The sequence below is a fragment of the Lissotriton helveticus genome, chromosome 4_1 (assembly GCF_964261635.1).
Source record: "Lissotriton helveticus chromosome 4_1, aLisHel1.1, whole genome shotgun sequence".
Lineage (NCBI taxonomy): Eukaryota > Metazoa > Chordata > Amphibia > Caudata > Salamandridae > Lissotriton > Lissotriton helveticus.
The window spans coordinates 844297302-844585659 of NC_136063.1; positions in this window are offsets into that span (position 1 = coordinate 844297302).

Genomic DNA, 288358 nt, shown 5'->3' on the forward strand with positions numbered 1-288358 from the left:
GTCCAATTGATTGATTTTGAACTCCTGCCGGGATAAGATGTTCTGAAGATACTAGCCCCACTGATTTTGGGAACTTATTTTTTGTCCCACACAAAAGTGCCCATTGCTAAGAAGCAGTAATAAAGATTTAAAGAACAGTATCACAAATGTCAGGCCATCGCGGAATAAGCTGACACTTCTGAGTTTCAGTTAAGAACAACGAAAGATCCTGAGATTAATGCGATTGCCTACAATGATCATTTCAACCAGAAAGTAGCTGCTTTTTGACACATTCTAATCAAAACAAACAAGTCTGATAAATCAACAACCGAGATGAAGGATAATATTTTGAGGTTTTAGAAAATAAAAGCCAACCCTGAAAAGGCAAAAGGTAGTGAAATTAGGGAGTCAGGAATTACATGACCTGAAATTATATAAAATAGTAATGAAGGTGCGAAACAGTTTTCTCAATTGAGTATGCAGAAAGGGGCCAAAACCGTAGTGGTTCCTAATGACTTAGTGATGGAAAGTAGTTTCATCAGTTAAGGTCTATGGCAAGAGCTAAGCAAGTTATTTGAATTCAATTGGTACCCTGTTAAAAGAAAACGCTGTAAGTCTAGCTTCCTACAGGAAGCCACAGGAAGATGCTATTTGAGCATGACGACTGAATATAAAACATCTCATGTATTTTTGATTGTGGGTAATCTTAACACTAACGATCTCTCAGGTGCAAAGTCTTAACCTGCCTAGCAGGGACTCTGGATTTAGTGAATCTGTTTATATGGACACCCATCCGTCCACTTTTATCTTATGTAGTTGAGGTAATCCTGGCTGAAGATAGTACTAATCCCCAATACATAGGTGTTGTATTATTATTATAATTATTATTATTATTTAAGAACTTATAGTGAGGACAACTACCCCCTTTGGGGGTTTCCGGCACATTGCAGGAGGACAGGATGCAGAAAGCAAAGTAAACAGATTTAAAAAGCCAGGTCTTTAGACCCTTGCGAAAAGCAAGAAGAGACGCGCAGTTCCTCAGTGATTTTGGAAGGGAGTTCCAGAGTTTCTGGCCTAAATATGTGAAAGCGCGTCCTTTCATGCAGGACAAACGGAACATGGGCACAGTAAATAGGACCTGTTGCGAGGACCACAGAGATCGAGCTGGATGGTATGGACGAACCACAGTTGAAATGTATTTAGGTCCAACTCTGGGTTTCGCTTTGAACATATAGCATACAGCTTTAAATTTGATGTGATTCGAGATCATAAGCCTGTACAGCTCATGCAGGAGATGTAAGACGGAGGCAAATGTGGCAACTGATAAAGAAGCCTGGCAGCAGAGTTCTGCACTAGCTGCAGTTGACGAATAGTAGTTTTATTGGCTCCCAAATACAGTACATTACCATAATCAAGTCTGGAGATAACAAGAGCTTGAATCACTTTCCGTTGCGCACAAATGGGGATCGGCCAAAGAATCTTTTTAAGCCATTTAAGCATTGCAAAGCAGGTGGCCATCACCTTAGCCACTTGCGGCTTCATGGATCCATTTTGAGCTATGTATGGTATGGATGTTATACAGTTCCCTTGGACTGCTTATGTTAAAAGTAATAAACTATGGCTTATGAAAAACTGGTCAAAGGAAACGCTACACCTGAATGAGAGTTGTGCCTTTTTTTCATAATGTATTGGAGATGTGCTATTGCGATCTATGACACCTGAACTTTACTGTCGGGGAAGTGACCGTAACTTTATTCTGGAGTCCAGTCCAGACTGGACAAATGTAATTGTGTGTGTAAAATGCCATCCTCCATGGTAGTTAAAATGCTAGCCTTACTAGACCTTCACAGACTGGTAGATATTTGAAGGGATTAACAACCAAATACCCTGGGCTGCACCCACTATTCGGCCATCCACTGCATCTCCTCCAGAATAGAATGTTACATTGGCATGAAATATGCTTGCACAAGGTCTAAATAAGCTGAGTATATGCTCAGAACTATGAGGATTACTCTGTAAATCTCCACATTAGGATACTTGACCCAACTATTTGATTGCAGGTTGGTGCTTCCCACTCCGTAACCCAGATTTGTGTTCAGAGCCCAAGTAGGATATATTGGAAAACTTCAAACAAAATGAAGAGTTTCTAAATAGTCCAGGTATTTTAGGGAAGCGTTTAAGGTGGTAATTCATGTGTCTTGCAAAGTATTTAGGTGTCCTGCGAGCGATATGTTCCTCCCTCCGTGGGTTGGAAGACGGACTTGAATCCTTGAATCTAAACATGCTTTCGAAGGAGGGGCTACGCTGTTGACAGAGCTCAACACACTGCTACTAGATTATAGGAAGGAGTCAGAATGCAAAGTTAAATTTATGGGTAGATATGCGACTGCTGGATGCTACATTGACAGTGAGCACCTCCGGAAAACACTTGTGAACCTGATAAGGTGCCCAAGGGCAGCAAGCAACATCTGAATATAGGAAAATAATATCAAAACTGGCGATGCACGCAAGAAATATTCTGCAGAAATTGACCAGTGTCTATGCTAGCATGTGTGCCTCCCAACTGCGTGATGCTCCCTATGGCCCTCAGTTGTAATTGGAAGAGGCTGTTCTAGCCAGGACTGCTCCCTTCTGGTTATTAAAGATTAAGGATGAAGTCTGAGCTATGCAAAGTGGCAATGCTCCCAGCAGGGATGCCTCTCTGTTGAATGCTATAAGGAATACATAGACATAGTTGCTCCACACTTACCTGCAATGTTTCCAGCTCTGCATGAAACCCTATTAGTATTACTATTACTGCCAGACAAACCACCCACACAAAGCGGCTCTTACAGGTTTCTGTCTTTATTAACACGGATGACAAAATATTAGCCAGAACCCCAGTGAACAGACTGCGCTATTGTGCTGCTGGAAATAACGCAAAGGAAAAGACTGCATTGGCTGGATTGGACCTTTGCCTGTGTTACAATGAATGGCATAGGGTCTGCACCTATAACAATCTCTAGAGGGCAGAGACAGGGGTTCCCTCTGTCACCAGTCTTATGGGCAAACACCGTTGAGCCACTGGCGTGCATGCTTCATCAGCATCTTTTCTCCAAGGTCTTTTGTTTCACATCCTGTAGGCTACTAGTATCCATGTATGTGGAGGACATGTAGCTCTTTGTTAGCGATACATCGTCCAATTTAGCTCCCATTAGTCGTGAAATAGTTTGTTTTGGCAGGCTGTCATGTACATCAATAAACTTTGGGGAATCAGTGATAATTCCCACAACTTCTGCCACATCAGTGTGTGACATGAAATTCCCATTTTGTTGGTATACATCATCTGTTAAATCCATAGGTATCCATATCCACCAAGACGTGGTGTGAGGCTGCTAAGGATAATTATGGTGAGACATATTCACCTCCCTCTGTCGCTGGCATGTCAAACAACTTTGAAGAAAATGGTGGCACTCAACAAGCTCCTCTACTAGTATCTTGGTGCCCCATACCTACTAAATTGTCAATTTTTTCACAGACCTGAAAGGTATGAATAAACTTGCCTGGGCAGGAGAAGCAATTATGTATTCAACTGGACACAATGACAATAACATACAAACTTGGCAGCTTCGTAGCACCAAGTTCAAACTATACTATATGTGCACGGGCACTTAACACCCACTACTGGTACCACTGCACACAGTTTCTTCCTAGACATAGATACTGCACATCTTGCCCGCTGCCCTCAATTCTGTGTCAAGGTGAAAGAGACCAGGTGCATGTACCAGGTGGGCCTGGCGAAGACTCCAGAACACGCGGCAAGAGACGGTGGCAGAGTCTCGAGACCCGCTTGCTGAAACTGGTAACAGCGCTACGAGCGATTCACTGCTGAAAAGCAATTGTATTTTAAAAGCTCACAGCTTGCCTGCGCGCACTTGGGCAATTTTAAATGTATTCACTGTGTGTGTGTTGAATAATAATGCACACATTGTTTTTAACTTATCTGCACCTCCTGCGCTGATCACAAAGCGCTTGAAATCTCCGCGCCTTTCTCCCTTACTGGTCTGACATCAGGGAAGCAGCCTTAGTCTGATTCACGAGGAGTGGTGGTTCAACTCTACTTCCTGTCCGCCTCGTTCCGACAGGGTAACTATTACCGTTGTGCGGAGGGCGGACAGGTGAGAGCCACACACTTGAGGCACTTCCGGTTTCCACTGGAGCGGGTAGCGCTCTAGTGGCTAATATCAGGGGCTATTTAGGCTGAGTATCAAACACAGCGCGGTCGCGGCAAGAGACGGTGGCAGAGTCTCGAGACCCGCTTGCTGAAACTGGTAACAGCGCTACGAGCGATTCACTGCTGAAAAGCGATTGTATTTTAAAAGCTCACAGCTTGCCTGCGCGCACTTGGGCAATTTTAAATGTATTCACTGTGTGTGTGTTGAATAATAATGCACACATTGTTTTTAACTTATCTGCACCTCCTGCGCTGATCACAAAGCGCTTGAAATCTCCGCGCCTTTCTCCCTTATTGGTCTGACATCAGGGAAGCAGCCTTAGTCTGATTCACGAGGAGTGGTGGTTCAACTCTACTTCCTGTCCGCCTCGTTCTGACAGGGTAACTATTACCGTTGTGCGGAGGGCGGACAGGTGAGAGCCACACACTTGAGGCACTTCCGGTTTCCACTGGAGCGGGTAGCGCTCTAGTGGCTAATATCAGGGGCTATTTAGCCCTCGCCCCCTCTGGAGCGCGCAGCGATCGCGCGCAGCCGAATCTCCGCCGAAGACCCGCCAAAGAGCTGCCCATCTGCGCCCGTCCGCGCCAGGACGGTGCCAGAAGCCAGAGGCCATGCCCCTCGCAGATACCCCACAGATATTAATCAGGTATTCTGCCTCAGATCTTCAGGCCCTGAAACCAACCCTCCCCACAGACTGTACTAATGATAAATGGCCATTTCCAGAAGGCCCTTTTTCATGCTACAAATGTCAATTTCAAGCTAACCACATACTATATTCCGAACCCTCGATCTTAAAAGCAGGTGATCCAAAAAACGGACTACAATGCCTACTTTTAAATGTACGCTCAATGCCCAAACATCAACTTCAGATATGGGATCTACTTCATACATCTCAGCCAGATCTGTGTTTCCTCACGGAAACATGGCTTAAACCCCATACTACCCCCTCAATCACGTTAGGAATTCCTACAGGGTATAAGTTTTTAAACATGGATCGACCTACTAAGATAGGAGGCGGAGTGGCCATCGTATGTAAGGAACATCTGAAAGTTACCATACTAGAGAAAAAATGTAGTCCTACAATAGAAATTATAACTTTTCGAATCAATCTCTCTACTAAAATAGCTAAGAAAGGAGCACTTATATACCACCCGCCTGGACCTTGCGGAGGGTTTTCTCTGGCCCTTTTGGAACTGCTAGCCCCCTACCTCAGAGCCAACGAAGACTTTTTTCTCCCAGGAGATTTTAATATACATGCAGATAACCCTGAACTTACTGAAACAAAATCTCTCCTCACAGATATGTCCGCGATAGGCCTAGAACTCCAGAATTCTGGTCCAACTCATAATGGGGGACATTTCTTAGATCTACTCTTTTCAAACTGCCCTACCATTCCCTGTAAAACCGCCTCCCAATTAGATTGGACAGACCACTATCTAGTAGATTTTAATCTCCCCATAACAAATAAACGGCCACCCAATAAAACTCTCTCTCCAATATGGAGACGCCAGTGGCACAAAGTTACAACAGAGAGAATGCAGAACATCTGGAAGAAACCTATATTCCAGGAAACTGATAAGGTAGAAGATACACTCAATAAACTCAATGACTCTCTCACAGAGGCAATAAACAAGCTTGCCCCGCTGAAACTACACAAACAATTCTCTGCACACAAACAGGAGAAATGGTACACAGAAATACTGAGAACTGAGAAGCAAGGGTGTAGAAGATTAGAAAAGAAATGGAGGAAATCACACCACGAAGAGGACAAGAAAGCTTACTTAGAAGCTCAAACAAAATATTATAAAAACATTAGAAAAGCCCGTAAGAATAGTCTGGCCCTACAATTGACAGATGCAGGAAACTCCTCAAAGGAATTATACAAGATATTGGAATCCTTTGTAAAACCCACAGCGTTTGTGAGCATGGATGACTTCTCATTGCCACTATGTAATGAGATATCCCTGTTTTTTGAGAGCAAAATTAACACTATATATGACAAAATTCTGAAAGCCACCAGTATTATCAGTGATAAGCCAGTCCCCACTACACCACAACAAAAGAAAGTATCTTTACTTTCTTTTCCCCCAGTTTCTAACACCGATTTCCCCCTCCTAACCAGCCACATAAAATCTGGCTCCCCTAATGACCCCATACCAGCAAAAATGATGGCCCCTCTAAACTCCTTACTAGGTCCCATTATTCAAACCGTCATAAACCAATCCCTTAGAGAAGGACAGGTACCATCTGAATGGAAACAAGCAGTGGTGAATCCCATTCGGAAAAATACCTCACTTCCATGGTCTGATCTATCCAACCTCAGACCCATTTCCCTCCTACCCTACCTCAGTAAAATTACCGAGAGGCATGTTAACATCCACCTGTCAAAATACATCGAGGCAGCGGAGGGCCTGGACCTATCCCAATCTGGTTTCAGGCCCAATCACAGCACTGAATCAGCCCTCCTATCCGTGACCGACAACATCAGGATGTCATTGGATGGGGGAGACTCTGTGATTTTAGTGCTGTTAGATTTGTCCGCTGCCTTCGACACGGTATCACATGAACTTCTTCTCGAAAGACTGAGCGACGTGGGGGTAGGAGGAATGGCTCTATCATGGCTGCAAAGCTTTCTCTCTGGCCGCATGCAAAGTGTCAAACTGGGCTCCCATTCTTCAACCTCTAGAGTGGTGACTAAGGGAGTGCCACAGGGCTCGTGCCTCAGCCCCACACTCTTTAACATTTATGTGGCCCCCTTAGCAAACCTAATTAGATCTTATGGATTCACTCCGGTGTCATACGCTGATGACACCCAGCTCCTGTTTCCCTTTCAAACCCTTACACCAGCAATTCAGTCAACTTTTGCTGATGGAATGAGAGCTGTGGCGCATTGGATGGCCCAGAATTTCCTCCAAAGCAATGTGTCCAAAACCGAGGTAATGCTGTTTGGGGGGGCGACTCTTCTATGGTCCCCAGAATGGTGGCCCTTGGAGCTAGGCCCTGTCCCTGACCCTAAACCAACAGCAAAAAACCTTGGCGTCAAATTAGATCAGGCGCTCCTGCTCAAGGAGCACACCACTCAAGTGGCAGGCGCGTGCCTCCACGTAGTAGGGTTACTGCGGCGCGTCTTTCCATTTCTGCCAGACAATCACAGAAAAACTCTCATACAAACTCTTATAATAAGCAGAATGGATTATTGCAACGGACTATACCTATCAGCAAATGAGGAACAGCTGGATAAACTTCAGGTTGTCCAAAATACGGCAGCAAGGCTGGCTCTCAATGCCCCACCCAGAACACCCTCCCGTCCTCTGCTTTGCCAACTCCACTGGTTGCCAATAAAACAGCGCATCAAATTTAAAATCTGTAGTATGATACATAAATGCCTGTATGGAACCAGCCCCAAATACTTAAAAGATAAGTTTATCCCATACACTCCCGGACGTACACTACGTTCAAGCAATCATCAGCTGCTACAGGTCCCAAAAATAAGAAGAGCTAGACAAGGCGGCAGAGCACTGTCTTATAAAGGACCTATTCTTTGGAACTCCCTACCCACTGAGCTCAAACTGATCAGTAATCTGGAACTTTTCAGGAAAAAACTTAAAACTCATCTCTTTACCCAGCCATAATATACTCATACTTCCTCACAGCGTGAATCATATAATACACTGTCCAGCTTCAAGCAACAGCGCAGAGATATCCCTTCGGGAATTGACTCAGGCGCTCAACAAGCAAATAAATAAATAAATAAATAAACACAGTGGGTATCATATGCTCCTAACCTGCTATTGTTCGATAAGTCTCTGATAACACCCTGTCTAGAAACAAGGAACAATACTCTGCGGACAAATCCACAGCTTAGTACCATGCGGGACCTATTTCCTGATGATGATAATTTAGATAATCTACCTTTTCACACAATTGTGCTGCACGCACCCCGCTAGATACTTCCCTTTATTTCTGCCTACGTGTCATCACCCGGCGCTGTGCTCGACAACCTCACAGTTCTCAGTCTCTCAACACGAACAATAACCCCAGATAGCCCAGCACTGTCCTAGGTCCACACTTTATCAGTACATGCGAAGCGAAATCAAATCAGGCCACACAGTTACTCAGGGTAACTAGGGAATGGCTTTTGACACACCAATCACAGGGGAGCACGGTTGCTCTCACAACAAGAGGCTCCCCTGTAATAACAGGCACCATCTTATATGTTATACATTTTTATACAGCCTATTACGCTCCAAAAGCCTTAGCTAGGAGAAATAAAAGTGGTGACTGGATGCTAGCCCGTCACACACTGGAAGCAGTGTCCTACCACCTGAGGTAGCAAAATAATGAGTGGATGTATATCAATCACCATCACGTGCTACTTCCCCTCACCGCCAGATTGTCGGGAGCATACATCCCTCACTGCAAGACTGGAACCAAGTAGTGCCAGACCTCGATGAAATCCGATTGGTTATCTATCATCTGGGTACAATGTTCCACAAGGTACAGAAACAGGGAATGCATTTGGAGCCAGAAATTGGGTTCCACCATTAAGCTGTACCCTCAGAAGCCTGTAGGTTTTTCAGGCTGTCACTGTCTTGTGAGTAAGGGGTGATCCACTCTCATGCTGATGGCCATTACCCTCTTCAACAGAGGGAGGACTGCACTCAAGATCAAGCCCTAGGAACTAAATCCAAAACACACATTTAAACCGAATCCGTTTGACCGGCAACCAGCAGCATATGTGGAGGGCACTAAGAATCCAGGATTGAAGAGGACGCCCTTACCCCCGAAGTGAAAGGATCAGCTTGTACTTTGCATGCAAACAATTGTCTACGTAAGGAAAGTGATGGAACTTATGGAACAAGAGAGAGTCTGCCACAAGAGCCAGGATGTTGGGTGTGAGGCAAGGGCCGGTGCAGTGACCCAATGACAGGATCTTGCTCCACTAGTGTTAGTTTGGTACCATGAGTTTTACTAAACCTGAAAAATTGAATATGGTATCATAATAATTCACAGTACGAGCCCTTCACCGGGCTGGTAAGTGGCAACATCTCAGCCAAAGTCTGCATCTTGAGCTTACCCAGAGAGAGGTTTGCACTGTGAGGATTGATGCCTCTCGATACTTCTGCTCTTTGTTGTCCCTACACTGTTTCGGATGGGGCAAGGTGTGCTCAAACCATGCACTTATTCCCTCCTTGCTCACTCGGTGGTGCTTTCCTTCTCCAGGGCTACACAGATAGTCTAAGACCAGGGCTCAAGTGCAAGAGTGACAGAGGGGTGAGAAATGTGCCTACCTCATCAGGCTGAAACTATGAAGAGGACACCCAGTGATGAGCTCAATCCCACTCATCAGAAAATCTCTGGAAACACCAGTGCAAACTGTGCTTCCTGCCCCTGATGTAAACCCAGCAACAAAGCCTTTCTTGATCCAAACGCAGAGTTGGGCTCCACTCAACAATACACTACAGTCACATAAGTAGGAGAAAGTTTGGTACCCAAGGTACGCCTTCTCCCGAAATCTTCACACCCAGTCACCTAACCAGCTTTGATAAAAATGCTAACACCAGAAAAGGATGCTACTAAATAGATCTCCCTCTCTTATAAACAGCAACACCAAAATATTGGCTAGTGGTATTAGCTAGACTTCTCCCATGTATGAATGGACACCAGGAGCAGGCATGATTCATTAACGGAGGCTTGGCGTCAAACAATATATAAACTATCTTTGCGGTGATGCATTATCTGCGGCCGGACTGGGAGGTAGTTGGCCCTTTTCTAAATGCCAAAAGACCGTCCGATGGGGATGGAGATATCCATTAACGGTGCAACAGAGGCTTGGCTTTGGCAATGTGAGGACCTTGCTGCTGTACACATCCTGGCATTAGAGTCAACAGATTGATATCCCACCCCTTACATATTGGAAGGGGCACCCAGTAAGGGTGTCTAGTATTGCAGTTATTGTTTGCCCTGGCGCTAGAACCTCCGGCTTGTGTAATAAGGTAAAGCTACCCAGACAGCGGTCTACTACTTGATGCCAATCTCCATCTATGCCGAGGATATTTTGTTGTACAGTAAAATTCCACAAAGAACCTGCCAGAAATAATCAGAGAAATGATTACGTTTGGTGGGTCTTCGGGTTATGCATTAATTGGAACCAATCAGAGATGATGGCTCTACCTCTGGAAACTTCAATCCTTGACCATGGTCGGACTGGCCTACAGGGCGCTCAGCCAGTGACCGTTGGGCTGCTTTCACAGATCAGTGTGGGACGTTTTTAAGCAGTTTGGGGACCTGTTTTGTGGCTGGTGGAACTGTTTTTACTGTGGGTTTCCTGGATATTACCACACACATTGCCTGAAGTGAACACAAATGGATGCAGATCCGCATACCTTGCAAAACACCTATACAGTGTCTACTTTTACAAGTTTAAAACTGCAAATGGAGGACATTGCTTTCAGCCATCTGGTTTGCTAACGGGGGTCACTTTAGTTTGCTGCCATGCCTATTTTTTGTCCCAACCTGACCCTGGCCTTTGACTTGGAATTCCCGCTGCAGTGGAGGAACAGAGTGAAGGGATTTCTAGGTATGACAGATGTGGCATAGCGTCCGGCGCTGCTGACTTTGGAACGAGTGACCAGGCTGTGATTCTAGACAAATCAATGAATCTCTCTGTGCCTTCAAGATGTGAAATGCTATCTGGGTCGGTGACACCAGCCAATGACGGTGCACACGACACTTCTCAAAATAGTACTTCTGCCTCAGCTTGTATGCATGTTAATAGACATTCCAATACTGCTGTCATGCGCATGCTTTGGGCAGCTTATAAAGTTAATATAAACAAGGGAGAGAGTGAGCTGGGGACACACTCAGGGTGCCTTCCCACAGGGTTTGGGCGGTACAGGCGGCACAGTGTTATTTTTGGTGTCATTCTGCTGACCCCGGTAGAGGACAGATAGCAGCAAATATTAAAGTCTTGCTGTGCCCTCTTCCCAGACTGGCTGCATATAAACAGTGGCGTGACACTGGCCCCGCACCCCCACGGTGCTCGGGGATGGGTGGACGGTGACGCGCTGCAGGGGTTCCCCCTCAGCACAGTACGGTAGCATGCACAAAGTAGGCCTGACACCGCTTGTCGGAGGTGGTGCACGGACCTGCACTCCCCGGATCAGCGCTTGTGTAACTGCGCCTACGTGACACCGACGGCCGAGCCCAAGGCGCAGCAGCAGCTGATGAAGCCAGACCTCCTCGTATGTGTACTGTTGCTGCAGAAAAACAAGTAATTTGGAAACAATCTCTAGACAGAGGATGCGGCCCCTGACGTGGTCCATAGCTGGCCACTTTAGAAATGGGGAACCAGTGTCTTATCTCGGTGCTGGCTCAACATCCTGTGCACTTCTGGGCAAATCACTCAATCTCCCAAGCTGTTTTAAATGAATGTGAATGACCTTGTGTAATGTGCCTGCTGCTCATGTAAAGTGCTCCAATATCTTCAAGACGAATTTGCGCTATGTAAAACTGCCCCAAAAAAAAGTGGAGCAATACACACTGCTTTCCCTCAACTTGTCACATTGAAAGAGCAACAGCCAAGTAGTGTGGTTCTCATCAATCTCCTCAAAACTTCTAGCCATCAAAATGTACTTGTGCGAACATACAGAGGCGCTGGAGCTTGAAGGCTGCTAGTGATTCTTGAGGAGACGCCAGTGGGAGACCGACCTGCCCTATCCACTGACTGATGGCCAACGAGAACTGTTGCATGTAGACAAATTATATTTTATAATAAAAAAATGAAATAAAAAAAGGCAGGCACGGGCTGTTGCATATCAAGGGGCAGATTTATGTTAAGTGGCGCATCCCCAGGGATGCACCAGTTAGTGTGCGCCACAGTGCGCCACAGGTCCGTCACCCATTGTGCGCCGCATTTACAATGCGGCGCACCATGGGGCAAAAACGGCACAGATGCGTGGCGCATCTGTGCCGTAAAGGCGGCGCATTGCTGGAGTTGCGTCGCAAGCGCGACGCAGCTCCAGCAAGGCTCGGGGGTGCCCTATCTGAGCAATGCTGCATCAAGACCTACACCTGCTTCAAGCAGGCGCAGGCTTTTGACGCAGCATTGGCCTGAAAGTGACTGAGTGAAATCTTATAGATTTCACTCAGCCACTTTTGCGAGGCGCACCTGCCCCGGAACGCCCACCCTGCGCCGGAACGCCCACAAGCGGCGCAGGGCTTTACAACGTGACGCATCTGCCTAGATGCGTCACGTTGTAAATCGTTCGTAGGGATGCACCACGTTTACGCCGCCTTGAGTGACGCAACAGCGACGTAAACGTGGCACAAGGCCTTCATAAATCTGCCCTCAAGTTCCTAGCATATGTTCTAGTATGCGCCCGAGAGGCTGCAGGCTTTAGGCCTATTTGATGTAATGGTAACATGTGCGTATCCAATAGGGGGCTTTCTGCAGATGGTGTGCTTCTGCCACGGGGTATATACGTTTTGCTTTTTTTAACACCCATGCAGTAATGATGGAGGAAGCAATGGCACCCACCTCCCCTGTGGCACTTTTAGGGTATGTGAGGGGTCTACCTTCACAGGTACGGAGCGAGGAGTGTTAGAAGGGCCAAGTGAAGAGATGCGAGGAGCTGGGGGCCTGGGACAGAGTGTGGCTGGAGGACTTTACTACTGAAACGATGCACCAGATCACTTTGTGATAATCCTGCTTCCAGACACCTTTAGGGTGAAGGACACATAGGCCATCTCCAGGGCCACTGGATGGAAAAGAGCGCAGAGAAGCAGGGAGAGGGTGCACTCAATAGAGATGGAGGCCGAGGCTGAAGAGGACTAACCCGCCTGCGGCAACGACAAACCACCACTGGTGAGGCAGATTATTGAGACCGTGAAACTAAATGTAAAACCATCCCCTGGTTCTCGAATAATAGACAAACTTGAAGTTTATAGGAATTGTTTTTAGTGTACGTGGTGTGGCAAGTAATGTATAGAGCTAGATTTTGATAACACTACACTCCAGATACATCATGTATACATGCCTTTCACATAGTTGTGAGGAATTTTGCATGTATGCAGAACAAACGCCACCTTCAAGCAACTCAGGGGGCTTATGTGTTTTTTTAATATCCCATAAGGCCCTGACCAATCCTAGTGTATTCCCGCCGAGACGCTGAAAGAAACGCTCCAGCCGCTCTAAACCGCCCTCCCTGCTGATTGTCTCGACTCCCCCCCTGATTGAGCCTTGAATTGAGCCAAACTGAATTTGGCACCTAATACCTTACGCCCGGAGCGTAACACATGTTTGGATGGTGTAAGAAGAAGGAGCCTTGTTCAACACGCTGAGTTGGTCCTATATTTGCTGCAGGGAATCGGGCTGTTGGTGGGAGTTTCCTCAGGGCACAAGCGGGCATCCACTTCTGTCATTACAGCTGATCGCAACAAAAAGTCAGAAGTGGATGCCTGGTTGTGGCCCGGGGGGACTGACATAAAAACCAAGCGCGTGCGCCTCGCGCTGGCAGCAGGGGGGAGGGAGAGAGGAGGGGGCTTGCGCGATTCCCTTGCGGGAGCGAGCCAGCGCTCGCTCCCGCAAGGAAATAGCTCAAACGTGCACACGTAGCATTCAAAACAATGCAACGCATGCATGTTTTTGCCTCAAAAAGGGAACTGACGGCTAGAGGTATTTCTCCTATGCAGCGAAAAAGGGGTGATGAATTTAAAGAAATAAAGAGAGCGAGAGTGGTGGTGAATTAAAAAATGCGTGAAAATTACTAATGCAAGCTCGAGTGAAAAAACAGAGCGCAACCAGTGCTGTGCATATGAAATAACATAATTATGTAAATCAAGGCATGATTGAAACTGAAGTAAAGAGACAGTAGCGATGTAAAACACCATAAAATACAACCATGATGAGGTGGTGACACATGATTGACATAATATAAAAAGACCATTCTAATTCAGAATTATGAACATAGTGACGATCAGATATATACATAATCAGCCTGTTCGAAGTAGAACGATGTGCATAGAGAACAAATAAGGCAACATTGCAGTCATTATAAAAAGCAGGACAATTCAAATTTGCCATTCAACCCAGTTGGAGACAATGTTTGCATAAACGAGATCCAGTGGGACTCACGTTGTGATAAAAGTTTAGACATATCTCTGTCTGGAATAGTTTCTACCATCTCAAAAACCCCAAATCTTAACTGTGCAATGTTGTGTTGTTCTACATTCCAATGCAGTGCTAGTGGAAAGCTTGACGTTTTGGTCCTGATGCGACTCTTGTAATCAGTTATGCTAGTGCGAAGAATTCTCTCAGTTTTTCCAACGTAATACAAATCACAAGGACATTTCCAACAATGCAGAAAACTCTTCTGTGGGATCCTGGGGTAGAGGCAAGTAAGTGGAAGAATCCTGCAACATGATTACCCTAGTTGGCTTGCAGACAATTGAAGAATTTAAAGACAAGTTTCTAAGCAGAGGTTACCCTCCATCGGTAGTTGATCAGGCAGTTATCAGGTCATCAGTATTGTGCCACGAAGACCTGTGGAAAAATAAAAATAAAAAACCTGGTTCAACCAGGGAGGTATTTGTCTACACATATACACAGCACTGGTTGCGCTCTGTTTTTTCACTAAAGCTTGCATTAGTAATTTTCATGCATTTTTTTATTCACCACCACTCTCGCTCTCTTTGTTTCTTTAAATTCATTAGCACTTTTGCGCTCCGTTTGTTAACCACCCGAGGCTTTCTCAACTCGAGTTGGTAGTGTAACATTCTATCACTTACTAACACATTTAATAATGGCCATTGTAAAGCTCCCAAGATAGTCCTACCTCGATGTCCACGACTTCACTTTAGCAATCTTTTTAACGCGAGAAGACGTCCGGGCGTCCCTGTTGGAGCCGGCATCTTCGTGACTGATTCTCACGGCGGTGTGCTTGAAACCTTTGGTGAGTCCAATCTATCAGCTATCGTTACTGATTTTGTGACGCTTTTACACTTTAACTTTTATGCCTAATACCAGCTCATTTTTACAGGTTGCTTAGCCGCGTTATGATATTCCATGAACTGCATTATATTAACTGAAACGCATTTAGGTAAGCGCCGCGGTTTTTTCACGACGTGCAATTTGGCTAGATTCTAATTATTTAGTCATGTTTATTCCCTCTTCACTTTTTAGATGTTCGATACATTGCCGGCTTGTCTTTATGTTTAGAGGCGACCCTCTAAACGCTAGAGGTATTATGATATTGGATTAATGGGTATTATTGGGTTAAAGTCACTTGGCTGTGCACGAGTTCAATAACAACACTTGTGAGCATCTCGCTTTTTTTTCACATTTCGATTAATATCATGCTACGGCACTGCACCAATTCTTTAAACTGCTTGCCTTAGCACCATATTTTAGCATGATGACACTGAATTCGTTTAGTCCTGCTCATGTATAAGCAATCCATTTTAAGTTTACTTAATTGTACTTTTGTTACCTACTGAATGTATTAATACATCGCAGATTCCCCTAATGAAGGGCCCCTCTTAATAGCCCAAAATGCATTGGGATTTTTAAATCATTGTTTGTGCTGATGAAAAGGAATACCAGTTGTTATTTTGTGAATCACATCTGCAACTATCAAAATAAAAGCAGATTTACAGCAACTTTATGATTTGAAGATTGGACAATCACATTTTTGATTCACTGAAAATTGGATTGAGAACTGTTGTTAAATAATTTGCAACTATTATACACTTTCAAATATAGTTTGAAAACATTGTTTACACTATTTTGTGACACCCTTGTAGTGCACTGGGCATCCCCAGGTAGAGATCTGGGCAATTTCTTTTTCAATTTTAGAAAATTGGCTTTTTCCTACTGAAACCATGTAATGCCTTGTGCCTGTCCTTGGAATACGCGTCTCAGGTGGGCGACAACTGGCTTCCTGCATTCTCTCTAGACAGCCGCACACAAAGGCAGAGTAGGTGTCACTGAGCAGCCATCTGCATGTTGAAGGGTCATTCTGAGGCAGGATGAGTTGGACGAGCTGACACTTGCACCTGAATAGGGGTGTGCCTGTCCCTATACAAACAGTTTCATATCCCCCTCTGGTGAGTGTCGGGCAAGGGCAGGAAAGGTGTTTAAGTAAGAGAATCCACATGAAGACAGGTAATTAGTTACAAGCAGTTGATGTATTAAGTTCCAGTTATAAATGAAGTAGGATGGCAAATAAGAAGAAAAGTGAGATGGTAATATAGTCCCACCAGGAGCAGCATCCCTGCTGCTCAGCCTACAATCTTCCACTGACACTCTCACCAAGACCAAGCACTCATACATTCCGTGACATCATCCTACGTTCTACAGTCATTCAGGCTGAACAAAAGGGAGAATATCAATGTAAAGAGAGAAGGGGAGAAATCATGCTACAACATATCCTCTTTCTTTACATCAACAAAAAAAAATTACTGAAGAAAGGAACAGTGACTGAAGAAAGTCAAAGATGAAAAATTGAACAATTGAAAGAAAATTAAACAGGGTAAAAGATAGCAAAAAGTACTATCCTAAACGCAAAAGTACAATGGAATCAAAACGCAATAAAACCAAGGCATGAAATTTCAGTAATACAATGGCATGGCAATTGCCTAAATGCAATAAAACAATAACATAACAATACAATAATACAATGGCATAAAATTGCAGTACAATGGCATGAAAAATAGACACCAGATAAATAAAACATGTTTCCTATGTTTTACATATTTTTGGTGCCTGTCCACTTTATGCCATGTTACTCACTCCACCCTATATTCTAAATTGTTTTTTACACCTTTGCATTTCTCCATGTATTGTTCTTTTGTTGGTTTAAAGAAAGAGGATATATTGAAATGTTGTTTCTCATCTTCTTTCTTTTTCTGACACTTCTTCCCTGTTCAGCCTGGTTGAGTGTAGAATGTTTGATGATGTCATGAATGCCTGGGTTGCTTGGAGATCTGGTGTGTACCAGTTGAAGATTGCAGGCTGAGCAGGGACGCTGCTCTTGGTGGGGCTAGTATTTACCATCTAACTTACTATCTACCTTTCTACTACTTACTTGGAACTGGATTTAATAAACTGCATTCTTGGAACCTACTACTTGCCTACATATGGACTTCTATATATCACAACATTTTGGCGACGATTTGAAGTAAGAACCTGCGTGTTTTTGAACTACATTTGAACTGCTGAGCACATCTGGACCTCACTACAAAGAAAACTGATAATGAACTATATTACAGGACCTTACTAAGAAATATATGCTATAGAAGCTTACATCCTGAAGGAAACCTGCGTGGGTTGGATTCCAATGTACTTTTGAAACTGCTGTGAAAATCTGGAACTTTCTACAAAGAGAACTGAAACTGAAGAATTGCACTTCTGGAAACTACTAAAGAAATTTCTACTTGAAAACATATGGAAGGGAATGCTTGTAGCAGCCACACCAGTGTCCTTTGCCATCTGGACAACATGCTTTGAGTGTTTGACCATCCTTAAATCTACATGAACATTGGGAGTTTACTCACACCCTCATTTGAGTAGCGACCTGCAGTTTCTGTCAGAGTGTGATTTTTATTATTTATAGTGGCAATACTGTTCACCTGCAATCTCTGGCAAACCTATGCAACCGCGTGAAGAGTCACACTTGAACAAGTGTTGTGTGTTTTATGACTTTACTTATGAGACCTAGTGTTGGTTTGGTAAAGAGAATTTACACTGTTCATCATTGGTGAGTGCCTCTTTTACTTTGTTTTGAGGAGTGCCGTTTTCGCCATTTCCTAAAGCGCCATTTGAATCGCTGCAGTCAGCATGATTTTAGCCACAATATGCACACCTTACCTCATTCTGGTTGATTCCGGGCTGTCCTCTGATGCTCTGTGTCCTGTGATGTTGGAAGCGCACGCACGTGGCATGAGCCATCCGGCACCCTTTATTTCTGCGTGCCACCATCTTTGATACTTGACTTTACTCATCATGCTGCTGCGGGTAAAAGCTTCCCCCGCAAATGCTTTCACATCTCTTCTCGCTGCTGCGCATAAAAGCCTACCCGGGAAATGCATTCTCATGGTTATTGTGGCTGCATTCTACATTTCTCTGCTTTCGCAATGTTGTTCTTTTAAAAGCAGCATTTTTCTGCCTTTTGGGGAATTCATGGCTGAGAGCGTGTTGAAGACTACAATGACAGAAGTAGCATGTATGGCGGATGCACTGAAGAGAAATACTGGTGCATTCTATCAGCTGTTCTAGCTGTTGAATGCATCATTTGGAACATGCAACTGGGCTCAAGACTGAGCCTATGAATCTTTCTGCATCTAAGATGACTACGGTGACTGCATTATTTATTTTAACTTGTTTTGTTTTAATAACTTGGTGGCTTGCAGTACATTGTGCATTGTAATTTGCATATGTTGTTGTTAAGTAGGGTCGGAGACTTGATTGCAGTTGAAACGTAGGTTTATTGAAGGAAAGTAAACACCCACAACCAGAGCCGTTCAGTCGTGAAGAAGCCAACGTCCAGAATGACGTTCGGAGGAATCTTCACGACTGAAGGGCAACACGCTAGAACTTAGACATAGAACGAGTCTCGTGGATGCAACCACGAGACTCTTGGAATACAGCAGACAAATATTGCATCAATAATTATATAACATCTTTCCCTCTTTGAAGGGTAACAAATGAAACAGAAAATTTGCAAATACAAATTTACTCCAAAACATAGTCTCTCAATCTGCAGGACAATTGCTTTAAATGTGAAGCTCTTTTAGTTGTCACTTCGGGAGACTCTTCCAAGACTGTATCTATAATGTAGCGTGGGGACACACTATTTTTAGGGGTGGTAGAGGGGGTGGGGGGGCTCGGGTTGAGCCCTGGGAGGGTAGGGAGGAGAAAAGAGGTTGCAAACAAAATTGAAAACTACCTAAAGCTGTCTATATGGAAATGTTTCTTTGTCTTTATTTGTTCTCTAAATGTCTACGATATTCTGAGATATATATTGAGATATAAGTTGTATTGCTGGAGTGTTCCGATATATATGTTTTCATGTCGATCATATATAGGTTATGCTTTGAGGGGGAAAATGAAAAATATCTACTGAAATGGAGAAATTACGAATATGCTCATGGAACGGATTGGTGTCAGTACAACGCGTTGTATTACAACGCATTCCGTTACAACGCAGATTTTACAACGCGGGATCCATTACAACGGATGTCATTACAATGCATGGCATTACATCGCAGATGCTATTACAACGCATGGCATTACATCGTAAGTATAGGTAAGTTGACTTTTTTTTAAAAATGTTATTTAGTTTATTGTAATTAATTTTTTTTAAATAATTTAATTAAAAGACATTTAAAAATTGTCATTAATTTAATTTAATAAAATAATATCTATTTAATAAATGTAAATATATTGAAAATTGTAATTAATTTAATTTAATTAAAAAAAGTAATTAGTTTAATGTACATATTTTTTATAATGAAATTAAATTAAATTAATAATATTAATTTATTTAATTTAATTAATTTAATTAAAAAATGTAATTAATGTAAAATAATTAATTTAATTTATTAAATATATTTCAATTAATTTTAAAATGGTAAATATAATTTAATTATCCCTAAAGCCAAACCCTGCCCTAAAACCTAAAAACACCCCTGCACCCCAAAACCCAAACCCTGCCCTAAAACCTAAAAACACCCCTGTACCCCAAAACCCAAACCCTACCCTAAAACCTAAAAACACCCCTGTACCCCAAAACCCAAACCCTGCCCTAAAACCTAAAAACATTCTTGTACCCCAAAACCCAAACCCTACCCTAAAACCTAAAAACACCCCTGTACCCCAAAACCCAAACCCTGCCCTAAAACCTAAAAACACCCCTGTACCCCAAAACCCAAACCCTACCCTAAAACCTAAAAACACCCCTGTACCCCAAAACCCAAACCCTGCCCTAAAACCTAAAAACACCCCTGTACCCCAAAACCCAAACCCTACCCTAAAACCTAAAAACACCCCTGTACCCCAAAACCCAAACCCTGCCCTAAAACCTATAAATACCCAAACACCCCAAAACATATACCTCAGTACCCCAAAACATATACTCCTATACTCATACTTATTTAAAAAATCACTATATTTAATTTATAATATTTAAAAACTAAAATAAATATTTTTTTTTATAATTAATAATAATTAAATCAATTAAATAATATTAAATGAAATAAAAAAAAATTAAATACTTACCAATACTTACGATGTAATAGTATGCGTTGTAATAGCATCTGCGATGTAATGCCATGCATTGTAATGACATCCGATGTAATGGATCCCGCGTTGTAAAATCTGCGTTGTAACGGAATGCTACGTAAAAGTTGCGTTGTAAGTGTAACATACCCATGGAACATATGTGGGATAAATAATTTAAAAAAAGGGGAGTTGCTGCACAAAGTATATAGACTAAGAAACTGGATATTTTATGTATTCAAGAATCACATATTATGTGGAATGATAGACGACTGTATGAAGATCTGGGGATGAAATTGTTAGTTTGCACATTGTGGTAAATAAATAAATAATACCTCTATTTTTGACTAGACATACAATAACAGATAGCTCAATAAATAAGAGTCAAGATTCGAGGTAGCTGGAGTTTGCAGGTTTTAATACAGCATAAAGGACAGGAACAGGACAACCTGCACGGGAATAGGATGGCAGGGCCCGGCAGCTGCCGGGGCAGGATCTGGGATGAGCGCGCTAGCTTTTAATAACAGTGCACAACATATATATACTAAAACAAAATACATAGCATTCAATACAGTAGGCGTAGCAGTGGGCGGGGTTCGTAGCAGTCGCGAAAGATAAGGCATAAAGTGGGTGTAACAAGAGGCATGTACATAGACATGTGATGTAAACGTAACAGAATATGTCATAAATGGGGCGGAAACATGGAGGGGGCTACCTAAGGAGCCGGGACCTCTAACCTAGTGGTGCGCGCAAACTGACAATGACGTGTTACTAGGGAGAAGCTGGCGGCTATGACTTCTGCGCTAGAAGGAGAGACTAAAGTCTGGAGAGTCAGAGCGACATGTACCTAAACACTATCTAGTATCTGATGTTTAAAGAACATGTTGATAGAATCCAAAAGTTATCAGGGTAAAGGCTAACAGACTCTAAGACTGGTGCATGCATTATTCTACATGTAGTGCGTGTTGAGGAATATTAAATGACCATTAATACAGTATTTCTCTTACATGGAGACGTAAAAGCTAGACTATGACGGAAACTATTGATGCGATTCAGTAGCTTAGGAATGCAGGGAAGGAGAGCTGGACTGATAACTAGAATCATAACATACTCTTGGCAGACTGGCAGGCAGAGCCAGGCCGAGCCGGGCACTGTGAGGCAGGAAGTAAGTGAAGGGTCAGGGATACAGGTGGGGGCTGTATCGCTCCTCGGAGAGGGTTCAGGAGACAGGGGCTGAATCTGAGTCCGGGCCCTTTTGAGGCCTAGAAACGGGGACTTTTACTGAACTAACGTGCACACTGAGAAACGTGGCAACGTAACTTTACATAGGCCTAATACTCGTAGCTTTCACGAGAACTGGAAACTGGCATACTAGAGTTGGACACAACTAGAATTGCGTCTTTAATCGATCATAAGGGAATACATATGCATATTAATCATGCACATATAACATAGGATGGGGAACACGTAGGGACACAGAACATGGCAAAATTTACTTTTCCACATTCCCTCCTTGTCACTACGTTTCCATCAGGAAACATCAATATTCATGATACCATCTATCATTTCATACAGTATCATTTGCTCGTCTCGAATTGTCTTGGAACGGGATCTAGGACGGGACTTGGGACTAGGAATACAAGAGGTAGCACAAATGCCACAAATCGCAGGGCCACATTGTATACAGAGGCAGCAACTGAATATGATCGCTACTGCAATACCTAGAAATGACAATACTTTCCATCCCCAGGCAGAAATTATACTCCAAAACCAACCGGACCATGTCCAGGTGCCTGGATTCTGGTGTAACTGATGGGCAATTTTATGAAGTCTGGTTATAGCTGAATAAACAGACGGCGCGTTATTAGGAATGAAAATGCAGCAACTAGATCCGATGACTCTACATGCTCCTCCTCTATCGGCCAGTATGACGTCAAGAACGAGACGATTTTGGAGCACGACAAATCTCATAGCAGATTGCTCTTCGGTTAAGTTACCTAGGGCAGATGCAGTCTCATTCACTACTGCTTCAAGGGTTCTGGTCAATCTACGTATTAATTTACTATTCTGGATAGGGCCTATAAAGAAGAAGAAACCTTTATTGAAATCTGTATACTGTTCTAGAGCAGTTTCAGTTTGATCGACAATCGGGGACTCGATCTCCCTTCTATGTCTAATGTGTACTAGATGTGTGTTTCTATGATAATCGGATGGGGCTAGGAAAACTGGTGGCAGTAGGAAGGCAATGTAACAGGTTCCATCCCAATCGAGGGGCAGACGAACATATGCGGTCTGACCACAAACAAAATATGAATGACGTGAAGCTTTGAAAATAGATTTCCCACTGTCACTATACTTGACAATAGTAGAACAATCACTATGTCCTACATGTGCGGAACCATTCTTTCGGACACATAATTCGCCTTTGACTGGTAGTACTGAAATAGCAGGTAAGTCTGGAGTAGGATCAGACTGAACATTCAGGACCATAAAATTCGAAGAATAATTACCTAAATTATAAACTTCATTCTCTAGATCTAACCCTGTTCTATGGGGAAGACCTTGCTTGTCTGGAAAACATGTACTATTCAGAAGGGACATATCTGTTGAGGATGACGTTAACATGGACCATGCTCCACACGAACCATTATGTGAAAACGGATAAGGAAAGAGTGGCAGAACTCCCTTCGGTGTCTGGAAAGGGGGGAGTCGACCACACACCCAACAATTAGTGGCATTGCTGGTCTGGTGTGAATAATGTAACATACGGATAAATGTATTGTTGCGCATAGCAAGACGATAGGATAGTTCGTGAGGAGGCAGATCACTAAACGTGTGCTCTACTGTAGCATTAGAAAACTTATTTACATGAGAAATTGGAAAACATAAATGAAATGCATAACATGTGCAGGTAACCATCAAACTCAAAAACAATATAAAACTTAGAAAAACGATACATCGGATTGAGTTTTGACTAACTCTCTCACTATGGGGGTCTATCTCATACATGTCAGATACCTGTCTAACCGTTTCACCCGAGGGGGACTTAGACAATTAAACTGGCTGACTTATTTTACTAGACCGGAGCTTCTGTTTATACTCCTGCTGCGGAGTTTTCTCTAACAGGGAGGGCTTTGAGTCAAAGTCAATAGCGGGACAGTCCTTGAGAATAGGGCAATTTTTAGACTCGGAAGTGTCTGTAGAAGTGTCAATAAACGTTTTAGTTCTTAGTCCGTGAAATTTCTTGACATGAGACAGATGCACCCAGCCTTTTCTGCCTTCCAACTTCACGGCCGTGCGGGTGGTCAGAAGGACTAACTTCGGCTCCTTCCAGCGAGGCTCCAGCGGACTTGAACGATCAAAATTCCTGATTAGGACCAGGGTGCCAGGAAGGACCTCGTGTGGCTTGACTTCAGTATTGTCGGGAAATGCAGCGGCAACCTGTGAACGACAAGAGTGTAGGGCAGACATCAAGGAAGCTAGGTAATCTGTCAGCATATTACTGGAAACATCTGTAATACTTCGGGGTCTGGGTGTACCCCACATGTTCGGGGGGCGGCCGAATACGACCTCATAAGGGGACAGACCTGATCTGGAATGTGCGACCATGCGCATATAGAACAAAGCAACTGGCAGGGCAACTAACCAGTCTACACCTTTCTCTTTACAGACCTTGGCGATGCAAATTTTCAAGGTTTGATTATGTCTCTCTATGAGACCGGCTGCTTCTGGATGGCGTACACAATGGAACTTCCACTGGTACCCTAACAAAAGGGAAACATGCTTCATAAGTTCAGATGAGAATGGCTGGCCGTTATCAGAATACACGACCCTAGGGAGTCCATAACGGGGGAAAAATTCACGAACCAACTGCTTGGCAGTGGTCGCGGCTGTGTAATCTGGGACTGGATATGCTTCTGTCCACCTGGACAAAGCGCATACAACTACAAGGACATACTTGAAACCTCGACATCGCTCCATCTGAATATAATCCATCTGGAGGACTTCAAAAGGGTGGTCAGGGGGCTGGAATCCACCTTGTTCCACCGGGACACTTTTACCTGGATTGAACTGGCAACATATCATACAGGTACGGACTTTCTGCTTGGCTGCAGCTCGTAAATGCTTGTTAAACCAAATGTTCTGGATACTGTCTATCATGGCTTTTTCTCCTAAGTGTGCTGGACTATGTGTGGTATTAATAATGACTTGAACCATAGAGTCGGGGAGAAACCATGTGGCTTTTCCCTTCGTCAACCATCCCTGATCTGTCTGGACCCCTCCTTGTTCGGACCATTTCTTGATTTCTTCAGGAGTAGCATGTAACTGGATATCTATGACATCTTGAGTAGGGTCCTTAACTGTCATACATGTAGTCGGATCTGGAGTGGATGTCGGTGTCTTGTTAACTGGTATGTCTGGTGTCTGTGCTGTGAGCTTGGCTGTTCGATCTGCTAGATCATTACCTTGGGAAATAATGTCAGTAACTTTCGTATGTGCTTTGCACTTCATGATAGCGATAGCTGTCAGTAAATGTATTGCATCTAACAGAGCTTGAATAAGGAAACCATGCTGAATCTTGGTTCATGAGAAGTCATAAAACCTCTTTCCTGCCAGAGCACTCCAAAGTCGTGTACAACTCCGAATGCATAACGTGAATCTGTGTAAATGTTAACTTTCAGGTTCTTGGCGTGTATGCAGGCTTGAGTCAGAGCAACTAGCTCTGCTGCTTGAGCAGACAGGGTGTCAATACGGTGTGTCTCAATAACTTCAGTGTCAGTAGTCACTGCATACGCGGCTACTAGTTCTCCTGTACTTGTTCTCATACATGAACCATCCACATAAAGTGTCAGGTCGGGATCTGGTAGTGGAATATCTGTCAGGTCTTGTCTTGGCTTTGTCATAGTGTTGACTACTTCCACACAGTCATGTGTGGCCGGATTTGAAGTAACTGACGGTAACAGTGTAGCAGGATTTAGAACGTTGCAGCGTCTGATTTCTATGTGTGGCTGGAACAGTGTCAGTTCATAACCTGTTAAACGTGCAATTGTCAAGTGCTGAGTCTGTGTTCGGTTTAAAAGAACTTCCACGGAGTGTGGAACTTGTACTGTCAAGGAGTGTCCTAATACTATGGAATCACTTTGTCTGATAGCTAGTGCTGTGGCTGCAACTGACTTGAGGCACGCAGGCAGAGCCTGGGCTACTGGATCTAATGTGCTCGAAAAATAAGCACAAGGCTTGTATTGTCCGGCTTGATCTTGTGTAAGAACAGATAATGCTGTACCATCACGTTCTGTGACAAAAAGTGTAAAAGGCTTACTGTAGTTCGGTGTAGCTAGAACAGGTGCTTGGCATAAAGCTTTCTTCAACTCATTAAAACTAAGTGTATGTTCAGATGTCCAAGGGAGAACAGTCGATACGGCTGCCTCCTGTGTCGTTAACTGTATCAGTGGCTTGGCTGGAAATGCATACTGAGGAATCCATTGTCTGCAATAAGAAGTAAGGCCGATAAAAGCACGTACCTCCTTCTGTGTCTTGGGCTGTGGAAGACTCGCTATTAACTGGATACGGTCAGGTGTCAACTGCCTACCCCACTTGGACAGTAAGTGGCCTAAGTAGATCACTTGCTGGACACAGAATTGAAGCTTCGAAGGGGACACCTTGTGCCCCATCTCGGCTAGGAAATACAAGACTGTAAGTGATGCTCGCTCGCAGTCACGTTCAGAACGGGCTGTGATCAGTAGATCATCGACATACTGGAGCAGGGCAGTGTCAGTTGGCATGTGAATATTGTCTAGTTGTCTCTTAAGTGCTTGACTGTAAATACTAGGACTTTCTGTGAAACCTTGAGGAGCTCGTGTGAATTTATAGCTCCTTCCATTTAAACAGAATCCGAAAAGGTACTGGCTATCTAGATGAATTGGAACACTAAAAAATGCGTTCTTGAGGTCTATTACTGTGAAAAATGTAGCTTCAGAATCAATGGCTGTCAATAGAGATGAGATATCTGGAACAACTGGATACTGGGGAATGATACATTTATTGAGTTCTCGAAGGTCGATCACTAATCGATATACTGGGGGTGCATTTGGATCAGTACGTTTCATGACTGGAATAATAGGAGAATTACATACATTGGAGTCAGTTTCTACAACTACTCCTTGAACAATGAGCTCGTCAATAATTTTGGATAAGGCTGCTACAGCCTCAGGTGGCAATCTGTACTGTCTGATTCGTGGTAACACTACACCTGGCTTGAGAGTCACACGATAGGGTGTGATTTGCATAAAACCAACATCAGTTGGACCTTGCGCCCATAGATGCTGCGGAACATTAGACAATCTCGGATCAAAATCTCGTAAAACATAGTGACCCTTAAAGTCACGCAAAAACAAACGTATTCCCTCTGGGGAACAACATATGACTGCACCTAATTCTTTCAATGTCTTAATACCTAACAAATTTTCTGGACATGACTTCGTAAGCAATAGATCAGTAGTTCGGGACAATGGACCAACTTCTAGAGTAACTGGCTTTGATATCTCGTTTACTATTGGCTTTCCTGAAAATCCAAGGGAAACATTTCTAGAGCCTGAGAGCGGAGCCCCTGGAACCTCGTCATGACTGATAGTAGTCCTACTTGCCCCTGTATCAATCAAAAACTTTCTGTCTTTCCCTAATACTTGACTATGAACATAGGGACCTTCTTGATCTACAGGAATCTCGATGAGAGGCAAGCCTACCTCCCTCTCTAGGCTGTTTCATGAATACGCTTGATACTCTGGATACTCTGTCTGGGCATACTGGTACATCTGCTGTGTAACATGCTGTGTTGCAGCAATAGGCTGCGGTGCTGTAACTGTCTGTTGTGCATTCTGTGGTGGCTGAGAAGTCTGTGAAACTTGTTCTTGTCTAGGCGGACGTGGTCTTTCTTTAGTTTTACCAGTGGCTATGTTGTGTTTCAGAACTGCACACTCGTTTATGAAATGACCTGGCTGTTTACAATAATTGCATGTCCCTTTAACGGGAGCTGCAGGATGACTGGCTTGATTCGGACCCCTCTTCTGACTGTCTTGTGGAACAGATTGTGCAACTAGTACTTTCATTTTCGTGTCTTTCATACATCTTCTCTCGTGTTCTTGCTCTTCTCTGATTCTATTCTGGTGATACTGAAGCATCTGTAACATCTGGGACGGAGTACTAGCTTGCCATGTACTTTCGACTTTCAAAACTCGATTCTTAACTTGTGGACTTGAATTCTCGACTAATTTAGTAACAAAGAGATGAGGGTATGACTCACTACTCGTCTTTAAACCACTGTTTATTATAAAGCATTTCTCAAATCTAGAATAAAAATCACTAGTGTCTTCGTCTTGTTTCTGTTTACATGCTGAGATTGCATCCCAGTCCTCCTTTTTCGTGGCTAGTAACCTAGGCAAAACTTGTATCAACAATTCTGGTAATTCTTTACATTTGTCTCCAAGACTGGTACCTGGTACTCGTATCTTATCTTCAGCTTCTAGAGCTGTCCAATCGATCTTTTTCTCTCCCACCTCCCAATCTTTTTCCTTGAGTTTTTCATATATGCCCGCAGGCAACAGGACTTTTAACATTTTAATAATATCTGGATACGTGTATTCTCCCATACGGAGCATGTCTTTTAATTCTCGGTGGAACCCTGCTGGATCTTTGTCGTGACAGGGAATTAACTTCTTCATTTCTAAGAGTTCCATCTTGGTAACTGGGGTGTAAACAAATACTCGTTGCATTTCACCACCCGCTGTCCTAACTGGGTGTACTTCTCGTAGTGGATGCTGTCTATCTATGTAAAACGGTTTACTTTCTGGAGGTGAGACATGAACAAAATGCGGGGTCAAAAACGTTCTATATTTATGGCGCTGTTCTAGAATGACACTAATTAAATCGGTACCTAAACCTTTCCATCTATACTGGAGTAACTCGTTCAGGATATCATGTAACGGGCCTGGATCAGAATGTTGACCCTCATACAACGTAATGAGGTGCTGGATCATATACATACCCACCAGTCGCTGCTCGGCTGGGGGCAACTTCAGAAACATTTGTGCCACTATTTCGTCCGGAAAAGTGGTAGAATCAGTAGCCCATCGGACTGCTGATCGGGCTAGTTCTTGTTCATGCATGGTACTAAGTTCACTATAACCGATTCGTAATTTCAGAATGTGATCGGTAGCTTGAAATACTTGTTCTAGAGAACCTTGTTCTGGTGCTGGATGATGAACGACTTTCTTGTGTTCTAGGCGTAAATGTCGGTCTGGAAATCTAGATTTACCTACATACGCTATTCTGGCGGGATTCTCGTCGTCTACCTCTTCAGTAGGAGAGTCATTTTCTTTCTCGCTTCCTAGGGCTTCTTTGCGTTGTTCGTGTAACCTTATTATTTCTTTACGAATTTTCTTGTACATACTCTCTATACTATTGAGTGTCTTGTGCTTACCCTCGGCTATATTATCACTCCACCTTGTCAGAATTTTCATTTCGTTCGGATCTTTAGTCGGGGAATCTTGTTCCCTAATTAAACAATTGATCAGAAACTTTAATAACATGAACTGGATCTCAGCTTTCCTGAGAGACATGACTTCACCAATACTTTCTGGATCTTGTCCTGTACGAATGAAACAATACATTCAGTCTAGATCTTCTTTCATATTCGGTAGGGTGACCAAATACTCGGACACCTGCCTTATACGTACGGAATATATAACCATACTATCCTCGCCTGGGACTGGATCATAACAGCATTCAGTAAGAGCTCGCCTGATTTCTGCAATGGACTGATATTTAGGCGTACGCTGTAACGCACGTTCATGTAACTCGACTGGCCCTAGACGTCTATTTGGCGGCGGGGTACCAGGAGGACCTCCTCCCGCGGCCCCTAAACTGGAATCATCGACTGATACTCTTCGTGCTGGCAAAGTGACTGATGTGGCGGGAATTTGTACTACGGGCTGGACCGGGGGTACCGTAACAGGTGCTGTAACAGGTGCCCCGGTGGCTGGAGGACCATGAATTACATTATTTACAGGAGCTGGTGGAACAGGATTTGCATATTCTGGGACTGTGTCGTCCAAATAGGACGAGAGAAAAATATCAGCTGCGGTCGGTTTGTGACGTAGCTTGGTCGGAACTAATGGCGGCGGAAAATTACTGGATGCCTCCGGGGTTGCTTTTGGCAAGCCCTCGGCAAGAAGAGGATACATACCCTTAATGAGGGCATTTCTCTGTCTGTCTGACTGTTCGGTTTTAACTCGTTCACCTATTTCGATCGATTCCCTTTCTTGGGCTCTTTCTAAGGATTCTCTACTTAATTCTGACTTTCTGATTTCTTTTTCGGTTCTTTTATGAGATTCTTTGCGCCATAACTCGATGGCATCTTTCTGTGACTGTCTGGCTTTCTTTTTCCATAATACTTCTTCTACTCGCATGATGCACTCGGCATCCCATGTACCCGATACGGGCCATCTATACTTTTCTTCTAACTGTTTGGTGTACTCCACCCATAAATCTAGATATAATATGGCACTTATGCCATGCTTTTGATACATAAAATGACCTGGACTGTCCCTAGGCGGGACAGGAACTGCTTCCTCGAGCAGACCTTTTCTAGTTCTTAACTGACGTAATTTTGAGAACAGAGGCATGACGTAAACTGGGATCTGGACACAGTACAATACACAATGAACACAATAATGACTTGAGACTGATCACTCATACCACGACATTGAAATACATGAATGACATTTAAGATAACAGTTCGGACAAAATACTACCTGGAATACCAAAAACAGAATACATGAATTTCTCGAGAACAGAACGGACTAGAACAGAAACTAGATGCACTGCTAAAACAGTACGAAACTTACCGGTCTCATAAAGAGACACGTCAGGACCCGCATCCACCTAAGTGGACACTTCGTGTTGGATCTGTGTACCCAAACCCACGGACCAGAGACAATGCAATTGACCCTGTCTAGATACTACCCCAGCAACGGTACTCACCGGGCAGCAAGAACGGAAGGCCTCGGACTGGACTGGACTGCTACGACGACGGACGGACGAACTTCGGACTTCTGTTACGGGTGGGCCTCCGGATACCTCGGACCTTGGACTCTCGGCTTGGGCTCTGGTCGGGACTCGCCGCGTTCCTCCACCGCCTCGTCTGGATGCTGGACCGCAACCTCCGTCTCCTCCGTGGGCCTGAGGGATACTTGAAGCAGAAATATCTGCACGTGCACGGTATGGTTCCGTCACGGCTGCAGAGGATCAGGGGGCTTGCGTGGCTTCACCGGCGCGTGGGGAAAGGGCAAGTCCCTGTTCGGGCGCCATTATGTGGTAAATAAATAAATAATACCTCTATTTTTGACTAGACATACAATAACAGATAGCTCAATAAATAAGAGTCAAGATTCGAGGTAGCTGGAGTTTGCAGGTTTTAATACAGCATAAAGGACAGGAACAGGACAACCTGCACGGGAATAGGATGGCAGGGCCCGGCAGCTGCCGGGGCAGGATCTGGGATGAGCGCGCTAGCTTTTAATAACAGTGCACAACATATATATACTAAAACAAAATACATAGCATTCAATACAGTAGGCGTAGCAGTGGGCGGGGTTCGTAGCAGTCGCGAAAGATAAGGCATAAAGTGGGTGTAACAAGAGGCGTGTACATAGACATGTGATGTAAACGTAACAGAATATGTCATAAATGGGGCGGAAACATGGAGGGGGCTACCTAAGGAGCCGGGACCTCTAACCTAGTGGTGCGCGCAAACTGACAATGACGTGTTACTAGGGAGAAGCTGGGGGCTATGACTTCTGCGCTAGAAGGAGAGACTAAAGTCTGGAGAGTCAGAGCGACATGTACCTAAACACTATCTAGTATCTGATGTTTAAAGAACATGTTGATAGAATCCAAAAGTTATCAGGGTAAAGGCTAACAGACTCTAAGACTGGTGCATGCATTATTCTACATGTAGTGCGTGTTGAGGAATATTAAATGACCATTAATACAGTATTTCTCTTATATGGAGACGTAAAAGCTAGACTATGACGGAAACTATTGATGCGATTCAGTAGCTTAGGAATGCAGGGAAGGAGAGCTGGACTGATAACTAGAATCATAACATACTCTTGGCAGACTGGCAGGCAGAGCCAGGCCGAGCCGGGCACTGTGAGGCAGGAAGTAAGTGAAGGGTCAGGGATACAGGTGGGGGCTGTATCGCTCCTCGGAGAGGGTTCAGGAGACAGGGGCTGAATCTGAGTCCGGGCCCTTTTGAGGCCTAGAAACGGGGACTTTTACTGAACTAACGTGCACACTGAGAAACGTGGCAACGTAACTTTACATAGGCCTAATACTCGTAGCTTTCACGAGAACTGGAAACTGGCATACTAGAGTTGGACACAACTAGAATTGCGTCTTTAATCGATCATAAGGGAATACATATGCATATTAATCATGCACATATAACATAGGATGGGGAACACGTAGGGACACAGAACATGGCAAAATTTACTTTTCCACAACATCACAAGGTACAACGACAAAAGGAGTGGCAATCCTAATTAGAAAAGATCTGGGGACTCTTATTCGAAGTAAGGCAGATCAATATGGTAGATGGGCAATTGTTGAAGTAAAAATTAATAGTAAAGTTTGGACTATCTGTGCTGTGTATGGCCCAAATCTAGATTATCCAACTATACTGAACTTTTTAAATTTAGAATTAGCTAACTGGGCTCCATCGCTAATACTGTGCGGAGATCTCAACCTTCATCTAGACCTTGGTAGGAATATACGTAACACCATGGATTATCAAGGGGCAAAAAAAAAATCATTTAAAGCTCTTCGTTCCTTGATAATGGATGTAGCCTATTTGATGTTGCTCATGAAAAAAATTTTTTATCAGTACCCGGGTTTACATTTTTTTCTTTTCCCCATAAAAAGTTTGTACGCCTTGATTATTTTTTCATTAAGAAGGCACTACTATGTGATACTAGATTTGATTTATATCCACGAATAATCTCGGATCATAACCCAATAGTGATCGAAATTAAAACTAACATATCAACTCCCCATATAAGGGCCTGGACATTTGATTGAAAACTATTAGCTGACTCTGAATATTTAGATATGATGGCAAAATGGATAAAATAATTTTTTGATATTAATAGAGGAACGGCTTCGGTCCAGAATATATGGGACGCTTTTTTATTAAAAAACAAAAAATGATACGAGAAAAGGTAGATCAAGGGTACAAAAATGTTTTACTCTGGAATTTTTTTTTATTAATAGCTATTAGCCAAAAACAACCAACATCAGATATTGAAACAAATCTAGCGATTCATAAAGCCGCTTTATATGAATCTTTCGCGTCTAATTTGGCGGAAAAATAGCAACCTACCGATCTCAACTGTATGAGATGGCTGAAAATGCAGGGAAAATACTTGCAAAGAGAACCAGACAAAAAGAAGTATTCAATACTATAGACTCAATACAAGACGAAACAGGGCAGATACATAATAACCCCAAATCAATTCTTGAAGTGTTTCGCCAATTCTATCTTAAATTATATCAATATAAAGACGACTCTTACTCTTCACAACAATGTATGAACTTCGCCACAGTTAATGCTCTACCATCCCTTTCTAATGACCAAAAAATAGTTCTAGAAACAGAAATTACATGGTAAGAAATTGAAAATGCACTAACATCGCTAGCAATAGGCAAATCAACGGGACCTGACGGTATCCCACTAGAATTTTATAAAATCTTTAGGAACATCATAAAACAAGATATACTTATTACTTTCCATGAGGCACGGAGAGGTTTTCCACTGGAGTCCTGGGCCCAATCAGTAATAATGACATTTCTTAAAAAGATAAGGATCCATTAAACCCTGCGTCATATAGACCAATATCATTAATAAATACTGATAGTAAGGTATACTCAAAAATACTAGCTACACGAATGTCAAAAATAATATCAACAATTGTATCCCGATGGCAACATGGGTTTATCCCAAATAGAGATACAGCTGATCATATTCGGATTATTGCTATGATGGACTGGGCTGAGGGTACTAAAACATCAATTGGGATCATACTATTGGATGCCGAAAAAGCATTTGATAGGGTGGCGTGGCCCTATCTCTGGGACCTGCTAAATATAAAGGGCTTTGGTCCAGGGATTGCAACCGCCTTTAAGGCTTTGTACAAAAATCCAATCTCAGCTGTAAAAATTGGGACTACAAAATCAGCCTTATTCCCTATTCAACGTGGAACACGACAAGGATGTCCTTCTTCTCCTCTCCTTTTTTCTATCTATATTGACATCTTCCTCAATCAATTAAATCAAGATGAGTATATAATTCCGGTGGAGGTGGGCGGTACTACCTACAGAGCCCTTGCCTATGCAGACGATTTAGTAGTAGGTGCCAAGGATATCGAAAGGGCTTTCCTTAGGATCGAAGAACTAGCAGCAAATTTTGGCTCCTTTTCAGGATATAAATTAAATGTATCCAAAACACAAATAATTTTCGTAGGTCAAAATCCTCCGCTTCCTAATAATATAGTCTCCGAAGCAACCTATCTCGGGATTAAACTAACAACACCTATTTCGAAGATTCCTAATCTTAATTATGCCCCGATTCTGAAGAAAGCCAATTCAACCCTGGAAAGAATAGATCATTTGCATTTATCATTACACGGGAGGAATAATGTGCTAAAAATGCTGATTCTCCCAAAATGTATATATTTATTTAGAACAGTTCCATTGGAATTCCCGCCTGATTTTTCTAAGCAACTTGAAAGAATGTCAGGAAGATTCTTATGGGGCTACAAAGGCATTAGGAGAGCTTACAAAAAAATGATCCTAATAAAGGATAGAGGGGGATGGGCCGTTCCATATTTCTTATTCTATTATCTGGCTACAGTATTACAATTTATATCTCCTCTGATTGTGGTCAACAAAACCCCTATATCACATGCACACTCCCCATCGATATATGAATTAGTTCTAGGTACGGAAGCTAACAATCAATTTTTAAGAATAATAGAACCAAGTTACTACAAAAAAACAAAATTTAAGATTATTTAAAACATGGAGAATTATAAAAAACTGGCTGGGATTCCAAAGATTGTAAGATATACTCCCTTAAACTCACCACACTGTTTTCCCTCTATATTTAGAGATCCGGTGATGAAAAGGTGGAATTATAATGGTATCCGCCACCTGAGTGATTTATACTCGGCCAACTCTACCACTATATCTACCTTTTCCGAACTTCAACATACATTTAGACTCCCTGGTCATGATTATTTCAAATACTTACAGATTTTTAGCTTTCTAAATTCGCTCTCTCTAAATGATCGACAAGGTCTTAAAACGATCTTGATGATAGACAGTCTTTATACTAAAAGAAAAATAGGTTATTTTTATAACCTATTTATAACCTTTCTTGCAGACGATTTTTCCTTGATCCAACACAAATGGGAGGAGAAACTGGGTGTAAACGACCTTATGATAAAAGAATCTATTAAGACAGCTAATTCTATTCTAATTTCAGGGCGATCACAAACTCAACATTATATGGCTTTGTTTGATCTCTATCACACATCAGCTAAAATCATGAAATGGGGGGCTATTGTTGGTATAACCTGCAATCGATGTACTTTGATTGGAGCAGATGCAATACATATGTTCTTTCTTGTTCCAAATTACATGGTATTATTTCAGAAATTCAAATATTTATCGAAAAAATCACAATGAGAACAATAATTCTTTCACCAGAACTGATTTTATTTGGACTATCAATAGAGACTATAGAAAGAGAACAACAACACCTGATTTTTATTATGATGTCCGAATTTCGTGCATGTATCACTCAGGAATGGATTAATTCGGAACCACCTTCGTTTTCTATGTGGAGGGCTCGTTTATTAGCCAAATTTAATTTTGAACTTGCTATATATGCAACAAAAGGAAGAAAGAAGAAACAATTAGGGATGAAAATCTGGGCTCCGATACAACAATGGATTCATGATTAAACGATTCAAATATCCTCCTGATTTTACTTTTGTTAAAATTTTATTGGCTGCCTATAGAAATTTTTGTGGTTTTGCCGTTTTTTTTATTTTCTTCTTTGGTGTTATGTTTCTCTTTCTTGTTCTTTAAATGTAGAGTCTGTTATTATGAATTCTATCCATGTAAACTGTAATCAAACTAATATGTTTTTTGTTTGCAACATAAAATCAATAAAAAAAAATTAAAAAAGAAAATTTGCAAATACAAATCTACTCCAAAACATAGTCTCTCAATCTGCAGGACAATTGCTTTAAATGTAAAGCTCTTTTAGTTGTCACTTCGGGAGACTCTTCCAAGACTGTATCTATAATATAGCGCGGGGACACACTATTTTTAGTGCAGCCATGCGCTTTAAAAATGGCTTTATTATTATTATTATATCTGAGGGTAATGACAAATGGTCAGAAACAACAAATTGTGAAGCTACAGATGTTTCGGGAGACTCTTCCAAAACTGTAACAGAAGGTAATGACAAATGGTCAGAGACAGCAGATTGTGATACCACAGATGTTTCCAAATCTGGATTAGAAGAGGGTTGCTCATAAGCTAAATCAAACCAATCACAATGTTCTGACTCTGAAGAGGCATGTTATGAGACAACATGGGCCTGAAGTGGGGAAATCTTAACAAGAACCCGCTTGTTCCACCATCCTTTGTTATCAAGAAGGGCAGAACCTTTACTAACATGTGTAACTAAATTTGGAGAAGAGAACTTGGATTGCCCTTTCATAACTCTTTTAGGATTTTTAATGAGCACCCAATCCCCTTTCTGTAAGGGCTGATCAAAGGAATGTTTACCTTCGTCAAAACGTGATTTCATAGAATGTTGTTTAGCTTTCACATGTTCGTGAATAGAGTAAGAGTTAAGAGACAAATGACAATTCCCATGTAACCAACTAGGATTGAGAAGTGAATGCACTTTCCTTTTCCCAAGCAAAGTAAATGGTGCAACACCAGTTGTGGAGTGTGGAGTGGTGTGGTACTGAAAATTTTGGACCTATGTTATAAACATCGTCATATCATGACAATTTTGATATCAGCAGACCGAAAATGGCCAGTATACTATGTATAAGCATTTTTCTCATATTCGAGTGACGATTTCACCCTGAAATCGTCATTTTTGTCCTGAACCCTTGGGTTCCATTTTGTGTACGGCAGCCTCTTTGTGAGTTGCCCTCACATAGGCCAATGATTAGGCCAAACATGATTCTGAAGGACACGTACACCTTTGCTGACTTCTCTGCGACCTGGGCAAGCTGACTCCACTGCCCAAGGCAGAACCTGTTTGGGCAGTTCCTCTCCCAGTGGCCGGTCGAGATAGCATCAAGGCACAACATGCCATAAACCTTTCATCGCACACAAACCTTTCCTAATCTTACACACACCTGTTTCTGTTTCTTCCTTTATGACTTGCTTTACGAGGAGGAGGTGCCCGTTTTATTGGGGGTCCGTCGATATCTGATGAAAATACTGGGCCTTGCCGGGTAATTGATTGTGGGCTGAACAAACTGAAATGTGGGATTGTCATCATGACTCTGCTTTTTCTTTGTAGTGAAAATATGTGAATGGTCAACTGTAAAAATAGGAATGTTTGCCTGAAGCATAATATTTTGTATAAAAAGAGAAGGCTGGCTTTGTAAGATTGAGCAGTCTCCTGAGAATATACACCGTGTTGTACTTCTAGGATACCTGTTACTTGGTTGCAGCCAATAAATTCGATCTTTGACTTCACCTAGAAGACTCTGTGTTTCTGTAGTCTGAAACAGGAAGGACCCGAAGTCATAGGGTGTTGTCCATGGCACCGCTGGGTTACCGGTTCAGTACCGGTTCTGAAAAACCCAGTACTTCAGTTGGCGCCCAACGTGGAGCCATATCAGCGGTACCGGTCCAAGCCAGAGGTTCGTGAGGAGCTTCGTGTGAAAATTCTGGAGGAAGGCCGCCACTTCATCGACCCCTGCATGTCGACATGGTCCGAAAGTCTTTGCTATGAGGTTCCCCGCTTCGCGACGCCTACGAAGGACTGCTGCCCTGACTATCGCCCTGTTTTGGACCCTTGATGATTGGTAGAGCGAAACGATAGACGAGTCTTCTGGTGCAGTCATCGATACCTCAGTTAAGTATAAGTGGAGCGTCTCCCAGTCCTTAGTTTAGGTATCCCCTTGGGATCTTTGATTTGGAACTTGCAAGTACCAAAGCAGAGGGACTCGTGTATTCACGAGACTATCGTAATCGATAATCCCTTGAAGTTTGAAGCTAGACTAAAGAGCGAAGATGCCTGGTCTTAGCAGACTTGGAAATTTGTTTTGTCTTAGTTGTAATAGGGATTCCCGATTGGAGGACTCGTGTCCGGTTCCTCTGATTGGAACTCCAACTTATGAACTTTATGTGAAACATGGAGTAGGCTCCATCACCTATAATGAAGTGTGGATCAAATACACCAGGAAAGATGGTGTTTTAAAATGGCCCCAATATTGTAGCTTTGACACGAAAATCCTAGATAATCTAGAAGTTAAACTTTTTAAGAAGAAAGCCCGGCCGGCGATGTTTGACTCTTTCCGCCTATGGCGAAAGGAAGCCAAACAGAAAGAAATTAAATTAGCTAATATAAAGATGATGAGGAAGAACAAGCGAGTGAGCAGTTGCACGGGCAACGTAAAATGATAATCGATAAATGTTATCCAGTTTTGCCGCCTCTTCAGCAGGATGCAGCAAAAGAACTTGAAAAAGATCCCCTAATGTCGCATTTATTGAGTTCACCACCCCCTTATGCGCAGAATGCTACAGCACCTCCGCAACCTTTAGTCGTGCAACCCCCGATTGTTGTGCCTCAAGTTCCTCCACAACCACCAGCTGCTTTTCAGTTGGCTCCTACCCTTCCGGTGCAGCCTCCTCAAGGGCCACAGACTTTGACATCTGCTCTACCTTTACTTCCTACAACTTTGACAACTATATCGACTACCACTCCTGGTATTCCTCCTGCCACTGCCTCTGCGTCTGCCTTGCCTCACTCTGCTCTTCTGCCTGTCCTTTGCTCGACTTCTCTTTCTGTTCGACAGAGAATGACTAGCACTGTTGCTAGCCTTCTATATCCTCTCTTTGGAGCAACAGGTGTATCTCCTGTCTCAGAGCGTAAACAGTTGCGTAGCCAACTGCCTGATTCTAGGGAGAAGGAAACATTGAATTATTTGGCACATAAATGGGTTATTGAACTGACGAAATATGAGCTAGAGTCTGTTATGGATGTCTTCCATCAGTGGGAAGCACCAAAACAGAGATACGTTTTTGAGAAAATGTGTACCTTCCTGAGTGAGGATTTAGAGGAGAATGATTTGGAGCCCAATCCACCTGAGTTATGTCATATACGGTTCGAGTTTGGGAAAGGCTCAATTGTGGGTTCAGATGTTAAGAAAGTAGTTGCGACATTGTTGTCGTTTAGGAGTGAAGGTGTTTCTCGGTCGTTGTTTGAGCCTGATTCCTCTGTTAAAAAGAAGATGAGACAATATCCTATGAGAGAAGTTCCCCCACAATGGAGGGAAGGGGACATAGCAGCTAACCCACCTATTCAGCCACATTTTCAGCGTTTTTGGGTACATGTTCCATGGAAAAGAGCTGAAGTCTTGGCCCTTAAACAGACATTGCCTGATCGCCGTAAAAATCCTGCAGGGTATTACAAGGAATTGTCACAGACTGCAGGCTCTTGCATTATGAATTTAGCGGATATAGACATGTTATACAGGGGACAAGGGCCGATACAGGGAACATCCCCAAAAGATCATATAAATTTAAAGATAAATCAAGGCACAAAGGGAAATAGCCAGTACGTCCCTTACATATTAAAGCTGCTCTCATGGAATGTCGCAGGACTGGCCAATAAAATAGATTCTGAACCATGGGCTGAATTAGTTAACTCTAAAAGTGCTTGCCTCTTTCAAGAGACTTGGGCAAGGGAGGAGCATACCTTTAGGGGCTTTGAGATATTTTCGATACAAGCAGCATGGGCTGGGAGAGGTCGACCTTCTGGAGGTCTGGCAATCTGGGTGGCTTCAGACCTGGGCTGCACAGCTTCACGATACACCATGGACTCGGAAGACATACTGGCTGTCCTCCTTGAATGGCCGAGACTATACAAATTACTCATAATAAATGTCTACTCCAGACCAGTCTCCATATCTGCCACCTCTAAAACCATTGGCGAACTGTCCTCTCTACTAGAAACCATTCCAGAGGGGATTTCATACTTAGTAGGGGGAGACTTCAATTCGCATTTCGAACCACTACCTGGCTTACTTGATGGACCCTCCCTAGAGGAGGATTCAAGTTGGCATGTTCCAGCGACAGAGGCTCCCCCCCCGAGAGCATGGACACCATTAGCTCTCCAGATCAACATGCTTACCCTCACGCATGGCCTTAGGGCCTGCAATGGTCGTGTTAAGACCGATATCCCGAGCAAATGTACGTATAATAAAGTCGGGAGAGAATCCAGATTAGATTACCTTCTGGTACAGTTACATGCTTGGAAAAGGGTGGCTGACTTCAGAGTAATACCTAGAGAGGACAGCGGCCACAATGCCTTGGAACTAGGATATGCTATCCCCCGTATGGGGGATCGGGTATCAAACGAACAAAAACCTAGAGAGGGATACCTCCTAGAAAACAATAGAAGGAGGATAAGATGGGAAAAGCTATCTACTAGTGAAGATAAGCTAGCTGCCCTTTACGCTATGATTACTCCAATCCTCGCGGAGGCATTTGACCTAGGGGCCCCAGGGTGTACGCAGGAAACAAGAGAGGATCTCGCACACGTACATGAGCAACTTATTAAAACACTTGAGGCAGACTTTTTCTGCACTAGATCTCACAGAACCCAGGGATCACATAAAGGCACATGGTTTAACACCTCCTGCAGAAATGCCAAACGTGACCTCGCAGGTACCATTAAAGCTGGAGGCCCGAGGGAAGAGATCCGCATCAGAAGGAGGACGTACAAAACACTCGTGACTAACGCTAAGATAGAGTGGGACCTCCAACACTGGGAGAATCTTTCTGAGTCATTAGCAATAAGAGACTCCCGTAAATTCTGGCCAGTAGTCAACCACGGTTCTGAAGACCTCCCCTCGGCAACCGAACCAAACATCGCCACCAGTGTTTGGCAAAACCATTTCCAGTCACTATATTCTTCGGAGGCTGGAGGGACAGAACCATCGCCTCCCATCATCATCCAAGACAATCAGGCCTCGGACCCCTTTACTGAGAAAGAGATTAGGATGGCGATAGCAGGGTTATCCTCTGGAAAGGCACCTGGCCTGGACGGGGTGCCAGGCGACCTATTTAAGCAGGAACCAGGAGTCTGGGCACCCTATCTGTTCGTGATATTCAACGCAGTGCTTGGGGGGATGGAAATACCTGATACTTGGCTGGGAGCCGAGGTGGTCCCGATTTTCAAAAAGGGCTCGCCCCTGCTCCCAGCCAACTATTGCCTAATAAGCCTCATTGATGTCTCCCAGAAGTTATTTGGCAGACTAATACTCAATAGGCTACAATCTTGGATAGAGGAGACCAATATCCTAAGTCCTCTACAGGCGGGATTTAGAAAAGGAGTTTCCACAGTTGATCAAATACTCCGATTGAACATCATTTACTGGAAGACAGTACTTATCGAAGGCGGCACACTATACGCGGTCTAAATCGCCAATGGGGCTACAAAGGGTATTGAATGGGTTCTTGGGGTTCTGTAGTGAAAGGGGCCTAGAAGTAAACCCCTCAAAAACAAAATTTATGATCCTTAACCCCAAGCCCAAAAAGTGCCCAAACCCCCGCCTAGGCTCTACACTTCTGGAAAGGGTGCATACAATAGAATATCTTGGAATAACCCTCAACCAGAATTTGACATGGCTGCCACATAAAACAAAAGCAACCACAAAACTAGCTCAGAGGGCGGGATGCATTATAAGAATTGCTAAGAAATCCCCACTGCGCCCGTTGGTACCTGCCATTCACATTTATAAAGCTCAAGCTGGGGGGGGTATCATTTATGGGGGCGAGCTTTGGGGGCACACTCCGCTATATACTATACAGGTTGCAGAAAATAACTTCATCAGGCAATTGGCGGCACTCCCCCCAAGCACTCCGCTTCTCCCCCTAAGACTGGACTTGGCTTTGCGACCAATCACTGAGGAACCGGGCCTCAAACCTCTGACCTATTGGCGTCGCTTGTGGAGTAGTCAGGACCTCGTAAACTACAGAAATGAGCTGCAGGAATTTCTTAGATTAACTAATGCCACCGCAATTCCCTGGATAAAGTACATCAGGGAGATGTGTATGACTCTTGGAGTGCCAGAACTATGGACAGATCCGGAAACTGCGTCCGCAAGGATTTCTAGAAAAGCACTCTCACAACTATTCTATAGCTTTATGCTTCAAAAAACATTGAGTTCCACTCGGGAAGGGTCCTCAACTGACACATTCATTAAAACAAAAGACTCATATTGCCACGAACATGTATTGGATGGCATGATGCCAGTGCTCGTGCGGAAGATCTATATGCAATGGAGGTATGGATGGTCTTGTTTTGCAGAGCCTATAGCAGAATTAGGAGTTTCTGGTTGGTTCCTCTTTTAAAAAACCTGGGCTTTAGAACATATGCTCCGGCCTACAGAGTTCCTAAGACTGATTTATCTGCACCAATAGTGTTCGCTATGGCAAAATTCCTGACTGCAATGTGGCGACTGCGTGCAAGAATAATTAAGGACACTACAACTGTGTGAAAAATCTTTTTAAATTTCCACGTATAAATGCGGATTTTGTTCTTAAAAATGCTATTTTATTAACCATTGGCGTAATTTCCACTTTTGGAAATTCTTTTTAAAATGGACAGTATATTTATATAAAGTTTTTAAATTGCTTAACGTGAATAATTAACTTGTATATCTTTGATGATCTTTTATGATCGAAATAAAGATTTTTGAATTGAATTGAATTGTTTGGAAATGTTGTTCCACAGCCTTTATAGGGAAAGATTCGTCATGCGGATCATGATCAGGAGTTAGGTGACTCATGGGCTAATATTAGTGCTGCTAATGACCGACAAGTTGGTGGTGCTAACCCGAGCCTTTAGTAGCAGAGCTCCCTGGTAGGATCATTAATTACATGAAGACTTTAATGCCTGCGATGCGAGTGAATTGGGACAAGTTGTCTGCGTGTAAGCAGAAGAAAGATGAAACAGTGACTGATTTCTTCACTAGGTTTGAAGAGACGTTTATCGACCACAGTGGTCAAGATATGAGTACAGAAGGTGGTCAACGGTTGTTCGTTGACAAATTTGTGCACAATTTGCTTCCCGAGTTGTGTAAGAAGTTAAAAGATTCAGAAAGTTTGTGGGCCGTTTCCTCTTCAGCACAGATATTGGCTACTGCCCAGTATTACGAAAATCGAGATAAAGATGAAAAGGATAGGGCAGACAAGAAAACGAAAGAGTTAAAAACAAAGGTCCTTTTACAGCAAGCATATCCTCCACGTGGTGGTCAGAGTAACTATCAGCAACCTCAACAGTTTCAGAGGAACTCGCAAAGGTTCGAGTATCCTCAACAACGTGTTCCTGTAGGCCCTAATCAGTGTTCATATTGTAAAGAAGAGGGTCATTTTAAGTATAGTTGTCCTATTTTGTTACAGCGTATGAATGGTGTTTCTAGCGCAAGAGGTCGAGGTATTTTACAAGCACCTAGACGTACAGGACGTGGAAATTTCCCCCAGAACGCGCGCTCATTTCCACCTCAAAATTCAATGAATAGGTTTGATGAGCAGAATAACGCGTCTAATAGGACAGCTCAGTACTATGCTGATGACTACTATGCAGAAGATGAGAATATGGAAGGTAATGATTGCTAGGACAGCCATAGACAAAGAGAGGGAGTTGTTTCAGTTCCAGTAGATCAGAAAGGACCTTACGTTGAGGTGATTACATCAAGTGTGTCAGAACCTTTTCTGTTGGATACTGGTGCTACAAAGAGTTCTATTATGCACTCTAAACTCCCTGGCGCACCTTTGTCTGGCGAAATGAATGTTTCAGTAGGTTTTTCTGGCGCCCCGGTTAGGAACCCGATTTCCAGTCCTATGTCCCTTTCTGTTGGACCTTGTGAATTAGAAGCACCCCTTATTCTGACAACAGGTTGTGGTGAAAATTTGTTAGGATTGGATCTTTTAAAAAGATTGTATGCGACTTTGTATTGTTCTCCTTCAGGAGTGCAACTTACACTAGGTAAGAAAGTAGTCTCTCCAATGTATTTGTCGAAGGATAAATTTCCGACAGAGTTGTCGTCTCTTCCTGAAGTTCTTTGGGCTACTGGTCCTAATGATGTGGGTCTTTTGGAAATACCGCCATATGTTGTGACAATAAAATCCAATGTTAAAATGCCACGTATTCCCCAATACAAGATCTCTAGTGAAGGTGAAAAAGCGTTACTAGCGATCATTTATGATTTGATTGAAAAAGATGTAATTGAAGAGACAAGAGGCAACATTTGCAATAGTCCTGTTCTGCCTGTTTTGAAACGTACTGACCCTTCTCAGCCACCCGTTTGCAGATTTGTAATTGATCTTAGAGAAGTGAACAAAATCGTTGTGCCACAATTCCCAGTTGTCCCTGATATCACTGCCCTATTGACTATGATTCCAGCCTCCGCTACTTGGTTCTCGGTGATTGACTTGAAGAATGCGTTCTTCAGCATCCCGATTGCCGAAGGGAGTAGGGATATTTTCGGCTTCAGTTTAGGAGGTCGAAGCTTCCGCTTCAAACGCGCTCCCCAGGGCTACTGTGAAAGTCCATCGATATATAGTCAAGCTTTAAAAGCACAGCTTGACACAATTGTTTTACCTGATGGCGCTACCCTTATTCAGTACGTTGATGATTTGCTTGTTACTGCAGATACTGAGAAAATCTGTAAAGAAGCCACGTTGTCATTGTTGCGTCATTTGTCTGATTTACATCACAAAGTGTCTCTTTCGAAATTGCAATATTGTCGACAAGAAGTGACCTACTTAGGTCATGTCTTATCGAAGGAGGGAAGGAAACTGACCCCAGAAAGAATTCAGGCAATACCGAAATTGAGTGTGCCTAGGACACAGAGAGAAGTGCGTGCTTTCTTGGGTATTACATCATATTGCAGACAATGGATACCAAATTTTTCTTTGTTGGCCAAACCTTTGGTGGCATTAACTTGTAAAGATACACCGAATCCCCTCCCATGGTCTGAAGAGTGTCAGAAAAGTTTTTACGAATTGCGCGATGCATTATGTTCGGCTCCTGTGTTGGGTACCCCCGACTACAGTAAGCCCTTCACATTGTATGTCCATGAGAAAGAAGGTTGTGCATTGTCAGTGTTGACACAGTTGTTTGGGAACAGGCAGCGTCCATGCGCGTATTTTTCGTCGACTTTAGACCCGGTAGCTAAAGCGTTGCCGAGTTGCTTGAGAGCCACGGCGGCAGCAGCTGTTTCTATTCGACAGTCTGCTGGTTTAGTCATGAATAATACATTGGTTGTGATGGTTCCACATGCAGTGGACACGTTGTTAAACAGGACCAAGACTCAGCACTTCACTAGTGCTCGGTTGTCAGGTTACGAGTTGACACTGTTAGCGAGTCATGTGCACATAAAAAGATGCAACACGCTTAACCCAGCTACGTTGTTGCCGATTGAAACAGAGTTAGATACTTCTGAACAGCATGATTGTTTCCTCAGAACAGAAGAAGAAACGAAAGGGAGAATAGATCTTAGTGACACTCCTCTTTCAAAGTGTGATGGTACCTTATGGGTGGATGGTTCATGCTTCAAGCTTCCCAATGGTGATACGACTGCGGCCTATGCTGTTACGACTTTGCATACGATTGTTGAAGCTGCACGTATCCCACATAGTTCAGCTCAAGCAGCAGAGTTGATTGCACTTACAAGAGCGTGTGTGTTATCAAAAGGAATGAAAGTGACCATATATACCGACAGCCAGTATGCATTTGGTGTGGCTCACAGTTTTGGACGATTGTGGAAAGAACGTGGGTTCCTGACTTCGCATGGAACTAAGATTCAGCATGGTCAATTGGTGAATGAGCTCCTTGAATCACTTACTTTGCCATTGCAAGTTGCGATTGTAAAATGCAGTGCACACAAGAAAGTGACTGATGATGTTGGTTGTGGAAATGCATTTGCTGATGAAATTGCAAAGGAAACAGCAAGGGATGTGATGAGTCGAATGTATGTTGCGGGCCCTGCAAGATGGATTGGTGACGTGGGAATGTGTGAAGACACGATAGAAAGTGTGAAGTCTATTCAAGCTGAAGCTACAGAGAAAGAGTTGAGTGTGTGCAGAGAAAGTACGGGTAAATTGGATGTGAATGGTTGTTGGGTTGAATTGTCAGAGCATCAGAGATGGTTGTTACCCGATGCGTATGTGCTTGCAGTTGTTACAATGGCTCATGGAATGGCTCACATCAGTGTAAAAGGGATTTGTAAGTTGTTGGCTCCAGTATGGCAAAATGCTGGAATTCCTAAGTGTGCAGAGAATGTGGTCAAGAATTGCATGGTGTGTCTGAAATACAATCCTGGTAGGGGAACCCCAACTCCAGCTGGTCATTTTGCGCCTCTAACGTATCCGTTCCAGGTTTTGCAGCTAGATTTCGGCCACATGGAAAGGTGCAACAATCTGAAATACGTACTTGTTGTTGTTTGTGCCTTTTCAAGATGGATAGAAGCAAATCCCTTAAAAGACAACACTGCCTTGTCCACAGCTAAAGCCCTTGCCAAAGAGTTCTTCCCTAGGTTTGGAATGCCGAGAATGGTCTGGAGTGACAATGGGAGGGAATTTGTGGGTCGAGTGATGAAGAAAGTATGTGAAGGGCTAGGCATCCAACAGAAATTCCACGTTGCAAATCACCCCCAATCAGCTGGACTAGTAGAGTGCTACAATGGCACGTTAAAACTAAAATTGTCCAAAATTCAAGCAAGCTCTGGTCTTAAATGGCCTGACGCTCTGCCTTTGGCACTCCTATCAACCAGAATGTCTGTGTATTCGCGAGTGGGACTTAGTCCCTATGAGATTGTGTTCGGCCGTCTGGCCAACATATGGGGAGTGCCAAGGCCGAAAAAATTCAGTGAGATTGAACACCCTGTACTGCTTGACTATTTGTACGAATTGACGGCTAAATTGTGTGTTTTACACCAACAGGTTCACGTTACTCTGCCTCAGGTCTCTGAAGCTCAAGGAGATCTGATTACTCCTGGATCCTGGGTTTTGGTGAAGAATTTCCAGCGGACAAAGAATGATCAGCCCCACTGGACAGGTCCCTACCTAGTCCTGCTGTCAACAAGATCAGCTGTTCGAGTGGAGGGGAAGAAAAACTGGATCCACGGCGTACATTGCAAGAGGGTGCCTTTGCCTCTACCGTACGACCGGTGGGTCCAGGAGGGTGTTGCTGACTCTGAGACTGAGACTGTGCCTCGATTTCTGCCTTTCAGTGATGCACGTGTTAAAGGAACGGTTTCTGAAGAAGAAAGTGACAATCTTTTGCAAGAAGCTGTGCCACCATCAAATCGATTGGACACTACAGAGCCTGAACTCCTGTTTAAAGACCAGACAGTATCTGGGAAGCAACGCTATAATTTGAGGCCGAGAACTTTGGAAAAATAAATTTTCCTTTTCTTTACTAACATTTTTGAAAGTGCAGTTCTCTCATCTGAGAAACTTTTTTATTTTTGTTTTTCGAACCACCATCCGGGTTCAGCTGTAGGGTCGCGGTTGCCCAAAGTCTTTGGGGTGCAGCCGAAGACGTTAGGTCGACGGTTCTGGTTGGTCTAAGGGAGTTGCCCTGGACTGACAGAAGCATCCTTTAGCATATAACACCCTACCATCGCGAGCAGCATTTTAGAGAGGATGGAGTTTTTCAAGATGGAGAGACCTGCCAAACAAATGAACTTTAAGACTACAATTTGCAGAATGATGACCAAGAAACGTTTTTTGATATTGTGTGTTTTCATGCTGTTCAGTGTAATGATGTTTTTCATAGGATATGTTTTATTCTCTTTTCGAGTGACACTTACACCCACTTCATCGCCCATACCTCCTCCTACTACTATTTCCTCACATTCTTTTCAACCACTTCCTGAACATGAATCCGCTCGGAGATTAGAGTTTATTAATAACTCCTTCGTTCAGCTTTTGCACCAACACCAACTAGTAATGAACACTACTAACTGTTGGGTGTGTGGTCTTATGCCTCACACAACGGATAAGGGTATCCCTTATCTGGTTCTGCCTTTCAGACACAATGGTTCTGTGTGGGCATACAGAACGATGTTTATCTACACACATGAGACCTACCCCCTACGTTCTGTGGAAGATAATCCTAAGAATAGTGCTCTAGTTAAGGGTATAGTAGATATGATTAAGGAAGATATCTCCTATGAGACTATCCCGAGAGATGAGACACTAGTATATATAGGATGGAACGTGACCGGATATGGAGTCACTCTGAATGAGAAACAGCAAGCGAAGAGATCTTCCCCGATTTGGATAGTACCCCATCAGGGTCACTTATGTCTGCAAGGTATTGGCAGGAATCCCAGAGCTCAGTTAGGGAAGAGTATCTGAACTGAGACCTATGTTTTTGCGTCTCAGACTTCCCCTCCGTTCTTAGCAGCTAAGGGTACCTATTTCATCTGCCATGATAGAGCCTATACATGGTTGCCCCCTGACTTTTCGGGCACATGCTTTGTTTCGTTCCTGTTGCCTCCCACCTACACAGCGGCGGCAGATTACCATGAGACAAGGATAGTTAGAGGTGTCTTCAGTGAAGAGGACACTGCAGAACAAGAATTTGGAGACTTCGTGAGGGGTTTTCTGCCGTTCTGGGGCCCCATGGTTAACAGCAGGAACATAAGGCAATTGACAAGAGTGGTTGAATCCACCGTGGTTGAAACTGCCGATGCCCTTAGTAACTTGACTGCTGAGCTCCAGTCGGATCGTCTTATGACCCTTCAGAACAGGGTCGCGTTAGATGTCATACTTGCAGACCGAGGTGGGGTATGTAGAGTGATCCAATCGAGTTGCTGTGTTTTCATTCCAGATAACGTCCAACAGTGTACCAGGCCATCTCCAAACTGCATAAGATTTCCGAATCTATTCATGTAGACAAAGGGGATTGGTCGTTAATGGGATGGTTCTGGGAACTGGTATCCGGCTGGGGATGGAAAATTCTGATGGTCATTGGGATGATCTTAGCCATTCTTTTCCTGTTCTGTCTGTGTGTACAGTGTGCTCCTGCACTATGTGGCCTCTGTGCTACATCATGTGTAAGGAAACCTGTATCGAGGGACGAGCTAAGTAATAGGATGATGCTACAGCAACATCTCAATGACTTTATGAATATAGACCTGGACTCAGATTAGCATGAGTATAGGTTATTGCCTATGTAAGGGCAAAAGAAGGGTCTGTGGTACTGAAAATTTTGGACCTATGTTATAAACATCGTCATATCATGACGATTTTGATATCAGCAGACCGAAAATGGCCAGTATACTATGTACAAGCATTTTCGTCATATTCGAGTGACGATTTCACCCTGAAATCGTCATTTTCGTCCTGAACCCTTGGGTTCCATTTTTTGTACGGCAGCCATTTTGTGAGTTGCCCTCACATAGGCCAATGATTAGGCCAAACATGATTCTGAAGGACACGTACACCTTTGCTGACTTCTCTGCGACCTGGGCAAGCTGACTCCACTGCCCAAGGCAGAACCTGTTTGGGCAGTTCCTCTCCCAGTGGCCGGTCGAGATAGCATCAAGGCACAACATGCCATAAACCTTTCATCGCACACAAACCTTTCCTAATCTTACACACACCTGTTTCTGTTTCTTCCTTTATGACTTGCTTTACGAGGAGGAGGTGCCCGTTTTATTGGGGGTCTGTCGATATCTGATGAAAATACTGGGCCTTGCCGGGTAATTGATTGTGGGCTGAACAAACTGAAATGTGGGATTGTCATCATGACTCTGCTTTTTCTTTGTAGTGAAAATATGTGAATGGTCAACTGTAAAAATAGGAATGTTTGCCTGAAGCATAATATTTTGTATAAAAAGAGAAGGCTGGCTTTGTAAGATTGAGCAGTCTCCTGAGAATATACACCATGTTGTACTTCTAGGATACCTGTTACTTGGTTGCAGCCAATAAATTCGATCTTTGACTTCACCTAGAAGACTCTGTGTTTCTGTAGTCTGAAACAGGAAGGACCCGAAGTCATAGGGTGTTGTCCCTGGCACCGCTGGGTTACCGGTTCAGTACCGGTTCTGAAAAACCCAGTACTTCAGTGGTATTGTATGCTCATACTTTGTCATGTACAAAAGACAAAGGGTCTAGCCTGGAGGAGATTGCAGTTTGTATACCCTCCTTGATAATATGATTACTCCTCTCAACTAATCCATTCGAAGGGGGTGAATACAATGCAACCTTGTAATGAGAAATGTCATGTCTTTTAAGAAAAGAGCACATTTTTTGAGAAACAAAATGTGTCCCATTGTCGGTAACAATGGTTTTGGGAAAACCTTCAACATCAAACACAGATTGTAAAAATTTTACAGCATTTTCAGTTGAGGCAGAATTGCAAAAAGAGTAATACAACCATTTGGTATAGTAATCAACTAAAACAATCAGATATGTGTTCTCAGTTGGTAAAACATCATAAGGGCCAGAAAAATCCAAACCTACTTTGTCCCATGGACCTGCCGGAAGAGGTACAGGACATAAAGGAGTGGAAAGGGTTTTCCAATGTTTGTCAGAGAGGAGGCATTGTGTACAATTATCGATCATTCTCCTAATATGTGAATCCATGGAGGGCCACCAGTAAAATTGTTTGATGCGTTGACAAGTTTTTACAACACCAAGTGTCCTTGATGAGCAGAACAAATGATAAAGATCTTGCAAAGACTCAAGGGGGAACAAATAAATCATTGCGCATAATCATGTCGTTAACTAAAGAAAGATCCTCTGACACATTTGCAAAAGCTTTTAAATCAGAAGACAGAGTTCTACGCTCAGGCCATTTGGTAACAATAAATTCTTTGACCTTTGAGAGTGTTACATCATTATTATAGGCTGAATTCCATTGAACCTCAGAAATGGGTTGACATTCTGCAATGGCATCCACTGTAGCGACAACACACTCAATGTCATCATCAACAACAGAATTATCATTTAAAGACATTCTTGAGAGGCAATCTGCCCTGAAATTTTTGCCCCCAGAAATGTGTTTGATGACGAAATGAAATTCATGAAGTTTTGAAAGAAGACAAACAAGTCTTGCAGAAGCCCTGTTAGAAGTACTGTCAGAAAGCATGTGCATAAGAGGCTTGTGATCAGTGTAAATCTCAAACTCACGACCCCAAATATAAGATTTAAATTTTTATATAGACCAAACACAAGCCAAGGCTTCTCTTTCTATTGTACTGTATCTAGTTTCGGCTGAAAGAAGTGTTCTGGATGCAAAGGCAACCGTTTGTTCTTTGCCTTCCACCCATTGTCCCAAAACAGCCCCCAAACCAGTGAGACTGGCATCAACAGTGATAAAACACTTCGAACCATCCGAAAGAGGATGCAAAGCTGGCGAATCCTCAATAATCTTTTTAACCTGCTCAAATACGTTTTGCAAATCTTCTGACCAGGAGAACTTCACTCCCTTTCTTAAGAGCGCTCTCAACGGCTCAAAAATCTGAGCATAGCCATGCACAAACCTGGCGCAATATTCTGCTAAACCAAGGAATGAGCGATGGGCATCTCTATCTTTGGGAGGTATGGCATCTCTGATGGCTTTTATTAAAGAGAACTTAGGTTTGATGCCATTGGGTGAAAGTGAATGGCCCAAATAATCTAATTATTGAACCCCAAATTTGCATTTGTCATGCCTGACAGTCATACCAGCTTTTTCTATTACCTGTAAAACCGTGTTAAGAGTATGATTATGTTGAACAATGTCATTAGCATGAATTAAAATATCGTCCTGATAGGTCTGCACCCCAGGAATATTCTGCGATAAGTTATCCATCAGTTTTTGAAAAATGCTAGCTGCTGAAGCTAGACCAAATGGGAGTCTGAGATACTTGAAAGCGCCAAACGGCGTAATAAAAGTTGTTAATTCTTGAGACTTAAGAGATAAAGGAATTTGGTGACAGGCAGACCTTAGGTCCAGGAGGGAGAAGAATTTAGCCCCATCCAGATTAGCCAGTAGATCATGAATTTTAGGTAACAGATGGCAATCCACAATGATATTATTATTCAATGAGCGTAAATCAGCACATAATCTCACCTCGCCAGATTTTTTACGAACTAAAACTATGGGGTTAACCCATTCAGATGAATCACAAGGTGCAATGATTCCCTCATCACATACATTTTTCAAAACCTTCTTCAATTCATCTCTTGCACTCAATGGAAGAGAACAAACTTTGTGGATAACAGGTTTAGCATTGGGTTTAAGCCGAATTTCATGCTTGAAACCCAAAACTGTACCAACCTTATCCTTAAAGAGGTTAGGAAAGGAATTAAATAAGTTATCCATTTTATGATTTGGAAAAGACAAATCTGAAACATTGAAGTTTCCAGTTTCATGACTAGTGTAGTAATCATGAGGAATATCACCTAAAGCAATAGGTTGATCAGAACCAGGTCTAAGAATTAAGCCTATTCTGGCTTGATCAAACCAACCTAAAATATCTCTGCCCTTAAGAGCAACATAAACTTTCGTGAAGGTGTATCTACCAAGACATGCAATGTTAGAATAAAAGAAACCTAACATGTCAATATCTTTCTCGCCGAATGCTTTAGGATTGACATCAGATTTGCAAAGAACAACTTTTTTTCCCCAATTGGAATAAAATGTGAGATCTGATAAAATGGTGATGGGTGAGCCAGAATCAGCTTTGACTTTAAGTGGAACTGTACCAACCACTAACTCATACCAAGGACCCTTAGTCCTGGAAAATTCAACAGAATCACATTCAATAGACAACATGACATCATTAAGTCTGGTTGAGCAAGATTCTAAATTTTCATTAAACTCAATATTATTAACTCTAGTAAATGTTTTGCGACCCCTACAAACAGATGGAAAGGGTCCAATTTTCTTACATGAAGAACACTTTTTCCCAGATGCAGGGCAACTAGGAGAATTACCAAGATGACTCCTTGAGCCACATCTATAGCAAATGATATGTCTCCTATTTTGTTGTCTGAAAGAATTGTTAACAAGGTCAATGGAGCCAGAAGTAGAGCCCTGATCAATCATGTGAATACAAGGTTGGGAAATGCTTTCTTGCAAAATTTTAGACGAATTGGTTGCACGTTCAATCCCTTTGGTGATATCTATTGTTTCAGACAAAGAAGAATTTTTACAGCTCAACAAACGTTCTTGAATTTTTTTTGAAAAACAAGCAAGAATTAACTGATCTCAGATAGAAGCGTCTGTACTTGCACCAAAATCACAGGTAGAAGCAAGGATTGTGAGCTGAGCAATATAGTCTTCCACGCTCTCATCTATACTTTGTTTGCGTTTAAAAAAATTGTGACGTTCCAAAAAAATACTGGGTTCATCGTCATATTGCTTGTTGAGTCGTGCAATAGCTTCTTGATAGACATTCCAATTGTCTAACAAAAGAGAGAAGACCCCACTTGTTCCAGGGAACAGGGTACTATCGACAAAAGTCAGAGGGAATTTCCCTGGACTCACTATATGGAGAATAGTTTTTATATTATATATCACTCTTTTACTATTACACAAGCATATTAAGCACAAAGAGATTTTTCCACTAACTAGAATGTAGTATGTATACGTTCTTTATTTAAAAATCATATTCCTCACTCAGCAGGGTATAGTCCTTAACATAAGGAGCCCATAAACAAGTTAAAATTTCAGAAAACCTTTCTTTTTCTGAAAAACGAAGAGTGTATTCCTTTCTTAATCATAAAAAATATTTCATAAACATTCAACAATACAATGCACTTATTACAGTATACATAAACAGACAAAACAAAAACCCCTCTTTTCAGTGGAACAATCGATATTGGTCCCAGATGATCAGATCCAATAGAATGACGCATTCTGTATATAGAATCCAAGCCAAGCCGAGTGGTTTCCATAAATTCACCAATCTTGGACATTGGAATACTCATATATGTCAATAAGGCTATTGGATCTGATCATCTGGGACCAATATCGATTGTTCCACTGAAAAGAGGGGTTTTTGTTTTGTCTGTTTTTTAATTAAGCAATGTGTTTTAACCTGTAATATTTGCTGTTTATGTCTGAGACTTTCCTTGTCCTGTCAGGCGTATAGCAAAGATTTGCATGAGTGGGTTGTTTGTGGTTTCTTTTGCTGTTCTTGTGGGTGAGTGTATCCCATTACAGTATGCTTTTCTGGTAGTATGTGTAAGGTGCTGCGTTCCTCATTAGAATGTGCTTTTTGGTTCTAGTGCTTGCCTGAGACTTTTCTTGTCCTTTTAGGCATTCTACGCAGACTTTGAATTATTGGGTTTATTGTTTACTATTTATTACCTACTACGTACGTATGTTATTTTCTACTTTCTTTGTTTTGGTTCTGCCTGGTTTACGGTGCTGGTTTGCTGTGTGCTTTACAGCTTATCCATTTCTACAAGTTATTTTGTGTTTTGCCGTTGATGGGATCTTATGCACAGATTGTGGGGGTGCCAGAGACGTCAGGTGTACGAGGGTTGTACTTGTGTTCCTTGCAATGTTTTTTCTTGCTTTTTTGATTACCATATAGTTTTGTGGTCTTGCATTTCTGTTCACTGAAGTGTTTTTGTGGGTGCCTATGATGCCTTTTCTGGTATTTCAAGGGGTATGTACTACATAAGGTGAGGTGTGCTTCTTAGCACTGTTATTCCTTGACTTGGATATTAGGGTATTTCTAGGCATATGTTTTTCTGATTTGTGCCTTTTCTTTGTGAGAATAGGGGATGGGTGTTTGTGGGTGTTTGTGTTTCCTATGTTTTACATATTTTTGGTGCCTGTCCACTTTATGCCATGTTACTCACTCCACCCTATTTCTAAATTGTTGTTTACACATTTGCATTTCTTCATTTATTGTTCTCTTGTTGGTGTAAAGAAAGAGGATATGTTGTAATGTTGTTTCTCAGCTTTTTTCTTTCTCTGACACTTCTTGCCTGTTCAGCCTGGTTGAGTGTAGAATGTTTGATGATGTCATGAATGCATAGGTTGCATGGAGATCTGGTGTGTGTCAGTTGAAGATTGCCGGCTGAGCAGGGAGGCTGCTCCTGGTGGGGCCACTATTTACCATCTACCTTTCTACTACTTACATGGAACTGGATTTAATAAGGCACAAACCAGAAAACAAAATGTAAGCCATGAAATACTCACACCTGAAAGGACCTACAGTCTCAGGCAAAACAAGAAATAAACCAAAGGTAGAAACGTAAGGCTGCTGTAAAGCACACAACACACAAAGTAGAACATATGCCCTGAAATACTACTAAAACCAACATTCATACGCACAAAAGCAAAATCATAAACCAAGAAGCACACAAAACCGATTGGAACTGAGAAAGCATGGTAAGCAAAACACATACAATACTCGTACGCCGGAGGTTTCGGGCACCCCTGCAATCCGTAGGTCCCATCACCTGCAACACAAAATAGGTGTAGACAAGGATGAGCCATTAAGAAAACAGCGAACCAGAGCTGCAAACATGACAGAACCCAAACACGGAGCATAGAAAACTACGTATGTGACACATAGCTGTCTCAAGCATACTCATAAAGCAACAAGCACTGTGATACGAAAGTACACAGCTCCCCACACAAGAAAGAAAACGCAGCCAGTAGCTGGGATACATTCACCCAGCAGAGCAGCAGAAAAATGTACTGAGATGCACTCACTCACAAAAACAGAATAAAGTGAACTGGGATGCACTCACCCAAGAAACAGTATAAAATGTAATGGGATACACTCACCCATGAAAACAACAGAAAATGTACTGGGATGCACGCACCCAAGAAACAGAACAAAATGGCACCTGTAACCTGTAAATAAATCGCACAGGCACAACTACACAATGAAACCCAATCACACAAAGGCTGATAAAGGAAGAGCAAGTGGAAAGCACAGTAGGCAACCCAAAACACTAGGGCAGCGCAGGCAAAGAAAGCAAACAAGAGAACATACACTGGGTTGTAAAAAAATAAGCATATGACTCAGTAAATTTTTTTTATCAAGCATTCACATAGTAAAATGGACAAGTATAAGTATAAAGCACAGCATAAGAAATGAGGTGTTGACTATCATTGAGCGATCTCTTGGAGCACTTGTTTAATAGGAACCAGAAGCAGCTTCCAACTTCTACAGTTTCTGTGTTAACTATGGAGTTGCTCCCTCATCAGAAGTCAGTACCAGCACCCTGCGACATCTCCTTCCCCACTCTGTCATATCAGAAGCTTGTTGTCTGCTCCACAAGGTTGCGAAAAGTCTACTCCTCGTTCACCTGGTGAGTCTCTTAAAACTTGTTGTTCAAAACACTTGGGGAAGCGCTGACCGCTTGTGTCCATCACTGCTCCATTTGAATGAGCCGCAAGACAAATACACTTACTGGAGCGTGGCTCACGAACCAAAGAAGCAAATAAAACGAGGATCCGCAACACAGATTGGATGTCCAAACATGGTTTGCAAAGAATAAGCTCCTTCGGTGGAACCTGCATTTCATATGCACAGTACATGGTGAAAAGTTCTTCTTCCTGCCAATCAAAAGATGGCGGCACGCCATCGACGTGCTTGCAGGGTGGCACCAAAACGTCCCTGAGCAGGCAGGGAGGCAGGGGGAGAACATATTGTCACAAAGGATCCCACGGACCTGTGCACAAGCAGGTAAGATTGCACGTGCTGGGTGAGTGAGCACTGTAGATAGCTTGTGCTACTATTTAAATAGACACATGACGGTTGAAAAACGACCGCTTTAGCAAAGTCTCAACAGCGGTCCCAAATAATGGACAAAACTTGACTCATCACACAAGCACTTGACGGTGATGAATATTTAAAATGAAAGACAGTCTGCATGAACTGTTGGCACAAGTTGCTCCACTGAGACCTTGAAACAGGGAAAGACAACCCACAAGAGCTGGGATACGAGACTTTGACTTGTTGACCCAGAGGAAACACAGTCCAAGTTCAAGCATGTTCAACAACTTAATAGAATGACAAAGCTGTCAAACAAAAGCAGAGAGTAACTCACCAAGCTTGTGAAGTACAATCTGGCACACCCAAGTTAAGGCTGACCGATATTAAGGTCACTGGTGGGGCTGCCAGTTTCTTTAAGTAGAATATGTGTAGATACTTCAAGCTTGAATTCCAGTATGTTGCAGTTTCTTTTGTAGATTTCTTAATTCCAGTTTCCAAGTTCCTTGTACAAGACAGACAAAATGTTAAGGTTCTGAGTCCAAATCGTCGCCAAAATGTTGAAGAGAATCCACATGAAGACGGGTAATTAGTTCCAAGTAGTTTATTTGTTAAGTTCCAGTTATAAATGAAGTAAGATGGTAAATAAGATGGAAAGTAAGATGGTAATATAGCCCCACCAGGAGCAGCCTTGCTGCTGCTCAGCCTACAATCTTCAACTGACACTCTCACCAAGACCAAGCACTTATAAATTCTGTGACATCATCCTACGTTCTACAGTCATTCAGGCTGAACAGAAGGGAGAATATCAATGTAAAGAGAGAAGGGGAGAAATCATGTTATAACAAAAAGCAGGGCCTTGTGGATTTCGAAGCATCTCTGAAATCTCCCTATTTCAAATGCCAAATTGGATATAAGTACTGGACCGCTGACACCATGAATTCAGAACACTTCTGGAACCAAGGACTTTCTGCCAGGAAGAAGAGCTTCTGTGTTGTAGGAGAGACTGACACTTTGCTAACTGCTCTGCAGTGTTGGACTGCTGCCTTCTGATTACAGCGATACAAAAGGGGATGATGGACGGAGCGTTTGAGCAAATCAAACACTCACCCCCAGTCAACTGATCTGGGTTTAATCCATCACCATTCTCTAGCCCACTCAGCCACCCCATTTCAGACATGGCTATATGCAAATCAGTCTGACCCTGTGCCTCATGGGAACAGTCCAGCCAAACTGCCAAGCCATGTCTTCCATGGACCGCAAACAAGCATCCTGGGACCGGTTTCGGATTAATAATCCTCATCAGCCAGGCTATCTTGAATCCAGTGGCCAAGTGAGCAAGGGACTCACGTCTGATCATACCCTGCCACACTTAGGGCGAATAAAGCGATACAAAAGGGGATGATGGACGGAGCGTTTGAGCAAATCAAACACTCACCCCCAGTCAACTGATCTGGGTTTAATCCATCACCATTCTCTAGCCCACGGTGATGGATCAAACCCAGATCTTTTGGCTGGGTGTGAGTGTTTGATTGGTTCAGATGCTCCGTCCATCACCACCCCTTTTTGTACCGCCTTCTGATTACAGTGCTGAAGGAGGGACTGCCACTTTGCTACCCGCTTTGCTGTGTTAGCCTGCTGCTTCTTCTTGCCTGAGAGTGAAACCAAGTTCTCCAAAAGCTTGCTGGCTAGCTTCCTGTTTTTGAAGTCTCAGGGCCATCAAGCATTTCCTTCAACTCTGCTTCAGCTGCTGGACTCTGCCAGCCATGAGTCCTTCCCTTCCAAGAGGTGTCAATCCGTTCCTGGGGCTTGAAAGCGGGTCCTAGAGCTGTTTTCCTACAAAATTGACAGGATTATTTTGCTCCCACTGAAGTGTGAAGGCTCATTGGTAAAACTGGCCTCTCAACCAATTACAGGGCTTCATTTTGAATTTGCACTCTCCAAGGACTCTCGCAAGACTCTCGTGGACCCAACCATTGTGAAATAACATTATTTTTTAACCTTAATTTCGAACTTATTTATACCAAATTACAAAAAACACAGTCTGCATACCAAGATCTATCTTCTTGCCAAATTTGGTGTAATTCCATTCAGCAGGTTTTGCTTTAGCCTTGTCTAAAGAAGTCTATTGGAAAATGCATGGTGATTTTGCATTTTGGTAACCTCTTTTTTCCTCTGCCCTTGCCTGACAGGTCACCCCAAACCTTTCCATGCACAAACTAGTCAACAAGTAGCGCCTTTTTGGAACATTTTGTGGTGGTTAGCCAAACGTGGCTGCAGTAATCAGCAACATAAAAACCGCTTTTCCTATGGAAAGTCTGACCTAACTATCCAGTGGCAATCACCACTGGGAAATGTATATTTATATACAGAGCCACTTGAGGAAGCGTTAACAATTTGATAAAGAATTACGAAATGCATATGTACCCAGGTTCTGTGATTCATGTCCTGCCGAAGGCCTGTAAGACAATATAACATAGAAGTAAAAAGCTGGGTCACGGGCATTTTAAAGTCGCTGAATTCCGTGTTATGTCTTAAAAAATGTCAAGGAGCATGTGACTTACATCTCCAGTAAGGTGCATTAATTAATCACTGTGCCATTTAAATGCAGCTTACACAGTTGGTCACACTTTGCCTGTCAACATAAGATTTATTTCCCGTGAATCATAAATGTGTCACCATTTTCACCAGCTGCATCACAACCAAGCGGTAATAGACTAAAAGAAAATGCATGAATATATATTGATCCAGCAAACACCTGCCTTTTAATTCACATCACGCCTGCCCAATCCGCCCTTCCAAGGGCTCTTCAAATATTAGCAGCGACTATTCGAGAACTCTAGGCAAAAACGTGATGCGGAGACCGGATGCAGCTCCTCGGCGACCTGCTTCCTTGAGGCAGCAGAGCATATTGATTTTTGGCATCCTTTTGACATTTAGCCTGTGCTGCAGACAAAGGCGCAGTGTCAAAAATAGCTTCCGGCTTGTTCAAAAGAATAAGCGTTCCGATGTTCAGAATGATAGCAATATGGGCCTTTTGACGCTTCCTCACACATTTCTAACTCCTTCAGTTGAAGGTGTGCAGCACCATAACCTTTTCAAAATGGCGATTATTTTCAATCTGAACACCTGCATCACCCAAACATGTATCCTGCCTCATTCTCATTAAAACAGAAAGCAAGGCAACAACGCGCCTCTTCAGAGCATTTCCAAATCAAGAATCTATCAAGCAGGGAGGAGGCACTCTCCACTATAATATGGCGTTTGCTTTTTATTTAAAATTTAAAGCAAGCCTGTCTTGTGAGACAGACCCTGTGCGTTGCTCAGATTGACAGTGGCAAGGAGAGTGGCTTTATGTATCAGCGAGGAGGGGTCTGTGAAAAAGAGGGTAGGTTAGGATCATCAGTGGGGAATGTAATTACTAATCTTAGGTTACAAGTGTCTCTTTTCCCATCAGCGAGGGACTCTACGGATTGTGGAACACAATAATAGAATGAGGCTCAAAGGTTTTAAACATGAGGGTACATTATTTATCACAAAAAATTAACAGGAATGCACGTTTTTATTATGATTAATAGCAGTGGTAGTTGTTGTAGTAATAATAGTTTCAGCATTGTTAAGAAACAATACAATAATATTAATAACTGACATTGATATTATTTGTACAATTTTCATTATGTTATTTTTATTATGTTGCTATGTTATATGGTAAAACATCTTAAGAATTCAGAAACACCTACTCAGAGAGCATGGAGGATCATACTCTCTCCCATTAACTCCTCATGGTTTTCTCAAATTGGGAACAGAAGGCATTCCATTGTACAGCATTCTTACACTTCCGTGACAGGATGTTCTCATAGGTGCACAAAAGCACCAGGCCCAAAATATACATTAGACACAATGTTTTAGTTTGTGCTGTGGTGCAACTTTAATTCCATGCGCTGAGAGCAGGCCAGGACAATGTGCCCAATCACACAAAAAATACACTGTCCTCAGTTCAGGTGCATCCACTTCTGTAAGGTTTCACATGATCGCATTGGCACACATCTATATTTTGGAAGGGCTCTGTAAGCATTTGCTGCTTGTCCTGTATTACAAGGCTGCCCTGGGAGTGTGAGCAATACGTGTTTATGTCAGTTTGGCCCATTGGCATTTTACTGGAGGATGCTTGACCTGGTTGTCTGGACTGGGCTGTTCCTATTGTGTATACCGGCACAGTGGGAGCAATGGTACTGGAATAGTTTCAGGGGGGTTGGGTGTTGCCATCAATTTTGCAATACTGAAGTCACAAGGATGTGGTTCTTAGCCGGTTATGCCTTTTGGAGCTAATGTTTGAAAATATATTGCCAAAGCATGATGTGTTACCAACAGCACATTTTCCATTTGAAACGGCTACTGAATCTACACAAATTTGCAGTCTTACTGATAAAACTATATTGCACACAAATTATAATGTGTGGAATTTTGGGTTCTAGCAAATATTTATCATTTGAAAGTCAAATGAATACCGAAAGTCTTAAATTAGGATTTTTCTCAGTTTAGGAGTAGTAGAGTTAGGACTCCTAACTTTAGGACTCCTAAATGCCTTCTGAGAATACCGAAAGTCTTAAATTAGGATTTTTCTCAGTTTAGGAGTCGTAAAGTTAGGATTCCTAACTTTACTACTCCTAAACTGAGAAAAATCCTAACTTTAAGACTTTCGGTATTGACAGAAGGCATTTAGGAGTCCTAAAGTTAGGACTCCTAACTTCTGTGAATACCGAAATGAGTAAGTGCCTTCTGTGAATACCAAAATGAGTAAGTGCCTTCTGTGAATACCAAAAGGTTGTAAGTTTAGGATTTTGTCTTAAGTTAGTTCTGTGAATTGGCCCAGAGTGTCCTGATTTGTTTCGATCCTTTTAAAATCTTTTTTTCCCTCACGCTTTAGAATGACAAAAGTGGCTTCTTTTTTGCTTTCCTAATGGCTGATAGTGTTTGAAATATTTCTACAGTTAATTTACAGGTATTTACATTTTGTTTTGTTAGAAATAAATTACCTCCTACAGTCCTTGCCATCACTCTCCCTGTTCCCCAGCAATATTGTCACATAATAAAGCCATGTGATTGAGCATATTCGAACATCAGTGCATTACCCTCAGAGTGATGGTATTGTGGAAATATGCATTAGAGTCTTCAAGGAAGGTTTGCAACTGGCTATAGCCAAACTTAAGAATTGGTGGACGACAATCAAAGAATTGCTTTTGAGATATCACACCACCCCTAGACTAGCTGGTGAGAAATCAACTTTCGAAAAAAATGAGAAGTAGTTTCCGATGTATAATTTGAAACAAATGTGGATGTTGGACTTAATGGAAAAACAGGATGTAAAGTGGATGCAAGTGTGGTTGACAGGAGATTCTCTGAGATGAAGGAAACAGAAAAGTTCAGAGATGATTCTAGTAACGTATCATCTGCCATGAAATAGAGAGAATGGGTGCGTGTGAAAAAAGGGAGGTTCATCAGAGGCAGTGAGTCTAAGTTTTCTGAGCCCGTGAGAACAGTAAGAGTTGGAAAACAAGTTTGAACTAACAGACAGGAATGTATGTATGAATTTCATGGCCCAATGGTTCGTCAGGCAGTTTATCATCCACAATGATTCTCAAGGCAGGTGTCGTCTATCTTATTGTTATAAGCACTCACCTACATTGTGTAAGGATTGTCATATGTACTTTTAATTACCTAGGTTCTCTGTATATTTTTTTCGTTTCTTCTATCCAATGTTAGGTAAATACCAAGGGGTCCATTAGGATGACGGGTGGACAAAGTCCGCCCGTCATCCTTCCGGTGCTTGGGACCACCCGCCATAAGGGCGGGGGTCCCGTCCTACAGATTAGGATGCGCCCACCACAGTTGCGGGCGCTTCCCGCATTTTTAGCATTGCGGCGGGCGGTGCTGAAAGCACCCCCTGCTGTAATGCTAAAAATGCACGTTGTGCATTTCAATGCACAACATGACAGGCACTGCGACCTGCCTGTCATGTTGTGCATTGAAATGCAGGGGGGTACCATAGGTACCCCCATGTGCACCCCCCACCCCCCCGGAGTACCTGGGGGCCCGCAACGGGCCCCCGCAGGGGGACTCCGCATGCCTAAAGGCATTGAAAAATGCCCATCATGAAATGGCTGGCGGTGTCTGATAGACACCGCCACCATATTATTCCTTTTCCACCCCGGCCGCAAGGCGACCGGGGCGGAAAAGCGGCGGACGGTCTTTCCGTCCGCCGAGGTCCACCCCGCCATACTAATATGGCGGGGGGAAAACGAGTGTGGATGTTGGGCAGATTGCCCCCTCCAGGCTGGCGGTGGCTACCGCCAGCCTGGCGAGGGCAATCCGCCCAACATCATAATGGGCCCCCAAGTCTTTAGCGTCTTTTAGTCATTTCACGTAAATAATTGTGGTTCCACCACCAATCAGGGTTATTTTTATGTTTATGCACTTTATCTGTTTTGTATATATACATTTTTTCTTTTGTATCATCATCATCTAATTATGTATTTGTTTTTTGTTAAAACCATAAAAGACAACATTAAACAAAATTCATAGAAGCCTTTTTTATGTATCAAATGTTTTGTTGTTTAATGGAGGGGAATGTGTGGTTTCTCAGCTGGAATCTCAGTGTGGAATGAGAATACAAACTGCACACTGAGATTCCAGTAGAGTCAGTTGGCCCAGGCTTTTCTCTTAAGAAAAAGTCTGTTTATTTTGTGATGAATAAACTTGTTTTTCATGAGCCCATACTCATCGGCACATGAGGATAGTAAGAGTTGGAAACCAAGTTGTTGAAATAAGAGATGGACTACGACTAAGGTGGTAAGGGTACTGTATTGGATGAAACATACCACAATACACCAATTATGTAGGGTTCTTCCAGTGAGCTTTATTGGTGACTCAACCTGGCGTCAGTCCTTCTCAAGGTACCAGGAGAAACTGCCCACCTTGGAATTCCCTTAGCCTCACAATCTAACATGGAACCTCTAATATGGAATACATGCAAATAGAGTAGAACTTAATAGCATGTACTTACATCATAACATATCCCCTTCCCTTCATTGTGAACAAAACAAAAGAAAGAGAAAAGAGAGAAAATGAAAAGAGGACACAAAACAAAAACAAAAAAACAGAGTAGTTAATTCTGAATTGTAACAAAATACTTAAGGTAAGAAGGTGGTCTCTGAACTCTAGAAATACACACAGAGGTTGGTACATCACCCATGGATGTGGGACCAACTCCCCTTCTTCCAACGAAATCCAACCAAGAACCAGTACTGTGGCCACCCCTCACTTCCTTATCCTTCATCACCATCACACCTGAACACCCTTCATCCGCCTTCCTCACACAAACTCCCCCTCTCTGGTATAAAGCCACAATAACTCGCGCACCCGCAATGCACTGCTGATGACGTCACATATTACATCACTCATGACATGGTCAGTGACATCACTCATGACATCTCAAAGGACATCACTGATGACATCATCCTTGTGAAAGAGTGGCAGACCTCCTCTCAGCGTAATATACATTTTAGATATAAAATACCACTTAAAAACCTTAACAATTCAATAAAAGAAAATCATAGGGTACCTGGATATTATAGTTGGGAAATAGAATTTAAAAAAACATTAGAAATTTCAGAAAAAAACAAATGTTACAGGGATGTTGTATTTATGAGATAGCATTTAAAAAACCTTTAAATTTCACAGAAAAGGCCAAAGGTTACAGGGGCATTATAGTTAGGAAATAGAATTTAAAAAACCTTAGAAATTCACTGAAAAAAACAAAGGTTACAGGGACATTTCACCTGTACAAAACCAGAGAAATTTAGCAGCTATAGTTAGCTGAACTGACTATAACGTGTGCCCCTGCCATGCACTGCTTATGACATCACATATATTATCACTCATGACATGGATAGTGACATCACTGATGACATCACTGATTACATCAAATGGCCTTACTGTTGAAACAACTGAGGATGTCATCCACAGAATCTCTGAGGCATCCACTCACATCCAATATAACCTTTCATACACCCACTCCAACTTCAACACTAACTCAAAACCATTGACACACCCCTACCAGTACTTACACACCCACTCAATGATTCATAGGTCTATACTCACATCCACTCAGTTATCCATGAAGCCACTCATACACCAACTCACTCACTAATACAGGCACTGATATCCACCCATATACCAATACAGACACTCACACACTGTCAGTCACTCAGAGCTACTCACACACCTACTCACTCACCTATAGAGTCACTCACACAGCTAGTTACTCACCTATACAGTTATACACAGACACCCATTCACATATTCATATAGATACTAAGATATACTCACTCACCCATACAGCCCATCATACATGTACTCACTAACCCTTACAGCCACTATCCATATCACTCACTCACACATACAGTCCAACACACAGCTCACCCGTATACCACTGACAAATCTATGCACTTAACGACTCAGCCATATGCTCACCCCAGTCACTTATACAGCCCTTCACGTACATACTCACTAACCCATACAGCCACTGACTCACCTACTCACTCATCCATGCAGGCAGTCACACACACCCTCACCCACCCACACAGACACACATGCACCCATACAGGTACTAAGACAACCAATCAATCACCCATACAGACACGCAGGTACCCATTAACTAACTTATACAGTCACGTAGATACAGATGGAAAGACTGATACAGATATTCACACAACCTAGTCACTCACCATACACTCACTGAGACACTTGATCACTCACTTGTACAGTCCAGTCAGTTACTCACCCACTGAATCATCGATACAGGCTCTCATACACCCACTGATTCATTAATACACGTTTGTATATGTGGAGAGGTGTGGCTCACTGGTTAGAGGCGGCAGACCTGTAAGCAGAGAACGGCCCAGGACCAGGGTTCAATTCCCGACGCGGCAGGGTCTTGGACCAGGGTCAACGGACTCGATAATTCTCGCTTCAGTGCCTACTCTAACCAGGGAACACACTCGGTAACTCTGGGCATTAAGCTTGCCCCATCTCTACAACGGCCCCCCACAGACGCGGGGAATGCCTGGTTTCACCCTGGAGATACCCAGAAAGGGACCATCTCACAGGGAAAACCAGGACGGGTTCCCCAGCGGTCTACAGCGCCAGGACTCTCGGGTAGAGTAACAGTGCGCTTTACAAGTATCCAACATTTACATTTACATATATATTTAACACTCATACAACATTTTAAAACACAGTCACTTGATGATGTTATCACTGATAAATTGAGATGTCATTAGTGATGTCATCAATGATTCCACTGACCATGTCATGAATACTGTAATATGTGAGGTCATGAGCAGTGCATTGCGGAGGCACACGTTATAGTAGGTTCAGCTAACTATACCTACTGATTTTCTCTGGTTTTATATGGGTGAAATGTCAGCCTAATGATAATGTCCCTACTACCTTTGTTTTTTCAATGAATATATATTTATATATGCAAAAAGAAGCAGAGAACACTGGGTAGTCCTCAAGTTTAGGTGGAGAGCATGCCCTGTATGGTGCACCCTACAACACCAGCAACACTCTAAATTTGCTCACCTCAAATGTCTGCTTTTTTATCAAAGTATTTAAGCATAGGATTTGCACAGTGGCATCCACACCAAGGTAGAAAGCGAGAAAGTGTTTTAGCATTCCAACAGCAAAGTCTTTGAGCATAGTATTAGCACAGTGCCATCCATGCCGAGCTGATAGTGAAACACGTGTCAGGGGTTGTTTTTATTCATTCCAGGTTGGCTTGGGCAGTATGTTACCAGTCCAAAGCTGTAATACTGTGCCTAGAGGAGGCTTTTGTCAGTGTAACCTGAAAAGAAATGGTGTTCCTTCTTGGGTGAAGGTGATACTTGTTTCTACACAATGTTCTGTCACAATAAAAGAGCAATCCTTCCTTATTGTACTTAACTGTGCGCAAAAAGAGAATGTGTTATCTCTTTTTAGAGAAAACAATGTTTCTTTCTTAACTTTTGGAATGGGCTGCATGGTGCTTTATATAGCAATTAAGAAATAATGTTGGCATTGACCCAACAACAGAAGGGACTTTTTCGTTCTGTAATAAAACAAAATGTTAGTGATCTCTTATTTTACCAGCTTTAGCTACTTTTCTGTGAGGTAACATATGCCCTTTGTTTTTAATTGTTATTAATCAAAGGAACATTTGAAATGAAAGAAATCTAATTAATCCCCAGGAGTATTGGTAGTTTTCTTTTGTGTGTAATAAAAAGAAGATATATATTTTTTAATCCACATACCTGCCTGGTTTAGTTTCTTTTGGTGGGGTTAGGGGGTTGTTATTTCATGCACCTAAGGGAAGTATGGTGTCAAGGGGTAGAGTTGTATATAGTGTAAACAACAAGGACCCCCTGATCGGAATTATCAGTTCCTTGGACAGGGACAAAAGATATGTGTAAATAATAACATGAATAAGATAACTGGTATGGAAAGGCCTTTAAATAAAAATGTTCTAACAAGTTTGTTCAGGTAAAAAACTCTATTTCATTTAATAGATGTTCATTTTAAAAGAAAACCACATATAGCACATACAAAATACAAAAGTTATAACATAACAATAAACAAATTTCACAAACCAAGTTTTATACAATTATCATAAAAATAATAACACAAAATATTTTAAAAAATGCACAGTAGGTGGCAAACAATACTCTCTCGACGCGCGTTTCTGCGTTTCTGGAAACGCCTTCTTCAGGAGCCACGATATTACTCTGAAACACATATGTTAAAAAACTATATAGATATGAAAATACGTTCAATTTTATTAAATTACAGTATACATCAAAAACAATTTTTTTTCCAAACATTCATTATCTATCAATTCACTTAATTTAAAAAAGAACAAACCTATAAACTTAATATTCCAAAGAATAAAATATTCGCCTTTCCCATTTTTTACTAACCATCTAGGTACTGAACATGATGAAAAATAGATCCTATTTATATTTGAGCAGTTGCTAGGTGAGTCAAATAATATAGAGGGGGTGTGAGATAAGCCTAGCAAAGTCAAGGGGTAGAGAGCATTAGGCTTATCTATTTGGCCTTTAGGGTAGAAGGTAAATTACTATTGCAGAATAACCGCAACAGAGATTAGTACAGCACATACTTTGTAGATGTTATTTAGGAACGTCAGAAATGTTGGCTTTGCTCAGCATTGTTGCTTATGTTGGATGGAAATTGCACTGCATGACTATGGGAAATCATGCTTCTGTGCCCCATGCCTTTGTGCTGAGTGGCTTGTGTTTTTCTTTCAATTATGGTACCAGCATTTGATTGTCATCAGATCTAATAGCTGGGCAATAAGATGTGGGCATTCAATGTACACAACTCTTTAAGAGAGTGGCTACTGCTGTTTCTACCATGGTATGGGGGATTGGCAGTGGTGGCAGCATAAATGTAAGAGGAAAAAAGCCTTTTTACGGATGTATCTGATGAAGAATAACCTACTAGCTGCACCCTATGTAAAATGTTCATTCAGTGTCTAGTAACCAAGGCTGTACCTCCTTCATATATGGATCATGCATGGAGAGTGCCTGTACATGGATATGTACATTTTCTGAACAAATGCATGTTGTGGGATCACTGAAACAATATCGATGACAGAAATATAAAACTACCTAAATATCGAGTAAAAATATAGAATACAAAAATATCGACTTCCTATCTCCAAACAGGTAAGTACAAAGATATCGAATCAAAAATATCGTTGTAAAAAACATAGATAGTCAAAATGTCGATTTTTTTAAAAATGCTTTAAAGTAATTACAAAATAATGAAATAATAAATATAATTAACTTAAACATACTTTAAATACTTAAATAACATTAAAATTAATAAATAATTTTAAAAAACATACAACTTGATTTATTAATACATATATATATATATATATATATATATATATATATATATATATATATATATTCACTGAAAAAAACATAGGTTATAGACCATATATAGTTAGGAATTAGCATTTACAAAACCTTATTTTACTCACACAAAACCATTGAAATTCCATATATAGTTAGTTGCACTAACTATATATCGCGCACCCGCAATCCACTGCTGATGATGTCACATATTACATCATTCATGACATGGTCAGTGACATCACTGATGACATCACTGATGACATCTCAAAGGACATCACTGATGACATCACTGATGACAACATCCAGTGACTGTATGTTTCTGTAAAGTTAAAATTTGTCTTACATATTGAAGAATGAGTGGATGTATAAGTGTCTGGATGAAGGATTTAGTAGGTGCATGACTGACGTATAAGTGAGTGATTAAATGTGTCTCACTGAGTGCATGGGTTAGTGACTAAACTGTTTTAAATTGTGCATCATTGTGTCTGCTGTTCTGTAATCTGTTGCATGTGTTGATCATTAGCTATATGACTAACTATATGGGTTATTGATTGGTTGGCCAATTATTTGTATGGGAGACTGAGTGTGTGTGTGGGTGTCTGGGAGGTGTATGACTCTGTGCATAGATGTGTGAGCAGTTGATTCACTAGATGTATGGGTTCAAAAGTGCATGTGGAAACAGCTGTATGGGCGGTTGACTGTGTGCATGAGTGTATTGGTGAGTGAATGGATATCTCAGTGCTACATGTCAAAGTAAGTACATATGTAAAACACAGTACATGTGAGAGTTGACATATATAAATAACTGTGCATAAGAGCCAGTGAATGTGTGAGTGGCTGTATGGATCATTGTGAACTTGTATCAGGGATTGTATAACAGAGTAAATATGTGTTAGTATATGTTTCAATAAGTAAGGTGTGTATAAGTATATAGTTGAGGAAATGGAGGTGTGATTGATTCTCTGCAAGACTGACTAGGTGTGTGAGTAACTCCATGGATGTGTGACAGTCTGTGAGTGTCTGTTTACACTGAGTGTATCTAAGGTTATATTAGAGTCCGAAGAGGTTCATCGTATCATCACATGAATGATGTCATCAGTGATGTGATCAGTAATGTCAAATGAGATGTCATCAGTGATGTCATCAGTGATGTCCTTTGAGATGTCATCAGTGATGTCATCAGTGATGTCACTGACCATGTCATGAATGATGTAATATGTGACATCATCAGCAGTGGATTGCGGGTGCGCGATATATAGTTAGTGCAACTAACTATATATGGAATTTCAATGGTTTTGTGTGAGTAAAATAAGGTTTTGTAAATGCTAATTCCTAACTATATATGGTCTATAACCTATGGTTTTTTCAGTGAATTTTCAAGGTTTTGTAAATGCTAATTCCTAACTATATATGGTCTATAACCTATGGTTTTTCAGTGAATTTCATAGGTTTTTTAATAGCAAATCTTTATATTTCTAAAAAAATAATACATTTTAAAGTGAATTTTATATTGTATAATTATGTCATTTTTTTTTTAAATTCTTTTCGGTGCGCTCCTGGGGCGCGGACCGGTGAACGCACGGGTAACCGCAATCTTGCAGCGCGCCTCGGGGCGCGTACTGATGAGCGTCCCGATAGCGCTATTGCCGCGAACGAAAACAACATCGTGACGTTTTGCGTAGCCGCCACGCCTTGCGTCATAAGACACGTATCGCGTAGCCGCGAGATGCGTCTTATGACGCTCCGCGTTAGCGCACCCGGAAGCGCATACGATCGCGCAACGTAAACGCCCCGATGCGCTTATGAAACACGCCCCTGGACGCGCCCCGAGTCGCGTAGCGTAAGCGCGTCAAACCATGTGACTTCAAAATAACACTTTTCATTGGTTCAGAACTTTTTTGTTTCCAAATTGTGTGAAACCCACCCATTTCTCTCACTATTGCTTTGTACTTGGAGAGAGCAAGAGCTGTTCTGTGTACTATCTTCATCTCCTACTTTCCTGATCTTCAACAATGGCTGCAAGAGAGTCATCCAGCAGTGATTCCGAGGCATTTTTAGAGGAGGACCCTCCTAGGCAGAAGAAAAAAACCCATTTCATCTGGAAATTTTATGACATCCCTGAAGGACAAAAAAAAGTCAACGCTCCCAAAGTAACCTGCAAAATATGTGGTAGTACTTTATCCAGAGGCAATCCTCTGAAAAAATATAGTTTTGGAAATGCCAATTTAATCAGGCATGTCAAAAGAAGACACCCAAACAACTTTGCGAGGGAGAGTGTCAGAGAGCTGGCACGGAAATTACCCACAGATGGCGGCAGCACCTCCACTGATGGAGCAACACCTTCGGGACCATCCCGTAGAAGAATGGTCCCTAACATACAGCCAGAGTTTGCAGGCATCAAATTTCTGTGCACGGAGTGTGACGAACTGCTCTGCTATGGGGAGCAGAGTGTTGAACTCATTGCCATAAAGAAACAGCAACACCGCTGCCCTGACAGTCCCTAAATTTTCAAATTTTTTTGCTCCTGTTGAGCAGTTTTGGAATCCCTGTTTTTTGTTTTTCCCTTGACAAAAATCCCAAAAAATTATAAAATTGTTTTAAAAAGTCTAAAAAAAATATAAAACAACAAAATCAAAAAAAAAGTTCTTTTCAGAACTACCTCAAATTTATAAAAAAATGCTATTTTTTTTGTGAAAAAAAATCTGTCATTTTTTATCTCCATGGTACGCTCCCCAGTAAGCTCCCCGGTACGCGTACCGGGTGCGCCCCCCGCGAAAATCGATTTTTTTTTTAAAAATTTTTTTTACCCACGGGACCCTTTTATGGCCCCCACATCAAAACTAGGGGGTCAGGGGGGTGTACCCTGCCCCCTTTTTCTCATTTCCCCCTTTGATTTTTGCCACCTCTTGTGTCTCAATCCTACCGAGACACAAGATGGCGGCCGCTGCGGACTGTTTTGAATGTTTACAGACACCCGAGAACCAATCAGCTTGCCGTCCGTAAGTCGCGTGGCGCTCCCTAAGCGCTCCCCGGTACGCGTACCGGGGCACGGCTCTAGATATATATCTTTTTTTAAACTTAATTTACTCAAAATTCACAGGAGCACATATATTGAGACCTAGCAAAGGCACATCGGGCTAAGAGTCCCTACAATTTTGCCAATTTTCGTGCAAATCCATTCAGCCGTTCGGGCTAAAAGTGAGGCCAACCGCCCTATGGAAATTAACATGGGAAAAACGCGTTTTGGGACCCCCCTTTTTTCTCGGCCCCCCCTTTGACGAACCCCCCCAAAATTTTCAGGGGCTGCTCAGAAACAAAATGTTCCATTTTCCTGAAAATTTCAGCCAATTCCGTCCACAAACGCCAAAGTTATTAGACATAGAATTTTCAAAAATCCCATAGAGAAAAAATCCTAACTATATATACCTACTGGCGACCGCCAGTAGGTAATATATATATATATATATATATATATATATATATATATATATATATATATATATATATATATATATATATATATATATATATATATATATATGAACGTAATATTAATAAAAAACATAACATATTTTTACCGTAGGATAGCGGAAAGAGTAAAATTACTATTACCACTGCAGTGAGTGCAACAGTAGAGAAAGCGTTGGATAGCGTAGGGTTAAAAATGACTATTTCAACTCCAGGGAGGGCAACAGTAGGGAAAGCGTTGGATAGCGTAGGGGGTCAAAATTACTATTCCCACTCCAGAGAGTGCAACAGTAGGGAAAGCGTTGGATAGCGGGAGGGTAAAAATTACTATTCCCACTCCAAAGAGTGCAACAGTAGGGAAAGCGTTGGATAGCGTAGGGGTAAAAATTACTATTCCCACTCCAAAGAGTGCAACAGTAGGGAAAGCGTTGGATAGCGTAGGGGTAAAAATGACTATTCCCACTCCAGAGAATGTAACAGTAGGGAAAGCATTGGATAGCGGGAGGGTAAAAAGTTACTATTCCCACTCCAGTGAGTGCAACAGTAGGGAAAGCATTGGATAACGTAGGGGTAAAAATTACTATTTCCATTCCAGAGAGTGCAACAGTAGGGAAAGCGTTGGATAGCGTAGGGGTAAATATTACTATTCCCACTCCAGAGAGTGCAACAGTAGGGAAAGCGTTGGATAGCGTAGGGGTAAAAATTACTATTCCCACTCAAGAGAGTGCAACAGTAGGGAAAGCGTTGGATAGCGTAGGGATCAAAATGACTATTCCCACTCCAGAGAGTGCAACAGTAGGGAAAGTGTTGGATAGCGTAGGGGTAAAAATTACTATTCCCACTCCAGAGAGTGCAACAGTAGGGAAAGCGTTGGATAGCAGGAGGGTAAAAATTACTATTCCCACTCCAGTGAGTGCAACAGTAGAGAAAACGTTGGATAGCATAGGGGTAAAATATACTATTCCCACTCAAGAGAGGGCAACAGTAGGGAAAGAGTTGGATAGCATAGGGGTAAAAATTACTATTCCCACTCCAGTGAGTGCAACAGTAGGAAAAGTAAATACTTCATATATTATTAAAAAACAATTAAATATTAATACCAATAAAAAATTAATTAAAAATAAATAAAAATTTAATATAATATAATAATTAATCAAATAAAAATACAAATAAAAATTATTTAATAATAATCATTACCTATTAATACAAATTAATTACCAATTTACAATTAATTAATTAGCAAATGAAAAATAATTAACAATTAATTAAAAATAAATACAAATAAATACATTTATAAATTTAATTAATAACAATTAAATTACTTCCCACCCTATTCCCCTATAAAACCACAACCCGCTACAGTAAATAAATTATTAAAATTAACATAATTATCAATTAAACAATTAATAACAAATAATTACCAATTATAATTTAATTAATTACCAATTAAAAATTAATTATTAATTAATTCAAGATAAATACCAATAAATAAATTAAAACATTTAATCAATTATAATTAAATTACTTCCCACCCTATTCCCCTATAAACCCACAAACCACTACAGAATTCTTTTTCACATAATTATCAATTAATAAATTAATGCAAATTAATTACCAATTATAATTTAATTAATTACTAATTAAAAAATATTTTACAATTAATTCAAGATAAATACCAATAAATAAATTAAACATTTAATCAATTATAATTAAATTACTTCCATCCCGATTCCCCTATAAACCCACAACCCGCTAACGAAAAAAAAAAAAACATAATTGTCAATTAATCAATTAATAAAAATTAATTACCAATTATAATTTAATTAATTACCAACTAAAAAATATTTAACAGTTAATTCAAGATAAATACCAATAAATAAATTAAAACAATTAATCAATCATAGTTAAAGTACTGCCCACCCTATTCCCCTATAAACCCACAACCCGCTACAGAATTAAATTACGCAAAAATAAATACCATAAAAATCATAAATTAAAATAAATTATAAAATAAAAATACACTTTTCACACATATACTAACATAAAAAACACTTAAAAAAATGCGATATTATTAAAAAATATATTTTACATCTATATTAAATACTTCTATATATTGAATTTCTATATTTATGCAAATCGATATTAACTTGCTTACCTTAAATTCAATATTTTTGTTGTCTATATTCTGTCCATTCGACATTTTGTCCATTTCATTCGATATTTTTGTTGTCTATATTCTGTCCATTCGATATTCTATCCATTCTATATTTTTAACTCAATATTAATGTAATTCTATATTTTTTACTCAATATTTTTGACTGTACACCCATGTTGTGTATGTATGTTTCAATGTTCACAGATGAGTTGATGGAGCATGGGAGAAACAAAAAATGTTTGTACCCCTTGTAAAGTCATTCTCTCATAACAATATTAATATTATTTATGTGAAGCATGTAAACTAATCAGCCAAATGCACCTGAATTAGACAAAACACATGGGAGAACTAACTGCTGGTTTGCAAAACTCTAATTTGCTAATAAAAAATAAGAGTCAAACTAATATAGAGCTGTGATAATGTACATATAACTGAATAAACATATGTGTTTTTGTGCTTCTGTAAGAAGTGTTTTTGTGGCAAAAGAATGCAGAAGGTAAGTGAATATCGCCTATATGTTTGCTTTGCTAGGTAACACCTAACAGGGGAAAATTAAAATGGTTGGAGGTAAACAGAAGCGTTTAATTTCTATATCTAATGTTTATTGTGTTTATTTTCATATTAGTTCCCATTGTGGCCTGTGCGGCCTAGTCTGAAAGTGGCTGTTTAAACGCGATGGTGGAAAAGAAATCCAAAGATGGCCCCCACACATGCGCGAATAAATTGTCAAGTCACAAGTGTATGGCCTATGCCCGAAGCAAGAGATGTTAAGGCCAGTCTGGCCTATGAACGGGAGTTGTGCTAAAGTTGCCTGCATTTAAAAGTCTGGGAAAGGAAGAAGTTTTGAAACTTGAATGTTTGAAATGGATACAAGAAATGATAGACAAGTACAAATGTGAACATTAAGTCATGAGAAAACTTCGATATGACTCTACAAATTCATGAACTGGTTTAAACAAGGAGGACATGAGGTGATCATCACCACCCCTCTAATGGACCAATGAGAAATGAGTGTGGACCTTAAAAGTTTAAATTTGGGTTTAGATAGTTAGTGAAAAGGGTATAAAAGAGCCTGTGCATATGAGGAGTAGGTTGGTTCTGTGGATTTTTATTTTTGCACCACGACATGCTGTAGATTTTAACAACTTTTATGGTGCAAGAGACCTTGAAATATTTTGGACTTTAAACTTTGAGGGGGAAAAGAAACAGGATTTATCGCGGAGATTCTATGTCAGGAGGGAGACATCGAGGAGGTTAGAAAGACAGTCAGCTTGGGAACCAGTTCTATGCAGTTTTGTCATCACCTATGACAAATTGGTAATGCGCATTTGTTTTAAATTTGCATTGCTTAAAATGTATTAAATAATGTTTCAGAATGTGCTTGTCTAATAAGATTTTTTCAATATAAAAATTACTTTCCTAATGAATCTAGATAACATTTTGTAAAATATAAACTCAAGTCTGTTTTTATTAGAATAAAAAAGTAATGACAATTTAATGTTAGAAAGTTATGGGAATATTGTGATTGAGCTGGACTTAATCGCCATCAACTGATTCCTACTAGTTGGTCCATCGACCAAATAGCAGAGTTTCTTGATGTTTATTCCTTATGACTGTTGAGTATTTGAAATTGTCATGTATATAATGTATAAAATTAATGTATAGGTTAATAAGGTACTCCGATTATCTAGCAGCTCGTCTTCTTTTCACCGATTCAGGGGCAGTGTGGTCATGTGTGTGAGTGTGTGGCTCGTGGTGCTATGGGCCCCACCAATGAGTAAAATAAGTTGCTCCTGGATTAGTGAGATGGTTATGAGGGTTGTTTGAAAGGCACGCTGTGTCAGATTTCTTGGAAGCAGAAGTCTGGTTACTATAGGTGAGTTTGGAGATTAATGATTATTGATGTTTTATGTTTAACACTATGGGGCCGATTCTTATTCGGCAAACTAATCCGTATGACCAAATCGAATCCGTAGCCCTTTCCTTACGACCCGTCCGAATCCCATAGTACGATTCGTAGGAAAAATATACGACCGAATCGTTGCGAACCGTACGAATAGAAAGGGAAAACCCGTACGACACGGACCCTCAAAGTGAACTGTACGAATCATAAACATGCTGTACGACCCGACAAGTACGATCCAGACCGGGGAATCGGAATGCGATTCCTATGGAAAACGTCGCGTATGAGCAAGCCACACAATCAAATACGAGACAAACCCACACTGAATGACGCGCACGCGAACCCCCTACCCCGGCATTCATGGCCTGTGTGCGCCTGGTATTACTATTTCAATGGTGCTATAGGGGTCGGACTCTGCTATTCCTTTTTTTTTTATTTTAATTTTTTTTTTAGTCTTCATGCATGCAATCAGACCTGAGAAACTCTAGATGGGATCCCTCTCTGCCTTCCACACAAACAGAATCGATGGCCGCCCTGGATATATCTGTGCCCGGCAAACAGAGTTCCCCCAGAGTTAGGGCTGCTTCCTGGTCCCACTCCCGTTCTCTTGACTAAACAAGAGGCAACTAGGGAGGACCGGACAACAAACCTCTGGCATAATCATAGGACTAGATTCATCGCAGGCCATATCAGACTGACTCGTCATGATAATATTTTTAAGACAGTCTGTAAATGTGGCTGGGGCCTCCAATTTCCATGCCCTGCAGATTTCCCTCCTGGCGATAACTATTACATAAAACAGCAATTTTGAGGCGGGGGTACTTATAAAATAATCCGATGAGAGTCCAAAAAACCCCCAGAGTAGTGGTAAGTTCAATTGGTCTTAGTAGAACCTCCTCCAGGAAACCACATACCCCGGCCCAGTATAAAGCAATCTTTGGACACCCCATGAACATGAATGTAAAGATCAGGCTGTGGACGAACAACGGACTCTGCTTTTCCGGACGATCTGAGCTCCCGTAGAAAAAGAGTTATATGGAGTGTCACAGAGACGAATCGTACTTGCTGGGCCGGAAACTGCTGCTTAATTAGGTACGACGTCGCGTACTGCGTGTTCTGGATATGAATTGCACATATTTTTTAGTCGTACGGTTTAAGTACGATTCGTACAGAGATCTGCTTTGGATCGGAACCGTACGTACGGGGACGTTTACGGGTACGATTCGTACGAGAAATATGGTCCGTACGACTATTTGTAAAGGGATTTTACCTAATCGGAATCGGCCCCCATATTTCGAGTCTGTACCATGTTATATGTAGTCGCAAATTTTGAAGCTTCCGGAAAGTAGGGAGTGGATATACGTAACAAGGTAGTTACATATAATTGTGCATTGTCTAGTTTCAATATTGATAACACAGGAAGGTGTTATGTTAAGGAATTCTTGTGTGAGTCACTTTGAGTTAATAGCATTAGGTATTCTTGTGAAACTCTGGCCTTAATTCTCAGGAGCAGTATAGTCTCCACATGTGTTTTATCCCCAGAGAAACGGGTTTGCCTTCTGCTTGATAAAAGGGTAAGGCAGAGGGAAGTGCTACTTTTTCAGTGAAACGAAATTCTGTGGTAGGGTAGTGGTAAGCGCTGCCTACTGAATATACAGAATTCTTGTATGCTTGGACAAACTATCTCTTTGGTTTAGTGAACTAGACAATGGAAATGTGTTTTGTGTTGTAATGAACTGATTTTATTAGCATAAAATATATCAATAAAGTGCCGATATTTTTTGTAAAGGAGGTGTCAGCAGAAGCGAGAGTAGAGCTGACATCAGCAAGAGTCGCATTGGAATAGGTTCACATGAGTGTGACGTGTACTGATCTGATTGGTGCGTTAGTGTGAGTTGCGCTGGGATAGGTCAGAATATCAGAATAGATTGAAAGGGAGTGTACGATATTGTTTTTAGAAAAATCTGTGAAAATGGATTATTATTATGAGCAGGAAAAGGAGAAACCTTCATGGTTTAAGAAAAGTTAAAAAAACGTTTTAAGAAAGATAAAGAAATAGTCAATAGAGAGGGAAAAGTGCTTACTCTGCCGACAACGCCTGCATCATACATGATAAGGAAATATGGCTATCATACTTGTATTTGGCTAGAAAATTGGGCGAAGTATACTAAAAATGATGGAGTATTGGCATTTCCAGAAATAGGTTCATTTAGCACAGCAGTGTTACAAAATCTGAGAGAAAATTATCAAACTTGAGCCGAGACCTAGACGAACACAATTTGAAGCTTTGATGGAATGGGAAGATGAGATGTATGAAAAAGAAAGAGAGAGATTCCGAGATTCAAAAGAAAACTGATATAGTCCAAGAGGATTATGGGGAAATACACAAGCGAGTAGGATGAAAAGAGGGAGATGTGCTGATATGTGGGATGGAATGTGTCCTATGCGAACGGTAGATGAGACAATAGGGAGAAAATGTACAGAGAAAAGAAAACATGGAATACCAGAAAAGGGTAGTTGTGGAATTAGTGACACAGAAGACGAGGTGTTTGAGGACATTCTAAATAGGAGACCCCCTCCATATCAACAAACATCTGCAGTAGTGATACCAAATGCACCGCCAATGGAGATTGGGATAAGAGAAACCCCAAAACTATATTATGAAATAAAAAGTACATCTGAAAAGCAGGAAATATTACAGATTGAAAAACCTAGTACTTCAGAATTAAAAAGATCAACAAAAGAATTAGTTGAAATAATAAAAGAACTAACAAAAAATATAGAAGCTGTATCTGTGCCAGTAACTATATGTCCTGTGATACCGGTATCTGGGAATCAGAAAATAGATAAACATTCATTAACAATTCCTTTGAACTCCAGTAAGCAAAGAGTAAGAGAAAAAATGTATCCTGACCTTAATGAAGCAAAGAGTACAAATAGAACAAGACCACCTGTTAATTTAACTATGAATCAAAGCCCAATATATAGAATTCATATGGGATCAGAATCAGCAACTGAAACTCCAGAAATAAGAGTAGATAGAATAGACTTGTCAAAAACTCCAGTAGGGCCAACAGCAGAAGAATTAAATGATTGGGTTAAAACTTTGCAAATGAAAGATACCGAACCTAAACTTTTGGATGTGGTTAAACTGACAATAGACATGGAAGAACTGATAATTGGAACAATTGGGACAGATGGACTAAAATCATATGAGGATGAAGAGCTGATGTTTATGTATGAATAGAATATAGAACAGTGAGCAACCCAAAATACCCTTGAGGGCTTGGGTGATTAAGTAGAGGGGTAAAGGGGCCTTCAAGGGGATTTGTTTGAATCACAATTGATAATTCAAGTTTGACTAAGAAGGATAACTTAATGATCCTTATAGGAAATTCATTCATCAAAAATAAGTTAATAATTAAAAAAGAACACAATTCATCAAAACACAAAAAGAATACATGGATAACAAATACAAACACAAAGGTGTATAGGAAAATAGAATTTATCGAATGGTAAAATTATTAGTTTCATATACAGATATGAATGATTCAAAATTAAATAGGTCTGCAGGTATATAAACAATATATTAATGAATGACTCAACAGAACCTAAGAAACACCTATCCACAAAACAAGTATGTAACATAGAATAGGGATGAGGCGAAGGTCGACATTTCGGTCTCCTAGAGAATCATTTGTGAGACCATCATCAGGACTGGTGTCAATTGAAAGCTGTATAATGACCAAGTGTAATCTGAAACACAAATGTTGGCAGTTACACATCAATATCTACTATTTTACATTTTATCTATAACACCTTAGTGATCACACAAAAATAACATTCATGACAAAAACAAACTACACCAAGGAACAATTATTTACAAAAAGAAATAACATATTGTTGGACCATCAGTAAATCATTTATGCAAAGTATGTTTTTCATTCAAGTGACTGCATATATTTTTAATAAAAAACTTTTTTGATATCATCATAATCGCATATGTTTAGTTAGTCCAGTTTTTTTCTCAGTCTGATCTGAAAACCACAGTGACAACATGGAAATTAAGGAAAACATCAATGTCATCAAGTGAATATGATTATTGAAAACGATAATATCGAATCGATATATTCAAAGAATACTGATACATATATTCGTTTTTTTGACGGACTTGGATACCATGTCGTATTCACAAAACATTGAACAATTCCCTTATGTACAAAACCTATTAGACATTGATTATTTAAACCGTTCCATTGTTACAGTCCATTGTAGTCATAGTATCCCACGCTCTAATTATACATTTATATTTTCCAAGGCCAACAATTTCAGATTTGTGGATGTTATAAAATCAGAGGAAATCTTGGGTAGGCAGCCATTATACCTCAATTTGGATGCTGGAGAACGTGAATTCTCACGGTGGATCACACAACCGGATCTGTCCCTGAAATTAAGTATATCGATTACTTGGAAAGTCCAAAACCATGAGTTTAATCTAGGTAGAAAAGCTGAAGTAATAAATACCCTATATCAGCGATGGGTCACACGATAAACATTCAATTTCAGTAGGGATAGGGGTCAAAGAGCCGAGCACGTCAAATCTACGAGATAGAGGACTAGGTTATAGGCAAAGATGTTGACAGCCAAGGTTCAAAAAGAACAATAAAACAAATGCAAGTATTACGGAAGGTAACGCATATGCCTACCTAAAGGACAATGTCAGAGTCGGAAGACCAACAGAGTAAGTGGTGTTGTTAACTTCAGCCACGGGATGGCGAGGGGCACTTATGAATCTAAAAGGTGAATAATATCGTATTAAATACCAGAGTAAGCATTAGTTTTTACAAATGGTATCTACCTTTGCAGGAATTCGTTTACCTATGAGTCCAATACTGATGTATGTGTGCCAAGGATGGTGCACCACATTATTAGGTTCGTCGACCGAGTAGGAATCTAGAAAATCAAGTACAACATGTCACCTACCAAACCATGTAAAGACAAATAGGTGGTGTATGCCGTCAATGGCACTATTTACCTCAGTTGAAGATTATCGGAGGGAATCGCTTCGGCTTTCAGAGTAATTAGTATAATTCTAGAATAAAAGGACAGGGATATATAAAAGCCTGTCTATAGAAGTACCATAAAGGTAACTATGAACCTAAGGCTAAAGGCTTACCGTCGAACTCTCTCTGTGGTCAGCTAAAGAAATCCAGCTCGTATCCAGGAGGCAGAAGCAACGTATGCTTATTTAGCCTGTATTTAAAGTCCCGTTTGGAGAGCGAAATGGGACTACATGTTTAGGCGCCATTTTGAAGAGGGCGTAGAGATTGCTGAATTTACAACCCAAGGCAGCTAACCATGGTGGTATGCATACAAAACACAGGGTTAGCACAAATAACAAAACGCGAAAGAGATGTTAATCATACCCTGATTACAAGTTCTAGTTAGAATCACATCGTGGCCGCCATATTAGAGTGGTGAACAAGTATGGTAATACAATCCGATAAGGAATGTCTTAATGTAAGATATAATATAAAAACACGATGTAAAAAATGTTAAGGGCCATAAAGAAGTTAATCTCAATATTAAATTTGAAGCTCACTATAGGAGCATGATTTAACCATACATCTGAGCTAATCATTGTGGGATGTCAGAAAATGAAGAACTATGTAACTTGAAGGAGGATATATTATCGATATTCCTCTGAGAATAAAACATCCACAATGTACATATGGGTGGTTCTTAAAGGAAAGCTTGAAAGTGGTTACAATTCAGAATCCAGCAAGCAAATGGCATATACATATAAACAAATATTATGTACAAGTATCAATAATTTACAGTCACAATCTGTATAAGTGTAACCCTAGTGACAATGTACATCAGATGTCAAAAAAAGATGTTTAGTCAGCCGAGTACCCAGTTATAAGCCCATTCTGCAAAGTTAAGATAGGCATGCTAAAGCATGCCATTCAGTTGCCGAGTTTAATCCTCGTTTAACATTATCGGTTAAACAGATAAGTTTACCTTCTCTCATTGAGAGAGCCCTGTCGATGTTATTCTGTCTTTTATTGGGTCTAATGACCTCCAGGACCCACCAAAGCATGTCTGTTTCCTTGTGGCCAAGTTGCAGATAATGCTCAACGAGAGGTGCATTGTCCTTCTTACACCTGATCCACGACTGATGTTGCAGGATCCGTTTTTTGATGGGCTGGATGGTTTTGCCTAGGTAATGTAGCAGGCAGGGGCATTGAATGCAATAAACCACATTTGTGGTATTACAGTTAAAAAAGGTTTTTGCTCTGAAATTCACATCATTGATTTTACAGGTTTTTACAGTTTTCGTGGTGGCACACGCAGCACAGTTATTGCATTTATGGTGACCCACTAATGGAATTATTTGCCTCATGTTGTCAATGGTGTTTGCTGGTGAAATGTCTTCGTAGGCATGTATCAGCCTATCCCGTAGATTGGTGCCTCTTTTAAATGAAAATAGAGGTTTCTGTTGGAATTCAGGGATGGATTGAAGTAAATTCCATTGTTTACAGACAATCCTTTTAATTGCATTGGAGTGTGTGCCAAATGTTGACACACAAACGATGTTCGATTTAGCTTGTTGTTCATTAACAGTTAGAAGCGCCTCCCGATGATTATACCAGGCCCTTTTCATCGATTTTCTCAGTAATCTGGAGGGATAACCACGTGCTTGTAATTTCTCCTTAAGTTTTTTTGCCTCACAGAAATAGTCATCTTTATAGGTACAATTTCTTCGAAGCCAAAGAAATTGCCCAAATGGTAACCCATCTTTTAGTGCCTGCGGATGATGACTAGTATAGTGCAGAAGCGTGTTCCTGGCTGGTTTCTTCGTGAACAGAGTGGTGTAAAGTTGATGGTTAGTATCTATTTTAATGGTTATGTCAAGAAATGGCACCTCACTGGTATTGTGTTCAATGGTAAATTGTAAGTTGGTATTTCTAGAGTTTAACTATTGGTGGAATTCATTCAATTGGTCAATGGTACCATTCCATACCATAAAGACGTCATCTATATAACGCAGCCACTTACGGATGTTGTCAGAGAAGGGATTAGAGGAGTCCCATATGTGCTCATCCTCAAAGCATGCGACATATATGTTCGCAATGTCTGGGGCAAAAATTGCACCCATGGCTACTCCTTTCTGTTGTTGAAAAAAGGAGTTTTCAAAAAGAAAAAAGTTTTCACATAAGGGTATCCTGACACATTCCAAAATAAATGGTGTAGGGACTGCATGGGGTCTTGGTCTTGACTCCAAAAGGTTACTCAATATATCAAGAACCTCTGTCTGGGGGATGTTAGTATATAAGCTTTCTATATCCATAGAAACGAGTATATCAATAGATGGATCAAAATAAAATTTCTCAATTTCATTAATAACTTCCATTGTGTCCCTATTGTATGTAGTTCGCTCGACGGCAAAGGGTCTGATAAAATGATCGGAGTACTGGGAAAGGGGCTTCAAGATTGAGTTACAGCCTGAGACGATAGGGCGACCAGGTGTATTATCCAAGTTTTTATGCACCTTGGGGAGCATATATATATCACAGGAACTGTGGGTGTTTTATTTAGTAGAAAAGATGCCTCTTTATCGTTTAGCCAGCCTCCTTCTAGGCCTAATTTGCTTAAGGCTGTAATCTCTGCAGTGAGTCTTTTGGTAGGGTTACATGTCAGCTTTTTATAGTGAGTGGGAACAGATAATTGTCTCATCATTTCTTCGTTGTATTTGGATCTTTCCCACAAAACAATGCCACCTCCTTTGTCTGCTGGTTTAAGCAAGGTTTGTGGCAGGTTTTGTAAATTTTGAAAAGCTAGTTGCTGTTCCTTTGGTAGATTGGATTTATATTTGCATGCATGCTTAAAGAGATTTTCAATTTCAATAAGGGTGGCATTCTGAAATGTGATTACATCTTTGTTAACCATCGTGTTAGTGGGATAAAAAGTGGATGGAATTCTTTAGTCGGACTGTACGAAAGAAGCGATGCAGTTCAAGTTTAGTTTGAAAGAGGTCATTCTTGTAGGTGGGTACAAAACTAAGACCATTGGAAAGAACTGCCACTTCTTGTTCAGATAAGTTATGTGTTGAGAGATTGAAAATGGGAATGGATAAGTCATTATTTACCATTCGTAATATCGGTTCCTGGTCTGACGGAACCCCGGGGTATATTGCTTGCGGAACCATGCTCGCTTCGGTTGTTGGGGTGTCCCTGGTGGTCTGGAGCCTCGTGAGTCCTGAGCTAAAAAAGTCTGGTGAGATGTAGAAGGTTGCTGGTCGTAGTGACGATAGTTAGAGTTAAATGATTTGTCACTGCCAGACTCTGAGCCTGTATCAGAAAAGGTCGTTCGTTTAGCTTGCTGTTGGTTTGAGCCCTGAGATGTATAAAAGTCTTTTCTTAAATAGGGATAGGTTCTTTCTTTGTTATATCTCCTAATATCGTTCTGTAGTTTCTCGTTTTTTTTGTGGGAGTTAAACTCCTCAAATTCTTTCACCGTTTGTTGAACTTTATCTGGAAGTAACTTACTGTTACTGATGGTACTATCTCCTGAGATCGTTTTTTCTAGGGATTCAATTTCTTTTGTGAGAATTTGAATTTGATGGAGTGCTGTCTCTATACTCAAAACCATCCAGGTGCATGAGCACCTGTTTGCAGAGAAACTAAATCCGATTTTGAACTCTTCGTCATCCACAAAGATGATTGGTATATTGCGTATTTGTAGGCCTGCTGGAATGATGTTAGCATTTAAGCAGTCTGTCAGAAATTTTGTGTGCAATTCATTACGTACGAGTTTCTTTTTCAATCTTTCTAATTGGTTAAGATCTGATTCGTACGGAAGGTTAGTAACCGGGCCTTTGTTCCCTAAAAGGGAAGGACCAGATGCAACCTTTAAAATATATTTATCTGAATAGGATAGTGTTTCTGCCTCAGACATTGAATTGTGAAGGACCTGCGAACAACCACTGGTTAAAGCGGCTCACAGCAGACAGTTGTCTGCGCAAAAATAGAATATAGAACAATGAGCAACCCAAAATACCCTTGAGGGCTTGGGTGATTAAGTAGAGGGGTAAAGGTGCCTTCAAGGGGATTTGTTTGAATCACAATTGATAATTCAAGTTTGACTAAGAAGGATAAATTAATGATCCTTATAGGAAATTAATTCATCAAAAATAAGTTAATAATTAAAAAAATACACAATTCATCAAAACACAAAAAGAATCCATGGATAACAAACACAAACACAAAAGTGTATAGGAAAATAGAATTTATCGAATGGTAAAATTATTAGTTTCATCTACAGATATGAATGATTCAAAATTAAATAGGTCTGCAGGTATATAAACAATATATTAATGAATGACTCAACAGAACCTAAGAAACGCCTATCCACAAAACAAGTATGTAACATAGAATAGGGATGAGGCGAAGGTCGACGTTTCGGTCTCCTAGAGAATCAATTGTGAGACCATCATCAGGACTGGTGTCAATTGAAAGCTGTATAATGACCAAGTGTAATCTGAAACACAAATGTTGGCAGTTACACATCAATATCTACTATTTTACATTTTATCTATAACACCTTAGTGATCACACAAAAAAAACATTCATGACAAAAACAAACTACACCAAAGAACAATTATTTACAAAAAGAAATACCATATTGTTGGACCATCAATAAATCACTTATGCAAAGTATGTTTTTCATTCAAGTGACTGCATATATTTTTAATAAAAAACATTTTTGATATAATCATAATCGCATATGTTTAGTTAGTTCAGTTTTTTTCTCAGTCTGATCTGAAAACCACAGTGACAACATGGAAATTAAGGAATAACATCAATTTCATCAAGTGAATATGATTATTGAAAACGATAATATCGAATCGATATATTCAAAGAATACTGATACATATATTCGTTTTTTTGACGGACTTGGATACCATGTCGTATTCACAAAACTTTGAACAATTCCCTTATGTACAAAACCTATTAGACATTGATTATTTAAACCGTTCCATTTTTACAGTCCATTGTAGTCATAGTATCCCACGCTCTAATTATACATTTATATTTTCAAAGGCCAACAATTTCAGATTTGTGGATGTTTTAAAATCAGAGGAAATCTTGGGTAGGCAGCCATTATACCTCAATTTGGATGCTGGAGAATGTGAATTCTCACGGTATATCACACAACCAGAGCTGTCCCTGAAATTAAGTATATCGATTACTTGGAAGGTCCAAAACCATGAGTTTAATCTAGGTAGAAAAGCTGAAGTAATAAATACCCTATATCAGCAATGGGTCACACCGATAAACATTCAATTTCAGTAGCGATAGGGGTGAAAGAGCCGAGCACGTCAAATCTACGAGATAGAGGACTAGGTTATAGGCAAGGATGTTGACAGCCAAGGTTCAAAAAGAACAATAAAACAAATGCAAGTATTATGGAAGGTAACGCATATGCCTACCTAAAGGACAATGTCAGAGTCGGAAGACCAACAGAGTAAGTGGTGTTGTTAACTTCAGCCACAGGATGGCGAGGGGCACTTATGAATCTAAAAGGTGAATAATATCGTATTAAATACCAGAGTAAGCATTAGTTTTTACAAATGGTATCTACCTTTGCAGGAATTCGTTTACCTATGAGTCCAATACTGATGTATGTGTGCCAAGGATGGTGCACCACGTTATTAGGTTCGTCGACCGAGTAGGAATCTAGAAAATCAAGTACAATATGTCACCTACCAAACCATGTAAAGACATATAGGTGGTGTATGCCGTCAATGGCACTATTTACCTCAGTTGAAGATTTTTGAAGGGGATCGCTTGGGCCTTCAGAGTAATTAGTATAATTCTAGAATAAAAGGACAGGGATATATAAAAGCCTGTCTATAGAAGTACCATAAAGGTAACTATGAACCTAAGGCTAAAGGCTTACCGTCGAACTCTCTCTGTGGTCAGCTAAAGAAATCCAGCTCGTATCCGGGAGGCAAAAGCAACGCATGCTTATTTAGCCTGTATTTAAAGTCCCGTTTGGATATCGAAATGGGACTACATGTTTAGGCGCCATTTTGAAGAGGGCGTAGAGATTGCTGAATTTACAACCCAAGGCAGCTAACCATGGGGATATGCATACAAAACACAGCGTTAGCACAAATAACAAAACGCGAAAGAGATGTTAATCATACCCTGATTACAAGTTCTAGTTGGAATCACATTGTGACCGCCATATTAGAGTGGTGAACAAGTATGTTAATACAATCCAATAAGGAATGTCTCGATGTAAGATATAATATAAAAACATGATGTAAAAAATGTTAAGGGCCATAAAGAAGTTAATCTCAATATTAAATTTGAAGCTCACTATAGGAGCATGATTTAACCATACATCCAAGCTAATCATTGTGGGATGTCAGAAAATGAAGAACTATGTAACTTGAAGGAGGATGTATTATCGATATTCCTCTGAGAATAAAACATCCACAATGTACATATGGGTGGTTCTTAAAGGAAAGCTTGAAAGTGGTAACAATTCAGAATCCAGCAAGCAAATGGCATATACATATAAACAAATATTATGTACAAGTATCATTAATTTACAGTCACAATCTGTATAAGTGTAACCCTACTGACAATGTACATCAGATGTCAAAAAAAGATGTTTAGTCAGCCGAGTACCCAGTTATAAGCCCATTCTGCAAAGTTAAGATAGGCATGCTAAAGCATGCCATTCAGTTGCCGAGTTTAATTCTCGTTTAACAGTATCGGTTAAACAGAAAAGTTTACCTTCTCTCATTGAGAGAGCCCTGTCGATGTTATTCTGTCTTTTATTGGGTCTAATGACCTCCAGGACACACCAAAGCATGTCTGTTTCCTTGTGGCCAAGTTGCAGATAATGCTCAACCAGAGGTGCATTGTCCTTCTTACACCTGATCCGCGACTGATGTTGCAGGATCCGTTTTTTGATGGGCTGGATGGTTTTGCCTAGGTAATGTAGCAGGCAGGGGCATTGAATGCAACAAACCACATTTGTGGTATTACAGTTAGAAAAGGTTTTTGCTCTGAAATTCACATAATTGATTTTACAAGTTTAAATACTTTATTCAACAACATTGTCATAAAAGCATGTTTCCCTAAGCTAAACAGAATAAATACTACGCTAAGGTTTTAAGAACAGAATAAAATACTTATTAAATATCATTCATTTTATACAGTGTTGGCGAATATTTCGATTTGTATAATTCATACGTTATAAAATCAAATCACAGCACAAGGCCTTAGCAAGTTGAAATTGTCATTACAAATGCATTTCCCATAATTAATTACAGTTTTAAAGTGCGCGTGGGTATTATCCAGGCCCACCCCATATATTTGGCTACTGCGATTGCAAGATTTGGGGCACAATTTGATTTTAATATCCTTAGTGCCTCAAGATATTTCCTTGTCCCCAAATTCCTGCAAACCGGTTTTAACCATCTACTTCTTGGGGCAGCATATAGTGGGCAAACAAACAGAAAATGTGAGATGTCCTCTACATGTGCTTTACAATAAGAGCATGTTTTTACATTACCAGGGGACCATTTGGCCGTAAAAGCATTGAGGGGTAGAGAGCCAATTCTAAGCTGAAAATACAGTTTCCTATCTAGGGGTTTAGAGATCAAATCCCAGTACTGTTCACATTTAGGAGTAATTTTAAAATCCAAGAACTGGGATGCCAACAAAGATGGTTGATTGGAAATCAGTACAGTATTATTTATCATGTCCCAATACATTTTTTTCAATGAAGCCTTAGAAGGAAAGGCATGTGGGTCTACTGCAGTCCACAAGTGATCTAGGTGCATTTTTTGGAGCAAATTCCTAACTTCTTTTAACCACGATATTTTGTGAAACCGGTCTGAGCTAGCAACGTCCATGAGGGCAGCTGCGTAATGTCCCAATTCAGGAGTAGTTTTTATACGCCTCCAATATAGGAGGGGACGCAGTCTGGCCATGTCCTCGATCTTTTTCCTCCCGAGATCATAATGGAGCGGGATCGAAGGAGTGCTCTGGGGGACACCAGTCATTCGTCGAAGAAATTTGTTTTCTGCAACGGCTAATGTGCTCAGATTGGTGAAGTCCCATAGCTCTGATCCGTAAAGGCAAGCGCCCAACACTTTCATACTGTAAATCTCCATTATTGGCTGGATGGGTTTAGTAAATGAAGATTTATGTTTTTGGGCTATTGCCCCTGTCAATTGGTTGAACTTTAGGACCACAGAGTCCATATGGGATTTCCAGTTCATGTTGGCCTGTAAGGAGATACCTAGATAGGTAAAAGCATTCACTTCCTCCAGTGAAGACCCATTAAAATGCTTTTTCCCCTTGAATTTCTTGACAGGGTTCAGGTTCATAAACTTAGTCTTTGATGTATTTATTTCCAAACCCCGTAACCGACAGAAGTCACCAAAAGCGTTAATTGTCTTTTGCAGTCCGCTAGGGGTCCGCGAGACCAGCAGGGTGTCATCTGCAAACATTAATACTGGGGCCCGCTCCCCATCTAATAGTGGGGCATCTGTCGGAGATTGTTTTAAGAAGTCAACTATGCCGTTGATGTAGAGGGAGAATAAGGTGGGGGCCAGGACACAGCCCTGCCTTACCCCTCGCTCCACGGGGAAGGATTCAGTGACGTCTCCCTGCGCACCCCATCTAATCCGGGCATAGTTGTTTTCATGCATCCTCATGAGCAGAGTCAGCAATTCAGGGCTTATTCCAAGATCCCGCAAGACAATCCAAAGTTTTTGTCGGGGAACTAAATCAAACGCTGACTTCAAGTCAACGAAAACAGCAAATAATGGACCATTTGTTAGGGTTACATTTTTCCAGTACATAGTTAGAAAATGGAATACCTGGTCAACAGAGCTAGTTAAAGGGCGGAAGCCGGCTTGGTACGGGGAGAGGATCTCCTTATCATCTATCCAGGCTTGTATTTTATTTTGTATCATCCTGCCCATCAGTTTTTGCGCCGAGTCGATAAGGCTGATGGGCCTGTAGTTGCTTGGTAAAGCCTTATCCCCTTTTTTAAAAACAGGTATTATTTCCGCACCTTTCCATGTTACTGGAATCGTTGCTCCTTGTGCGATGGCGTTACTAAGCCGTACGAAATATTTGCACCAGTTGGCCCTGTCAGATAAAAACACATCCGCCGGTATTCCATCGATTCCTGGCGCCCTTCCTCTGGATACTCCATCCATTGCCTCGTTTACATCTTTCAATGAAAATATTTCATGAGTATAGAATACCCTTTCTAGGGGGGATTCAATTAGAGGAGGCGGGTTAGCTGCGTATTGAGGTTTGAAAAAGTCCACCCAAGCCTCCTTTGCTACATGATTTTTCGGGCAGTCTGCTATTCCCCCACTGCCCCACTTTAGGATGGCCCAAAACTCCTTCTGCTGCTTGGCTGCACATGCTTTCTTCAGATCTAACCATGTATTTTCATCCCACAATCTTTTTGCCCTGATTTGTGCTTTCCTATACTCGTCCCTGGCCTTTAATACTCCTATTTTAGTCCTAGTGCTATGCTGAGTTTCTGTCGCGCTTTTCTGCAGGAGTGGTGATACCACCCTCTTTTTAATGGTGGTCTAGTACCCTTCCTCTGCTGTTTTTTTTTAAAAAAATAGCTTCTGTAAATTAGCAAAGAACTTTGGCTGTGACTCTTCAATCAATTGATTAAAAATTATTTCATTAGTAAGAATCTGCAGTCTGGTAACCTCTTCAATAACTATCTCCTCAAGGGCCTGCATATCCCCGGGATTATCTACCAAAGTTGCCCATTTAATGTGGCGGAGATTATTGGTTGAAAGGACATCTAGTGTCGTAAGACCCCTTTTCAAGTTAGTTAAATTTACACCTTGTTCCAGGTTAAGGAGCAGGCACAATGGGTTGTGGTCACTCTCCAGTCGTGGTATCACTTGCATATCCACCACTTTATGCCAGTCTCTAACATCTATAAGGATGTAATCTATCCTGCTACTTGACCGCAAATTATCAAAGGTATGCTTACCCTGTGGGTCAGAAGGGGTGCGGCCATTTACTGCCCTCAATCCTCTGGACAGGTATAGGCTCTTAACCTGTATTGCCACTTCTGTCCATTTTTTTACCAGCGGGAGATCCAATTGGGGAATTCCCCATTTGGTATCTTCCTCTTGGGCCAGTTCATTATCCTCACATCCTAGTGGTTCAAATGTTGTGTTCAGGTCTCCCCCCACCAGGATGGTGTGCTGCAAGGGTAGAATCTCTAAATCATTATCTAATGCACCTATCACATCAGAGACTATACCCCCTTGAGTTCCCCTGGCATAAATATTATATAAGGTCAGGTTATGGCCATCAGCCCTAGTGAGAACTAATGGGAGTAGGTCACAATTATTGACATGTCTCTGTTTGATGGTACATTGTAAAGATTGTCGTACCCAAATGGTTAAACCCCCAGAAGGCCGCCCCTTAATATTCTTTTTCGCAGGTACATAGAAATTTAAAAAGCCCTGACGAAAGACTGGTGCCACTGCCCAAGTTTCCTGCAGCATGATAACATCATGCCGATCGATAAACTCACACCATTCTGGAGTTTCTAATTTGTGATGGATTCCCGCTATGTTCCAAGAAATGAGTTTAATTCTACCTTTCAACTCAGTGTTCCTCTCTGGTAAAGGTATGCCCTGATTAAGGGGAAGCAAGAGGGATGGAGGAGTACTTTCCTCATTACTTGCAATGGTATGGGTGATTAATGGGGTGTACACTGCTATACTAGGAGTATGTTCCCTGTGGTCAGGTGTCTCACCCTCACTGCAATTCATTTCTAGATTCTTTATAATGCCAACGCTCCCGTAGTTAACCTCTACAGCCATAACCTTTCCTAAGCTCCTCCATTCTTCCAGTCAATCACATTCACTTAGACCAGAAAGGGCCGAGAACCTATTTTCCGTCAATATACCCCAGTTGTTTCTATTATCAGGGGTTTGGGCTTTTCTTAGTACAGGGTTCCACTTAGTTTTCAGCATTGTTGGATTTAAGGTGTTACCTTTTTTTGTATAAAAGAAATCCAACGTTAATGGCACTATTTCAGTTGATCTACGCTGGGGGGGTATATATTAGCTAGAATAGTTGGCAGAACTTCGGGGTCGGAAAGATGTAGCACCACACAATCCCCCTTGAATATTTTGGTACCACCCCCGATCCATTCAACTCTTCTAGCTTTAACTACTTCCTGTGCCAGCTGATCCATGCCTCCCCGAGCAAAAGCCATGTTTCTTGATAGCCAATGGAGAGATTTATTTATCAAAGAAGGAATGTTCTCTACTTGCCCTGATTCCAGCTGTGGGACATTTGCTAGGACCAATATTAATGGTGAAGCCTCCACGATTAGTTCTACGGGCCCTTCTCTAGATTGTCATCTTCTTTTCTGCCTCTATAACTCGGCCCTGCATGGACCCCTTTATTAATATCTGGATTTATGTCTCTCAGGTCCCCCCTCCCTAGAGCTGTACTCCCCAAGGTGATCAAAGGAGTATTTGCAAATAAATCTAACCTGGGGGTAGTTTGGGTAGATTTTGATTCGGCACTAGATGTCTTTGGCAGAGGGGTTTTCGTTTTTTCTTCTAGTGATTTTTGCAGGAGAACCCCCAGTCTGTTCACCTCTTCTGTAAGCTGGTCTATTTTACTTAGGAGCGGTTTGGTTATGGTTTTGATCTTATTATCTACGGCATTAAGCAACTTCTTGAATTGATCTTCATCCAAGTAAACCTTCCCTCCTACATTACCCCTTATATCATCTCCACTATTATCCTGAGGGGAAGCATCGAGGCGCTTTTTGCTTGACCGGAGACCGCCCCGTTTAGATATATTCTTCTCCCCCCTTTTGTTACTCTCGGAGCAGGGACCGGTGCAGGGGCCTCCTCTCCTAGAAAAATAATTTCTTTGTCCTGTATGCTCTCAGGAGCTGGTTCGGAAATGGCTACTAGGAGCTGAGTCAATGGGTTGTTATCTGGGATCTGGAACACCTCATTTCTGATATCGAGAGCGGAAGTAGATAAGGGCATGTTATCAATAAGCAAGTCTGGTGAGTAACTCAACCCCAGGGATGATCTCCTATCATGGTTGATTTTGGCAACTTTCTGGACCATATAATTGTCTATGGTGTTGATGGGGGCTGTGGTTTTAGATTTCGACATTTTTAAAATAGCAACTTTTCCAAGTAGCGTCTATGCAGATCCGTATGGTATTAGTCGAAGGTGATATCCCAGACAATTATTTTTGGGAGATTATGACTTACTTGGGAATTTTGCACAGAGGTCAGGGCCCTGGCACTGTCTCTTCCTGCCGATGAGGGCCGTAGAGGGCCCGCCCTTTGCCCGGGCTTCGCCCCGGGCGTCCCACTCGCGTCCCGCGAGGCGGGGGTGTCAGGGAATTTATTGCGCCTCCTGGCGCTTGCTCTCCGCGTCTGTCGTCAGCAGCTACGCGCCGCCGCGAGGCCTGCCGGGTGTTGTAGTCCCCGGAGCGGCGGCGCGGTGTTTGTAGGCTTCGTGACTCTTGGCGGTGGCGGCTGGTACCTCTGGCGGCTTTCCGTGACTCTCGGCGGTGGCGGCGGTAAGTAGAACTCCCCCGCTCTGCCGGGGTGTCAGGGAATTTATTGCGCCTCCTGGCGCTTGCTCCCCGCGTCTGTCGTCAGCAGCTACGCGCCGCCGCGAGGCCTGCCGGGTGTTGTAGTCCCCGGAGCGGCGGCGGCGCGGTGTTTGTAGGCTTCGTAACTCTTGGCGGTGGCGGCTGGTACCTCTGGCAGCTTTCCGTGACTCTCGGCGGTGGCGGCGGTAAGTAGAACTCCCCCGCTCTGCCGGGGTGTCAGGGAATTTATTGCGCCTCCTGTCGCTTGCTCCCCGCGTCTGTCGTCAGCAGCTACGCGCCGCCGCGAGGCCTGCCGGGTGTTGTAGTCCCCGGAGCGGTGTTTGTAGGCTTCGTGACTCTTGGCGGTGGTGGCTGGTACCTCTGGCAGCTTTCCGTGACTCTCGGCGGTGGCGGCGGTAAGTAGAACTCCCCCTAATTGATTTTACAGGTTTTTACAGTTTTCGTGGTGGCACACGCAGCACAGTTATTGCATTTATGGTAACCCACTAATGGAATTATTTGCCTCATGTTGTCAGTGGTGTTTGCTGGTGAAATGTCTTCGTAGGCATGTATCAGCCTATCCCGTAGATTGGTGCCTCTTTTAAATGAAAATAGAGGTTTCTGTTGGAATTCAGGGATGGACTGAAGTAAATTCCATTGTTTACAGACAATCCTTTTAATTGCATTGGAGTGTGTGCCAAATGTTGACACACAAACGGTGTTCGATTTAGGTTGTCGTTCATTAATTGTCGTTGCTGCTAAAGAATAAAAAAAGAAAAAAGGAACGTTCCATCCCCCACACTCCTTACTCAATATCATCTTTTTTAAAGCTTTCCGATGGTGTTTATAGCCCCATAAAAACCTAGAGGTGGTCCTTCCTAAGCTTTTAAAACAAGAGGGAGGAAATTCCAACGGTATAGTGCGATACATATATAATACTTTTGGTAAAATCAACGTTTTTAAAATGTTAAGTCTACCATGCAGTGACAGGTGTAAGTGGTCTAGACGTTGTAACGAACTATTAATTCGGGATATCACGGGATTAATGTTGAGTTCGGGTTTTTTCTCTATGGGCAATGATATTTTAATTCCTAAGTATATAACCTCTGAAATAGTTGGGGTGTTTAAAGATGGATTATCTCCAGAACATAAAATCTGCGTCTTCTCCATGTTGAGTTTATACCCGGAAAATGACCCGAATTGTTTAGCGAGTCCGTTAATTGCTGGAAGAGCCGTCTGCACGTCGATAGATGTTATAACAATATCATCAGCATAAGCCAATGCTTAGTTAATATTAGCTAAACAAATAGGGCTGATCCTTTGTTCCATAATAAACCGGTTAATTAGGGGGTCAATGTAGAGTGCGAAAGTAAAGGTGAGCAGGGGCATCCTTGACGGGTGCCCCTAGTAATAAAAAAAAAAGGAGAAAGCTGACCATTAATTCGAATACACGCCCTTGGAGCAGTATACAAGGTTTTTAAAGCCATTAGAAACCCTGAACCCAATCCCTTCCTGGCTAACACATCCCATAAATAGCTCCAAGCAACCCAGTCAAAGGCTTTTTCGGCATCTAAAAATATAAGTCCAACATTGGACCGGGTTGCCTGGGACCAATCCAGAAACGTGATCACCCGTCGGATATGATCCGCGGTGTCTCGGGAAGGGATGAAACCATGTTGGTATTTGGAAACTAATGGAGATATGATGTTCGATAAACGTGAAGCAAGGATCTTAGAGAAAATTTTGCTGTCAGCATTTATGAGGGAAATAGAGCGAAAAGATGACGGTAGCAGAGGAGGTTTACCATTTTTAAGAAAAACAGTTATAATAGAATCGTGCCATGACTGAGGGGCGATACCTTGTTGGGCTCTTTGAAATAAGTCCAGCAGTTCTGCTCTTAAAATACTGCGGAAGTGTTTAAAGAACTCCAGGGGAATAAGGTCCGGACCTGCAGCTTTTCCAGAAGCCAGTGACATTAGCGACACCTCAATCTCTTCCCAAGTAATGGGCAGATCCAACTTCTCCCCCTCCTGCATAGATAAGATGCCATTCAAGGCCTGGTCAGTAAAATGAGTTATTCGGTCTGTGCAATCTCCTGCCGTATCATCAGTATAAAGTTTAGAATAAAAATCGCGAAAGACTTTGAGTATATCTGCGGGATTACTAACAGTCGCCCCTGCAATGTCATTAATTTTATCAATACTGGCAAACACAGCTTTCTGCCTTGCCCTCTTGGCCAGATGTTTTCCCGAATTTTCTCCCACCTCATAAACCTCAGTTCGAAAAGCTGCAAGTAACTAAGCAAACTTTGAAGCGAATCCCTGGTGAATCTTGACCTTATGGGCTAATAGCTCCTTAATAATATTATCTGTAACTAAGCCCTTATTACAGGCCTGCATGAGACGAATCTCTAACAATCTCAGTTTATTCAGCGCACATTCCTCATTATTTCGAATCACCCTCTGTTTTTGTATTAGATAGCTCAAGGTTTCTCCTCGAACCCCGCACTTAAATGCATCCCAGACTACCTCTAACGAGGCAGAGCCCTTGTTGTTAGTAAAAAACTCAGGGATCCAACTATTCATATGCTCAACATAGGATGCATCGAACAAGAGTTTACGGTCAAAAGACCAAGGCCGGGGGCAGAATGGCATAGTTGATTCAAAACTAAACAATATGGGGTTATGATCTGATACAATTTTGGGTAAAACTCTGTATTCAACTTGTGCCAACTCATTAAAAAAGTTCCTTGCAAGTTCCTTGCAACAAAGAAATAATCCAACGTAAAATGTTTTTGATGTGGGGCAGAAAAAAAAGTACGTCCATAAGTTCCCCCCCTTTTCTCAAAACCCACATCTATCAGACAGTATTCTTGGCCAATCCCTTTAACTGCTTTAAATACATTCTTTTTTCTCCCCACATATGCAATATTTTCACAGATATCAAATGTTTCGTCCATATGGAGGTTAAAGTCCCCACATAATATTACCCTAGGTGGCCATAAATCCAGCTCCACACTTAGTTGATGGAAAGCTGTGGGGTCATCAACAGTAGAAGCATAGACTGAGCAGATAGTAATAAGCGAGCCCCCAAGTTTAAATTCAGCAATGACCCATCGTCCCAACGGGTCTTCTTTAACTCTATTGACTTCCCCCACCCCAAACCTCTTTAAAATGGCCACCCCCCTTATTGTGGAACTTTGACGTGAGCATCCCACAACCTCCATTCCTAGATCCTTAAACCATCCCCTATTTGACCAAGAGACATGAGTCTCTTGTGTACATATTAAGTCAGCCGCATAGCTTTAAACACCTGAGCAGTTATCCCCCTTTTTCTTCTATCATTTAACCCACACACATTGAGCAAACCGAAAATTTCACCATTATCTTGTATTAGTATAATACCACAGTTGGTCTTGCAATTACAAAGACAAAACATTCCTACAAATGAGCTCAGCCATACATAGTTCAAATACACCAAAACTAGGCATCCTTCAGCTGTACTTCCCTGCACCCAACAGAACACCCTTTTCCCTCCAACCCACCCCCACAAACCCCCCCACCCAAACCACCCTCCTCCCAAAACCCCACCACCAGAGGCTTACGGGCGTAAGCCCTCATTGATGGAAAGTGATGATGAGCTAAGTGGTTCTACCTGATCCACCCAGGCCCATATTATATCTTACCCCCAGCATTCTTGAGAAAAAGAAAAACTCAGAAACTCAAAAAGAAAAGAAGCCTGATTGGGGTATATAGCCCTTGTCCTGTCTTCTATTACATTTCATCTAAAAATTGCTGTGCTTTAACCTCGGACATGAGAAAAGTGCTTTTCCCCCTGTATACCACCTTGAGTTTTGCAGGGTTTAACAAAAATACTTGCGCCCCTTTAGACTGGATTGGAGCCATTAACTGCTTAAGCCTCCAACGTTGCTGCACTGTTACCGGGCAAAAGTCGGGTCTTACAAAAAATTCATGCCCCAATCCCTTTCTGGTCTTTGAAGATCTTGCTAGGTCATACAGAATCTCATGGAGCAAGTAATTTTGCAAGCAAATAAGAATAGCTCTTGGGTTCTTATTTTCCCCGCCCTGATCACGTTTTTGATTAAAGGGAAAACGATGGGCTCTTATAATTTCTTTGTCCCAGACCCACCCCTGGAGATCTGGAAAAGCATCCGAGAGCAAGTCCACAACAAAACGACTAATATCTCTTCCCTCTGATCGTTCTGCAATCCCCAAAATACGCAGATTATTGCGCCATGCGTGATTCTCTAGGTCGGTCAACTTCCAATCAATATCTTGCCTGGTATTCTCCAAGTCCTCAATTGCCTTATTTTGTGTAGAAAGTTCATCTTCCGCAGCAGAGATGCGAGCTTCGGTCTCATTTACTCTTGAAATGGTTTCGTTACTAGATTTGGCTAGGCGACGAACAACATTCTGCAATTTTCGTACAGCCACTTGCGTTCGAAGCCCTTCTGCCTTAGTCTCCTCTCTATGAGCCATGATTAACCTATACATAGAGGTTTGCAGGTTGTAAATAGACCTAAGTGTGATTTCTTCGTCTCCCTCCAAAAATTCAGGGAGATCAGTTTGGCTTTCCGGGGCGACTCCAACGCCTTCCCACTGCGGTTGAACAACTGCGCTAAAATTATCACCCAAAGGAAAGTTTTGTACCTCTGTGGCCTTGCGAACTGTGTTTGGAGTTGCCTTATTCACCAAATCAACAGAGCCCAGAAGTTCTTCCTCAGAATTTAGATTGCAATCATCAGGCCAGTCTTTTGAGAGTGAGTGGCCTTCATTCATCACATCCTCGCCAATCTCACCGTCAGATGCTAGTGAGACATCGGACATAGAATAAAATTGACCTCCCGATTCAATAGATTCAGCATAATTTGAAGTTAGAGCTACTCCATTTTCCTCTCTGACGCCCCCTTCCTTGGCTCGTGGCGAGACTCTGACCTCCACCACTGCTTGACAAAGTTCCACAACATCCTTATCGGTATCTTCTTCGGGAGGGGAAGGCCCATCACCCCCTAATTTTGCAGGAGTATGTAAGAGATTAGCACCGCGATTTTTTGATACAGCGCCAGGTCAGCGGCTCCTTGTGCTCCTTGCACCTTTCCTTTAGTGATATCTCGAGGTGTCTGCATAGTGTTCTTAGCTGGAATAGTTGAATTTTTTTTTTCAAAATGAATCGGGTATGACTGGCTCCTTGATGATCTCATTTTGCTGGCGAGCTCGGGTCTCCAGAGCAGGTCTATCTGAAAAGTTAAGCTCTGTTACTGGTCTTATTGCAGTACTTTCAAAATTACTGGGCGCCATAGTAGCTGGGTTATCTGAGTTAGCTGAGCTAGCAGTTGCCTTGGTTCTGCCCCCTCTGCCTTTAGGTGCCATATTTTTCGTATAAACTGTTTAAGCAGATATAACAGGAGAGTAGAAATATAGCTTATAGCAATAGGATAAATTTATGCCAGGCAGAATAGGTTACTCCCTTAGAAAAAAAAAAATAGCAGATGCAGAGTTCCAAGGCTCCGATACCGACAGGTTTCTTAATTAGTTGCTGCTGTAAATAATGTCACAACAGTACCAAGCGGTTCAAAAGAAAGAAAAAGCTGAAGGCATGTCTGCTCTAATATCAGCTTAACCCAAACACATATGAGATTATAGCAATGTTTTTTTTGTTTTTTCAGCTCCCAGTACCTTTTTCTTCCCTCAGCTGGCTGCCAGAAGAAAGAGAAAAAAAAATGCAAACCTGCTCGGCTGTCGAATTTACTCAGACGCATTTAGAATTGCAACAATGTTTCATTTCCCAATCCTTTTCCTTTTGTAATCGACAGCCAACTTGCCGTGCTCTAAGCTGATCTTCGATAATTCAGCAGCTCAAGGTCTCCGGTGTTTCCGCGTCTCAACACGTCTCATTCACGTTCTCCTGCTCCCGAGGCCTCCGCACCCCACCACAAACAGGTTCTTCTAACGGCTATTCCCGCTGACCCTCCGGAGCTCCCGTCTCAGGTGAGCTGAGCCCAGCCGCAGGAAAGCTCTTTTGCACAGAAACACCACACTGAGCAGATCGGGACACGGGTCAGCAAGCCCGAGAATGGGAGCAGAAACAGCTCGTCAGAGCAGGACGAGAAAGCAGCAAGGGCCTTCAAACGCAGACCGTGAGCCTGGTCCGTACTCAGGCAGAACACAACGTAGCTCCTCACTCGGCTGCAGTAGCGGCCGCCATCTTAACTGTAATACCACAAATGTGGTTTATTGCATTCAATGCCCCTGCCTGCTACATTACCTAGGCAAAACCATCCAGCCCATCAAAAAACGGATCCTACAACATCAGTGGTGGATCAGGTGTAAGAAGGACAATGCACTTCTGGTTGAGCATTATCTGCAACTTGTCCACAAGGAAACAGACATGCTTTGGAGGGTCCTGGAGGTCATTAGACCCAATAAAAGACAGAATAACATCGACAGGGCTCTCTCAATGAGAGAAGGTAAACGTATCTGTTTAACTGATACTGTTAAACGAGGATTAAACTCGGCAACTGAATGGCATGCTTTAGCATGCCTATCTTAACTTTGCAGAATGGGCTTATAACTGGGTACTCGGCTGACTAAACATCTTTTTTTGACATCTGATGTACATTGTCAGTAGGGTTACACTTATACAGATTGTGACTGTAAATTAATGATACTTGTACATAATATTTGTTTATATGTATATGCCATTTGCTTGCTGGATTCTGAATTGTAACCACTTTCAAGCTTTCCTTTAAGAACCACCCATATGTACTTTGTGGATGTTTTATTCTCAGAGGAATATCGATAATGTATCCTCCTTCAAGTTACATAGTTCTTCATTTTCTGACATCCCACAATGTTATGTTATGTTATGTTATTTACATTTTTAATGCGCACAGATGCTCCAGCGAAGGAGCGTCCTGGCGCAGGAAAAGGCAAACACAACACAACACTAAAACCAGCAACAGAAAAGCAGAACAATTAAAACAGGGAACATTTAGAACAAAAAAGTTTTCAGGGCCCTACGAAAGGATATTAAATCATCCAAGAGGCGGATTTCCAAGGGGAGCGCATTCCAGAGGGTTGCAGCTTTCACGCGAAAGGAGCGTCCCCCCATCCGACTAAGTCTGAAACGGGGAACAACCACCAAGGATTGTCCAAGGGATCGGAGTGAGCGAGTTGGAACATAAGGAGAGATCAGTTTATTAAGTATCACAGGTGCCGACTCTCGAAGAATTTTAAAAACCAGGCTGAGAGCCTTGAATTGAATTCGCTTGTTTATCGGGAGCCAGTGCAGGGACCGCAGAGTACTAGAGGTGGGGCAGGTCCGGGGCAAACCGCCCACCGCCCTAGCCGCAGCGTTCTGGACTCGCTGTAAACGAAGGTTCTCGGCTTGGTTCACTCCTAAAAGGAGTGAACTAGCGTAGTCCAGCCAAGAGATAATCATTGCTTGAATGACCAGCTGTCTTGTAGGAGCATCAAAAAATTTGAGCAGGGGTCTTAGCCCGCGTAATACTCCAAAACAGCAGGCCGCCACTCTCTTCGTGTGGGTCACAAAGCTTAACGTGTGGTCAAGCCACACTCCCAGATTCCTGAGTTCCAGGACAGGGGCCGGAGCTGATCCCAGCTCAGGAGGCCACCATCCGTCCCCCCAGAGGTCCGCATCCTTTCCAACGATCATCGCCTCCATTTTTGTCGCGTTCAGCTGGAGACAGTTGTTATTCATCCAGCTGGCCACCTCTCTCAGTCCACTTCGGAACCTGAGGGCATCCTGCTTGGCATCCCCGCTGATTGTAACCGCCAACTGAGTGTCGTCGGCATAGGAGACCATGGTTAGGCCCCATTGCCTGGCGACCTCAGCCAGCGGCTGCACGTACAGGTTAAAAAGCGTGGGACTCAGCGAGGAGCCCTGAGGCACCCCCAGGTCCAAAGGATGGTACTTGGACTGAAAAGGAGGGGTGGCAACGCAGAAGGAGCGATCACTAAGGAAGGAGCGGAACCACTGCAGAGCTGAGCCCCAGATGCCAATGTCCTGCAGGCGGTGTAAAAGGATGCGATGGGAAACAGTGTCAAAGGCAGCGCTCAGGTCTAATAAAATAAGCGCTGCCGTTTGACCTGCATCGAGCACAGTCCGCAAATGCTCAACCATTGCCAGAAGGGCCGTCTCAGTGCTGTGACCAGCACGAAACCCATTCTGCATGGGATCCAGGACATTGACTTGGGTCATATGCTCCGTGAGGGCCAGATTTACATGGGCCTCCATGACCTTGGCCGGCCAAGGGAGCAAAGATATAGGGCGGTAGTTTTCTGGTTTCAGCGGATCCAAGGATGGTTTTTTTAGGATCGGGGAAACCACCGCTTGCTTCCACTTGGCAGGGACCAGGCCGGAAGTCAGGGAGAGGTTAATCAGAGAACACACTATTGCGCGTCCCTGAAAGACAGCATCCCTGAAAAGGGCAGATCTTACCGGGTCTGCAGGCGAGCCAGATTTGACTCGCAGGGCCCACTTAGCGAACTCCTCATTAGAAAGAGTGGGAAGGGAGTGCAGCAATGGACAGCTATTGGAGCCGCTCCAGGGAATCACTGGTGGCAATGTGCTCGGAAACGCCTGGTAGATTTTCTTAACTTTGTCCAGAAAGAAAGTGGCTAAGACTTCGCAGTGGGAGATGGAACTGTCCAACTGCGGGGGAACTCTCTTTGCCATCAGGTCTTTTATGGTTTTAAATATGATTTTGGTGGGATTGAGGCTATTTTGGAATTCGGCTGCGTAAAACGCCGCCCGGGCCCTGCATATAGCTCGATGGTAGAGCTTAACTGAGGCCAGGTAGGCGGATTTCCTATCGGCGTCATACGTCTTACGCCACTCCCTTTCTGCCCATCTACAAGAGGACTTCATGGCATGTAGCGCACTGTCATACCAGGGGCTAGCCTGCCGAGGACTGGATTTACTGGAGATGATAGGTACCAGGGCATCAAGCGCCCTGGTAATCCAGTTACAGAACCGGTCATAGCCCGAGGTAGCATTCAGCAGAGGACCTAGAGGCTCAGCACCCATAATACGGTGAAGGTCCTCTAGCCTAAGTTTGTTCCAGTGGCGCCGAGGTATCCGCAAAGGAGGTGGAATAGTGGGGTTAGCAGGGAGGGGAAGCCAAGCAGACACCAGGTAGTGGTCAGACCATACCACAGGATCAACCGCCACAATCTGGACATCCGAAAGAGTCGTAAAAAACGGATCAAGAGTGTGGCCGGCCACGTGTGTAGGCTGAGAGACAAGCTGGATCAGCTGCAGGGCCTCTAAGTCGGCCAGAAAACCACTAATGGCCAGAGACTCTAACCTATCGAAGTGGAGGTTAAGGTCGCCTAAGATCGAGAAATTAGCGCAACCACTAGCCAATAGGCTCACAGCCTCCGGAAAAGCACCTCTAAAAGCTACGTCGCTGCCTGGGGGACGGTAAACAACCATCCCTGACAGCGAAAACTGGGGGCTGATGGTAACCTTAAACAGCGCGCACTCGCATCCAGCAATCTGCAAAACCGTCCAGGTACATGTGAAAGCGGATTTAATAAATAGGGCGATACCTCCACCTCTAGAATGGCGGTTAGATCTAAAACATAGATAGCCCGGAGGACAGGCAAGATTGACAATGGCATCATCAGTGTCTTGAAGCCAGGTTTCAGTTAAAGCCAGCAGATCTGGTGTCTTATCCAAAATAAGATCTGCCACGGACAAATGGTGTTTTACCAGAGATCTGGTGTTAAGATTTAAGAATCGTAGACCAGCTCGGATGTATGGTTAAATCATGCTCCTATAGTGAGCTTCAAATTTAATATTGAGACTAACTTCTTTATGGCCCTTAACGTTTTTTACATTGTGTTTTTATATTATATCTTACATCGAGACATTCCTTATCGGATTGTATTGTACATGCGCTCCGCACCCATTTATAGGGGTCAGGGAAAGCCTGGAGTATCCATGCCCATTATCGTCACGGAGCTTTGATGACCATTACCTTCAGCTGCTGGAGGAGTCAGGAGGGCTTGGCAAGGTTTCTTCCATGTTTGATGCATCTTTGGACCCGTGATCATGGTGGTGTGCCTTTTACTGCCCCTTTGACACCGTGCATATCTTTGGTTGAGTGAGGCTGCGGTGGGACGGCGTCTGCGGCCATGAGCCCGGATGCACTGGCGGTGAGAACACCAAGATTGTACTCAGCGTGCACAGCGGGGCTATCTCTCCCCTTGTGAGCCCGTTTTTATCAGCCGGCCCATGTACGGAGGTGTACGAGCTACCCTCCGATCTCTACTGGCGCCCTGGAAAGTGCTGACTGTAGGAGGCACCATTGCTGCATGATTTCCCGCTATGGCAGCAGGGGGGTTAGCAGCAGGCAGAGTGTTCCGTCAGGCCGAGTGCCGAGACTGTGGTTTCAATGCAGGTAAACAGAGTGTCCAATCAAACAAAGCAGGGCTCATTTGTGCACTTTGTGGCTTTTGATCCTTTATTATGATTTAATGAGTAGCTGTTAGCACACTTCTTATAAAGCCCTCAACCTAATGTGCCTTTAAATGCTGAAAGGGATGCAGATAGACCCCTCGGTATCAGATTAGCGCTCTAACAAGGTGGTGCGCAATTCCTGCAGGCCAGTGCACATTTTTGGCGCGCTCTCTGCTTGCCATGCAATGGGCAAATCAGATAGTTCTCGCCTTAGCTAAGCAGTGTAGTCAGTCAGGGAGCAGAGAGTCTGGAAGAAACACTGATAAGGGTGAATGTTCAAGAACAAGGGATTCGCTCAATAGCAACGAAGGCAAGCAGTTCTTTCAAATATCCTCACTTGCCCAGCTAATCAGGCCTCGCAATGAGCTGGACAAGGATTTGGATACCATGGTTATGGAGGAAGGAGGCAGCAGGATGTCAGCAGGAATCACGGTGCATGAGCAGGTGAAAGTGGTTCTCCTTGCAGGGGAGATCCAGAGAACATTAACACAGCCGACACGTTTTTCATCACGGAGAGGGTGGCAAACCGTGACTCATCAGGGGACGCGCTTTCTACCCTGGGAGTGACTTTGCTTGTGGCCAGTATCTCTTTTCCTGCCCCCGCCTGACCGAGGAGACCGGGCACTTCTCCCGCTATCATCTATTCGCTACTCGCGCGGACCGCTACTGCCGGGGCACTACATCCCCCAGGAGGCAGTGCGGTCTCGCGAGAGGGGCCGCGAGAACGAGACCCAGTGCTAGAACGTAAAAGCGCACGGGGACCCTCGCTGGTGGGCTTGCCCGGGCCAAGCCCGGTCGAAGGGCGGGCCCGTCCTCGCCCATCATAGCCCGGAAGAGGCTGGGCTGGGCCCCAGCTGTTGGCTCTTTCATCGGACTATGGACAACGGGATTTTAACCAAGTAAGGATATTAGTATTGGCAGAAGCAGGTCCTGTCAGTTGAAATAGTGCTATTAACTGTGTGAAGGAGGAGTACTGCATTAATAATGGGGAAAAGAAAGGTAAATACATCCAATATTGCTCTGCCACCAGACAAGAGGGATTTGGACAATATGTCGCTAATGAAATATTTGATGGGCGCTGTAGCGGCCATTGAAAAACAAATATCCAGTGTTTTAGATGCTTTGAGTAAAGATAAGGCAGCACTGTCTACAGGAGATTTTAGTAAACCTGATAGCAACCAAGGATCAGAGGGACCACAGAATACTATCAATATCTCAAGTGAGTTAACCAATGGCTGCATCGTTAGAGGAGGGGATGAGATTTTATCCGATGATCAGGATGTTACTATACGGCCCCCTCCTAAGCAGGTGTGTACGAAGGGAAAGAAAGCTCCACCTATAAGTTTACCGCCCGTTATACACACTATTCCTGATATAATAGCCAATAAGATACCACCTGTAATTAAGGCACAAAGTAAGCGTAAACGGCCAACCCAGGGGAAAAACAATACCAAAACTCAAACTTGCAATCGGCCCCTAGATCCTAAGTCTTTTCTGGTAGACCTGGTCTCTACTATTCAAACACTTACAGGCCCATTAGAGAAAAGACTGGCACTGCTAGAAGAAGGTCAAATTTCCATTCACAATAAATTAAATAAATTAATCGAATTAGTCTCTAACCCATCAACTGAAGGTGTGGAACGATCTCGCAGGGAGCCTCCTGGTACTCAGAGGCAGGGAGTCCACAGCCCCAGTAATACGGACAGAGAAGGCAGTACAATAAGGCACAATAATAACCAAGAGGGAAAAGAGGGAGTAGGGAGTAGGAAAGAACATCTCTTAATAACGGCCACCTACAGGGAAATGCATCAAAAATTGTGTCGCTTAGGTGGGTTGGGAGAGAAAGCCCTGGTCGGGGGATTGGGTGGTTCTGACGCTGAGTTTCCCGGTTTTGGTCAACGAAATTCTTAAACGCGTGGGGCAAGTTGACCTAAGAACTGACTAAATTAAAATTCTTCCACTGTTTTTTTTTTATCACCCACGCTTGTTAAAGAGGGGAAATCTCATGACGAGGCACCGTTTTGGAAATGACTTGATCTATAATATAGCGGTTAATAACAGATTTGAAGCTCTGAGACAACTCGATGAGGTGGATTGACTCCATGATAGTTCTTATAAAATGGGGAGACCAGGCAAGAAAGTGGATATACCTCGAGCGCAGCATTTATATAAGGCTTCGATAGTGTCCCAGAAAGAAGTTATATAAGACCCTACATGTTAGTCTAGTAACCAACTGTATGGATTAAGGTAGACCTGACGTAGGAAAATCAGTGGCCAGTATGGCCAGAGAACAGGGGGAGGCCAACATTGAGATAGAAGTACCAAAAATTACTAATGAGGATAACTGTGATGCAGCTGTTAGATCTTTATTATTGCCTGGGCTTGTGAGGATAGCCTCGTGGAATGTCTGCGGGCTGGAGAGTAAAGTCTCAAACAATGTCTGGAAAGACTTTATTCAGAATTTTGAAATAATTTGCATCCAAGAAACCTGGCTCATAAATGAAAAGCATTTGGATGGATATAAAACATTTCATACTCCAGCGGTTCGGTCCCTACATGGAAGACACAAAGGAGGAATTTGGGTTTATGTATCCAATATGCTTAGGGTGCAGAATGTTAAAATGCTAAAGAATACAGCTTATTATCAAATGATGTCCATTGAATTATACTCACCTATAAAGCTACTGGTGGTAAATTTTTACAATAATATTGATAATGTTAACTTCATGGATGTGATAAAAACGTATATAGAAGACTTAGAGGGTCAAACCTCTGTAAAAGGAAGAGTAATTCTGTTGTGGGCAGGGGATTTCAATATAAATATTTGTAACTTGAATGTGTGTGGCTATGAGGAAAATGAACTTGAAGCAAGTGGTTGTCTGAAACACTTTGTTCATACAGAAAGAGGGGAAAAAATCAATGATATCATGGCCATGTTCGATCTTGGTTTTGTAAATATGATGTGCTCCCTAAATGTAAATTTCATCCCCACCTATATAGGCCGAGGTTTTAACTCAGTGATTGACTTCATTATTCTTTCAAACCGACACTCTAATTGGGTGAGAAAAATTATGATCTGCCCAAATGGCCTAAGTGATCATCTGCCCCTTAGCCTACATCTAACATTACCGGACAGTACCAATTCCTCCACTATAGAGCATTTGGCATGGTCGCAAGATGTTGTTCTGGCAAGACAGAACGGCTTCGCCTTAAGGTGGGGTAAAAAAGACCCTAAAAAATTAAATGCAGACATTATCTCAAAGGCGTTCACACCGATCCTTGTTTGTCTAGATGAAGATACCACTCATGCTGAGGTTTTGGATGCCTTCTCACAGGTGACCACTGTTATTCAAAATTCTCTCTCTATATCAAAGTAAAAATAGACTGAAAGTCCTTCAATTTTTAATCAGATACAGAAGAAGTCATTAAAAAGTTTAAAAATGCCTGACAAATCTGTTTTGGTTCAGTATATTGATGACCTATTAGTGACATCAAGGACCAAAGAAGCTTGCATTTCTGATACCATTGCATTACTGAACCGCTTGGCAGAAGGAGGACATAAAGTGTCTCAAAATTACAGTTCTGTCAACAAGAGGTACAGTATCTAGGTCATAAGATTGGAAAAGGGATGAGAAAAGTGACCACTGAAAGAAGCAGGATTATTAACGGTATGAGTCCCCCAAAGACACAGAAACAGGTGAGAATGTTTCTTGGAATGGTTGGTTACTGTCGACATTGGGTAAATGGATTTTCATGAATCGCAAAGCCTCTACAGCGATTAACTAAAGGGGATGTGAAGGACCCTATAGTGCTGAATGAAAAAGAAATGAAAGCTTTTGGACAATTGAAAAGCAGTTTATGCGAAGCACCAGCGCTAGGTAAGCCTGATTATGGGAAGGAATTTGAACTGTATTGCAGTGAAAGAGATGGGTCTGCATTATCAGTTCTGATACAAAGGCATGGAAGAATGAGACGGCCAGTAGCATACTTTTCAGCTGTTTTGGATCCAGTAGCCAGAGCATTGCCTGGTTGTCTGAAAGCTGTAGCTGGTACAAGTGTGAGTTTGGAACAGAGTGAAGGCATTATGAAGAGATATCCGGTGAAGGTATATGTGCCACTTTCAATTGAAATACTTCTGACACAGTTCCTGAAAAATAGTCGCTTAACCAAATATGAGAATGGACGGAAGGGAGGTCCTTTTACCAGAATGCAATTAGATTTTATCGAGATGCCACCATGTAATCGATTTTGTTATGTCCTAGTGATTGTTTGTCTATTTTCTCGTTGGGTGGAGGCGTATCTAACCAGGAGAAATGATGGAGTCACTGTAGCAAAACTCTTGTTGAGAGAAATTATCCCAAGGTTTGGATTTCCAGTAACAATTGAAACAGACAGAAGAAGTCACTTTCAAAATGAGATAATACAAATGATATGGGAAGCATTGGACATTCAACAGACATTGCATTGTGCCTACAGACCAGAGGCTTCTTGGGTAGTTGAACAAGTAAATGGAACAATCCAAAACAGACTGGAAAAAATATGTTTGGCCACAGGAATTAAATGGCCGGATGGTTTGCCACTTGTTCCAATGACCTTAAGAAGCATACAAGACAGTAAAACAGGTTTGAGTCTTTGTGAAATACTGATGGGACGAGTAATGAGACAAGCATTTGTACCTGCCAACAAACTCCTGACTATAAATGATGATCTTATACTGGATTATTGTAAGAGACTGGCTGATGTGGTAACTTCTGTGTTTCACCAGATTGGTAATGATGCGAGTACTCAGGAAAAACATCCAGCTCTTGACCTGAGCCCTGGAGACTGGGTTTGTATTAAAGTGCACAGAAGAAGAAACTGCCTGGTTCCGCGTTGGGACAAACCATGCCAAGTGATCCTGCTAGCACCACAGCAGTGAAGTGTGCAGGTGTGAAAAGGTGAGTTTATGCCAGCCACACAATCAAAGTTACCGAACCTGAAGCTCGACATGTGAGTCGACATCTAGAAGAAGCAAATACTAATTCAGATTCTGACACAGAAAATTAAACAGACAGAACTCAAGATCCAGAAGCTCGACCAGTGAGGCGACATCTGGAAATATCAGATACAAGTTCATCATCTGATCGAGAGACTGAAATAATTGAAATTCCAGATCTTGAAGATCCACCTGAAAGTCGACATCTGGAAGTATTGAATACCAATTTGGACACTGAGAAAGAACAAAGTAAAACTGGTGAAATTGAGAATTGAGAACTCTGCAAATCAAATAGAAATCTCTGAGAGACAAAATATTGATCTTGAAACTGGTGAAAAAGAACTAACTCATGGTGAGGATGAGACTCCAAGCACCAGTTATGGAAAAAATCCTTTTGAAAGAACTGAATTAACAAAAGAGGATCAAGATTCAGTTGTAGAACCTGAAATCTTAAGGTTCAAGATAAGAGGAAGTGAAATATGATCTGAATCCGAGTCTGATGAAAGTGAAGGGGAAACAAATCAAAGAAAAAGTCCCAGGAAAAGAGCTTGGAAAGTTGAATGTGGGACAATATAGTCTGAAAATAAAAAGCCAAGAAAAGGAGATAATTGGCCTAAAGAAATTAAAGGACGGAAGTGCAAATTAATAAATGTGAATAAAAACCAAGAGGAACAAGTGAATGAAATAACCAGTCAAGAGGATCAAATGAAAAGGAATAAAGAACTCTTGCAAACACCAAAAAGAGTGAGGAGACCAAACCTGAAATATAAATCACCTGAAGTGGACTTTTGTTGAACTGCCTGATATAGAAGAAAGGGAGAGCAGTCAAGAGAACCAAGGTGAATATTTTGGTGAAAAAGTGACTATAAATAAACTATGATCATACTGAAAAACCAAAGGATGTCAAACTAAAGAAAGTTGGCAAAACAGAAAGAAGAAGAACTGAAAAGAAGGATTTAAAAGAGCGGTTGGCTCAAAGGACATACTTCCAAAGTGTGAAAAGAGACATTTCAAAAGAAAAGATTTAAAGAACGCTTAGCTCAAAGGACATATTTGTTAAGTGTGAAAAAGACTTTATTTGGAAAAAAAAGGGTTCATAATATCTGAAATTGGTGATAGAAGATCTAAATGTGGCTTTTTGCGTAAATGATGTAGAATGTGGTTTCATTGTACAGGTTTATTAATGCTCATATGGTTCATTTTAGCAATAATTATTCCATTCAGACCGAATTCTGAAAATTTTTCTGAACAACATAGTAACACAAGGAGTGATAAGATACATGATTTAAAGAATGATGTTAAAATTGGGGATAATACTGATCTACATTGAGGTAGATCAATTAATGATTTTCCGAAGAATGTTTTTACAAGATTGCTTTATGAGTACATGGAAACTATGGATATCCGCGATTGCTACGTTTGCATGCAATTGGCTGCGTCTGTATCAGAGGGTGTAACATATCATCACCTTCCTTTGATGTATAGAATAACTTGTAGTGTATTAACTAGCTTATTTTATTAAACAGGTAAATTAGAATATTATTATTCAGACGTAGATGATGTTTTTGCTAAACTTTCTATAACACATGGATTGAACAAAGTGAAATCTGGCAAAGTTCTTGGTGATTTTTTTCTTGAAACAAAAGAAATGACTTTAGAATATGCTTTTAGATATAATTTAACATGCAAATTGAGAAAGTAAGAAAAAGCATTTTTAGACATGGTTGAGGACAGGAGATACAAATATCAAAGAAAAGCAACTGAAAGTAAATTGAAAACAGCACCGTGGAATTTTGAGGATGGAAATTATGAGAAGAGTAATACTAATGTAGCAATAGGATTAAATGTGCCGCAACAAGGGAAATTGTGTATTCATAGAGATTACACTATGTATGACAATTATTTTGTGAGTGCAAGTGAATTTAAAGACACATACATAATTATGGGGGATGGGGATTTAAAGGTGGAAATGTTCCTGCATTTCCAGGGATTTATTTTATATGTGTAAATAAAGCTCATTATAGGTTGCCGGACCACTGGTATGGGACGTGTTATTTGGGCCGGGTGTTTCCCAAAATTTTTCATGTAAATAGGGGAACTAAAGGAATTCATGAGATAGGTAAACCCTTAACACGTACAAGAAGGGAAAGTTTTGCAGAGATAAAAGGTGACATTTTTGGAGCATTGATACCAGCAGTGAGTATATCATTTAACGCAAATATAATTCAAAAACTCTCAACGATAGTAGATCGTTTATGAACTAATACTGCTGGAGGACTTTTAATGGTAAACACTAAAATGGTTGCCATGAGAGCTATGGTGATGCAAAATCGACTTGCTCTTGGTTTTCTATTAGCAAAAGAAGGGGGAGTTTGTGGAGTATTGAAAGTGCAACACTGTTGTACCTACATACCTGATAAAAGTCAGAACATTCAAAGATACATTAAGAATATTACTGAATTAGATAAAGAAATTACTCCACTGGTGATGGTGTTCTAGAGAAACTTGGTAAGAGTTGCTCTGCTGTAAAGACATGGTTTGCAGAAAAAGGTAGTTCATTGGTAGGGAAGATACTAATAACAGTAACAATAGTAATATTAATAGCATTAATAGTAAGATTAATGTGCATAAGTATTAGGAAAAGAAAATCTGAAAAACAGATAAAAGTAAAAACTGAGAAAAATAAGCAGCGAGAACGAGAAATGGAAGAAATTGAGTTGCAAAAGTATAAAGAAAAGGTGTATTACAACTCAAAAAGACTAAGTATGAAAGATACTTATGTTTAAGCTATAACAAAAGAGAAAGAACCTGAAACATGTTCTTAGTTTGGATGGTTTTGTGGTGATAAAATAACCAAAGGGGGGAGTTGATGGAGCAGGGGAGAAACAAACATTTTTTGTAATCCTTGTAAAGTCATTCTCTTATAACCATAATAATATAATATTAATTATGTGAAGCATGTAAACTAATCAACCAAATTCACCTGAATTAGAGACAACACGTAGGAAAACTAACTGCTGTTTTGCAAAACTCAAATTTGCTAATAAAAACAATGAGTCTAATATTGAGCGGAGATCTCATAGATATAACTCAATAAACGTATGTGTTTTGTGCTTATGTTAGAAGTGTTTTTGTGGCAAAAAAATGCCGATGATGAGTAAATATTGCCCATATGTTTGCTTTGCGAGGTAACACCTAACAGCGGAAAATCAGACTGGTGGGAGGTAAACAGAAGGGCTTAATTTCTATATCTAATGTTTATTGTCTTTGTTTTTATATTAGTTCCTATTGTAGCCTGCACGGCCTAGTCTGATAGTGGCTGTTTAAACGCGACGGTGAAAAAGAAATCCAAAGATGGCCCCCACACATGCGCAAATGAAATGTCAAGTCATGAGTTTATAGCCTACGCCCGGAGCAAGAGAGGTCAAGGCCAGCCTGGCCTATGAACGGGATTTGTGCCAAGGTTGCCTGCATTAAAAGTCTGGGAAAGGAAGAAGTTTTGAAACTTGAATGTTTGGAATGGGTATAAGAAATGATAGACAAGTACAAATGTGAACATTAAGTCATGAGAAAACGAACGCCTATATGAATCTGCAAATTCATGAACTGTTTTAGGCTAGGAGGACATGAGGGGATCATCATCACCCCTCTGATGGACCAAGGAGAAATGAGTGTGGACCTTACAAGTTTCAATTTGGGTTTAAAAAATTACTGAAAAGGGTATAAAAGAGCCTGTGCAAATGAGGATTAGGCTGGTTCAGTGGATTTTTATTTTTGCACCATGACATGCTGTCAGTTTGAACAATTTTTATGGTGCAAGAGACTTTGAAATATTTTGGACTTTAAACTTTGAGGGGAAAACTAAACAAGATTTGTCGCAGAGATTCTATGTCGGGAGGGAGACATCGAGGAGGTTAGAAGGACAGTCAGCTTGGGAACCTGTTCTATGCAGTTTTGTCATCACCCATGACAAATTGGTAATGCGTATTTGTTTTAAATTTTCATTGCTTAAAATGTATTAAATAATATTTTAGAATGTGTTTGTCTAATAAGATTTTTGCAATATAAAAATGTATTTCCTAATGAATCTAGATAAAATTCTGTAAAATATAAACTTGAGTCTGTTTTTATTAGAATAAAAAAGTCATGACAATTTATTGTTAGAAAGTTCTGGGAATATTGTGATTGAGCTGGACTTAATCGCCATCAACTGATTCCTACTAGTTTGTCCATTGACCAAATAGCGGCGTACCTTGATATTTATTCCTTATGACTGTTGAGTATTTGAAATTTTCCCTTATACAATGTATAACATTAGTGTATAGGTTAATAAGGTACCCCGCTTACCCAGCAGCTCATCTTATTTTCACTGATTATGGGGCAGTGTGGTCTTGTGTGTGAGTGTTTGACTATGGGCCCCACCGACAAGTAAAATAGGTTGCTCCTAGGTTAGTGAGATGGTTATGAGGGTTATTTGAAAGCCGCGCTGCGTCAGATTTCTATGTATGTTTCACTCTTCACAGAGGAGTGCAATTGATTTTAAATGTTTTTGACCTTCAAATGGTGGCTGCTTTTTTGCATAGCTGCCCCTGTTCCAGACTCTTCCTGGAAGCCTTCCCTTTGCATTCATTTTCCTTCTATCCCTCTACAGCTGTTTCAATAAGTGGAGGAGGCTGTTCACTGTCCTTTGAAGTTGCACAGGGCTACCAGCCCTCACACCATTCAGGCCATGATCAACATGCCTTTAGCATTTTGCCTAATGATACACATACTCTCTAACCTGTCAAAATCAGCTCATAAGAATCTACATATGGCCACAGTGGTCTACATTCCCTCATCCCTCAGGAGTCATGTCCTTTTGGAGATGAGGAGATCCTCAATATTCAAAGGTAGCACCTAACTTGACTGGTAAACACTGTCCAACACTGCCAGCTTCATTGCCTGGAACCGTAAGAAGACAAGTTATAATCTGCTGCAGGTCTAAAAAGTGTTCGAAGAAGGATTTCTTAGGGTGCCATGTATATGTTTGGCACCAGCGGATGGACATTGGTGACTCCTTGCCCCTCCCTAATCACAGGGTAAAGGTTCCCGGGGCTACCGCGCCCACTTTTGTAGCACTTTCTGTTTGCACTACTGCAAGCAATTACTTTCATTTTATGGCTTGGAAGTTGGCTTGGTGCAGCGAGGCACCCAGGAGCACTGGAGCAATAAGTGCAGAAGGTGCTGAGGGTAGCTGGGATGTAGCAGGTGGCTTAGGGGCCTAAAGTCGCACAAACTCTGTATAAGAGGAGACAGGCTCATTGCTGCACCACAGTCTCCTGGCCCTGGGCCCCTGTGTCCGTACCACCCACTCGACGGCACTCTGCATCTACCGCACCACAGGGGCTCCCTTTTGCTACCTTCTGCCACCTTCTGCTGCCTTACATCACCCGAAGAAGTAAGCAGGGAAGCAGAGAGGAAGCAGCGCTAAGGCTGGCCATGCTGAGTGTTCATTTTCCAGGTTTACTAGCTTCGTGGTTTGCAGTCTTACAGTTGGCAAAAAACGCAATTAGGGCGTCTGTAGCTAGGGGAGGTGGACAGGTGCCGCGGATGTGCTCGCCCGTGGTGCGACTTGTGGCCCTGTGCCTCCCTGGAAGCTCTGCTCTGCTCTGCTAATGTTGCTGCCGCTACCACTCACCTCAACATGGCCAACCCTCTGAGAACCACAGCCTCTGAGAACCTGCAGCACGCGTAGAAAAAGGAAAAGTGTCTTGTGATTATTTTTCTACAGAAAGGTTTCCTTACCTGTACAAAAATAATCATCCTTGCAACGCAAGCAGCCTTGCACCATTGTGCAAAGGTTCCTGCGTTGGTGCAGGCAGACCATTGTGCGCTGGCGCAAGGGAAAAGAATAGGAATGCGCTGTATCTTATAGATATGGCGCATTCCTGCCTTTTTCTTTTGCCATAGGGAAGCGTAGTAGGAAGGCCTGCTGCACATTTCTACAGCAAAATCTCATAAATGAGGCCTATGTCAGTAGTCAAGTATTCATGGTACAAAGTGGGCCTTAGGACGTAGAGTGTTTCAAACTCCTACAGACTGTCCATGCACTGTTCTATGTACCTGCCTATTTGTTTTATTTATGTCGAATTTCCCAGTTTCTATCTTTTCACTTCCACCAAACACTCTGTTACTCTTGGTATAGTTTTCTATTTACTCATTGATCAGTGTGTAGTAAGGCATTCACTACATTAAAACAGTCATTAGTAGTTGTACAATAAGTGGTATATCCCCAGAGATATGACAGTTATTGTGCACTGTGACATCACCACCATGGATGCATCGTATTACAATGTGGTGCACTATGAGGCAAAAATGGCACCGATATGTGATGTATCTGTGCTGTGAAGATGGTGCATTGCTTGACTTGCATTGGAAGCGCAATGTAGCTCCAGGAATGTTCTTTGCGCCCTATGCTCATAATGCTATGTCAATCCTTACACCTGCTTCAAACAGGTGCAGGGTTTTGATGCAGTATAAGCCGAGAAGTGACTGAATCAAATCTTTTAGATTTCACTTAGTTACTTTTAGGAGGCGTTCCTGCGCCAGAACAACCCCCTCATGCGCAGGAAAGCCTCCTTCTGGCGCAGGGCTTTACAATGTGACGCACCTTCCAAATACGTCACATTGTAACTACCATACATTATGGCACATCTTTGGCACCACCACTGCATCACAAATGTGATGCAACAGTTGTGCAAAAGAGGCACAAGGGGGTTATAAAACCGCCCTTAATACATACAAATTCATCCAGGCAGTTTCATCAATAGTGCAAATTGAAGCATAGACTTGTAACATATTTATATGCATATGTTACATTCAAGTGCTTCGGAGGTACTACAGTATACTATAGTTAAACACCTTATAGATTTATGCTGTAGCACATCCTTATAGTTATGCACTTTCACATTCACCATACACTACTAATGTATTCATTCATTCATTTATGGACTACACATTCTTTCTGACAAACTTTTACAGACTAACATAGAAATATAGTTCTTTTTTTGACCAGTAGAGGTAGTTCTAAAAAGAACAGTTTTTTTGTCTTTGTTGTTTTATGTTTTTTTTGTAGTTTTTTCAACAATTTTTTTTTTAAACCCCAGAAAAATTGAACTTTTGAAACAAATTAACTGTGGACCTGGAACAAAAAAGTAAAACAAAATGAAATATAAAAAAAAAAAAAAGAAAATGTAAACATTTATTATAAAAATGAAGAAAAAAAGTTTAAAAAGAAACAAATTTAAAAATAAATACATTTAACAATTATCATTTACAAAACCTTTGAAATTCACTGAAAAAACCATAGGTTTCACACACGTTATAGTTAGGAAGTAGCATTTAAAAAACCTTAGAAATTCACTGAAAAAACCATTATGTTATAATTAGCGTGACATTTCAGTCATACAAAACCATTGAAATTCCCCGTTATAGTTAGTTCAGCTAAATATAACTCGCGTGCCCACAATGCCTGCTGATGACGTCACATATTACATCACTCATGACATGATCAGTGACATCACTCATGACATCACTCATGACATCTCAAACGACATCACAGATGACATCACTGATGACATCATCCTTGTGACACAGAGGCAGATCTCCTCTCAGCGTAATATAGCCTTTGATACACACATTCAAAAATATAAACCAACATTTTCTAAAAAATGGAGATACCAATACCAGTTACGATAACTTATTCAGTAATTCGAACATCTACATACATATCCACTCATTCACCAACAGTTCTATATAGTCACTCATACATGTACTCACTCATCATATGTACTCATACACCTGTACATCCTGTTACACACCGATACTCATCCATAGAGTTACTTACACTCATACTCACACATGCAAATAAACTATCAAACATCCATTTACTTGCATATATAGCTATACATACACCACTACACTTACATCTACAGAAACATACACATACTTACTCTCTTAAACAATCACTTATAGAAACACATACTTATTTATACAGGAACTCTTCCAATCTCTCACTCTCATATATAGTCACTTACATACATCAATACTCACATATACTAGTTTAAAACATATGTAGTTGCTCATAAAGATACTATGGAGACAGTCATTCACTCACTAACACACCCATACACACATCCACCCATACAGTCCTGCACACATGCTGTCTTCAAAACACATACAAACAGTGAGTCAGTTTCATGCATCAAAAACCAACTAATAACCCATGCAGACACTCATGTAGCTACTCACCAACCCATGCAGCCACCTATACACAAAGTGAGACACTGATACAGATATTTACATATTTAAACATTACTAAAACCATGCAAATTCATTGAAGAAACCCTAGTTTTCATACGTTATAGATAGCGGAACATTTCTCTCATACAAAACCTTTGAAATTCCTCCGTTATAGTTAGCTCAGATAACTATAACTTGCGCTCCCGCAATGCACTGCTGATGATGTCACATATAACATCACTCATGACATGGTCAGTGACATCACATGACATCACTGATGACATCTCAAATGACATCACTGATGACATCATCCACTGAATGTGTGTCTTTCTGAAAAATAAATATTTTATATATGTATTTGATGTATGTATATCTAAAGTTCGATGGAAGAATAAATGGGTAAATGAGTGTCTTAATGGATGTTTTCTTTGTAAATTTCATTGTATAACTGACTTATTAAGTGTATCTTAGTGAATACATGTATTAGCGAGTAATGTTTAAATATGTAAATATCTGTATCAGTGTCTCACTTTGTGTATAAGTGGCTGCATGGGTTGGTGAGTAGCTACACAAGTGTCTCTATGGGTTATTAGTTGTTTTTTTGAGTATCAGAATGAGTGTCTGTATGGTTTGGTGGCGGGTATTACTTAGGGCACAGATGCATGAATGACTGACTCACTGTTTGTATGTGTTTTGAAGACAGCATGTGTGCAGAACTGCACGGGTGGATGAATGTGTGTATGGGTGTGCTAGTGAGTGAATGACTGCCTCAATAGTGTCTTTATGAGTAAGTACATATGTTTTAAACACGTGTGAGTATCGATGAATATAAGTAAGGATATCTGACAGTGGCAAATTCAAAAAGTTCCTGTATAAATAAGTATGTGTTTCTATCACTGATTGATTAAGAGAGTAAGTATGTGTACTTTTCTGTAAAAGTAAGTGTAGTGGTGTGTGTATAGCTGTATATGCAAACAAATGGATGTTTGATAGTTTATTTGCATATGTGAGTATGTGTGTGAGTAACTGTATGAATGAGTGTCGTGGTGTAACAGTATTTATAAGTATATGAGTACATATGATGAGTGAGTACATGTATAAGTGACTATATAGAACTGTTGGTGAATGAGTGCATGGGTATGTAGATGGCGGAATTACTGAATAGGTTGTTGGTAAGTGGTATTGGTATCTCCATTTTTTTTTTTACTTTCTATTTCTGAAGGTGTGTATCAAAGGTTATATTACGCCAAAAAGAGGTCTGCCATTCTTTCACAAGGATGATATCATCAGTGATGTCATCAGTGATGTCATTTGAGATGTCATCAGTGATGTCATGAGTGATGTCACTGACCATGTCATGAGTAGTGTTATATGTGACCTCATCAGCAGTGCATTGCGGGCGCGCCAGTTATAGTTAGCTGAGCTAACTATAACCGAGGAATTTCAAAGGTTTTGTATGAGAGAAATGTTCAGCTAACTATAACGTGTGAAAACTAGGGTTTTTTCAATGAATTTGCATGGTTTTTTTAAATGCTAATTCCTAACTATAACGTGTGTGAAACCTATGGTTTTTTCAATGAATTTGCAAGGTTTTTTAAATGCTAATTCCTAACTATAACGTGTGTGAAACCTATGGTTTTTTCAGTGAATTTCAAAGGTTTTGTAAATGATAAGTTATAAATGTATTAATTATTATGTCTTTCTTTTTACACTAATTTCTTATATTTTTAATATAAATATTTATATGTATTGAATTTTTTAGAATATATTTCATATTCTTATTATAAAATAATAACAAAACTAAATTACAAAGTAATTTTTGGATTAATTATTGCTTGACTTCGGTTACAAGTATAACACAACTCCAGCAATGCTCTAGGGCCCTATGCTCACAAAGCTGTATCAATCCTTACACCTGCTTCAAGCATGTGCAAGGTTTTGACGCAGCATAAGCTCAAAAGTGACTGAATGAAATGTTATACATTTCACTCAGTCACTTTTAGGAGGCGTTGCTGCACCCCCTTCTGCACAAGAAAGCCTCTTCTGGCGCTGGGCTACACAATGTAATGCACCCTCCAGATGCGTCACATTGTTAATAGCACACACCATGGCACATCTTTTGCACCACCGCTGTGTCACAAAAGTGACCCAACGGCTGTGTAAAAGAGGCACAAGGGGATTGTAAATCCGCCCCTAACACATACAAATTCACCCAGGCAGTTTCACCAGCAGCGCAAATCGAAGCATAGACTTCTAACATATTTATGTACATATGTTACATTCAAGTGCTTCGCACATACTGCAGTATACTATAGGTAAACACCTTATAGATTTATGCTGTAACACTTCCTTATAGCTCTGCACTTTCACATTCTCCATACACTAGTAATATATTCATTCATTCATTTATGAACTACACATTCATTCTGACAAACTTTGACACACTAACATAGAAATATAGTTCTTTCTTTGACCAGTGAAGGTAGTTCTAAAAAGAACTGTTTTTTTTGTTTTGTATTTTTTTTGTTTTTTCTCAACAAATTCCAAGTGGAACAAAAGAATGAAAAAAGAACAACTAATGTCGAGGACTGCAATGATCCTGTATCCTGCGTTTTATCAGGTCGATAGACTGTTCCCCATAACACAAAAGTTTATCGCAATAAATGCAATGAAATTTTACTTTAGCAAAGTCAGAATCAATATAAAAAAAAAACAGAAGTCCTTATCTTAGGTACCTCCCCCTCTGCCTGGGACGACTCTTGGTGGCCAGAAGCCCTTGGAAAAGCACCCATCCCGACGGACCACGCACGGAACCTGGGCGTCATCCTGGATTCCTCACTTGCGATGAACAGACAAGTCAACGCTGTCTCTTCATCCTGCTTCAACATTCTTCGCATGCTCAAAAAAACATTTCGTTGGATCCCCACCGAAACTAGGAAAACGGTTACCCACGCTCTGGTCACGAGCCGACTGGACTACGGAAACACCCTCTACGCCGGTACTACCGCTAAACTCCAGAAAAAACTCCAACAAATCCAGAACGCTTCAGCCAGGCTCATATTAGACATCCCGCGTAAAGAACATATCTCTGGTCACCTGAAAAACCTCCACTGGCTCCCCGTCAATAAGAGGATCACTTTCCGGCTCCTAACCCACGCACACAAAGCACTCTACGAAATCGGACCCGAATGCCTCAACACACGAATGTCCTTCTACACCCCCTCCCGCCAGCTACGATCATCCAACCAAGCCCTTGCCACTGTACCTCGCATCAACAAAACCACCATGGGAGGTAGATCCTTCTCCTACCTGGCAGCTAAAACCTGGAACTCACTTCCCACTTACCTTCGCCTTACTCAGAACCACCTAGCATTCAGAAAGCAACTTAAAACGTGGATATTTGACAAGTAATTCCCCACCCCTCTTCAAGCGCCTTGAGACCCTCTGGGTATGTAGCGCGCTATATAAATTTTTTGACTTGACTTGAATATGTGGGTGTGGACTGCTTGCTGAAAATACTGCCGCAGATGATGTGCTTGGTGTAGCAGCAGGTGGGTTCTCGTGCAACCTCCGTCTTTCAGCTCGAGCAAAGTTCTTGGGGTGCAAGTTCTTCACGTGTCACACCATATTTGCTGTGCCAAAGGAGTATTTTTTACATGGATCACCCCTTGAAAGAGTTGTTTGGCAAATTTTACAGGTTACTTTTGCAGCATTAACCTTTTTTTGACCTTCTGGAAAAGTGAAAAACTTCCAAATTAGAGCTTCTTTCCTCTTCTTTGGAGCTTCTTCAGGAATGAAATCTCCCTCTGAAGAACTGCTGGAAGATGAATCCATTGCTCTTATTATGGTGATATTCCTCCTATTTGAGAAGATTCTCACAACAAATGCTTCTTCTTAGAAAAGTCAAAGTCGAATATTTATAATGGAACGGAACTTTCAACACTCGCAATAGGAAAATTTGCGAACCAATCAAATCGAAGCTCATGTTAGATGTGAAGGACATCTGACATGAGCTTCGATTGGAATTCCATAGAGCATGTTATCAAACCCATTATCGCCTCTTTAGTGACACTTTCCTGCCGATAAAGTGTCAATAATTATTGTCGCCAAAGGCTTGATATTATGGCCCAGAGTGCGTAGTGTACAGCAGCTTCTCTGTAAAATGTATAATTACCTCCGAGCAGTGACAACAGATAGGTTACTACAGTCTGACAAACAGATCATCAACCTTATTACACCACTTTTGAGTCACTTTTAACATGGGTAAAATGATGCAAGGAGCTAGTAAATCTACGTCTGGTTCAACAAAAAATCTCAACTCCAGACTCTGCGACACAGGTTTAATGTTGTTTTCTCTCTCTCTCACTCTCCATGACATCATTTCTCTTTCTCTCTTAAACTTAGACACTGCTGTCTGCTTGGACGTGTAGAAGATCTGCTCAAATTAAGTTGTCAACTCCACTTCCTAATGTGTTTGGCGCAAAGTTTACACAACGGTAAGCACAGAGGCCTAGAACTACAAATCCTTCATAGGAATGCATTAGAAATAATTCGGCATAACGGGCGTCAGTAACGCAGTAGGTACTTCCATATAGACACCACTTGAACGCGACACTATAACAAGTAAAATGTTCCAGGTACACTGCACTCGTAAAACTGTATTGTTAGCTTTATTTGTGAAACGAGAGAGGGCCATATTATCAACCCTTGGCGACAAAATTATCGCCACTTTACCGGCAGCAAACTGCCGCTAAAGTGGCCATAATAGGTTTGATAATATGCTCTATGGAATTCCAATCGACGCTCATGTTAGATGTGAAGGACATTATATTATCAAACCCATTATCGCCACTTTAGCGACACTTTCCTGCCGATAAAGTGGTAATAATTGTTGTCGCTAACGGCTTTTTTTTTTTTCTTTTTCTTTTTTTTTTGGGGTCCTCATTTGCCACCATGGTTTCAAGTATTGCCATCGGGAGAATGCGTCATGCTGCCTCAGTATAAAACTGGCAGGGATTCTATTAGTGTGTGATTCTGACTCCCAACAGCAATGACGCTATCTGTAGAGGTCAACACCAAAGAAACCTAAAAAAGGAATATGACAAAGGTGACGATTGCTGCCATTGTGCGCCGGGATTCCAACCGGAAGAAGGTAAAGCAGGAAGATTAAACCATAGCTGCATAATCATTGGACCTGGGGGAGATAAAAAAACAAAAAAACCCCGGCCAACTTAATGGACCCCGTCCAGCAGATACCAGAACGCTCTCTTGTCTTGGTTTCCAGCCCTAGCCAGATCCAGCTTTGACACTTGCAAGACTGAGGCAAACCAATCATTAAGGGAAGGAGGAGTAGGATCTTTCCATCTTTTACAGATTTCCCTTCAGGCCAATAAGATGGAATAAAACAGAAGATTCTTGGCCGGGCTCTGAGCCCCATCAATGACTCCAAAGATTACAAGAGGGAGGTCTACCGACACTTGAAAACCCAGCGAGGACGTAAGTGTGTTGCTTATAGTGTCCCAAAATGAGGCCAGATGGGGGCAGTCAAAAAACATGTGAGCATCCGAGGCTGCTGCTAAGCCACACCTGTCACATGCCACGGGATTTCCTTGAGAGAATTTTGACAGCCTTTGTGGGGAGTAATAGGCCCTGTGTAGAGTGAAAAGATGGTTTCTACGTAGGCAGGCAGGCTTAACAATGTCCCACAAAACCTTGCAAGATGTCAGCCACAGATCTTGCACCTTATGACCGGGAAGTAAGGAACCCCACAGCGACTCTGGTAGTTGGAATTCACCGTCCACTTCTTCCTGAATCAGATTTTACCATAAGGAGATCTCCTTTTTGGCCGGAGGTTTATCTAGCAATAGGGACTCAAGTTGACAACCACCCCCTAGTGGCAATCCGCTCCCACGGGAGGGCAGGAAGGTAAACGAATGAGCCCAACTAGCAATCTGCATGTATTTAAATCTAGACAGTTTTGGCCCAATTTTATTTTTCAAGCATTCCCATGGGAGCAAACACCCTTCCACAAACAGGTCTCCCCAAACCTTCACGCCTGCATCCCTTAAAGGAACAGCTAGACTGTCTCCCAGCCATCCAGGACTCTCAGGAAGACCCCAAAGAGGAGACCTACTAGAGAAATACCCCAACTTTATTGATGACCTTAGATTAGTCCAAGTTTTTGCCATCCCCTGCAGCACCTTCAGTTTGATCTTTTTCAAGAACTTAGGGTCTCCAAATTTAAACAGAAAGCCTGACTGGCCTACTCCTTCCCCTTTAAGCAAAGCTTAAAACATGCTCCCAATGCCAAGATCTGTGGGCATCTTTATTAGCATTCGGGCATGGGAGAGTTGGAACGCCCATGCACAGATTTGCAAATCTGGAGCTGCTAGGCCACCTTTCTCCCTGCATCGCCTAAGTTTCTTCCATGCGATCCTTGGGATACGTTTATCCCAGGTAAAAGAGGTAATATCTCCCTGTAATTTATTTAATAAAGATGCATCAAAGTGAAGAGGAATAGTATTAAATAAAAAAGAAATCTTTGGTAAGATAGTCATCTTAATCAGATTGACTCTACCTAACAAAGATAATGGAAGTTGCAACCATGATCGCATGAGTTTGCGACAATCTTTTGCAACAGCAGCAAAGTTAGTTGTAGCAATTTGGTTTATGTCTTTAACAATATTGAGACCATAGTATCGCAAACTTAAACTAGATTGCATATTTATGTCACTGACGTCATCATTCCATACCATCATTTCAGTTTTAGAGGCATTAACCTCATATCCAGAGATTTCCCTGAACTCCAGAGCCAACTTAATTGCTGCTGGAAATGCAGTACGTATCTCTGATGGGAAAATCAAAATATTGTCCGCGTACAAGGCCACTCTCTTTTCCCATCCCCTATAGATAAAGGATTTGATGTTTATATCCTCCCTCAAACTCTGAGCGAAGAGTTATATGTATAGATCAAATAGGAGAGGGGAAAGAGGGAAGCCCTGCCGAGTTCCCCTTGTGATGGTAAAAGGGTCCGATAGATCTCCATTCACCAAAACACGCGCTGTAGGGCTCTGGTATAGAAGACTGACTGCTCTACGGAAGCCACCCCCGATGTTAAACTTAGCCAAAGCCCCCAACAGGTATAGCCAATTTACCCTGTCGAAGGCCTTGGTGGCATCAAGCGTAAGGACAGCCAGAGGTACGGAGTCATAAGTTGCCATGTCAATGGCCCCTATCAGATCATATGTCAACTCATACAGTTGACGGCCCTTGACAAACCCCTTCTGATCCTGATGTAAGATATCAGGTGCAACTAATCCCAACCTCTTCGCAAGAACGGCAACAAAGATTTTATAATCTACGTTTAATATTGAGATTGGCCAATATGACCCGCAACTCGAGGCTGGCTTCCCTGGTTTTAAAATCAGGGTGATTGATGCGTTATCCCAAGATACCGGGGGTGGTAGACCTTCCTGTAAGATTTGATTAAATAAGATAGTGAGAAAGGGTACTACTTCTTGTTCCAGGACCCTATAGATTTCAGCTGGTAGACCTTTCCCTTCTTACTACTTTGAATCACGGCCCTGACCTCTTCTTCCGAAATGACACTATCAAGAAATGTACGTTGTTCCAAAGAGAGTATGGGGAGGGAGATTTCTCTCAACCAACTCTCAATGCGCTCTGGATCGATCTTTTTGTCTTCATGATAGATGGTCTGGAAAAAATCTCTAAATATTCTTCTGATATCAACATCAGAAGAAAACGTCCCATTGTTAGTAGTAATAGAGTCAATATTGTTGCGTACCTGGTCGGTTTTAGACTTCCAGGCCAGTAATTTCCCAGCCCCTTCTCTATACTGGAAATGAGCTATTTTACTAGCCTCCCATTTCTGCAAAATTCTCTGATTTAATACCGAGCCCAATTGACCCTTTAAGGAGAGTAACTTATTATGCAACGGTGATAATATAACCTCGGAGGAGGCAGTATTCGAGTCTCGCCGGAGGAACCCAGAGAGTCCGCCTCCCCCCGTTCAGATCCGAGACCACCGAAGTCATCTGCGGCGTACCACAAGGATCATCACTCAGCACAACCCTCTTCAACGTCTACATGAGCCCTCTCGCAGCCATCGCATGCAAACACAACCTCAACATCATCTCCTATGCCAACGACACCCAGCTGATCCTCTCCCTCACCAACGACCCCGCCACCGCCAGAACCAGCCTACACGAAGGGATGAAAGACGTCACCGAATGGATGAAGAACAGCCGCCTGAAACTGAACTCAGACAAGACGGAAATCCTCATCCTGGGATCATCGCCCTCCGCCTGGGACGACTCCTGGTGGCCCCCTGCCCTGGGCTACACCCCCAAACCAATTGACCACGCACGCAACCTGGGCTTCATCCTGGACTCCTCCCTCTCGATGACCAGACAAGTCAACGCCGTCTCATCATCATGCTTCAACACCCTGCGCATGCTCCGCAAGATCTTCCGATGGATCCCCACCGAAACCAGGAAAACGATCACCCAGGCACTCGTCACCAGCCGGCTGGACTACGGAAACACCCTCTACGCCGGAACCACAGCCAAACTTCAGAAAAGACGCCAGCGCATCCAGAACGCCTCATCACAACTTGTCCTGGACATCCCCCGACACAGCCACATCTCCGCCCTCCTGAGAGACCTGCACTGACTCCCCGTCAGCAAGAGGATCACGTTCAGACTCCTCACCCACGCACACAAGGCCCTCCATGACCTGGGCCCCAAGTACCTCAACAACCGCCTGACCTTCTACACGCCCACCCGCCAGCTACGATCATCCAGCCTCGCCGCCGTACCACGCATCCGCAAAGCCGCCACCGGGGGAAGATCCTACTCCTACCTGGCAGCCAAGACATGGAACACCCTCCCGATCCACCTCCGGCTGACCCAGGATTATCTCTCCTTCAGGAAGCTCCTCAAGTCTTGGCTCTTCGAGCAGTAGCGGACCCCTCCCCCCCAGCACCTTAAGACCCTCCCGGGTGAGTAGCGCGCTATACAAATGCCCATGATTGATTGATTGATTGCTATGTCAGCTTGGGTTTTAAGTATGTCAGCTTCTATAGACGCAACTTCCTCTTTACACTGTCTCCTCCTGTATGTGACCTTGTTTGTAATAAGACCTCTCAAGCAAGCATTAAAGGCATCCCACACTATTCCAGGTGCAGCTGATCCAATATTATTGCGCATAAAATTCTGGGCTTCGGTTTTAAGAAAGGAAATGTCGTCCTGTGACGAGAGTAAAGAGCTGTCAAATTACCAAGATCTAGAAGATGTTTTGGGAGCCCCAGTGAGTTCCATTAATACTGCTGAGTGGTAGGAAAGATGAGAAGGAGAGTAGCAAACACTCTTAACGGAATCCACCAGCTTTTGACTAATTAATATGAAATCTATTCTCGACTGGTGGTGATACTCATAATTACGAAAAGAGGTGCCCTGTAGCTGTCCTGACCTCACCCCCCAAATATTTACATAACCATATTGCTTCATGCAATTAAGCAAGAAGGCTCTAGTTTTAGAAAGAGCTAAAGGTCTACTGTTGGGAGTTTTATCCAAAGAAGGATCCAATACTATATTGAAGTCTCCCGCCAAGATGGTCTGTTCCGGGAAAGACAATAAGTGCGAAAATATGGATTCCAAGACCGAGGTATCATCCTGGTTAGGCCCATAGTAACCCACAATCGTAATTTGAGCCCCTGCAATGATTACTGTAGTGATGACCCATCTGCCACCTGGGTTTACCAACTGAGAGACTACCCTTGCTCTTATCGGTCTTTTGAAAATGATGGTCACACCCCTAATATTCATAGCTTGTGAGGTGGATACCGAGACATCAATCCACCTGTTTTTCTTAACTAGAGAAAGCATTTCAGGTCTCGATTAAATGTGTCTCCTGGAGTATAATGACCTGCGCATCTGAATCCCATAGATACTGCATAATTTTAACTGCTCTGGGTCTGGTGCGCAGGCCATTAACATTCCAGGAGATAATTTTTAGACTGCTCATAAAATACAAACCCAGCCACCGATTTTCCACTTATTTAGAAAAAGGAGGCTACCAATAGTCTGCCACAACGGTGAGGCTAAACCATTTGTCATTACTTCCTGACTGCTAAAACTAGACGATTAATCGGAAAATGAGGACAATTTTAATTTTTCTCCCTTCACCCCCACCCTGGTACCCCAGTGCCCAGAGCTGCCCCCCCTCCCACCCCTTGGGAAACCCTTGCTCTATCTAACCGGAACAGGTCCAGTAGATAGTACCCCTACCCAAGCTCCTGCTAGGTGACTATAGCTTAATAACAAATACTGAGAAAATAAAAAAGAGTGTACTAATGCGGAACGTAAAAAAGAAAAAGCTACCAGTTTGTAGTCAGGGACAACTCTATCTACCCTATGTACCAGGTACACTGCACTCGTAAAACTGTAGTGTTAGCTTTATTTGTGAAACGAGAGAGGTCCATATTATCAACCCTTGGCGACAAAATTATCGCCACTTTATCGGCAGCAAACTGCCGCTAAAGTGGCCATAATAGGTTTGATAATATGCTCTATGGAATTCCAATCGAAGCTCATGTTAGATGTGAAGGACATCTGACATGAGCTTCAATTGGAATTCCATAGAGCATATTATCAAACCCATTATCGCCACTTTAGCGACACTTTCCTGCCGATAAAGTGGCAATAATTTTTTTCGCCAAAGGCTTGATATTATGGCCCAGAGTGCGTAGTGTACAGCCGCTTCTCTGTAAAATGTATAATTACCTCCGAGCAGTGACAACAGATAGGTTACAACAGTCTGACTAACAGATCATCAACCTTATTACGCCACTTTTGAGTCACTTTTCACATGGGTAAAGTGTTGCAAGGAGCTAGTAAATCTACCTCTGGTTCAACAAAAAATCTCAACTCCAGACTCTGCGACACAGTTTTAATGTTTTCTCTCTCTCTCACTCTCTGTGACATCATTTCTCTATCTCTATTAAACTTAGACACTGCTGTCTACTTGGACGTGTAGAAGATCAGTCCACCTGAAGTTGTCCATCCCAGTGGCTGCAGTGTTTGGCCGCAAGCTTTATACAATGGTAAGCACAGAAGCCTAGATCTACAAATCCTTCATAGGAATGCATTAGAAATAAGTCACCATAACGGGCGTCAGTAACGCAATAGGCACTTCCATATAGACACCACTTGAACGCGGCACTATAACAGAACAGGAATCTACGATTTATAGTTGATTTATTGAAAAATTGCATGAGAGTGACAGGAGGTAAGCACAGAGTTATCTCTCCAAAGATGCTCAAAGAAGAATGATTGAAATGATTGCTTTCCTTCAATAGGTACAATGGGAAATGTTATGAACCAATTAAATCTTTTTTTTCCAGGTCACATGGTATTCTATGACAGAGACATTCCAAAACTACATTTGTATAAACTGGGTATTTTGAAGACTGCATTATTACTTTGTAGCTTCCTGCAGGTGTGCATGCATAGTATATAAAGAAATTGTCTTGTACTAGGGTTAGTGGCTAGGCCAATCCTTAACTATATGACTAACAAGTGGAGTAATTTCAGTACTGCAAAGAGCGTACAAGATACATTTATAAGTACTTAGATTTTGGCAAAGTGATAGGACATGTTTATAGAGTGGTGAAGGGAAGGGATGGAGCCTGATGTCACATGTGCAAACGCACTCTGTGATGTGTTTTAAGTTGACAAATTTTAGTCTATTTTAATCCTGAAAGTCCCTGGGTCCTACTAGCCCACCATGTCTCTTTATTGAACACCATGCAGCTGCATTGCAGAGAGGTGGTCCAAAGCCATGTTCCATTTTACACCTTTCTGCAATGTTATGTTATGTTATGTTAAAAAGCTTATACCGCGCACGTACACCGAGACGGTTTCTTGGCGCTCACAACAGACACAGCAGGCCAGGGCAGAGGGTGTTACTCAAAGGCAGCTTTAAAGAGATGAGTTTTTAATGTCTTTTGGAATAGCTCATATGAAGGGCAGTGACGGAAAGAAGAAGGGAGAGAGTTCCAAAAGGAAGGCCCCAGAAATGAGAGGCGCAGGCCGCCATGTTTCTTACAGCGGTTGGCTGGGATGCACAGAAGATTATCAGCAGAGGAACGAAGATTGCGGGCAGGGAGATACCGCTTCAATTTAGAGGAATGAACACAGGTGCACGATTATGGAGAGATTTGAAGATGGTGCACCCAAGTTTGAAGGAGCACCGTTTGACCACTGGGAGCCAGTGGAGGCTCCTTAGAAGAGGGGAAACATGCTGGTGTTTTGGTTGGTGAAACACCAAGCGGGCGGCCTGGTTCTGAATAAGCTGGAGTCGTTGGAGCTGGTAGGCGGGAATTCCCACATATAGGATATTTGCAAAGTCAACCCTGGAGATGACCAGCGCCAAGATGACTAATATGAGTGCCTCTCTGGTGAGAAATCGACAGATCTTGCGGATCCTGCGCAGTTGGAAAAAGCAGGAAGATGTCACAGCCGAGATTTGCGATTTTATAGATAGATCCTCAGAGATAACCACTCCAAGACTTTTCACCGAGCTGACCGGGCGAGGGGGAATACCAAGAGAGGGGGGCCAGTAATTATCATCCCAGGGGTTGGTGGGGCCACCCACCAGAACAAGTTCCGTCTTAGATGGGTTCAACTTGAGCTGGCTGTGAGCCATCCAATCAGAGATGTATAACATGGTGGTTTGGAAATTGGTGCGGGAGGATGGTGAGGAATCCAAAGGGAAGATTAATTGCAGGTCGTCCGCATAATTATAAATAGTGGCCGGGGAGTGACGAAGAGAAGCCATGAGTGGTTGCATGTATAAATTAAAAAGAAGAGGGGATAAAGCCGAGCCCTGGGGGACACCACAGGAAAGGGGGGAGCGAGGAGCCGAAAAAGTGGAGAGGTGGACTGCCTGAGAGCGGCCTTGAAGGAAAGATCGGACCCAATCAAGGGCTACGCCCTGAATGCCGGCGTTGGTGACACGGTCGATCAGGATGACGTGATCGACCGTGTCAAAAGCCGCCGACAGATCAAGCAGGACAAGGGCTTGAGGAGTGTTGTTGTCAGCCCCTGTTCCTAGGGTATCCATGACGGCCGCTATCACCGCCTCAGTGGAATGGAGGGGGCGGAAGCCAGCCTGTTGCGGGTCCAAGAAAGATGAAATCTCCACAAACGTGCTCAAGCACCGCGTTACATGGGTCTCTAAGATCTTACCTAAGAAAGGGAGAAGGGAAATGGGTCTATAGTTGCTCAACACTAATGGATCTGCATTGGGCTTTTTCAAAATGGGTAGCACCACAGCCTGCTTGAAGGAGTCAGGAACAATTCCTGTAGCTAGAGAGGTGTTGAGAAGAGCCAAAGCAGGATCAGGGCAAGTCAGGAAAATTTCTTTAAGAATATGAGGGGGGCAACAGTCTTCGGGGGAACCAGAACTGACTTTATGAAGAAGACTGTGGAATTCAGTGATTGAAATGGGAGGGAAAGTGTTAAATTGCTGAGGGTTTTCAACTCTCTGGCTCTTTCTGCAGATATCTGGTGGGTTAGTTGGCCCTCAGGGACATTCAGGATTCAAGGCAACTTTACCCCATAACTTAAGACGACCACAGAGCATCTTTCCACACTTGTCTACTCTGTCCATCCCCCCTTTCTTCACCAGTGTGCAAACACAGCCCATTGTGCATATTGATTCTTAGTTAATCTTACCTTCACAGTAATAGGTATAAAAAACACTAAACATTTTTTTCAGTTGATTTTATCATTTTAATTCGTGAAAATTTCCTGTTTTAGAATTAGGATCAGTGAAAGAGAAGAAAAAATACAGTTATAATATATAATATTATATTTTTTTACAACATAACATAATTTCAACATTATATAAATTATTTTCTTTACCTTTTTTGCTGTTCTCAGAATATATTGAATTTCACTATAAACAGTGATTTCAATGTTAGTCATCAGATAACAGTGGGCAAACAAAACCAAAAACCAATCAATAAGATTGTTTAAAAAAACCAAAACTGCATCTAAAATATTATTAATATACTCAACTATATCTGAACATACCATAAAAACTACATCATCAATAACAAACCATATAATACAAATCACACATATATAAAAGGCTTCCTTCTAATAGAATTTTCTTACTTGAATATGAACGAACTCAAATAATAATTCAATAAAAAATTATTTTTATAATTTCTGTACACTGTAAATGATGTTCTTTAAAAATATATGCTGTGAGAATGTGCAAAAAAAAGTCCGTAATTCAAATTTATACCCTTCCTCTGGGCCAAATGGTATTACTGAAATCCTTTAAACTGAAATTGTCCAATAATAATCATATTAAGACATTTTAACATATTCCTAATAGGCTTAATTATGTTCCTAAAACTTTGGCTTTAAATATATTAGGTAGGAATTGGGTAATTCGCTAGGCACACGTTGTTTAAAAACCAATTGAGCATCATTAAAATATGTCCATACTTTATCACATTTTAAATAGGCAGTGTAATGTCCAGATGTTGTAGAATGACCATCATGGACAATTATTGCTACTGCTACAAAAGGTCTTCCTGATATTAATAGTTGACTTGCTACAAAATGTTTTATTAAAGTTTCCAATTTTTTTCAATCAGTTGTACAACGTTGCATCATTAAAGTTATATATTGTCCATATCTTTGTATAAATAATGTTGATAACATTTCTGATTTACATTGGCTACACTCCATGTTTTGATTTGCTGATTTTAGTTTGTTGAAAGACACTGATTTACAGCCTGGTAATGTCAAATATATAAATCTTTCAGTGTCTATGCTAGTGGTAAATGTAAACATACAATTTTCACATTGAGGTTCCCATTTCTAACAAAGGCCAAAAAGATTTTAAATTTCTATGCCTCCATTTTCCAATACGGTAAGCATATACACGAGAAATTTCTGAGCATCTTGTTGGATATTCTGCGTAAATTGTGTAGAACCAGAACAAATATCCAACAGATTCTGAATATCAGAAACGCTTTGCATTTTACTTTTATTAGTTCTCAATTTGTCATAAACAGAATGCAACAAGGAACAAAATATTTTTTACCGATTATCCATAATTTGCTGTTGCAAACTTTCAAGAAAAAAAACAACATTGTCCACTACATTAGCATAGCAGTTGATATCTGAACTATTTTCAAACTGATAACCAACAATCTCTTCAACAGTGTCCTTTTTCTTTTTTGCTTGCAATCTTAACATTATCTTGAATTTTTTTCTTCTCTTTAACTTCACTACAGATATTCTCATATCTTCTTTTTCGACCTACCACAAGCTTTTCAAATACAGGATATTGACGTAAATTGGGAGCATACGCTCTTCTTAACCTATTATACTCTTTTACACCGTTTGCATCTGCAGTAATCTTTGACTCATCATAATCAATCAAAAAGAAACCAGATAAAGTTCTGACTCGGGACAAAGCAACATATGCCATACCCACTTTCAACACGGCACTTCCAATGTTCACCAAAGCACTGTCTACACTTTATCCTTGAAATTTATGAATAGTCACTGCATATCCCAGAGAAAGTGGAAGTTGTTTTCTACGGACATATAACTCTTTAACAAGCAAAAAACAAACTGAACAATGACCAATTTGTTTTACTTCTTCAATTTGATCAAATTTGATTTTTAAAAATTCAATTCCATCTCTATTTTGATCATTTACAAAATCCACAACTTCACCAATTGCTCCATTAACTAAACCTTTTTCTACATCCAAATTACGCCTTAAAATTACCCAACAGTTTACACATACATATAGACTCTTTTCTAAACCAGCATTTTTAGATATCGATTTTTCTAAAGAATTCAATTTGGTTTTCAATTTTTTCATCAAATAATAGTGATTCCTTCATGCTCTATTTTATCAATGGCTTCCATTTTTATTATTTCTTCATTTTCTAGTTTCAAAAGTTTTCCATTGAATATAGAACAGTCGCGCAGTGTTGGCATTAAGCAGATTATAGATTTATTTTCTGCAATTTTCATATACATTAATTCTCAGGAACTATATTTTCATTTGGAAACAAATTGGAATGTAATCGACTTTGCAAAGCTTGTTTGTCAGTACGCCAATTGTTATATATTGAAGAATAGTTCCATAATCAACATCATTTGCCTGTCTCATATTTGTAATGAGTTCTTTGTATTCAAAATATGCCCTAATATTAACGTTTCAAAACCTACCCAAAGACTTTCTGGTGTCTTCATGCACAAGTGTTATAAATACTGGTTGTCCTTTTACGGGAGTAAGTTGCAGTAGATTTCCAAAAACTATGACATGTTTTCCCCCAAATAAGACATCATACTCTGTTTTAAGAATTTGCTGCATTCTTAAATGCACAAAGGCAAGCATTAAGTTTGAGACCATGCTTACCTCATCAATAATTAGAAGTTTAATTTTCTTTAGCACTCTTGAAACTTCATAACAAGCTTCTCAGATAGCTTGTGATATTCCAATTTGTTTTCATTCTCCACAGGTAGCATAAGTAAACGATGCAATGTAATTCCTTTAATCGTGTGTGCTGCCAACCCAGTTGGAGCAGTTACTATACAAGACAAATGTGCGTCAGTTGTTTTCTGTAGATAACTGGTCATTACTTTAATTAAGAAACTTTTTCCTGTTCCAACTTAACCACTCACATACATTCGGATAGGTTGAAATGATGTGCATGTGCATTTTTTCTTTTCATGAAGAATCCATGGTCAATCTGTTGTCTCACTTGCTGATACATTTCTTTCTGTTCAACATTTAGTTGTTCTTCCAAATTTCCTAAGTCCATAATATCTTCTTGAGCTTGATGCATGGCTGTTTCCACTTCATGCATGGCGATTGCCGCTTCATTTTCAAGAATTGGTTCTCCTAGTGGATCTTGACTCAGTGGAGCAGAACTTTGACTATCTTGAGAACTGTCTCTAGCAATCTCAGCTGCAATAGTAACTTCCTGATCAATTTCATCATTCAACATTTTCACACAATTTGCAAAAACAGTACATTCAATGGTATCTTTACAAGCATAGAAGGAATCTTCATAGCTCTGAAAATATCCAAGTAATTCCAATTCAAGTGCTAAATAGTAAAATTCCCTTTTATCAGGAGTGTCACACCTCAGTTTACTGTGATTAATCAAATTGCCTTTCCTTTTTTTCACCAAACATCCTTCTGAGCCAATCACTGCATATTTTCCATCATTGATGTTTTGTGTAGTATTCCGTTTAAAAATGTAGATTTGCAGCACTTCATAGAGACATATGTTCTCAAGATGATGACTTCTATTTAGATAATATGTGTCCAACATGTTTGTTTTGACAATATCTGTACTTTCTGGTTCTTTTTCTGCTAAATATTCAATTTCTTAAACAGATTTAAGTACTCGTTTTCGAATTGCAGCAAGTCCTAGACTCAACCAAATGATTCTTCTAGATTTAGGGTATAAACTTGCAGAGGATAACTGATCTGAGCATTCATATGCTCCAATTTCTCAATGGGATAACATCTTCAAACTGAAACTTTATAATGTCTTACTAAGACTCTTCTTGTGAGAAATTTCTTCTCACATTTCTTTCAATTCTGTGTTTTCTGATTTTGTAATGTAGGATGTTACCTACCGAGCGACAGCAATGGAATTATCCGCACCTTACTGAATATCATTATTCCACATTGAGAGAATAACCGGATTATAATCAATATGTATTTTGATTCTTCACTTCTTCTCAAATTGTACAGATTTTTTGGAGACTTTCTAGTGATGGTATGTCTCACAGCTGACATAAAACTGTTTACTCTTCCTTTGTATATTACAGGACGTGGAAATACAAAATGACATTTGGTATAAAACTTTTCCTTAGACTTGCACTTTCGTCAACAGTATTTTCCACATCGATGACTTTGGAATCGTAAGACTTGTTGTCTTACGTTGTTTTCTTCTGTTCTTTTTGGTAAAGCACATGTGGCATATTCTTCAATAGAAGACAAAACAGTATCATCGGAATCACTTCCGAATTTGGGGGCATCCTTGATCCATATCAGCATATGTATATGAGGAGCACCTCTAGCTCGATACTCCTTTCTCCAAAAGAAATCCACAACTTCTCCAAGAGGAGGATTCTTTTTATTGCAGATCATAGCTTCAAATCTATGATTGAAATATCTGCATACATTAACAGGATCCAAAGAGCACAATTCTCCAGGTGTCATGTATTTAATATTTTTTATATTTGAATTTGCCTCTCGAAGAAATTCAAGTAAATCATCCCAAGCGTATTCAGCACTGCTTAGGGTAAGGAACCATGTAGGAGTTCCTAAGTTCCTTAGCATAGATTAAAGTTCTCCATGACGACAATACCAATACTCATTAGTACCACGCTGACATGCCATCAAATTAATCAGCTGAGATTCTAAATTATCATTTCTCTGATGTACTTTATCCATAAATTCCTTTGCCGGAACATTTTGAAGATGTACTCCTGTTTTCAATATGTGGTTGACTGCATATGAAAGTCCAGACAAGTCACTCTCAAACAAAAGATGAAATATATATGGGATACATTGTCAAAATCTTGGATCTTCTGCATACAATCTTGTTGTCCGATATTCTGATGCAGGAATCTGCACTGATCGTTCATCATATTGCCCACCTTTTCCTGTTGGGAACAACGGCGGAAAACAATGAGCTTCCAAACTTTTTTCATATACACTCATGGGACTTTCCTTTCCTTTTTTCATTTGGAATAATTCAATAGTATTCCCCATCCCTTCTTTTGAATGAAGTGGATGTACACTGTAATGTTCATAGATTTCTTCACTTTGGACATGTCCACTTTTTCAACTTGACGTTTCAGTATCATCTCCTAAAAGTATTTCTTCTTCTTCCACTACACTTTTTCGTAGTACTCATTGTTCTTCATGAGATATAATGTTGCCTTTTGCGCTTTCCTAACATCCACTAACTCTTGCCAGATTTTCCTACTTTTAGTAGGAACACCATTAATTAGAATAACTAATTTTTCACTTTCTACATTCTCTACACCAATAGTTTCAATATTTTTCTTTAAATCTAGAGGTAAATATACAACTCTTCCTTTTAATCCTCTCTGTAAATTTGTAGGAGGCAATTTACCTGTTTTAGGCTCCATACGAACAATAGCCTGAAAAGGGTGCACATATTGAATCAGAATAGACTCATACGTATTTAAATCTATCTGTTCTGGAGGAATAGTTACCAACTCTAGGTTATTATGGACAGCTCTAGTGGGCATTTTATTCTCATCAAATTTGTTATAACAATATTTACAAATACGCTGATCAGAACCCAAATCAAAACAAATCTCTCTCTATAAACAAATAAGTTGCAAATTCCTTCCACTTATCATTATTTTCTCTTTCACTTTTTAAATACAGATCAATACTCCTAGTCTGATTTTTATAGTGAGTTCGACGGCAACAAATACAAGAATAATTTGGCCTTTCACCTGAAATCACCTTAAACTTTGTAATTTGCTCTTCAAAATTTTTTGTAGTAGAATGTTGCACATTCTCTTCAATATTTTCTTCTATTAATGTGTCAGTTTCTGCACTCTCTTGTTCAGGACCAAAGAAACAAAACTCAATTTCATCACAAACATTCTTCACATCTGATACTGACCCATGCAAAAGAGCACTGTTCAACTCATTTAATTTTAGTGCTGGACTTTTTGCATAATACAATCTTCTGACTAACTTCCGCATTTGCAAATGATGTACTGCTAACATCCCGAAATGATGAAAAACACTTTGACATACTGTTCTAGAAAGACTAGCCATAGAATGACCTTGCAAACCAGTATTTTTTCTCACTCTGCAGGGATCTAGTCCTTGCAACATCTTTATCTTTTGTTTAACACTTTTTTTAAGTGTGCTCTTGTAAGAAATGCGTAAAATATCAGTACATTTCTATTGTATACTACAAATAATATTGCAATCCCAAGTATACACTGGGGCTTTAGTACGTCTCCCTAGAACTTCATCAGCTATCACTTCTTCTACATTTCTGGGAACCATCTTCTCTTTCTCAATTGGACAACCATTTCTAACCTCATAAGCTCTACCACTGGTATCAACTGCATGCAATAAATTATTGGTCTGAAAATAACTCTCTTCATTAAAGAAAGGCTCTGAACTTGCACTGTGTTTCCATTCACCCAAAAAAAATCACAAAAATTAGTTCTGTTAATTACTCTTTTCTTCTTACTTTTGGCCTTCATAAAATGGATTGGTTTATCTAGTGATCAAATTCTGTTTAAAACTAAAATAAATCATTTCCTTTTTAATTCAAAAGCTTTTTGACCAATGGATTCAATATGCTTCTTATTTTTATAAAATAGTGCTATTGTTTCTATTTTTCACGATTTTTAGCAAGTTAAAAACAACTCTATCATAAAAAATATTTTTCCTGATTTCTTAATACTGATTTTGCCTTCTTTTACCATTCATTGTGTCTTTTGAATGTAATTTTCCATTTACTCCTTTCTTTATTACTCATATTCTTTTTTCTGGTCAAAGCAGTGTTTGTACTTTTTTGTTTGAAACTATTCCCTAAGCATTCAAAAAAGACTGGTTTAAAAGGCTGCAGAGTGAGATCTGTTCATTTATATGGGCTTCGAAGGGGTCCCGTCTGTCTTGGAAGAAGATAAGACGCCGGCTGGTTAAAGGGGGTTTGGCGGCCCCGGATTTTCAGTTATATTTTTGGGCTTTTCAGTTAAAGAACCTGAGAATGCTGATGAACATTCCAACGGCTTCAATTATCGGTAGACTATTAATGGCAATGCTTAAATCTTGTAAATATAATGAGTCTGGCTTTTTGTGTAAATTTTTGGACCCAAGGTTTTTCAAGAAAGTAAGGCTCAAGACACTGCATGATGCGGCGGAGCTGTGGTATAGGATAAGGAGAGTACTGAAGATTCCCTATTATGGCTATATGGCCCGAATATGGGAAGGTCCAGGGTCACCCCTTTGTTCTAGGGACGCATTGGCTATTCCATTGAGACTTTCGGGTTTGGAGCGATGGGGTGACTTATTTCCGGATGGGAAGTTGATTGATTGGGGGCAAGGACAGGCCATCTGGGGTAGGGGCTTCGCAAAATTTAAGTATCTGCAAATTCACAGCTGGGCGAGCAAAGTGGAAAACACGGTTGGACTCCGGAACGACCTAGAAGATAAACTTTTTACAGCTCAATCATATAAGAAGGAAGTGTCCTTATGGTATTGGTCGATTCTTGAGATGGGGGACGGCGTGTTCTCACTTCCTGATGTACTATGGGGCGACTGCTTGCCGAACATCGCAACGGAAACTCAATGGCAAATAACTATAGCTATGCTTTACAAAATAGTCAAACCTGCAAATTTAAGGCGAAACCACTTGTTTTCAATCCACAGGGCGTACTGGTCCCCTCGTAGACTTTCCAAATGTAAAGTTGGTGGGCTGGTGGAATGCCCGAAGTGCAGGTGTATAAACGGAGATGATCTGCATATGTTCGTGGATTGCCCGAACAATAGGAATTCTGGGATGCCGTAAGTAAATGCCTAACACAAGCAGCAGATCAGAGGATAGAGGTAAGCCCTGAATTAATTATAACAGGAAGAAATAATTTGCAGAGCAAAGAAATGGATGATAAAGTTAAATTGTTTTTTTATGGGATTCTCCTGGCTCGAAGAGAGCTATGTAAATTATGGATGTCTCCCTTATTCCCCACGATCTTGGACTGGCTGCGAGCCATGAGATACACGGCTAAAATGGATACCTTGGATCAGATTAAGAAAAAACGTAATTATTGGCTACCATTTTTGACACATTTTGGGTGAGGGTGGGAAATCTTAGTAGCTAGGGAGCGAAACTTTAGTATGGAGAAGGTAACTTTAAAAAAAACAACAATCGAATGATTAAGGTCTTGGCCTATCATACCGGTGGTGAATCGGAATGGCAGCTGCGCTTCAAGAGCTGGACTCTTAGATTTGGGTCGGTCGGTATAAGAGTTTCTATTTCTGAAATAGTGTTGCATATGTCATTGTCGGTAAAGCTGGTATATGAGATAAAAGCCTTTGGGTGGTATCGTTTGTTCGGAAAATGGGTGGCGAAAAGGCTAATGAGGATTAACCCCTTCCATGCTCATGACGAGCTGAGCTCGTCATGAGTTGCGCCGCTCGCATGCTCATGACGAGCTCAGCTCGTCATGTAACGCGGTAAAACGAAAAAAGCCGCACAGCGCGAAAATGACTGCAGCACGCATGCGGTTAAAAAAAGAAAGCATTGTTTGTACTTTGTACAATCTGCACACTATTTCGAGGATTTGAACGTTTTTTTAAGGAATTCTTCTGTTGTCTTACCGGAAGACTTTTTCTTTTTACCCACATGATGTTGGTCATCCAATACATGTTCTGCAATTTTCTTCAAATAATTGTCCTTTTGCTGTCGTTTTCTCTTTCTTGATTTTTCAGGCATGATATCTTTATTTTAATGACGATAAACAATATCGGTAAAAATAATTATAAATACAATTATTTTAATAAATGTATAAATTATACTTTTCTATTACTATACAAACACATTACACGTGTTAAGGCCTAGCTCACTGTATGAGTAGTTGGGTAGAAAAACATTCATTACAGTACTACAAGGAGAGTGCCTGGGTGAATTTATGAATGGTTCAGTTTTGACACAGTGAATGGATTAGTACATAGTGCTGAATGGGTCACTACAACAGCGCAAGGACAGTTACAGGATGTTTGCTGGAGTGTATGGATACTGCCTGGGGAAATGAAGGTGTGTAAGATAAGTGTGTAGGTGATTAAAGGACTGCATGCATATTCAATAAAGATTTGTAGCAGTCCATTGCTAAAGCCTGGAACAATGCATGAGTACTTGCGTACTGATTAAATGATTAGAGTACTGCAAGAAGAATGCCTCGGTGAATTTAGAAGCGGTTGTGTTTTGGCAGAGTGAATGCATTAGTATATGGTGCTGAATGGGTCGAAACAGGATTGCAAGGGGAGTGACAGGGTGTTTCCAGGAGTGTAAGGAGACTGACTAGGGAATTAAAGGCCTCAAACACGAGTGTGTAAATGGTTAGAGGACTACATGCAAGTGGCTAGGAGTTTGAAGAAGTCTTTGTGGTAAGGCTCTAAGTCACTGGATGAGTATTTGGGTACTAACTGAATTATCAGAGTACTGCAAAGAGAAAGAGCGGGTGAATTTATAAATGGTTGAGTTTTGGCACAGTGAATGGATTAGTACATGGTGCTGAATGGGTCACTAGAGGAGTGCAAGGGGAGTAACAGGGTGTTTGCAGGAGTGTATGGATACTGACTGAATAATTGAAGGTGTAACAGACAAGTGTGTAGGTGTTTAGAGGACAGCATGCATTGTGGCTAGGCGTTTGAAGCACTGCATGTTGTAAGGCATGAATCTCTCAAAATGGTTGCCCAAATGAAGAAAGACTCACAGTGTGATTCTAGACAACCAACACTGTTCCTTGGACTTTAGCTAAACAGACTCACTAGTCTGTAAGGAGTAACGTGACTGCACACATTCTACATATTTCAGTACTGAACTATAATGGGTAAGCCTGACTCATTCTGCGAATAAATAAGCAATGACTGACTTCTAATTCTACCAAAACTTGAGAACAGGATAGGTTTTTAAGAAGTTGTGTGTCTGCAAAGACGTGAAGTAACCAAATGCTTCTCTTACAATGGTTGCCCAAATGCACACAGACTCACAGTGTGATTCTAGACAAGCAACACTATTCCTTGGACTTTATCTAAACACATTCACTAGTGTGAAAGTAGTAAGGTGATTGCACACATTCTACATATTTCAGTACTGCACTCTAGCGTGAAAGCCTGACTCATTTTGCGAATGCATAAGCAATGACTGGCTTCTAATTCTACTAAAACTTGAGAACAGGATAGGTTTTTAAGCAGTTGTGTGTCTGCAAAGACATGCATTAAGCAAATGGTTCTCTCACAATGGTTGCCCAAATGCACACAGACTCACAGTGTGATTCTAGACAAGCAACATATTCCTTGGATTTTACTAAAACACATTCACTAGTCCAGAAGGGGTAAGGTGACTGCACATAGTCTACATATTTCAGAACTACATTCTAGTGTGAAAGCCTGACTCATTTTGCGAATGGATAAGCAATGACTTGCTTCTAATACTACTAAAACTTGACAACATGACAGGTTTTAAAGCAGTTATCTGTCTGCAAAGACATGAAGTAACCAAATGCTTCTCTCACAATGGTTGCCCAAATGCACACAGACTCACAGTGTGATTCTAGACAAGCAACACTATTCCTTGGACTTTACCAAAACGCATTCACTAGTCTGGAAGGGGTAAGGTGACTGCACACATTCTACATATTTCAGAACTACATTCTAGTGTAAAAGCCTGACTCCTTTTGCGAATGCCTAAGCAATGACTTGCTTCTAATACTACTAAAACTTGACAACATGACAGGTTTTAAAGCAGTTATCTGTCTGCAAAGACATGAAGTAACCAAATGCTTCTCTCACAATGGTTGCCCAAATGCACACAGACTCACAGTGTGATTCTAGACAAGCAACAATATTCCTTGGACTTTACCAAAACGCATTCACTAGTCTGGAAGGGGTAAGGTGACTGCATACATTCTACATATTTCAGTACTGCACTCTAGTGTGAAAGCCTGACTCATTTTTCAAATGCATAAGCAATGACTCACTTCTAATTCGACTAAAACTTGAGAACAGCATTGGTTTTTAAGAAGTTATGTGTCACAAAAGACATGAATAAAGCAAATACTTCTCTCACAATGGTTGCCCAAATACACACAGATTGACAGTATGATTCTAGACAAGCAAGACTACTCCCTGGACTTTAGCAGGATAAACACATTAATCTTATTAAAAACAAAGGCACCACATACAACCCCTCACAAATTAATAACTTACCTTTCAAATTAATTTGTAGATTAAGAAGTATGTCAGTCACACACCAGATTTTCTTATACAGAATGTCTGAACTGCACTGCTCTTAGCAAAACCAAAAAATGGCAAACTTTCCCTCTCATTCTGCACACATATACATGTAAATATCAAATCACATTGCTTCCCAAATTAATTCAAAAGCTAACACACATTTCTATTGGTTACACATTTCAACCCTTTCCAATTGACATAACTTTGAACCCTACCCCCAATCGGCTTACTGCCTGTTACTATAGTGACAGTTCATGGAAAACTCAACTTAACACACAGGTCACAAGTTCAATCACAATGTTGCTAATCCAACAGCAAGTGTGCTTGACTTTTCAAAATATCAGCTTATCCTATGTAACGTTCTACGTTTTGTTAACAAATAGGAAACATGTTTTTAAAAAACAGAAACATGCACCCTACTTTTCAGTCTATAATGTCTGAAACAGCCAATCATTTCTTTTCTTTTTTCAAAACTACATCTTATCTACCATTTTAGAAAAATCTTAGTTGTCAATCTGCTATTTCACATACAGACACCTTCCGAGTATATCAAGACCTCCCTTCAAGATGCTTAGAGTGTGGATTGTGGGTGACAGCTATATTTTCTGGAGCCAAAGGTATGCAGAAAACAGAGGCATTGACAAAGCTTTGCCAAATGTGGACAATAAAAGGATTGGACAGAGAGGATTAAAGAGGCACCGATTGATGCCATTGGTTAAATCCTTTTTGCATCTCCAAAACCCTGACCTCATAATAGTGCACTGTGGTGGCAATGACCTAGGCACTTTGACTGGAGTAGGTCTGGAAATGCTTATGAAGGACATCTTTGGAGAATTTATGTCACTTTTTCCCCCAAACTGCCTTTGTCTATTCTAACAGATGCCAAAGAAAGAAATGGAACTGGTCCAATCTATTTTGTGCACACATTGAGAAAGCTAGAAAACATATCAATAAAGCTGTTTCTGCTTATCTCAGAGATTATGGAATGGGGTCCATTTACAACAACAATCTGTGTTTTAATATGGACGGCATCTATAGGAGAGATGGTGACCATTTCACAGATGAGGGTAACAAAGTCTTCCTTAACAACTTTAGGCTCTGCATCGGTACTTACTTGTAGGTAACAAAATCTCCCAATAAACACAACAACTCTTTTTAGAGCCACCCAAGATATAAACACATAAGCTTTATACATATCTGAAAAAAATTACTTTTTTTTGCTGGAGTCGCTCACCCAACGCGTAGGAGTCGTGCAGCCAATGCGCAATAACAATTAGGGCTAATTATCTTTAAAGTGCGGAAGCCCGCGCTTTGTTTTTTTTTTTAACCGCAGAAATCACGCACACTGCACGGATTTTGACTTTTTTTTAAAATACATTTTTGGGCCCTGGGGTCCTTGTGGGACCATCTAAGCAGGCCTAGGGGGTCAGGGTGTTTCTACCCTGCCCCCTTTTTGAGTTTTGCGCACTTTTTTGAAGGATTTCTTGTGCCTCAGTTCTACCGAGGCACAAAACGGCTGCCAACACTTCCTCGTTCGGAGTTTTGACAGCCAGTTGTCAGCCAATTAGCATGAAGCTCGTAGGAGCTTGTGATCGGGAGGGCGCATGCAGGGTGCGCTCACTGTGCGCTGATCCACCGCGGCCATAGATATATATATGATTTTACTTTTGATTTTCTCAGCAACTATTGAACAGAATTACACCATTTAACAAAAAGACACAAGTCTAAACCAAGGACAATCTCCTTGCAAAATTTGGTGTGATTCCGTTCAGCAGTTCGTGCTGTAGCTGCGACTAAAAGATCCTATGGAAAATTGGATGGAAAAACATGTTTTGGGACCCCCCTTTTTTCTAGGCCCCCGCTTGACGAATCACCTCGAGACTTTCAGGATAGGAGAAAATCAGAGCGCCCCACAAGTTTCAAAAATTCTGTGAAGATTCGTCAACCGGCGCCAAAGTTATTGGGAAAAGAATGTTGCGGATTTCCTATGGAAAATAGGACTTATCTATATCTACCTACTGGCGACCGCCAGTATGAAAGAGCAAGCTGCACTCTCAACAGTGACAGCCAGTAATTTGTTTGGTATACAGCAATGGCAGTCCTGACGCGTTTCGGTCACATTGATCAAAGGTAAGCCTGGGCACCAATATATATATATCTGTGATGGATTCTGCGCACAGTTATTTTCACTGTTGCCCACTGGGGCATGGACATTATTAAGGGCGCTATAAGAAAAGACTTCTTTGTTGGTTGCGTAGCAATGAGAATTTACCCAGTTGATGCATAATTATCGCTTGTAAAGAAGCGCAAGCACAGATCAATATGATCGGTTGCAGAATAGAATATAAATAACGACAGTTCTTTATGCGTATCACACTATGGGATATCGTAACTTTCTCGGTTACTTGGCAACTATGACACCAACCAATAGCGCATGAGTTTGTTTAATGAGCCAATGGAATCCATATGTTCTAAAACAATTCACTCGATACACAAAGTAATGTTTGACCGGTGTTGACATCGCGGTTAAAAACAATAATAACATGCTGGTGCATTCGTTGTGATCCCGTAATGATAAGGCATAATTGTATGTATTTTATGACATGAAATTAGAAATCACGTACTATGTTAAATTTTGGTGAAATTTACTAGTGATATTTCGTGAAAAATATGATGATAAACTAAGAGTTATTGAGAAGTATTACACCAGAAACATGCTACAAAGTTTGTTATGCCTTGCATTTAAACCTATTACAATATGTCTGCCGCTTTTCCATGTTTACACATGTGCACGAATTTCACTTGGGTGTTTGGTATTTAAAAATGGCTGTTAACACCATTAGACGAGCGTGACCAAGCCGTATTGGCGAAACGCGTCGTGGAGATTTTTTCATCTGCCTAATAAATCCTTAAACTGGAGCTCTGGGTGTCCTGTTTTCTTCAAAAGTTTTGAAGTTTCTTGGAGCGAATTGTAAGCTGGCTGGTAGCTGCAACAGGACCGCCTGTGACAGCCTTATTCCTGAACTAGCACTGGTGGAGTGTTTAATTTAAGAAAAAGGAATTAGCTGACCCCCTGGTTCTATGGACGCCGATGATTAGGACTACAGAACTTGTGTCCCGGTATTATCTGGTTATTTCACCTCGGATTGTACAAGAGGTGACTACACAGGCGTATCTGCATAAATCTACATTTGCTGTCCGGTAAGAAGTTTGTTTCTTTGGGGAAAAGGAGTGTACGAGCGACGCATCATCACTGGTGTGGCTGCTTGGGATTCTAGATTACCTGGAGACATCGAACAGACGACGGGCTGCATAGTAGCGGATCCAGGGGCAGGGAGCACATTACCGACTAACTACAAATTATAAGTCGGTGATTTGCACAGAGCTCTTAGAAGATATTGTACTATCATGGCAGGCGAATTAGATGCTCGTCGCAAGAAGACTGCGGACAAATTGTTCTTCACAGATTCAAGTATTAACGTTGATGAGATGCCGACCACTTCCAGCATTGGCACTGAATTGAGTTTACAGGCAAAATTGAATCTACTAGAAAAATTGTATAAAAGGGAACTGTCTAAATGGTGTGAAGCGGAGTCCCTACAGAGATACATTGAGGAGAAAAGAGTACCTAGAGGACTCCGTATTTTTACCATCCCTACCTATGAAGATCCAGATGCGGAGATGCTGCAGGAATGGACGGACAACTCTGCAGCATGTTCCATGACAATGATGCGCATTTTGGTGAAATTTGCTGTGAAAGACAGAGCTAAACTCCTCGTGGAAATTGAGAAACTGACCTTGGAGATAAGTCAATTGATCTCCAAAGAAGCATTAGAAGAACATCTTAAGAAATTGACCACGAAGATGGAGAAATTAGTAGAGGAGATCACTGCGAAAAAACAACGGAAGTTTATAAGAGATTACAAGGATTATCAATCCGGACGTACCCTAACCTTTCAAAAGAAGTACGATCATTTATTTGATAAAAAGACTGGATTAGCTGTGGTGAATAACTCAACGATGACCACGGGACAAGATGCAACAGAGAGTGATATATCGGATGGAAATATTTCAGATGCCTCCAATTCAGGGGTCAATCAAGACACGGTTATTGATCCAAGAAGGAATCCTAATTTTTTATTACAGTTTCAAATGATCAACAAAAATCGGACAGAAATGTTCCAGGATGGGGGTTCGCAAAGAGGCCGAGGACGAGGCAACAGAGGCGGAATTACCGCAACAAACAAGCCAAAAAGAGGAGGTGCCGGCGGAATCAAAGCTCCAATGGGAATGGCAACAAGGAGCAAAAACCAGAAATGAATATGACGGTGGTGAATCTATCACAGAGAGCACTAACTCAAGATGAGATAGACACTTTGGCTTTGGGACTGTCATTTTGTCCTTCGAATAATATGAACTTTGCTGAAACACGGATTGACCTTTTTCTATTCTTAAGAAAACTTAAACTTAAGAAATGGTTCGCAACGAAGCCTAAAACAACTGGAATTGTAAGTACTCCTATGACTATCAGTAACTTAGACTCACATGATGTGGAATTACTACATGTCATTGATTCCAATCTTGAAAATGTCTGTAACACTCCGGAGTGGGATTCATGGGGTTTTGACGGGGGGGCTAACCCCGGAACTAAATTTAAACCAAAATCAGTTTTCCTTCCACTGATTCAATGCGACGCTATTGATGTGTTTGAAAGAGGGGTTTTGAAAGATCTAACCAGAATGCGATATCAGAAGATATCATGGACAAAGAAAAATCTAACAGTTGACCAGATCATGGCTATTGATAACTTGAAATGTGATACCAATATTGTCATTCGACAATCCGATAAAGGTGGGAATGTTGTGGTACTGGACAAGACTAAATATCTAAATGAAGGTTTGTGACAATTGAGTGATGAAAAATGTTACTGTAAAGCGGCTTCTGATGAGCTATTGAAATCTAATACAGCCTTAAGGGACTTGTTATTTGAATGGAAAGATAAGGGGCTACTGGAGTGTGAGGAATTTCAGTATTTATACTGCGCACATCCCAGAATACCTATTCTGTATCTACTCCCTAAATTGCACAAGGACCCCATAGATCCACCTGGGCGTCCGATTGTGTCCTCGATTGGATCTTTGTTGGAACACACTTCCAAGTACATAGACCATTATCTAAGACCCTATGTGATGGCTCTTCCATCATATATCAAAGATACCACACATTTTCTAACGGTTGTCAATGGAATACACTGGGATGACCATTATACCTTGGTTACGTTAGAGGTAAGCAGCCTCTACACCAGTATAAAGCACGAACATGGTTTGGAGGCTGTGAGATATTTTCTTAAGACTAGATCGGTTTCCTTTTTGCAACATTCTGAAATGATCATATCTGTGATCGATTTTTGTCTGAAAAAACATTTCTTTTTCTTTGACAACATCTTGTATCGACATTCACAGGGCACAGCCGTTGGGACCTGCTTTGCCCCCAGCTACGCGAATTTATTCATGGGCTGGTGGGAGGAGCAGGTCGTCAGGGAATTGGCTGAATTCGAAAATGTTGCCCTGTGGCTTCGATACATTGATGACATTTTTTTCATTTGGTGTGGAGATGAGTTGTCTGCCAAACTATTTATTGACAAAGTCAATCAAATCTGAATTTAAAATTGACAGAACATATCAGCAATCATAGGATAGAGTTCATAGATGTGACCGTAGAGGTGGCTAACAACCAGCTGAACACTAAACTATTTCGCAAAAAGAGTGCGGGAAATAGCATTCTCAATGCTACTAGTTGTCATCCCCGCAATTTAGTGTATAGCATACCATACGGAGAATTACTTCGCGCTAAGCGCAATTGTAGCACACAAGAGTCATATAAAGAGGAAGAAAAAGTCATGTGTGATAGATTCCTAAATAGGGGTTACAGTCAGAAACTGATCAACACAGCTATAGCGTGGGTTGATCTAAAAAATAGAGAAGAATTACTGAACCCGAGATTAGAGACCAAGGAATCGGAAACAGTAAGATTCATTACCACTTTTTCCAGACAAGCACATGAGGTGCGTAAGATTTTTAAAAAACATTGGCACATCTTGCAGACAGACATCCATCTAAATAAGTATCTTGATGACAATCCTTAAATTACATTCCGCAAAGGGAGGTCTCTCAGAGATGAATTAAGCCACAATTACGTCACCTCATTGGGTGTTTCTAAAAACACGGGAAACTCAGGCTTTAAATGTTGCCGCAAATGTAAAGCTTGTAAGTACAGTCAGGATTGCAAGACACTCTCTGTTCCTAACACGAGTAGGGAATTTACCATACGCAAACGGCTCACCTGCAACACATCATTTTGTGTATATATTCTGATGTGTCCTTGCAATAAATGGTACGTGGGCAGCACAAAGCATGAGGCTAAGAAAAGGGTGCTAGAACATTTACGTGCCATACGCAACAACAACAGACAATACCCTATAGCGAGGCATTTTTTTGCAGAACACATGCAGGATGATAAACTTGTCAGGTTAGTGGTGATTGACAATGTTGATTTGGGGGTGAGAGGTGGCAATCGTGAACTGTCCCTAAGAAAACTTGAATCCAAATACATTGTGGATTTTGAATGTTTAACTCCTAATGGATTCAATATCAGTGAAGAATTATCTGTACATCTACATGAATAATATTTCTGATGAGAATACGTATTGTGAATGTTGTCCGCAGTCTTCTTGATTTTAACTATTTTTCATTATTACCATTATTTTTAGATTTCACATATTACTTGGTAGCGGATGAATGTGGATCACAGTGTGGAACTACAGGCACTACTTTCAGAGATTTTGTGAATATAATGCCCACTAGGGCGTGATATCCGTGATGGATTCTGCGCACAGTTATTTTCACTGTTGCCCACTGGGGCATGGACATTATTACGGGCGCTATAAGAAAAGACTTCTTTGTTGGTTGCGTAGCAATGAGAATTTACCCTGTTGATGCATAATTATCGCTTGTAAAGAAGCGCAAGCACAGATCAATATGATCGGATGCCGAATAGAATAAAAATAATGACAGTTCTTTATGCGTATCACACTATGGGATATCGTAACTTTCTCGGTTACCTGGCAACTATGACACCAACCAATAGCGCATGAGTTTGTTTAATGAGCCAATGGAATCCATATGTTCTAAAACAATTCACTCGATACAGGAAGTAATGTTTGACCGGTGTTGACATCGCGGTTAAAAACAATAATAACATGCTGGTGCATTCGTTGTGATCCCGTAATGATAAGGCATAATTGTATGTATTTTATGACATGAAAGTAGAAATTACGTACTATGTTAAATTTTGGTGAAATTTACTAGCGATATTTCGTGAAAAATATATGATGATAAACTAAGAGTTATTGAGAAGTATTACACCAGAAACATGCTACAAAGTTTGTTATGCCTTGCATTTAAACCTATCACAATATGTCTGCTGCTTTTCCATGTTTACACATGTGCACGAATTTCACTTGGGTGTTTGGTATTTAAAAATGGCTGTTAACACCATTAGACAAGCGTGACCAAGCCGTATTGGCGAAACGCGTCATGGAGATTTTTTCATCTGCCTAATAAATCCTTAAACTGGAGCTCTGGGTGTCCTGTTTTCTTCATAAGTTTTGAAGTTTCTTGGAGCGAAATATATATATATATATATATATATATGAATCCACCCTCCAACGACGAGAAAGGAAGCAGCCACAAACAGGGAAAATTCAGGTGAGGCTTTTAATTGGAACCGGACAGCGTAGGTATAATGCATTTCGGTTTTTACTCCTTCCTCAGACACCTCTTGCTGCCGCGTCTCATGTACGTGTAGCCCAGCTCAAATGTCCGTTATTTAAATCCTACACGCCCCCAACCATGTGATCATCCACCTTGTTGCAGCCAATACAAAACTACAACTCCCAGAAAGCTATACTCCGGATTGGCGTGATGTGGGGAACCAAAGTTGTATCTTTTCGTTATAGGCGTTTGTAGGACTGGGCACACTTGGTGAGATCGCATTATATGTCCTGGCCCCTCGGGTCCCTGCGCGACGTCCCAACCCGCAGCGCGTCTTCCAGCTGGGACATGGATCGGCGAGATTGCACCGACACTCCCGTGAAGTCACGGTCTGCCTTTCAGCAGTGTCCTTCGCATTCCGGCGCTCTGTTGGTGGACTATATATATTGCACAAAGTTCCCAGCAGGGAAATGAAAACGCACTCTCTCGTCTCTTTGAGTTACAGCGGTTTAATTAACAACCAATACCCAACGCGTTTCGCTTCTTACAAAGCTTTTTCACGGGGATCTTCCTCCAATTCTATATAGCAGTCTCTATCTTCTAACTGACGTTGGGCCTCTGCGACATACTGTGTCTTGTCCATGATGACGATGTTTCCGCCTTTGTCAGCAGGCTTTATCTCAATCTTTGTATCCATTTCAAGTTGTTTCAAGTTTTCCATTTGTGATGTAGTTAGATTCTGTCTGTTCCTGTTTGGCTGTAATTTGTAGAGGTCTTCCACTACTAGCTCTTAAAAGAGATCGATGTTGTTGCCAGGGGAAGGTTGTGGGTTGAATTTAGATTTGAGTCTCAAACCACTCTCACTGGCTCCCTGAGTGGGTAATGTCTCCTCTAATGTCCTTAGTTTTTGTGCCATAGAACAAATTCCACAAACTGAACGAGGTGGTAATCGCCTCAAAAACCTGAGAAGAAAAGAGTTGAAACACATCATCAACTTCAGGACTCTAGAACCCAGAGGTCTAAACCTCACGGAAGAACTTTATGTACACCTTTAATCTAACTGACAGAAGAGTCATGAAGTGGAACAATAGAACTCAGCAAACTCACACCCACTAGAGGGGACAGAAACACAGAGAAAAGGACTCTGTGACAATTTTGCTGACTAAAAGACAAACTGCGAATTGCTACAAAGTGACACCAGATGGTCGATCTAATTGTCTCACTGGAGAGACTAACGGATCACCAATAACTCACTAAAGAGTTATAAACTTGGTCTGCATACGACAAGAAGCACTCCCCACCCCTCTTTTTCTATAAAATAACAAATGGACACATAATGGAGCAAACTGGTGAGGAAGTTGTAGTGGAGACTACATCAACCAGCATGCATCCATTGCATACACAGGAAGTCACATGATACTGTGTTTAAAAGAAGGACTTAGAAACGGACTCAACATCCCGTGAACAAGCTTTGTAAGAAGCGAAACGCGTTGGGTATTGGTTGTTTATTAAACCGCTGTAACTCAAAGAGACGAGAGAGTGCGTTTTCATTTCCCTGCTGGGAACTTTGAGCAATATTTGAACGACTAGCCCAGTCATAGAAAACTGCACCACGCCATTAACAGAGCGCCGACACCAGCTTGGGCTACAACTGCTTCTCATATATATATATATATATATATATATATATATATATATATATATATATATATATATATATATATATATATATATATATATATATATATATATATATTCAGCTCAGCCTCAGAGATTGTATCCTCCAAAGAACCGCACTCGTAGAGCCAAACGGTTTTGCAGTGCTCACACCAAAAGTTTATTCACAAACAGTTAACAAACGCGTTTCAGCATACGCCTTCCTCAGTGTCCCACACTGAGGAAGGCGTATGCTGAAACGCGTTTGTTAACTGTTTGTGAATAAACTTTTGGTGTGAGCACTGCAAAACCGTTTGGCTCTACGAGTGCGGTTCTTTGGAGGATACAATCTCTGAGGCTGAGCTGAGTGTTTATGCGGGTACCCATTACCGCAAACCGCACCCGCCCGCGAGTGCCTTGACTTTCCAATGGGGGAGAGAGCGTGATATATATATATATATATATATATATATATATATATATATATATATAACCTACTGACATTTTGGCAATGTTCAAAGAGAAAGGGAGATGAGAGAGACGTTTCTCTCTCTGGGACACTGCACTGCAAGTAAACCTATTCAAGCTTGGCAGCGAGGGGCATTGTGCCTGTGATGTTTGTTGAACTTATTTTTGCACCTGAATTTGAAATCGAGCACTAAGACATTATTTTAATATTATGGTGCACTTTGGGACCTGCAGTATTTTACTTTGGGCCACATGACCACTTGGAGGCTGTAAATTACACTCACCTGTGAGCAAGGCAAGTTCGCCGAAACCGGTCAGGTTTAAAAGGAGTGTTTGAATGCTGCTGAGCACGTGACCTATTAAAAGTCATCTTGCACGTAAGTCAGAGTTGGGCTCTGTTCTTTTGAAGCTTGTTGAAACTACAGGATTCTCCGTTCCTGTTATTTAGAGCCTGCCCTGCAGGGTCGGGGGCCCCAGTAAAGCGGAGCACTTTTGAAACATATATATAAGATATATATATCCCACACTGAGGAAGGCGTATGCTGAAACGCGTTTGTTAACTATTTATGAATAAACTTTTGGTGTGAGCACTGCAAAACCGTTTGGCTCTACGAGTGCGGTTCTTTGGAGGATACAATCTCTGAGGCTGAGCTGAGTGTTTATGCGGGTACCCATTACCGCAAACCGCACCCGCCCGCGAGTGCCTTGACTTTCCAATGGGGGAGAGAGCGTGATATATATATATATATATATATATATATATATATATATATATATATATATATATATATATATATATATATATAACCTACTGGCGATAGCCAGTAGGTATATATAGTTAGGACCTAGTTTCCATAGGAAATCCACAACATTCTATTGGGAATAATTTTGGCGCCGGTTGAGGAATTTGCGTGTAATTTTCCAAAATTTAGGCCAGCTCCGCTCCGCTCCTTCCCTGGAAGTTTTGGGGGAATTCGTCATGTGGGGGCCGAGAAAAAAGGGGGGTCCCAAAACGTGTTTTCCCCATTTTAATTTTCATAGGACGTTCAGACACGGCTACAGCCCGAACCGATGAATGGAATTACACCAAACTTTGCAAAATTGTAGGGACTGGTACGCTGAAGTGCCTTTTCTATATTTGGTGAAAATTGCTCCAGTAGTTTTCACGAAAATTAACTTCAAAAACACATATATATCCATATGCGCGCTCTGAGCGCTTTGGGTACGCGTACCGGTAAGCGCACCCGCGCACCACGGAAGTGCGCGAGCGGAAAGCTGATTGGCTCCCGGGTGTCTGTCAACATTCGAAACAGTCCGGAGAGTCCGCCATTTTGTGTCTCGGTAGAACCGAGACACAAGAGGTGAAAAATAAAAGGGTAAAACGTTAAAAGGGGGCAGGGTAGAGACCCTCTGACCCCCTAGGTTTTCTCAGGGGGGCCTAGAAGGACCACGAAGGGCAAAAAAGAATTCCTTTCCTTAAAAATTTCGCGGAGTAAGCTCAGGGTGCGCGTACATGGGCGTTTACAGGTACGCGTACCCTGAGCGTACCACAGGGGAAAACAGTGAAAATGGGGGTCCCAAAATGTGTTTTTCCCCATGCAATTTTCCATAGGACATCTGGCCCTTCTCAGTGGGTCCCAGAAGAACCCCAAGGGCCAGAAAAAAACCCGCGATTTTTTGAAAAAAATAAAATATTTCTTTGGCCCTGGGGGTGATTCTGGGACCCCCTGAGAAGGGCTAGGGGGTCAGGGGATCTGTACCCTGCCTCATTTACGCATTTTCCGCTCAGGTGGTCCCACAAGGATATTAACATATTTAAACGTTATCCGCTAATAGAATTAGCATTTAGAAAACCTTTGAAATTTATTGAAAAAAAACATAGGTTTCACGCCTGATATAGTTAGGAATTAGCATTTTAAAAACCTTGCAAATTCACTGAAAAAACCATAGGTTTCAGGCCTTATATAGTTAGGAATTAGCATTTAAAAAACCTTACAAATTCACTGAAAAAACCATAGGTTTCAGGACTTATATAGTTAGGAATTAGCATTTAAAAAACCTTGCAAATTCACTGAAAAAACCATAGGTTTCAAGCCTTATATAGTTAGGTATTAGCATATAAAAAACCTTTGAAATTCACTGAAAAAAACATAGGTTTCAGGCCTTATATAGTTAGGAATTAGCATTAAAAAAAACATTGAAATTGCTCCTATATAATTAGTTGTACTAACTATATTTCGCACACCCGCAATCCACTGCTGATGATGTCACATAATACATCATTCATGACATGGTCAGTGACATCACTGATGACATCTCAAATGACATCAATGATGATATCACTGATTACATCATCCACGTGACAATCACATAGACCTTTTCATACACTAGTAAAATCTTTCATCACTCTTTGTAAAATACAGAGTATCATATTTGAATCCATTGACACAGGAATAGAAGTATTTAAAAACCCACTTATTGATTCTTAGATGTATACACACATCTAATCACTTACCTGTAGATTCACTCATACATGCTGTTAATGAACAATAGAACACTATCACAAATACTTATACACCTATACCTACATTACACACCAGCACACAACCTATTCACATATGAAGTTATCCTACTCACTTATGCAAACAATGGATCATACTTACATACTTACTTAGCTACACACTTATACAAACACCACTTCATCTAGTCATTTAGATAGTAAGTCATATTTATTATATTATAAAATCATTATTACAAGTATACAGTTATCCATACAGTCACTCACTCAATCACTGAGTCTTATGAATACTTATTTATATACAACAACTGACACATACACTGCCTTTTATTTTTCAAGTTTGTTGGACATGCACCATTGAGAAATATATTTGCTCATCACCACACCCATAAAGATATTCATTCACCCAAACAGCTGTTAGAACATGTCGTTTTAACTTCATATATCTACTGAATCAACTATTCACACATCTTTGGGCAGTCACACACCCTCTACCGAACCACACACACATTCACTCTGCCATACAAATACTCAGTAAACTAATCAATAACTAACATACACTTTCACATAGCTAGTAACCAACCGGAGAACCAGTTTACACAACAACTGACAAAGTGATACAGATATTCACACAGTTCAGTCACTATCCTCTATATTTAGTGAGACACTATAAATTGTTAAAGTCCTCCATCCAAATACTTATTTTTATATATCCACTCATACTTCAATGCAAATTGCTATATATATAATGCATATTTAAATATCTAAGCAAACCACATTCACTGGATGATGTCATCAGTGATGTCATCATTGATGTCATTTGAGATGTCATCAGTGATGTCACTGACCATGTCATGAATGATGTAATATGTGACATCATCAGCAGTGGATTGCGGGTGCCCGAAGTATAGTTAGTACAACTAACTATATAGGAGCAATTTCAATGTTTTTTTTTTAATATATTTTTTTATTTTAACAGTAAGACAAGAGTAGGCATTACAGATATCAGGTGTTAAACGGTAAAATGCAGAACAGGGACAGGCGGGGGAAACATTCATACAACAACCACCGTAGGGAACACATGGCCCATCACGATTACGCACATTAGAGAAGAGAAATAAACAGTCTATTATACGATCAAAAACAATCCCACCCGCGCGACCCCGTCCTCAATGATACAGGATAATTAAAGTCAGTGTAGACACCCGGACAATAAAGGATCCGTGGAGAATAAACAGCCCACCTCTCGTAGAAAGGAAAAAGGAAAGACAAAAGGGCCATAGAACAAAACAGAGGCAAAATAAAAAAAAACTCCCCTAACCCCCCACCCTGCACCCCTGCAATGGCTACTGCCTAACCCCACTAGCAGCGTGCCTGTCGCCCAAGAACTACCCTAAAAGAAGGGAAAGAGAGAGAAAGTGGAGGAAGAGAAAGCAAACACACTCCCGGTCTCCCGTACCCCCCGCCACAGCGACCACCCTGAGACGTGGTAAAACCAATAGTCAGCAAAATATACAAACCAATCGGGGGAGTATAGTCAATAACCACCCAACTCCCGTCACAGTATAGGCACAACCCCGGCATTGCATAAAGCTATTATATCAGATCTAAGCGATCAAGTTCAGCCCTGGCCAGTACGATCTTTCATAAGAGTCTTCTTCACTCGAGCCGCCATCTTGATGGAAAAGGCAAAGCGTTCATAAAAGTTCATGTCAGTGCAGTAGGATCGAATACAGGATAAAAGTTCACAAATCGAAAGAGGAAAGGTGTCCAAGAACAGCGAGTATCCCGAACAGGCACTGAGGAACTTGTTACCACACAGAAGGCCGTCCATAGATGTATTAGGCGGCAGCAGAATCGAGCAGGAGACGCTGGCGATAAGCACGGGCTGGCTTGTTGTTAATTGGGGACCGCCAAGGCTCATTAAATCCGGGATCTGCACGGGGACCTCGATTCCAGACGTTCGGTGCACCGCTGGGACCACAGCTAGCTGGAAACTTAACGCAGAGTCGTCCTCCGGTTCCAGGATACCGTCCACTGTCACAATCAGTGTCCGGAACACAGCGATGGTGTGCGAATGGAGCGCCCCAATGGCGGCCATAACGGCCTGCAGCGATGGCGTGCCTTCCGTCCGCTCCATCCCCTCTCAGTAGGCGACAGAGCAGGACTTGAACCCCGGAGGCCGGCTACTCCGGGGTAACAGGCCACGCAAATCTGATGTTGAACAGTGGGCTCTCCTCGTCTAGCAGAACACACCTTCGCCGACAGTGAGGGCCCCAGCCCGTCAACCCCGGGAGGGCAGCAAGGTCTCCGGGCACCGGACCTCCACCACGGCAGCCGGTGTGACACGCTGGTGTGTCCTCGGTATAGGCCATGCACAGGATCATCACCAAAAATCAACAATTCACGGCACACTTCGGGAGACCGGGCTCAGTCCAGGTCTCACGGCCGATGTTGATCAATTCCAACCCGGATAGGCTAGAAATCGAGGCCCCGGCTTCCACAAGTTGTTAGGCCGAGAATGGAAACACGGCGTATCTTCGTCAGCCGATGAGGTAGAAAACTCGGGATTGAACCTTTAGAAGCAGGAAAACTTAATGAACAAGGAAATCTGGTGTAAGTTCAGGATTAAAGGCAGGATATTCGAGCTGCTGGCGGAGGTCGGCGGAGCCAGGAGCTTACGCGGCCATCTTGATTGCTAGCGTAGCTCCTCCCTCTTCAATGTTTTTTTTAAATGCTTATTCCTAACTATATAAGGCCTGAAACCTATGGTTTTTTCAGTGAATATACATATATATACATACATATATATATATATAAAGCTCCAAAATCCTTCGTTCTCTCAGACGAACAAAGAAAACCGTACTCGTGAGGAAACGTTTGAGGCAAACTGTATTGATTTATCTTTTGCCAAACAGACAGACGCGTTTCGGCGTGTAGCCTTCTTCGGTGTAACCATCGCCTAGCGTCGGACATATTAATAAAGTATTCGTGTTTGCATTTCCTGTCAACACAGGCATGGACATAAACATAAACAAGAGACAAACCACTGTGGGTAACATGGGCACCATATTGGAGCATGTTGTTCTACCTTGTGAATACTAGTTTCATACCCTTAATGAGACACACAAAGTGGTATCAATATGCATTAATAATTGCAGGTAATGTGTCTGGGTACAGTAGTGCAAAGAAAGAGAAAATCTAGCAGTGGATCGGCTTGTGTCCCTTGCTCGACCATGCTGAGACATGATGAAACACAATGAATTTAGTAAAGCATAAGCAGACCAAAACTAATCTGATTATCAACATAATAACTTGAAATAACGCAGTCCAAATCAAATCAGAATACTGGAAGTGGAAATCAGTGTGTGCATAAATATATACAGTGTGCACGTAGTGGCTCTCAGTAACATAATAACACAATAGCACATAGCATGGGCTTGTACAGGTGCTGAAAAGAATGCTTTGGAGCATCTAGTTTCACTATAGATGTCTTTCCAAATCTATAGATAGATATACACATACAAGAAATTGACGATTTAAGGATAGTTGCTGTGTATATGCTCTATGTGCCCAGATGAACAGCCATCTCCTCCCCACTATTTAATCCTTTAGAAAACTTGGTTGCTAGATCAATAATATATCTAGACTCAAGACGTCTTCACTTTCTCAGCCTGTCCCCCCCTGATAGAGTTTGGGATATAGTCTAGACCAAAGTACTGAAGCTTATTCCTGTCGCTTTGATGGCTTTCGGCAAAGTGCCGTGCGACAGGGTAAGCCTGGTCAACTTTATCAATGGCCCGGAGGTATTCAAGGACCCTGATCTTCAATTGATGTATGGTACTACCTATGTAGCGTAGGCCACACGGGCAGACCAGGCAATACACCGCGTACGGTGTACTGCAAGTGATGAACTTGGTAATGGTCCTGGTTAAACCTGTTGATAATCAGATTAGTTTTGGTCTGCTTATGCTTCACTAAATTCATTGTGTTTCATCATGTCTCAGCATGGTCGAGCAAGGGACACAAGCCGATCCACGGCTAAGGTTTCTCTTTCTTTGCACCACTGTACCCAGACACATTACCTGCAATTATTAATGCATATTGATACCACTTTGTGTGTCTCATTAAGGGTATGAAACTAGTATTCACAAGGTAGAACAACATGCTCCAATATGGCGCCCATGTTACTCACAGTGGTTTGTCCCTTCTTTATGTTTATGTCCATGCCTGTGTTGACAGGAAATGCAAACACGAATACTTTATTAATATGTCCGACGCAAGGCGATGGTTACACCGAAGAAGGCTACACGCCGAAACGCGTCTGTCTGTTTGGCAAAAGATAAATCAATAAAAGTTTGCCTCAAACATTTCCTCACGAGTGCGGTTTTCTTTGTTCGTCTGAGAGAACGAAGGATTTTGGAGCTTTACATATTGCGGCTTTCCACAACCGCAGCTGGCACCCCCTGCGAGTGCTTTGTTTCCTGTGGAGAACGAGCGTGAACATATATATATATATATATATATATATATGGCCGCTCCAATCGTTTTCTATTTTCCACAAACGATAACGCACTCACGGGGGTTCATGCAGCAAATTTTTAATTAGCCACGGGCAGATATATATATATATATTTTTTTTTTTTTTCAAGATAAACTCCACAAAGGCATTCCGCACTCTCTGATGGATGGTTTTAACACACGTTTATTTCACTCTTCTTCTCCTTCACCTACGCGTTTCAAACTTACAGCAGTTCCTGATCACGGTAGTAAGTTACTACCGTGATCAGGAACTGCTGTAAGTTCAAAACGCGTAAGTGAAGGAGAAGAAGAGTGAAATAAATGTGTGTTAAAACCATCCATCAGAGAGTGCGGTGTGCCTTTGTGGAGTTTTGCTTGAAAACAGATTTGCGAGGCTTGTCTCTGCCTCGCCGCCGGCACCAGCTAATTGCTGCTCCTCCCAGAAGGGACGTTTTGCTCATACATATATATATATATATATATTTCTAAATAAATATATATATATATATATATATATATATATATTACCCAGTATGCAAGGAGAATTAGTTCCCCCTCTGCAAACGTGCCAGGGGGCTACGTTGCAGAGAGGTGTAAAAAGGGGCGTGGCCTCCTTACACCTCTCTGCAATGAATGAATGAATGAATGAAATGTATCTTATCCTGCGCAAACTTTGCCCAATGGGCGTCAAGGCGCCTACTTCAAATAATACAGCTCGCCGGATCAAACAGCATTCTCTCATTGGTAGGCTCTAATGAAGCACCAAGTTTTAAGGGCCTTTTTAAACAAATCAATTGAGGGTAAGGTTTTAATCTCAATTGGAAGAGAGTTCCAGAGCTGAGGAGCGGCGACAGAAAAAGCCCTCGCTCCCCATCTGGTCAGCCTAGCACGGGGCACTACAAGTTGCAGTAGCCCGGCCGATCGAAGACATCTTGTTGGAACATAGCGGATGAGCAGGGTACCGAGTGCGTCATCGGGGCCAGCCGCAAGTGCTCTGTATGTAAGACATAGAATCTTAAAAGAGATTCTATACTGGACAGGTAGCCAGTGAAGGTCTCTCCTAGCAGTCGTGGCCGATGATGCCATAGGAAGGGCCAGAACAAAGCGCGCTGCAGCGTTCTGCACGATTTGCAGTCGATGAATGAGGCCCTTGTTGAGCTCCACATACAAAGAGTTACAATAATCGAGCCTGGAGCCAACAAGAGCGACTGCGATCTGTTTGCGCGCCTGGAGGGAGAGATAATTACGAATTCTATTTAGGATCCTGATAACACCCCAGCACATGGCCACGGTCCTATTAACTTGCAGCGTCATAGAAAGTGAGGTGTCAAAGACAACACCGAGATTTCTGGCTGATTGGGAGGGAGTAGGGCAGATGCCAAGAGATGAAGGCCACCACTCGCTCGACCAAACATCTTGGTCTTTCCCGAAGACCGAGACCTCTGTCTTGTCGCCGTTTAGCTTTAGGGAGTTGATGATCATCCAATCTGCCACATGCTGCATGCATGACCTAAAGCTAAGGGCGGGTGTACAGACAGAGGAGTGAGCCAGCGATACCATGATCTGGGTGTCGTCTGCGTAAGACACCACCTCCATCCCCAGCGATCTTACTAGTCTAGCAATGCAGCCCCCTGGCGCATACTGGAGGTTCCTGGTGGGCTAGTTGGCCTCCAGGGACCCCCAGTATGCAAGGGGAATTAGTTCCCTCTCTGCAAACGTGCCAGGGGGCTGCGTTGCAGAGAGGTGTAATGAGGCCACGCCCCTTTTTACACCTCTCTGCAAGGCAGCCCCCTGGCGCACACTGGAGGTTCCTGGTGGGCTAGTTGGCCCCAATGGACCCCAGTATGCAAGGGGACTTAATCCCCCAACTTAGAACGTGGTACATGGCGTGTTTGCACAGTGGTGAAGGTAGGGGGGGCGGGGCTAGAGGTGATATGTGTGCAAATATGCCCTGTGGCGCGTTTTAAGTTGGGGAATTAATTCTTCTTCAATCCAGAGGTCCACTAGGGCCCAACTAGTCCAACAGGTACCTCCAGTAAGCACCACGGAGCTGCGTTGCAGAGTGTTGTGAAAAGGGGGCGTGCCCCTGAACACCTGTCTACAACGCAGCTCCCTGGCGCATACTGGAGGTACCTGGTGGGCTAGTTGGCTCACAGGGGACCTCAGGATTGAAGAGGAATGAATTCCCCAACCTAAAACGTGCCACAGGGTGTGTTTGCTCACATGTTACCTCAGGCCCCGCCCCTTTCTTCACTATTGAGCAAAATATTCCTGTAAAATCAGCCGAACTACGAATTCCGATTTACTCACCTGTTATCACAAGAGACGTCAGTGCTGCATCTTTGAGCGCACTACTGATCCTGAAAAGTAATTCTAACCATACTTACAGTAACTTGAATTTCCTTCCATAGGCTAACATTGACTGGTTTCACTTGGAAATTTTTCTAAGTGTGGAGTTTTGGAATTTAAAAACATTCCTCTAAAATCAGCCGAACTACGAATTCCGATTTACTCACCTGTTATCAGGAGAGACCTCAGTGCTGCATCTTTCAGTCCACTATTGATCCTGAAAAGTAATTCTAATCGTAGTTACAGTAACTTGAATTTCCTTTGATAGGCTAACATTGACTGGTTTCGAAGCATGGGCGAATTTTGCAGATTCGCAATCCGCAAAATTGCGTATTTACGAATCCGCGAATTCTCGCGAATTTAGCGGATTTTTTGGGGGGGGTTAGAAGTGTTTCTGCCGTTTCGCGAGGGTTTTTTACCAGTACGCAAACGCGAACTTACTTGTCGGGTAGCAACGGTCGCGACCATGTTGTTTCTACGTCTGGTTCATCACAGCACCCTCTTTTTCACCACTGCCACCCTCTGTTTCACCACTGCCACCCTCTGGCTCACCCATGCCACCCTCTGTTTCATCACTGTAGATTATGGGGGGAAAAGCACACTTGCCCTGCCTCAACTGACATGAATGAATTAGGGGCTGATTGAATAATGTGTCTCTGAATTTGAACTTCCAGTCTGGCACCTGCTTCCTTATCTGTAATTGCTTTCTGTTGCAGTCTAATTTTTTTTAGCAGGACCTTTGGCATACTTGTAGCTATTCTCTGAGCCTGCTGTGAGGGTCAGAGCAGGGTCATAGAATAGTTGCAAGTAGGCAACTGAACTCTGGAGGGGCCCCTCAGGAAGCACTAGAGGGAATTGTTACTAATGTTAAGATTGAACTTTTGCACCTGCTGAGTGCTTTCAGTTTTGCAAAAATAGTTTTTCTGCAATTTCGCGCGATTCGCGGGGCGCAAATTTGTGCGAGATCGATTTCGGAAGCCGCGAATTCGTGCGAATACACGATTTGGTTTTTTTTGCGGCGTGTTTGTTCACGTGATTTTTTCGCAAGCCGCTTGTAGCGCAACATTTGCGAAGTTACCCTAGCGGTCGTACATGGGCGCGGCCATCTTGTTTGCGGGACGTAATTCCGTTTCCGGGCGCTATGTGTAATCTTGCAAAGTGTGCGGCTCGCTAGTACATGTTCGCGTGTGATCGCGGGGAAAATCTTGTGCGAACTTACCCACGCTATCGTCAACGGGCGCGGCCATCTTGTTTTTCATTCATTGCTATGGTTCTGGGCATGCTTTCTGTATCCTCTGTCAATCTCTGCCATCCTTTGCTTGTTTGAAGTTTTTTTTGTTCTATTTTACTTATTATCTATCCCTCTAATTTTCTAGCTCTATATTTTTGTGTTTTCTGCTACTTTGGGTTAATTTTAAACTACTTTTTTTAACTCTTTTCTTTTCTTCTTCCCTATTCTATTTCTTCTTTATTATTTACCTTCCTTTCTGCCCAGACCATGGTAAAGGGAGCCGGAAAGCAGCCCGCGAAGGGGAAGGGTCCCACACCCCGTGCCCGGCTCCCGTACGGGCGTTTGAGGGGGGAGCAAGTTATAGCTCGGGAGATTTTTAGTGCGGAGGAGGTGGCCGCACTAGTCTTTCATGTCCAGCGCCGCCTCCCCAAGACCATCATGGGAGGCGGCAAGATCGCTACCGGCTACGGGATCCGGGAGCGCCGGAAGCGGTGGGAGAAGGTGTGCCGGGCCATGTTTGAACACTCTGGGGTCCGGCGCACCTACAACTAGGCCACTCACCGCTGGACGGATCTCATGGACCGGAATCGCGACTTGCTGGACGTGCTCGGCGTCGAGATCCCCGGGCTTGGTGAGTAGTAGTAGCTATTTCTAGCTATTTCATCACTACTCTGTTTTCTCCCGCTCTGTGTGTTATTATATTGCAAATTTTTGTTTTTTACCAAGAGCAATAATGCTGCCAATTACATTGTAGGTAAATTATATTTCAAAATCTTCTGTGCATTTCAGGTGCACTGCTCTTCTTCTCAGTAGCCTTGCTACTATGCTTATTTGTTTTCTATTTTGTGTTCATTTCATTGACCTGAGAAATTATGTATGAGTGTAGTGTAAAGAACTGCGTAATGCTAGACACTAAGGGTCAGATTTTCAATTACCGGCGCATCCCTGCAAAGTAGCAGGGATGCGCCAGTAATTGTGCGCCACGCCACCACCACCCATGGTGCGCCGTATTTACAATGCGGCGCACCATGGGCCCAAAACGTCACAGAAGCCCTACGCATCTGTGCCGTAAAGGCGGCGCATTGCTGGAGTTGCGTGACAACGATGGCGCAGCTCCAGCAATGCTCTGGGGTGCCCTATCTCCCCAATGCTGCGTCAAGCCGTACGTCTGCTTCAAGCAGGCGCAGGGTTTGAGTCACGCATCATTGTCCTAAAAGTGACTGATTGACATCTTGTAGATTTCCCTCAGCCACTTTTAGGATGCGTTCCTGCGCAGGAATGCCCTCCCTTGCGCCAGAACGCCCCCTGATGACGCAGGGCTTACAACATGATGCATCTCCCATATGCGTCACGTTGTTAATATACGCCGCACCATGGCGCCTCTTTTGTTATGCCTCTGCGTCACAAAAGTCACGCAACAATGGAGCAAAAGAGCCGCAAGGGGCTTTTAAATCTGCCCCTACAGACTCCAGTCCAGTCCTTCCTTTGTACACCTGGCAATAAGAAGAAATAGTGGTGGTGGATTGATAGTTTGAGTATTTTAATGACTGGTTAATGTAGTAGGAAAGTTTTTTGTGTTGTCGCTGATCTGCAATCACCATGGAGTTTGTCTGTCACTTCGCGTGCTGCGGACTGCTGCCTGCCAGTCCTAGGCGAACCTTTTTAGTAGTTTGTTTAATGAGTTGCATAACTTTCCAAGTCGACGGTCCGCAAATCAAGCGGACCGTCGACTTATTATTGTTATTGTTCTTTTGAAATGTTTGATTTGGTTGACAACAATCATCCATGTTTTTGGGTCTTTCTTTCTTTCATGTTGTACATCAGCTCCCCCCAGGGGCAAGAGGACATTGGAGGAGGCTGCTGCTGCTGAACCAGGCCAGGATCGGTCAGGCGAGGGCTCCTTTGCTGGCCCGGTAAGTTTTAATTTTAATATAGAGTACCTATTTTTTCCTAGCTTTCCTCATTCGTTTTTTTCTAAATCGTCTTTGATCTTCTTGTAGACTGTATCTAAATTCTTATCCTGCCTCGACTATGACTCCCTGTGGTATTACTAGATTATTCTTATTTGTCTCTCTGTGTAGCTAACTAAGATTGAACATTTGGCAAAAGGTGTAAAACAAAACTCCCATTCTAGTCAGCAATAGCTCTATGCTCTGAGTGCAGTCCTCTGGGATTGTCCATAATGTCTTTTCAAGTCTTCTAAATGTTTATGCTTTGACAATTACCAACAATAAAAAGGTGAATGACCACCAAGAAAGAATAAGATACTACTCTACTTTTGGTTTGGATAGGAGGACAATCCATACTACTACTGTTGCAGGGACAAATCTGTACAAACAGACCTATGGACACTAAAGTGCATTGTTTATCAATTATAATAGGCACAGGTCGACTTTCCACATACCTCAGTGATATCAGACTTTGAAGAACCCCCAATCTCCTTATTGACTAGATAGTGTGGCAGAGTCATTTAGCTCCCGAATTCATCGATGATTGATCCTCAATGATGATTATCCAACGTAGGACAAGAGTACGGAGTCAGAGTCCAGAAGTGTCAGAGGCACGGGCTCATGCATTGCAAAATGCAAAACCGTTTGCTCATTCACTCATGACCAAAAACCACAGAGTCTATTTAAGTTTTAAAGCTTTATTAAAAGTAAAAATATTTATTGAAATCAAGCTTGTCATAAAACATAATTGTTGATTAAAAATGGAAAAGTGCTTATAGTGATTTATTTCACACATTTATTGTGGGCGAGCCGAGCCCTCACCTGGTTTGAACTTTCATTTTTCTTTTTGGTGCTGAATCGTTGGTCCCTCCGTCCTAGTGATGATGATTTGTTCTTAGAAGTGAAGATTCTGTCTGTTATGAGACAAATGGTGCGTGTTAAAAATAAAGCATTCATCAGTTGTGCAAAAAAGTGCAGCAAGACAACACCCTTCCCTGGAAAAAGGGACATTTTTACTTTAGAGTAGACAGTCACAAATGATTAGCTTGTTTTCGGTATTCACATTTCTGCATTCCTAGACAAAAAATACTAGCGATTGGTGTATGTCTATGACATCTAACATTCTTAAATGTACTTTGTAGGTGGAACATCTGGTGCTGGGCCCAGCGCGGAGGTGGAAGAGGAAAGTTTTGGGGAGGAGGCGGTGCAAGTGCCGGACCAAACTGCTGTGCAGGTTGCCACGGTAGTGGCGGGCAGTGGTAAGCTCTTATATTCCTTACTAATTGAGATTGCAGACTGCATAGTGTGCTCCCCGTGAGAAAACGTAAGGTTTGTCCAGATGAGAGACATGAAGAAGAATGATTGACATATAGTTTGAATGGATGGATGCCTGGATCATGGTACTATCTGACTCTTAGATAGCATATGTGTATCTCGAGAGAGTAGACGGTCACTGGATGAACTAAGTGTTACTTTGAAGAGTATGTAACACCGCACCCGCACGTCCGTCCCAGTGTAGGAAAGGCAAGGAAAAGAAGTTGTAATTTTGTCTGAATACTACCATGAATAGTAGCAGTAGTTTGTATTGCAAGCACAGCATATATCCGGCTATTAGGATGGCCGCTCACTACCTCTGTTAATAAGTTTAGTAGAACTCGGTCATTCTTGTGTGGTTGTATAACTGTTCACTCAATAAAAAGCAAAGCACCTAAAGTCATCCCATATGTAAGCAAATACATACCATGTGCAGTGATAGATAATCAGATTATTTATCTTCTTCATTTTCCTTTTCTAGTATCTATTCATTGGCACTGTAGGGTGAAAGTTAAATTAATTAAGCAGTAGCCCTTGTAACAGAGTATTCTCAGTGCCACCCGTAATAGAAAAGTAAGAGCATCACCACCTGCATGTACTGGACTGGTACAGTAACGCAAGTCTGTCTCACTCATCATGGCGGGCGTCTGTTTTTCTCGGGTGCAAGTTGACTGCGCTGGCATTATGCCGGCTTGCAGAAGTTAACGTACCAATTTTGCTAAACAAGAGAGAAGAAGAAGAAGAAGACTGGTGTACTGTCATAGTGGACTCTAATGGAGTGAGTCCATAGTGCTCGTAGAATTGATTCCTTAAACTCCCACTAATGTTAGAGCAAGGATGAAGAAGTGGGAGGTTAGATAGATACTGGCCACAATAGTTATGTACTGCGCTTACAAGTTGCTAGTTCTACTGTGACACAACTTTCTGCTGAATCATTTTGTGTTAATCTTAAAGAGCATTGGTTACAGACTATGTCTTTCTTTCTTCATATAGATGCTCCTTCCAAACCAACAAGGAAGGAGCTGGCTGATAGGGCCCGGCAACGGAGGCTGGAGGCGACTGTCGCCGAATATCGGCGGCTGGTGGCCCAGGAGGAGGACACGCAGAGTACGTCAACAGCATCCACGGCGACACCTGCATCCTCCTCTGCGCTCCCTGGCTCAGCCAGTCAGCGCAGGTCTCCAGTGGTACGGAGCCGGGGTACCGCAGCCACCCACCACCACCGAGCAGCAAAGAAATCAGCTGCCCCCCACAGCAGTTGCAAAAAAAGGATGCACCGCCTTTCCCTGAGGGTTTCCTACCTCGAGCAGGAGCTCCTCAACACCAAGACCCTGCTCGAGACCCTCCTCAAGGAGCATGCTGACCTGGCCCGAAAAGTCAACAGCAGCCAGTAGGAGGAGACTGTCCCTTGCCCCTTTTTGAAAGACTTCTGGGGATTGGGAGTTGGGTTTTCTACTTTTTTGGACTTCGTTTTCAGGGACATTCATTGGGGTTCGGGGGGGGTTGGGTCTTGCGGGAGATTTATGTTACTGGATATATAAATATACTTTAAACTTTATCTGAGCATACGTCTTTTTAACTGCTTTTGAGGCTGGTGGGTGGGGGTTTAACAGTCCTGAAACTTAAGTGGCATCTTGATTCAAGTTGTGTAAGTACTAATGGCCCAAATGTTTTCAAAACTAAGTGCCTCTCACAGAGTAAGTAAATTCAATAGTCCTAGGACTAGTGTCAGTCTCTCGTCTCTCCTAATACTTCATTATACTACCTCCCCCCAAACGCTTATCTTACCTGTAATTTGTGTTTGGAAATAGGGCTAGGCATAGGGCTGGCTGTACGCGAAATGGCGATTAAGGTTGGCAATCCTGGGCGGATGAAATGTCATCATTGCGGTGGTACTTGTGGTGTTACACAGTGGCAGTTGCAGCATCTGAAAAAAAAGAAAATGAAACCTTGTTTGTCCTTACCGTAGCATTATAACGATACGATAGAGAATATAGCAGGTGACAGTACACTAGAACAGTGCCACAATGTAGCCTAACAAATGGTAAAGTATTTAAAGTATAACTACTACTTGCGTTGAATTTCTTTGACATTGGCTACTATTACAAGAAATAGTACTGAAGGTGAAGGACACAGCAGCGTAATAATTTCATTTGCCACGTCTAGGAGGAGGATGTTCTTGATGACCAATCAAGTTGATGGCGCACATGAAAATCTGCTTTCATTTGCCAATAGTGACTCAGTGTCAAGCTGAGTGAGAATATATCCTCGGATTCCTTCACCCTCCTGTTGCTATGACCTTATCCTCCCTAGCAAGCGTGTGGAATTATTGCTGTCATTTAGTCACACATCAATCAAAACCACACAGCCCGGGGGAAGAGGGTTAGGGTTTGGAAAATGGATGGGAATGGGGGTTTTTGGGAAAGTTTTGTTGAGAGAAGAAAAAAAAAGCACAGCATGGACAAACAATAATTGAAGATAAACAAATCTTTGGGTACAAAGCTAACCATGAATCTTTTAAGTGACATAAAGGAAGTGCATGCACTACTGCATGCATGGTTACTGAAAAGTAACTAGTACTTTTGACAACCGTGAATGAAATAATGCGACAGTACAGGGCTGCAGTAATAATTATGCGTTTTCACTTGCCTATCTCTGCACTCAGAGAAACACTTTGTACATTAAATTAGGTTTGAAAAATAGCAGAAGTAAAACCTATCCAATGGCTGTAGGGATGAATTTAGAAGCAGAGATCAAAGAAATGCAGAGTCACACTCATAGAAGTTCACAGCAATAACATTACTTAAAAGATAATTAGAAAAGAACGGATACTGTATCTGTATGTTGTTGTAGTTGTCCTGTTGAATTTGGGAAGTTGTAAGATGCATCCAACCATTTCTCTTATTAGCGGGACTCCTCCATTCCATCTGACTCTCCGTCCATCAATGTTGGTGACCAGAAGACACCCTGTCCACTGCCTGCCGGATGCTGAATTGCGGCTCGCTAATGTGAAGCCTGACTTCATCCTTTTTTTCCCATTGCACAGGCTGAAACACGGCCTGTAATTATTGATGGAAAAACAGGAAGTGATATTAGAACACCACTGACAAATAAATATAAGGTATGTACGCTGTGTAGTGCAAAAAGTCACACTTTGAGATTCCTAATAGACAGTACAATATTTTTAAAAGTGCCTACTCTGTCTGAGTCTCCTTTTGAAGGATAAATAAGTATGGGCGAATTAATTTAGCGGATCCTTCCCATCAAGCTAGGTGTACTGTAAACTGTGTTTTAGAACAAAATTAGACCTTCCCAGCAGTGCTCCCAGACCCTTACTAAACCCAGTCGCAAAAATGTAGAAGACCCCCAATCAGATCTCAAAAAACGAGGCCTAGTAGAAAATGGTGACAAAACGTACTTTGAAAGTAAAGTAGGCCCAAATCCCCCCTTACCCACCGTGGATTGTATTCAAACGACTTGCAAGCAAGCAAAAGTATCCATACCCAGCATCGCTCCAAGACTCGCAAACCCCCCCACAAACAGCCCCCCGCCCAAACACATGCAATACAATACTGCTAACCCTAACGAGCCCTAAGTTAAGAATAGTGGCAAACGCTTTCTTTAACTAGGCCAAATCCCCCCTTCCCCACCATGGATTTTCTTCAAACCACTAGCAAACAAAATTACACATTCTCACGAGTGCTCCAAGACCCCAGAACTCAGTTGCAAAAATCTAGAACACCCCGAAACACATGCAACCCTGCTGCTAGTGCTAACCCTAACGAGCCCTAAGTTAATGTGCAAAAACGCTTTTCCTCATGGATTTTCTCCAAACCACTTTTATCCGGTACTAGACCTTCTCAGCAATGGCCCCAGAACCGTTAACCCAGGCGGAAACAAGTAGAAGACCCCCAAACAGCCAAAAAGCAAAACTACAAAAATGGGGACTTAGTAATTTTCCTGGCAAATTCCCAACATCACTCCACGCGCGCTCTGCAGCTAGGCCCTAACTCCCCTTGGCCACCACGGATTTTCTTCAAACCACTTGCAATGAAAAGTATCCATACCCAGTGTTGCTCAAATACCCCAAAACCCACCCACAAACACCAGGAACCCCCCCCCAACAGGCCACCGAAAACATGACAGTGAGCAAAAAGGCAAAAACTTTTTTTGCTCCGATTTTCTCCAAAACACTTGTATCCGGTACTAGACCTTCCCAGCAATGGCCCCAGAGCCGTCAACCCAGGCGGAAACAAGTAGAAGACCCCCAAACAGCCAAAAAGCAAAACTGCAAAAATGGGGACTTAGTAATTTTCCTGGCAAATTCCCAACATCACTCCACGCGCGCTCTGCAGCTAGGCCCTCACTCCCCTTTGCCACCACGGAATTTCATAAACCACTTGCAATGAAAAGTATCCATACCCAGCGTTGCTCAAAGACCCCAAAACCCACCCACAAACACCAGGAAGCCCCCCAAACAGGCCACCGAAAACATGATAGTGAGCAAAAAGGCAAACATTTTTTTGCTCCGGTTTTCTCCAAAACACTTTTATCCGGTACTAGACCTTCCCAGCAATGGCCCCAGAGCCGTCAACCCAGGCGGAAACAAGTAGAAGACCCCCAAACCGCCAAAAAGCAAAACGCTGTAGTGAGCGAAATGTCAGAAAATGCAAAAACGTTTTCCTCATGGATTTTCTCCAAAACACTTTTATCCGGTATTAGACCTTCCCAGCAATGCCCCAAGACCCGCCAACCCACCCGCAAAAAAGCACAAAACCCCAAACAGGCAAAAAGCAAAAATGGAAAATCTCATACTTAGCATTATTTTTCGGCCTTCTTTCAATTCTGTCCAAAGGCGCTGTGCAGCAAGGTCATAACTCGACTTTTCCACCATGGATGTCCTGGAAAACAAATGCAATCAAAATTAGACTGTGCCAGCGTTTCTCCCAGACCCCAAAACCCACCCACAAACACCAGGAACCCCCCCAAACAGGCCACCGAAAACATGATAGTGAGCAAAAAGGCAAAAACTTTTTTTGCTCCGATTTTCTCCAAAACACTTTTATCCGGTACTAGACCTTCCCAGCAATGGCCCGAGAGCCGTCAACCCAGGCGGAAACAAGTAGAAGACCCCCAAACAGCCAAAAAGCAAAACTACAAAAATGGGGACTTAGTAATTTTCCTGGCAAATTCCCAACATCACTCCACGCGCGCTCTGCAGCTAGGCCCTAACTCCCCTTTGCCACCACGGATTTTCTTCAAACCACTTGCAATGACAAGTATCCATACCCAGCGTTGCTCAAAGACCCCAAAACCCACCCACAAACACCAGGAAGCCCCCTAACAGGCCCCCAAAAACACTGTAGTGAGCGAAATGTCAGAAAATGCAAAAAGGTTTTCCTCATGGATTTTCTCCAAAACACTTTTATCCGGTATTATACCTTCCCAGCAAGCCCCAAGAACCCACCCGCAAAAGAGCACAACACCCCCAAACAGGCAAAAAGCAAAAATGGAAAATCTCATACTTAGAATTATTTTTCGGCCTTCTTTCAATTCTGTCCACACGAGCTGTGCAGCAAGGTCATAACTCGATTTTTCCACCATGGATGTCCTGGAAAACAAATGCAATCAAAATTAGACTGTGCCAGCGTTGCTCCCTGGCCCCAAAACCCACCCACAAACACCAGGAAGCCCCCCAAACAGGCCACCAAAAACATGATAGTGAGCAAAAAGGCAAACATTTTTTTGCTTCGATTTTCTCCAAAACACTTTTATCCGGTACTAGACCTTCCCAGCAATGGCCCCAGAGCCGTCAACCCAGGCAGAAACAAGTAGAAGACCCCTAAACAGCCAAAAAGCAAAACTACTAAAATGGGGACTTAGTAATTTTCCTGGCAAATTCCCAACATCACTCCATGCGCGCTCTGCAGCTAGGCCCTAACTCCCCTTTGCCACCACGGATTTTCTTCAAACCACTTGCAATGAAAAGTATCCATACCCAGCGTTGCTCAAAGATCCCAAAACCCACCCACAAACACCAGGAAGCCCCCCAAACAGGCCCCCAAAAACGCTGTAGTGAGCGAAATGTCAGAAAATGCAAAAACGTTTTCCTCATGGATTTTCTCCAAAACACTTTTATCCGGTATTAGACCTTCCCAGCAATGCCCCAAGACCCGCCAACCCACCCGCAAAAAAGCACAAAACCCCCAAACAGGCAAAAAGCAAAAATGGAAAATCTCATACTTAGCATTATTTTTCGGCCTTCTTTCAATTCTGTCCAAAGGCGCTGTGCAGCAAGGTCATAACTCGACTTTTCCACCATGGATGTCCTGGAAACCAAATGCAATCAAAATTAGACTGTGCCAGCGTTTCTCCCAGACCCCAAAACCCACCCACAAATATTAGGAACCCCCCCAAACAGGCCACCGAAAACATGATAGTGAGCAAAAAGGCAAAAACTTTTTTTGCTCCGATTTTCTCCAAAACACTTTTATCCGGTACTAGACCTTCCCAGCAATGGCCCGAGAGCCGTCAACCCAGGCGGAAACAAGTAGAAGACCCCCAAACAGCCAAAAAGCAAAACTACAAAAATGGGGACTTAGTAATTTTCCTGGTAAATTCCCAACATCACTCCAAGGGCGCTCTGCAGCTAGGCCCTAACTCCCCTTTGCCACCACGGATTTTCTTCAAACCACTTGCAATGAGAAGTATCCATACCCAGCGTTGCTCAAAGACCCCAAAACCCTCCCACAAACACCAGGAAGCCCCCTAACAGGCCCCCAAAAACACTGTAGTGAGCGAAATGTCAGAAAATGCAAAAACGTTTTCCTCATGGATTTTCTCCAAAACACTTTTATCCGGTATTAGACCTTCTCAACAATGCCCCAAGACCCGCCTACCCACCCGCAAAAAAGCACAACACCCCCAAACAGGCAAAAAGCAAAAATGGAAAATCTCATACTTAGCATTATTTTTCGGCCTTCTTTCAATTCTGTCCAAAGGCGCTGTGCAGCAAGGTCATAACTCGACTTTTCCACCATGGATGCCCTGGAAAACAAATGCAATCAAAATTAGACTGTGCCAGCGTTGCTCCCAAACCCCAAAACCCACCCACAAACACCAGGAACCCCCCCAAACAGACCACCGAAAACATGATAGTGAGCAAAAAGGCAAAAACTTTTTTTGCTCCGATTTTCCCCAAAACACTTTTATCCGGTACTAGACCTTCCCAGCAATGGCCCCAGAGCCATCTACTCACCCGCAAAGAAGTCGAACACCCCCACAAGTGCAGAGTCTTTCTTTCTTGGGCGTAATCCAGCCATCTGCTTTGAGGGAAATAGGAGTCTGGAGGAGGAGGATAGAGGAGCATGTTCTTGTGAACTTGTGAACCTGAGGAATGCAGACTGCGGCACATTCACATCAATAAGCAAATAAGTGAAGACAGTTCTGCTGATGGGCTTGTTTTTTGTGATTAGGTGATTAAAGTTTTTGTTATATAGATTTTGCAAAACAAAGAAAGAGACACACAGGAATAAAAGTGAATAAGGACGAAACAGAAAGTTAGTGATTCATTGACTCATTTATTTTCAAGGCTCGGTGTCAGGGAAGAAGAGCTCGTCCTCAAACTCTGCGAATTCATACGGGAGTAGGTCACTTAACAGAGAAGAACTTCCCTCATCTAAGTTTGTGTCCTCCTCATCTTCTTCCTGCGTGCATTCTCATATTTTGTAATCTGGTGGTATGAGGTGCTGATTCATCTTGATCATTGTTAACCTCTCCACATTTTTGGGCGAGAGGCGGGTCCTTTTGGAAGTTACAATGCAACCAGCAGCACTGAAAACACGTTCAGAAGACACACTTGCAAGTGAGCAAGACAAGTAATTTATAGCCAGGTTGGTGATCTCTGGCCAAGCAACTGTTTTCCCATGGCAATACGCCAATGGGTCATGAGAAAGATGGACCTCTGTTGAGTCATTCAGATAGGCCTGCACCATCAACTCAAGGTTTTCCCGGGTTCCTCCACTTTGCTTACTTTTTTCTGGGACCATTTCAGAAGCAAACCCAAGCTCAGTTAGCCAATCCTCTTCATCACCCGATATTACTGTTGTGTCTGGTGCAGGTGATACGGTTGCTGGTGTCGTTAACGGCTGAGAGGGCAAATCACTCACTTCTGCCACAGCCACAAATGCAGAACGGGGATTTTTTTGACTGCGGTCGGCCTGCTGATGCTGATGTACTGCCTTTTCTTTCAATTTCCTGCCGTTCTCTTTAGAACCGAGTGGCTGACACAGCTAGCCAATGTTTGTACTTTGTAACATCTGCGTCATCAAAAGGAAAGAATACTCTGCCTACCACTTCCTTTTTGTACCATGGATCCAGAATAGTAGCACAAATGTAATGCTGTTCTGTCTTGATCATTTCAAGATGATCATCGCCAAGTAGGCGGTGTAATAACTTCTCCGCCAACTCTAATGCTTCTTCCTTTCCATCTTTTTCAAACTTAGAACACACCGCCTTCAGTCGGTGCTCTAGCATGCTCAACAATGGGATAGCTTTTCCCAAATTACAGTCCTCCCTGCTGACTGCACGCGTGAAGACCTCAAAATGACGAAGCATGTCTGTCAGGCTTTTAACTAGGTGCCACCTGTATCCTCATGTCCATCATAGGTGTACCCAGTTTAAAGAAATACTGATCGACTACCGCATACTGCTCATACAGACGCTCAAGCATGTAGAAGGTTGAGTTCCAACGTGTTGCCACCTCCTGGATGAGTGCTTTCACTGGCAATTTACGTTCATAATGCAGGCACCTCAGCTGCTTCCGGGCCTTAAAAGAATGGTTGAAATGTGTGCACATTCTTCGGCAGGTGGTCAGTAACTCGGAAACTGGACTTTCTTCACTCAAGAATTTTTTAACAACCAGGTTTATACAGTGCGCCAGACACGGCACTCTGAAATAGTTACCTATATCCATGGCCTTAACTACATTGGCGCCATTATCCGTGGAAACATAACCAATCATGCGTTTTCTTGGGGACAGCCATTGAAAGACCTTTGTGTTAAACTCATGCAAAATGTTTTCTGCTGTATGACTTTTCTCCATGGCAAACATGGCTATTGTTGCATGTTTCCGAGCAGCTTTATAAACTTTGTCCTCATCAACACCTGCATTTATCTTGCCTTTAACCCCTGAAAAAGAGACCCAGTGTGCAGTGATGCACATGTAATTAGTGGCTGCACAACTGCTCCACATGTCTGTTGTCAGATGTATAGTGTGAACAGCACTCTTCTGCAAAGCTGCCCCAATCACCTCGAGCACATCTTCATGTAGTGCTGGAATCGCAACTCTGGCTAAATAGAACCGGCTAGGAACCTTCCATTTAGGGCAGAGCGTTGCCACCATTTCAAGAAAACCCACCCCTTCCACAAAAGAAACAGGGAGAAGGTCCAGCGCTAGCATTTTAGCCAGCTTACTGTTATACAGATGCGCCATTGGGTGGTTGCGTTCATATGGCGCTTCTGAAAACAACATGCTTCTAATGGTGGGCTGGACCAATTTACGGGATGATGATGACTTCTGCGACCCAGTTACGCTCCGTGATGAACTTTTTCGCGTTGGTGTCTCACTCTCTCCCACACTCTTAGGGGCAGATTTATGAAGGCCTTGCGCCGCCGGTGCGTCACTTTTTCCCATGTTAAAAATGACGCACCGGCGGCGCAAGGCCTTCATAAATCTGCCCCTTAGTGTGGCTCATAGATCTGCTGCTGGCAGGGGTACTGGGTGTAAGTGAAGAAATATCTGACGCTTCTTCTTCCTCCTCGTCATCAGCAGATGAAACATCAACGGATACAATTTGTTGACTTGCAATTCGGGCATCCTTGATCTCCCTTAGGTGCGCCAGCCATTTGACAGTGTGCTGTCTCTCAAGATGACCTCTCTGGCCTCCGGTACCATAGTTGGTACCAAGCTAACCACGACTAAGTCGAACCTTACAAATGGTACAAATGGCTATGTTTTCCCTTGTTGGGCTAACACTAAAGAAGTCCCAAACTGCGGACTTCAAATGTCTGTGGGGAGCGGAGGAGGGGATACTGGGAATGCTGCTAATGCCAGATGAACTGGAGGATGTGTGTTGCCGAAATTTAGTACGTTGTGCACTTACAGCACCACTAATTGAGGACATTGAGGTTGAGGTGGATGGAGGTCCCTTCTGGGGAGAAAATATGGAAGCTGTAGGTGGTGGTGTTGGTGTACTAGTTAACTGCATTCGTGGTGGTCCCTTTCCCACGTCGCCATTATCATCATCACGCTCAGCAGCATTTCGGGCTAGGGTGAAAATGTCTGTGTGCTGCATGCCCGCTGAGGCTGGAGTGACGCCTATGATGACTGCGTCGTCGTCGTGAGAGTCTTCATCAGCAGGAGCAGTATACGCCCCTTCTTGCTCAGCGTCATCATCAGACTCCATGACTCTGAGACTTTCGGGGACCTTCCTTTTACGCTTAGCTATCTTTGTCAGATCATGGTGTGCCTCACTCTCAGACGGCCGTGGTGGTTCCCAAGTTTTATCCATATCATCAGAAGGAAGGGGGCTTGAAGAAGAAGTAGACACCATCCTTGATCTTTTCCTTGCTGGGGATCTGGAAGACAATGAATCATCAGGAGGAGTGGCTTCCTCATGTGATACCTCGGTTGAACGTCGATTTCCTGATGTGCCCCTACTTCGGGAGAAACAACTATTGTGGGCACTTGTGCCGCTCCATGCACCTCTGCTTGCTCCTCTGCTTGCACCGCCTCTCCTTCCACATGTACTTGGGCTTGTACATGCACATGTGGTTGTTGTTGTGGCTGTGGTTGTTTAACACTCGTCAGATGAGTTACAACAACCTGTGTTGATTGAGGGATGCTGCTACTTTCTTGCGATGAGCCAACATCACTGGTCGATGGTGATTGAACAACTATACTGGCTGCCTCTGCAGCACTCAAGGGCTTGGACCTAAGTTGGCGTGGTGGTGGTGGCACTGAGCCCAATGGAGCGGAGGTGCTGCTCCCAGCTTGGTCCCCAGCAGACCCCGCTGCTGCTGCAGGCTTACTTTTTTTTATCCCAAAAAATGTGGCGGTCGTCAGACCAGTCTCCTTGGTAAGTGGCGCCAGTTGCTTCTTCTGCTCCTTACTGGCAACTTTCTTGCTAGAGGAGCTACAGGCAATTTTTTTTGGGGCCATCTTCTTCAGATTTCAGAACAGCAGGCCGCAGTTGCACAAGTTGCAGAGTTGTCTGTGGCCACACGTGACGTTGTGCTGCAAACACCACAGCAGGACGTCTTCCTGGCACTGATGAGGAATGATGAGGCTGATGATTCGTCTTTCTGCACCTAAAAGCAAACGAAGCCAGAAGAACATCAGTTAAATAAATGTTGCATATATAGCGCTTCAATTAATAGTTTGCAAGTTAGCATTTTTATTATACCTACCCCCCAAAATGGAAAGACCAATAAAATGCACCACTGACAGAGTATCCCTGGGCATAATGGATGAATGCATGGCAGACTGGGTGCAGGCCTATGACACAACACAGCACACTGCCTGCCTTCAAAATGGCCCCTTGCACCCCAAGCACATGGCCAGGGCCTGCCTGTACCAGCAGTCAAAATGGCCCCCACCCACATGGCCAGTCCCCATCAACAGTACACCCCAAAAAAACGAAAAACACACAAAAATCACCACAATCCAATGCCGTCCATGCCCTCCATGATGTTTACATGAAAGAGACCCCACAGAAAGACTCAGTCCATGCACCACTGGGTACCCCTGTGCAAAAGGCCCCAACAGCAGCCAAAAAAAAAATAAAAAAAAAATAAGCACAATCCCATGCCATCAATGATGTTTAAATTCAAGACACCCCACAGAAAGACTAGGCCCCTGCACCACTCATTACCCCTGGGCATAATGAATGAAAGCATGGCAGACTGAGTGCAGGCCTATAACACAACAAAGCACACTGCCTGCCTTCAAAATGGCCCCTTGCACCCCAAGCACATGGCCAGGGCCTGCCTGTACCAGCAGTCAAAATGGCCCCCACCCACATGGCCAGTCCCCATCAACAGTACACCCCAAAAAAACGAAAAACACACACAAATCACCACAATCCAATGCCATCCATGCCCTCCATGATGTTTACATGAAAGAGACCCCACAGAAAGACTCAGTCCATGCACCACTGGGTACCCCTGGGCAAAAGGCCCCAACAGCAGCCCAAAAAATAAAAATAAACACAAAAATCAGCACAATCCCATGCCATCAATGATGTTTAAATTCAAGACACCCCACAGAAAGACTAGGCCCATGCACCACTCACTACCCCTGGGCATAATGGAAGAAAGCTAGGCAAAATGGGTGCAGGCCTATGACACAACAAAGCACACTGCCTGCCTTCAAAATGGCCCCTTGCACCCCAAGCACATGGCCAGGGACTGCCTGTACCAGCAGCCAAAATGGCCCCACCCACATGGCCAGTCCCTATCAACAGTACACCCCAAAAAAACGAAAAACACACAAAAATCACCACAATCCAATGCCAACCATGCCCTCCAAGATGTTTACATGAAAGAGACCCCACAGAAAGACTCAGTCTATGCACCACTGGGTACCCCTGGGCAAAAGGCCCCAACAGCAGCCAAACAAATCGAAAAAAACACAACAATCAGCACAATCCCATGCCATCAATGATGTTTAAATTCAAGACACCCCACAGAAAGACTAGGCCCATGCACCACTCACTACCCCTGGGCATTATGGATGAAAGCATGGCAGACTGAGTGCAGGCCTATAACACAACAAAGCACACTGCCTGCCTTCAAAATGGCCCCTTGCACCCCAAGCACATGGCCAGGGCCTGCCTGTACCAGCAGTCAAAATGGCCCCCACCCACATGGCCAGTCCCCATCAACAGTACACCCCAAAAAAACGAAAACCACACAAAAATCACCACAATCCAATGCCATCATTGCCCTCCATGATGTTTACATGAAAGAGACCCCACAGAAAGACTCAGTCCATGCACCACTGGGTACCCCTGGGCAAAAGGCCCCAACAGCAGCCAAAATCGGAAAAAAACACAAAAATCAGCACAATCCCATGCCATCAATGATGATTAAATTCAAGACACCCCACAGAAAGACTAGGCCCATGCACTACTCACTACCCCTGGGCATAATGGATGAAAGCTAGGCAAAATGGGTGCAGGCCTGAGAACACTGCCTGCCTTCAAAATGGCCCCTTGCACCCCAAGCACATGGCCAGGGCCTGCCTGTACCAACACTCAAAAAGGGCCCCCACCCACATGGCCAGTCCCCATCAATAGTACACCCCAAAAAAACAAAAAACACACAAAAATCACTACAATCCAATGCCATCTATGCCCTCCATGATGTTTACATTAAAGAGACCCCACAGAAAGACTCAGGCCATGCACCACTCACTACCCCTGGGCAAAAGACCCCCACAGCAGCCCCAAAAATCAAAAAACACACAAACATCAGCACAATCCCATGCCATCCATGCCCTCAATGATGTTTAAATTCAACAAAACAGTTGTATCATGCACCCATAACTAACCCTGGTCCTACTGGATACTGTGGCTACCCACAATATATTTTATTTAATGTTCTGAAAAAGTTCCAAAATTGTAGTTGCAGCAACTGTAATGCCCCAAACAAACTTACTTGTGAAAGTTGATTTCTAATCCAAAAGTGATCCAAAGAAAGTCAAAAAGGCCTCAAATCCACATATCCAGCAGCATCCACAAAAAGTAATCCTTCCAGGTCAAGATCCAAATGAAAGTGACCAGCACATGAAGAAAGCACTGGGAGGAGCCTGCTGGACAGGAACAGGAAGTTGGAGACTGTGGGGCACTTCCTCCCCCCCCCCAAAAATGGACTCCTTGCAAAAAAAGTGCAAGCAAATGTCAACCTTAGGAGTTATTCTGATAAAAATAATCATTTTTAGAAGGTTTATGCTGCTTGCTGGTGGATTCTTGTGCAAAATTGCAAATTTTGAAATTTCGCGAGTGCGAGATTGTTGCTGCTCGCCGCATCTACGTGTTCGCAATTGCGAACTCTCGCGATGAGTGCTGTGCAAGGTGGCAAGCCGCGATGACGTAATCACGGTCACCAAACTCCCGCGGGATCCCGCAGCAACATCCAAAATGGCGCAGCACACGCAAAGTATGGAGAAAAACAACTCTGCAAACGCTGAATGACGGTAAGTGAACGCCGCGCGCCGCAAAATTGTATCACCATGCAAAAAAATCCGCTGCGTGCGAATTTGCGGATTTTCGGCAAATTCACGCGAGTTCGCGGATTGCGAATTTGCCGAAAATCAGCAAAATCCGCGAGCGGAACGGAATTTACGCCCATGCTTACTGGTTTCACTTGGAAATTCTAAGTGTGTAGTTTTGGAACTTTCAAAAATACCTAAAAAATCAGCTGAACTACGAATTCCAATTTACTCACCTTTTATTAGGAGAGACCTCAGTGCTGCATCTTTCAGCCCACTACTGATCCTGAAAAGTAATTCTAATCATAGTTACAATAACTTGAATTTCCTTCCATAGGATATCATTGCCTGCTATATAAAATATATATAAATTAAAAAAATATTTAAAAAAATATATATTACAGTTTCAATATTTTTTAAAACATTTATTTTTCAATTTATATAAAAAATATGTAATGTAATTTAAAAAATAAAATATCAAAAAAGAAATAATTTCAAATAATGTAGTAAATCAGTATAAAAAAATAACAATACATTTAAAAATTATCATTTACAAAACCTTTGAAATTCACCGAAAAACCATAGGTTTCAGCCACGTTATAGTTAGGAATTAGCATTTAAAAAACCTTCGAAATTCACTGAAAAAAACATAGGTTTCAGCCACGTTATAGTTAGGTATTAGCATTTAAAAAACCTTGGAAATTCACTGAAAAAACCATAGGTTTCATAAATGTTATAGTTAGCTGGACATTTCACTCATACAAAACCATTGAAATTCCCCCGGTTATAGTTAGTTCAGCTAACTAGAACTCGCGCGCCCGCAATGCACTGCTGACGACGTCACATAATACATCACTCATGACATGGTCAGTGACATCACTCATGACATCCCAAATGACATCACTGATGACATCACTGATGACACCATCCTTGTGAAAGAGTGGCAGACCTCCTCTCAGCGTAATATAACCTTTGATACACACATTCAAAAATAGAAACTAAAATTTTCCCAAAAATGGAGATACCAATACCAGTTACAACAACCTATTCAGTAATTCCACCATCTATATACACATCCACTCATTCACCAACAGTTCTACATAGTCACTCATACATGTACTCACTCATCATATGTACTGATACACCTATACATCCTATTACACACCGACAGTCATCCATAGAATTACTCACACACATACTCACACATGCAAATAAACTATCAAACATCCATTTATTTGCATATACAGCTATACACACACTACCACACTTACTTCTACGGAAACTTACACATACTTACTCTCTTAAACAATCACTTATAGAAACACATACTTATTTAAACAGGAACTCTTCCAATCTCTCACTCTCAAAATATACTCACTTATATACATCAATACTCACATATACTAGATTAAAACATATGTAGTTACTCATAAAGATACTATTGAGACAGCCATTCACTCAGTCACACACCCATACACACACTCATCCACCCATACATTCCTGCACACATGCTGTCTTCAAAACACATACAAACAGTGAGTCAGTCATACATTCATCTATGCGCTAAGTAATACCCCCCACCAAACCATACAGACACTCATACTAATACTCCAAAAAACAACTAATAACCCATATACACACTCATGTAGCTACTCACCAACCAATGCAGCCACCTATACAAAAAGTGAGACACTGATACATATATTTAAATATTTAAACATTACTCGCTAATATATGTATTCACTAAGATACACTTAATAAATCAGTTAACCAATCAATTTTTCAAAAAAAAACATCCATTTAGATACTTATTTACCCATTTATTCTTCCATCGACCTTTAGATATACATATATAAAACATATTTATTTTTCGGAAAGACACACATTCACTGGATGGTGTCATCAGTTATAAATGCAAAACAACAGTTGATGGACAGAATGCAGAACAATGTCATACATTCACCCCAGTACAGAGACCTGGGCCTAAATCCATCATTTTTTTGCACTCCACACCACCCCAGTTCAGACATGGCCATATGCAAATCAGCCTTGACCCTGTGCCTCATGGGAACAGTCCAGCCCGAACTGCCAAGCCATGTCTTTCTTGGACCGGAATCAAGCATCCTAGGACCGGTTTCTGGCTATCAGCCGTCTTCAGCCAGGATAGCTTGACTCCAGTGGTGTGGAGAGCATGGGACTCACGTCTGAGCATACCCATCCCACTCGGGGTGGCAAATGCAAAACAACAGTTGATGGACTGAATGCAGAACAATGTCATACATTCACCCCAGTACAGAGATCTGGGCCTAAATCCATCATTTTCTTGCACTCAACACCACCCCAGTTCAGACATGGCCATATGCAAATCAGCCTTGACCCTGTGCCTCATGGGAACAGTCCAGCCCGAACTGCCAAGCCATGTCTTTTCTTGGACTGGAATAAAGCATCCTAGGACCGGTTTCTGGCTATCAGCCGTCTTCAGCCAGGATAGCTTGACTCCAGTGGTGTGGAGAGCATGGGACTCACGTCTGAGCATACCCATCCCACTCGGGGTGACAAATGCAAAACAACAGTTGATGGACAGAATGCAGAACAATGTCATACATTCACCCCAGTACAGAGATCTGGGCCTAAATCCATTATTTTTTGCACTCCACACCACCCCAGTTCAGACATGGCCATATGCAAATCAGCCTTGACCCTGAGCCTCATGGGAACAGTCCAGCCCGAACTGCCAAGCCATGTCTTTCCTGGACCGGAATCAAGCATCCTAGGACCGGTTTCTGGCTATCAGCCGTCTTCAGCCAGGATAGCTTGACTCCAGTGGTGTGGAGAGCATGGGACTCACGTCTGATCATACCCATCCCACTCGGGGTGACAAATGCAAAACAACAGTTGATGGACAGAATGCAGAACAATGTCATACATTCACCCCAGTACAAAGATCTGGGCTTAAATCCATCATTTTTTTTGCACTCCACACCACCCCAGTTCAGACATGGCCATATGCAAATCAGCCTTGACCCTGTGCCTCATGGGAACAGTCCAGCCCGAACTGCCAAGCCATGTCTTTCCTGGACCGGAATCAAGCATCCTAGGACCGGTTTCTGGCTATCAGCCGTCTTCAGCAAGGATAGCTTGACTCCAGTGGGTTGGAGAGCATGGGACTCAAGTCTGAGCATACCCATCCCACTCGGGGTGACAAATGCAAAACAACAGTTGATGGACAGAATGCAGAACAATGTCATACATTCACCCCAGTACAGAGATCTGGGCCTAAATCCATCATTTTTTTGCACTCCACACCACCCCAGTTCAGACATTGCCATATGCAAATCCGCCTTGACCCTGTGCCTCATGGGAACAGTCCAGCCCGAACTGCCAAGCCATGTCTTTCCTGGACCGGAATCAAGCATCCTAGGACCGGTTTCTGGCTATCAGCCGTCTTCAGCCAGGATAGCTTGACTCCAGTGGTGTGGAGAGCATGGGACTCACGTCTGAGTATACCCATCCCACTGGAGGTGACAAATGCAAAACAACAGTTGATGGACAGAATGCAGAACAATGTCATACATTCACCCCAGTACAGAGATCTGGGCCTAAATCCATCATTTTTTTTGCACTCCACACCACCCCAGTTCAGACATGGCCATATGCAAATCAGCCTTGACCCTGTGCCTCATGGGAACAGTCCAGCCTGAACTGCCAAGCCATGTCTTTCCTGGACCGGAATCAAGCATCCTAGGACCGGTTGGTTTCTGGCTATCAGCCTTCTTCAGCCAGGATAGCTTGACTCCAGTGGTGTGGAGAGCATGGGACTCACATCTGAGCATACCCATCCCACTCGGGGTGACAAATGCAAAACAGCAGTTGATGGACAAAATGGAGAACAATGTCATACATTCAACCCAGTACAGAGAACTGGGCCTAAATCCATAATTTTTTTGCACTCCACACCACCCCAGTTCAGACATGGCCATATGCAAATCAGCCTTGACCCTGTGCCTCATGGGATCAGTCCAGCCCGAACTGCCAAGCCATGTCTTTCCTGGACCGGAATCAAGCATCCTAGGACCGGTTTCTGGCTATCAGCCGTCTTCAGCCAGGATAGCTTGACTCCAGTGGTGTGGAGAGCATGGGACTCACGTCTTGGCATACCCATCCCACTCGGGGTGACAAATGCAAAACAACAGTTGATGGACAGAATGCAGAACAATGTCATACATTCACCCCAGTACAGAGATCTGGGCCTAAATCCATCATTTTGTTGCACTCCACACCACCCCAGTTCAGACATGGCCATATGCAAATCAGCCTTGACCTTGTGCCTCATGGGAACAGTCCAGCCCGAACTGCCAAGCCATGTCTTTCCTGGACCGGAATCAAGCATCCTAGGACCGGTTTCTGGCTATCAGCCGTCTTCAACCAGAATAGCTTGACTCCAGTGGTGTGGAAAGCATGGGACTCAGGTCTGAGCATACCCATCCCACTCGGGGTGACAAATGCAAAACAGCAGTTGATGGACCTGTTGTTTTTGCTTTTGTCACCCCGAGTGGGACGGGTATGCTCAGACGTGAGTCCCGTGCTCTCCATGCCACTGGAATCAAGCTATCCAGGCTGATGAGGGCTGAAATCCCGAAACCGGTCCTTGGAAGCTCGTTTCCAGTCCAGGCAGGACCTGGCTTGGCAGTTCGGGCTGGACTGTTCCCATGGGGCACAGGGTCAAGACTGATTTGCATATGGCTGGGTTCAAACTGGAAAGGCATGATGAGCAAAAGAAAATATGGATTTAAGCCCAGATCTCTGTACTGGGGTGAATGTATGACATTGTTCTACTTTCTGTCCATCACCTGTTGTTTTTGCTTTTGTCACCCCGAGTGGGACGGGTATGGTCAGACGTGAGTCCCGTGCTCTCCATGCCAATGGAATCAAGCTATCCAGGCTGATGAGGGCTGAAAGCCCAAAACCGGTCCTTGGATGCTTGTTTCCAGTCCAGGGAGGACCTGGCTTGACAGTTCGGGCTGGACTGTTCCCATGGGGCACAGGGTCAAGACTGATTTGCATATGGCTGGGTTCAAACTGGAAAGGCATGGTGAGCAAATAAAACGATGGATTTAGTCCCAGATCTCTGTACTGGGGTGAATGTATGACATTGTTCTGCATTCTGTACATCACCTGTTGTTTTTGCTGGTGTCATCAGTGATGTCATCAGTGATGTCATTTGAGATGTCATCAGTGATGACATGAGTGATGTCACTGACCATGTCATGAGTGATGTAATATGTGACGTCATCAGCAGTGCATTGCGGGCGCGCGAGTTATAGTTAGCTGAACTAACTATAACGGGGGAATTTCAATGGTTTTGTATGAGTGAAATGTCCAGCTAACTATAACATGTGTGAAACCTATTGTTTTTTCAATGAATTTGCAAGGTTTTTTAAATGCTAATTCCTAACTATAACGTGTGTGAAACCTATGTTTTTTTCAGTGAATTTGCAAGGTTTTTTAAATGCTAATTCCTAACTATAACGTGTGTGAAACCTATGGTTTTTTCAGTGAATATATATATATATGTATATCAATCTGCCTTGAAGACTGAGTGGATGTATAAGTGCCTGAATGGAGGATTTAGTAGCAATGTGATTGAATGTTTAAGTGACTAATTTAAAGTGTCTCACTAAATATATGGGATAGTGATTAAACTGTGTGAATACCTGTATCACTCTAACTCTTGTTGAGTAAACTACTACATAAGTTGGTTACTAGCTATGTGAAAGTCGATATTAGTTATTAATTAGTTAAGTGAATATTTGTATGGGATAGTGAATGTGTGTGTGGTTGAGTGGGAGGTGTGTGACTGTCCAAAGATGTGTAAATAGTTGATTTACTAGGTATATGAGGTTAAGACTGCATGTGGAAACAGTTGTTTAGGTGAGTGAATCTCTTTATGGGTATGGTGATGAGTAAATATATTTCTCAATGATACATGTCTAACAAACTAGAAATATAAAAGACAGTGTATGTGACAATTGTATATAAATAAGTATACATAAGACTCAGTGATTGTATGAGTGACTATCGAAAACTGTATACTTGTAATAGTAATTTTATAACACACCAAGTATGAGTTACTATCTATACGAATAAATAAAGTGGTGTTTGTATAAGTGTGTAGCTTAGTAAATGTAAGTATGATCAATTGTTTGCATAAGTAAGTAGAATGACTGCATAAGTGAATAGGATGTATGCTGGTGTGTAATGTCGATGTAGGTGTATAAGTATATTTAATAGTGTTCTATTGATCATTGACAGCATGTATGAGTGAATCTATAGGTAGGTGTTTAGATGTGTGTAGATGTAGGAATCACTTAGTGGGTTTTTAGAAACTGGTATTGGTGTGTCAATGGTTTCAAATATGGTACTCTGCATTTTACAGTGAGTGATGAAAGGTTATACTTGTGTATGATGAGGTGTATCAGATTGTCACGTGGATGATGTCATCAGTGATGTCATTTGAGATGTCATCAGTGATGTCACTGACCATGTCATGAAAGATTCAATATGTGACATAATCAGCAGTGCATTGTGGGCGCACAAGTTATAGTAAGCAGAACTAACTATAACAGAGGAATTTCTATGGTTTTGTACGAGTGAAATGGCCAACTAACTATAACACCTGTGAAACCTATGTTTTTTTCTGTGACTTTCTACGGTTTTTGAAATGCTAATTTCTAACTATAACATCTCTGAAACCTATGGTTTTTTCAGTGAATTTCAAAGGTTTTTTAAATGCTCATTTTTAAGTGTGATAGTTGTTATACCTAGTTTTTGGACTGATGTTCTACAGTTTTTTAGCTGTTTATTTATAAATATTTTATTCATTAAATAACATTATATATTTTTCTGAAAATTGTAAAAAAATATTTAAAAAAAATTCAAACTGAAATATTGATTAATTTTTTTGTTTTCATTTTTTATTTTTATATATTTATATTATTTTCTTTAAAAAAAAAAGTTCACAATTTTTTTTCGTAGTCGGGCACTCAAAGCGTACACATCATGGTGGGTGCGTGGATTCTAGACGCCATTTTAAAAAAGTTGTGAAGGATCCGCGTACGGTGTCTGAAGGCTGCGTGTTTTTCAGTTACATCATATACATTTAATATTACGTGATGTGCGCGATTGGTATGCGACCAGCCGCGACTCCTGCTCCCGCGCATTCGCGACACATGCACATTACGGTACGAGACGCTTGCACGTTGGCGGGTCACGCGCCACGTCACATACGTGATGGGGCACGCTGGGTGTGCAACTTCCGCAAAAAAAAATTATGTTCCAAAATTATATGTATGTGTCTTTAAAATACATATTAGGGCAAGAGATTATCTAAGATATTCATAAAAATAATATATGTGTACTTAAAATAAAATAATATTTTTAAATATATTTTTGAGAAGTCGGGTTCGTACATCGTGAGCGCAGAGAACCAGGTCAGCAGAGCTGCTGTAGAGCCAGAGAAACCAGGTCAGCAGAGCCGCTGTAGAACCAGAGAACCAGGTCAGCAGAGCTGCTCTAGAGCCTAAGAAGCAGGTCAGCAGAGCTGCTCTAGAATCAGAGACCCAGGTCAGCAGAGCTGCTCTAGAGACAGAGACCCAGGTCAGCAGAGCTGCTCTAGAAGCCAAGAACCAGGTCAGCAGAGCTGCTGTAGAGCCAGAGAAACCAGGTCAGCAAAGCTGCTTAAGAGGGAGAGAACCAGGTCAGCAGAACTGCTTTAGAGTCAGAGAACCAGGTCAGCAGAGCTGCTCTAGAGCCAGAGAACCAGGTCAGCAGAGCTGCTTTAGAGCTATAGAACCAGTTCAGCAGAGATGCTCTAGAGGCAAAGAACCAGGTCAGCAGAACTGCTTTAGAGCCAGAGAACCAGGTCAGCAGAGCTCTTTAGAGGGAGAGAACCAGGTCAGCAGAGATGCCTTAGAGCCAGAGAACCAGGTCAGCAGAGCTGATCTGGAGCCAGAGAACCAGGTCAGCAGAGCAGCTTTAGAGCCTTTGAACCAGGTCAGCAGAGCTGCTTTAGAGCCAGAGAACCAGGTCAGCAGAGCTGCTCTAGAGCCAGAGAACCAGGTCAGCAGAGCTGCTCTAGAGGCAGAGAACCAGGTCAACAGAGCTGCTTTAGGGGGAGAGAACCAGCTCAGTAGAGCTGCTTTAGAGCCAGAAAACCAGGTCAGCAGAGCTGCTGTAGAGCCAGAGAACCAGGTCAGCAGATCTGCTTTAGAGCCATAGACCTAGGTCAGCAGAGCTGCTCTAGAGGCAGAGAACCAGGTCAGCAGAGCTGATTTAGAGGGAGAGAACCAGGTCAGCAGAGCTGCTCTAGAGCCAGAGAATCAGATCAGCAGAGTTGCTCTAGAGCCATAGAACCAGGTCAGCAGAGCTGCTTTTGAGCCAGAGAACCAGGTCAGCAGAGCTGCTCTAGAGCCTAAGAACCAGGTCAGCAGAGCTGCTCTAGAGCCAGAGAACCAGGTCAGCAGAGCTGCTGTAGCGCCAGAGAAACCAGGTCAGTAGAGCTGCTTTAGAGCGAGAGAACCAGGTCAGCAGAGCTGCTTTAGAGGGAGAGAACCAGGTCAGCTGAGCTGCTTTAGAGCCAAGGGACCAAGTCAGCAGAGCTGCTCTAGAGCCAGAGAACAAGTTCAGCAGAACTGCTTTAGAGCCAGGGAACCAGGTCAGCAGAGCTGCTGTAGCGCCAGAGAAACCAGGTCAGTAGAGCTGCTTTAGAGCGAGAGAACCAGGTCAGCAGAGCTGCTTTAGAGGGAGAGAACCAGGTCAGCTGAGCTGCTTTAGAGCCAAGGGACCAAGTCAGCAGAGCTTCTCTAGAGCCAGAGAACAAGTTCAGCAGAACTGCTTTAGAGCCAGGGAACCAGGTCAGCAGAGCTGCTGTAGCGCCAGAGAAACCAGGTCAGTAGAGCTGCTTTAGAGCGAGAGAACCAGGTCAGCAGAGCTGCTTTAGAGGGAGAGAACCAGGTCAGCTGAGCTGCTTTAGAGCCAAGGGACCAAGTCAGCAGAGCTGCTCTAGAGCCAGAGAACAAGTTCAGCAGAACTGCTTTAGAGCCAGGGAACCAGGTCAGCAGAGCTGCTTTAGAGCCAGAGAACCAGGTCAGCAGAGCTGCTCTAGAGACTAAGAACTAGGTCAGCAGAGCTGCTCTGGAGCCAGAGAACCAGGTCGGCAGAGCTGCTCTAGAGGCATAGAACCAGGCCAGCAGAACTGCTTTAGAGCCAGAGAACCAGGTCAGCAGAGCTGCTTTAGAGCCAGAGAACCTGGCCAGCAAAGCTGCTTTAGAGCCAGAGAACCAGGTCAGCAGAGCCGCTTTAGAGCCAGAGAACCAGGTCAGCAGCGCTGCTCTAGAGCCGGAGAACCAAGTCAGCAGAGCTGCTTTAGAGCCAGAGAACCAGATCAGCAGAGCTGCTCTGTAGACTAAGAACTGGGTCAGCTGAGCTACTCTAGAGCCAGAGAACAAGGTCAGCAGACCTGCTGTAGAGTCAGAGAACCAGGCCAGCAGAGCTGCTTTAGAGCCAGAGAACCAGGTCAGCAGAGCTGCTTTAGAGCCAGAGAACCAGGTCAGCAGAGCTGCTCTAGAGCCTAAGAACCAGGCTAGCAGAGCTGCTCTAGAACCAGAGAACCAGGTCATCAGAGCTGCTGTAGAGCCAGAGAAACCAGGTCAGTAGAGCTGCTTTAGAGGGAGAGAAGCATGTCAGCAGAACTGCTTTAGAGCCATAGAACCGGGTCAGCAGAGCTGCTTTAGAGCCAGAGAACCAGATCAGCAGAGCTGCTCTGTAGCCTAAGAACTGGGTCTGCTGAGCTGCTCTAGAGCCAGAGAACCAGGTTAGCAGACCTGCCGTAGAGCCAGAGAAACCAGGTCAGCAGAGCTGCTTTAGAGGGACAGAACCGGGTCAGCAGAGCTGCTTTAGAGCCAGAGAGCCAGGTCAGCAGAGCTGCTGTAGCTGACACTGACTGACTGACTGACACTGACTGATTGATACTGACTGACACTGATTGACTGACACCGACTGACACTGACTGACACTGATTGACTGACACTGACTGACTGACACTGACTGACACTGATTGACTGACACTGATTGACTGACACTGACTGACTGACACTGATTGACTGACACCGACTGAATGACACTGACTGACACTGATTGACTGACACTGACTGACACTGATTGACTGACACAGACTGACACTGACTGATTGACACTGACTGACTACTCTCTACTACTCACTCTCTACTACTCTCTGCTACTCTCTCTCTGCTACTCTCTCTCTACTACTCACTCTCTACTACTCACTCTCTACTACTCACTCTCTACTACTCACTCTCGACTACTCTACTAATCTCTACTACTCACTCTCTACTACTCACTCTTTACTACTTTCTACTCACTCTCTACTACTCACTCTCTACTACTCACTCTCTACTACTCTCTACTATTCACTCTCTATGACTCACTCTCTACTACTCTCTACTACTCACTATTACTCTCTACTACTCTCTATCACACCCCCTTTACTACTCTACTACTCACTCTCTACTACTCTCTCTCTACTACTCACTCTCTACTACTCTCTTTACCACTCTCTACTGCTCACTCTCTACTATTCACTCTCTACTACTCACTCTCTACTACTCTCTACTACTCACTCTCCACTACTCAATCTCTACTACTCGCTCTCTACTACTCACTCTCTACTACTCTCTCTACTACTCGCTCTCTACTACTAGCTCTCTACTACTCACTCTCTACTACTTTCCACCACTCACTCTCTACTACTCTACTACTCACTCTCTACTACTCCCTCTCTACTACTCACTCTACTACTCTCTATTACTAACTCTCTACTACTCTCTCTCTACTACTCACTCTCTACTACTCACTCTCTACTACTCACTCTCTACTACTCGCTCTCCACTACTCTCTACTACTCACTCTCTACTACTCTCTCTACTTCTCACTCTCTACTACTCACTCTACTACTCTCTCTACTACTCTCTACTACTCACTCTCTACTACACACTCTACTATTTGCTCTGTACTACTCTGTACTACTCACTCTACTACTCACTCTCTACTACTCCCTACTACTCAGTCTAGTGCTCACTCTCTACTACTCACTCTCTACTACTCCACTACTCTCTATTACTCATTCTCTAATACTCTACTACTCTCTCTACTACTCACTCCCTACTACTCTCTACTACTCACTCTCTACTACTCTCTCTCTACTACTCTCTACTACTCACTCTCTACTACTCACTCTACCTCACTCTTTACTACTCACTCTCTACTACTATCTTCTACTACTCTCTACTACTCTCTACTACTCACTCTTCGCTACTCTCTCTACTACTCTCTACTACTCACTCTCTACCCTCTAATACTCACTCTCTACTCTCTACCTCTCTCTACTACTCTCTACCTCTACCTCTCTACCTTTACACCTCTACCTCTACACCTCTCCCTCTCTAGCTCTACCTCTCTACCTCTCTCTACCTCTCTACCTCTCTCTACCTCTCTCTACACGCACAGATATGCACATATATATATGTGGAGTCCATACAGGACTTGATTGTGTGCTTCCCGGACCACACTTCCCAGAATGCACAGTCTCATTTGAGCCTCCCATCGGTGGGTGTGTTATATATAAAATGGGGAAGTGGGTCGGCGGTTGCGCACACCGCTTCCGTTAAAGCCCCTGAAGAGAAGCATATGGAGCTTCGAAACGCGTCGGGCAGATCCCGTACAGAGCGGCGTCTACGAGTGGATCCCCGTCCTCACCTATACATAAACCAAGCTGCTGTTCGCGTGCTACTCAAAGGTGGACACCTTCGAGCATTGATTTATACGCGGCTGTCCAGCCGCGGAGTATGCACCACCCCGGTACCCTGGGGGTCACGAAAGTGAAGCAGCAGTCGTACTTGGAATCGAGGACGGGCCCACTTGTGGAGTCCATACAGGACTTGATTGTGTGCTTCCCGGACCACACTTCCCAGAATGCACAGTCTCATTTGAGCCTCCCATCGGTGAGTGTGTTATTTATAAAATGGGGAAGTGGGTCGGCAGTTGCGCACACCGCTTCCGTTAAAGCCCCTGAAGAGAAGCATATGGAGCTTCGAAACGCGTCGAGCAGATTCCGTACGGAGCGGCGTCTACGAGTGGATCCCCGTCCTCACCTATACATAAACCAAGCTGCTGTTCGCGTGCTACTCAAAGGTGGACACCTTCAAGCATTGATTTATACGCGGCCGTCCAGCCGCGGAGTATGCACCACCCCGGTACCCTGGGGGTCACGAAAGTGAAGCAGCAGTCGTGCTTGGAATCGAGGACGGGCCCACTTGTGGAGTCCATACAGGACTTGATTGTGTGTTTCCCGGACCACACTTCCCAGAATGCACAGTCTCATTTGAGCCTCCCATCGGTGGGTGTGTTATATATAAAATGGGGAAGTGGGTCGGCGGTTGCGCACACCGCTTCCGTTAAAGCCCCTGAAGGGAAGCATATGGAGCTTCGAAACGCGTCGGGCAGATCCCATACGGAGCGGCGTCTACGAGTGGATCCCCGTCCTCACCTATACATAAACCAAGCTGCTGTTCGCGTGCTACTCAAAGGTGGACACCTTCGAGCATTGATTTATACGCGGGCGTCCAGCCGCGGAGTATGCACCACCCTGGTACCCTGGGGGTCACGAAAGTGAAGCAGCAGTCGTACTTGGAATCGAGGACGGGCCCACTTGTGGAGTCCATACAGGACTTGATTGTGTGCTTCCCGGACCACACTTCCCAGAATGCACAGTCTCATTTGAGCCTCCCATCGGTGGGTGTGTTATATATAAAATGGGGAAGTGGGTCGGTGGTTGCGCACACCGCTTCCGTTAAAGCCCCTGAAGAGAAGCATATGGAGCTTCGAAACGCGTCGGGCAGATCCCGTACGGAGCGGCGTCTACGAGTGGATCCCCGTCCTCACCTATACATAAACCAAGCTGCTGTTCGCGTGCTACTCAAAGGTGGACACCTTCGAGCATTGATTTATACGCGGCCATCCAGCCGCGGAGTATGCACCACCCCGGTACCCTGGGGGTCACGAAAGTGAAGCAGCAGTCGTACTTGGAATCGAGGACGGGCCCACTTGTGGAGTCCATACAGGACTTGATTGTGTGCTTCCCGGACCATACTTCCCAGAATGCACAGTCTCATTTGAGCCTCCCATCGGTGGGTGTGTTATATATAAAATGGGGAAGTGGGTCGGCGGTTGCGCACACCGCTTCCGTTAAAGCCCCTGAAGAGAAGCATATGGAGCTTCGAAACGCGTCGGGCAGATCCCGTACGGAGCGGCGTCTACGAGTGGATCCCCGTCCTCACCTATACATAAACCAAGCTGCTGTTCGCGTGCTACTCAAAGGTGGACACCTTCGAGCATTGATATATATATATATGCATATGCATTTATATATATGTATGTGTGTATATATATATATATATATATATATATATACATACATATATAAACATATATATAAAATGCATATCTATATAAATACAAATATACATGCATGCATACATATACATATATACGCATACAAATGCATGTTATGTACATGAAAGTTTGAAAAACACTAATACAATCAAAGCTAAAATGCCACCTAATTACAAACAGAATTGCTTTAACTTAAACGAGGGCGAAACCTATTGCGTTTTCAATGCTTGCTTACTTTGGTACCATCAAGAAGGCATTCAGATGTGTCACACATTTGCCATAAATTCGGAATGTTAGCACTCTAGTTGCTCATTAGATCACTGTAGTAAAGATACTGCTCACCAGGGAAGTCAGCTGCTGGTATTCAAAGTGAATGTTTCAGTCTGCATGTCAGAATTTTTTAATGAAACAGAAGAGGATTTGAGAAGTCAAAATGTGCCCTCATTTTTCTTTCTGCAGCACTAATCATCATTTCTGTGGCAAAATGAACCCCCTCATTTTGTTCCTTTGCAAATTAAATGTTTTAAGTGTTACCACTTTATTCCAATCATGATGGCTTCAGGTGTGCCATACTTTTGTCATAAGTAAGACTGTTAGTGTTCTAGTTGTTCTTTAGAACACTCTGGGATGGGGCTGAGGCTCGCGGCTGCTTGCTAAAAAATATAGAACCGAGCTATTACAAGAAAACCAAATTTAAGATTTTAACAGCAGCATATCGGGCATGGAAGATCATTAAGCGACATATGGGGATCCCAAAAATTTTGAAATACACTCCGCTGACATCCAAGCAAATTCTTCCTGCTATCTTTAGGGATCATATTATGATAAAATGGTCTAAACAAGGAATCAATTAGTGATATATGGCAGACTGACAAAATGATTCTCCTTCAGACCCTACAAACTAAATTTAATATTTCAACTCTTGATTACTTTAAATATTTTCAATTGTATAGTTATTTTAAAACCCTATCACCTACCGAACGCTCAGGCCTTCAGAAGATTCATCTGATTGAGTCTTTATATACCAAAAGAAAGATCAGTTTCTTCTATAATATGCTCATCTCAGTTTACTCAAATGACTTAACATATGTACAAGAGCGGTGGGCAACGAATCTGGGGGTAACTAATGTGTTAATTGAAGACTCCATTCTGATGGCTAACTCCATTCTTCTGACAGGCAGATCCCGAACTCAGCATTACATGGTTCTGTTCGATTTATATCATACCCCGGCAAAAATCTCCAAATGGAGAGCTTTGCCACCTATAGCTTGCAAAAGATGTCTGTTAGAGGCAGCAGACGCAACTCACATGTTTTTTCTCTGTCCACAGCTATCATGTGTTCTCTCTGAAATACAATCTTTTCTGTTTTCAATACTTGGAACCTCTATAAATCTGACGTCAGAGTTGGTAATGATAGGGATATCTTCTGAAAACATATCAGATGATTAAAAAAAGTTGATATTCATCTGCATGTCTGTATATCGTGCTTGTATTACTCAAGAATGGAAAAGCCCAGACCCCCCATTATTTCATACTTGGAGGGCTCGGCTGTTAGCAAAGTATAATTTAGAACATGCCATCTATGCTGTGAAAGGACGCAGAAAAAGATTGTTGGGGAGAAAATCTGAGCCCCAGTACAGCATTGGATTCAGGGGGAATTGGGGGGGTAGACGGCTTGTCTCTCCAAGCTATTGTTTAAATATGATTCATCAGTGTTCATTTTTACTTATACCATTTACTGAACTGCAATGTTTCAAATCTTATTTTTCTTTTCTCTTTTCTTGATCTCCTAATAATGTATTGTACCTGACTCGCTTGCACTAAAAAAGTGAAAATACATTTTTTTTTTTGTTTTTTTTAAAATAGAACACTCTGGGACATTCTGTCATTGGCGATATTTGGGCTACCTCTGGGTGATATTTGTGCTACATTTGGGCTCTTTTGTCTATGGTGGTCATCTTGGGAGACGTATTTGTTATGAAGATTCCTAATTCTATGTCAGGACGGAGGCGAGGATTATGCAGTCCTTTCTTCTCTTTATTCAAATAGCAGGTTCAAAGTACACAATACAAAAAACTTTAATCAAACTACAACTCCCATGAGCACATCGGGTACAGTGTCCATAGCAACCATAGTCCAATGCCACGGGCGTCCACCGTATATATGCTTATGATGTCCCTTCCGCTTCCTCTTTCTTCTCTGCTCGTCAGTTAATTCACTCTTTATTACTTTTCCTGACGAACTGTGTCTTTGATGAGCTATTGTTGATATTTGTGCCTGTGCATGCCCGCTGCCTTAGCGTTATTGTTAGACGCGCGTTAAGCTTCTGCTCGCACCTCTTTGTTCTGTATGGACCCGCGTCAAGCTCTGCCTGCGCCGTCAGTATCCTCTGTTGAACGCGACCGAGTCAGCACGCTCCCGCGCTTCCTGGCTCTGTGGGGCGCCCGACACGAGGAGAGACGGCTTGTTCAGCGGTTCTCTCCTCGGTGTAACGGCGCGTTGAGGCACGATCTGCGTCTGCCTCACCAACCCTCGCCTTGACACCGGCTCGGTGCTTCCACATAACGCGCTTTGAGCGCAGCTCCATCTGGTGGCAGAAATCGGGTACTGCACCCGAATTTTGACAGCTAGGTTTTTTGAGCACTGGCGAGGGGGCTACCTTTAAGTAAATAGGACAAAGGTGTATTTTAGTGCTCTCACCCTCATCTGGGATATGTCGTATGAACAATCAAACGCCTCAATTCAGGAGGCGGAACAGTGTTGTCCTCCCCAACTCTTGCCGCCTGCTGTGGGTCTCGTGCTCTCGCAGGCCCTGGACACGGTGCTGGCCCCCCTGAGGGATAAAGTGGACGCTCTTGCCCAGAGTATTCCCGGGGTGTTCGGTCCTCCAGTGCAAGCAGGACACGGATCCGGCGGCATGCAGGGTGGTGGTAAGAGGACCGCAAAGCGCCACACGGGTCACCTGGAGGAGTTTGATCATCTGAGGGACAATTTCCGTAAGAATGCGCGGACGCTTAAACCTGTACCCTGCCGGGAGGGTTTTTACCCCGGAGAAAATGGCGACGAGGTCGCCCCGGATTCGGACCAGGATGATGGTTTCCCAGTGGAGGGAGAGGGTGTATCCGAGGATGAGTTTTCTTCGGACCAGGATGTTGATGCAGGTCGGCCTTGGGGTCCGGTGTCACATTCCTCGGAGTCCCAGGATGGGGACGGAAAGGCCTCAGACATGTTTGACCCCACTAGGATTTATCACCCTAGGTCGTCGGAGTGGCTTCCGGACCCTAAGGTGGCGGTATATGTTGCGAGTAAGATACGCCAGCCTCTGGAAAAGGAGGTTAGGACCCGCATGCGGGGCGAATGCCCTCGACCGAAATTGAAGGGCAGGGTGGCTGTCACTCCGGATATTGATGACAAGCTCTGCGCGTTCTTTGCTAAGTTCATGAAAGACCCCAAGAAGGGCATAGACCGCTCATGGCGCAACTGTCAAGACAAGCTCCTGGATGCCGTGGGCCCCGTGACCCAGATCATTCAGTTGGCCGAGAGGGCTAAGGAGTCGGGGACCGCGTTATCCACGGACGTCGTGGCAGGTTGGGCCCAGCGAGCACTATGCTTCTTGGGCAATGCGAACTTTGCGTTGGCGGCCGAGCGGAGGTGGTCACTGCTTATTAAGATCGACCCAAAACTGGGTGTCCTCGCTACCTCAGAGGCAGGGCCTATTGCACAGGGCAAATTGTTCGGCGAACCGTTCATCAAAGAACTGAACAAGTTTATTACCACTTTTTCAGAGCTGGATAAGGCGCAATCTTCGATAAAGAAGATCTTCCCTGGTCGGGTTTTTGCTGGGGCCGGAAGAGGACGGGGTCGCTCCTCCGGCCGCTCTTACCAACAGGGCCGCAACAACAAAAACTAACAGCGCCGCTACAACGACTGGAACGACGGACGCCAGGGCTCTTTCTACCCCAGTAGAGGCGCGGGAAAGGGCCGCGGCAGAGGCTATCGCGGTGGGGCCAATTCACCGGGAGGTCCAGCCGGTGAGTGTTACCCTTTTTTCCCCGTCCGTACTGGGGGGGAGGTTGCGGGATCATATCCACAACTGGTGCAAGATCACGGCAGACCTTTGAGTCCTCCAAACGGTCCGAGGTTTCAAGATAGAGTTCTACGGAACTCCTTGTCTGAAGACACGCCCCCGTCCGCTGTTTTTTTCCGCGGAGGACACGGCCCTGATCGCCACCGAAGTGGCGGAGCTCCTCAGGAAAGGGGCGATTCGCAGGTCCGCTCTGCATCCTACGGGTTTCTTGAGCAACATCTTTCTAGTCCAGAAGAGGGACGAGGGTTTACGCCCGGTCATCAACTTGCGAGAGTTCAACGAGTGGTTGGTTTACCGCCACTTCAAGATGGAAGGGATCTATCTCCTGCGCGACATCCTCCCCTTGGGGGATTGGATGGTCCGTCTGGACTTGAAGGACGCGTACCTGTCGGTCCCCATTTTTCCGCCTCATCGGCGGTTCCTACAGTTTTTATGGGACGGGGTGGTCTTCAAGTTCCAGGCGCTCCCATTCGGCCTATCATCGGCTCCGTGGTGCTTTACAAAGCTACTTCGGCCGGTGGTGGAGACTCTACGTGAGAGAGGCATGAGGCCGATCATTTATCTCGACGATATCCAGATTATGGAACAATCGTCGGATCGCCTCTGACACAATATAACCATGACTATTGCTCTCCTTCAGGACCTGGGGTTCGTGATAAATGCACGGAAATCCGAACTTCGACCGTCGAGACAGATCATTTTTCTGGGCTTCTTAATCGACTCGGAGACGGCCTCCCTGAGCTTGCCCCTGCAGAAGGTGACCAAGATTCGCAAGGAACTCTCTGAGGTCCTTCGGAAGGACAGAATCTCCCTCAGACAGTTGGCTCGAATCGTGGGTCTCCTCTCGTCCTCGATTCAGGCGATATTCCCCGGTCCCTTGCATTACATGGCCCTTCAGCGGCGGAAAGCGCAGCATCTCAGAAAGGGGCTCACGTATTCCAAACTCATCTCTCTGACGGAGGAGACCAGAACGGAACTACGTTGGTGGATAGAGCACATGAGTGCGTGGAATGGGAGAGCGATCTTCGGCTCTGGGTGCGGATCTGATCAAAGAATCAGATGCCAGCAAGTCGGGCTGGGGAGCCCGGTGTGGCACCATTACGATGGGGGGCCGCTGGTCGGAGGAGGAGCTCCGACTTCATATCAACTGCCTGGAACTTCTGGCGGGCTCTTTTGCGGTGCGGTCCCTCACCCAGGATCGAGTGTCGTGTTGCATCCTGCTACGCATGGACAATGTGTCGGCGGTGCAATACATCAATCGCCTGGGCTGCCCGAGGTCTCGGGCCTTGGCAGAGCTGGCAAAGGTCTTCTGGCATTACTGCCTGGAGAGGCAGATCTCGGTGTCAGCGGAGTATCTCCTGGGACTTCAGAATTCAGTCGCGGACTGGCATTCCAGGAACTTCCGCGACTTCAGCGTCTGGCGACTGGATCGGTCAGTCTTCCGGGCTTTGATGGCCGAGTGGGGTCCGTGCATGGCGGACCTGTTCGCATCCCGGCTCAATCGTCAGCTTCCGAAGTTTGTGAGCTGGAGGCCAGACCCGGAGGCGTCGGCGGTAGACGCCTTCTTGCAGGATTGGTCACAGGAGCTGACATACGCGTTCCCTCCTTTTCTGATGATACCTCGGGTGACGGCGCAAGTTCGCCGACAGCAAGCGTACATGATCCTGGTAACACAGTTTTGGCGGGCCCAGGCGTGGTTCCCTTCCCTGTTGGAGCTGTCGTGGGATCGTCCGATTCGACTGCCTTTGTTCCCTTCTCTGCTCTCGGGTCCTCTGGGGGAATCCCATCCGTTAGTTCTGCAGGAGACATTGCACCTCATGGCATGGAGGATTTCAGGGGACGTTGGCAGGACAGCCGCCTTTCGGCGGACGCTTTGGACTTCATTCAACGGGCCTGGGCCCCAGGAACCGTCAAGAGGTATTCGTCGGCTTGGGGACGGTGGAGTCGTTGGTTTCTGGGACGACACAACGATCCCGTGGGGGCCGATGTTAGTCACATCTTGAATTTTTTAGCCGAATTGGCTCAGTCATGGTTGGCATACCGTTCTATCAATTCTTTCAGGTCTGCAATTTCGGCGGGGCACGCCCAGATCGATGGTAAACCAGGGGGGAACACTCTTGGGTTTGCAAATTGATGAAGGGCGCACGACTTTCCAAGCCCCCGGAACCCAGGTATGAATGTCTTTGGGACGTCAACATTATACTGCGTTTCCTCGGCTCTTGGCGTGACAACCAGTATCTATCCAGGAAGGAGTTGTCGGCAAAATTGGCGATCCTGCTTTGTCTGGTGCCTGTAAACACGTCTCGGATGTGAGGGCGTTGGACATGACGGCTCGAATGTTCACTCCGGATGGGGTAACTTTCACGGTCGCGAGGAGGACTAAGACTAATATCAGGTTGGTATCTTATCCTGTATTTCCAGAGCAACCCAAGCTCTGTGTAGTACTATGCCTTAAAGCTTATGAGAAAATGACGGCGGAGCATCGCCCTCCGGGGGATCGTCAGCTTCTTATTGCCCTGCAGAAGCCTTTTAAGGTGGTGTCATCTCCATCCATTGCTAGGTGGGCCTGTTGGATCATGACCGAGGTGGGGGTGGACGTGACTAAGTTTGGGGCTCACTCCACGAGAGGGGTTATGGCCTCGAAAGCCGTTCAGGTAGGTGGCCGGTTGGAGGATATTGTGAATGCAGCAGATTGGTCCTCCGAGTCCACGTTCAAGAAGTTTTATTTCAAACCCATCTATGGCGCAGCAGCGTTGGTGGTGGATAAGCTTTGAAACTGCATAATCCTCGCCTCCGTCCTGACATAGAATGAAAAATTTCCTAGCTAACGTAACGGAAAGTTTCAATTGTATTAAGGACTAGGAGGCAAGGATTATCCCTCCCCGAGACTCGGGCGTCTCGTCCCACCCGGGAACCTTCGTATGGTCAGTAAGTAAGTTCTTACAATATGGGTTTGATGAGGGTTTGTTACTGATTTATCTCGATCTGACTGCTTCATTTTAAGTATGAATAATATGTTCTACGTTTCTTTGGCACTGTGTTTTAGAAATTTTCCCTTCTGTTGTTAGAGGACGTCTGTAAATTGCCTCTTTATGCTTCTTTCCATGGAAGGTGAACACGATAACGGTTTCTCTTATATTGTATAGGACAAGATCAGAAGATGGAATGAGTGGGTCAGCAGAGAGTTTTCCTCACAGAGAAGAAGAGGAAGCGGAAGGGACGTCATAAGCATATATACGGCGGACGCCCGTGGCATTGGACTATGGTTGCTTTGGACACTGTGCCCCATGTGCTCATGGGAGTTGTAGTTTGATTAAAGTTTTTTTGTATTGTGTACTTTGAACCTGCTATTTGAATAAAGAGGAGAAAGGACTGCATAATCCTCGCCTCCTAGTCCTTAATAGAATTGAAACTTTCCATTACGTTAGCTAGGAAATTTTTCATTTCCTCATTTACTACAGTCTCCTCAGTAGGAAATACTTTCAGTTTTTTACTTTGATTCCATCAAGGAGGCATTCAGATGTGTCACACATTTGCCATAAATTCAGAATGTTAGCACTCTAGTTGCTTATTAGATCACTGTAGTAAATCTACTGCTCACCAGGGAAGTCTGTTGCTGGTATTGAAAGTGCATGTTTCAGTCTGCATGTCAGAATTTCTTAATGAAATAGAAGAGGATTTGAGAAGTCACTCAAAATGTGCCCTAATTCTTCTTTCTGTAGCACTAATCATACTTTCTATGGCAAAATGAACCCCCTCATGTTGTTCCTTTTTAAATTAAATGTTTTAGAGTTACCACTTTATTCCAATCAAGATGGCTTCACGTGTGCCATACGTTTGTCATAAGTAGGACTGTTAGCACTCTAGTTGTTCTTTAGAACACTCTGGGAAACTGCAGTAGAACACAAAGGAATCAACTGACAGTCTCTGCTCTCGTTGGATGTACAAGTTTTACTGAGAATGTCAGACTTCATTCTCACATGACTGAGAAAGATAATGTGAATTTACAGAAAATATGCTCTCAGTTTAGCTTATAGATCACCTTCCAAACCTCTGTGGGAAAAGCATGAGAAAATAGTTTTCTCTAAAACATGATTCATGATATCCCAGCAGAAGGCTTTTTCACATGGTAAAATCACCTTAGAACACACCACAATTCCTAAAATTAGTATGGTACTATCAACAAATGATTTATAATGTAACTAAAGTCTTAAAACCTTCTATTAACTGCAATGCTTTTTAATGAGGTGCTATCATGTATATTGGTCCCAAGATGGCTGCCAACAATTTCTGGTTTGGAGTGTTGATAGACAGTTGACAGCCAATCAGCATGCAGCTCGTGCTCGGAATGCTAGATAAATATATATTTTTTCTTTTGATTTTCTCAGGAACTACAGGAGGGATTTACACCATTTAAGCAAAAGTGTGATCTGCGAATCAGACTCTACCATTTTCCCAAATTTCTTTTAATTCCGTTCAGCAGTTCGGGCTGTAGCCGTGTCTAATTGTCCTATGGAAAATAACATGGGGAAAACACGATTTGGGACCCCACTTTTTTCTCAGCCCCCACTTGACAAATCCCCAAAAACTTTCAGAAAAGAAGCGGAGCGGAGCGGGCCATCTTCTTTGAGAAATTCGTGAAGATTCGTCCACCGGCGCCAAAGTTATTCCAAATAGAATGTTGTGGATTTCCTATGGAAACTAGGTCCTAACTGTAACTACCTACTGGCGACCGCCAGTAGGTTATATATATATATAGCGTATAATATGCGCATACTGAGTGTCATAGACACTCAGTCATTATTCAATTGCGCATGGTTATTTGACCCGCAACTATTGTGTACAAGGCCAATTAACTATATGATGGCCTATACTATGCGCATATTATATGGCCCCCCTGGAGAGTGTGGTTCGGCCGCTGGGTATTAAAATCATCAGTTATGCTGATGATACTCAGCTGGTGGTCGGCCTTTCCCAGTCGGCGCACCATCCCGACCGGCTGCACTCATGTCTTGAAAAGATCTACACGTGGATGTGCAGCTCAGCCCTAAAATTAAATGGCTCCAAGACGGAACTGATGCTGCTGGGGAACTCTTCCCCATCTTTGTCCCCCAGCAGCTGGCCAGACTGTCTGGGTCCGATGCCTCCCCCCAAGCAGGAGATCAAGAGCTTGGGGTATGGCTGGAGCAGGACCTATCGTTTAAAACCCACGCCAAAAAGACTGCTGGCGTGTGCTTTGGCCTGCTCCGTTCAGCCCAGAAGATCTTGCCCTTGCTCCCAGTGGCCACTCGAAGGCTCCTCATCCAGGGACTTATCATCTCGCGGCTGGATTTCAGCAATGCGCTATTCCTGGGCGCACCCGAGTCTACCCTGAACAGACTGCAGCATGTGCAGAACGCGGCTGCTAGGCTTTTGACGGGTCTCCCTAGGCGTCAATCTGCCCGTCCAGCGTTGAGGGCATTGCACTGGCTCCCTGTGAGGGACAGGGTGAAATTCAAGTCACTCTGTATTGCCCACAAAGTTCTGCACGGAGTCGGTCCACCCATTCTGGATGAGATGGTCCAGCCCTACAAGGCCTCTCGTTCACTTCGCTCTGACCACCAACATCTCCTTCAGGTTGGCAGGGTGAAAAAGGCAAGAACTGGTGGCAGAAGGTTCTCAATAAATGTGGCTTCCTTGTGGAACTCATTGCCCTTACATCTGCGCACGGAGGCTAGTCTTCTTCGCTTCCGTAAGCTTTTAAAAACTTTTTTGTTTTCCGTTTAATCCTTGCATCTTTTTAGTAGTGTTATGTTCTGGTAAGCGCTGGGATGCCTATTGGTAACCAGGCGCTATACAAAACTCAGAATAATAATAATAATAATAATAATAATATGCTTGCAATTAGTTATAATTTACAACAAGTGGTGGTGATGGACAGAGTCTCTGAATTAAGCAGAGTACTCTCACCCAGTCAAGAGATCAGGGCTAGATCCAACACCGTTTTTTAGCTCATTGCACCATCCCAGTTTCAGAACCTGGCTGTATGCAAATTAGTCTGTCCCTGGCCCAGTGCATCATGGGAACAGGGCAGACCAGACTACAAAAGCCAATTTTTACACTGGGAAGGAAACAAGCTTCCGGGGACCGGTTTCTGGCATTTCAGCCGTCTTCTGCCCAGCTTGCTTGAATCCTGATGGTGCAATGAGCAAGGGACTCACATCTGAGTATACCCTTCCACGCTTAGGGTGGACAAAATAATTTACAACAAGGGGTGGTGATGGACAGAGTCTCTGAATTAAGCAGAGTACTCTCACCCAGTCAAGAGATCAGGGCTAGATCCAACACCGTTTTTTAGCTCATTGCACCATCCCAGTTTCAGAACCTGGCTGTATGCAAATTAGTCTGTCCCTGGCCCAGTGCATCATGGGAACAGGGCAGACCAGACTACAAAAGCCAATTTTTACACTGGGAAGGAAACAAGCTTCCGGGGACCGGTTTCTGGCATTTCAGCCGTCTTCGGCCCAGCTTGCTTGAATCCTGATGGTGCAATGAGCAAGGGACTCACATCTGAGTATACCCTTCCACGCTTAGGGTGGACAAAATAATTTACAACAAGGGGTGGTGATGGACAGAGTCTCCGAATTAAGCAGAGTACTCTCACCCAGTCAAGAGATCAGGGCTAGATCCAACACCGTTTTTTAGCTCATTGCACCATCCCAGTTTCAGAACCTGGCTGTATGCAAATTAGTCTGTCCCTGGCCCAGTGCATCATGGGAACAGGGCAGACCAGACTACAAAAGCCAATTTTTACACTGGGAAGGAAACAAGCTTCCGGGGACCGGTTTCTGGCATTTCAGCCGTCTTCGGCCCAGCTTGCTTGAATCCTGATGGTGCAATGAGCAAGGGACTCACATCTGAGTATACCCTTCCACGCTTAGGGTGGACAAAATAATTTACAACAAGGGGTGGTGATGGACAGAGTCTCTGAATTAAGCAGAGTACTCTCACCCAGTCAAGAGATCAGGGCTAGATCCAACACCGTTTTTTAGCTCATTGCACCATCCCAGTTTCAGAACCTGGCTGTATGCAAATTAGTCTGTCCCTGGCCCAGTGCATCATGGGAACAGGGCAGACCAGACTACAAAAGCCAATTTTTACACTGGGAAGGAAACAAGCTTCCGGGGACCGGTTTCTGGCATTTCAGCCGTCTTCGGCCCAGCTTGCTTGAATCCTGATGGTGCAATGAGCAAGGGACTCACATCTGAGTATACCCTTCCACGCTTAGGGTGGACAAAATAATTTACAACAAGGGGTGGTGATGGACAGAGTCTCTGAATTAAGCAGAGTACTCTCACCCAGTCAAGAGATCAGGGCTAGATCCAACACCGTTTTTTAGCTCATTGCACCATTCCAGTGCCTTGCTCATTGCACCATCAGGATTCAAGCAAGCCGGGCCGACGACGGCTGAAATGCCAGAAACCGGTCCCCGGTAGCTTGTCTCCTTTCTGGTGAAGAATTGGCTTGGTAGTTTGGTCTGCCCTGTTCCCATGATGCACTGGGCCAGGGACAGACTAATTTGCATATAGCCAGGTTCTGAGCTGGGATGGGGCAGTGAGATAAATAACGGTGATGGATCAAGCCCTGATCTTTGGACTGGGTAAGAGTGGTCTGCTTAATTCAGACACTCTGTTCATCACCACCCCCTTTTCTGAATCGTTTTTGGCCACTATAGGTGTGGCAGGGTATACTCAGACATGAGTCCCTTTCTCACTGCTCCATCAGGATTCAAGCAAGCCGGGCCGAAGAGGCTGAAATGCCAGAAACCGGTCCCCGGTAGCTTGTCTCCTTTCTGGTGAAGAATTGGCTTGGTAGTTTGGTCTGCCCTGTTCCCATGATGCACTGGGCCAGGGACAGACTAATTTGCATATAGCCAGGTTCTGAGCTGGGATGGGGCAGTGAGATAAATAACGGTGATGGATCAAGCCCTGATCTTTGGACTGGGTAAGAGTGGTCTGCTTAATTCAGACACTCTGTTCATCACCACCCCCTTTTCTGAATCGTTTTTGGCCACTATAGGTGTGGCAGGGTATACTCAGACATGAGTCCCTTTCTCACTGCTCCATCAGGATTCAAGCAAGCCGGGCCGAAGAGGCTGAAATGCCAGAAACCGGTCCCCGGTAGCTTGTCTCCTTTCTGGTGAAGAATTGGCTTGGTAGTTTGGTCTGCCCTGTTCCCATGATGCACTGGGCCAGGGACAGACTAATTTGCATATAGCCAGGTTCTGAGCTGGGATGGGGCAGTGAGATAAATAACGGTGATGGATCAAGCCCTGATCTTTGGACTGGGTAAGAGTGGTCTGCTTAATTCAGACACTCTGTTCATCACCACCCCCTTTTCTGAATCGTTTTTGGCCACTATAGGTGTGGCAGGGTATACTCAGACATGAGTCCCTTTCTCACTGCTCCATCAGGATTCAAGCAAGCCGGGCCGAAGAGGCTGAAATGCCAGAAACCGGTCCCCGGTAGCTTGTCTCCTTTCTGGTGAAGAATTGGCTTGGTAGTTTGGTCTGCCCTGTTCCCATGATGCACTGGGCCAGGGACAGACTAATTTGCATATAGCCAGGTTCTGAGCTGGGATGGGGCAGTGAGATAAATAACGGTGATGGATCAAGCCCTGATCTTTGGACTGGGTAAGAGTGGTCTGCTTAATTCAGACACTCTGTTCATCACCACCCCCTTTTCTGAATCGTTTTTGGCCACTATAGGTGTGGCAGGGTATACTCAGACATGAGTCCCTTTCTCACTGCTCCATCAGGATTCAAGCAAGCCGGGCCGAAGAGGCTGAAATGCCAGAAACCGGTCCCCGGTAGCTTGTCTCCTTTCTGGTGAAGAATTGGCTTGGTAGTTTGGTCTGCCCTGTTCCCATGATGCACTGGGCCAGGGACAGACTAATTTGCATATAGCCAGGTTCTGAGCTGGGATGGGGCAGTGAGATAAATAACGGTGATGGATCAAGCCCTGATCTTTGGACTGGGTAAGAGTGGTCTGCTTAATTCAGACACTCTGTTCATCACCACCCCCTTTTCTGAATCGTTTTTGGCCACTATAGGTGTGGCAGGGTATACTCAGACATGAGTCCCTTTCTCACTGCTCCATCAGGATTCAAGCAAGCCGGGCCGAAGAGGCTGAAATGCCAGAAACCGGTCCCCGGTAGCTTGTCTCCTTTCTGGTGAAGAATTGGCTTGGTAGTTTGGTCTGCCCTGTTCCCATGATGCACTGGGCCAGGGACAGACTAATTTGCATATAGCCAGGTTCTGAGCTGGGATGGGGCAGTGAGATAAATAACGGTGATGGATCAAGCCCTGATCTTTGGACTGGGTAAGAGTGGTCTGCTTAATTCAGACACTCTGTTCATCACCACCCCCTTTTCTGAATTGCAATTAGTTATAAGCGCTTAATAAATCCCCCATTGCATCGTAAACCGGCCGACACCGGGTTTCTAAACACAAGGATACGCTTTGAATTAAATAATTTAACAACAAGGGGTGGTGATGGACAGAGTTTCTGAATTAAGCAGAATACTCTCACCCAGTCAAGAGATCAGGGCTAGATTCAACACCGTTTTTTAGCTCACTGCACCATCCCAGTTCAGAACCTGGCTATATGCAAATTAGTCTGTTCCTGTCCCAGTGCATGATGGGAACAGGGCAAACCAAACTACCAAGCCAATTCTTATACTGGGAAGGAAACAAGCTTCCGGGGACCGGTTTCTGGCATTTCAGCCGTCGTCGGCCCGGCTTGCTTGAATCCTGATGGTGCAATGAGCAAGGGACTCACATCTGAGTATACCCTTCCACGCTTAGGGTGGACAAAATATTTAACAACAAGGGGTGGTGATGGACAGAGTTTCTGAATTAAGCAGAATACTCTCACCCAGTCAAGAGATCAGGGCTAGATCCAACACCGTTTTTTAGCTCACTGCACCATCCCAGTTCAGAACCTGGCTATATGCAAATTAGTCTGTTCCTGTCCCAGTGCATGATGGGAACAGGGCAAACCAAACTACCAAGCCAATTCTTACACTGGGAAGGAAACAAGCTTCCGGGGACCGGTTTCTGGCATTTCAGCCGTCGTCGGCCCGGCTTGCTTGAATCCTGATGGTGCAATGAGCAAGGCACTCAAATCTGAGTATACCCTTCCACGCTTGGGGTGGACAAAATATTTAACAACAAGGGGTGGTGATGGACAGAGTTTCTGAATTAAGCAGAATACTCTCACCCAGTCAAGAGATCAGGGCTAGAACCAACACCGTTTTTTAGCTCACTGCACCATCCCAGTTCAGAACCTGGCTATATGCAAATTAGTCTGTTCCTGTCCCAGTGCATGATGGGAACAGGGCAAACCAAACTACCAAGCCAATTCTTACACTGGGAAGGAAACAAGCTTCCGGGGAACGGTTTCTGGCATTCCAGCCGTCGTCGGCCCGGCTTGCTTGAATCCTGATGGTGCAATGAACAAGGGACTCACATCTGAGTATACCCTTCCACGCTTAGGGTGGACAAAATATTTAACAACAAGGGGTGGTGATGGACAGAGTTTCTGAATTAAGCAGAATACTCTCACCCAGTCAAGAGATAAGGGCTAGATCCAACACCGTTTTTTAGCTCACTGCACCATCCCAGTTCAGAACCTGGCTATATGCAAATTAGTCTGTTCCTGTCCCAGTGCATGATGGGAACAGGGCAAATCACACTACCAAGCCAATTCTTACACTGGGAAGGAAACAAGCTTCCGGGGACCGGTTTCTGGCATTTCAGCCGTCGTCGGCCCGGCTTGCTTGAATCCTGATGGTGCAATGAGCAAGGGACTCACATCTGAGTATACCCTTCCACGCTTAGGGTGGACAAAATATTTAACAACAAGGGGTGGTGATGGACAGAGTTTCTGAATTAAGCAGAATACTCTCACCCAGTCAAGAGATCAGGGCTAGATCCAACACCGTTTTTTAGCTCACTGCACCATCCCAGTTCAGAACCTGGCTATATGCAAATTAGTCTGTTCCTGTCCCAGTGCATGATGGGAACAGGGCAAACCAAACTACCAAGCCAATTCTTACACTGGGAAGGAAACAAGCTTCCGGGGACCGGTTTCTGGCATTTCAGCCGTCGTCGGCCCGGCTTGCTTGAATCCTGATGGTGCAATGAGCAAGGGACTCACATCTGAGTATACCCTTCCATGCTTAGGGTGGACAAAATATTTAAGGGACAGACTAATTTGCATATAGCCAGGTTCTGAACTGGGATGGTGCAGTGAGCTAAAAAACGGTGATGGATCAAGCCCTGATCTTTTGACTGGGTAGGAGTGTTCTGATTAACTCAGATACTCTGTCCATCACCACCCCCTTTTTGAAATTGAATTAAATAAGGCACATTCAACTACTAAGCCCATAATGCACCATAAACAAGCTATATGGAGTCATTAGTATAAATAATCAACACAAATGAAGGACAATCGTTTGTTAACCGTGACCAGGAACAGTATATGTCCGAAACGCGTAGGTGGGAAACCTACAGGAAATAAATAACTGAAGAAAAATCTTTGAAGTGGTGTGCAGCGTCTTCTTAACAGAAGGTCTTTGCTCAAGCATATATATATATATATATATATATATATATATATATATATATATATATTCACTGAAAAAAACATAGGTTTTGCACCAGTTATAGTTAGCTGGAAATTTTACTCGCATGAAATTCCCACGTTATAGTTAGTTGGACTCACTATAACTTGCGCGTGCAATGCACTGCTGATGACGTCACATATTACATCACTCATGACATGGTCAGTGACATCACTCATGACATCACTGATGACACCATCCAGTGAAGGTGTGTATTTTTTAAAAATAATTATGTGTTATATATGTATATGTAAAAGTTGATGGAAGAATAAATGTTTAAATAAGTGTTTACATGGATGTTTTTTTTTTAAATTGATTGGTTAACTGGTTTATTAAGTGTATCTTAGTGAATACATATATTAGAGAGTAATGTTTAAATATTTAAATATATGTATTAGTGTTTCACTTTGTGTATAAGTGGCTGCATGGGTTGGTGAGTAGCTTCATGTGTATGTATATGGGTTATTAGATGTTTTTCTTAGTATCAGTATGAGTGTTTGTATGGTTTGGTGGGGGTATTACTTAGCACACACATGAATGAATGACTGACTCTCTCTTTGTATGTGTTTTTAAGACAGCATATGTGCAGGACTGTATGGGTGGATGAGTGTGTATATGTGTGTTTTCGTGAGTGAATGACTGTCTCACTAGTGTCTTTATCAGTAACTAAATATGTTTTAATGTAGTATATGTGAATATTGATGTATATAAGTGAGTATATGTGAGAGTGAGGGATTGTAAGAGTTCCTGTTTAAATTAGTATGTGTTTCTATAAGTGATTGTTTAAGAGAGTAAGTATGTATAAGTTTCCTTAGAAGTAAAGTGGTAGTGTGTGTATAGCTGTATATGCAAATAAATGGATGTTCAATAGTTTATTTGCATGTGTGAGTATGTGTGTGAGTAACTTTTGGATGACTGTCGGTGTGTAACAGGATGTATAGGTGTATCACTACATATGATGAGTGAGTATATGTATGAGTGACTATATAGAACTGTTGGTGAATGAGTGCATGTGTATATAGATGGTGGAATTATTGAATTGGTTGTAGTAACTGGTATGGGTATCTCCATTTTTTTGAAAATGTTACTTTTTTATTTTTGAATATGTGTTTCAAGGGTTACATTTCAGTGAAAGGAGGTCTATCACTCTGTCACAAGGATGGTGTCATCAGTGATGTCATGAGTGATGTCACTGACCATGTCATGAGTGATGTAATATGTGACGTCATCAGCAGTGCATTGCACGCGCAAGTTATAGTGAGTCCAACTAACTATAACGTGGGAATTTCCATGGTTTTATGCGAGTAAAATTTCCAGCTAACTATAACTGGTGTAAAACCTATGGTATTTTCAGTGAATTTAATAGGTTTTTTAAATGCTAATTCCTAACTATAACTGGTGTGAAACCTATGGTTTTTTCAGTGAATTTCAATGGTTTTTTAATAGCAAATCTTAATAGGTATAGAAAATGAAACATTTTAAAACGAATTTTATATTGTATAAATATGTAAAAAAAAAAAAAATAATAATTTTTATTTGTAACCCGGGGGCGCTCCCGGGGCGCGTACCGGTGAACGCACGGGTAAGCGCAATGTAACGGCGCTCCCCGGGGCGCGTACCGGGGAGCGTCCCGTTAGCGCAATTGCCGCGAACGAAAACAACATTGTGACGCGCCGCGTAAGTGTGACGTATCGCGTAACCGTGTGATGCGTTCTTTCCGCGCGCTGCGTAAACGCACCCGGAAGCGCTCCGTGGCGCGACCCGGAGCGCAAAACGTAAGCGCGCCGGGGCGCGTAGCGTAAGCGTGTCGGGACATGTGACCTGAAAATAACACTTTTCATTGGTTCTCAACTTTTTTTTTCTCCAAATGATGAAAGCCCCCTCCTTTTTTCCTCATTCTTACTTTCTTCTTTGAGAAATCAAGAGCTATTTGTGAGCAGAGAAATGGCTTCAGTAGTAGCTGCAGCTGGTGCACCCCCACCACCACCACCACCACCACCACCCAGAAAGTAAGGTCCACCACCCCAGATCCTTCCAGGAGTTGAAGAAGAAGAGGAAGAAGATGATGAGGAGGAACAGCCTAGGACATTCTTGCGGGAAGAACCTAGGAAAATGCATGTGAAAGTGCATTTTATATGGAAGTACTTCTCCATCCCTGCTGGGCAAAAAAAAGTGAATGCCCCATATGTCACCTGTTTGATTTGCGACAAAATCCTCTCCAGGGGCAACCCAAATAAAAAGTATTCCTTTGGGAATTATACAATGCTCCGCCACATGGAGAGGTGGCATCCTAACAATTTGGCACAGGCGGAGGTACAGGACATGCTTCAGAAGAACAGAGATCCTCAGGCCAGCGTGAATTTTCGGTTGCAGCACCAGAAGGGCGCCAAATGATACCAAACATCCCAAAAAAATTTGGTGAAATAAAGAGCAACTAAGTATTTCCCTCATTAATGATGCTATAGACAACCACCACTGCAGCAAGAAAAGAAAGCAGTAGCTTTTTTTTAATTTTTTGCTCCTGTCGAGCCACTGTTAATTCCCAGTTTTTTGTTTCTTCCCTAAAAAAAATATAAAACTGTTCAAAAATACAAAAAAAAAATGTTCAGAAAAGCAATAAAAAAATATAAAACAACAAAAAGAATAAAAAAAAAGTTCTTTTCAGAACTACCTCACATTTATAAAATTATACCTATATTTTTTAAGGGTCTCTGTCAATTTTTTGTCCTTAGGGTACGCGTACCGGGGCGCGCCCCCCCCAAAAGAAAAAAAAAATTAATGAAGCAGTTAGCATGAGATAAGGACACAAAGAGAGTTATGTTAAGAGAAAAAGAGCTACAAGATGACCACAGAGGGATTGTTTATTACATAGTAAAAAATAGAGAAGGTGTAATTGGATGAAAGTGAAAAAAGTAAAATGACTAAAGGAGCGAAAGAAAGGAAGAGAGAGGAAGAACACTAAAGTAGAGATAGTGTGAGACTGTGATTGGCTGTTAAAAGAAAAAGAAAAGACAGTAAAAAATGGAGAATGCAGGGTAGTGGCGGAACCACGATAAATGAAGAACGATGAGGGAAAATTAGAAAAGACCAGGTAGTATAAGTAAAGAGGGGTGAAAGAGGCAGAAAAATTATAGGGAGTCAGTGGGTGTAGGTCGGAGTGTGGGTGTGTAAGGTGTGTCTGTGGGTGTGGTTGTGTGGAGTGTTTGGGTGTGGGTGGAGGTGAGGGTGTGTGAAATATGTGTGAGAAGTGTATGAGTGTGGGGTGTATATGTGTTCGATGTATGTGTGTGTATGGAATGTGTGTGTGTTTTTGTGGAGTGTGTGTGGGAGGTTTTTTTGTGTGTATGAGGTGTGTGTGTGGTGTGTGTGGGGGGTGTATGTTACAGGTGTGTGTATGTGTTGGGAGGGGGGTGAGGTGTATGTGTAGGAATAAGGTAAATAATTAAGAAAAAGAGAATGAGTGAAAAAGCAAAGGAAGGGAACAGAGGGTAAGTGAAGTAAAGAATAGGGATCAAAAGAAGTTGAATATGAGAGGGTAAATAGGGAAAGGGGAGTAAACATGTAGAATAAGAATAAGTGAGAGAAGCAGAGTAAAGACTCAGGAGTGAGGTAGGTTGAGAAAATGTTGGTGACCTTAAAGCAAAGGGTGATGACAAACTACATTTTTTTAGTCATACTTACCATATAATAAATGTAACTTTAATTTATTTTACTACAGTTTGTATCTGTGAAAGAGAGAAGAAAAAATAAGTTATAATTAGTAAAATATGTATTTTAAATTAAAAGATACAAATGAAGTGGTTAAAAATCATAACACTCTATTTAGAAATAAAGTTAGAGTGAGGGACACAGAAAGGGAAATAAAGTAAGGTAAAAGGACAAAAAGAGAGAAAAAGAAATAGAAGGAGAGCAAATTACAAAGAGTAAGGCATATAGATTCACTGACAAAAAGAGAGAGAAGAACAGAGAAATGAACTGAAGGTAAGAAAGATACTAAAACAATGTGAGTTAGCAAAACTAAATCAGGAAACAGAAGTAAGTAAAAAGATAATGACTGAGACAGAAAACAGTCTAATTAAGGATGCATTTAGAAGAATGAGGAATTGAAGATAACTGAGAGTAAGTGAAGAACAGTCATAGAGTGAAAGGATGAAGGGAGACAGGATAATATACAACGATTGAGGGAAATGGACTGAGGAAGTTATAAGGTAGACACACTAAGAGAAAAACTGAGTGAGGTGGAGTACAATGAGTGAGAAAAGAAAATGAGTAAGTGAGCAAAAAGAAGGAAAGAGAGGAGAAGACGACTAAAACAGTGGTACTGAGAGAAAATAATTTGGTGATGAAAGTAAAGAGAAGGACATTGAAAGAAAGGAAATGAGGGATAGTAACGGAACCAGAGTAAAAGAAATGGGATGAAGAACGATGAGAGAGGAGCAGTGAAGTTGTTGTAAAATAAGTGATAGAAGGTAGATAAACACAAGTGAAAATAACACAAGTAGAGTGAGGCACTGAGCACATAGAAGTAGTGAACGAAAAATAGAGAGAAGAGGTCAAAAGTAAGGAGCAAACAAAGATAAGCTAGGGAGAGTGGGTGATTTATAGTGATAGAGTGCAATAATACTGCTGAGTGAGTAAACAGGAATTACTAAAAGAGCAAAAGAGGAAAATACGGAAAAGAGAAGTAAAGCAGAGAGACTGAAAGCTAAAAAGTTATGCAAGGGAGAGAGGGCATGCAGACAGTTGAAATGAGAATGAGGGGTTGTCAAAGTAATAGAGTAAAGGAACGGGGGTTACAGAGAGTGAGAGAAAGACATTATAAGTGAGTAAAAAGAGGTGAAAGAGGATGGAAAAAAGAAAGTGAGTGTCAGAGAATGGGAATACAATTTAATTTACACAATCCAAACTATAGAATAACTTCTACAACATGTTACATAGTTTATTTTTGCTGTTCTCAGAATATATTGAAATTCACTTAAAACAGTGAGTTCAAATTACTCATCATATCACAGCGGGAAAAAAAACCTTAGATACTGACAAATGACAAATGTACGCTAATCTTTGATTGAATTACTTTTCCTTGAGGCCAAATACTGTATCATGGAGGTCCTTTTCTCGTTGCAAAGTACTTTGCTGTTCACTTAAAAATCCTTTTCATCGACTTTCTACAAAAAAAGCTCCAAGAACATCTGAAATATTTTCAATATTTTCCTATACTCCTTTTTTTCAGTCATAACTCTTTACTCATTCTTACACCTCTCCATTTGGCCAAATAGTGTCAGATGTATGAGTATATATGAGTACTCCTCCCGTCTTCATAGGCCAATTACCTTTAACTAAATTTTGGCTGTAAAAACACTAGGTATGAATTTATAAAGCCAAAAGGCAAACGTTGTTTGAAAGTCAAATGAGTGTCGTTACATTGGGTCCAACCTTTAGAAGTTTTTAAATAGCATATGTAATGCCCTGATGTTATAGAAGGACCATCATGAAAAATAATAGCTACAGTTGTAAAGGTTCTTCCTGATATCGATAACTGAGAAGCCACGAAATTTTTAATAGAAGTTGTCAATTTAGTTCCATCAGGTCTACATCGTTGGAACATTAAAATGACATAGTGACCATAATTTTGTAGAAATCATGTGGACAGCATTGCAGACTTACATTGGGTACACGCCATATTGTGATCCGCTGCTTTAACTAGATTAGTAAAAGGCACTGATTTGCAGTCTGGTAAAGTCAAATATATAAATCTTTCAGAGTCTATTCTAGTAGTACTTGATGAAGCACAGTTATCACATTAATGTTGCCACTGATAAGAAAGGTTAAAAAGATTTTTTATATCTACTCCTTCATCTTGCAATACATCAAACATATGCATTAAAAATTCCTGACAATCCTGCTGAATATTCTGTGAAAATTGATTTTGACCTGAACATATGTCTAGAAGATTTCTAATTTCTGAAACACTTTCTATTTTTGCTCTATCACTACTACATTTCTCTAACACAGAATTCAATAAACAGCACAATGTTTGTTCCGGATTTTCGACAATCTGTTTTTGTAAATTTTGAAGAAAAAAACCAACATTAACTACTACATTAGCATAGCAGTTGACACCAGAACTGTTTTCAAACTGAAATCCAACAACATCTTCAACAGAATCCTTTTTGTTTCTCTTTACAATTACACTTTTATCTACTTTATGCCTTTTTGCTTATACCTCACTGCAATTACTCTCATTTCTTCTTTTTCGGCCTACCACACGTTTTTCAATCAGAGGATATTGAGGCAAATGTGGAGCATACTCTCTTCTTAACCTATTGTGTTCTTTAACACAATCTAGATCTGCACAAATCTTTGTTTCATCCCACTCAATCAAGTACAATCCTGATAAAGTTCTGACTCGTGATAATGCCACATATGCCATACCCTCTTTAAACACAGAACTTCCAATGTTCACCAAAGCGCTATCTACACTTAAACCTTGAGACTTATGAATTGTCACCGCTTATGCCAAACAAATAGGAAACTGTTTTCGGCGAACATATAAGTCTTTCACGAGCAAAAATCTAGCTGAACAACGACAAATTTGTTCTATTTCATCAATGCCATCAAATTTAATTTAAAAAATTTCAATTCCATCTCTATTTTTGTAATTCACAAAACCAACAACATGACCCATTGCTCCATTTACCAGACCTTTTTCAACATTTAAATTCCTTCTTAAAATGACACGACAATTCAAACACACATTCAGAGTCTTTTCAAAACCAGCAGTTTTAGATATAGTCTTCTCTAATGAATCCAATTTTGATTTCAAATTTTCAGACAAAATAATTGTTGCTCCCATATGCTCTATTGTATCTGTAGCTTCCAGTTTCACTATCTCTTCATTTTCTAACTGTAACATTTTGTTGTTGAACATGGAACATTCTTTCAGAGTTGGCATCAAACATATGCCAGATTTCTTCTTGTTAATTTTCTTAAAAATGTTCTCTGGAAGAATGTTTTCATTTGCGTACAAATTTGAAATTAATCGTCCATGTAAAGCTTCTTTCCCTTGCTGACTTACTTTTCCGATCCTTACATCTTGTAAAATATTTTTATAATCTTCATCCTTTGCCTGCCGCGTATTTTGAAGCAGTTCTGCATATTTGAAGTTTAACCATATATTAACGTTTCCAATGCTTCCTAAGCACTTCCTGGTATTTTCATGCGTGAGCATTTTGAACACAGGTTGTCCTTTCACTGGAGTCAACTGCAGAAGATCTCCAAAACAATAATATGTTTTCCTCCAAATAAGACATCATAGTCTGTTCTAAGAATTTCTTGCATTCTCAAATGCACAAAAGCAAGCATAATATTTGACACCATGCTTACTTCATCAATGATGAGAAGTTTCATTTTCTTCAGTACTCTCGAAACTTCGGAACACGCATCTCCAGATAGCTTGTGATACTCCAATTTGTTATCATGCTCCACTGGCAGCATCAGTAAACGATGTAAAGTAATCCCTTTAATGTTATGTGCTGCCAGCCCAGTTGGAGCGGTAACAACACAAGACAGCGGTGATTCAGTCCTTTTCTGCAGATAAGTTGCAATTGCTTTAATCAGAAAACTTTTTCCAGTTCCCGCTTCTCCACTCACGTACAGTTGGACAGGCTTAAATGATGTACATGAGCACTCTTTTTTCTCATGACTGAATCCATGTTCAATCTGTTCTGTGACTTCGTCATTTATCTGTTTCTGCTCATGGTTTAGTTGTTTCACCAAATCTTCTAAGTTAACTTCATCATCTTGAGCTTGTTCCATAGTTCTTTCCACCTCATCCATGGCAATGGCAGCTTCATTTTGGATAATTGGTCCTCCAAGTGGATCCTGACTCAATGAAGCAGAACTCTGACTGTCTTGGGAACTGTCTCTAGCAATCTCTGCAGCAATTGTGGCTTCTTACTCTATTTCTTCGTTCAACATTTGCAGATAATTTGTAAAAACAGGACATTCTATGGTATCCTTGGTTGCATTAAAAGAATCTTCGTAACAGAGAAAATCTCCAAGTAGTTCCTCTTCTGTACGCCATGGCTTAAGGAGTTGCAAAAGAGCTAAATAGTAAAATTCCCTTTTCTCTGGATTTTCGCAACTCAATTTTCGATGATTAATCAAATGGCCTTTTTTCTGTCTCACTAGACATCCTTCACAGCCAATGATAGCATATATTCCATTGTTAATATCTTCTCTGATGGTTCTCTTATAAATATACTTTTGCAGAACTTCATACAAACAAAGGTTCTCAAGATGACTACTTCTATTTGGATAGTATGTATCCAACATGTTGGTCTTCAAAATATCTGTACTTTCTGGTTCTTTCCCCGCCAAATACTCTATTTCTTGTACAGATTTCAAAACTCGGTTTCGTGTTGCAGCAAGACCTAGACTCACCCAAATGATGGTTCTAGATTTCGCATAGAGACTTGCTGACGACAATCGATCAGAACATTCATATGCTCCAATTTCTCGATGTGACAACATCTTCAGACTGTAACTGTCTAATTTCTTGCTTAGGCTCTTTTCATGTGAAATGTCCTCCCACATTTCCTTCAGTTCTGTCTTCTCTTTTTTTGTGATGTAAGACGTCACATATCGAGCCACAGCAATAGAGTTGTCAGCAACGAACTGAATATCCATGTTAGCATTCCACATGGACAAAATCACTGGGTTGTAGTCGTTGATGTACTTGGACTCTTTGTTTCTTTTTAAATTGTATGTATTTTTTGGTGATTTCCTCGTCACAGTATGTCGCAGAGAAGACATCAAATTATTTACTCTTCCTTTAGAAATCACTGGTCGTGGAAAGCCAAAACGACATTTTGTGTAGAACTTGTCCTTGTTTCTGAATTTTGACGACAGAACTTTCCACAACGATGGGATTGAAAACGTAAAACTTGTTGCCTTAAACTGTTTTCTTCTGTAGTTTTCGGAACAGCACATGTTGAATACTCTTCAATGAAGCTCATCACTGTCTCATCCGAATCTGTTCCAAATTTGGGTGCATCTTTAATCCATAACAACATGTGTATGTGAGGAGCACCTCTCGCTTGATACTCCTTTCTCCAAAAGAAATCCAAAACCTCTCCAAGGGGAGGATTTTTTTTGTTGGTAATAAAAGACATCATAGCTTCAAATCTATGATTGAAATATCTGCATACATTCACTGGATCCAAAGAACACAGTTCTCCAGGTGTTTTGAATTCTATATTTTGTATATTTGCATTTGCCTCTCGTAGAAATTGGAGTAAGTCGTCCCATGCATACTCGGCACAGCTAAGAATGAGGAACCATGTAGGAGTTCCTAAGTTTCTTAGCATACATTTCAATTCCCCATGACGACGGTACCAATACTCGTTTGTACCACGCTGACATGCCATGAGATTGATTAGATGAGATTCCAAAATATTATCTTGCAGATTCACTTTCTCCATAAAGTCCCTCGCCGCAACATTTTGCAGATGTGCTCCACTTTTCAGTATATGGTTTACTGCATAAGAAAGCCCAGACAAGTCACTTTCATACAGTAGATGAAACAAATAGGGAATGCAATGACGAACCCTTGGATCTTCAGCATATAATCTTACAGTTCGATATTCAAATGCAGGAATTTGAAGTGGTCGATCGTCATATCGTCCACCTCGACCTGTTGGAAATAGCTGTGGAAAACAACGAGCTTCCAAACTTTCTTCCCATACACTAACGGGACTTCCTTTTGCTGCTTTCATTTGAAACAATTCAATTGCATTCCCCATTACTTCTTTGGAATGCAAAGGATGAACAGTATAATGTTCATATATTTCTTCAATTCTAGAGACATCAACCTTTTCAATTTGGCAGCCTGAACAATCACTGTCTTCATCTGCAGCTGTTTCCTCTGCTGCAACATAAACATGTTTGTAATACTCATTGTTTTTGACTAAATACAACGTTGCCTTTTTGACTTTCCTAACATCCACTAAATCTTGCCAGATTTTTTTACTCTTTGTCGGAACCCCATTAACTAGAATAACTAAAGGTTCCTCTTCTACTTTTTCTATACCAATGGTATCAATATTTTTTTTTAAATCTAGGGGCAAATAAACAACTCTTCCCTTTAATCCTCTCTGCAAATCTGTAGGAGGCAATTTCCCTATCTTAGGCTCCATGCGAACAATTGCCTGAAAAGGGTGGACACATTGAATCAAAATAGACTCATATGTATGTAAATCCATCAATTCACGGGGAATGTCTACCAACTCCAGATTATTATGAACAGCTCTAGCAGGCATTCTGTTTTGATTTAATTTATCATAACAATATTTACAAATACGCTGATCAGAACTCAAATCAAAACAATTCTCCACCCACAAATAAGTTGCAAAATCTTTCCACTCATAATTATTCATCTTTTCACTTTTTACGTATAAATCAACTAATCTAGTTTGATGCTTATAATGACTTCGTCGACAACACACACAAGTAAAATTCGGCCTTTCACTTGATTTCACCTTAAACCTGCTAATTTCCTGCTCAAACTTTTCTGTATTTGAAATCTGTAAATTGTCTTCCACATTACCTTGAATTGCTGTCTCAATTTCTACACTGTCCTCTTTTTCACCAAATTAACAAATCTCAATTTCTTTACAAATCTTCTTCACATCTAATTCAGTTCCATGCAAAAGAGCACTGTTTAATTGTTTAAGCTTAAGTGCTGGACTTTTTGCATAATACAACATTCTCACCAATTTCCTCATTTTGGTATGATGCACTGCTAACATCCTAAAATGATGAAAAACACTCTGACAGACTTTTATAGAAAGACAAGCCAGTGAATGGCCTTGCAAACCTGTGATTTCTCTCACTCTGCAAGGATCTAAGTCTTGCAACAACTTCACTTTCTGCTTTAGACTTTTCTTACTATATGTACGTAAGAAATTACAAAACAAATCAATTGATTCCTGTCGCACACTACAAATACGACTACACTTCCAAGTGTACACTGGACCCTTAGTACGTCTCCCTAAAACTTCATCAGTTAACACCTCTTCTGGTTCTCTAGGCACAAGTTTCTCTTTTTCAATCGGACAACCGTCTTTCACTTCATACGCTCGACCACTGGTGTCAACTGCATGCACTAAATCATTCTCCTGGAATTAACTCTCCTCATTAAAAAATGGCTCACAACTTGAACTGTGCATCCATTCTCCTGAAAAAACTTTACAAAAATTAGTCCGATTAATTACTCTTTTCCATCTACTGTTTGATTTGAAAACATCAATTGTCTTGTTAAGTGTCCTAATTCTATTGATTATTAAAATAAATAATTTTTTCTTAACTTCAAAAGCCTGATCAACAATCTTCTCTACAGTTTTCTTTTTCTTATAAAAAGCAGCTCTCTGTTTACCTTTCCTAATGTTTTTTAACAAATTTAAAACCACCCTATTGCGAAACATTCGTTTACGAATGTCTCTAAACTGATTCTGCCTTCTATTCCTATACATATTATTCTCTCCTGCTCCAGTTTTAGGATTCTTTGAAGTTCTCTCCTTCCTTTTCAATTTTACTCTCTCATTTTCTTTTTCTACATGCTGTCCATCATTTTTTTTTAAAGTACATATGTTGCGTATAAAAGACTTAGTTGTCTTACCAGGAGCTTGGTTCCTGTTTTTTGAAGTATTTGTTGTGGAAGAGTGCTGTAATTCCGTTGCTGTTTTTGATTTTTCCCGGTTACATTGTTTTATTGTCCTTTCCCTTGTGGGCACCTTTGCTTACTCTTTAAATAACGATTTCAATCTGTGTTAAAGAAAAAAATAGCACATTATAGACCACTATTACCAAACAACAAAGCAATGACAAAAAGCAAACGATCTATTCAGGGTTACAGATCAGGTGAGGATTCTCCAGGAGTGCACAAAAGGTGAGGCCTATATTGAAGAGTATAGTGGAAGACAGCTCTGTCCACAAGTACAAAGAAGATGAGACCTGTGTTTAAGTCCACTGCACTCTTATACACAGGCTTCACCACCTATGCTTCCCTAGAAAGGCCTCTCTCCCACTACAGTCTTGATCATAAACCTCACCTCCTCTGTCCCTCTGGACATGTCTCACCTCATCTGCACAATCTACTTCCTAATCTCAGGTAACACAGATGACATCATTGATCCTCATTTATAAAGCTATGCGTCAGTTTTGCGCTACTTAAGCGTCACTTTTTGTGACGCATTGGCGTCATAAAGCATGTGCCTTGTTGCACCATATTTAAAAAGTAACGCATGTAGGTAGATGCGTCATTTTTTAAACCTTTTGCACCACATTATACCTCTGTCAAGTGTAATGTACAGAGAGGGGTCATTTCTCCACAAAAAGCCTCGTAATAATGACGCAGTAAAATCTATGAGATTTCACTGTGTCACTTTTAGGACACTGTTACATCAAAATCTTGCACCTGCCTCACAGCAGGGATAAGACTGAGGCAAACGCTTTCACATGGAGCTTCACAATTTTACAAAATACAATTCCTCTATGCAAACAAACTCAATATGCTGCCTACACTGAGTTAACACAGGTAACATCATTGTAAAGAGTCAAATTGACACCTGTGTCTAAGAGTGCAGTCGGGGATAGGCTTCATGGAGCCTAGTCCACTGCACTCTTAGATACAAGCCTCACATCCTACGCTCCCCAGGAAAGCCCAAACATGTACCTTTTTGCACCATATTTAAAAAGTGACGCATGTAGTTATATGCGTCACTTTTTAAACCTCTGCGCCACAATATACTCAAAGATGTAAAAACCATTCATTTTCCCCAAAATCATTTTTGACGTCACATTTAGGAAACACAGCACAGATCCTATGTACAAGCATCTGCCTCACAGCAGGGATAAGACTGAGGCAAACGCTTTCACATGGAGCATCACAATTTTACAAAATACAATTCCTCTATGCAAACAAACTCAATATGCTTCCTACACTGAGTTAACACAGGTAACATCATTGTAAAGAGTCAAATTGACACCTGTGTCTAAGAGTGCAGTCGGGGATAGGCCTCATGAAGCCTAGTCCACTGCACTCTTAGACACAAGCCTCACATCCTACGCTCCCCAGGAAAGCCCAAACATGTACCTTTTTGCATCATATTTAAAAAGTGACGCATGTAGTTAGATGCGTCACTTTTTAAACCTCTACGCCACAATATACTCAAAGATGTAAAAACCATTCATTTTCCCCAAAATAGCACAGATCCTATGTACAAACATCTGCCTCACAGCAGGGATAAGACTGAGGCAAAAGCTTTCACATGAAGCTTCACAATTTTGCAAAATACAATTCCTCTATGCAAACAAACTCGATATGCTGCCTACACTGAGTTAACACAGGTAACATCATTGTAAAGAGTCAAATTGACACCTGTGTCTAAGAGTGCAGTCGGGGATAGGCCTCATGAAGCCTAGTCCACTGCACTCTTAGACACAAGCCTCACATCCTACGCTCCCCAGGAAAGCCCAAACATGTACCTTTTTGCACCATATTTAAAAAGTGACGCATGTAGTTAGATGCGTCACTTTTTAAACCTCTACGCCACAATATACTCAAAGATGTAAAAACCATTCATTTTCCCCAAAATAGCACAGATCCTATGTACAAACATCTGCCTCACAGCAGGGATAAGACTGAGGCAAAAGCTTTCACATGAAGCTTCACAATTTTACAAAATACAATTCCTCTATGCAAACAAACTCAATATGCTGCCTACACTGAGTTAACACAGGTAACATCATTGTAAAGAGTCAAATTGACACCTGTGTCTAAGAGTGCAGTCGGGGATAGGCCTCATGAAGCATAGTCCACTGCACTCTTAGACACAAGCCTCACATCCTACGCTCCCCAGGAAAGCCCAAACATGTATCTTTTTGTACAATAGTTAAAAAGTAACACATGTGGTTAGATGCGTCACTTTTTAAACCTCTGCGCCACATTATAATCAAAAATGTAAAAACCATTCATTTTCCACAAAGTAGCACAGATCCTATGTACAAACATCTGCCTCACAGCAGGGATAAGACTGAGGCAAAAGCTTTCACATGGAGCTTCACAATTTTACAAAATACAATTCCTCTATGCAAACAAACTCAATATGCTGCCTACACTGAGTTAACACAGGTAACATCATTGTAAAGAGCCAAATTGACACCTGTGTCTAAGAGTGCAGTTGGGGATAGGCCTCATGAAGCCTAGTCCACTGCACTCTTAGACACAAGCCTCACATCCTACGCTCCCCAGGAAAGCCCAAACATGTACCTTTTTGCACCATATTTAAAAAGTGACGCATGTAGTTAGATGCGTCACTTTTTAAACCTCTGTGCCACAATATACTCAAAGATGTAAAAACCATTCATTTTCCCCAAAATAGCACAGATCCTATGTACAAGCATCTGCCTCACAGCAGGGATAAGACTGAGGCAAACGCTTTCACATGCAGCTTCACAATTTTACAAAATACAATTCCTCTATGCAAACAAACTCAATATGCTGCCTACACTGAGTTAACACAGGTAACATCATTGTAAAGAGCCAAATTGACACCTGTGTCTAAGAATGCAGACGGGGATAGGGTTCATGGAGCCTAGTCCACTGCACTCTTAGATACAAGCCTCACATCCTACGCTCCCCAGGAAAGCCCAAACATGTACCTTTTTGCACCATATTTAAAAAGTGACGCATGTAGTTAGATGCGTCACTTTTTAAACCTCTGCGCCACAATATACTCAAAGATGTAAAAACCGTTCATTTTCCCCAAAATCGTTTTTGACATCACATTTAGGAAACACAGCACAGATCCTATGTACAAGCATCTGCCTCACAGCAGGGATAAGACTGAGGCAAACGCTTTCACATGGAGCTTCACAATTTTACAAAATACAATTCCTCTATGCAAACAAACTCAATATGCTTCCTACACTGAGTTAACACAGGTAACATCATTGTAAAGAGTCAAATTGACACCTGTGTCTAAGAATGCAAACGGGGATAGGCTTCATTAAGCTTAGTCCACTGCACTCTTAGACACAATCCTCACCACCTACGCTCCCCAGGAAAGCCCAAACATGTACCTTTTTGCACCATATTTAAAAAGTGACGCATGTAGGTAGATGCGTCACTTTTTAAACCTCTACGCCACATTATACTCAAAAATGTAAAAAACAGGGATAAGACTGAGGCAAAAGCTTTCACATGGAGCTTCACAATTTTACAAAATACAATTCCTCTATGCAAACAAACTCAATATGCTTCCTACACTGAGTTAACACAGGTAACATCATTGTAAAGAGTCAAATGTATTTCTTTAAACATGCACACATTCTTTATTCCTTTAAAAAAATGTAAAAGCCATTCATTTTTCTCAAAATCGTTTTTGACATCACATTTAAAAAACACTGCACAGGTCCTATGTACAAGCATTCCATGTCACTACTAAAACTTCACAATTTTACAAAATACAATTCCTCTATGCAGTAAAAACTTTTTACCAAGCATTATCAAAAAGCATGACACAAAGCAACATTAAAAAACCACAATTTGCTTCCAAATCTTCTCCATAGAGTATACAAGTCTCTATGTATATTAAATGAATCATAACTCACCTTTACAAATGCTTTAGGAGATTCAGAACAGTGTCAGATTCACACACCAATATTTCTTTAGCAGAGCAAAAGGTATGTTCTCCAGGCACTGCAAACCATAAAGGCACAGAAAACCTCTAATTCTACACACATATTGCTCATGGTAACCAATCAAAACTCTTCCCTCTGTATTTTCAAACCAACACCCTTCCCCCCCCCTCAGCCCTTTCTACCTGTTACCATAGCAACTCCCTCCTCACTGAGCTCCCAGGGTTAAAAGTTTATTCTACAATGTTGCAAATCACCTCTGCAAGGATGTTTGACCTGCGAATACACCAGCTTACCTGGTGCAAGGTTTCTTTAAATGACTTTTTTTTAACCATTCAAATTACTTCTTACACAGAACACAACAATGCACCCTAACTTTCAGATTTCAACTATCTCATTCTACCAATCATTGCTTGTGATTCAAGAGCACTAAAACTCCACAGGTTTTCTTTTGCAAACTCCTATTGTTCCAACTGCCATTTCTTTTCCACACTTCATCTGACTGCATCAGAATCTCCTCTCACCATGTATTCTGTCTGGATTATTGGACATAGCTATATCCACTGGGCTCAAAGGTATGCAGCTACCAGAAATGTTCACAACCTTGACTTACCAAATGTGGAGATTAAATGGATTGGCCAGAGAGGATTGAAATGTCACCAATTGATACCATTGGTGAAAACCTTTTTGCATTTGCCACACCCTGACCTTTTAATTGTGCACTGTGGAGGAAACGACTTGGGCACTTTGACTGGGGTAGGTCTGGAAATGCTTTTAAAGGACACCTTTGATCAATTGATGGCACTTTTTCCTCAAACTGCCTTGGTATATTCCAATATATGCCAAAGACAGAAATGGAAGTGGTCCAATCAATTTTGTCCACAATTTGAGAAAGCACGGAAACATGTGAATAAATCTGTTTCTGCTTACATGAGAGACTATGGAATGGGTTCAATATACAACAACCACTTGCGTTACAACATGCAAGATATCTACAGAGGAGATGGTGTGCACTTCTCAGATGAGGGGAATAGAATATTCCTCCTGAATTTAAGACAGTGCATTGGTACCTACTTGTAGGTACCTAAATCAGCCACAGAACCCAAAAGCCCTTTTCAGGGCTACCCTATCTCTGATCACTCCAAATGATTATCTTTTTCTAACTTTTTTCACTATTTTTCTCCATAGTACGCTCCCGGGTACGCTTCCCGGTGCGCGTACCGGGTGCTCCCCCCGTGAAAAATATATATTTTTTTTTGCCTATTTGAGCCTCCTGAGACCCCCTCACAAAACATAGAGGGTAAAGGAGTGCCTACGATGCCCCCTTATACCCATTCCCAACGTTGTTTGTCCTCCATTTTCTGTCTTAAATCTACCGAAAACAAAATGGAGGACTGCCGTAGCGCTGCCGGTACGCATACCGGGACGCGCACCGGGAAGCGCTCTAAAAAAATGTTAAAAGTTAATGTACATAAAAACCACTGGAGACACTTTCACCAAATATAGAATAGCTCATACTACATACCAATCCTTACCATTTTCCCAAATTCGATGGAATTCCATTGAGCCATTTAACCTGTAGACCTCTCTAAATACCCTGAGGTAAATTACTTCACAAAAACACATCTGAAGTGTTAGAATTTACAACCAATGAAAATGTTACTTTCATTTTCTACTTTTTTTTCCTGACATTTGATTGGTTATGTACATGAATATAAATGAAAAATGAGAGGAAAACACGGCCATTTTGACTACAACTACCTGAGGTACATCTTGAAAGGATTTTCGCATTTTGTCTTCTTCACCTCTCTGTAAAGTAAGTTGATAATTTGTAAGGGGCGCTTTAAGTTAATTTGTAAAAACGTTTTCTGATAGATATTTACTGTCCCTCTGCTATAGTTATAGATAGAGATAGGCTCCTCTGTTATATTTATGGATTGACTTAGGCTTCTCTGCTATAATTATAAATTTACTTACGTTTCTTCACAGGCACTTTTTTATATTTCTACTTCCTGCCTGTTACCATACACTGCCCAAAGTTAACTTCACTGTTAAAAAATCAAAACTACCTGTCTGAACTTAAACCCAACAGTACCATATTTCTACTGATTTTTTTTTTTAATGCAAATTTCAGCACAAAAATGGAAGGAGAACAGAACATTTCCTTTGAAATTGTCCTAGAGATAAACAATGAAGAAAACATTGAACCCAATGACTTGGAATTCATGGATAAATCACGGGACCATGAACTTCTACAATGTGTAGAATCTGTGGATTTGTTAATTCAATATGAGGACGTTTCTGACAGTCAAATGTTGGAAGTTATGTTCACTCAAAAAGAGGACATTTTGGACAGTGAAATGTTAGACGTTATATTTAATTTGGAAAATGAATCTCAAAAATAAATTTATATTTAATAATTCTAAAATTGTTTGAGACATTATTCATTTTTATATGTAATTCTTAAACTAGTACCAAATTGATTATAATGTAAAGTCAGACTTATAGTATACTGTGCAACTTTTTTGTTTTACATAGTAATTTTTCTCATAGATACTTCCTTTCTCCCACTATATTATCTCCAATGTGTATTTGACATCTCTTTTTCATCTCCTGCCTCCATGTTCTTTCTGCTTTCCTGACAGACTATGGTATGGATTCCATATACCACAATAACTTCTATAACAACATGCAAATTATCTACAGAGGAAACGGTGTACATTGAATTTAAGACTCTGCATTGGTACCTACATGTTGGTACTTAAATCACCCACACAACACAACAACTCTATTCAGAGATACCCTACCTCTAAGCACTCTATTATTTTAGTGTTTCACTTAGTTTTCCCCATGTGTGGGGTGGGGGAGATGTGTGTAGGGGATGTGCGGGGTGTGTCTCTGAGGTGTGTATGTGTGTGTGTGTGTCTGGGGGGATGAGGTGTATAGGTGTGTGGGCTATGTTGGTGTGGATGGGGATGAGGGTGTGTAAGGTGTGTGTGTGGGTGTGTGGGGTGTTTGGGTGTATGTGGGAGTGTGGGTGTGTGAAGTGTGTGTGGGTGTGGGGGGTATGTGTGTAGGATATGTATGTATGTGTGGGATGTGTGGATGTGTCTGTGAAGTGTGTGTGTGCGTGTGTGTGGGGGGGAGGTGTGTGTATGGGATGTGTGGGGTGTGTCTGTGAGATATCTGTGTGTGCGTGTGTGTGTGTGTGTGTTGGGAGGGGGGATGAGGTGTGTGTTTGAGTGTGGGTGTGTGGGATGTGGGTGTGGGTGTGGATGTGTAAGGTGTCGGTGTGGGGTGTTTGGATGTGGGTGGAGGTGTGCGTGTGTGAGATGTGTGTGGGTGTGGGGGTGTGGGGTTGTATGCGTGTGGGTGTGTGTGGGACGTACTTGTAGGTACCTAAAACAGCCACAGAACCCAAAAGCTCTTTTCAGAGCTACCCTACCTGTAATCACTCAAAATGATTATTTTACACTATTATTTTCACTATTCTTCACCAAAGTACGCTCCCCGGTACGCTCCCCGGTGCGCGTACCAGGCGCTCCCCCCGCGAAAATCGATTTTCTTTTTTTTTTTTACCCGAGGGACCCTTTTATGTCCCCCACATCAAACCTAGGGGGTCAGGGTGGTCTACCCTGCCCGCTTTTGGTTATTTCTCCCTTTGTTTTTACCACCTCTTGTGTCTCGATCCTACCGAGACACAAGATGGCGGCCGCTCCGGACTGTTTGGAATGTTTACAGACACCCGAAAGCCAATCAGCTTTCCGTGCGCAAGTTGCGTGGCAGGCCTGGAGCGCTCCCCGGTACGCGTACCGGGGCGCGCTTACAGATATATACATTTTTTTTAACCTAAATTACTCAAAATCCTCTGGAGCACATATCTTGAGACATAGCAAAGGCACATTGGGCTACCAGTCCCTACAATTTTGCCAAGTTTGGTGAAAATCCATTCAGCCGTTTGAGCTAAAAGTGCGACAGACCGCCTTATGGAAATTAACATGAGGAAAACACGTTTTGGGACCCCCCTTTTATCTCGGCCCCCGCTTGACGAATCCTCCCCAAACTTTCAGGGAAGGAGCGGAGAGCCGCGAGGCAAGGTTGCTGAAAAATTCAGACAGATTCCTCAACCGGCGCCAAAGTTATTCCCAATAGAATGTTACGATTTCCCTATGGAAATCAATCCTAACTATAACTACCTACTGGCGACCGCCAGTAGGTAATATATATATATCCGAAAGAAATCCTCAGACCTCCACACCGCACGGCGTGGCGAAAGAAGGAGACAGACCCCACGGCTTCAGGCAAGATGTTTTATTGTTGACCTTTCTGGCGACGCATTTCGAGTACCATGTACTCTTGATCACACATATATATATATATATACTACTATTATAAAGGAAGAACTTTGCACCTTTGAGGCGGGTAAACTTGGGAACCACAGCGCCAATCCACACACCCGATACACTGTTGGAATCGTCAGGGTGTGTGGATGGTTATAGGCTATATAAATTTTAAAAAAAACGTTATTTAAAAAACTATTATAAAGGAAGAACTTTGCACCTTTGAGGCGGGTAAACTCGGGAGCCACAGCGCCAATCCACACACCCGAAACACCGTTGGAATCGTCAGGGTGTGTAGATGGTTATAGGCTATATAAATTTAAAAAAAAAACGTTATTCAAAAAATTAACATTAAAAAAAAAGTTGTTCCTTCAAAGTAGCGCCGGCCGCGGCCTGCGTGCTTACGTCAGGAGCGCGGGGAGGAGCGGCGTCCAGGAACACGAGGCGGAGCGGCAGATATGGCGCGGGGGAGGAGAGTTGACGAACGGCGGAATGGCGGTGAGGACCGGCGGACAGGCGGGAGGAGCGGTAAGCGGCGAGGAGCGGCGGAGCGGTGAAATGAGGAGCGCGGGGAAGGAGCGCCGGCTGAGGTAAGGCTCCGGGCAGGTGAGGGTCGGGGCAGGCGGGGGACGGGGCGGGCGGGGGCCCGGGATGCCTGACAATGTTGGGGCGGGCAGGGGGCCGGGCTGCTGCACAATGTGCGGTGAAATGAGGAGCGCGGGGGAGAAGCGGCGGCTGAGGTAATGCTCCGAGCAGGCGGGGGTCGGGGCAGGCGGAGGACGGGGCGGGCGGGTGCCCGGGCTGCTTGACAATGTCGGGGCGGGCGTGGGACCGGGCTGCTGCACAATGTCGGGGCGGGCGGGGGTCGGGGAAGCCTGATTGCTCCCGGACAAGGTCGGGACGGGCTGCTAGTATATATATATATATATATTATTCACTGAAAAAACCATAGGTTATACACCATATATAGTTAGGAATTAGCATTTACAAAACCTTATTTTACTCACACAAAACCATTGAAATTCGCATATATAGTTAGTTGCACTAACTATATATCGCGCACCCGCAATCCACTGCTGATGATGTCACATATTACATCATTCATGACATGGTCAGTGACATCACTGATGACATCACTGATGACATCTCAAATGACATCACTGATGACATCACTGATGACATCTCAAATGACATCACTGATGACATCACCGATGACAACATCCAGTGACTGTATGTTTCTGTAAAGTTAAAATATGTCTTACATATTGAAGAATGAGTGGATTTATAAGTGTCTGGATGAAGGATTTAGTAGGTGCATGACTGACTGTATGAGTGAGTGATTAAATGTGTCTCACTGAGTGCATGGGTTAGTGACTAAACTGTCTTAATTTGTGCATCATTATGTCTGTTGTTCTGTAAACTGCTGCATGTGTTGATCAGTAGCTATATGAGTAACTATATGGGTTATTGATTGGTTGCCCAAGTATTTGTATGGGAGACTGAGTGTGTGTGTGGGTGGCTGGGAGGTGTATGACTCTGTGCATAGATGTGTGAGCAGTTGATTCACTAGATGTATTTGTTCAAAAGTGCATGTGGAAACAGCTGTATGGGCGGTTGATTGTGTGCATGAGTGTATTGGTGAGTGAATGGATATCTCAGTGCTACATGTCAAAGTAAGTAATTATGTAAAACACAGTACATGTGAGAGTTGACATATATAAATAACTGTGCATAAGAGCCAGTGAATGTGTGAGTGGCTGTATGGATCATTGTGAACTTGTATCCGTGATTGTATAAGAGAGTAAATAAGTGTTAGTATATGTTTGAATAAGTAAGGTGTGCATAACTGTATAGTTGAGAAAATGGAGGTGTGATTGATTCTTTGCATGACTGACTAGGTGTGTGTGTAACTTCATGGATGAGTGACAGTCTGTGAGTGTCTGTTTACACTGAGTGTATCTAAGGTTATATTAGAGTCTGAAGAGGTTCATCGTATTATCACATGAATGATGTCATCAGTGATGTGATCAGTAATGTCAACTGAGATGTCATCAGTGATGTCATCAGTGATGTCATTTGAGATGTCATCAGTGATGTCATCAGTGATGTCATTTGAGATGTCATCAGTGATGTCATCAGTGATGTCACAAGCCCGCAGTTCAGGACCTCGCCGGACCCGCTCCGCGGGTCCCGCATCGCCCACGGACACAGGCGATAGGTGTAAGACTCTTCAGGGCACGCAGTGGGTAACCGGCAGGGCTGCGAGCATTGCCTGGGACTCCAAGGACCAGGAGTCCCGGCGCGCCCTTAGGAACAGCTGGGCTGCTCTCCCTGCCGGCCCCGCCCGCCCGCTCCTGATCAAAAGCTGCCTGCACCTGGGATTGAGCGCTCCCTCTCGCATACCGCGCTGCTTGTGGACGCAGCGCATTACCAGGCTTCCTTGCTCTTTTTCTGCTAAGCCCGCAGTTCAGGACCTCGCCGGACCCGCCCCGCGGGTCCCGCATCGCCCACAGACACAGGCGATAGGTGTAAGACTCTTCAGGGCACGCAGTGGGTAACCGGCAGGGCTGCGAGCATTGCCTGGGACTCCAAGGACCAGGAGTCCCGGCGCGCCCTTAGGAACAGCTGGGCTGCTCTCCCTGCCGGACCCGCCCGCCCGCTCCTGATCAAAAGCTGCCTGCACCTGGGATTGAGCGCTCCCTCTCGCATACCGCGCTGCTTGTGGACGCAGCGCATTACCAGGCTTCCTTGCTCTTTTTCTGCTAAGCCCGCAGTTCAGGACCTCGCCGGACCCGCTCCGCGGGTCCCGCATCGCCCACGGACACAGGCGATAGGTGTAAGACTCTTCAGGGCACGCAGTGGGTAACCGGCAGGGCTGCGAGCATTGCCTGGGACTCCAAGGACCAGGAGTCCCGGCGCGCCCTTAGGAACAGCTGGGCTGCTCTCCCTGCCGGCCCCGCTCGCCCGCTAGTCCTTCCAACAGGGAGTTATATTAAGTAGGCGTAGATCCCGCTGCGCGGGAGCGCGCGGGAGGGCGCCGGGAGAAGCCCGGGACAAGGGCGGGACCGTCTGTGGCCGTCCGGGGCCGATAGAGGCCGGGCCGGGCCCACTCTATTTACTCTATTTGCCCTTGCTGTCATTATTTGTGTCATTAAGTGTTCCTTTTTATAATTCTTGCTTTATACGCCCTTTTTCCACCCTTAGTAATGTCTTCCTCTGAGCCACCACAGACCCAGGCCATACAAGGGTCTTCTTTGCTAGGTCCTTTGGACAAATTTTTTGCCAAAATTAAGACTGATATAGACCGGGAGCTCTCTTTGGCCGAGAAACGGGCGGGTCGACGCCTTTCCATTGACAAGTTGAAACTAACACCTATTCAACCTTTAGACGCGACAACAACATCCCTTTCTACTTCCATGGATTTAACCTCACCACTAGAACATGCCAATCCTTCACCTCCCACAGAAGATATTCCCCTTATCTTTCAGACTAACTCCTTTGCACAGAATGACATTATTATTATCTCGGACTCCATTCTTTCACAGGTACCTGATACCCAGACAATAGATCTAAGTACCCCCTTTGTAGAAACAGCCCTTCTTTATGACCCAGGCATTCCATCTCCCGTGTTCACACCGAGCATACCTGACCACCATACTAAGTGTACTACTGAGGGCCAGTCTATATCGTCACTGCTTAGGGACACTACTAAAAGCTTTAAACCTCCTGCCAGTAAAATCTCTTCTGGCTCTCCACCAAGGAAGCGAAGAAAGAAGCTGATCATTAAAAAGAGTGCTAAACCTCCCAATCAAGTGCCACAAACTATATTTACTATTCCAAACAAGGGTGGGGTTGTAGGCCCCGTGAAAGAGATGACTTCCAGCTCCATCTCAGTACCTAGTTATGCAGGACTATTGGATGACATTGATTGTCTTATTAAGGCATTGATCCTCCCTCTTTCGGAAAGGATCCAAAGATTAGGGGAGAGTGTTGAAAAAATTCTGCAAGGACAACTGGGGTCATCTTGCCCGAAATCGAATGCCCCTAGAGTTTTATCTCAGCCTATTGGAGAACCTAAAAGATCTAAGACTATGATTGGTACCTCTAAGGTAACCGAACCATCCCCAGCCGGGCCACCAAAACCATCCCGGAATCCTATACCATATGCCAAAATTAGCAATAATGGTAACGATAAAATTACTACTGCATTGGAAAAACCTAAGACCATAGAAAAACCCAATACCCCTATAAATCCCCAAAGTACCCATCCCCTTAAGAGTACTAACTTAAAACCCCCTCCATCCGTTTCATATCCACCAAATAGAACAACAAAGAACATCGCAGATCTGCCTCCTGAATGCTTAAACTATGTTATAGCCCTCACAGGAGTGCCTCCTCCGCCAGAAGGCAATCGTGAACAGCAGGCCAATTTAAAAAATAAGGTTATTTACTGGCTGAGGAGAAATAGACCACTTCCGCCCCACCTTAACGGTGATATCGTCCTGGCCAGGCGATGCCACTGGGTAGGCACCAGACCTAAGGATATCAAAGGCGACGTGATCCTAGTTAACTTCAAGGATCACAGATTGGTAACCTATATTAGCGACTGGTACCCTGGAACGGGGGAGGGGGGAATTTCAACTCATAGCCTCAGCTATTTCTATCCTGAGGCTATGCTGAATAAGCCGTCAGCCCAGCCCAGATTTCACCATCCTGATAGCTATGGTTGCCCACAAACCCCTGGTGGTCTTAATACATTAATATTCCATAAACATCATGTGGCCCATAACACTTCTTTTCCCCATCATCCGAATACTTTTGCTCCTTTGCCGTATAGACCTCCCGTCTCAGATAGTTTATCCCACGTGAGGGCACCAAGGTCACAGAACCCCTTTGAATACACTAACGATTCGCGGTTGCAATCCAGTCAAGCATTATTACCATCGAGAAATTATCAGAATCCCAACGCCCACTGGGGCGATCCAAGTCTTTACAATCCAAAAGACTTTTGGAACATACCTCTGTCCAATTTCTATCACCCGCTCTCAGGCTTAGATGACAATGAATGACTTTACAAGCCAAAAATTACAGAAAAATCTTTTGTGGGTCAGCGGATTAGTCAACACACTTCTGCCCACTTATTGCCATCCAGCCCGTTTAAAAACCATTCTAAGAGCAACTGTGGCAGCACAGTGGCGCGTATGGATTCTCTGAGTGAACCACAGCTACCTGATCATCCTCAGTTCCAACAGTCCTTGCATAAAGATCCTTCTCCCACACTTTTGAGCCCTTCCTATATTCATACCACCAGAACACAACAAATTGATCCATCTTGTGTGAACCTAGGCCGCACCTGTGCAGAAACCAGCTATGTTCCTGTCCTTAACTCACTCCTTTCATGGAATGTGGCTGGTCTAGCCAGCAAGGCCACCAACAAAGCTTGGTTAAATGTTATTCACATGCACGACATTTTATCTCTTCAAGAAACTTGGTGCTGTGAAGAAGTACATCTTCTGGGGTATCAAACTTGTTATTCCCCTGCCATACCATCAGTTCAGGGTCGCAACAAGGGGGGGCTCTGTGTCTACGTCTCAACAACAGCAAAGGTTAAGATCCACAAATGTTTCTCTAACACCCACTTCCAAATTTTATCCTTTAAGTGGGGCTCCTTAGAGAACATAGTATTGTTGAATTTTTATAATAATATGGTTGATAATGAACTGGAGTCCACCATGTTAGATATATCACGTTTGTTGTCACATACTGTGGATCATCTTAAGGGGGCAATAATAATGTGGGCAGGGGATTTTAACTGCACGATTTGCCCACATTCCGATTCACCTTTGTGTGGTATTGTGGATCTTGGCGAGGAAAACCTTACTCATTTTGTGCACACAAAGAGGGGGATGTTGTTAAATACATTCGCCCTTAAATTTGATCTTTGCTTTGCCAACCAGGTTTGTCCCGCACCCGTGCAGTTTGAGCCAACCTTTTTTGGTAGAGATTGTAATTCAACAATCGATTTTATTTTGATATCTACGGCCAATACTGAAATACTGACCTCGTGGGTGGTGGGTAAGGATGTATTTAGTGATCATTATCCCCTTTCCATCAGCGTAAAAATAAAAGAGTGTAATGCTAAAAAATCTACCCTTTCCACGTACCCCTATAGGATTGATTTAGCTAAAACCAATGGCTATGTTGTGAAATGGGAGAGGATTGTACCCGGTGTGTTTTTGAAAAATTTACTCTCCGATTCCGCGAATGACGTTAACCTCTGTTTAGAGGATCAGGCGGACTCTTTTTCTGTTATGACTGCCTTTGCCAACATCCAACAGCGGATAAAAATCCTGTTGACTCGGGCAGCGAAAAATAATCACTCACCTAGAGAGGGTTGGTTTGATGGGAAGTGCACAAAAGCGCTAAAAGACCTCAAAAAAGTATTGGCCCACAAACCTAGGGATCCCGACTTAATTCGTACGGCTAGGCGAGTATATAAATGCGCATTAAAAGATAGAACCCAGGCCTTACAAAAGCAAGCATGGGCTACATTAAGAGAAGCATCCGCCCAGAAAAATACCACCAAGTTCTGGAGACTGGTCCAGTCTTTGTACCAACCAAATAACAGGGGGAATAAAATAGATCTGGCAATAACTGGTGACAGATGGCTGAAACACTATACACAGCTATATATGGACACAAAGCCAGCTGACACTATCATTTCGATAGGACAGGTCCCAACTGTTTCACGACCTATAGATAGTATGAGGGAGACCCAGCTTTGTGCCTGTCCATTCCCAATTGATATAACATTTACTGTAGGGGAAATGCAGGACGCAATTAGGGACAGCGCACCAGGTAAAGCACCAGGGCCAGATTGTACCCCGGTAGACGTGTATAAAGCTGAACCAGATTTTTGGGCCCCTTTACTTACTAACGTACTGAACAAAGGCAACCAAAAGGGGTTTATAGAAAGCTGGTCGGACGCAATAGTGGTCCCCATTTTTAAAAAGGGTAGGCGTGATGATCCAACCTGCTACAGGCCAATATCCCTACTAGATGGCCTCATGAAATTAGCAGGGAGGATTATTTTAAAGAGACTTCAGGAGTGGGAGGAGGAACATAATGTAGTCTCACACCTTCAATATGGATTTAGGATGGGCATAGGGACTGTTGAGCAGTGTTTAAATTTGGCCCTTTTATGTGCTAAATACACGCAGGCTAGAGGTGGTGCACTTTTTATTACTTTTGTTGATTTAAGTTCAGCTTTTGATTGTGTGGACCACTCTTTGTTATGGTCAACATTGGACGAGATGGGTATCGACGCACGCTTAATCACTTTCATTAGAGAACTGTATCACAATTGTGGGGCCAGAGTGAGATTTGGCAAGCAGGGCGAATGTACTGATAAATTCGCCCTGTCAAGAGGGGTTAGGCAAGGGTGCATCCTAGCCCCCAGGCTATTCACGTACTATATAAACTCAGTGGGCCAATATCTCTCTCTTTTTCAAAACGATTACCCTACTGTGAAAGGTGTACCGACGCCAATCCTCCTGTATGCCGATGACGCGGCCATAATGTCCCAGACCCAGGTGGGATTGCAGAGGGCAGTGACTAAATTTGCAGGTTTTATGCAGGATAGAGGGCTGAAAGTAAACATTTCGAAGACTTTTACCATGCCGTGTACTAATAAGCGCAGTAAGATGTCATGTAATGTGTTCCTGAACAAGCAGAATATAGCCATCGTAGACAAGTTCTGCTACCTTGGCATACTGTTTGACAGGAAATGTCGGTGGAGACAGGCGATTGAAGCAAGGAAGTTGGCCTTTATCCACAGCATAGGCGCCCTACGCGCTTTTTCTAATAGAGTGGGTGGTAAACCAACCAAAGAACTGGTACAAATATATCATGCGAAATGCGTGTCCACAGCCACATACGGGGCGGGACTTTGGGGCATCAAGAAGGACCGATCTTTGCAGAGCTGTGAGAACCAATTCATCAGCTACCTTCTAGGTGTCCCAAAGACTACATCCTCATTTATGACACACATAGAGGTTGGAGTTAAGCATTTGGGTGATATAATTAAGATGGCCCCAATCCTCCTATGGCACAAGGTATGGTCAACCAGGGAGGCCAGTTTTAATAGGGACCTCCTGGAGGATTGCTTGGCCCTTGACGGGGTTGCAAATTTCCGTTGGCTGTCGTATGTTAGATCTGTTCTTAGCGAAATAGGCCTTTCAGATTATTATGTAAATCCGAGGACTCTGGAGAGCGTGTCTAGATCAGTTCTCAAAAAAACACTGACCTCCCATCTGGAAACTTTGAGATGGAACGCTGAAAAGAATGAACAAACCATCTTAAACTTCCAAGAAATTACCCCTAATGAAGGCATGCAAATGTACTTAAAAGTAGACCCCAGCCCTTATCACAGAATGCTTTTGACCCGTCTCCGTCTAGGGATTTTCTTTCGTATGATTTCTGTACCGGAGATGAACAATTGGTCCTCACCGACTCTGACATGTTTGTGCGACAACACCACATTTCAATCCAATTTACATTTAATGTTCTTTTGTTCCTTCTATTCCACCCCTAGAAAACTTTATTTAAAACCCTTGTTAAATCGTTGGGGTGTAAGAAACTGTAGGTCTGCTTTTTTAAGACTGTTAAAACTTGAAGACGAACATGTGATTTTTGCAGTCTCCTGCTTCTTAAAATCTGTTATGTTGTTGCGGAAAACCATGTTGTAAAACATTCATACCCTCTATGTCTATTGTGTTGGTTAGCATCAATTCATTTCTCAATGTATGGTATTTGAATGAGTTTTTAAGACTTGATTATTTTAATTGTTGTTTTTAATTGTTAAATAGCATATGCAAGCATCTATTAACTGCGATGTGATGTTTTTATATGTATGTATTGTGCTTTTATGATTTTACGAAAATCGAATAAAGCTTATATTACTTACTCACTGACCATGTCATGAATGATGTAATATGTGACATCATCAGCAGTGGATTGCGGGTGCGCGATATATAGTTAGTGCAACTAACTATATATGCGAATTTCAATGGTTTTGTGTGAGTAAAATAAGGTTTTGTAAATGCTAATTCCTAACTATATATGGTGTATAACCTATGGTTTTTTCAGTGAATTTTCAAGGTTTTGTAAATGCTAATTCCTAACTATATATGGTCTATAACCTATGGTTTTTTCAGTGAATTTCAATGGTTTTTTATTAGCAAATATCAAAAGCTTTAAAATGTATTCTTCTTTAAATCGAAAAAATATATTTGGTATGTTTTTAATATAATTTTTTATGTATATATATATATATATTTTTTTTTTTTGTTTCGCTACCGGTCCGCGCACCGGGTAGCTTCCCGTTAGCTCAATTTGGTGCCGCGACCCGGACCGCGAACCGGTAAACGTTCCGTTTGCGCAACTGCCGTGTTAGAAAACAACATCGTGATGCGTCGCGTAAGCGCGAGGTATCGCGTTGTCGCGTAATGCGTCTTATGACGCGCCGCGTTAGCGCACCCGGAAGTGCTCCGGAGCGCGAACCGAGGCGCGAAGCGCAGCTCCCCGGAAGCGATCCGGGGCGCGTCGCGTAAGCGCGACGTATCGCGTTGCCGCGTAATGCGTCTTATGACGTGCCGCGTTAGCGCACCCGGAAGTGCTCCGGAGCGCGAACCGAGGCGCGGAGCGCAGCTCCCCGGAAGCGATCCGGGGCGCGGAGCGCGTAACGTAAATCATGTGACTTGTTAATAAAACTTTCTATTGGTTCATTTCACTTTTGGTTTCCTAATGATGTAAGACTAGGTCATGTGACCTAAAAATAACACTTTTCATTGATTTAGAACATTTTTTTTCCCAAATGATGAAAACCCCTCCTTTTTTCCTCACTCTGACTTTCATCTTTGTGAGAGGAAGACCTACTTTCCATATTTTCTGAAATGGCAAGTGTTGTAGCTGCAGCTGCTGGAACCAATCCACCACCACCACCACCACCAAAAAAGGATGGACCACCTCCTCAGGTCATCCTTAATCAAGAGGAGGAAGAAGAGGAAGAAGAGGAAGAGGAGCAAGAGAGGAGGCAGTTTTTGCCTGAAGAGCCAAGGAGGTCCCATGTGAAGGATAGTTATATCTGGCAATTCTATACATTTCCCCGGGGCCAAAAAAAAGTAAATGCCCTCTACGTCACATGTCTGAACTGTGACAAAGTTCTGTCCAGAGGGACTGATAAAAAGTACAGCTTCGGGAATTACACCATGCATCGGCACATGGAGAGGTGGCACCCTATAAATTATAGTGCTGCGCAGGTACGTGACCTGCAGGAAAACCCCCCTCCTGTGGCCAGTACATCAACCGAACAGGCAGTGACGGGACCAGAGGCGAGGGAGACGGTCCCAAACATCCAGATGAACTTCGGGGTCGTGAAGCAAGTCTGCATTTTTTGCGGCAAATTAATTTGCTATAGGAAGAGTAGCATAAATCTAATCAACAGAGCTATTGAAAATCATAAATGTACAAAACGCCCCAGAAAGTAAATTATCTTTTTTTTTGTTGCTCCTGTTGAGCCCTTTATAATGAATGATTTTCGTTTCCCCCCCCAAAAAAACAAAAAAAATATAAAACCGTTCAAAAAATACAACAAAAGTAAAAAAATGTTCAGAAAAAAAATAAAAAAAATATAAAACAACAAAAACAACAAAAAAAAAAGTTATTTTCAGAACTACCTCCCATTTATAAAAAATTGTTAGAATGTTTAGCACTCTGGCAACCTCTATTTCTTTTGATTCGCTTCCCCGTTCGCGCGCCGGTACGCGAACCGGAAGCAAAACAGAAATAAAAAAAATAAAAAAAAGGAAGAGTGAGTATAAGGGAAGGAAACAGAGAGTAATGTTAAAAGAAAGACAGCTAGAGGGAGTAACACAGAGATACTGTTTAATAGATCTATTTACCAAAGAAAAGATGTAAGAGGGTATAATTGAGAAAAACAAAATAGATAAGGAAGTGAAAGAAAAAAAGGAGAGTAGAAGAATAATAAACAAGAGTTTCTTAGAGAATGTGAGTGAATGTTCAAATTAAAAAGAAAAACAGTAAAGGATATGGAATGAGAGGTAGGGATAGAACCGGACTAAAAGAACAACCCTGAGGGAAAGTGTTAAGAAAACAGTGAGCGGAAGTAAATAGGAATAAAACAAGATATATGACAGTGACTAAGGTTAAAACATGTGGAATAACAGAGAGAAAAAACAGAAAGCGGAAAAGAAGAAGTGACAGAAAAGGAATAATTGAAACAGCAAAGAAATGTAAATAACATAGTGTGCTTGAACTACAGGGAGAAAGCATAATGAACAAGTAGTGAAAGAGGGATGAGTCAGAGACAGTGAGAGTAATAGAGACGGAGTGAGTGAACAGGAGTGAGGAACTATGAGAACAGAGGGACTGAGAAAAGGAGTGGAAGGAGTAGAGTAAGTAAGTAATAGAAAAAGGAATGAGGGAAGTAGCAAAGGCAGGAAACTGAGGGTTAAAGAAATGAAGCAGTGGAACTAATAGAAGTTAAATGTGATAGAAATGTAACGAAAAGAGTACAAAACACTTACCTTATAATTGTCGTTAACTTAGTCACTTGTTATTTTTATACTTTCAATCTGTGAAAGAAAGAACAAAAATTTGAAAAATATTAAAACATGTATTTAAAAATTAGAAAAGACAAGGGAAAAGATTGAAAATCATCCAATTTTACAAAGAAATAAAGTTAGAGATAAACATGCAGAAAAAAAGAGAAAGAAACGGTGATAGACAGTCAGAGACAAAAAGAAATTGTAATAGAGTAAATTACTAAGAGAAAAAAAAGGAAGATACTTTCAGTGACAGAAAAGAAGGATAGAAGAGAAAACTAAATTGAAGTTGTGTAAGCTACTAAAAGAAAGTGAGTAAGGTAAACTATATAAGGAAAGGGTGAATAAGGAAAAGAGAGTGAGGGAGAGAGGAGACAGTGGAAGTGAAGGAAAGAGTGTCAGATACAGACTGAGTGAGGCAACAGAGAAAGATAAATGAGTGAGGGTGAGTTATACTAACTGATTGCACCAAAAAAGGAGAACCCAAAAATATTTAATTTAGAAAACAAAGGGAGGAAAGATGGAAAAGACAAGCGAAGCAGAGAGTCTAAAAGCTGGAAAATGGTGCAAGTGAGAAAAGAAAAAAGCAGAGTTGGAATAGGGAAACAAAGGTTGAAAGATAAGTGGAGTCAGAGAACAAGGGTGAAAGAGAATAAAACAAAAGGCAATGTGAGTATGTAAAGAGGATTGATAGAAGGTAGTAAAAGACGAGTGAGCATGAGACAAGACGAGTACAAATTAAAATTCACTATACAAAGTACAGAATTAATTATACATGTTAAATGGTTTATTTTTGCGGTTCTCAGAATATATCAAATTTCACTAAAAACAGTGAGTTGAAGGTATTCATCATATAACAGCGGGGAAAAAAAAACACAATCAAAATGATTGTGTTTAAAAAACCCTTATAACATAACCAATCAGAAATCAGAACTCCTCAAAAGTAACTTACTTTCCATGACGTCGAAGGATGTCCTATGAACAGCTTATACTCTGTTGTGCTGTTATTATTTTCTGCCCGCCACTTTCTGAAAGAAAAGCTCCATCGTTTTGACAAATATGTTACATACAATAAATGACTTCTCGCTCTCTACCGCACTTCTCCTCAAGGCCAAATAGTGTAAGAGCCATTTATAACTCTTGGAATTCTTCTAAGCAAATCCCGTCATTTTCTTTTTCCACAACTTTCAGAAAGAAAACGTTCAAGATCACTTTCACAATCCTGTACTAGTAATATCTCACCCTTCTTGCTCACTCATGTTCCACATTTCCTATGACACTGATACTGCTTACTATGAGGCACACTTACACTACCTCTATGACTACTACAATTATTTAATTCTCTTGATCACTGTTAATCACAAAGCAATTTAAAACAGTACATAAAATTATATCAAGTCCTAGAATCATTATAGGCCAGTTACCTACCCTAAATTCTCTCTTCGGAAAACACAAAGTAAGAATATTTTAAGTCACAAGGCAACTTTGTTTCATAGTCAAATGGGAATCATTTCCGAAACACCAGCTTTTTTTACATTTTAAATAAGCTGTGTAATAAGCGGATGTTGTCAAAGGACCATCATGTCATATAATAGCTGCAGTTACAAATGTTCTTGCTAAAATCAACGACTGTGTAGCCACAACATTTGTAATTAAAGTTGAAAACTTACTTTTATCAGGTTTATATAGTTGGAATTTTAAAATGACATTATAACCAAAAGTTTGTACAAATAATGTGGACAGCATTGCAGACTTACATTACCTCTACTCCATGTTTTGATTGGCTGCTTGAATTAGCTTATTAAAAGAAACAGTGTTTCTGAACTCATTCAAAGTGCAGTTATTTTTCCATGACGTCAAGTGTTATGGTAAGAACACCGTTTGCTTTGGGAAATACTCTGTTGTCCTTTAACTAATCCGTGCCCACCACTTTCTGTAAGAAATCCTTCTTTTTTTTCAGGAACTACTTAAAACTAAAAAATAACTTTTCACTCTGTACTACACTTATCCTCAAGGCCAAATAGTGTAGGAGCCATTAGAACCTCTTGAAATTCCTCAGAGCAAATCCCGAGATTCCTTCCCTAAAATTTTGGTTGTAAAAACACCAGGTAAGAATTTTTAAGGTCAAAAGGCAATCTTTTTTTGAAAGTTAAAACAGAATCATTGCAGAATGACCAGCCGTTTCCAGGCTTCAAATAAGCTGTGTAATGTCCTGATGTTGTTGAAGGACCGTCATGATATATAATTGCTGCAGTTACAAAAGTCCTTCCTGATATTGACAACTGCGAAGCCACAAAATTTTTAATTAAAGTTGTCAATTTTGTTCCATCAGGCCTACATCGTTGGAACATTAAAATGACATACTGGCCATATGTTCGTATAAATAATGTGGACAGCATTGCAGACTTACATTGGCTACACTCCATGTTTTGATCGGCTGCTTTTACTAGCTTAATAAAGGACACTGATTTACTGTCTGGCAAAGTTAAATATATAAATCTTTCTGAGTCTACATTAGTAGTACTTGATACCCTACAGTTCTCGCAGTCATGCTGCCATTGATAAGAAAGGCCAAACAGATAATCTACATCTACACCTTCATCTTGCAATACATCAAGCATATACATTAAAAACTCCTGACAATCTTGCTGAATATTTTGAGAGAATTGCGTTTGACCTGAACATTTGTCTAACAGATTTCGAATTTCAGACACACTTTCTATTTTTGTTCTATCAGTGCTACATTTCTCTAACACAGAATTCAACAAACAGCAAAAACGTTGATCCGAATTGATCACAATCTGTTCTTTTAAAGTTTCTAGAGAAAAGACAACATTAACCACTACATTAGCATAGCAGTTGACACCAGATCTATTTTCAAATTGAAAACCAACAACATCTTCAACAGAATCCATTTTCTTTCTGCTTATAATTTCGGGTTCATCGACTTTTTGTCTTTTTGCTACAACCTCCCTACTATTGTTCACATTTCTTCGTTTCCGGCCTACCACATGTTTCTCAAACAAAGGATATTGTGTCAAATGTGGCGCATACTCTCTTCTTAACCTATTGTATTCCTTAACACAATCTAGATCCGCACAAATGTTTGTGACATCACACTCAATCAAGTACAATCCCGATAAAGTTCTGACTCGTGACAATGCCACATATGCCATACCCTCCTTGAACACAGAACTGCCAATATTCACCAATGCACTGTCTACACTTAAACCTTGCGATTTATGGATTGTCACCGCATATGCCAAGCAAACAGGAAACTGCTTACGGCGAACATATAAGTCTTTTACAAGCAGAAACCTAGCAGAGCAACGACCAATTAGCTGTACTTCCTCAATGCCATCAAATTTAATTCTTAAAAATTCAATTCCATCTCTATTTCTGTATTTCTCAAAATCAACAACATTACCCTTTGATCCATTTACCAGACCTCTTTCAACATGTAAATTCCTTCTCAAAATGATATGGCAATTTAAGCACACATTCAGAGTCTTTTCAAAACCAGCAGTTTTAGATATAGTCTTCTCTAATGAATCCAATTTAGATTTCAAATTCTCAGACAAAATAATTGTTGCTCCCATGTGCTCTATTCTGTCAATAGCTTCCAGTTTCACAATCTCTTGGTTTTCTAAATTCAACATTTTGTTGTTGAAGATGGCACATTCTGCAAGAGTTGGCATCAAACATATTCCAGATTTCTTCTCAGTAATTTTCCGAAAAATATTCTCTGGCAGAACGTCTTCTTCTGGATACAAATTTGACAGTAATCGTGCATGTAAAGCTTCTTTCCCATGCTCGGTCACTTTTCGATTCTAACATCTTGTAGAATATTCTTATAATCTTCATCCTTCGCTTGATGCATATTTTCACGCAGTTCAGCATAATTGAAGTTTAACCATATATTAACGTTGCCAATGCTCCCTAGGCACTTCCTGGTATCTTCATGTGTAAGTAGTTTAAACACTGGTTGTCCTTTCACTGGTGTCAGCTGCAGAAGATCACCGAAAACAATGATGTGTTTGCCACCAAATAACACATCATACTCTGTTTTAAGAACTTCTTGCATTCTCAAATGCACAAAGGCAAGCATGACATTGGAAACCATGCTTACTTCGTCAATGATAAGAAGTTTCATTTTCCTCAAGACTCTTGAAACTTCACAACAAGCATCTCCAGATAACTTGTGGTATTGTAATTTGTTATCATGCTCCACTGGCAGCATCAGTAGACGATGCAAAGTAATACCTTTAATGTTATGTGCTGCCAGTCCAGTTGGAGCGGTGACAACACAAGACAGCGATGACTCAGTCCTTTTCTGCAAATAACATGAAATTGCTTTAATGAGGAAACTTTTTCCAGTTCCTGCTTCTCCACTCACGTACAGTCGGACAGGCTTCAACGACGTACATGAGCACTCTTTCTTCTCATGACTTAATCCATGATCAATTTGGTTGGTAACTTCGTCATATATTTTCCTCTGCTCAACGTTGAGTTGTCTTTCCAAATCTTCTAAGTTAACCGCATCCTCCTGAGCATGTGCCATGGCTCTTTCCACTTCAATCATGGCAGTGGCAGCTTCATTTTCGATAACTGGTCCTCCTAGTGGATCCTGACTCAATGAAACAGAACTCTGACTGTCCTGAGAACTGTCTCTAGCAATCTCGGCTGCAATTGTTGCTTCCTGCTCGATTTCCGCATTCAACATTTCTAGATATTTTGGAAAAACAGGACATTCTATGGTCTCCTTGGCTGCATTGAAAGAGTCTTCGTAACAGAGGAAATCTCCAAGCAGTTCCTCTTCTGCACGCCAAGGCTTGAAAAGTTGCAAAAGAGCTAAATAGAAAAACTCTTTTCTTTCAGGAGATTCGCCACTCAATTTTCGATGATTTACCAATTGGCATTTTCTTTGCTTGACCAGACATCCCTCACTTCCAATTACAGCATACACTCCTTTTTCAATATCTTCTTTGATGTTCCTCTTGAATATGTAATTTTGTAGAACCTCATACAGACAAACATTCTCGAGGTGACTGCTTCTATTTGGATAATATGTATCCAACATGTTGGTCTTCAAAATATCTGTACTGTTTGGCTCCTTTTCTGCCAAATACTCAATTTCCCGTACAGGTTTCAGAACTCAATTACGCGTTGCAGCAAGACCAAGACTCGCCCAAATTATACTCCTAGATTTGGCATAGAGACTTGCTGAAGATAACCGGTCAGAACATTCGTAAGCTCCGATTTCTCGATGCGACAACATCTTCAGACTGAAACTGTACAACTTCTTACTGAGGCTCTTTTCATGGGAAATGTCCTCCCACATATCCTTCAATTCTGTCTTTTCTTTTTTTGTGATGTAAGATGTCACATACCGAGCCACAGCCATACAGTTATCAGCCACAAACTGTATATCCATGTTAGCATTCCACATGGACAAAATCACTGGGTTGTAGTCGTTGATGTACTTGGACTCTTCGTTTCTTTTCAAATTGTATGTATTTTTGGGTGATTTCCTCGTCACATTATGTTGCAGCGAAGACATCAAACTGTTCACTCTTCCTTTAGAAATCACCGGTCGTGGAAAGCCGAAACGACATTTTGTGTAGAACTTGTCCTTGTTTCTGAATTTACGACGACAGTACTTTCCACAACGATGGCTTTGAAAGCGTAAAACTTGTTCTCTTAGGCTTTTGTCTTCCTTTGTCTTTGGAACAGCACATGTAGAATACTGTTCTATGAAACTCATCACTAAGTCATCCGGATCTGTTCCAAATTTGGGTGCATCTTTGATCCATAGCAGCATATGTATATGAGGAGCACCTCTTGCTTGATACTCCTTTCTCCAGAAGAAATCCAACACCTCTCCAAGAGGTGGATTTTTCTTGTTCATGATGAAAGACATCATAGCTTCAAATCTATGATTGAAGTACCTGCATACATTCACTGGATCCAAAGAGCACAGTTCTCCGGGTGTCTTGAATTCGATATTTTCAATGTTTCCATTTGCCTCTCGTAGAAATTCAAGTAAGTCTTCCCAGCCATACTCGGCACAGCTGAGAGTGAGGAACCAAGTGGCAGTTCCTAAGTTCCTCAGCATACATTTTAAATCACCATGACGACGGTACCAGTACTCATTAGTACCACGCTGACATGCCATGAGATTAATCAGGTGAGAATCCAAAATACTGTCTTGCACATTGACTTTATCCATAAAGTCCCTTGCCGAGATATTTTGCATCTGTACACCACTTTTCAAGATGTGGTTCACTGCATATGACAGTCCAAACAGATCACTTTCAAACAGTAGATGAAACAAATAGGGAATGCATTGACGAAACCTAGGATCTTCTGCATACAATCGTAAAGTCCGGTATTCAGAAGCAGGAATTTGATCAGGTCGCTCATCATATCTTCCTCCTTGACCTGTTGGAAATAGCTGTGGGAAACACCGAGCTTCCAAACTTTCCTCCCAAACACTAATGGGACTCCCTTTGGCTTGTTTCATTTGAAACAACTCAATAGCATTCCCCATGACTTCCTTGGAACGCAAAGGATGAACACTATAATGTTCATATATTTCTTCATTTTTAGAGGCTTCTACTTTCTCAATTTGTCCAGCACACAAATCGCTGTCCTCTTCTTCACTTACTTCCTCTTCTGCAACACATACATTCTTGTAATACTTATTGTTTTTCATCAAATACAATGTTGCCTTTTTGACTTTCCTAACATCCACTAAATCTTGCCAGATTTTCTTACTCTTTGTCGGAACCCCATTAACTAAGATAACCAGAGGTTCCTCTTCCACTTTCTCTACTCCAATTGTATTAATGTTTTTCTTCAAATCTAGAGGCAAATAAACAACTCTTCCCTTTAATCCTCTCTGTAAATCTGATGGAGGCAATTTCCCTGTCTTTGGCTCCATTCGTACAATAGCCTGAAAGGGATGGACACTTTGAATCAAAATAGATTCATAAGTATTTAAATCCTTCAATTCAGAAGGAATGTCAACCAATTCCAGATTATTATGAACCGCTCTAGCAGGCATCCGGTTTTGATTTAATTTGTTACAACAATAAGTACACACACGTTGATCCGATCCCAAATCAAAACAATTTTCTACCATCAAGTATGTTGGGAAATCCTTCCATTCACTATTATTTTCCCTTTCACTTTTTGCATATAAATCCACTAACTTAGTCTGATTCTTATAATAAGTGCATCGACAACACACACAAGTGAAATTAGGCCTCTCACTTGATTTCACCTGAAACGTGGCAATTTCCTTCTGAAAATTATCTGTACTGGAAATCTGTACACTCTCTTCCACATTACCTTCTTCTTCTGGGTCAATTTCAACATTCTCCTCTTTACTTGCAAAGTAACAAAACTCAATTTCTTCACAAATATTCTTCACATCTACTTCAGAACCATGCAAAAGAGCACTGCTTAATTGTTTAAGCTTAATTGCTGGACTCTTAGCAAAATACAACATTCTCACTAATTTCCTCACTTTATTATGATGGACTGCTAGCATCCTGAAATGATGAAAAACACTCTGGCATACTCTCCTGGAAAGACAAGCCAGTGAATGACCATGTAAACCTGTCACTTCTCTCACTCTGCATGGATCTAATTCCTGCAACAACTTCATTTTCTGTTTTAAACTTTTCTTATTAAATGTCCGTACAAAATCACAAAGCAAATTGATGGAATCCTGTCGCACACTGCAAATACTACTACACTTCCAGGTGTACACTGGACCCTTAGGACGTCTCCCTAAAACGTCATCACCTAACACCTCTTCTGCCTCTGTTGACACAAGTTTTTCTTTTTCAACTGGACAACCGTCTTTCACCTCATATGCTCGACCACTGGTGTCAACTGCATGCACCAAATCATTGTCCTGGAAGTAACTCTCCTCATTGAAAAATGCCTCACAACTTGAACTATGCATCCATTCTCCTGAAAATACTTCACAAAAAGTTGTACGATTAACTATTCTCTTCCATCTACTATTTGTTTTGAATTCATAAATTGCCTTGTTTAGTTTCCTAATTCTATTGATTACCAAAATAAATAACTTTCGCTTCATTTCCAAAGCCTGATCAATAATTTTCTCAACATTTTTCTTTTTCTTATAAAAAGCCAGTTTCTGTTGACCTTTCTTTACATTTTTTATCAAATTTACAAGTATCCTGTTGCGGAACATTCGTGTACGAATGTCCCTAAATTGATTGTGCCTTCTACCGGCTCTCACAGAGTTTTCTCCTGCTCTACCACTAACTTTATTAAGGGGCCTTTCCTTCCTGTTTAAATTGACTCTCTTCTTCTGGACTAAAACATGTTCTGTAGTGATACTTTTTTTTCTGGAAATGTTTCTTAGGAAAGATTTCGTTGTCTTACCCGGAGCTTTTTTGCTGACTTGATGAGTTTTTATTGTAGAGGACTGCTGCAAGCATGTAGTAAGCTGCTGTGTTTGACGTTTTGTAGCCTTTCTCCTCCTTTGCCTCGAAGGCATGTTTTAATTTTGAAATGATCTGCAGTTGAATCTGTGGTAAAATATAATAAAAGATGTTATTAACCACTATTACCAAACAGTAAATCAATAACAGTCGTCAAAAAATTAACACACTAGTTGTCAATTCTACATACAATAATTTTTAGTGCATTGACAAATTTAAAACTCACAAATAGTAGCAAAGAAATGGAATGCTTCTACATTTGACCTGTGCTCTTTTATATGTGAATCTGAACAAATTTTATTAGCATATTTCACTATTTTATGAAAGACACTTCACACAAGCTGTTTTTGAAGTTGTATTTAATTTTAAATAAAACGGTTAACATGGTTACTTTTCATTTCCAGTAACTTAAATTTATTTTTAAAAGTCTTTATAGTTTAATAGGCTCGAGCAGGTCAGCTGCCCACCCTATGTCATACAATTCTGACAAATCAGCATCCTCATCAGATTCTTCATCATCCACAGGATATAAATCATCCAAGGGTTCTACTTCCACTGATGTTTCAATGACAAGTTCAATGATAAGATCGAGATCAACAGATTGCTCATTATCACTCATGGTTGATGTTGTCGTTATCTTTAAAGAAAGAGAACAACAATGAGATGTTGCAGAGTAAGAGACAAATCTCAGAGACTATAATAGTAAAATTGTTTAACAAGAGTAACATTTTGCAGATATTATTTAGCCATGTCCAGCGATGCTGAGGAGGTGAGGCCTATGTCCAAGTTTTCAGTGAACAGAACTCATCTCTTCTTAACCTTGGATAAGCCTCACCGACTCTGTGTCCCCTGCTCATACTTAAATGTAAAGGGGCAGATTTATGTTAACTGGCGCATCCCCAGGGATGCACCAGTTAACGTGCGCCGCTGCTCTGCCACCCATGGTGTGCCGCATTTACAATGCGGAGCACCATGGGACAAAAACAGCACAGATGCGTCACGCATCTGTGCCGCAAAAGCGGCGCATTGCAGGAATCACGTCACAAGCACGACATGACTCCTGCAATGCACAGGGGCAAGCCACACATTGCATGGTGCGTCACTCCTTATGCCTGTTTCAAACAGGCGTAAGGATTTGATTCAGCAATGCCATAAAGCTGACTCAGTGAAATCTTGTAAATTTCACTGTGTTAGTTTTACAGGGCTTTCATGCAAGTGAACGCCCACCCTGCAACAAAACGCCCACATGAAACCTGACGCAGGTTTCATGTGGCGCAGGACTTTACAGCGTGACACATCTGCCTAGATGCATCAAGTTGTAAATATGTCGCAACATAGCGCATCTTTTGCGCCGCCGCTGCGTCACAAAAGTGACGCAACGGCGGCGCAAAAGAGGCGCACGGCCATCATAAATCTGCCCCTATCATTTTAAATGATTGGTTCAGAATGCCGATAAGGTGTGGCCTATCCAGAGGTTTGTTTGAGGTGAGGCCTACTCAGGGTTGCAGATGAAATTTAGGCTTGTTGAAGAGTACAGAGGAGATAATACATGTGCAGGCCTACCAATGAAGTGAGTCATGTCCACTGCACTCTTGAACAAAGGCCTGACCTCCTCTGTCTCCCTGGACAGGCCTAAACCTCATCTGCACAATGTGATTCGTAATGTTAGGAAACACAGGTGATGTAATTGAAAAACGTGCACATTTTTTTGCTCATTTCACAATCACATCACCTGAGTTTCCTTTGCTTAGGTATCTCATTGTGCAGATATAGTCTAGCATATCAAAGAGTACGCAGAAGGTGAGCACTGTATGCAACAACTTTGACACTTACAGAAGCCTCAGCTTCTCCATGCCCCCTACACAGTCCTAAATATATACAGTTTAAACTGACGGTATCTTGTTGCAGATGAAGTGAGGCCTATCTTGCAACATGGTGCATCTTTTGCACCGCTGCTGCGTCACAAAAGTGACGCAACAGCGGCGCAAAAGAGGCGCACGGCCATCATAAATCTGCCCCTAACATTTTAAATGATTGATTCAGGATGCCGATAAGGTGTGGCCTATCCAGAGGTTTGTTTGAGGTGAGGCCTACTCAGGGTTGCAGATGAAATTTAGGCTTGTTGAAGAGTACAGAGGAGATAATACATGTGCAGGCCTACCAACGAAGTGAGTCATGTCCACTGCACTCTTGAACAAAGGCCAGACCTCCTCTGTCTCCCTGGACAGGCCTAAACCTCATCTGCACAATGTGATTCGTAATGTTAGGAAACACAGGTGATATAATTGAAAAAAGTGCAAATATTTTTGCTCATTTCACAAGCACATCACCTGTATTTCCTCAGCTTAGGTATCTGATTGTGCAGATGTAGTCTAGCATATCCAAGAGTACGCAGAAGATGAGGACTGTATGCAACAGAGCAATGTACATTACTCACCTCCCTTGACACTTACAGAAGCCTCAGTTTCTCCATGCCTCCTACATAGTTCTAAATGTATATCATTATCATCATAGTGACTATCAAACTCTAGCAGTACATATTGTGAAACCTAAATGTCTTAAATTAACGATTTTTTAAACGACAAACAAGCAAATTATTCTCCCAGATTGATGGTGAGAAGTGATATATTTATTTAAAGAAGCAGACACATTTTTGTCATTGTCATAAATGTAAAAAGCATTCCTTTTCTTTATGAACCATTTTCATGTCATAATTTGAAAACACAGCACAACTCCTATGTACAAGTACACCCTGTCAGTACTTAAATTTGCCAAGCACACATGCGGGCGTATTTACAAGAGCTTTGCACCACGGAGAAATGACTTAAATTTACCAAGCACTCATGAGGGTTTATTTACAAGGACCTTGCACCACCTTTAAAGTCACTTTTAACATGGGGAAAATGACGTGAATGTAGCTCATAACAAGAGCCTTGCACCGCGGAGAAATGACTTAAATTTACCAAGCACTCATGAGGGCTTATTTACAAGGACCTTGCACCACCTTTAAAATCACTTTTAACATGGGGAAAATGACGTGAATGTAGCTCATAAGCTTTGTAAATTTGCCCCCATGTTGACTATGAAACTCTTGCAGAACATATTGTGAAACCTAAATGACTTCAAGAAACGAGTTTTTAAACCGACAAACAAGCTAATTATTTTCCCATATTCATGGTGGGAAGTGAAATATTCATTTAAAGAAGCAGACACCTTTTTGTCCTTCTCATAAATGTAAAAAGGATTTCTTTTTTTTTTTAAAACGATTTTCTGATCATAATTTGAAAACACACCACAGCTCCTATGTACAAACACACCCTGTCAGTACTTAAATTTGCCAAGCACACATGGGGGCGTATTTACAAGGACCTTGCACCACGGGGAAATGACTTAAATTTGCAAAGCACTCATGAGGGCGTGTTTACAAGGACCTTGCACCACCTTTAAAGTCACTTTTAACGTGGGGAAAATGACGTGAATGCGGCTCATAAGCTTTGTAAATGTCCCCCCATGTTGACTATGAAACTCTTGCAGAACATATTGTGAAACCTTAATGACTTCAAGAAACGTGTTTTTAAACCGGCAAACAAGGAAATTATTCTCCCATATTCATGGTGGAAAGTGAAATATTTATTTAAAGAAGCAGACACCATTTTGACCTTCTCATAAATGTAAAAAGCATTTTTTTTTTTTTTAAAAACGATTTTCTGGTCATAATTTGAAAACACAACACAGCTCCTATGTACAAGCACACCCTGTCAGTACTTAAATTTGCAAAGCACTCATGAGGGCGTATTTACAAGGACCTTGCACCACCTTTAAAGTCACTTTTAACATGGGGAAAATAACGTGAACGTGGCTCAAAGGCCTTGTAAATATGGCCCATGCTGACTATGAAACTCTATCAGTACATATCAAGTAACCTAAATGATTTCAAGAAACGTTCTTAAACACATCAAGTAACCAAATTATTCACCCAGATTCATGGTGAAGTGACTTAAAATGCCCTAACAGACATGGGGGCGTATTTACTAGGCCCTTGCACCACTTTTGCGTCACTATTAACATGGGGAAAATGACGTGAAAGTGACTCAAAGGCCTTGTAAATATGCCCCAAGCAGGCTATGAAACTCTAGCAGTACATATCAAGAAACCTAAATGATTTCAAGAAACGTTCTTAAACACATCAAGTAAGCAAATTATTCACCCAGATTCATGGTGAAGTGACTTAAAATGCCCTAACACACATGAGGGCATATTTTACAAGACCCTTGCACCACTTTTGCGTCACTTTTAACATAGGGAAAATAACTTGAAAGTGGCTAAAACATGAGAGTGTATTTACAAGGCCCTTTCATCACTTTAGCGTCACCTTTAACATGGGGAAAATAACGTGAAAGTGGCTCAAAGTCCTTCTAAATATGCCCCATGCTGGCTATAAAACTGTAGCAGCACATATCAAGAAACCTAATTGACTTCAAGAAACGTTTTTAAACACATTAAGTAAGCAAATTATTCACCCAGATTCATGGGGAAGTGACTTAAAATGCCCTAACACACATCAAAGCGTATTTTTAAGGCCCTTGCACCACTTTTGCGTCACTTTTTAACATGGCTATGAAACTCAAAGAAACAAAATCTATTTGTAAAACACTTGACACAAAGCAACATTTTAAATACACAACTTTCTTCATAATTTTCTCCCTAAAGCATACTATTCTCTTTCTAAATTAAATGAATCTTTTCTCACCTTAACAAATACTTTTTGAGTTTCAAAACAGTCTCAGACACACACCAATTTTTCTTTAGCAGAGCAAAGGGTATGCACTCCAGAGGCTGCAACCAACAAAGGCACAGAAATGCTGTAATTCATCACACATATCTCTCATGTCACCCAATCAAAACTCTTCCCTCACTTTTTTCAAATCAACACCCTTCCCCCCTCTGCCCTTTCTGCCTTTTTTCCATAGCAACCACCTCCTGAAAGACCTCTCATGTTAACAAGTTCACAAAACAATGTTTCAATTGAACTCTGAACTCTCAGTACACCTGCGTATCCAGTGCAATCTTTCATAAAATGATTTTTTCTTGACCACTCAAATTACATCTTTCAAAGAACTCATCCATGCACCCTAACTTTCTGTTTTCAGCAATCAAAATCCACCAATCACTGCTACTGAATCATTAGCACAGAAACTCCACAGTTTTTTTCATTACAAACTCCTACTGTTTCAACTGCCATTTCATTCCCACACTTCATCTGACTGCAGCAGAACCTCCTCTCACCATGTTTTCTGTCTGGATTGTTGGACATAGTTACATCCACTGGGCTCAAAGGTATGCTGATAACAGAAATTTACACAACCTCAATTTACAAAATGTGGAAATCAACTGGATTGGCCACAGAGGATTAAGATGTCACCAATTGATACCATTGGTGAAAACCTTTTTGCATTTGCCAAAACCTGACCTGTTAATTGTGCACTGTGGAGGAAATGACTTGGGCACTTTGACTGGGGTAGGTCTGGAAATGCTTTTAAAGGACACCTTTGAGCAATTGATGGCACTTTTTCCTCAAACTGCCTTGGTATATTCAAATATATGCCAAAGACAGAAATGGAGGTGGTCCAACCAATTTTGTACACAAATTGAGAAATCGAGGAAGCATGTAAATAAGTCTGTTTCAGCTTACATGAGAGACCATGGAATGGGCTCCATCTACAACAATAACTTGCGTTACTACATGCAAGATATCTACAGAGGAGATGGAGTTCACTTCTCAGATGAGGGGAACAGAGTTTTCATCCTGAATTTAAGACTATGTATTGGTACCTACTTATAAGTACCTAAATCTACCACAGACCCAAAAGCTCTTCTCAGAGCTACCCTAACTATGATCACTCGAAACAAATTTTAAATGTAACTTTTTTTTTACTAATTTTCACGATTTACGCTTTCCGGAGCGCTACCCGGTTCGCGCACCGGACGCTAACCGCGCGAAAATTTGAAAAAAAATGTGGTTTTTTTTCTCGCACATATGGGCCTCCTCAGCCACCCTCAGAAAACCTAGGGGGTCAGGATACGTCTCCCGTGCCCCCTTATACCCATTTCCCACATTGTTTTTCCTCCATCTTGTGATTAAATTCGACCGAAACACAAGATTGCGGACTCCCGTTACGCTACCGGTTAGCTACCCGGTTCGCGTACCGGGTAGCGCCTCTACCGCGAAAAAACGGATTTTTTATTTTTTTTATTTTTTGCCCCGCGGGGCCCTTTAATAGCCCCCTCATCAATCCTAGGGGGTCAGGAGGGGTCTACCTTGCCCCCTTTCATTAATTTCCCCCTTTGTTTTTCTTCACCTCTTGTCTCTCGATCCTACCGAGAGACAAGATGGCGGCCGCTCCGGACTGTTTAGAATGTTGACAGACACCGGAGAGGCAATCAGCTTCGCTTCGCGAAGTTCCGTTACGCGTCAGGTACGCGAACCGGGGCGCTAACCGGAGCGCTGTTACAGATATATATATTTTTTTGAACGTTAATTTATCAAAATCCACTGGAGCACATATATTGAGACCTAGCAAAGGCACATCGGGCAAACAATATCTACAATTTTGCCAAGTTTCGTGGAAATCCATTCAGCCGTTCGAGCTAAAAGTGAGTCCAACCGCCCTATGGAAAATTGCATGGGAAAAACGCGTTTTGGGACCCCCCTTTTTTCTCGGCCCCCCCTTGACGAAACCCCCCCAATTTTCAGGGGCTGCTCAGAAACAAAATGTTCCATTTTCCTGAGAATTTCAGCAAATTCCGTCCTCAAACGCCAAAGTTATTCGACATAGAATTTTCAAAAATCCTAACTATATATACCTACTGGCGACCGCCAGTAGGTAACATACATTTACTAAAAGAAAGGGTTAGAATGACATAAAATGTCGCCTTAACCTTTGCTTTTTAAGTAAATTTATTTTTATGAATCAACATTGTGCTATATTTGGTTAAACCTCTTCCATGTTTTCATTTAATAGCCTATATGTAGCATGTCTGCGGTAGTTTTCGAACTGGCCAGTATCCGGTTTTTTAATGCTCCGATAAGGCAAAATAATATTAAGTCTGGCTGACTTGAAGACCCACAGATGAATTCTAGCAGATCAGCATCGACCCCTCAGTAATTACACTTTGGGGTGTCACAACTCAAAAACCATTCATGATTTATTAAGTGAAGTGACAGGGTGACGAGGAGAAAATATGATTCTGTTAGAATGCCGGAACTGAGTGCAAGGGAGCATACAGCAGTTAACCTTATGAACTTAGAACATTCACAGTGCAGGTTTACAGATCAATAATAATGCAATTTCATTGCGAACTTAGATACGTTTGACAGAGCAGTTGGAGCCTCCATTAGTCACGCACAAGGTTTCTCTGGCTAAGTGTTTTCCTTGGGGAGTTCACATAGATATCTGTTTTTGAGGAATCTTTGTGCACAAAACACGACATGAACAATACATCTTCTAAACAAAGTTCTTTTTTTCCGTTATACTTTTCATGAATTTAAATAGTGTTTCCATTTTTTGATCATGGAGATAGTAAACAAGTAGCACAATTCAGCTGATGGAAATACGCTGGTGTCTGAGGATATTTTTGCATGCTTGACTAATTGAAAGGCGGTTATTGAGTTTCACTGACCTAAAACATGTCACGTGCGTTCTTGAAAGTTTGCAGCAAGAAATAAAGTATATTTACACCAGATCAGCCCTAATCCTGCCGCCTGTTTGGAATTTATAATCGACGTTTACAGTAAACTAATAGACTCCTGCCCTCATACCGAGCTTTGAAGATAGTGAATGATTAATACACATAGTATTAATAGGGATACTGAAATGCACATCCGGATGTTCTACACATGCTTTCGAGTAGAATTCGGGGAACTTCCACATCTAGTAATACAGTGAATGTTCGAAATTACAAAAGTTGCATTTTAGCTCCCCCTCACACATAATTAAAAAGTGTCACAGCTGTATGGAAACACACAGGGGAAGGAAACATCTGCACGCCACAGGCACAGCCAGGCACTTACCAGAACCTCTTTATTATCCCAAATGCCACCAAAAACTCGAAGGAGATTGTCATTCTTATCCACTGGATCATCTGGAGCTGCAGGTCCGATTAACCAACATCCTTAATCAGTAACACTGTTCCTATAACATAATTGGCTACTAGTAATGATAACAAAGCTCCTCCACTAAGGCGGAAGAGCATTGCCCCACTGCCAGGAGCAGCAAAGAAAGGAAAAAATATAATGATCATTACGGAATGTTATTATTATTTAATTTTTTCCTCCTGCTGCAGCAGTGCGGGGCAGAGCTGCAGGGGAGGATTGGTGGAATACTCCTGTGTGCAAAGACTATTTGGTCATTCTTCTCGGGCTGTCCAAAACAGTCATGCGCACGCCCCATTTCGTCATGCAGGCTGCATTACAGCCTGCATGGAGAACATGCCCACCCCTCCAGCCCCTGGCTGAGCGCCGACTGACGCGCTCAGACCAATCACAGCACTGCATTGCAGGGTTGTGATCAGCTTAGATGTGGGAGGATGGCTACCTGCTTCCTGTTTCGACCTGAAGTCGAACACACGCGAGCAGAAGAAAAAACACGGGACCCGGTGGCAAGGTCAGTTTTTTTTTTAAAGCAGCCAACGCACCCCCTGTCCCCGTGCCTGCCCCCCCACCGTGAAACATGCCTGCCGCCCCTGACAAAGCACACCTTGAGGAAGGTGACATTTGCAAGGTGGGAGCTCGAAGTGCCTGCCAAGGAGATGGCTAGAGAAGTGGGTAGACTCTTAAGCCATTTCATGATCAAGACAGTCAGTCAAAAGTGAGTGCCAGCGTCTCGCTGCAGGTAAGTGAAGAGGTCAATACCCTGTTCCCATTTTCCTGTGACGTCGAGGACTTCAAGAAGTGGTTCTGTGACTTCAAGCAAAAGGGAGGGGAGCTGATATCTTTGTGGGTGCCAAAACTCCTTCCAAATGGGAGGAGAGAGTCTAAGGTATAATTGACTTGTTAAGCCCCAAGGGTCTCTACGGTCAGATATAACACATTGCCACGTCATATAAGTGCAACATCACAATGGGTCCTTTACAGGTTAGGATACTTCAGTGAAGGGCGAACTTCCAATGAGAGAAGGAATCATGCACCAATACCTCACTAGGAACTATATCACATGCACTGGGCAAAATGTAAAGTTCATCCAGAGTCTAGGAAGTAGCAATGAAATATATCACACATTTTACCCATTGTCAACATTTTCACACATAACACATTTTGAAGCAATCAACATAAGAAATGTGTACTTGTGAAACCGTGTCATAAGGAAATGTAGACTTTCACGTGTAAAATATTTTTAAAATTAAGAGTGTCCTGCCTACCTTGACATTGTGTCCCTTGGCAGTCGTGCAAAGTTATAGGCAGTACACATTGTTTGGAGGCTTGCTCAAGTTGGAAATGTCATCGCACATGCAACTGTGTTTTTTTTTTTTTTGTCCTCATTAGTGCAATTTTATTAGTAAGGAGTTGTCGGGGGCCCAATCTCTCTTTAGTTCTTGGCCTTCACTGTCGTATAGCGGATCGTGTGTATCTAGACAGTACCCCTGCATTGATTAGAAGAAAGGAGGGTCCCCTTATTTCTGTTACTTTATTGAAGGATTTAGTCTGAGGGGGGGAGCTAGCCATTTTGGCTACTCATGCAGGCCTTCACCTGACTTTCCATTGCTCACACATAATCATTGGACTATTACAAAGGTGGATCTGTTCCGGACCAGCCATTGGGACAATATCTCTCGAAGTTATCTTCCAAAAGAAATTAGCTAGATTCTAGCTGGTAGTTTTCCCAGGTCTCCCAGAACTTAAGTTTTTTACTAGGTGCTTTCCTTTTGTCTAGTTTATATATTCTTAGTATTGATGTTAGCCACTCACTGTTAGTCGGGGGGACCGGACTCACCCATTTCACACAGATCTCTCTCCTAGCCAACAATATTAATAGAAAAAGTAGATTTTCCTGCACTTTAGAAAGTTTTTCTGGAACACTTGGATTCATTACCCCAAAAATAATTAAATCAATACTTACGTTTAGATGTCTTCCTAGTACCCCATCTAGTGTCTTACCCACATCATTCCAGAAGCTGTCGAGAAGGGGGCACTGCCGAAACATATGGAGGTCGTCGGCCTTTTCCAGCCCGCACTTTGGGCAGGCTTTCACGGTCGCCCCAGAGAATTTCGATAACTTTTTCGGGGTCCAGTAAGCTCTATGAGATGTGAACAAATGGTTTCTCTTTAGGGCAGCTGACGTTACAATTTTCCAGCATTTGCTCATAGATACTTGCCATTGGTTGTTTAACTCCAGCGTCAGCAGATCTTTCCCCCATACTCTCTCCGGTATCTGAAATTCTTCTTCCCCTGCATGGATCAAGGCCCAGTACCAAAACGAGATTTCTTTATGTAAAGCATCCTTTTTCAGCATTTCTTTTTCTAGATTTAAGTTTTCCGCTCTGATTTCTTTTAGGGATTTAGCCCAGCTAGATAGCTGATAGTACTTGAATTTAGATACAGAGCCGTTAGTTTTTAAAGATAGTGTCTCCCAATCCAATGGGATATTTTGGGACATAAGATGTCCCCACTTTGTTATTTCTGCTGATTTTATTGGGAGTGCTAGTTTGTCTTTAAGACACTCTGGGGTGCCAGGTGAGTCCCATATAGGGGCCAGATCGCTGTAATAAGGGATATTTAGAGTACGTCTTATGCCAAACCAAGATTTTGCCGCAGACTTCAGCATCTTAAGTTTAATTTTTTTAAAGAATTTGGGGTGTCCAAACTTGTATAAAAAATGGCTGGTTTTATTAGTCATTGTTTGGAAGTACGGCGGATAGTTTTCGAATGTGTTTAGAAGCTTCCTGCTTGGTTTAAATTGGAATGCTCTGCAGTACTCAAAGAGATCGGGGCTGGCAATCCCCCCTGGTCTTTTTTCCTTCTTAGCTTACTCCAGGCGATTCTGGGGTTTTTTGAAGACCAGATAAAACTTGAGATTTCACCCTGGATTTTTTTTATTGTTTCTCTTTTAAATTCGAGAGGTATAGCACCAAAAGCAAAAGTAAATTTCAGTAAAATTGACATTTTTATTATGTTTGATTTGCCTAGTAGAGTCAGGGGTAGACCTCCCCACACTTTCAGTAACTTCTTAACTTCCTTTTCAATTCTTTGGATGTTGATGTGTGTTACTTTGTTTAAGTCTTTAACTAGGTCTATTCCAAGGTATCTGATTTTATCCTTATTATAGGGGCTGATAGAGTTGTCATTCCAGCTCATTGTTTCCGTCTTGTCTTGATTAATTTGGTAGCCAGAGAGGCTTCCGAAACTGGTCAGGGTCTCTTCAATTGTTATTAGAGATCCACTGAGGTTGTCTGTGAAAATCATCAGATCATCTGCATAGAGGGATATCTTCTTAGTCCAGTCTCGGAAGGAGAAGGGGGATATAGAAGGATCTGTTCTAAGACGCTCTGCCATGGGTTCAATGTAAAAATTGAAAAGTAAGGGGGAGAGGGGGCATCCCTGCCTTGTTCCTCTCTTTATCTGGATAGTTGTAGTGAGGTTACCGTTAATTAGGATTTGTGCTCTAGGGGAGGTATATATTTTTGCCACCATATTCAGGATATTTGACCCCAGGTTGAATTTTTTTAGGACTTCACTTAGATATACCCAGTTGACTCTATCGAACGCTTTTGTGGCGTCGATAGTGATTATTGATAGAGGGAGTTTCTCACTGGTAGCTATATCTATGGTGGCAAACAGTTCTTGCGTTAGATCTTGTAATTGTCTTCCGGGTATAAAGCCCTTCTGGTTGTTATTTATTAATAGCCCCGCTAATTTCCCCAATCTCTTAGCCATAATCTGTGTAAAGATCTTATAATCACAGTTCAGGATTGAGATTGGGCGGTACGATTCGCATTTTTTTGGACTGTTACCCTGTTTTAGAAGGATAGTGATTGTGGCTTCATTCCAGGAGTCTGGAAGATCACATTTTTCCAGGAAGATTTTATTCAGCAGAGTTGTTAAAGGGGAAAGCAATGCCTCTTTTAGATTTGTATAAAATTCGTTTGGCAAAGCGTCCGGACCAGCTGCTTTGCCTTTCTTGAGGTTTTTTAAAACTTCTTCTACTTCCTGAATTGAGATTTCCACGTTTAGTTCCTCTCTCAATTCTGGTGTTAATGTTGGAAGATTTAGGGAATCTAAGAAGTGTTTTATTTCTCCGATTTCTGGTTTACAATCTTCCTTGTACAAATCTGAGAAGAAAGCGAGAAATTCTTGTTTTATTACATCTTCTTCTGATCCATTCTCGGCTGGATTTCGAGGGTGGATACAAGCAACTTTGTTCCTGGTATGATCTGTCCTGATTTTCCATGCGAGCATCTTGCCACATCCCTCCCCATATTCATAATGGACGAGTTTGCTAGCTTCCCATTTTCCTCTAGCTTTATTTTCCAAGATTTCTACTAGATTTTCTTTTTGACTCGATCTATCCACCTCCAGTTGCTCTATATAAGATGGGGAAGTTGCTGCATCTATTTGTAGGTCCACATTTTTGATCTTATCTTCCAATGTTTGGATCGTTTGTTTTATTCCCTTTGATTTGTGAGCCACTAGGCTAAGGATGTATCCCCTGATCACCGCTTTGTATGCGTCCCAGGTTGTCTGAATTGAGGTACCTTCCTTATTGTCTTCAAAGAAGAGCGCCGTCTGTATTTTAAGCTGGTCAGTAATCTGCGAGTCCAGGAAGATTGTACGATCTAAGGTCCATCTTGTGCCCTCCTTACCAGGTTCCAGTTTCAAGGAGATCAGGACCGCCGAGTGATCTGAAAGATGGGCAGGAATATGTTCTACTTTTACAGTTTTTTCGACTAGCCCTTGATCCAAAAGAAAGAAGCCTATTCTTGATTGGACTCCGAGTTTTTTATTTTTGAAGGTAAAGTTGTTTTGTCTATCGCCCTTTTCTTTCCAGATGTCCACTAAGCACAGATCCCTTTTGTACACCCCCAACCAGTCTCTCATTTTTGGCAGGGTTGTTTGTCTTCTACTGGGGAGGTGGTCTGTTTTTGGGTCGAGTATGATATTAAAGTCTCCTCCTAGGATGATGGGTGATGGAACCGAGAGTAATTGCGAATACAAAGTTTGCAAGGGGGCCGGGTCGTCCATGTTTGGACCATAATAGCCTGCCACTGTTAGTGCGTTGTTTCGTACCCTTACTTTGGCCAATGCCCATCTCCCCTTTGGGTCCGTTTCTGATGCTTCCACTCTCGCATTTAGAGACTTTTTGAAAAGAATAGCGACGCCTTTAACAATACACTCCTGGTCAGTGCAGATATAAGAGTCTACCCAATGTAGTTTTTTCGTGATGTCTTCCCACTCTTTTTTTAACAGATGTGTTTCCTGGAGGATTATGATTTCACTGTCTACTGTTTTTAAGTATTCTAATATTTTCCTTCTTCTACTCTTGACTCTTAAACCATTAACGTTCCAGGAGATTATTTTCACATTCGTTTTATCTTTTTTCGTCATCAGTTTTTTTTATATATTTCTTTTTGTTTTTTTGCGAGCCTCCGAATACTCCTTCTCTTTTTTTTCTGATTGGTGCTGAGGACATTTTTTTTTTCCCTAACTTGCTCCCATCTCCCGTGCATTGTTTTTCAGTTTTTTGTTTCTTGTTTCTTTTTCATTTCGTAGTGCACAAGTTAAAAAGAAGAGTTAAAAGTCCCCCCTACCCTGGAGAAACCTCCCTTTTTCTTCTTTGGGCTTTGTTGATAGCCCTCTTTGAGCTCCGTGCCTTAAATCTTTTAAGCTGGGAATACTCTGGCGCAATTTTTCTGCAGTTATTCCGTGAAAACTATTTCCGCGTCTGATCACGTAACTGTTCTAAGAAAGTTTCAACTTCCTTAGGGTCTCTGATATTGTGCATTTTATTTCTCCACATTATCCGGAGGGAGGCCGGGAATTTCATCTGGACTGTAGCGCCAAGTGCTTTTAACTCAGGCATCATCTGCCCCAACTCCCACTGCCTGTCTTGAGTAGCTTTGGATATATCAGAACGGATTCTGAAAGACCAGTCGTCTTTATTGTATGAACCAGTTTTCAAGGCTTCACTTAGGAGTCTTTCCTTGAGAGAATATGTTTGAAAATTGACCAAGATTTTCCTTGGGTTCTTCCTTTCCTTACTTTTTCCAAATGGGTCCCTGTGTACCCTCTGTATGTCTTCTTCTAGTCCGAGGTCTTTGCTCCATGGGACAAACTCCTCTAACAGGGCGACAATGTATTTCTTAATGTCCGTGCCTTCCCTGCCTTCGGTACGTTTAGAACCCTAAGGTTACTTCGTCTGGAGTGGTTTTCTAACGTTTCCAGTTTGTCTGTGATTATTTTATCTGTTTCTCTCAACGTTCTGATTTCTCTCTGATTCGACTCCACTCTTCTACTTAGTGAGACCACTTCTGCTTCTACAGCTGTTACTCTTTCTCCTAAGGCATGTAGTTTCGTGTCTAGAAGTTCGCATGCCTCCTGGATCTTACTTTGGTTTCCTTCTGATATCTCGAATCTCGACTTCATCTCTTCCATCATTTTCTCTAGGAATATATCTGTGGGAGTTCTCATCTGACTTAGTGTTTGAGTTACAGGAGGGGTTGGAGTCTTGGTTTGGTTTAGGCAATGAGCTTGAGTAGATAATTCTGCTTCCCCTGTTACTGACATGGCCAGGCTAGTTGTGGGTCTGGTTAGAGTGTTTGGTGAAATAGTGGGATCCCGTGACCTCTTCTGCTCAGGATCAGGTACTTTTGATTTTAAGTCTTGCTCACGCTTCTTTTCCTGGCTTTGCTCTTGTAGTTTAAAGAAGGATCTTAACGAGGGAGTTATTTTAATCTTTGCACTGTCAGCCCCTTCCTGCACATCTACTATGCCCCCTGGATTTTTTAATGTTTTTCCTGCCTTCGCTTGAACCTTAGGGGTTTTTTTAGATTTTTTTTTAGTGCTTCGAGGTGGGACGGGGTGTCTGGTGGCTGGAGGCTGGTTTGTCTTAAAAAACTGTCTATTCCTTAAACAGTATGTGGACCTCCCCTTGGACTCTGGGGTCTGACCTGACTCCCCCGGTTTTTCTACCCCCCCAGCTACAGTGACCCCCTCCTTCTTGCAGGGATCTGTTCTAAGGTGACTATTCTGTTGTTGTTGCCCTTGTTGTTGCTGTTTTTCTGCCTTCTTCCCCACGACCTCAGCCCTCCCTCCACCCTCCTCCACCTCCACCTCCCGACTTTATCCCTGGCTTACCCGGTTCATGTACAGAACTTTAGGACCTTCGGAGTCTTCTATTTGGGAGATTTGAAGGGGCTTCTTCTCTGCCCCCAAGTTTCCTATTCGGCTGCGCAATTCAGTTTTGCGCTTCTTCTTTGGGTCCACAGCAGTTTCAGGATATGGTGTATTCCCCCCGTTTACTCCTTTACCTCCGTTTACTCCGTCGTGTGTTTTGGGTATGCAACACTCCCTCTGTTTACTGAGATTGCTGTCCCTACCTCCCTTGCCCCGAAAGAAGAGAGAGATCCTCTGTGCGACCCTCCGGCAGTTCCTGTTTGCTTGGGAGGCCGCCTCCCACCGCCCGGCAAGTGCCTGATGCACGGAACACGGCGCCTGTTGCCGATGCAGGACGGAGACTCCAGGTAAGAACGAAGTTATTTTTTTTGGCATCCCTTGAGCATTTTTTTGTACTAGGATCTCTGGGCAAGTAGATGTCGCTAGGGAGGGGGGGGGGCAGAGGTCAGAGGGCGGAGGCTCCAAGTGGTACACTCCGGGTTAGGATTCTACTTGCAAATCCGGCAGTCCGACAGTCCGTTATTCGTTGTGGGATATAACAATGGTCGAGAGGGTTCTGTTGAGTGTCGTGACTCCCATAACTAGCGGTCACTGCAGAAGTCTTTGGTGATCTTTTAGTTTTCCTATTGCAGAGTATTTAGGTCGTTTAAGGCATATTCGGCACGGAGCTCCCGACCGGGCTCACTGACCGGCCGCCATATTTTCCTCCCCTCTAAGTCCTGTAACCCACATGCAACTGTGTTACATTTAGTTGAACTTGGACTGTGTCTGTGGTATCGGGTTCTGAAGGCCTACATACTCTGCAGAAACACTCGAACACCATAGAACAGAAGTTGGCACGGAAACTGAAAATGCAAAAGACAAGTTTATTAGGACCCCATGGGGTGGTGTTACATTCCTAGAGCACCCTTCGGCAATGCAAGAAGTATCAGACCGAACATCGGTGCGCGACCTCTTTCATACAGTTTAACAGCAATAAAAAGGTAGGCGGTATACATTTGAACAGTTTTAGGTACATATAAGGACATTTTTGGAACACAGCCAGCATGTGGGAGGGGCTTAATACTACTGGTCAGTTTGGGGAACATTCCTAAGGAGTGACCACTCGTTAGTCCAGAGATCAGGTGTACGCATGCGCGAGACTGACCATTGCTAAAAATAGCCTGTTGCTGGGCAGTGTAAAGGTTCATTGGTATGAAGGAAGGACGAAAGGGCACGCTGACCACGAGGCCGCATGTTCATACAAAATGGAAGCCACCAAATACAAAATGGCCCGCACGTTTAGTCAAGTTAACAGAAATGCTCGTGTAGCTGAGCTAAACGCTAACTCAGGTACTGCCAAATTACGACAGACGGCCCTTTTAGCGTTCAGCTGAAGCTACCTCATAATGGAAGTAATCCGGATGTTCATCATCAATATCGATCAGCATGATTTGCTTTACTTCAGCATTACTCATCTGTTCATTTTTAGCAATAGCTCGTTTGGATGGGATACAGGCTGTAATACATACAGTACATAAAGTACGACCACATTGAATACATAGGCAACAGAAGAAAAATATCCCAATAATCATGCATAGAACCGTTAGCAGTTTCCAGCCCCATGTACTGAGTATAGTCCAAAACCAGCTAGAAAAAGTCCAAGTACCATTGTCAGTGTGAATTTCAGAGGCGATTTTGTGCAATTTGGAAATGGCATCATACACAGATGGCGAATTATCAGGGACGTAAACACAACAACTACTTCCGATGATGCGGCATGCACCCCCACGACCAGCTAACACTACGTCCAGAACAATTCTCGTAATCTGGAGTTCTTCAGTTATATTCCCTAATGCAGAAGCAGTTTCATTAGCAACTGCCTCCACAACACGTGTTAGCCGTCTAATGTTCCTGCTGTTTAGAGCAGCACCCACAAAAGAGAACAACCCTAAATTAAAATCCACATATTGTTGTAGTGAGGTGTCGGTTTGGTCGACATCATCAATGTCCAATGTTTTCTTAACTCTATTCAATATAAAATCGTGATACAATACAAAATCATTATGGTACATAGGTGGGGCAATAAACACAGGGGGTAGCACAAAAGATATATAACATGTGCCTAACCATCCAAGAGGAAGACGATGATAACCTTTATTACAGCAAATAAAGTAAGTGTTTCGTGAGGCCACAAATGAAATACCATTGGGTGTATCAAAGGCGAGAGTAATATTGCATTCACTTCTCCCTACCGGAATTGTTCCTTTATTCCTAATACAAAGATCTGCTTTTGTATCAATTACTGTAATTATATGTAAACTAGACATATTTGCAAGTCTCTGCTTGGTGAAGATACGAGGTGTAGATACATTGTCCGGTCGATATTCTTCCCACTCGAATTTAGTTCCTTCTGCTTGTGGATAGCCATCTCGATCATTGTAACAGACTTTATTCAACCGAAAAAGTAGTCCACCTTTTGTTGGCCATCTTAATGTAAAGAGAAGTGTGTACCAAGCATTACATGAACCATTGTGAGAAAAAGGAAGAGGAATAAGTGGGGTTCCTCCTTTCTTCTGATGTCCAGGTAACATCCCACATACCCAACAGTTAGAGGTATTAGTCATATTGTGTGTATGGTGTAAAATTTGAATGAAACTGTTATTCAAGTAAGTCTGTCTATGTCTTTCTTCATGATAGGGCAAAGTAAAATGGAAATGTTCAGATGGAATTGGAGTGGTAGGCAGTAAATAGTCCTGTGCAGGAAACAGTCTTTCTGTAGTCCAAGCTATTACTGCGATTACCACTATTGTCGTAGCAAAAAGAACTGCACCCAAAATTCTTCTATTTCTCAATGTAGGTGCCATAGTACAAAGAACAAAATTTCAAGAACCAAACTAAAAAATAAAAATATAGTGCTGAGAACCGAGGCTGCCGCTGGTTTCTTCTCCGAGATTCAAGACGGGTGTCGCTACACTGGGCAGAACTGACCCCCCCCCCCTTGATATTCCCGGCTTCCGTTTTCACAAACCTCGGAACGGTTACTAACCAGTCACGAAAAATACAAAAATATTATTTCCTTGGCCGCAGATTGTACTTCACTCCACAAGAAACAGTGTGGTCCGGGAAGGCTCCCTCCGACTCATGAGACGTAACAGCTGGGCTCCTCTCCGCGTCCAAGATGTCTCGGTAGTCAGACAACACAGTAGGGTTCACCAGATCCGGAGAGACACGTCGGCAGTGTGTTGAATGTATCCACCGCTTCTTATTCGTGACGAGCACAGCCGTTCGCGTTGCCAGCAGCACTTGTTCAGGGCCACGCCACCTCGGCTCCAAACTGCTGGATCTCTCAAACACCCGGATCATCACATGGTCGCCAGGACGGAGATCGTGAGCCTCTCCAATGGAATTGTCGGGGAGCGCTTCTCGAACCTGTTGGTGAATAGAAAGTAAATCATTTGTTAATCGTGCCAAATAATCATTCATCATTATACAAGGCATATCATGTATCAAACAAGGCTTCGGACCTCCCCAGATATTCATGGGCCTTCCGAACACCACTTCATAGGGTGTGAGGCCAGTTCGGGAGTGTGGCACTGATCTAATAGACGGTAATGCCAATGGCAAAGCGTCCGGCCATTTCAAAGACGTGGATGCCACGATCTTCGCCAACTTCAGCTTCAGAGTCGCATTGTACCTCTCTACCAGACCTGCTGACTGCGGATGGAATACAGCATGAAATTTTTGCTTAGTTCCCAATCCTTTCAGGACATGCTCCACTACTTTCCCAATGAAATGAGGACCATTATCATTCCACAAAAATTTACAAACACCATAACAAACACCATAACGCGGGAAGTACTCTTTGAGTAACACCTTATTGTCAATGCTGTATTATCCTTCGTAGGGTAGGCCTCAATCCATTTACTGAAGGCACACACCACCACTAGGACATATTTGAGGTTATTACAGCGCTCAAGCTGGATGTAATCCATTTGCAGCACTTCGAATGGTGCAGTAGGTGGAACGAACCCTCCTTTAGGAGTATAGGTCCCTTTAGCAGGATTGTACTGTAGGCATATCAGGCAGGTCTGCACTACTCTCCTAGCCGTGCTGGCAATCTCAGCATGCTCCCAAACTCGTGTAAGCAATTTAGTAATTGCAAGAGCTCCAACATGTGCCAGCCCATGTGTCATTTGAACCATTGCTTGCAAGTAAGCAGCAGGCAATTTCCATTTCTCCATGTCTTTGCACCTCCAACAACCCTCATCATCCAGTACTCCCTCCGTTGCCCAGTTTGCGAGTTCTGCTTCAGATGCTGACTTCTGTATATCTAAGATTTCTTCTCTAGCATCATGCCATCGCTCTGCTTGTGATCTCACCACATACATAGGGGAATCATTTTGCAACATGGCAGTCTCTCTCGCTATGCGGTCTGCAAAAGCATTTCCTTGCCCTATTTTGTCTGTCACTTTCTTATGTGCACTACATTTAATTATCGCAACCTTCTTTGGACATAATAGTGCATTCAAAAGGTCACATACCAACTCTCCATACATGATATGTGTTCCGTGTGAGGTCATAAACCCTCGTTCCTTCCAGAGTAGGCCAAAATCGTGCACTACTCCAAAAGCGTAACGGCTATCAGTATAGATATTGACACATAAACCAGCGCTTAACTCACATGCTTTTGTTAAGGCTATCAATTCAGCTGTTTGAGACGATTTTTGCTGTATTCGTGCTGTTTCTACCACTGTCTTAAGTGTCGTAATCGCATAGGCTGCGGAAGCCGTACCATCTGGCAATCTCACACACGATCCATCAACCCAGAGTTCCCCATCTACATCAGGAAGTGGCGTGTCCTGTAAATCGACACGACCCTTTGTTTGTTCGTCAGTCAGAAAAACACAATCATGTTGTTCTTCTTCCTGGGTCTCAGCAACAGGATATGGCAATAAAGTAGCGGGGTTCAAAGTGGTGCACCTCTTCAATGTAATGTGTGGCGCCAACAGTGTTAACTCGTATCCTGTTAAACGGGCACTGGTTAGATGCTGCGTTTTCGTTTGGTTCAATAGCGCATCTACTGCATGGGGAACTAACACCAATAATTTGTGTGACAAAACTATTCCCTCACTCTGCCGTATAGCTACTGCTCGGAGGCATCCAGGCAGTCCTCGAGCCACAGGATCGAGTACCGCTGAAAAATATGCACACGGTCTCTGTTTATCTCCGTGCAATTGTACTAAAACTGACAATGCGCACCCATCCTTCTCGTGTACATACAGTGTAAACAGCTTTGTATAATCTGGTGTACCTAACACTGGTGCAGAACAAAGAGCTTGTCTCAATTGTTCAAAAGCATTCTGGCATTTATCCGTCCATTCAAGAGGGGTTGATGCAGTTTTGGACAGCAATGCTAACAAAGGTTTTACAATGTACAAAAATCCTAGTATCCATTGCCTACAAAAGGACGTCAAACCTATGAAAGTGCGAACATCCTTCTGCGTGCAAGGGACTGGTGTATCTAAAATTGCTTGAATTCGATCTGATGTCAACGCACGTCCTTCCTTAGACAAAAGATGACCAATGTAGGTCACCTTTGGTCTACAATATTGTAGCTTCTTTTGCGAAACCTTGTGATTGTGTTCAGCAAGGAAGGAAAGCAGGGAGAGTGTACTCTCCTCGCATTGCTCCTGTGTATCTGCCGCGAGCAAAATGTCGTCGACATATTGGATAAGCGCCACCCCAGACTGCAAATCAAAAGAATCAAGCTGTCTTTTCAAAGCCTGACTGTAAATGCTAGGACTTTCTGTGTAACCTTGAGGAACTCGACAAAATCTATAAGATTTATTATTTAATGTAAAGCCGAACAAATATCGGCTATCAGGATGAATGGGGATCGAAAAGAAAGCGTTTTTCAAATCGATCACTGTAAATGTAGTAGATGTGGGTGGAACCAAGGTAAGTAAGGTGGTAATGTCAGATACTACTGGATACTGCGGTACAACTATCTTATTAATTTCCCTCAAATCAATAATAAAACAATAGATCTTAGTGTCTGTATCTTTCTTTAGGATCGGAAGAATTGGACTGTTGCAAACATTGTAGGGAACTTCCTCCACCACCCCTGCCGTTATCAAGTCATTCACAATATATGTCAAAGCTATTTCGCCTTCTCTAGAGATCTTGTACTGAGGAACACGAGGTAAGGTCGCTCCCTCCTTTACAGTAATGCGCACGGGAGGAATAATCATTTGACCCACATCAGTATCGGAAGTAGCCCATAACGTGCTTGAAAGGGAAGCTAATGCGTCGGCCTCTTGCATGAGGCACGATCTCTCAATTTCTGGGTAGTTCTCATTCAAAATAACCCGCACCCCTTCAGGGGCACAGCATATTGTTGCACGAAAATGCTTTAGCATATCAAGTCCCATAATATTATCTGGTGTATTTGGAGATAATAGAAACGGACATGGGGCAATGAATTTATCAACATGAAATGTAAGGGGTTGAGACAAAGGGCTTAGTGAAGGTGTTCCATCGAACCCTATTGCAGTAATTGTTTCGCCAGACAGGGGAGCCCTTGGAACCAAGTGTTTGGACAGAGCGCTACGAGTAGCTCCTGTGTCGACCAGAAACTGATCAGTAGAACCCAAAACATGTGCTGATATATATGGACCCCTTTGATCGACTGGTACTTCAACCGATTCCACACCCCATCCTACGCAATCCTATGCATATCTATTGTCCTGAGACTCAGTATTCTCTCCTTCAGCTATCTGATATTGATTCCGTCGATCAAAAGTATTATGTTCAACCTGACCACGACCCTTCTCCTCAAACCTACCACGATCATTCGCTCCACCTCTCAGTCCTGAATAACTATTCCGTGACCTTCCACTTCCTCGACCCCTCTGACTACGCTGTTCACGAAGTACCGGACAATCTGCGACCCAATGTCCAAACTGCTTACAGTATGCACACTGATTCTCAGAAATGTCAGAACGAGGGGGAGACATAACATACGATCCTCGTCTACCCCTATCATTCCCTCTCGATTGCGTAGCATGAACCTGAGCCAACATCACCTTCGTCTTTAAGTCCTTCGCTTTCTTATCACTACTTTCTTTAGCCTCCAATTCCTGTCGTTCATAATACTGAGCCATAGTTAATAAAGAAGCGGGCGTTGCAGTGGTCCATGAACTTTCACTAGCCTTTAATCGTTTTGCAATCTCCGGTATGAGATTAGCCACATACTTGTCTACGAATAAGTGCCTGCCCGTGTCCTCTGTTAATGATTGACCACTGTAATCATGGAATGCCTCCTCAAAACGTGAAAAGAAATCAGAAACCGATTCGTCTGACTTCTGCTTACAAGATGCTAACACTGTCCAATCTATTTTCTTAGGGGGGACAAGCGTTTTTAATTTATTCAAGATAGCTGTCGGTAATTCTAAAATCAACTGACACGGCTTACATGCAGGTTCCCTATCTAAATCAGCTCTCACTATGTCCTTCCAAACTGCACCTAATATCGTTCGATCGTCAAACTTACGAATCGCCCTCCACATATCAGGAGGCAATATCAGCCCAAAGAAAAGATCAATATCAACTAATGTCATAATACACGAAGAAATAGCGCCCTCCACACCTTCATGGAAAGCTTCTGGATTTTTACGGGGGTCAGACAAAGCATTCTTAAGTGCCATAACATCTGCTCTATTCCATGGCGTATAAACCCAATTATACACAAAATAGCCCCTTGAATCCTTAGACGTCTTATCACCATCCGTACCATCCCCTTTAGGAGGGACATACAAAGGTGCAGCTTCCCGCATAGGCATAACATTAATCGCAACACTCTTATCTGATCCATAGATAGGGCACACTCGGGAATTTTCCGTCGATCCAGACGCTGATGGATCCGATGCCTTTTTCGCCGCTCGCAATGGGGTCGCCTCATCCCGTAACCAAATCAAACGCTGGAAAAATTCCTCCGTATCTGAAAGAGCAAAAACACCTTTACGGAAATTGTCACGACCAACTGATATATCCTTAGGTTCCAACTCAGGAGATTGTTTCCTAAACCGCTCAACAACTTCACCTGCAAAATGATCTAAAAAATACAATCGTTCCTTGTCAGACCACTTACTCATAAAATCATCAACCTCTGAAACAGTTATAGAATTTATATTAAGTTTACGAGCAATCGAACGCAATTCCGTCATACGCTCGGTATGTAACCTGGTACGCTGTTTATCCTGATTATCCTCGTCCGATTCCACATCCGGAGCCGTAGGCTGAACATACGGAGGCGGGCAACGATCTAACAATGAGAAATCATCTAATTCATTAGTAAGGACAAGATAAAGAGGACGTCGAATAGGAAACTGACCATTAACTTGTAAATTACGTTCTCGACTCTCTTTCTCTTTCTGTTACTGCAATTCCTTCTCCTGTAGCTGTAAAGCTTTATCCCGAGCAGCCTTTCGCAGCTCTTTGTCCGCCAAGGCTTCCGCACGCTTCATTTGTTCACGCACCGCTTTCTCCCACATACGCACACAATCAAACATATCCTGTCTAGACCTGCGCTGAAACAAACACTGTTCCACATACTGGACTTTTCGCAAGTCGAATGACCCATGTAGTGGCCATTGCAATTCACGATCAGGTTTAGTGTATTTGTGCCATAATGTGCTATACATTATGGGAGGAAGGCCAAATTTAATGTACATTTCGCGGTTAGGAGTTCCCTCTAGGGGAGCCGGCTGGGATTCATTTAATCGATAATTGGTACCATTTCCAAAGCAGCACATTCCTTGGAGTGTGCTGAGAACAGGCATGTTCAAAATATCACAAAAACGCGATATTACAACAAATGGCACTTAAATGTACTTTACGCACGATGTGCCGTTCAAACAAATTCAAAATCAGAGAAATATCCCTACATGCCTGCCTATGTGAGGTGCACTCCACATATAATTCAAATCATAGGTCCAAACGTTAGCTAACTCATACAAATTCAAATTCAAATTCAAAAAGCCATAGTAAGTGTCAGTAGACTACCTTACCAAACATAAGCTTACCAAATATTTTCAAAAGTGTCCAGATTCCAATTGCCAAGTTCCGTAGCCGAATCAGCCAAAACAGGCACTACACGACAGGCCAAACGATCAAGATCTCAGTCGAAGACCGGCGCCACCTGGAAGGTCAGATCAGAAGGAAAGGAAAAAACACCGTGGGTGCCAAGACTCGGGTCACTCAGTGGCCGCGTACGCGTCCATAGCGAGTTTCCAATCCTTCGTCGTGACCTCTCCTTCGGGCATCCGAGTCGCCGATGAGTCCCTTCATGGTCGCCAATTGTGGTATCGGGTTCTGAAGGCCTACATACTCTGCAGAAACACTCGAACACCATAGAACAGAAGTTGGCACGGAAACTGAAAATGCAAAAGACAAGTTTATTAGGACCCCATGTGGTGGTGGTACATTCCTACAGCACCCTTCGGCAATGCAAGACGTATCACACCGAACATCGGTGCGCGACCTCTTTCATACAGTTTAACAGCAATAAAAAGGTAGGCGGTAAACATTTGAACAGTTTTAGGTACATATAAGGACATTTTTGGAACACAGCCAGCATGTGGGAGGGGCTTAATACTACTGGTCAGTTTGGGGAACATTCCTAAGGAGTGACCACTCGTTAGTCCAGAGATCAGGTGTACGCATGCGCGAGACTGACCATTGCTAAAAATAGCCTGTTGCTGGGCAGTGTAAAGGTTCATTGGCATGAAGGAAGGACGAAAGGGCACGCTGACCACGAGGCCGCATGTTCATACAAAATGGAAGCCACCAAATACAAAATGGCCCCCGCACGTTTAGTCAAGTTAACAGAAATGCTCGTGTAGCTGAGCTAAACGCTAAATCAGGTACTGCCAAATTACGACATGTCCAATGTCACTTTGAGGAGACAGGATGTGAGGGCATTCGACAAATGTTGGTTTATCAGTATGTGCGTACATAGAGCCACCCAAAGTTGCACTAAACTGCACATTAGTGAGCAACCCCACTCCAAATTCCATTTTGAAATAGGAGGATTTATGTGTGTGCCATGAATATCACTCCCAGAGATAGCAAGTTGATGTATCAATGAAGGACGCCATGTGTGTATCCAAACCACAATGTTAAACTTCACTCTGGATACGAGTAATGCATGGACAATGGCCAATGACTATTTGGCAGGTGCTGTCCAACTATTGGGGGCAGTTCCACTAAGAATAAGAAACCCTTATTTTCGGGCCACAGGACCCAGGGGTTCTTTGGATTGTTGTGGTTAAGGGTGGTACTTTGTGATAGGTTGTGGTGTAGGTGAGGGCTTCCAGGTGATATTGTGGCTAAGGTGAGATGTATGATGGAATCGTTATATGATAGAATTGTTGGGGCAGGGATGGGAGATAGGAGACAGCTACTAGGGCATCAGGGGCCTATAAATATTTCAAACACAAACATTTTGTCTAATGTCTTATTAAAAAGTACACAACTATATTGTCAAGATGTTCAAAAGTAATGTGCAATGAGGATATCATGTTGCTGTCGACCACGTCCCACCTGCGCTTTATCATAATTTCTATTTGTGATTTGTTCATCCTCCTCTGAAACTGCACACAGAGCTCACAGCAAGGTTGTGCAGCATGTGATCACTACCATATCCAGCCTGCACACAAAGTGCCTCTGGTGAAATTCAGTCAATAGAAATGGCCCTTCAAGAGTCCAAATGCACACTCAGTTGTGTTGCATGTCCTCATGGCTGCCTTCTGTGTGTTCACAATTGCAGGTTCTCACATAAGGGTCACAACATCAGGCCTCAATGGATATGCAGGTTTTCCTATAGAGTATGGGCCAATTGGTAAGTGCAAGCAATGCAGAGAATATGCATGTTCATTTACATTTGCTCACATGTGTGAGGTGTGTCTAAACACTGTATGTGTCTTCCAGTTCAATTCCAGTTCAGTTCTGCTCGCCAGGACTGCTAAACATCTTCTGGCCGCATAATGCTTTTAAGCAATTGTGGGTGCGGTGCGCAGTTGTAACTGTGACAAATTAGTGAATTCTGGTCATGACCAGCCAGTCAATATGGTGTGTAACCAGAGAGTTCTGACATTGTGGCAATTCAAATAACCAAGGAAAGTGAACCATAAAAAATAAAAGGCACTGAGAAGGTTCGTAGACAACTCTATTGAAGGCCCTCATCTACGTATTCGACCTCAGAGTGGTATATTATCTCTGCTGAGGTCATGTCCTGGACAGCATCTTCATGGGGTCTCCTTCACTAGAATGTCCTGTTCTCCAAGTGAAAAGCCACCCTCCTTCCCGGAGGTCAACGGTCGATATGGGGACAGTAGTGACAAGGGAAGTGAGTTAAAAGTATCTTCAAAAGAGAAAGTATTTAATTAGAAATCAGATAAAAAGGGTTGGGGATAAGGTTAAAAAAGAAGGGCAATGTTGTTAGGTAGAATTACTATTCCTACACAACTGGTGTATAAGGTCAGGTCGACATGTTTCAGCCATAAGTAGCTCAAACGGGTCTTTGGCTTTCGTCAGAAATGGATGAACTGGTAGGCTCAGATTTTGAGGAAACATATGTAAGTTAGGTCTAGTCCAGAAGGTCATTCTTAGTAGTACATATCAATGTTTTAGGCCCAGAATGAGACCAGAAACTAAAAAGACAAAACTCAAAAAGCACAGAGAGGAGAGCAATGTGATTATTATTAGGAACGGAGTAACACGTGAAATATCATTCTCTAATTCTCCTACGTGGTGTTTGTCTTTTATGACCCTGTGAGGAGATGCTGAGAAACACCTTAGTTAGGTGCTTATCATTGAAGCAGACTGGCCTTCTGGTGCTTGTATACTAACAAGGGCTCATAATAAAATCAGTGGCTATTGTGTAAGGGGAGACTAAAGTTAACATACTGCAGCAGTAGATACCATGATCTTATAGGTTGTATTTATACAATGTGAAATATGTTTGAAAAAACAGATACAAATATATAAAGTGAACCTTATTATTGAGGGAAGTAAAAACTCATGGGGTTAGAGAGGACCAAGGTGTCCATTCACATCTATATCACAAAAGAAGCAATAGGCAAGGTATGGTAGCCAGAGAAGAGAGTGAAGTATCGATGTCTCCTGACTGGTAGTCTAATCACTTACTTGTGTAACAGCTGTTCTGGATAATTGTTCGAGTCTCTCCCATCCCGAATGTGAAGGCAGGGCACAGCCTATTCAGTGGCAAGTGGGGCTGTCCCCAGCTCCACCCCTTTATCCTACCATTTGATGTCCCATCCAGGCACACCTAATCCCTCTATTGTGTGGCTGTCTGTGAGGAATAAGCAAAGTCCAACTGTAAGTTACACCACATTGAGCTTTGCAGGTAGATTAGGCTTTTGCGCAGTTTCACCTGATACTGAGGTTTATGAGGCTCAGAAGCAATATATTGCTATATATGGAGAGGACTTCTGGGGGATGCTAAATTGAATAGGTTAAAAGTTGTTGAAAGCCTGGTTTCTATGAGCTTTAATAAAGGTTGTTCCTACACCTGAGTTATTGATTTTGCTAGGCAGAAATTTACCAGTAAAACTGAATGTGAGTTGGTTCAGGGTCCGGGGCAGCGACACATCCCCAGTAAGATCACAAGGGGAGGTTGAGAGTCTTCTCTTGCTGGCCCAGAGCCTGCCAAGTACCCTCAACATCATCTTCCCCAGATAAGCGCAGTCCCCATGCTCCCATTTGATGCCTGCTAAAAGCAGACGTCAAATGGGGTCTGAAAAATCCCGTTATTCACCTTGGAATAAGGATCCATATGAAATGTTTGACCTAGTAATCCAAATCAACATGTTATTCTCCATTCTTAGCCAATGATAGAGCGAGGCTGTGACAAAAACCTTTGTATACCCCTCGTAAATTCAGTTTCTCATAACTATAATATGTATTAATCGAGTGGATTTGGAACTAATCAGCAGAAAAATAAAACACACACAGAAAAAGTACATGTGGGATACTAATTTGCTTGTGTTGCAAATCGTAATACATTAATCATGTGAATTCGTCATACTAACATAGTGCAATAACGCTTTCAATTTAACAAAGCTATGCATGCATGCTTATTTTAGTATTCATTGTGGCAAAAACGATGGAGAATGCCTCGTTGTGGCTTAGGGCTAGGTAACCACTAACAGGGTAAACTTAGAATGGTGGGAGGTAAACAGAAGTGCTTTACTTCGAAATCAAATGTTTAATTGTGTTTGTTTCTATAATAGTTCCCGTCATGGCCCATGCGGCCTCGTAAAATATGGAGGCTTTGCGAGACTCCAAGAAAGTGTAATTCTATGCATGCGCGACTCTACTTGAGAGATGCACAAGCGGCCTTTGGGCTACTGATGTCAAGGTCAGCGTGGCCTGAGAAGCAGAATGATGTAAAAATGGAACACTCGAGTTGCGAGCCTGGGAAAGTTGACCAAAGTGTCGACATAAGGACAGACATGAAAATGTTACAAATGTGAACAATTATGACCGTATGAGAATTATGGAAGTGACTTTGCAAAATTCGGACAATAAGGAGATGAGGTGATCTTCACCACCCCTCGAATGGACCAATGAGGAAAGAGTGTGGACCCTAAAGTTTCAAAATTTAGTTAGATAGTTAGGGAAAAAGAGCATAAAAGAGGCCATTTGCACAAGAGAAAAAAGCTTGCCTTTGAATTATTTTCGCTCCACGACACTCTGTCGGACTGATCGGTTTTCTGGGTGGAAAGACTTTGAAATTTTTCCTGACTTTAAATTTTGATGGGATCGGAGTCTTGATGGGAGGTGAACACCGAGGAAGATAGAGAGGCTGTTTTGGGAACTTTGTCGTTTAATCCTGTTCTTTCCTCTATGACCACAAAGATGGGTAATATGTCTTTGAATTTTCTCATTTCTGAACTATTCTGCTAATAAATGTAAACTAATTGAACTTATTTTATCCTTTTACTTGAAGCGAAAAGAGAAATGCTTAATCTAGTTTTTCTGAATAAGATTAAAATTCTGAACGTAAGGCCATGCTAAAAGACTTAAAGGAAAATAAAAATTAAATACATGGAGAATTAAGCGGGTCTTGTTATCCATAAACTAATTTCTACTAGCTGATTCATTGACCAAAACAGTGGTGTGCCTTAAATGCTGTTTATGAGATTTACATACCATGGTGATATCAATAAAATGCATGTTATGTTATGTTATGTTATGTTAGGGTGATTTATTATGCGCACAGATACTCCAGCCAAGGAGCGTCCCGGCGCAAAGACAAGGCAGAACATAACACAACAAAAAATAAAATCAGAACAGCTAAAACAGGAAAGTTTTTATCGCCCTCCGGAAGGTCAAAAGGTCCTCCATCAGACGGATTTCAACGGGGAGGGAGTTCCATGCTGATGCAGCCATGACCCTAAATGAACGGCCTCCCATACGACTGAGCCTAAATCTGGGGACCACTGCAAGAGCCAGACCCTGGGAACGGAGACTGCGGGTGGGGACATAAAAGGAAAGGCAGCTCGACAGAATTTCCGGGCCGATACCTCTCAGAATCTTAAAAGCAAGACATAAGATCTTAAAAAGAATGCGCTTCCTAACCGGAAGCCAATGTAAAGAGCGAAGGACACCTGCCACAGAACTGAATCTGGGCAGGCCAACAATCGCTCTCGCCGCGGCATTCTGAACCCGTTGCAAACGGGTTAGTTCGGCCTGGTTAGCCCCAGCCAGGAGAGAACTGGCATAATCCAGGCGAGAGATGACAGTAGCCTGGATCACCAGTTGCCTGGTTGGGGCATCAAAGAACTTGAGTACTGGTCTCAAGCCTCTTAGAAGTCCAAAACAACAGGCCGCAGTCTTTTGTGTGTGCCCTACAAAAGAGAGGCCGGCATCCAACCATACCCCGAGATTTTTCACCTCCGACACCGGAATCGGAGTGGGTCCCAGCTCTGAAGGCCACCATTGGTCGCCCCACAGCTCCACTCCCTTACCGACGACCATCACCTCCGTCTTTGTGGCATTAAGCTGAAGGCAGTTGCCTGTCAGCCAACTAGCCACCGCCTTCAGTCCAGACTGAAACCTGGGGGCCGCAGTTTCCACGTCCCCGCTGAGAGTAACCGCCAGCTGTGTGTCGTCGGCATATGAGACCAAGGTTAGGCCCCACTGCCTAGCGACATCAGCCAGCGGTCTCACGTAGAGATTGAACAACGTGGGACTCAGCGAGGACCCTTGCGGAACCCCCATGGCCAGCGGTTGGTAGTTGGACTTGAAGGGAGGGATGGCAACACAGAAGGAGCGGTCGTCTAAAAAGGAGCGGAACCATTGCAGCACCTGACCACCAATACCAGTCTCCTCGAGCCGGTGCAGGAGGATGCTGTGGTCCACCGTGTCAAAGGCGGCGCTAAGGTCTAACAAGATAAGCGCCGCCGTTTGACCAGCATCCAACCTTGCCCGGAGATGTTCCACCATCACAAGTAACGCGGTTTCCGTACTGTGCCCAGCACGGAATCCGTTTTGTGTGGGATCGAGGGCATTGGTTCGTACCAAATGCTCAGACAGGGCCAGATTGACGTGGGCCTCAGTAATCTTGGCTGGCCAGGGTAGCAACGAGATGGGGCGGTAACTTTCAGGCTTGGATGGGTCCAGAGTGGGCTTTTTAATAATTGGGGACACCACGGCTTGTTTCCACTTGGCTGGAACTACTCCCGTTTCCAAGGACAGATTGACAAGGGAGCATATAGCTGAACGCCCCATAAAAGCCTGATCCCGAAAGAGAGCAGGCCTTACCGGATCGGATGGAGATCCGGATTTAACTTGCAATGCAAGTTTGTCAAAGCCGTCCGAGGTGAGGGGGGGGAAAACAAGCAGAGTAGTCTGATGGTGAGCCCCATTGTGGTGAGCATATGTAAATAATGTATAGAATTTAACTTTTAGATGAATTAGGGTATCTGATGTTCGCTGATCTCGGGAGCAGTGAGATTTGTGTGAATGAGGGACTCGTGGTGCTTTGGGCCCCACCGATGAGTGAAGTGTGATAGCTCCTGGGGTTTACAGTGATGGTTTGAAGGGTTGTTTGAGAGCTGGGCTGGATCACCAATAACTTGTATTAGCCATATTTTTGTATAGGGATGCTATCTGGAATCATCTGTTTCAGCCACTGGTTCACCACACATCCATATCCAGCCAAATTGTAATCGTCCCCTAAGAGTGCAAATTGACATAATTCCCAATTTGAATGAATAAGTTAAGGTACTTTTGTGTGACCAAATGAAAATCAGGTGCATGAAAACATTTATGAATTTGGCCTAATATGTCTGATATGCAAAGATTTGAAAGAAACATGTGTCTTTCTATTTGTGGAGTAGATTTCCGACTTTGGAAAGAACTAGTGACATTCGTAAATTTCCAGGAATACCCTTACACCTCTTTACTTGATCAAACAGATAACACACTTCACTTGGTAAGGATTTTCCTTTAGCATGGAGTTAGTCTTGATGTCACTTGTGTTAACAAATTAGGGACTGCTTTCACTTTGAAGATCTTAGTGGGCGTCTTCAGTGTGCTTTCACAAACTTAGAAGAAATTAGGCAATAGCTAAGTGGGCTGGGCATTGGAAGAAAGTTGAATATTGAGTGATTCCTTACTGAACTCATGAACCACAATTTGAAACTAACAGCACAAGGTGGTGATCATGGACCTTTGTTTTTATAGAGAGAAGTGCTATAGTGGCTAGTGCCAAGGTCCAACTGAGACAAAAAATAGAAGAAAGTAACTCAAATAAAAGTGTCCCACATTAGTGAATCAGATAGCTCAAAAGTGGCCCAAATTTGCAAATCAGGCCAATTATGAACTTTAAGAGACACTTTGTATAGGTATTTTGCAAGGTATGTTAGACGGCATACATTTGTGTTTGCTGCAGGCAATGTTTGTGGTAATATCAGGGAACTCAACAGTAAAAACGACCCACCTGGGCATAAAACATAAAAAACGAATCTATCAGACTAGTCCATCGTGCAGTGCCTTATTGCCCTCTGGCCCAGTCTGACCCTGGCTATAACTGCCCTCTTCGGAACTAAGAGATCCGTCTGTTAATCCAGTGCTTCACTCAACATCAAGTTATTTTGGTCAAATCACTCAATCTCCCTTGGTATAAAAATGAAATGTGTGAATTGTATTTGTGCAAAGACCACTTCTTATATATGGTCTGTTGCCTGCCATTATCCCAAGTAATGTAAATCACTTCCTAGCTCAGCACGTGCTACATAAATACCAACACATGCATACAGATTGGAGGCATAAAACGTAAGCATTAAACTGCATTACTTTTTTAAACCAGGTCGAATGCAAACGGCACTGCCCATTCAGGTAAGAGTGGTGGGTCGAGGTGGGGTGGGGGGCATTCGACATACGATGACAATGGAAACTTAGATAAAAAATATATATATTTACGTTTCCCTTCTCGTCGTATGTGGAATCCCCCGCCCCCACCAAACCTCTCTTATTTGCACGGGGTGCACCTGAATGCAAAGACTACTAGTAGGAGTTAGAATCCAATGCAAATCATGATTTGCGTTACATTGTAACCCAAAACAACACTACACAGCACAATTGGCTGCCATGCAGTACTTTCCATCAAGGGGACGTTCTGTGGTTGAGCAAGGGCATTCCCATGCAACCACCCATGACTTTCAATGCAAATCCCTATCTAAAAAGAATTGTAGACAGGGATTTGAGCAATAAATCTGTGCCTCCTTGAGGCAGGTGTAACAATGAGAAATATTTTTCATTTGTCCTTATTTTTTCCTCTGTGAATGTGTGCTGCATTCTCCAGCACACATACATAGAGGAAAGTGCCTTAAAACAGTTTGTTTACAGGAAGGGACCCCTTTCTGCACAAACACAATGCTGATCACAATGCAGGCAGCCGTACATTATGGCGCAAGGGTGCCTGGGCTGTTGCACGTCTGCTAAAAGTGCACCAAGGCTGGGAAAGAACTGCACAACTTCTGAGCAGATACGATTTTACTCTCTCCTGTTCATGCAATGCAGTGCAGCAACTTTACTCCTCCCATGATGCTTTAACAGACACATAAAAGGAAGAAGAATTAACTAGCTCCTTAAAGTGAGGAATAAGTGTATCAGACAACACTTTAAAAAACACAACTGGTTGGTCAAACAATTGGAATACTCTATTTCTAAATTCAAAAGCTTGGAATTAAGCCTTTTCTTCACGGTCCCGCTGTATCGAAAAACTGGGAATCTGCCCCTGAATAGCAGTTTTTAGCGTATCCCAAACAATAGTAGGTGAAGCAGACTAATCACTAAAAGCAAAACATTCCTTTAATGCAGAAGCCATAACTGTAATAAATGCTGGATCCCTTAATAATTTCCAATCAAATGACCACCATAAGGGCTTCGTCCCACCTGCATTAAAATTAAATCTGAAATTGCTATGCTCTGAGAGATTTTCTTGTGTTTCTTAATGTTAAGAGCAGAATTATACTACGACAAACTATGAACATATTGATCCACAACATCATATTATGCTTGGCCGAATAAAATGTAAAGCCAGGGGTGGACTCTGAACAAGCCTGCCAGATATCCTGAAGAGTGTATAAAGCATATGAGTTCATGATCTGATAAAGAGCTGATCATGAGATTCTCATACGCCTAGAAGCTACCTCCACTGAGATGCTGAATTCAGTCCTGGCTGGAGTGTCAAATAGAAGTCTCCGCAGAAATAGTAGGGTTCTCCCACCATTAACAGAAAATGAAACACTGAGGGATCATCTGTATTAGGTGCATAGAGCCCACAAAAAGTAAGCTGAAACTTACCTTTCATAACTTACCCTATATAACAGTGACCACCTTGATCAATATTTTTTTTAAACAGTCTTTTTATTGAAACAAGTATTCAATCTACTATTACAATCTATGATCAATTAATAACATTCAGGATGCGAGGTACAATGTGATACATATGTGGGAGGCAATTCTGATATAGCCCGTGGCTCTTTTCTTATGGAACATCTGTAATTCCTTTGCTTTCTCCTTGCTAGTCAGCCAAGTCCTATATTTCCCCCATGCGGTTCACATTTTTTTCCCATTTCTTGGTGCAGCCTTTGCTCTCATACACCAACTTTTCTGAAATTTGGCAGCAGTCCATGTCATGCTTCCAACTGGTAAGCCTCGGTGCTTCCTGCGCCCACCACAGTCTTGCAATGTTGCACTTACCTTTATCAATATTAAACTTTTTCACTAAGCACTCACTATTGATAGTGAGCACAGCCACCCCCTTTTGTGATCCCTTGCAATCGGAAACTGCAAGTAAACTGTAGCCTATCCGATCAAGTTTCTTGACCTCATGCACACTTAAATGGGTCTCTTGTAAAAAAACAAACTGAGGTTTGAGCAAAGTTAGCTCTTCCTTCAAATATCTAAACTTGGCATCTGGTCTTAAGCCATTGACATTCCAGCTGAGATTGTGATTCTCCTGGCTACCTGAAACAATATTCATCCCTACTATGGAGAATTAGAACTCTGCATATAACAAATTATTTAACAGTAGTTGAGGCTCTCCTGTTTTCTACTATGTGAGACCCCCTCGTTAACCCATAATAGTCAATACAATGCACTCTCCAGACCCAGCAGAAACCTCATCCCAACCAACACCCGGCAACAAACCACCCCACCCCACCCAAATCCCTTCTAATCCCCACTCAAACAACCAAGTCAATCACAATTTCCTGAGGGATATAAGGATTTTTTCACCCTGTTACCTCCTCACACCCTACCCCCACCCAGCATATGACAGCAACAAATACACAACTAATCCCCAATCAAAGAACTGTCCCCCGAGCTACTCCAAAACACTAGCCACCAACTAGATTCACTCAAATCAAGCACATACAGAATGGTAATGAAACAGGAGAATATGGTGAAATAAAGAACGAAAAAGGAGAAAGAGAAATGGAAAAAAGCAGAAATACAATGCATTTTCAGTACACAGCCCTTGGGTCAACAATAATGAAAGGGGAGGGTCCAAGAGACCATCCCTTGTCATTAATATGACTCGTGCCCCAGGCTTTCAGAATCTATTTGGCATTCACGGAATCATGGCAGAAATATGTTTGACCTAAATAGAGAAGCTTAAGATTGGCGGGCTTGAAAACAAATGCAGAGGCCCCCAGGTTGGCAAAAGCAGGTATCAATTCTCTAAGCTACCATCTACATTCCACTGTAGCATGGCAGAAGTCAGAGTGCCCGATTTACAAAGGTAACCTTAAACCAAAAGTCTATGGGGCATATGAGCAACGGCGTTATCGTCGCTTTAGCGGCACTTTTTGCCAATAAAGCGGCGATTTTTTTATTGCCCAATTACCAAGCTGTCGCTACCAGCAGTTAGTGACAGCTTCCAGGCGATAGTGACCGGTTTTGGGCCCGCTTTGCATGTCAGCAATATTTATCGCTATTGACATGCATAGTGGGCGTACCCAAACTGGTAGCGACTAACCCCGGTTAGCGCCAGGATTTTACACCTGGTAAAAACCTGACTTAGCCATATTAGTCAATGGGAGGTGGATTCTATGGCTAAGTCCCCACCTGCTTATTAGCGAGAGTTTCCTTAGCGATCTGATTTTTATCGCTGGAAATCTCGCATTAAACATGGGATTCACTGCTATCGCTGGATTTTTTATCCCCGTGGAGATAAACATTGGTAATACTGCGTTATCTCTGCGATAAAATGCAGCGATAGGAGGTGATAAAAAAAATCACGCTAAGCACGGTTTGCGATAATTTTCGCAAGTTTTTGCTAATATGCCCCTGACTTAGACCCAAAGTCTAACTTTACTACTTTTTGGTATTCACAAAGGTAAAGTGAGACCAAAAGTGAAACTTATACCAAAAGTCTAAACTACTTGTTGGTGTTCACAAAGGTAAAGTTAGACCAAAAGTCTAACATAGACAGAAAGTCTAACTTTACAACTTTTCGGTATTCATGAAGGAAAGTTACTACTAGCAACTTTACTACTAATAATTCATCACACTGATCAGAAATCCTCTACCCCCGTGATCATAGACTCACCAATTCTTTTATCTACTGATAAGGGATCTATAGATAGCGATAACCTATTCCTTCTAAATAAGATCGCCGATCTCCTTAAGCGATTTTTACAACCGGTAGAACAAAAGTTAGCAAAGTTAGAGAGCCAGATGTCCGAGCTTATTAATCTTTCACATCATAAGCAATCGGCTGGGCCCCAGAAAAGAGGGGGAACTAATCATACTAACCAGACCCCTGCGAAACTCGTAGGTACCATCTCGAAACCTGCAATTCCCCAAAAGAATGTAGTGCAGGTCATAACTCCTATGGTATCGACCTCCAGCGCAACACCCATAATAATGTCCACTACGACTACCCCAAATTTAATCAATAAGGCAGCCACTACACAGACACAGGGAAATGCCTCACCACTAATAACATCCTTATCACACCCAGTGGCAAAAAACAAAGCAACGACTAAAACTTTGGCACCCAAGCTTCCTCCCCAAACAGGCAAAAGACATGTTCCTAGTGACCCTGGAGAGGGGAGAATCCCGGTAGATCTGCCACCAGACGCCTCACCTTATGTAGCAGTTATGACTGGTGTTCCTGAGTTAACCGCACATAACGTGGAACCGCCTTGGTCCTTGAAAAACAAAGTACAACATTGGCTACAGACGAACCGTCCTATGCCACCAAATTGGCATGGAAGGATTTCTTCAGTACGTAGGACTACCTGGGTGGGCAAAGGTAGAATTTTTTTTCCAGGGGATTGCATTATCATTACCTTCGAAGATCCTAGGGTAGCTGACTATATCTGCTCCTGGGACCAAACAAACGTAAACGGGGGTATTAGTATTAAACCACTTTCTTTCTTTTATCCCGCAAGACAACCTAATAAGAATTTTTTGGAGGATGCTGCCTTTCCCTGGGCTGAACCACCCTCTCACCAGGTCGCATTCTATGATACCAGACATCATGGGGCCCTCGCCATTATGACTATGATAATTCTTGGCATCTAGCAGGACCACGCCATCAGGGAGGACACTGGGAACAATGGGGCCCACATTTGCAGAGGAAGGTACTTAGAGAATCGCCTCGTTGGGATTCTTGGCATAACATCCCGCTGACTAACAGATTCAGCGCACTCGAAATGGTCGATTGACCATCAACGGACGCTGATTACACTAATCCCAAATCACCATACCGGCCACCTAAAATATAAAACCTCCTGTTGACCCCAGAGCCAGTAATTCTGAAAGCTGAAACATCGCCCATCCCCCTCCTCTTTTGGAACGTGGCGGGTTTACGCCCAAAAATTGAGGATGGGACAGCCCTGAATTTTCTTGAGCAAGGGAAAATAACTTGCCTTCAAGAGACCTGGTCTACAATAGACCTACATCTTTTGGGCTACAAAACTTACTCTTCCCCAGCTATGCGCAGCGCAATGGGTAGGCCCAAAGGAGGGTTAACAAGTATATCGCAAACACACTCCACCATCTAAAAGTGTCTAATATTTTCACTGACTCTAATTGTCAAATTCTCTCCCTGTCTTTCGCCAACAAGGAGTCTATCCTTCTAGTAAACTCCTACAATAATTTAGAGGAAGATCAATTTTTGACCCTTGTTGGTGATATACAGGAGAGACTAAGACACTTTTATCAGTGGAAGGATCGACCCGGAACGTTTCACCTTCTATGGGGAGGGGATTTTAATCTCCATCCGTGTCCCATGGCTAATTCTCAATGTTGTGGGTTCATGGACGAATTTGAGGCTCCATTAGCTCACTTTGTCCATATTAAGTTGGGAAACGCAATGAACAACCTGCTCTCCGAT